General features: G+C 40.6%; 7 protein-coding genes across 14 annotated transcripts; 3 read left to right on the forward strand and 4 right to left on the reverse strand.

Annotated features, from left to right (window-relative positions):
* Window positions 1-6,973: 6,973 nt before the first annotated feature.
* On the forward strand, window positions 6,974-33,806 carry LOC116312662 (transcriptional enhancer factor TEF-3-like). The gene is made up of 11 exons (XM_039615855.1): window positions 6,974-7,091; window positions 18,576-18,640; window positions 21,195-21,266; window positions 22,599-22,733; window positions 23,062-23,105; window positions 23,393-23,454; window positions 23,648-23,778; window positions 24,328-24,501; window positions 28,603-28,743; window positions 30,222-30,374; window positions 32,863-33,806. The coding sequence occupies exons 4-11, from the start codon at window positions 22,632-22,634 to the stop codon at window positions 32,974-32,976; spliced, it is 921 nt and encodes a 306-aa protein (XP_039471789.1). The 5' UTR covers window positions 6,974-7,091; window positions 18,576-18,640; window positions 21,195-21,266; window positions 22,599-22,631; the 3' UTR covers window positions 32,977-33,806.
* Window positions 33,807-35,404: 1,598 nt separating this feature from the next.
* LOC116312755 (MANSC domain-containing protein 4) lies at window positions 35,405-38,972 on the forward strand. 2 transcript variants are annotated; one of them, XM_039615550.1, is made up of 4 exons: window positions 35,406-35,841; window positions 35,915-36,049; window positions 37,602-37,940; window positions 38,029-38,246. In XM_039615550.1, exons 1-4 carry the CDS (start codon window positions 35,622-35,624, stop codon window positions 38,118-38,120), a joined length of 786 nt encoding a protein of 261 aa, XP_039471484.1. In that variant the 5' UTR covers window positions 35,406-35,621; the 3' UTR covers window positions 38,121-38,246. The 2 variants fall into 2 exon arrangements, with proteins under 2 accessions (XP_031586126.1, XP_039471484.1); XM_031730266.2 differs by having other exon boundaries at window positions 35,405-35,841; window positions 37,602-38,972.
* Window positions 38,973-40,881: 1,909 nt separating this feature from the next.
* On the reverse strand, window positions 40,882-54,188 carry mrps35 (mitochondrial ribosomal protein S35). The gene is made up of 8 exons (XM_031754226.2): window positions 53,820-54,188; window positions 52,117-52,169; window positions 51,763-51,930; window positions 46,530-46,590; window positions 46,295-46,434; window positions 44,685-44,794; window positions 44,531-44,600; window positions 40,882-41,380 (listed from the first exon to the last, which is right to left on the reverse strand). The coding sequence occupies exons 1-8, from the start codon at window positions 53,950-53,952 to the stop codon at window positions 41,111-41,113; spliced, it is 1,005 nt and encodes a 334-aa protein (XP_031610086.1). The 5' UTR covers window positions 53,953-54,188; the 3' UTR covers window positions 40,882-41,110.
* Window positions 54,189-55,309: 1,121 nt separating this feature from the next.
* Window positions 55,310-220,528, forward strand: kcnq1.2 (potassium voltage-gated channel, KQT-like subfamily, member 1.2). 4 transcript variants are annotated; one of them, XM_039614326.1, is made up of 19 exons: window positions 55,310-55,538; window positions 58,016-58,689; window positions 72,177-72,267; window positions 76,040-76,166; window positions 76,352-76,430; window positions 76,517-76,613; window positions 79,510-79,650; window positions 81,801-81,911; window positions 82,226-82,321; window positions 83,459-83,581; window positions 85,296-85,461; window positions 88,844-88,870; window positions 90,447-90,500; window positions 91,150-91,267; window positions 157,359-157,434; window positions 158,231-158,325; window positions 159,880-159,920; window positions 160,756-160,817; window positions 218,533-220,528. In XM_039614326.1, the coding sequence occupies exons 2-19, from the start codon at window positions 58,196-58,198 to the stop codon at window positions 218,677-218,679; spliced, it is 2,145 nt and encodes a 714-aa protein (XP_039470260.1). In that variant the 5' UTR covers window positions 55,310-55,538; window positions 58,016-58,195; the 3' UTR covers window positions 218,680-220,528. The 4 variants fall into 4 exon arrangements, with proteins under 4 accessions (XP_039470260.1, XP_039470261.1, XP_039470262.1 ...); XM_039614327.1 differs by lacking the exon at window positions 90,447-90,500; XM_039614328.1 differs by lacking the exons at window positions 157,359-157,434; window positions 158,231-158,325; window positions 159,880-159,920; window positions 160,756-160,817; window positions 218,533-220,528 and adding an exon at window positions 96,228-98,391.
* Window positions 220,529-230,497: 9,969 nt separating this feature from the next.
* On the reverse strand, window positions 230,498-233,301 carry cdkn1bb (cyclin-dependent kinase inhibitor 1Bb). The gene is made up of 3 exons (XM_031755341.2): window positions 232,504-233,301; window positions 232,163-232,281; window positions 230,498-230,901 (listed from the first exon to the last, which is right to left on the reverse strand). The coding sequence occupies exons 1-2, from the start codon at window positions 232,943-232,945 to the stop codon at window positions 232,169-232,171; spliced, it is 555 nt and encodes a 184-aa protein (XP_031611201.1). The 5' UTR covers window positions 232,946-233,301; the 3' UTR covers window positions 230,498-230,901; window positions 232,163-232,168.
* A 1,432-nt stretch (window positions 233,302-234,733) lies between these two features.
* On the reverse strand, window positions 234,734-241,849 carry yars2 (tyrosyl-tRNA synthetase 2, mitochondrial). The gene is made up of 5 exons (XM_031727233.2): window positions 240,366-241,849; window positions 239,238-239,405; window positions 238,923-239,078; window positions 238,441-238,611; window positions 234,734-235,040 (listed from the first exon to the last, which is right to left on the reverse strand). The coding sequence occupies exons 1-5, from the start codon at window positions 241,151-241,153 to the stop codon at window positions 234,881-234,883; spliced, it is 1,443 nt and encodes a 480-aa protein (XP_031583093.1). The 5' UTR covers window positions 241,154-241,849; the 3' UTR covers window positions 234,734-234,880.
* A 130-nt stretch (window positions 241,850-241,979) lies between these two features.
* pparab (peroxisome proliferator-activated receptor alpha b) lies at window positions 241,980-273,792 on the reverse strand. Of its 4 annotated transcripts, none has more exons than XM_031727430.2 (7): window positions 273,507-273,792; window positions 260,243-260,492; window positions 257,894-258,057; window positions 253,266-253,404; window positions 248,930-249,129; window positions 245,872-246,325; window positions 245,531-245,775 (listed from the first exon to the last, which is right to left on the reverse strand). In XM_031727430.2, exons 2-7 carry the CDS (start codon window positions 260,448-260,450, stop codon window positions 245,531-245,533), a joined length of 1,410 nt encoding a protein of 469 aa, XP_031583290.1. In that variant the 5' UTR covers window positions 260,451-260,492; window positions 273,507-273,792. The 4 variants fall into 4 exon arrangements, with proteins under 4 accessions (XP_039471760.1, XP_031583290.1, XP_031583216.1 ...); XM_031727356.2 differs by having other exon boundaries at window positions 273,502-273,791; XM_039615825.1 differs by lacking the exon at window positions 273,507-273,792 and adding an exon at window positions 266,086-266,307.
* Window positions 273,793-282,764: the final 8,972 nt, after the last annotated feature.

Genomic DNA, 282,764 nt, shown 5'->3' on the forward strand with positions numbered 1-282,764 from the left:
AATTCTCGTTACACTGTAATGCATCAGCAGCGGTGTATCAGTGGATAGGAGCCCTTCATGCTTATGCTAGATTATAGATTCTGGATCATGTTTCTTTTTGTAATACCCATAGTGACATGGGAATCTGTGGAACTGCTAGAGATGAAATACAGGAAAAGAAAATCTACGCAAAGCAATTTTATAGTATAGAAGTTTCTATTAATAGGTGAGCTGTGGAAACAATCTGTTTTTTTTTAAAAAAAAAACCTAATGTGCAAAGCTTTATTGATGTTTTCAGTGTGTGTGTGTGTGTGTGCGTGTGTGTGTACAGTCATATTTGAGTGACTGGGACAATTGCATTTTAGCAGTTTTGCTTCTAAACGAAAAGAAAAAAAGTATTTCATATTATTTTTGTCTCAATTTCTGATTTTAGCTTTACTTGCGGTGTCCATTTTGGATCTGGCATCTAGATGAATACCTGTCATGTCCCTTAGGACAGGCTGCTAAACACACGAAAAGTTCCTATCAGGACTTGTTGATTAGTTTGTCTGTTCTGGGCTACTGTAGAAACATGGTGGTATCTACCATGGATCGATTCCCTGGCTACTCTGATCTGCATGTCAAAGTATCCTTGGGCAGGATACTGAACCCTGAGTTGCCCCTGATGAATCCATCATCAGTGTGAGTGTTACACAAAGCAGTTATAGAAAAATGCATGAATGTGTGTGCCATTGAGTGAATGAGGTTTGTAGTGAAAGTCTTGAGTAGAAAAGCGCAGTCCATTCACTCACTCCTTTGCAAAGGAGAACAGAACTAATAGAACCAAAGCAGTTCCTATTTTCAGGTATTAATACACAAAGCAAAATTCCTTTCCTCCTGCATATCCCCCTAAATCCTACACACCGAATCTTTAAAACAATAAACATATTCAGATTTCCACCTTGTGTGTGTACTATAGACTTTTCATTGTTCAATATATTTTAATACATGTACAGTTCAGAGTGTGGATCATGTGTGTGTGTGTGTTATGGTGTTTGTAGGTCAGCTGAGTGAGTATATTTTCCAGAGGAGCAACAGGTGTTAAGGAGCAGGAGTGACTGTGATGGAAGAGTAAAAATCACACCTGCCAGAGCCTCCTCTGAAGAGTCTGGCAGCTCGAGGAGTTGGCCTTTTTGTTTTCAAGGCTTTGGGCTCACTCTTGTCCCAGACACATGAATTATAATGTAATCTGAACTCTAAGGTTGCTTTGTTCACGTTGGAGTAGCATTTGTGTGCGTGTGGGTGGATGTGGCGGGGCCTAGAGGTGGATGTGTTTGTGTGGGTGAATGAGTGGAACGAGAGGGGAGGTAAAAAAAAAAAGGTGTATGATCAAGAAGAGAAATATGTGCACTTTCATCCTTGTTTGGGAGTCATTGTGTGTTTGTGTGTACATAGCTGCCCTGAGACAGGTGCTCTCCACAGTGGAGGAGTTTCTTTTTCTTTTTTTTCCTGTACTCATCCCACATAGCGATCATTCCTCCTCCGCTTGCACGAGAAAAACGAATAATGCCTCAGATATGAGCCTTGTAGAACAAAGACTTTTTGCACAGCCCTCCCCTCCTTTTCTGCTAACGCTGCCGAGCACCCGTAGCACTGTGCAGTGTGTGTCTGTGTTGTCTATTGATTCCAGCCAGTCTGATAAATCTTTACATTTGGATTATCTGGGATTCATATGAAAGACCATAGCTCTTTTCCCCAGTGGCATGTAGAAAGGGCAGAAGTTAAGTCTTGAGGAGCGTGAACTGTGGGATTCTATATTATAATAGCAAATTAACAAAAGAAGCAAAAGTGTTTACCAGCCCTCATCATGTTCAAGCAGTTAGGGAAGCATTTACACCTTGGACTGTTGAGAACAACCACTCCGCTAACTTTTGGCAGCTTAACATACCGCATGTTATTAGTGTTAATAGTTTGTTGTCATTACCTGCTTATCAGCCCAGCATTTGGAGCCCCCTGTTTTACTTAGTTTAAACCCACCATGACTGATTTTATTTGCACAGCTTCCTGTCGCCACAAGTCTATAACACTCATGATTGATGCTGGGATTTTAGAGCAGCCTGCTGCAGGTGAACGCTACATCTGGCTGCAAGCGGTAAGACCAAATGATCATAGAGGGGTTGTGGACTGTGCAACCAGGCAGAGCTGTCAGATTTTCACTTTAAGTGCTAATCAGTCAACTGATCAATAAATCGACAGGATGATTGTGAAAACAACCTTTGGCTGTTCCCTGTATGTGTAAATATACTGTGAGGGGCTTAGATTGCCATATCAAAGTCGTCCTTTTATGTCTAATATGCAAAAGCCACTGTGTTGTGCATGCATGTTTGTTTAGTGTGTGGAGCTCGGAGACTCCCGCTGGGGCAGCCCAGTGGGACTCGGTGCCAGAGAACACGTGCTCTCAGCAAAAACCTAACAAAACAAACCTGTTTGCAGCTGGAGGCTCTCACTGCCACTTTATTTCTATCACGTAGCTTGATCCCATACTACCGCCTTTTTGCCACAATGTTTCCTGCCTGTCTTTGCATTCCCGGTCCGATTAGTGGAGATTGTGACCACTTCAGCACAACGCACACACTCGCACACAGACACACTCTGTGAGTGTAGCAAGTACTGTGACTTCTGGATATCTACACAGTATCTGTCTCAGTCTCTGCGTCCCGGTGTGGTCTCATGCTCACAGTAACACTGCTAATAGGTGAAAATTGTTTCCTTCTGAAGAAGATGAGGTTTTACGCTAAAACCACTAAGTTGAAGCTCGGGGTGCAATTAAAATAATCAGGACATTACCAAAGTCATTAGCAGTGTCTGTCAGTACACTGTTTCCAATAACTGGTGTGAAATTTCCATCTGAGCCAAAGTGTTGAACTGCACAGCTGATTGACGTTGTTTATAAAAAGCCGCCCTGCTTGCCCACCTGGCTGGCTCTGGTCCAGAACAACCTGAGGCTCATCTACCTGCAGCTTCTTGTTGGCGTTTCCTCATGTTTTACAATATGTGTCAGTATGTGTGTCAGAGGGAAGGTTTCATTGTTTCTGTGTATGTGTGCCTCAGCCTTGCATATGACCCTGCTCCGGATAAAGTCTTTGTTAGCGTTTTAACTTGTGTATGTGTGGGCATATTTTTGTTTTTGTGTGTCCCAAGTGTTTTTTTTTCCCCTCCCTCTCACAAGTTTTAACCGTGACCGGGTTTGCTTAGTTGGTCAGTGTGTACAGTTGTGTAAAGGAGTGGGGACAGCCAAGGGGTTACGTGGCCCCTTGACCACAGCACCAGCTGGGGGATTATCCTGTTGAGCAGATCCAGGGTAGAGAGGCCATGCTGGGGCTGGTCTGGAGGCGTGAGGGAGGGGAGAGGGCTGTTTTAAGGCATGGCTTAGGTTAATTAACCTCCTGGACGCTTCGAGAGGGGCACAGAGCTCCACACTAATGGTTTATGGCCCCCACAGTTCTCACTTTGACATGCAGTGACCCTGAACTGGAGTTGTGTTTAGTTTAAAATCACGTCCACAAACAATAGAAATGTCACACTGGGATTATATCTGTCAGTTTCAGAAAGTTTAGTTTTATCGCAACTTTAGCAAAGCCATTAGCTCTCGAGTAGCTGGTCAGCTTGTGATCGAGATTAGAGCTTACATAAGCTTTTTAACTAGTTTGAATTATGTGAGGGATTTAATTCGGAAAACTTAGGTTGGATAAGGCTGGAGGGATCGTTTAACCGAGCCATGTTATGTGACTTGGTTTCCTAGTTTTCTTCTTAATGGCAATAGCTCTGTTAAAATCTGTGGATAAACTAACTCCACTCCATTACACCGCACATGTCACACAGATGCTTGGCTAGGCCCAGTATTTTTTAAGCATACGTTATAAAAGCAGTGCCACTTCGACCTTCACAGCGTCACAAGAGAAGATCTGTTAACTAGTTGATTATGAACAATGTCACACTTTGAGTGCAGTGTCAGGTCAGATTTTTTTCCTTGAGGGTTATCCAGAGTTTAAAGGTTTGACTCCTGTTTACAAATGAATCATCACCTGGACACATGGCGAGTGCGTTATGCATTTTATTAATGATTAAATCTTTTAAATGGGATTTCTCACAATTTATAGAGGTGAAACCATGAAACCTTAACCAATGGATGGTTTCTGTAACTGCTTCAAATGCTTCTTTCAGAAACCCTAATCCTAACTACAACCATTTTCCTGTGTCCTTTTTATATTTTAATCGTCAGAATTAAACACTGAGGAGAATTGCTCATAAGTTTGTGTATGGAGAGTCTGCTCCCTTAGTAAATATGGCATACTGCTTTTAGTGTTTTCTGACTTTTTTCTTTTCATGTGTTGGAGTTTGTGTGGGTTCAAGTTGTTTTTAAAATCTATATCTGTTTTTGTTTGTACTCATGTAAGTTCATGTGCGTGTAAGAAACAGAAATTGATGGGGCCGAATGGCTGACTGGCCGGACGCCTTGCAGGAAGCTTTGTGGAACATCAGGGGGCTCAGAGGAAGTGCAGGGGTGGGGAGAGCAGAGGGTGGGGGATGGCTGGAGAGTCTTACTCACTCCCCAGATCTCTTGCCAATCACAGCCTTTTTCATTTGAGATCCTTGTACTCTCGCAACACACGTTCAGGTTTGGCGTTATAACTGACGTATTGGTCACCGCTGTTCTCGTTGCTGCCCTAAATGGCCATGGAGAGCACCGGCAGGAAAAAAGTCAGTGACACAAACCCCTGTTTGTATTGACTCATGAGTGCGGAGCTCTTTCTTCACCGCGTCCTACCATTGTGGCCGTTCTCCCATTTTTCTCCTCCTTCTCCATTTGTCAAGAGGAAGCGGTGGAGCCGACAACTGTCTCATTCTCCCCTCCCAAATATACATAAGGGCTGTGTGCATATCCTAAAGAAACTGGTGTGTAGGGAAAACAGGATGTGAATCTGCTGCAACTCAAACATCCCTACACTGTCACCCTTCCCTCTGGATTTCAGCACTGTTTAGAAGTTTGTTTGTTTTTTTCCCCCCCTGTCGCAAACAGTCACAGGAATGCATAAGTTAATCGTTTTAATAACTCATCTTGTTGTTACAACACTCTTACACCCCAAACAATGCATAAACACATTGATTAGGACCTCAGCTGAGGATTTTACTAACACAGTCACTTATAGCGCTGATGAAGAAATGGACAATCCTTAAAAAAGCCCCATGGCTTTAATATCCTGCTGTGATTCCACTTGGCATGTGGGTCTAAGTGTGTCTGAGGATGCGACTTGCAACGTGACGCAACCTTAATGTGTCTTCTCATTTGTCACACCCCTCCTCTCCTCCAACACCACATGCCCTCTGTTATTTGTTTTCATGTTGGCATTAAACTTATTATTAATCTTTTTTTTTCCCCAGTGAGGGTTAGCAGATGTTGAGCTGACGTGATCTAATAATGGCCCTAATGTAGCAGCTAGGTTGCTAATAGTGTAGCTGAGAACTGGGTCTCAGTGACATTTCCTCAACATGATTCGCTTTTCTGAAGATATTCTGAAGATATGAAGATATTTGCTCAGTAGAAAATAATAACATCCCACTGCCCCTTACACCTTCAACATATCCTTTTTCCTTTCCATTCGTGTGATCTGTTGATGATGCTGTTGTAAATCAACATTTAGTACTTAAGCATCAGTTAGCTACTGAAAAAAGCAAGTAGAAACAGAATAAAAATGTTAAATTGCAATCAAAAAATTTTTTTAAAGGTGAGAGGTAATTTCAAACTACAACTTTTCAAACAGCTCCAAAAATTTGTCACAAAATGTTTCTGTGAGCTAAATGTACAGTTTCTCCCAGGGAGAGAAAAAAAACCCCCAAAAACATAAGAAGGAGAGGAAAGGACAGGAAAAAAAAGAGTGTTTTTTTTTTTTTCAAAGTCAACAGCTGCTCAGCAAGTATATTTTTCTAATCTTTAAATTTTATTGTCCTGATTTATTAGCTTTAATTGAGATATTGGATCTGCATGTGATGTTGATAAATTGTGTTTTTGTGAAATGTCATGAAAAATAAGTTGTTACTAGTTTTGCGTTATTCACTGTTTACCAGGCACTTTAGTCCAGGCTACCTTTTATACTGACTTTGTAACTTTGTAGTGTCTAGGTGATCGAAATCTGCCATGTAACTCACTTAAGATCTGCTTATATTAGTTGTCAAAATGCACAAAGAGCAGTGATGTCAGAGTAGCAACACAAATCAGCTGGTCACATTCTGTACACAAAGAACAACGTACTGGAATGCACAAAACAAATTATTATGTGACTCATTTCTGGTTAATTCTGCGTTGCTACACCTGATCTTCAGGTTCCCCCACGCACCGAATTCCATTTTAACCCCTGCTTCTAAATGAAAGAACTAAGATTTTGAATAATGGTGTGTATGGGCTGTGTGTGGTAACTGTTGTAGCTGCTGACCATGTCCATAAGCTGAATAAAGGATACAATCATAAAATATTAGTTAATAACAGTCATTGGTTTTGTGAAATGTTCATCATAGGAAACGTTCTATTGTTGCTGTTTTAGTAACAGTATAAATGATATCAAATGTTTAAAAGCATACATATAAGTGGTTTTCCTTGTTAGATAACAAAAAAACACTATTGTTATCTCCACACTATTTTGGAAATAATGTAAAATCATTAAAAAAATTTCTGTAAACTGACAGAGCACCACTTCAATTTTTTCCCCTTCTGCCTTTCTTTTCTGTCCTGCCACATCCAGACGCAGCATCACCATCACACCTGTGGATTTCATACAGACAGATCTGCTCCCTGCGGACACCTCGATCTCCTTCCACGTCCATCTACCACAAAGCTCAGACCCTCCACCACTCGCTCTGTGGTCCTCTCTCTGTCGTCCCACCACGTCTGCGGAGTGGGTGCCAGCTCCCTCCCCCAGGGGTGGGAGTGAGGAGCTGGGGGACGGACTCGACAAACCCCTAGAGAATGATGCCGAGGGTGTGTGGAGCCCTGACATCGAGCAGAGCTTCCAGGAGGCCCTGGCCATCTACCCACCCTGTGGCCGTAGGAAGATCATCCTCTCAGATGAGGGCAAGATGTACGGTACGCCCATCTCTATAGTCTACTCTCTGTGTGAAGGACAGGATGATGTTCTCATGTGCACCAGGGCTGAGGATAATTCTCCATAAATTAAACAAGTCAAGAAGTCTCCGATTTGATTAAACACTGTGTTACACTTTCAGACACACAGGTCCTTAGTGCATAGTGTATCATATTTGATACACAGAGTCTTTGTGAGTTGTTAAGACTTCTACATCATTGTTGCGTGTTTTTATTTCTTTTCTCTGCGAAAAAAATCAAATCTACAACTCTATAATGTTTTCAAGCGCTAAACTGCAAAAAATGCTGGATGTAGCAAATATGACACAAATTAAAACATATATATATAGAAATGTATGATTTTTTAAATTTGTCAGAAAGTTTAATAAGCACTCCAAGGCTTATTTATGGCAATTAATTCACAGTTCAGACTTTAAAGGGTTAAGCCATATTCACTTGCTATAGATATGCACTCTTGACAACCATGCAAATCATTTGGCTTACTTAGACATTCAGAAATTGGCAAGTCACAGCTGACCTTTTTATGTTATAGAGTAGGGGTGTCAAACATAAGGCCCTGGGAACATAATCAGCCTGGCAAAGACACCAGCAACAACAAAAACCTTCTGCTTTATAAATACAGAACAGTCTGGGCAACGGGCTACCAGAACCTTTTCTGTAATTTTACACATTTATTTCTTAAGATTTAGGTCCAAAGATTTCTGCAGCATTTCTTTAGCATGTAGAAAAAACTGAGATGCACTGTTGAAATTACATTTCTTTTTCTCATATTGACATTTCTCAGGGATTAAACTACTTTACACTGACAGAAAGGGCATTTTTTTACTGGTCTTGCCACTTAAGATCAAAGTGAGCTGTATGTGGTTCATGATGCAAGATGAGTTTGACATCCGTGCCAAGAGTGATAAAGTATTAAATTTATAAATTAGGAATGATTTTTTCTTACATTTACAATACAAATGTTAGTCATGGCATATAGAGTAAATACACAGCAAAAACTCCAGTGTTAAATTAACACTGGAGAGTGTTTATATGAGTCCACACCTCTGAGTGTTAAATATAACACTGTTGAGTGTTAAATGAACACTTTTGACAGTGTTATATTTTTAAAAGTAACCTCGTCAGTTTTGAAGATTAACAATGACTAACACTGAGCAGTGCTGATTTTCTAACACTGGAAAATAACTCAAAATGTTAGAAATATTCCAGTGTTAGAAAATCAGCACTGCTCTGTGTTAGTCATTGTTAATCTTCAAAACTGACGAGGTTACTTTTAAAAATATAACACTGTCAAAAGTGTTCATTTAACACTCAACAGTGTTATATTTAACACTCAGAGGTGTGGACTCATATAAACACTCTCCAGTGTTAATTTAACACTGGAGTTTTTGCTGTGTAGTGTGAAGGTATCTCCATGAATTAGCTCTTGCCTCAACAGAAAAGACAAATGAGGTGGGATCCAAATTCTTTGACTGTGCTAAATGTGCTGTTTGAATAATATATTGATTAATATACAGTTAACTTTTCTGATGCATTCAAAGCTGGGAGAAATGAATGTGTTCATTGCTTGTTTGTCAGTAACATAATGATTTCTTGTAACTGGATTATTGTGAAATTCCCCTGTGAGCCTCTTTGAATACTTCCAAACAAAACTATTCACCGCCACACACGTCTCATTATAAACTGTACTGTATATCTGCTTAAATTAGGGCCAGTGACATTTTTAGATATGTGTTTGCATATACATGCATGGGTTTAGGTTAACTGGTGATCCCTTAGGAGTGAATGTGAGCATGAGTGGCTGCCCTGCGACAGACTGGCAACCTGTCTAGGGCGTACCCTGCCTCGTGCCCTGTGACAGCTAGATTAGGCTTAGATCAAGTCAGTGTCTTATTTGTAAAGTGCAACTCATTAGCAACCTGCTGGTAACAAAAGTAATTGCAAGGAGGTTTCACACTAGTGACTGCAAGAAACCTCCAGAAACCACTTGCCAAATTACACTCTTTTCCTTAGTTAACAGTGGTTACCGGGGGATTATTGACCAGTCTCCTAGCCAGTGTGACTAGGTCCTTACACACTATTTAGTTAGTCTAAGCTACATATTAGTGTTTGGCAGTTATCATAGGGCCACCAAGTGGATACAGGAAATATTATGTTTCATGCTTTGATTGAATTCTTCCTCCTGTTATATGACAGATACCCGGAAACCTTCAGACCTTGAGTCCTGGCTATATTTAAAAAATTCTGAGCTTGCATAGACTGGTGCACCCTATCAGTATGGTAAATGTGAAGTTATTGTAGAGGTACTAGGGATGCTTAAAAACAGTATGAAATATCGAACACACCTGAGATGTGGTAACAGCTTTTTAAGTTTTTATGGGTCTTGCATGTGAGAGTGGCAAAATGGCTCTACAGCACCAGCACAAAATTTCAAAAAAGAAGCCCTACATTTCACCTTCAAATATGAAATCTAACATCCCAAATTCAACCCTAAAATAATCATCTTTAGTTTGTAGTTGCTACATAACTACACTGCAGGTCTTTCCATAATGAATGTGTGGAAAATGTCATTCCCAAACAGGTGTTGGGAAGGTGAGGTGACATTCCTTTACAGCGTTTTGCTGAAAGATGTTTGGCGACAGATGGTTTGGCCCCCTGAGTGACTGTTTGATAGTAGATCTGGTAGGTGGAAAACAGAGCAGCCAGAGGTAGTGGCGCTTTCAGACAGACTCTGTCATCGCCTTGTTTTGTCACCGTGCCAGACAGCTCCTTTAACTGTTAGCTTTGCCTGGCCTAGCTTAGTGACCTATTGAGGTCATGGCCGTCCTCTGATCATCACTTAAACCCTTATAAAGCCTGTAATAATAGTTGGAGTAGGGCATGAGAGAGGGGCAGGTGTGTCATTCTGTGTCACGGGGCTGTGGCGAGGGGTGAGGGAGCACTGGATCAGTAAAGGTGTGGGGGTAGGGGGGGTTTTTTTTGACAAGGAAAGCACTGAGGGACCCCTTCCTCCCTGTGGGGGTCAGGGGCAGGTGATGCGCGCCAGGGAGTGCGTCGGCTTGCCAAGAATGGCATGCGTGCTTAAAGCCCGGGGGTTCAAGGCAGCTTGGCTGTAACCCTAAACCAGAATAGACGTTTACCCTTTGAGCGCCTGGAGGGGGGAGGAGGGGTGGACAAATAAACACCAAGGTGGGCAGCGGTGTCTTGTATGGCCTCGATGCATGGCACAACTCTCTCACACCTGTCTCAGCTGTGCGTATATCTGTCAGTTTCATTTTAGGTAGAAGTCATATTCTGTTTTTCTGCTGTCTCTGATTTACCGCCCTCATATCTTTTTGTCTCAGTCTCTTTTCGTTCTTAATGAACAACCGCTTTTCTCTCTCTCTCGTGTCTGCTGGTGTATCCGCCTTTCATTTCGCCTCCAGCTGTTCCCTGAGTTCAACCTGACAGCCTTGTGGCAAATCCGGATTTATGACTTGAGAAATGAGTCAGGACTGAGCCCATGCATGGCCCACTTTGCCCCCATTGCCTCTAAACAGAAAGAGCAGCCTTTGCAGCCCCTGCAGCTCCCCTTTTATCGCCATCCCCGAGGTCACCAGTGGCCAACAACTCAAGTTATTCAAGCAACCACAATCGATGCAAAGCCACTTTGAAGGTCTTTAGTGTCGTTAATGTTGTTAAAGCGCTGATGGGTGGTCTTTAATCAGGTAGCTAAATCAAATATCAACTTAGAATATCTCTAAAGGCATACATGAAATAGTAAATCCATGACTTAGGGCTTTTAGAAATGTCATTTAGTTGTCTAGTGCAGGTTAAATATGGATACATAGACAAAACAAACTGTTAGCAAAATAACTGTGTGTCTGTTGGCTGAGGACGACATGCTCTGAATTTCAGGTTGAATTCCACTTCGAAGAATGAATGCCATTCTTTGCTAAACAATATGATATTGAGTCTCCAGGCAGGCAAAACAGAAGCAGTGTGTTTGGATCACCTTCTGCATTGTAAATTCCTAAATCGAATAAAAGGTTTTTCACTGCATACTCTGCATATACGTGCCACATTTTTTCCCATAATACCATGTATTGCCCCGGCCCCCGTGCCCATTACTCAACAGACCTATTAGCTTGCTTATTAGGGACGGTGTCACGGATATTGTGGCGGTTATGTGCTTCAGCAGTAATTCGACGTGCATCTGCCAAGGAAAACATTTCCTGCCTTGTGTGGCTCTCAGCAAGCGATGTGCCCCGTGGTCAGAACGAAGGCCCCATGCTGCAATAATGGAAAGAAAGTCCCAAAATGTGCTGACAGCTCTCACTAAAAGAATGTAGCTCTGGAAATATGATTATCTCCCCCTTTAATTTGTGGCCATATATCTGCCACGCTAATTTATGTGCTGCTTTTGCAAATGTAATTGTTTTCTTTTAATGATGTCTTTTTAATACCTTTCTTTTTTTAATTTAGCAGCATTATCGCTTTTTTATTATCTCTTGCGTCACACAAAGTTTTATGCAGCTGTTTGGTTTTGTCATTCTGGATTTCGTAACATCTGTGTAGGGAGCACTTTTCTCACATTTTGACGTGTCTTATTTCCTGTTTGGAAAAAAAAAATCTGTGTTAGTGAAGTGGATAAACTCAACAAAGCTCCCCACAGTAGTGACATATTCTTTCTGTCAGTTCAGAACAAAGAATACCCACACAGTGAATCATGCTCCCACCGCGCTTGGCTTGCGCAACGTGTCAGCCCATTGTCGCTTTTTGTCAGGCGATGCAAACGTGTTTTTGTCTCAAGTCGTGCTCCTAATGAACATAACGGTAAAGGTCAGCGGAAAGCTAGCAGCGAGTCCTCACCTAGGTCCAGACTGTGGCAGTAAAGTGAGAGATTCACCAGCAGTGTTGACCCGGTGACCTTTGAGGAAACTGAAGGCCTGTGTTTTCAAGTGGTTTCCTTCAGTGGCTCTGCCTCATTTGCCTGCTTGAAAAAGTGAGCTCATATATGTAAGAAGAGGTGAAATGAAGACACTGATACAGACATAGTGCCATAGTTTGGAAAAATGAATAATGTGTTTTTTATTTATTTAGTTATTTTTTGTAGCAGTCCAGATTTTGAATTTTGACATTATCTGTTTAACCTGAAAATAATTTAGAAATAATAAAAAGTCATTTATTTAATCACCTTGATGAACTTTATGATAACAGTATACTGTCACACAAGTGTTTGTGGATATATTTTTCCTGCAATTGCATTGCATATGAATCATTTATGGGAGACGCCCAAGCCTTAATGATGATAGGATGATGATAGGATGACATGGAAGGTTCTCATGAGAAATCTTTACTCCAGGCTTAAGGCTGTCGTGGGATTTGATGCTGTCCGGAGAAACCCCCCCTTTGCTGACTTCTGGAATCTTACACACTACTCTCTCGCTTTTTTTTTTCACCACTGACTTCTCTCTCTGTCTCAAAGTGTAACCAGTAAGATATAGCGAGCAGCACGATCCATGTAACAGGGTTGCCTCTGCCACTTTATCTAATCTTTTCAGATCTACAAGGTTGAAAGAAACAAGTAGAAAGATCTGCCTGCAAAATTACACACACACTTTCCTGCGTAAGTCATAGCAACTCTTAAGACACAAGTGGATTTGAAATCTGTTAGATCTTCATGCCTCTGCTCTAGTCTAATCATGGAAGTTACTCTGATAGGACAGTTTGGTTTTTGGAAGTATGCACGACACATAGTAGCTCATAGAAACGCACAAATACAAAGGAAGAGCTGCTGGAATCATCTAAAACAACACACAAACTTAAAACTGAATACTTTGATGCTGGTTCTATGTATTTTAAGTGTTGTAATGAAGGGCTTGACTTGTTGCTGAAATTGAGGCTTGAGAGCAGACTTTTCAGAATCACTTCCAGTTTCTGCCAAAGGGGAAATGACATGCAGCCAAGACATTCCTGCAACCTAAATGTGACCTTTGTTTTCCTGAGCAGACACACATACACAGCTGAATATATGTTTAATGGAGACAAACTGTATGGCTGGCAGATGTGTCTTTAGAGAGTATCATAGGAATTTCTATAGAGTTATTATTACTATTATTATTAACACTTAAATATGGCAAAGATGCAATACAGCGTAGTGTATGGATATTTGACACACTGTTTTATGTATATATATACCCATATAAAATGTATACTTGCATAATTTATAAATGGGGTGGTCTTATCAGTTAATGTGATATGGATATCCATAGGACTTTATGCATATCAGGTTATTTCTTTACACACATATATTTATATATATATATACATACTGGATAAAGGAAAATGTCAAAACAGCAGATGCAGGACCCAGCACACCAGTCGGTGTCTATATGGTAATGTCAGGAATGCACTGGGTAGAGAGATACACTGAAAAGCAGAGGGAGCGAGATCAGACCGGGCCAGTTATAACCGCATCTGCATCTGGGAAGGGCAAATTTATGAATTTTATGACCAGCCAGGCCCGGGGGTTGACTTTGGCAGGGTTGCGACAGACCTTTACAAAACCCGTCCACTTTTCCCTGATCTTTATCAACAGGCCTGAGGAGGAAGAGGAGAAGACAAAAGACAAAAGAAGCCAACAGCTTTTCTAATGTCTTGCATGACGTTTTTTTTCTCCATTACTGGGTACAGTTAAGAGATGTTTTGCATTGTCTGCAGGCTGGAACAGGGGCAGCTGTTTTTATACTTCGTTTATACGAATATAGATGTTTCTTTTAAAAAAAAAACTTTATTTCAACACCAGCATTTCATTTGAAACCCACCTCCTAACTATTAGTTTGATAATCCAAACAACTAATTTGATTAGCATTTGGCACACAAAAAGTGTACATGTTCTAAGATGTGCAACATTCATAACTTATAACTTTACTTTGCTGAAATGTAACCACTTGTCACCGTTGTAAGCTGTTATATAAATGACAAATCAGATTGCTGTGAGGGGGCACATGCTTTTCTATGTGATATTACTATGCCTTGCAGGTTCTGTAAGGACTGTCACTGACATTTAGAGGTGGGTAATATATTTCCTATAGCACTGATATCACAATATCACATTACATAAACATTTATACCTGTATAATCACGGGCAATATGACAAAGCACGACACTAGTGACATTATAACTTTAAATTGGAGGAATATACACCTTGTCTGTCATTCACTTGTCTTGTTAACAGTTAACAGGTGTGTCTCTTTGAATGGTGGTCCAAGTGTGAAATAATGTTACAGGTGATTTTTTTTATAGTAATGTTATTACAGCTTTATAGAAGCTGTTCTTACTTACACTTTTCCCTCACTCATATGGTGGTGATATTATTATAAACTTTTTCCTACATTGCAAAGCCCAGCAGTATATCTTGAGCGCCATAAAACCCTGACTTCTTCTGCATCACTTTTCGTACCCTTAAGAAATATTTCCAGAATCAGATTCCCCCTTAGACAAGTCCGTGACTGCAGGCAGTGTGATAAACAACATCAGACCGCTGACCGCTGGGTGATGGTATAATGTTCCTACTGACTTTCCTGCAGCCTTGGCTGGCACTGGTTCTCTGTCTGTGCTGGTCCCATTGGATATCATGATCTCATCGCTGTGTGACTGAGTCGCCTCTCTGATCTCATGGGTGTGTTGGAGGGTATTTTTGAGGGGCCCTTCCCCAAGCGCTCACACTAGGAGTGGCAGGGCATCTGATATGTGAGCATGAGGCGAAGTGTGTTTGACGGCTCCTTAATGAAGTTGTGTAACGCTTGAAATACATACAATATTGTCATATTGTCCATCGCTATGGTGATAGAATAATTTTGAAATCATTAAATTTTGAATTGAATTGTTAAATTGTTTCACTTTACTATAGAACAGAATAACAATAGCTCTTAGGAGCTATTGTTTTTTTTTGTTTTTTTTTTTAACCATCCAGCCTACCAGGAAGCTACAGCTCTAACCTCACTGTCTTTTGCTCGCTCTAAGAATGGCACTTTACAGGTTGATCAAGTTTTACAACAACTTGCATTCAGGGCATGACAAAGGTTCAAAAAATCTGGCGAGAAAAATGACAAAATTGAAGAACTGCATTCATCTGTGGAGACATGCTCACACATCTGTGTCTGCTATTTTGAAAATCCCTATTGGATATGCAACGTACATCTTACTGTACACTGAAGATAAATCGGTGGGAACTGGAGGAACTTGCTGCTGTAATGTGAGGAACTCAATGCAGGCAACTTAATGTTCATTTGAGGTCAAGTACTGTGAGGACTTTGACAAAGCTCTGTGTTCGTCTTTTCAAGAGTTTGATTGCAAGGAAATGTGGAACACTTTCTTAATCCCTGGGGAATTAAAGAAATATGCATTTAGGGGCTCAAACAATCGGCCAGCGAGTGCACCTCCTGATAAACACTAAACGGTTGAGGAGTTACAGCCCTGAAAGGAAAATAAGATTGAGACGGAATGAATGCCGCAGCTGGGGCTGAAGTGTGTGTGTGTGTGTGTGTGCCAGTATATGTCTGTATCGACTTGTGTGGTTGTGTGTATAAACTGGAGTGCAAAGCATTTTGGAGCAGGGTTTAGTCCACAAAAGCCTTATACAAAAGCAGTCCTACAGATGGATAATACTGAATGTGTGTGTGAGTGTGTATGTGTTTCAGGGGCCTGAAGCTTTAGGCAGAATAATATCGACAATTTTTTTCCTCTTTTGCTCTCCAAACCGACTCTCATTTATTCTGATTCATGTCCTTATACCTTGACCATAGCAGTACTTTAAGAAAACACATTTTCTGCATATTTCAACAGTGTTATATAATGTGTAGCACTTTTAGAGTTTTTACACAAAAACTCAGTAAAGTCTTCCACATGTTTTTCTAGTGGGAAAGGAGGAACAATATATTTTATTGTTGATTCCACAGTGGCACCATAGACCTATAGGTTATTTTTTTGTGCAGTAGGAATTTGTGAGTCCCACATTTCCAAAAATGTTTCATCAAGCTGATCTAAGTTTAAGTCATTTATAGCTATTTCAGTTGGTTCAGGCAGGCAACAAAGTCAAGCTTGGCCTCAAGTTGCCTAAGTTGCTTTAGTTGCTCACTGTTTTGTTTTCAAGCAATGTCTGACGTAATCAGTGGCAATGAATGTCCTGGCTGAAATACATGAATACAAGAATATGAATATATATAAATATGAAATAATGGATCTGCCTTTGAGTTTTTGCAGTCGGGCCATGAAACCTTTGCTCGTGCTCGACCGCTCTACCAGTTTTCGTAAAAAGCAATTATCAAATTTTTGCCAATTCACACAAAACACTCACACCAATCTCTCACTGCTTAGTATTTTACTACAGTTGGATTGCTGAGATCGGGAAATATAACACAAGTCTCCTGGGGCAAGAAACAGAGTCAGTTTTTTAAACTGATTTGGAGTAGAAAACTATAAACTTACTACAAAAACAGACCCAGACTAAACTGGTTAGTCTGCCTGTTGGTGTTACTCAATGTTTGACTTCTTGGAATGGTTTTCTGCGCTGGTTCGAGATCTTAGCGATTACTTTGTTGAGTAGAGTGAGAGTGATGGTGCAAATGGTGAAACCAAGACAAGAACTTTTGATGAAATGTAATTCTAGTTTTGATTTAATTGATAGTTAATCAGTGCATTAAAGCTCTCCATCCAGAGCACAATGTGGTTTGTAATAACATGTTATAATTATCTATTTGAGGTTTCAAGAAAGCACTTTACAAGTGCCAGATATCTGGTTGAAAGGTTATCTGTTTGTATATTTAGCAGCAAAACTTTCGTTAACACATGCTTTCGAAAAGCATTAGGTGGAAATTCATGTCTGAGTGAACTGCTTGGGTGGGATCTAAGTTTACCATGATCTCCGGGTAGAAACTGTTTTGAATTCCGCACAAAATCTGATCACTTTTACTGGCTGACAAAATGTTTGATGGGGCTTGAGCCAGGTGTTAGGTTTCCATTTTTTCATCATTCAGAGTCATCTGATTGGCCGGTTTGAGTAGCGTTGTGAGGTCTGACCCAAACATCACTATGTGAGGGGAAAATCTGACGGGTTTATACCAGGTTGTGTGTCGTGACTGATCCGTGTGTTAATTCACATGGAGATGTGGTGCCAAGGGAAAAATGACCGTGTTTAAGAGGTGGTGCAAAGACCAGCAAACTCTTGTGTGACTGGTTGTGTATATTTCTGTGAGTTTGCGTGGGTGCACGAGAGGTCCTTCGAGAGTGATTCACCCACTGTGTGAGTGATCCGGGGAGTTTGTCTAGGTCCTCACTTTTTTGTAGTGCCTAAAATTATGTGAATGTGTTGCTGCAGGGTTTCCGTTAATAAATATGTTTCTAATTGCTCCCTTGAATAATCAAAAATGAAGAAGCCTCTTCTGATTTCCTAGCACCCGTTGACATTAAACTGACTATTTTGTGATCATTTACACTTACAAAAGATTGACATGGTTGTAAAGTTGCAGCCAGGTGATATGTGGAATTTTTGCCCAACAAATGACTATAATCAAAGTGCACATTTGTATGACAGAAGCTCACAAACACAGAAGTTGAACCGTTTCCTGTAAAACCTTCACTTACAGTAGTAACAAAAACGAAGGCTGCGTTTTCCATTTTAGGCCTTACACTGCAGTTTTAATTTGGAAGATGAGTTAAAGAAAACACGTGATTGTTGGCCTCAATAGCAACGGGGGAATTTGGATGGGAGAGAACAAGCTCAAAATTTACTGCAGGCGTAAAAGCATATTCCATAAACATTGACATACACACCAGCTGCCTTACAGCCTCACCAGACCCGCCCCCTTTGGTCAGTGGCCTGTGTCGTGTCTGTCCTGAGTCCGGTCTGAGGATCGCATGGCTGCAGCCTCCACCTGCTCTGCCAATTGGACCTGTCTGTCAGCAGTGGCACAGCACAGGCACACACTGTGGGGATATGAGCTCAGTGTATGCTCGGGGGGGTGGTGTCACCCCGGGACTGATGCAAGCTCTCTCACAGGCAGACATATACACTTAGCGATATACTTACACTTTCTGCCTTCAGCGTTGACACATTTGACAGCCTTGTCGTTACTTCGAGCACGTGCGTTTGCACAGTTCTCTACATGTACAGCCATCTAAATGCTTACGACACTGTGCACACTCAGGCAAATCTGTTTCAAGCTATTCATTTTGCTGATTATACTCATGATATGTGAACGTGTAAACAGAGATAGAACTTTTCTTGCCTTATCTGTTCAATTGTTTCAGTTTTCCTAACTAAGAAGCCGCGACAGTCAATTCATGTCCGTCAGTACGATTGCAATGCACTCGACGATGGGTTAGATCTGTTTCAAACCTCTGTAAAATTTCCAGTAACTGGTCCTTGCAATTAAAAAGTAAAATATGTTTTTTTTTCTCTCTTTTTGGACCCTTGCAGGAAGAAATGAGTTGATTGCACGGTACATCAAACTTCGCACAGGGAAAACGCGGACCAGGAAGCAGGTGAGTTCTCTGCAAATACCATTTGTAGCAGCCTCTATTTTTGAACCCCTTCAGAAAATCCACTCTTGTTGAGTGATGCGCCAACACCCTATACATCCCCCCCACTGAACCCTCAATCCCTGGAGGGCTGGAGATGATGATTGATTTAGGGCCGTGGCCCAATGCACAGATGCTATAAGATCATGTGTCGGTGTTGTTTCTTCACCACCTCGTGGATCTGGTGCTTGTTAGAAGGGAAAAGAAGCTGGGGAAAACAGTGATCTGGATGGGAGACTGAGGCAGGACGTGGAGGGATTTGGAACTCAATCCTTAGTCCGGTATCTGATATGGAAGAACTGATGTATGGGGCTGTGATGGATGTGGAGAGAAAGGGTCTCTGTTAAGTCATCTGTCGGAGACACTGTGGGAATGAAAAGAGATGATTAGAGATGGAAACAGAAGGAGGGGCAGTGGCAGATCAGAGATGAGTAGTAGGACAGGTTGGAGGCAGAGAGGGACACCTGCTGGTTTATCTGTGGCAAACTGACTGCAGTTCTCCAGAATGACTACATACGACTATAGACCTGAAATCACAAATTGGATTTCGTCCAAAATGTGTTCTGTAAATTTTTCATAATAATTATAGAATTCAAGCGAGAAATGGGATGAAAATGACAGTGTTTCAATAAAAATACATAAAAACAAATTAGTTATGATTGAGTTTGTTTAACAGTTCATAACTTAAAAACTGAAACTTGAACTAGTGTGTAGTTTGTACACTTTTTAGTTATCGTTTTAATAAAGTATATACATTTCAGTTAAATTTCTATCACTGTTTTTTCTTGTCTTATAAATTTTGTTTATTAGTGAAAGAAGAGAATAAAAAAACATTTGAATCCATGTAAGCATCTCCATGTGGCAGAGGCCCAAAAGGCAAAGCATTTATACCACATTGTTGTTAAAGCAGCTACACACACCAAAGCTCTGCATTACAAACATACATACAACTCTTGAGCTCTGCATTTAGACACAGTCTCAAGCACCACTACAGACAAATTACAACTTCTTCGACTTTAATAACACACAGCAGCAGGTTAAACAATTCAGTTAAATCCATTTTTTTTTAATGTAGTATCAAAATACAACAACAGTCACCTCAAGACGTTTCATATTATAAGGTAAAGGCCCTAAAATAGTATAGAGAAAACCCCAGTAATCAGATGACCCCCTATGAGCAAGCACTTGGTGACAGTGGGAAGGAAAAAAATCATTTTAACAGGAACAACCAGAGTCAGAGAGGGACAGCCATCTGCTGCCACCGTTTGGTGGTGAAAGGGGGGAAGACAGGACAAAAGACACACTGTGGAGGAGAGCCAGAGATTAATAATAGCTAATGCAAAGTGAGAAAAGGAGCTGTGCACAATTTGAGTAAGTGGCACATTTGTCCTCTGGGGTTTCATTTGGGTCTTACATATCCAAACTAGACAGCTGTACTACGCATGTATTCAGTTCCTACTGTGAGATCATTGGGAAAACATGGATCATGCTCAGGATTGATACATCACAACTGTAACTGTGGCTAAGTTTTAATTATTATTATTTCCTCTAGAGAATCATTATTCTTTAAAAGTCTTCAATTACTGAAAGAATTTCAGTTTTGCACCATGAATGCAGTATCATTTGCAAAAGTGATATTGCTGTGAGTATGGAACCTATCTAATCATTTAAGTATATAAAAAAGAAGGACAGACAGGTGGTTAAGAAATCTATGTTCACCCTATAGGTTTACTTTAGATACCACTTTTGCTAAGATAGGTATATTTTCTTTATATGCACGTCTGGAATGTCAGAATTCCCTGAAAAAGAAAATAAATTTTGATACTGAAGTTTATCTGGAATTTCACCGCACTTTGCAGATTTCACTGTTGCTCATTGAAAAAGCTGTTTCACATCATTTACCAGAAAGCACTGTACATAAACAAATAAAATTTAAAAAAAAAAAACACAGAGAAAGCAGGACTGAAAAATAACACATAAAATTTTAGTTGCCACATATGTTCCCAGGAACAGTCTTTGCAACTCTGAGTATTCCACAAGAAAAAAGTAACTACTTTAATAAACTCCTAGGCACTAAACTCAGTGGGCAATGGCTCACTTTTCTCATAAACCATAAATCTCATAAATCCTAATTTAACCCCTGGCTATACTATACATAACCTATATTTAGGTGTCAAATAACAGTGACGGCGTGAAAGGGATCACTTATAGTGATGCACATGTGGCTTGAAAACAACTTCAGATGGATGATAATGTTTGTCCCTAACTACTGGATATGTAATGGTAATGAATATTAGTTGACCTCAGGTTTAAATTGACCTATTCTCTAACGTTGCTGATCGTGCACAGATGAGAAACAGAGTAGCTCGTAGTTACCACACCTTTGGCCAGAGTCTCCACTTCACCTGCCTTTGTCTTTTAACCTGTGTGAGGAAGCTTGACCAGCGGGAAAACCATTTAAACAGACAGTTGTGGTGCTTTATTACATTCAGTTGTTTTTGTTGTCTGTGCTTTCCAGGTGTCTAGTCATATCCAGGTTCTAGCCCGACGGAAGGCCAGGGAGATCCAGGTGAAGCTGAAGGTACGCTACGTGAGTCAAACTGCTTTTATACATTCTCAAAATGCTTTTGACAATTCAAGATATTATTATTATCATTATTACCACTGGATTTGACTATAATTTAGCTATAATCAGACCAAAGTATCAGAACTGAGGTGCTGTTAATGCTGTGATATTAATGGGCTTGAGCAGTAACAGATGGAAAAGAGGTGAAAATATTATTACCCTATATGATTTTCTCTCATAATGAAGTTCCATGCTTCGTTAAAAGCGCTGCGCTGCCGTTCACATTCCATTAAAACAAATACATAAACGACCGGCTATCTTAATTGCACCCTCTAATTGATGCTGGTTATAAATGCGATGCTGGCACATTTCAGTGAAATGTGAACATGTTTCCCCAAAGCCCGAGGCTTTCTGTGCACGCCTGTGAATATGATGATCCAAACACAGTTTTCAGGAAATAAATGAATCCCTGTATTATTACTGCCAGGTATTACATTTATTAAGTGCCACAGTAAAAGTTTTCCGAGTGGTACGCTGAGCATTTACACATCCCTGTCCCCCCAGTACTTTCTCAGTTTGCATTTCTCATCCTCATGCGCTCGCATACTCGCAGTCACAGCAGGCAACAGGACTCTCCCTCGCCTTGGATGGTAGCCACGAGGGTTCAGCTGGCAGGGCTCTGCGCTGGTCACAGGGTTGGCCCCTGTGACAGGCCTTTTTTAAATGCGTCTTTGGTGTAACTGAGATCCCTGCCACATGTACCCCCCATATTTCAGCTATGCCCTTGTGTTAGCCAGTTCTGGGAAGAAGAATGCACCCAGTGGCCTTGCCCATTTGGGCTTGGCGGCAAGTGCTTGTAGTCCTCTGTGGTCTGCGGACTGCTGAAGGAGTGGATTCAAAAACAAGAGCGATATCACTTTACAGTATTGCTCATAGTTTAAACATTTTGTCCTTTATCTCTTTATTAAAAGTCATTTTTGTGACATTAGAATTTACCAGTTCTGAGATTGTTATGATAAGCATATCAACATATCACCCCGTTGCCTGCAGTGACTTAAAGTATGACCTCTAACAGGAGCTAGTTGTCATCACTGGCTTGCCCCTGCCAAAGCAATAAACTTAACTCTTGACCTAAAGGTCCTTGACTGTAATATCACCTTCTCTGCAGCTCTCTGACTGGCAGGGATTCACCGATGATGCAAGCTGGCCTCTGCCTTTCATTTCCCCTTTTAGGGCTCTGCTTGTGTTAGTTGAGAAGTAGGACGCCGACTTAAATGGAGTCTGTTGAGTGCTGTCCCTTTGCTTTCTACTGTCTGTTTAATCTTACTCTCACTCTCTCGTCTTCTGTCTCTGTAGGATCAGGCTGCCAAAGACAAGGCCCTCCAGAGCATGGCCACCATGTCATCAGCCCAGATCATATCACCCACAGCCTTCCAGAACAAGATGGCTCTCCAGGGCCTGTCTCGGCCAGCTTACCCCACTAGTGGTGGGGTGAGTCTTCACGTCTTCCTATAAACCTGAGCAGTACCTCCATTTGTATAGAAAATATCAGTGTAGCCATCAAGGAGTCTGTGGGTTTAATGCTTTAAAAATCATATACTCATACATGTATATCATATTCTGGTAGGCGAGTTACTTGGTGAATTCAGATTGTCTGCTTACAATTTTTACATTATTGTGAATAATGAAGCTTGATTTCTTTTAAGAAGCACTTGTCAGCTCAGGCTTACATCTTGAATACATAATAAGCACCTCGGTATGAGGATTACTGTTATGATGCAACAATTTAACGTACTTTCCATTCTTTCTGTTTTGTAAGTTTTGGCACGGGGCACTTCCAGCACAGCCAGGAAGCCATGAAGAGTAAGTAGTCGTTGGTTCTTTTCCTGAGTGCTGTCTATCATTAGTTTCTCATGCTATAAGTTTATTAACCATCAGATAAATTTCACCTGTGGAATTAATCTCAGAGCAAATGAAAACACATCAGTGCAATTATAAAGAAAAGTCTTCAGCTGCCTGACATTCAGCATACCACTCTAGCTCCTGCGTCTTGAGAGGTCAGGTGATCCAATTAGTATATGAGAAGGGGTCATGAGGCCAAGACGGTGCATAATGTCTCTCCCCCTCTCTTGTCTGTCTCTTCTCTCCAGCATTAAGCCCTTTTCCCAACAGAGTTATGCCATGCAAGCGTCTGGCCCGGCCCCGATAACAGGTGGGTGCTCTTTCTTTCCTCCGCCGTGTTGACAGAAGGCTGTCGTGTCAGCAAAGTGACTAGACAACCCAGCTCATCATAAAGAGCTTGCATAATGCTCACACAAATCGCAGCAATTTTGCTGCATTATCAACTTTTACTCAAGTCACACTCAAACGACACGTTCACATGGTTGCGGCCTTTTCTTCTGCAGTTTATGATAACACACAGGGGCTGTCCATGTCTCCTGGTGCCCCCCCTTGGCAGGGTCGAAGTATCGCCAGCTCCAAGCTGCGAATGCTGGAGTTCTCCGCCTTCCTAGAGCAACCTCAAGACCCGGAGACCGTAAGTAAAGTGGATCCATCAGTGGTTTAGTTAGAGTTATTATTACCATAGTTGAAACAAAGGCTTACTCTTAAAAAATGAAAATGAATAAATAAAAGAATCCTGCTCCACACCTGCCAGTGGTCCTTATACCTTGATTAGGAAATATTTTTCTCCTATAAACAAAAGTAAAGCTACAAATTTTGAAGTCAATAAGTAACTTTTCTGCTACTTTTGATTTTATTTTATGGCAAAAGCCGATGTTAAAAGCAAATCTGGCAGTTGAAAACTGCATTGAACTATGCAAGTGTGACTGCAACTAAAAAAAGATCATGAGATGAACTCAAAGAATACACACAACACATTAGATGATCAGGAATGTTGCAAGTGGAAAGAAAAAGGGTGGGACCCTTGAGACAGGTGATGGGATATTACAATAAAGGCGATCAAATGTAGCGGCTGGCTTCTTATAACAGATGTCAGATAGCAGCCAAAAGAGGCATTCAGCAAATGAAACATTTGCCATTTCTGGATGCGTTCATTTCCTGATATGCACTTTTGTTTCTCCAGTTCAACAAGCACCTGTTTGTGCATATCGGCCAGTCCAATCCGAGCTACAGCGACCCCTATCTGGAGTCAGTGGACATCAGGCAGATCTATGACAAGTTCCCAGAGAAGAAAGGGGGCCTGAAAGAGCTGTTTGACAAGGGGCCACCCAACGCTTTCTTTCTCGTCAAGTTCTGGGTAAAACATTTCTCCGCATTTGTTTTGGTTTGTTTTTTTAATCTCTTTATAGTTTTATATGATCTTCCCTTGTTTCTTCCTTCTAAGCTCACTTCATTTATCTCAAACTAATTTCAGATGAAACTCTCCACTGTAATTTTTTACTCCATATAAAGCCCAGTATGATAGCTGTGTGTGGCATGTTTCATACATCATCATATAATCCTCCTGAAGTCATGAAGGTGAAGTGAGAGTACAGTGAATGCTCATGTTAATGTTTTGTAGCACCTGTTGGCTGTTAATGGCCTTGCGGTGTTAACTGTGTTGAGATAGCTTAAGCATTGGAGTTAAATGAACTTAAGTGTGATTTAGGGCTAGAATGAATGGAAAGTCATGGCTCCCTGACCCGATTGGTGGTTTATATGCCAGCAAAGAAGGCCTTGCTGTCCAGCATGCATTTGCCTTGTGTGTATTTGTATATTTGCCTGTGGTGTGTGTGTGTGTGTGTGTGTGTGTGTGTGTGTGTGTGTGTGTGTGTGTGTGTGTGTGTGAGAGACAGGAACCTTGGGGAGAGTGGCAGGCCTGATCTTTCACTAGGAGAAATGTGATCCGAAACACCTGTCTCTGCACTATTAGACTGACCAACCCTCATACCCCCTCCTTATATTCTTATTTATAGATAAGCCCCACCAAAAGTGCATACACACACACACAGACAACAACGAATCACTCCCATTACCCTCACCATCACACGCTGAGAGTGATTTAGGGAATAAAGCATAATAACAAAGTCAACATAAGATACAAGCAGACAAATAGCCAGGTTTCACAATGAGCTCACCCGAAACCCTGGCTGATTAGGTCCCACACCCGCTTTCACACCTTGGCGCATGTGATTAGAGGATCACCAGGGGGTCCTTTGTCCCTCCTTGGGGGGATACTCCCACTGGGTTTAAATCTGGGACGTCTTCGAGCAACTTAAAGAAGTCCAGACGCTTTTCTTTGCAAACTCCTTTGACAAATAGATGGTAGTGTGATTCCCGATTATCCACTGGAAATCTGAGGAAACTCCAAGTTGAGGACATAAAAATGAGACAGAGAAGAGAGAAAGAGAGCGAGAGACACAGACATTGACTTTGTCCATTATTTTGGTTTGTTTCTCTGGCCATGTTGCTTTAGTATTTGCATCACTTCTCCACATAATATCAAATAAAAACACCTTTAAAAGGACCAACTCTGAAGTAAATAAATGACAGAAAATCAAGGATGGACAACCTCTTTACCAGTGGCTGTGATAGAGCAGGTCATCTACTAACCTGAAGGTTGGTGGTTCGATCACTGGTTCCCTGGTTACTCCAGTCAAAGTATTTTTGTACAAGACGCTGAACCCCAAGTTGCCCTCCAATGGATTCATCCAAGATAGAAAAATAGAAAAATGTGCTTGTGTGAATGGGTAAATGAGGACAGTGTAGAGTAGAAAAGCTCAATAAAACAACCGGTCTATTTACCAGTAAGACTTAGTAAGTTTATAAGAATCCAACAACAATATATAACTTAGCTATGGGCAGACAGTTTAGGTTTATGCATTATTTTTAGTGTGTGAAGGGTTGTGTGGGGGTAAATCTGTTACAAACACATCCAAAGCAGAGGTTTTGCTGTCTGAGACAGACGCCAGTGGTCAGTGTTTCCCACTGATGTTCAGTAAACAGATCGGCATCCAACTGCTGCGGCAGGTGCCGAATCTGACAGGGTGGGGTGGAATTACCTTTAAGCTTAAAATGAGTTGAAAGTACGGTGTGTCTGAGGAGAAGCGTTGTGAACAGCCATAGGTTTCATACAGCTTTGTATATACTTTCACCACTTTGCTGTGTTGCTTGCATGTTGATGGCTGAGGCAGAATGGAGGCTGAAGTGACAAAGTAACAGAAAACAATCAAATCTTACTGGCTTGACAAATTACTGGATCGTTTCACACAAAAATATGCCCATGTGAAGGTGACACGGTATATTAAAGCTTTAACTGCTGCTGTGTGAGGCCTCCAAAGATGCTGAATGTCAGGTTCAAAGTGCCGCCTTGCATCCGATTGCACCAGATGGCTTTGTATGTATGGCATTACCCTTCTCACATGCTTGACTTACATATTATTTATTGTAGACAGATAAAAGACATTGGTGAGTGGCACCATATTGGAAGTAGTTTACTCCAGGGTTGGGAAGAGCAGCTGGTCGAGCTGTGGCATTTGAATCGGGGGCGAGGGGAAGAAGGGGATGAGTAGCCCTGCCATATATCACTGAAAGAAAAGAGAGCAAGACAGCAATAACGGGCAGGAGGTAGAAATAGAGACACAGAGGGTGTGAACAAGAGATAGGGATAGCAGGAGAAATGCTGGGTGGCATTAACCCAACAAGTCATCAGTGAAATATTACTCTCGATTCATGTCAGGGCCTGGTGGAGTCAACAGTTATGACATATCCAACTTGCTGGAGGAAAACAAGCTCATAACACTGTCCCCCCCCTCCCCCCAAGCCTGTTCATTTTATCATGTCCCAAGGGGGTCCTCCAATTCTCAAGGCATCCATGACAAAACCCAGAAATGCTGCAAAAACAGCTGGGTATTTCAACAGCTACAGTGGAAAAACCCCCAGAAAAGATGCTCTTGGCCATGAGAATAAGCAAAATGAAATCCTTAACACATCTGAAAATATGATAACCTTATTTAAGCCATTGTAAAAGATGGAAAGAGGCTATTTGGTATCACTGCAGTCATATAGCCACATAGCAGGTTGTGACTTCGGGGTGTGCTGAGGCGCAGGTTGGCATGGTGATGGTGACAGGCGGCTGACCCGTCTCCAAAGCTATGGTATTCTAGATTGAATTTCCAGCAAACCTCCCTGTCGGCCACTCTCTGCCCTGCTCCTCTCCCCATCTTCTTCTCCTTCACCCCCTCGGCGCCCGTGGCCCTGTCCTAACGGATTGTCTCACGCCTTTGAAGTGCAGAGGGAATCTGATTTGAGCTGGCTCTGCTAAATTGTTACACAGCCAGCCTGCCCACCATGATCTAATCAGCCAATTGCACGCTGCTGATTGTAATTGGATGAATTCCCTCGCAGGCTGTTAGGGAAGCAGGGAATGGCAGTTTGAGGAGGGTCACTAGGCCCCAGGGATGAAGACAAATAGAGGAATTACATGAGCCAGGGATGAAGATGAACGGGGTGATGAAGAGATGAGAGGAGGCTGAGCGGTGTCTCAATGGCCCATTAGGAGACAAGAGCCCGACAGGGGAAAAGGTAAAGCAGCTCAGCTGTCTGACAGAAGAGGCGTCACCTCAGTCTGATCCAAAATCTGATTATGCTCACCTCAGTTCAAACTTGAGCTAGTGGGGGGATTAGAGGTGGGTGAACCTGCTTCATCTGAGAATAAAGAAAGTTGAATCTAAGCTGCCTTTGAACTCGTGAGGACATATTTTCCTCATAGAAACTATTCAGCATTCCAGCACTTTTGGTTCTTGCTCATGACAGATGTCAAAATTGCTTCTTTTTCACAATCTAAGCAACTTATCGTCTTGCCTCGGGCTGCTACATGTTATATAGATTTTGTGAGTTTTGATTAGAAACACTACAAGTCCAAGATAAATCCAATGGACGCTTCCTGTAAGTAGAGTGAACACAATGCCGCTGGAATGCTCAGCAAAATCATCTCGCACGCTTATACATACAGTGAGGTAGAGGAATTATATGAGCCATGAAGATGAACGGGGTGATGAAGAGATGAGAGGGAGCTGGGCGGTACATCTTGGCAATCTTTAGGCTGGATTTGACTTGGGTAAATGAGGATCTGTCCTGTAAGCACTTCTTGGCTTACCAAGGTTACCTCTCAAGCTTTGTTGAGCCGGAGCACCTTTGACGCAGAGATCCATAGGTGTGGAAATTTGTAGATTACAGATCTGTATGAACTGTTTATCCTCAAGTATGTGAATGTGCAGTGTGGTGCATGGGTAGAGCACACATTTCCATTTAAAGGGGGTGAGGTTTGTAGGTCTTTATACACCACCAAGCTGTTTTAATCACCATGGTTCCCTTTGGCCAAGTATATATTAACACATTATCTCTTTCTTCCTTCCAGGCGGACCTTAGTGTAAACCTGCAGGATGACAGCAGCTTCTTTTATGGTGTGTCCAGCCAGTACGAGAGCTCTGAGAACATGATTATCACCTCATCCACCAAGGTCTGTTCCTTTGGCAAACAGGTGGTGGAGAAAGTCGAGGTAAGAATGCGATACTGGAAGGTGTCAAGTGTCATTTGTTATGTCAACTTTTATTAGAGTATATACACTTATGCTGCCATATTAATGGAATTTTTGCACTGTTTTGCATATTTTGCGGCACAATTTGTTTTTCTTACTTTTTCCAGCCTATTCATCCAAATGTGCCCACTGGGCAAAGAGTCAGGCTTCCTCTTATTTGTTTGGGGTCCCAGTAGAGATGTTATCTAACAGATGTGGCTAACTTCTTGGCTCGGAGCAATGCCGTCTTCAGAGTTTATTAAAGAGGCCCTTTGAAATATTTATGACATGAGCAGAAAGGACATTTTATGATTTTATAGCTGTTCCTTTTATGAGAATTGTTTATGAAAAAAAACTCTTGTCGGACCAATAAACGTCATATAACCTGTAATTCTAGCTGTTGTCACTCTGGAAATGTACCCAGCAACAGACTGGGATATCTCTACATGCTAGTCAGGACTGAGAAAAATTAAATTTGCAGCTTTTTTGTTAAATAAGATAGGTGTGATTGAAAGATTTAAATCACTATTAAAAATGTTCTATTGAGAAGATGTGAATTTCATCCAAAACTAGATTCAGCTGGAGGACTGCATTATATTATAAGAATATTTTGTCATCAGTGATTAAATTTTTTAAATTTTTTTGTTGGTGAGATATTAATATTTAAATTAATTCATTAAAAAAAAGGTGACCACTTATAATGTTTATTTGCTTAATTTGTACGCAACTTTTATTAGTCAGCCATTTTTTCCTGTAAATATCATTTTTTTTAGTTCAGCTGTTTTACAGAACTGACACCTTCCACTTCTCCCGTTTATCGGCAGTAAAGTATATATTTGGCTCCAATTCAGGAAGTTTGCGTCACTGATTGAATGATGGAGGAGTGATGTTACGACATAAAGAGGTCATGACCACATCAAAAACCACAATTATCACACTGAGGAGTGAATAACCGCCACCGCAGATTCCAGTCAGTTACCGCTGATCTGTGGTCTGTAAACTGACGCGATTCACAAGTTTCCCCAACATGAATAACTGTTACGTTTCCCGTTAACCATACACAATAGCCGCCCCGCCCCCACTCGCTGCTGATGGATTGTACAATATAAGCACATACACACATATCCCTAGGTAGAGCCATCTGCCTCAATCGGCCACATGATGATATTTAATGGCTTCATTATTTGATTACGGTTGTCACAAGAAATATGTTTATTGTCAAATCTGGCATGCCATATGCCACATTAGGTATATTATATTACAAACAATACCGCTTATCACATACAGTAGACCTAGATGTTCACATCCAATGCATCCATTTGAGTTTCAGTGGGCTATGTATCCCTGCGTTTTTGCAACAGATTTCACATTTCATCCATAAATGTGTTTTTTAAATTCTCTTTCAGTTTGATGTATGTTCGCAGATATTAACCTTCACTCGTATGTGTCTGTTCCCCTAGACGGAGTACGCGCGTTTCGAAAATGGACGCTATGTGTTTCGGATCCACCGCTCTCCGTTGTGTGAATACATGATCAACTTTATCCACAAGCTTAAACACCTGCCGGAGAAGTACATGATGAACAGCGTACTGGAAAACTTCACTATCTTACAGGTACCAACTTTCACATCTGTGTAGTACGTATAAAACTACAGCTTACCTTTCCCCAGGCTGTTAATGAGGAGAAATAAGCTTCTTCTCTTAAGCTGCACTGATATCATATAGTTTGGACTCAAATTACGAGCAGCAGAGTGGAGTAAAAGTATTTCACATCACAACTCAGAAACTAGACTAAAAATAAACAGTTTAGTCAGCTAGTAAATACTAATGGAGGATACAAAACTATAATCAATTGTTTTAATAAAATCATATATTTCCACACTACTTCAACCTGGATTCACTTGCTAACTATTTACAAATTGCAACAACAGAAAATAAGCAGATTGCAAATTTTATATAGGGTGAGTGCAAGTTTAGTAGCAGTGCTGAGTTTTACAGCAAATTTTGGTTTTGTTTGAGTCGTAATTTAGGCATCTAAATTCTTTTTGTTTTAGTCTAGTTTTAGTTGAATAAATCAAATCAAGCGATTATTCAGCTGACTAAAGTATGAAGTGTAAAAGTTTTGGTCCACACAGTCAGTCTTCTTTTAAGGGTCTTATTTTCCATATCAAATGCAAACTGTGTCTATTCTTATCTTCCTCCCAAGCATTGACATTTTGTCATGTTTTCATGAGAAACAAGGACCTTGGAAGCCAGCTGTTACCCCCCCCCCCCCAACCCCCCAAAAAAGGTGTACTGTTACTGGGGGCAGATAAAATGTGCATGTCTAACCATAGGAGATTAGTTCTGATTGGATAACTTCCAAATTCGTCCCACCTTTCTACACAACTTAATTAGTTCTGATTGGATCTCATCTCTCCAGAATATTTTCATCTTATTATTTGTTGACAAGCATGTTTATACTTGTCATCATAGTTTCTGTCCTCCTGCGTTAGTTTTTATTCAGTCATGGTCTTATTTTCATTGGAATAAAGGCTATTGACAAAAACTATGACGAAAATTATTGGTCAATGAAATTAACAGGGGTTAGCAGTGGATAACATACTAAAATAACAACATTAAAATAAACACTGTATATATATGTATATGTATGTGTGTGTATGTATGTATGTATGTATGTATATATATATATATATATACTGTTAGCATGTTTTTTGCTGTTAGCAAAGATCTACTGAGAATATTCTCTGAGTGGTGTCATAAACACATTATCTAGTCTTTAATTAGATTCGAGCCACTGTTGTCTAACACATCTTTGCTCTGCAATGCATTCGCTGTACTTTATCATTCATGTCATTCCAATGGTAGTGCTCTGTGATGATAAGCACACAGGTCCACGTGCATTAACAATATTTATGGAGGCACTTTCTCTCAAATTTAGAGTTCTTTTTGTAGACTTCACCCCGCTTTGTAACGGGTGTGAAACAGGAAATCTGTGGTCTTCAGCTAAGTACTGCTGTGGTATTTCCATTGGTTAACCATGACAGACCAGAAACAGCTGGAACCATTTTAATTTTATGCCTTCTAGTTGGACTTTTCTGAATGAGCCGGTGTGCTCCTCAGTGGATAGTGGGGTGTATTGTCATAGTAACCAGGGGGGCCTGAAAGACAGGGTTTTAAAAAAATGTGTTCCTTCTATTGGAGGCTCCATTCCTACACTCCTAGCAAAGGCACAATGACCATATTGAGCCCACACTGATGACTACATGGCAGCATGTCATTAGGCTTCTCAATGGGGTGATTTAGCTCATATGAACCACAAACATCTCATACACAGATGTTCACATACATATAGATGACAATACACACAGACAATACTGCAGAGCTGAGCACAATGATGTGACAAAAGTTGCTTTCAGTGCAACGCTGTTAAACATAAGGAGTTTTTCCCTGTCATGTTATCCATGTTGCCTTTCCATAAATGCCAAGCAGTACTTTAGATACATATCAGCCTTATGTATAGAATAGCACCATTTCAGCCAAGGGATTGTGTGTCCAGTTACTCATTATTAGTGTGTATGTGTCAGTAATTAGTCAGTGTATTTAACTAATGAACCGGCCAGGGAGACTAGTTAGGGTTTGGTGTCTAGGCTCTAGGCTCATCACTCCACATGAATATGCTACATTTAAGCAATAAGTAAATACGCCCTATCCACCATCCCCACAGCCTAAAGGTGGATGCTGGGCTGGTGGAGAGGTTGAAACGGCGAGCACTGATGCAGGGATCTGGTGGCAATGTGATGTCCAAGTGAGCATCGGGAAACTTTACTGCTTAAATCAACTGCCAAATTGGGAGGGTGTATTCGGTATCGGCGTGAGAAGAGGGAGGCATGTTACGTGGGTATGATGCAGTGGAGCTCGAGTTGCCTGCCTAAACTAGCTGGCAGGCTCACTTCATTAGTGATGTAGCAGAAAGCCACGGCTCTGCCAGAACCACAAACAAAAAATAAACCTGCAGTTATTAAAATCGGTGTTTGCATTTTAGGTAAAAACACGACGAACCAAGCGTCACAATATGACACCAGTTTGTGTTTGTCTACAGGTGGTGACTAACAGGGACACACTGGAGACCCTGCTGTGCATAGCCTACGTCTTCGAGGTGTCCACTAGTGAGCACGGCGCGCAGCATCATATTTACAGGCTAGTCAAAGACTGACACGGCCTCTCACTCTGAACTTACCAGTTCTAGACCCATTGTAGCACACCGGTGAGCAACAACACTAAACAATAGACTACTTCCTCCACAAGATGAAATCATACGAGGCGGTCGGGAGCCTGGAGAAGCACAGGCTGTGAAGGTTTGTGCAGGAACACAACTACTGCTGAACAAGAGTTAGATTTGGGACTGTGGAAGTTGAAACTGGCTGTGTGTGAAGAGGAGGACCACTGTGTACACTGTGGTTTCTATGCCAAAGGAGCCAAACATAGCCAAGAAGACCTGCATGAGAGAGTTGTAATTGGTGGTGTTTTTTTCCATCTCATTTTTACTAGCGCTTGTTTTTAATTTAGATTCTTTTACACACATGCATGTGCAGGGGATGTTTGTGACAGAGAAGTCTGGCTGCCTCAGGGTGCCATCTAGTGACTTAAATATAAATATATATAAAAATGGGAAAAATAATAAAAGTATACTAAGAATCCCTTATTTGCACATCCAAAAGAAAAAAAATCACTGTTTTTTGTGCCAATGTTTTGTGTTACTGGAGCGATTATGTACAGTGCCACAACCTTCTCCTCTTAACAGAGTTACGTTGACAGGTGGCTAAAACGATTTAAAAGAACTTGTATTCACTTTGTTTGATGTTGAATGTTGAATGTTTCTTGTCTTACTGTTTTTTGATTGAAAACTGTCTGACTGCAACAAAAGGCACATAATAACACTGCTAACTTGAACCAGATTTGGACTTGTAAGCCGATTATTGAAGCTGTCTGCATCTGTAACTTGCCCTGAGGTGTCACATGAAAATACAAGTGTTTCTTACATAAGTCCTCGCTGGTTTTGTAGTATTTCCACTAACTGCTACACGCTGCATAAACGTGTTTAGGAAAATGATAAAATGTGCAGGATTTGACAGAGCTGTCAGAGAGACTTTCCTTTGACAGCTTTTTACAGCTTTCCCAGTATGTTGTGTGCACACTGGAAAGGTGAAAAAATAAATATGTTGAAAGTTTAAAGTGTGCATAGTAAATCAGTTTACTTTTGGAAGGTGTTGTTGATGAGCACCATACTGTTCTATAGTGGATGAACAGCCTCATGCTAAAGAAAGTCAAAACTAATTGCAGATGGCAAAGCTTTAGCTCCAGTGAGGCCCCGGAAACCAAAAAGGTAAGTATTTAAGGGTGCAGATTAAAATGACTGATTAACCTGTTGGTCGTTCATTTTCTCTGATTGTCAATGTAGAGATGATTGTGTAAGCAAATCATCACATTTAAGAGGCTAAAGTCAAAATAATTTTAGCTATTTTTGCTAAATAGCTGACTAAAATCATGAATTAGTTATTAACATATCTGTGTAACAACACTTTACTTTCTCTTAGCGGTTTTTTTTTAGCAGTTTCACTGCATGCTCACAGTTTTAATCACATCCACGTATGCATCCGATATTTTATATTTAAAAAAGAGCTACTACAGCAAGCGCAGAGAATACATTTTTTTAATGTAGTAGAGACGCTGATATTGCTAATAGTAGTGACGATTGCCATCTAGTGGTGCTGTGGCAACATGAAACTTTGTTAGTTCGATTTAACTTGGTAGGTTCAAATCGGTGTAAGTGTAGAACCAAATCACAAATGTAGGATTTCAAGACGCTATATTTTGTATTGTAAGAAACCTTACACATCATACTCCGACGCTCATGTGACTTTATTAATATGTAAACTCAGTTGTGTTTCCTGGAGAGCAGTACTTACAAGTGATTAACTTCTTATCCAGTCCATGGTAACAGGGAGCTGGAGCCTGTCCCAGCAATCACAGTGCGAAAGGCAAAGTACAGTTCAACGGGGTTAAACCAAACCTTCTTTTTATTATTCATTTATTTATTTTAAAAAAGTCCACTAAAGGTCCGTTTGATTGCTTCTATTTTTAAATCACTCTATCAATAGTCTGCTGTGGTTCTTGTTAGAGCTGCATTAATGCTATAGAGAGTGCACAGTTAAAATACTGGAATACTTTGTGGTAAAATATAAAGTACATACATTTTAAAGGGGGTAACAGATAATACAGATATGTCTTTTGGTGCCATTATTCTGGTAATGTCATTTGACTGAACTAACCCGTAAGAGCCCAGACCTGTCAGAAAAACTACGGGAGAGTCAATGTTGAAACGTTAACAGGAACTTTCCTCAATGCGTAAAGGGGCGTGGGTTCTTCTGGGTTAAACCAGATTGCGACAATTATGGAAATACACTCAGATATATGACTAAACAGAAAACACATCACAGAGGAACTTGTGGCCTTTTCTTTGATAACACTGGAAAACGAATACAGATTATGAAACACAGTGTAAATTCACAGAATTTGAACATCTGAACTTCAACATTTGTTGATTTTATTTGTAAAGTAAGTTGATCCCATTCTGTTGGTGAAGCAGCCCAGTGCGCTCACACGTGGCACAGCCCTGGACACCTTACGCTCGGCTGGGTCTCCACCTCCTGTAGGTGCGTAGTTGTGACACAGCTGGCACCAGTAAAACCAAAGCACTGGCCCCATTTCATGCCTGTCAACTCCAAGTAATCAGCTCCCAAATATGTCGAGGCTTTGTCTTGATTGCAATCTAACATGGTGTGATTTACAATATGCGCAATGAACGCCGCATGTGGTTTGCTGGCGGTTTTCAGTCTGGTGTGTCGCGTTGAGTCGAGGTGCTCACCGACCTCCTATTATAAGAACTGCTGGATTAGACGCTTCCCGGGGATTTTCATCGATATTGAGGAGTCTCAGAGGAGAGGAGCGCAGCTTTTGAAGCATTACCAAGAAGAGACCGCACTGAAATGCAGCCGCACCTGTTGCCTTACCAGAAACTGTGAGTTATACGATCATCACTGGTTTTCTCTTCTTTTACTCCTGAGTAATCGTCTTTCTGTCTTTTCTCATAGTTTCCTGTAATCTGGCTATATTCCACTATGATACCACTCAAGAAATCTTGAACTGCTTTCACCTCCACTGTCCGACTCTGGAGAGCTGCATTCTGAGTCACAGAGACAACGTTGTTCTCTACAATATCACAAAGGGTAGGTCGCTTTAGTGCCTGGTAGAGGTGGATTGCTGTTCTTTTAATGATATGAATATTGTGCATGTCAAATCCTTTTAGATCCTGTTAGATTCTTAGGGATTAGATGCAAATTTTGAAATACACTACTACAAAATAACAATTTCAAAATACTGTATCTTACAGTAAATGTCTATAACTATAGATGGTTCAAATTCTACATACAGTACTGTGTAAAAGTCTTGAGTCACCCCTGATTTTGTGTATTTTGCTTCCAAGGAGTCAGACTTCCTTGGATTTTTTTTAAAGTGGTCTTGAGCAATAGTTCTCCAGGCTTTCTGAAGCACTTTCAGTTTTTTTCTTTGGACAGTGGCTGCTTTTCACTCATTTGTTCCTGGCCATTTTCATATGACTTTGTGTGTGTCTGTGTGTTAAGTTGTTTAACATTCAAGTATAAAAAATAAATGAACCAGAAACATCTTTGCAAAAAAAAAAAAAAAAAAACCCAACCCAATTTTAAATTGTATCTTTAGCACCTTGTTAATATCAGCCTCTGGCAGAAACACATAACATGTTCCATGTTCAAGTTTTCATCAGTATTTACAGAGGAGGTCAGGAGAGAGGTACAGCAGTGGGTGTCTACAGCAAAACATGGCTCTGTCATGATTTGGGGTGTGAATAAAAAAGTACAGTCAGATTTTTCATCCATCATGCAATACCATCTGGAAAGCATCTGATTAGCAACGATTTAATTTTTTTGGCATAACAATGATCCCAAACACACTGCCTAATGCAGTCGATGCATACCTGGACAGAAAAGTGTACAGTGGAACACTTTTAGTCATGCATTGGCCTTCCCCAGAGCCCCCAACCTTAATGTCACTCAAGCAGGGTGGGATCATCTTGACAAAGAACAGAACTAAAGGCAGCCAATATCCAAAGAAGAGCTTTAAACGTCCTTCAAGAAGTCTGGAGAACTATTGCTGAAGACTGCTTAAAGAAATTACAAGAAAGCTCACTCAGAGAGTTCAGGCTGTGATGAAGAATAAAAGTGATTATATCAAATACTGACTTTTGTTAGACTTGTACAACCACTGTATTTACCTTATATACTGTATTTCTATGTAGGTTTGCATATTTAGGTAAACTGTTGCACCTATTTCACTTACTTTAAACAAAATGTAAAGACACGAGTTGTGACGTGAAACTTTTGCACAGTACTATTTAAAAAATATGATGGATCGGCTGATAAAATATTTTTCCAAGTGACCAATAGTAGTTAAAATGATCCCCACCAACAGTAAAGTAAATATATACGACTGAGAATCAAATATTTGTAATATTTCTTCTTCTGATTTTAGCATGTTACATATGAGATTCCCAACTTTAGTGAAGTAAATTATCTGAAAAACGTTTTCCTCCAGTTTTGCTTGTCTTGCAAAAGATGCATAGCATTTGCAGTTGTCACTTATTTTGGAATAACAAAAAAAAATCACTTGCTATTAAACGTTTAGATAAAAACACCCGCAAAAACATGAAAAACAAACAAACAAGCAAACTTTTTCATATTCTAGGTGTGGATCCTGATCTGTTGGTGTTTGGAAAATACTTCACCTCTAACGTGCGTGTGTTACCCCACCACTACAGCCGCAATAACGCCTCAGAGCCATTGCTGTCAGACAAGCGCCAATTTATTCATCCACCTCCGCCCATTAAACCCTCCACTACAGCAGGTAGAGTTCATGCCACTACAGAGGCCTCTGTCATTGCCACCACAGCGCTGCAGAGCACCGGTCAGCCTTTAGCAGTTTCCACGACTACGACTGCTGTACCTTCCACTGAAAAAACTCCCCCATCTTCAAAAAAGTATGCACAAACAACAGCCGCAGTTGTCTCCACCACTTCTCTTCCAGGTAGCATTACTACACCTCCTTCATTCACCACAGTTAGCACTCTGGGCCATTACAATTCCAAGATTCTGTCTGCTTTTTCTACCACAAGTCCACAATCTCCAGTATCCACCCCTACCCGTCATCACACCGCCACTTTCTCTCAGTTGGCCAGCAGCCCTCCAACTTCTGCAGCTCTTATAAGCTACACAGAAAGCAGCAAGCTGTATCTAAATGAGACCAAGGGCAACCATGGGAGAAACCACACAGTAAGCAACGAGGGAGCCAGTGGAGATGACACCCTACCAGGGCTGGGACATGGGTGGTATGTGGCTGCTGACACCTTGCTGGTTGCTGTGGCCATTTGTATCACAGTGCTGCTGAGCTGCTGTTGCTCTATCCTGCTGGTGGTGAGCTGGAGGGGTCAAAGAAAGAGGATGGGACGCTACAGTACATCATGGAGAGGGAAACGAGGCTCCATGCGTCTGATAAAGTACGTGCTGGTCAAGGAGAGCTCCTGAAAGTGAGGATACTTTGTAACATCGTTGAGGAAGAAATCCAAAATGAAAGGACAATTTAGTTAGAATGTATATGATTACATACTGGATTATTTTAGGTTAAAGTATTTTGTTTTATTCTAACTAGATGGGGATGGACAGCTAAGGCAGCTCACCTGTGTTTTCCAGTTCTATAAAAGCTGGCCCAGATAAACTGTTAGTCTCTTTCTGCCACTCCAACAGGTCTCAATCTATTTGTGATGTTTATCTGTTGGTTAGATTATGTTAATTAAATTATTTTTTATTTCTGTAAACCTCTTGTGTGGACTCTCTCCTTATCACCTAATTTGTGCCAGTTTGTCATAAATGGGGGCTTGTCCAGGATATTTAAACCTGTTGGTAAGATTAAAGTGTATGCAGTGGCTAACTTTAGCATATGGTTTGATAAATGCTTAGGCTAGTTTGGATATTTAACACTGTGACCAAAGTTTTAGGGACTTCCACACATGAATTACATTAATTAATTACATACATTAATTAATTTTGAGTTATTTTTTAGGCGATGTTGGAAGAGAGCAGCATTAATCCCTATTTTTTTTATTTGCCCTTTCAACCAAATGTCTTTATCTTTTTGAGTGAGTCTAACCACATGTGTAAGAGCCATGCATCCCATCAGGTTAAACTGGCTTATTAGGAGACCAACCAAGTTTTTTTAGTGAGCCTTGAGGCACCTGTTGTTGTGATTTGGCACTATATAAATAAAAAATACATTGAATTGAATAGTGTGGTGGAGAATGTGTTTGAAGAAAATGTCTTTGGAACATTTCTGTTTTCTTTCCAAAAACTAGAAAGTTTCTGGCTCTTTGGTGCCAGTGGAACTGGTGTGCAAGCACTAACAAGTATATGTCTAAAGACTGAGATTAAGATTAGTTTGTACTCAATAAATAGGACTAGATAGCCTGCACTCTGTGGTTAGTTCATCACTATTGAACTTCTTATGGGTAGTCCTCCCTCCTGTCCTGCAAGCCTTACAAATGTGTTTGGAATTCTCAAAGATATTTGTGGTACAATTGTGTGCAGTAAATGTAGACAACTGGAACTGGTAAATGTATGATGGGTAAGAACTGCAATGAGTAGTTTGAGGGAACCTCTTTGTTAACATCTTAGACATGTTGATTGGTTCGATAGCCTTGGTTTGGAGGAACCTTGTTGTATGCTACTTATGTTCATACTCAAACTTTAATTCCAGGTTTGTTTGTAGCTGGAATATTTGCAAAGCAGTGTGATGTTTGTTTGTAGCTGCAGGCAGGCCATGTGGTGCTGGGACCATTGTGAGGAACTCTGGTGTTCATTCAGGGAGCAACGCTTTGATTTGCTGTTGAAATTAACCAGTTTTCTTGCAAGAGTGAAACTGCCAGTTAAGGGAGGAAACTTGTTGCGCTTTTCTCTATGCCAGTTTGATTTTTTTTTTTTTTAAACAAACTGTTTTAAGCACCTTACTCTATAATACCTTCTTTACTGGTAGTTTCCTGTTGCCCTTCATTTGCTCTGACAAGGGAAAACCTGGGCTGGTAAGATGGGTGGAGCTGGCAGCGAGTACAGGTAGCTTGTTGCAGCCCCTTTAATGACTGGGTATATTTTTATATTTTCTGTTACCTTGATTTATAATTTTTCAGGTTAAGTTCTAGTGTTGAGGTGGAACCTTGATTTTAAGATGGCGTGGGGGGGTGACACCATCTCAATGTCTGAAGAACTCCTGGCCTGTTATTAATTAGCTGACATGGGAAGATTGTCAGCTAGTGCAGATCCCCTGTGCCTTTCAGGCTATAGATGAATTGCAGAGTCTCTCTCCACTTGGAATCAACCCATTTGTAATGTTTGACTGTTGGTTAGATTGAATAAATTATCTTCTATTTAAGAAAACCTCTTGTGTGGACTCTCTCCTTTGAGCCAGTTTGTGACATTAAGGTTTAGGTGAAAACCAAAAACTTAGCTGCAATGGTTCTGGTTTCATTCTGATGCATTGAATGAACACAAGAGCTGCCTACAGCCATTTTCTTTAAGAAATTCGATATAGTGTCCTTTTGGCTGGCCGACATTTTGATGTACTTCAGTCACTTTAAATGTAATTGATGCCAAACTTCAAAACATTGGCCACTTGTCTACACTAGTAGTAGGTGGAACTTAATGGGCACTTTTAAGCAATTAATGACTACGATTCAAGGATTGTTTAGGTCATCAATTAGTCGTCTTTAGTGGGATTGATGACAGATTGCTTTTGGATCGGCTTTTAGTGTTTAACCTTCAATTCACCACACCTAAGCACACCAGGCTGCCCCTGACCTAAAAGTGCACAGATCACAGATGAAACTAAAAGTACCTTTCAACAGCTTGCTGGTAAAAGCATGCATTCACGGGATGCTGTTCTCTGAATTCACAGTGTGGGAAAGGGATAGACGTTAGAGCAGTAACTCTTACAGTATGTTTTTATTGCGTTAAAGCATCGCCTCGTCATGAAACACTCCGTATACAGTGTAGCTATATCTTTGTATTGACCTCCTCACATGCCAGTGAATATTTGTGAAAATATATACAACTAACACATTCAGACCCATGATGTTGAAATATCCTGATGCATTATGTACAGGAACAATTCCAAGTGTGTAAAAATGTTCTTGTTGCTCTCGTTCACTGACATTACATATTGAATACTTTCTTGACTGCCTCTTTGTACTGCAGCATGCTGCTCTCGCTCTCCCCTTCGTTCTTCAGCCGTGTGACCGAGTCTTTATAGTCTTGAACGTCTTTCCTTCCCAGCAGCTGCTGTCGCACTTCTTCACCGTCTCCCTCTCCTGCCACTTTCATGCGTAGCAGTACATCCAAGATATTCGTCTGAGACGGGCTGTCCTCCCAGCTGTAGTCCTCCATGTCAGCCGCAGTCTTCTCGGCCTCCCAGGCCTCAGTTTTCTAAAGAAAGAAAGAAAGAGAATAACATTTCTAACTTTAAACAAGCAAAACAAATGACCGCAGGTTAAATTATGAAAATTAAAAAGAAACATTTTTTAAAAGAAAATTTGGATTTGTAATTCAAGCCACATTTTGATTGGGGTTCTGGTTCAGCAATTCCCATTCTCTGAAGCTCCTCTCACAGAGATAGTATTTCCCATATGTAACTCTCCGTTTGCCGCCTGTCTCGTTCTCATCACATTCCCTGAAGAACAATACGACCCATTGTGCAGCAGCTTAAAGCAGGGCAGCAACAGGGCCCTGCTTCCAGGTGTTTGGAGGTTAATGACCATCATTAGCTACATATATGTATATCTGATCCCCATGCTGTCTCCAGCAAGTCCAGATCTAGTGACCAAAGAGCAATCAATACTTCAGAATAGGTAAGCAGCAGCTATTCTACTGTTAATTAAATGAGAGCAGTTCTTCAGCCTTGTGGTCAAGTCTTCATGAATAATAGCTTTAACAGTTTTACATTTTTTGCAGTGTTGAGTGTTGTGATGTTTGCTGTATGCAGTGTTTAGTAGTTTGGTCAAAAGGCAGGATATTTGATAGCTCACCAGTAGGTTAAATGCCACCCGATTTCTTGAAATGACAGGTGCTAGGCATGCGGGCACAACAGCAGGCAGAGTGCCTCTTAGTGGTAAATGCGTGTGCATGTTGGAGGCAGCTTTGAGCAGTCAGCCCAAACGCTGGCCTGAATTAGCACACACTGGAATTAACAGGCAAAGTCCATCTCTCTGACTGAGGAGATATAATCACCTCAGTGGCTGCTAACAATTGGCCTCTTTGTGAGCTATCGTTACAACCTGATCAGTACGCCACTCTCACAGCTTCCACAAGCCTGCTGGACAAGCACTGTGCCTTCCATTGTGTGTTCAAAAGGGCAGTGGACAGTGTTTTGCTTCCTGGCTTTAACAGCCTTTTCTCAACTCAAACTTTTTTTGGCTAAGCCATGTCAGGAAGAGCTCCTAAAGGCAGAGGTTGCACAATCATGCTCTTTTATGTGGCTGGCTGCAGATTCATGCCAACAGTGCCTAAGCTAATGACCTGGTGGCACACCTCTCCGATGTGGCATGGTTGGCTTAATGTGAATGAGTATCAGGGTCAACACCTGAGAGGGGAGTCTGTTTTCTCCTCTTCTGTGGGTAAATGTCAACTGGACAATGCTGCTGTTTGCCATCCTTCTGCCCATTCAACTCTGATACCTCCCTAATGGGCTTTAGTCTCTCAGATCGCTAAGCAAGATGGACAAGACTGCCCACAGTGAAAGGTGTGCCATGTTGCCAGTTGTACGTAAATGCCACCGAAGATGAAACAATAAGAATCTTGAACAAATTTTCAGTTCTTGTGTAACTTAGTGTACCCCAGGCTTTGACCCAGTTTCTCTTCCTTACGGATGGCTTCTTTACAGCTGTCATTCGACTGAGACCATTTCTGAGGAGACTTCAGTGAACAGTAGATGGATGGGTCAAATAAACGTTTTCGGTCCCGTGTCAGATATTTGCTGGATTTTTTCGTTTTTAAGGACATGACTATTAGATACTGTTCATTTGTTGTCGATAGTTTTTCAGGACTGACACTTCTTCTTGTTTTCCACTTGCCCATTTTCCTCACATTTTTTTTTAGGGAAACACTGCACACCATGTAAAGATATGCCAAGTTTTAGTAGCTCTTTGGGAACCACCTTGTTGCTGCAAAAATACTTTACATTTGTAGATGTAACTGTAGATTCAACTAAAGAAATGGGAACAAGTTAAGCGTTTTTGTGACATGCTGCCATTAACAAAGTGCCTAAAAATATAATTAACGTCGGTTGTTTGCTAATTATCTGTTATGTGTAGACACAGCACTGGTTTAGCCCCTTGAGTTACTTGCCCTGTTGTGCTTGAATGATTCATATTCTATCAAAATTGAAAACTAATGTCCTCATATGTGGATCTCATTTTTCTCAGGAACAGAAATAAGGCAAAAAAAAAAAAATCTGCTAATTCTTTGGGACCTGATGAATGTAAAAACAATCAGCCCAAATAGGAAAGAGAAATTAAAAATGCATGCCATGAAAGAGTTGAGGTCTTAGGAGGTTAATAAAAAATAAAATTTCCTTTGGATTTGGTCTGAAAATTAGTGAAAAAGTAGCCAATACCCAAAGATGATTTTTAAAGACCTTCAGAAATGCTGCAGAACTATTGCTCAGGATTACTTTAAAAAAATGTATTAGAAAGTCAAAATATAAAGAAAGGGGGTTACACAAGATCTCAGCACTGCATTTATTCTAATTTGGGGTGATCATGACATAGATAAAGGTTGATTTCATATGAAAAGAAGCTACAAATATAAAAATATTAGAAATCTGAAAAAGAAATGCAGTCAAAATAAGACTTCAGTGGCTTTTCTGCTAAATGGTTTAAGGTGCCAATTTGTTGGTACCTAGTCAGGATCACCCTGCCTGCCCATGCAAGAGATGCTGGTCACTCAAAAAGTGTTTTTTTTTCTAAAATATTGAAGTTTTTCATCTTGTCCTCATAAACCAAATATACAAGACAACACACAAAGTCTCCCCCCACATCAGCGCTGTGTTTATATATCATATATAAACACTAAAAAGCAATTATTTTAAATTACATATCTTTTTATCATGGCAAAAAATAGATCAAGTAAGAACCCTCAGCTGATGAAGGCCCTGTGACACTTGTATATTGCAGAGAGTGGTGCATTAGGTAAGACATCATGATGCATTTGAACTAAAACCTCTCCAAGGCAAATGCGTTAAAAGTGACAGCGGGTTGTAGAGGGTACGAGTAATGCCAGACAGCACCTGGCCTTTAAATGAATGGATGCTTGTTGAAAGAAGACAAAAGGTCAGAAAACAAAAAGAGAAACTCAAGTGGACGTAGAAAAGGCACAAATATCCCATCTAACACCAGGTAGAGTTGCTGAGTTGGGCCGAAGACTTTTACCATGGATATCCTGTTTGAAACTGTGAGTTCAGTAAGTCTGACTCACTCACTTTACTGCTCCTTCAGTATTCAGTCACTGAGGCCAGTTTATCGGCCCTCCCTTCAGTTGACACAAGAACTAGTTAGAGTGGAAGAAAAATGTACAACTTACCCAAGACTCATGGTAGAGAACAGTGAGCAGATACATGGCATAGTCATAGTTCTGCTGTCTCAGCGGGCAGCTAGCAGAGAGGAGAAGAAAAAACTGTATGAGGACATCAGTTTAATCTTCTTTTAACCGTATATTTTCAGGAAGAGGCGTTTACCTGTCAGTTTTGATGGTGAGGACATCTGTGTTTTTGCAGTATCTCTCGCCGACGAGCTTGATCATTTTCTTCCGAGCGTGGTCATCTAAGTTCAAACTGGACAGCTTTACCTTGAAAGTTGAAGATATGAATAGATTACCACATAATTTAAATCTAGTCCTTCCGTGACACTTCACTAAATAAACAGGCGTTCACAACGAGATTAGGGCAAATGTGATGTGATTATGTGCCATAACTCCACCATACATCTGTCTCTAAGGATTTAAGAATAAAACCTAAAGTCTAAACTGCAATATGTAATATTTATTTTTTTAACCTTTGCAAAGCTTAGACTGCGTGGATTAAAAAACTATAGTTTTTACAGATCAAACACATTCCGTGTCCCAGAATCACCTAAGCTGCTTGTAGAGATGATAGATTTTACCTCCACTACATTGTTTATGGCTCTGCCTTCAACAATGCAACATTACTCCATTTATAGGTGATACAAAGCACAAGTGAACATTTATTTTGTGCATTGCACTGAGGTACTGCTGATACAAACATGCACAGAGCTGCTACAGTGGTTGAGACTACGTGTCCAGCATAAATAAACCTCTGCCACAGATTTGATTTCCAGGATTTTCCTCCTATAAAATATGAACCACAAAATAAAAATAGAAAACAATATATGTTCATTCAAATATTGATGCCCCCCAGCCCCTCTTACAAATGAGGGCTTAGTCAACTTGTTCTAGATTTGGAATTTAACTGTGTGAGATTTGCCCTCCAATCTATCTCCCTGCCTAATCCACCTGGATTACTGTTTAATTCCTACCTTGCTGATATAATCTAAGGCAATGTGTCAGGAGCAGATGGCTGGCGATTAATGGTAAAAAAAACAAAAAACAAAAAAACAAACCCAAAACATTCCAGTCTGGGAAAGAAATCGCACATTTGTCAAAGGCAGTTTGTGATACAAAGCAGGATTTCTTGGGCACTTTTTGGAGTTAAAATGACTACAGGCAGTGTCACAGAATAGGACTGAAACTGGACAACAGCTTTGTTTGTCAATGTTCAGCTGAAGGAAGATGTGTTTTTCTCTCCTCTACCCTTAACATCACCCTGTAAAATAGAACACAGGCCCAGTAACTTCACAATTAAGAGGGCGTTATTTATTACATTTATTTGATTGATTCTAGCAGTTAAGTTAAAGAGACGTGCTCATAAGGAAGGACTGCATATTGATGGATTCGTTTTGGGAGGGGATTAAAAGGAATATTAAAATGTCTCAGCAAATATTTTTTTTAAAAGTTACTTTTTTCATTGAAAACTATAAAGTTGCCAAAAAACCCATAAAAATTAACAAGAATATTAACAGAGCCTTGGCACAGGAAATATAAAGTAATGACCAAAGACTAATCTCTCTGTTGACTCGATAGCATCATTTTGCAGATTTTAGGTCACTAGACGATGAAGATCTTTCTAGGAAGTCAGACAGACATGATGTCAGCTGGTGATTATGTATCCCTGTAAATCTTTAATCTCATTTTCCATGTGAGGTTTTTGATCACCTGTACATTAACAAAACACAGTTAAAGTCAGCATCAAGCAAAAATGGCAAAACTCACTCTGAGATGGACGATACGAGCTGAAGGGTTTCTGAGAGAAGGGCCAGCGGACACATACTCTTTGCTCTCTACTTTAATGGGGAAATGCTCATCACACTTGGTATCAGTCTCCAAGGCAGAGGGCCACTCTGTACAGAAAGCTGATAGCAAAGAAAGGCATTTAAATGTGCTGCTGAACAATAATGAAAGAAAGAAACTGCTTTTCTCTCACTAAATAACTAAAATATGAACTTACGTTTCAGAGCTTCACAGTGTTTCTTGATGGCTGCTGGTGTCAAATGTAGAAAGTTTGGTATCTGAAACAGAGAAAAAGAGGAATGTGACAAACTTTCCCTCTCTTGATTTCACTCTCTTGGCCAACTGTTAAATCAGAAAGTCTGCAAACTGTGAAAAAGTATTTGCCCACTGCCTGATTTCTTTGTTCTTTTGCATATTTGCCACACTTACATGCTTCAGATCAAACAATATTAGTCAAAGATAACCAGAGTAAATACAAAATGTAGTTTTTAAATTTGGGTTTGGGTAAGTTGGGTTAACTTGAACAGAACCTTTCTGGCAAAGTGAAGTAGGCTAAAAAGAACAAACAAAAAATAAAACAAACGAAAGTTAAAGTCATTATCCACAAATGGAGAAAAACCCAAGAGTGACTGGCCTACAAACATTTTTCCAGGAGTCCATCAACGACTCATCCAGGAGGTCACAAAATAACCCAGAACAAGACTTAAAGAACTACAGTGCTCACTTGCTTCAGTTAAGGTCAGTGTTCATGATTCAACAATAAGAAAGAGACCAAAAAATGAGTTACAAGGTGAAAACCACAGCTGACCAAAAAGAACACAAACCCTGGTCTCATCTGCTGAAAAACCCCCATCTCGATTAACCCAAAGGACTTTTGGGAAAATATTCTGTAGACTGACAATACAAAAGTGGAACTTTTTAGAAGGTTTGAGTCCTGTTATATCTGGCATAAAATTAAAAGAACATCAGACCAACTGTCAAGCATGGTGGTTGTATTGTGATGATGTGTGGCTGTTTTGCTACATCAGAACTTGGATGTCTTATCGGAATTGATGGAATCATGAATTCTGCTCCCTACCAGAAAATCGTGAAGGAGTGTGTCTGGCCATCAGTTTGTTCCCTGAGGCTATGCAGCAGAATAACAAGCCAAAAACATACCAGTGAGTCCATCTCTGAATTGTAAAAAAATAAAAAAATAAAATGAAGGTTTGAGGTGGCCCAGTCAAAGTCTAGGCTTAAATCTGATTGAGATGCTTTGGCATAACCTTAAACAGGCTGTTCATCCTTAAGAAATCTCCAATGTGGCTGAATTTATGGCAATGTGCAATGACCAGTTATTATAAACGCTTATAGTTCCTGCTGCTAAAGGTGTCGTATCCACTTATTGGGTTTAGGAGGTACTTACCTTTTTGGTAACTTTTTCCCCTTAATGAAATCATCATTTAAAAACATCAATTTTATATTTGTTGTGGTTTCCTAATATTCAAATTTATTGGATGATCTGAAACATGCAAGTGTGACAAATTCGCAAAAAACAAAGAAAACAGGAAGGGGCACATATTTGATCATGTCATATTATATTTGCACACATACTAGAATAGATTTCTTTACTACCAAGGCTGAGCTCCTTAGAACAGCTGAGTATGATCTGGATGATTACAATCTCTATAAACTAGCATTCATCTATAGAACAGTGATGGCACAGGGGATATAGGCCAAACACTAAGCAGTAAAGATTTGTTGCGTTTCTCCTTAATGACAAACAGTTCATGACCTTTACAACAGAGCTTAAATTATATTTAGACATAAACATCATCACCCATTTCACGTGACTGTTCAAAAGCAAACCTCTGATGCTGTATCAGCTGATTTGCAAGCAAGTGGGGCGCTAGACAGTATGTGTTAAGAAGTTAGAACATCAACAAAAAGCTGAAAGATGCAGTTGAAGGCAGTTTACTGATAAAACATGAACATGGTACCAAGAAAAGCCGGATGATTCGATTTTAAACCACTGAGTTGGTACAGATGTTTTAAAAAAAGGTGATTTTTCTTGGTTTATTTTGTTTCTGTTTTATTAGGCATTCCCATATTTGTTTGAAAGATTAAAAAAAATCTTTATTGCGAATGAGTAAGAACCGTTTTCAGGGACTTTAACCTCCATCTATCTGTAAATGAACACAAGCCTTCAAATCTCTCCCAGATGTAAGAGCTACAAAATGAATTCTGCATCACAGATAAGCATTAGCTGCTGACATTAGTGAAGATCACGTGAACCACAGACGGGCCAGTGGCAATAAACAAAAAGAATATCAGCTAACACCAATGTTTGGCCAATAAATCAAGTCATCCACATTTATTATAACTTATTTTTTGAACTGAGGAATCAGGGACCGCCGACTGAACTGACAGAGGCAGTGAGAGTCGATTTCAATCAAATATAACTCGTTAACAAATGCCAGACACAAAAGATAACTTAAATAAAAAAATACAAGTGGAGCCTCACTGTGTGGAGCTTGCATATTCTACTTGCGCCTGTGGAGTTCTCTCCTGGTATTTTATCTTCCTCCCACAGTACAAGGACATGCACAAAACATTATTTGGCAATACTAAATTGCTGTAGGTATGAATGGCTGTCTGTCAGGCCTGCATGGGAATAACCACTAAAGCCTGATGTTATCAGTCCATATTAGCTTTGTGCCAATAAATTGGTATTGGCATTTACAATGGCCAAAAATGAAAATGTAAAAAGTAAAAGCAGAGGTGGTGATAAACGTTGATGTGTCACAGTTTGTCCATTAGGGGGCACTCTGTAACTTCCCTGTATTTAAACTGCATTGTTACATTATCTAGTGATGAACTATGAATATCTATGTAATATAATATATTATATATATCTAGTGATAACTTTTGTTTATCTTTTGTGCGTCTGAAGGAAAGGAAAAAAAAAAGAAAAAAAAAATATCGGCCAATATATTAGAATATTTGATTTTTAAATCATCAAATATCGGTATCAGTCTGAAAAGAAAAAAAATCTATACTGATCAGCTCCGCTGTCTGCCTGTCCAGGGTGTAACCCACCTCTTGCCCTATGACAGCTGGGACAAGTTCCAGCTTGTTTGTGACACTGAATTAAATAAGCTGAAGATGACGTCTGGATGAATGGATGATTTATACTCTTTTCTCCTACTGAAGGCACATCATTATGCTCACTGATCCACCACAACACTCCACTTGCAGAGGGAGGCCACTAAGGCTACGTTCACACTGCAGGTCTTAATGCTCAATTCCGATTTTTTGATCAAATCCGATTTTTTTGTCTGCTTGTTCACACTACAAATAAAATGCGACAGCAAACGCGCTCTAGGGTGAACGCTCAAAGCAGCCCGCATGCGCAAAAGAAGACTTCACACACAACGGGCTCTGTTTAGACCCAGACCAAACAATATTGTTTGACTGATGGCCCTTAATATAAAGACTTCAGACTTTACGTTTCCCAATTTTTGCTTTAAGTTATTTTGTCATTTACATAATAATGTATATAACCTAATAATGATCCTTTTTGCAGTTTTAGAGAGGAGCGGTGCTTCAAAGGATAGTTGCAGATTTCTGTCAGAATCTGCAGATTATGCAGTACAAATAAAATGTTCACATTTCTCCAACGTTGTCTTCCCAACAGTTTCACTGACATCTACACTGGATGGCCAGGAAGCGTTCGCGATGTCTTCTCCGGCGCTGATAATTGGCGTCTGTCTTGTGTCAGTGACGTAAAAGACTGATTTAATGCGACATGGCCGTTCAAACAGCAGTTGCTTTCTAAAACATCGGATATGTATCAGATTCAGTACCACATACGAAAGTGACCCAGATCGGATTTGAAAATATCGGATTTGTGCCGTTCACACTGTCATACCATGATGGGATATGGGTCGCACAGGGTCAAAAAAAATCGGATTTGATGCGCTTTCGCCTGCAGTGTGAACGTAGCCTAAAGTGATAATAAACAAAGGCCCTCTAAATTCCATTCTTTTGAATACGATATATCAAAACCAAGTTCAAACCAGCTTCACCCTTAACCCCTGTTGGAGGTGTTAAGTGTTTATTCTGATTTAATTAATGGAGGACGTTGGAGTAGCAGAACAGAATTTGAACACGTGACAGTGGTAACCACTACATCACTGTGGTGCCCCTAAATACAGATATCTTCCGTTTTTTAAATTTTATTGGTGGAACTTTTTGCTCATCCTTCACATATTCATATTTTTGCTATTATGAACTACTTGCACATTTTCAGATCTGCATAAATAGTAATGGTGGAAATAAAAGCCTGGAAAAAACAACAACAACAAAAAAACTTATTGTACAAATCATATTAAGAGGATCCATAAAGTGTATATTAGAATAAGTTGGTTGAACCCGACCTTTCAAGATAAAAGGTCTGGATCCGAAAGATAAGCAAATCAAATGGTTTAAGGCTTTAAATATGGGCAAATTATATAAAAAGGTTGAGTTTCTTTATGCCCCTAAAAATGGATTGCTCATCTTTTCATTCATAAAGTAAAACACAAACATATAGATGCTATCCAATGTAAATGCTGGAAACTGTAAGATCTATAATATATAAATCAATGGGCCAAAATGTTGGACAGTAGTTACAGAAATATCTACATCCCAGAAAACAGAAGTGACACATTTCAAACACAGAATCATTATAATGCTCTAAAAAAACATTCAGCACTGAATTATGCAGAATCCACTGCTTTTAAAGGGCATGGTAAACAAAGTGAAAAACAAAATCCGCTTGATCCTTTGTCTTATGTAATATCCTTCACTCAAACAATTATACAAATTATCCTATACTGACACCAAAGTAAACTTATGGTTCACAGTCGTGGCAAGTGATTACACAAAAACCCATCTATGACTTATAATTAAAAAAGAAAAAAAGAAAAAAAACAAATCACCAAGCGTAACCAAGGGACGTACAGCAGTTTAGCTCCTCATGATGAGCTGAGAGAATGAAATCAATATTGTTATGCTGCAGATATCCAGCTGTGATGGGTGAAACTAGCGGATCTGCAAGTGGCTTGAGTCCAGATGGAGCAGCTGGTGTCTGGACATAGCAGCTCAGTAATCCGGGCACAGAGATACAGCGACTAAAGCCATGCAGGAGAGCAAAAAGGGCTCAACTGGAACTGCAGGAGCACTCGCCAGCTTCAATTAACTCAAAGCATCAAAGATAAACAAAGAGAATACATCCAGATACAGCCCAGAGTCAAACGTGTGCGGCTAAATGTTGTGTAAATAATCATTCAGTTAATCACAAAACCATTTGTTCTGTCATTCTTTATCAGTTTAATTCATACTTTGTGCACATTTATCACTTTATCTGAGGAGAAAATGTTGTTTTCTTTAGAGCCTCTGTGTGTATGCTGGAAGTAATGAGGTCTGACCTTGATTAGCTCCAAATTGCCTTTCTTCTCTGGAGGAATGCCCCCCTTCACAGGGTACCCCATCCTCACAGGGAGGGGGACGGATCCTGGCCTGAAGGGCGCCGCCGCTGGATAAACTGCAGTCCAGTCCTGATCCACTGGCATCTTTCCTGTCCTGGGCTCCCCTGACTTTAACCCCACACAGAGTGCAAAGGAAACCATGAGGAAAAAAAAATCGTGCCTCTCTGTGTATATGGCTTTATGTATTGGTTTTTTGTGGTGGTTGTTGTATAGCCACAATGGCAACTTTTTATCCTATCATTCAAAGTGCATGCATTGTGTTACACTCAGTTTTGATAAAAGCTGCATACTCACTTCTCTTCTGGGCCTTCGAACAAAGGATCCTCTACCACCTCTGTCTGGAAGGCCTAAAATAAAGTATCATATACATTTTATTGTTATGAAAACACTCAAATAGAGTAAATGTTACAACATTGTTAACCATCAGACTACATCTAGCAACTTTATCTGTGATCACATACCCTTAACAAACAGTAGGTTTGGTATGCAGGACCTTTGTTTCATTTTTGCTTTTTTGCTCTTAATTCAGTTTGTCAATGCACAGATAAACCACTAAACCAAGAACTCGGTTACCTTTGCTTTTAAATAAATTTAGTATATGTATTTCTTATGTGGATAAAGTAAATGTGTAGCATTCATTTAATTCTTAAGTAATAAATATCAAATGAAAAAGGTTTTTTGACTGAGTTTTTCTCCTAAAAATTATTCTTATTATCACTCTACATGTATGTAAATGTACTTGAATATAACTTGTTATTATACTGAACATAACAAAATAAAAACAAAATGAGTAAACTATACTGAAAAAGTATCCCATGCCAACATTCTCTCATCAGTCTGAAAAGCTGTCATTTTAAATAGCTAGATATAGCACTATTATCACACTAACCTTCAAAACAATCTACCTTGAAGAAAAGGTCAGAGGTCAAATGTGACAATTTTTTTAAATCTTTATACAGCACTTGCTATACATTGACAACACATACCACACTTGTAAGATTCAGTTGTTGCATTATAAGGCTTTATCTCAATTTTTGATCAATAAATCATTAGGTTGACCTTGAAGACATTGGTGGATTAACATGTCCCTGCTCTACACCCCTACAAAGTTTTATCAAAATTCATTCAAAACTTTTCGAACTATCGTGTTTACAGACAGACTGCCATGCAAACGCTACCAAAAACATAACCTCCTCGGCAGAGGTAATTAAAGTTTAGGACCATCTTTTGCTGTTACTTTCACTATTATTTTATCTCTTCTTTCCCCTTAGCCCCACAATGTATCATAGCAGGTGGCTTTCCCTTGCAATATAAAGCATCTTGGTGAAACCATTGTTGACAGTTGGAGCTATATAAATAAATATAGAATCTAGTTTTTATTTTTATTTTGGTTAATTTGATTTTAGTTAACTGAAACGTTCTTTCCAAATCTACCTTTACTTTTTTTGGTTTTAGTTAACCTTGGCATTAACTCTCTTTTCTCAGGAGTGGAATGAAAAAGTGGATAAACGAGCCTCCCGATCAGCCGTAGTAGGGGTCAAATATCCAGGATGTTCTGTATAACTAGGGTTCGTTCACAGTCCGTCTATAAATATCTGTCTCTGTACTTCTGCTGCTACTGTGCCTACACATCTTTTTGCGAGAGCAAGGGAGACTTTTTTTTTCTTTTAATGATGATCTGCCATAATTTATAGCAAGTGTCTATCTTTCGGTGGATTCTGATGAGCAGTGTGGTCACTGACAGCCCAGACACATGGTGAAGCAAAAACAGATATAGGAAGCTCAAAAGGACATCAAAGACTTTCAACAACCCAGACATGGTCACCAGACAAATCCGCTTTTCGTGTAACTAGTCACTAAAGTTTGGATGCTGCAGAAGTCTACACAGGAGGTGCTATAGCTACTCTTGTTAATAACAGCACTTCATGCAGTTAGCTTAGCTTGCAGCTATGGTTTTGAATTGGCATAAATTCCCTTATAGCGACAGTAAAACTCACCTTTATTTCCAGAAGAAGAATTTATAGACAGAGCCGTTGCATATGTGACTTTACCGGAAGATTTACTGAATCCAAGGAGAGGGATATTTTTTCGACCTAGACACAGAAATGTCTTGCTTGTGCGTGAAGCCATGTTTCCTCAGTGAACTACGGAAGCCGGCGAGGGACGGTCAAACCCGATTGCGAAGCTTTTTACTCAGCGCGGAACAGCACAGGTGCAGTTAAGCGTTTAGATAAGCACAGGTGTGAAACGGCTCACCGCGTGTCGTAAACACTGGTTTATCTGGTAGGTGATACTTTAACAAAGCAGTCATAATAAGATACTACTACAATGTTAATGGAGGTACTCCTGTTTCTTTGTGAGTCAAGTGAGAGGACTCTGCCAGCTGCTGCTTTTTGAAACATAGGGTGCGTTCAAAGACCGTCTGAAAATATTAATTAGAAAGTTGCAAAGCAAGCAAATAAAACAACAACAACAACAAAGATGAAAATGTTAAACATCTTAATATCTTAACGGATTGGACGTATGGAAGGCTGTATTTTAAAAAAAGATTTTGAAATCTGTTTTATGAATTTGGAATTTGAAAATGGTTTCTGAAATTACTTTTTTATTGAGTTTTTGTGAAATCGTTTTTAAGTATTTATTAACTGATTAATAATTCATTTAAAAGTACTGATTTATAATTTATCTTTGTTTTGTTCTAAATTAAAATATTAAAGAATAAATTACTTTAGTAATAAATAAATAAATAAAATAATTAAAAATCTAATTTGTATTTAATTTAATGAGGTATTAATAAATGTTTATTCTAACTCAAACGACAATTAAAGGGCAACTAATTTCGTCATATTCGTCACTTTGTGGTATTGCTGTCACATTCAAAATATGTAGTAAAGTTTATGACTTCATGAACCTGTTCTGGTGCCTCTGAGTAAAAACTAACTCTCTTGGTTGTTCTCTTCATTACCATAACTAGTTTTTGCTTCTTCTTTTTTTTTAAATGGGAAAAAAACAACATGTGACGGTGGTTAATTGTAACAATATGCTAATAAAATACACAAATAATAAAATAAAATGCCTTTCACAACATTAAAATATGCTTAATATGAATATTACCCCCAGCACACCTGAACAAGCAGTTCATTTATGAAATAACCTGGTATGTTCGTAAAATCAAAATGTGACTGAAAACCGAGCGTTTGTTATTTCAGCATCAGAATATATTTGAGGGCGTGACTTTCGATATAGACTGCACGTGATCGATTGTTTGTCATCGCTATTATTTTACTGAGTGACTGAAGAAATATCGATTGGATTAACACAACAACAACAAGAACAAAGTTATAACTGTTACTTTGTTGTTAGAGAACTTATTACAAAAACAATAAATCCGGTATATGCCCTATATTTTAATTATATTTTAATTTTGGACATATCCCAAGTTTGCATCCCGATTGTACAAGATTTCCTCTCGCCCGTAAAGGCATCGCGTGTCCTGGCAGAAGCGACGATGCTCTTCAAAGGGACAAGTCCTGCAGACTGCAGCCGCTTAAAGAACTGTGGCATCCCCGTGTTTGCGGTGTTCCTTATGTGTTTGAGCGCTGGAGCATCATTTCTACCTGAAGGACGCGAGTACCTGGAACTTGCTGTGACACAAAGCAGAAAAAGAGGAACTTGGTGCTCCGAAAACAACTTGAGTCGTGGTGTGTAAGTTAAAGGTAAGGTCTAACGCAATATTCTCACGTTGTTGTTTAGGACAGCAGTGTTTGTGAAGTATTAAGTGATGGAGACAGCACCTTTATTTAAACAGAATTTACTCGCTTACGCTGCTTTCAGGAGTTATGTTTAACAGATGGACGGGGGGTTGGAGGTTTTTAGGTAGTGTGAGGCGTTTTATGTTTAAAAGCCCACACGCTATCATTTGATTTGTTATATGCCCCCACCCGCCTACCCACATGGCTCGGTTCAGTTTAACGAAAAGTCACATAATACTCTGTAACCGTAGAGTCCCACAGCAGCCTATGCATGTCTGGCAGTTCATTGTGTGTCTCATGACTGTGTGGTTTCCATTTTTTAAAGGTAGAAACTCTATCTAAAGGGAGACATGTGGCTCCTGTCATCACTTCCACCGTAGCCGAGGACAGATATGGACGGGGCTCGTTGCCTCCAATTAGATCTTTCTTTTTTCCGATCCTTTTAGGTAACATCCGGTCATCTATCACGCCGCCTGGTTGAGTATCTTTCCAGAGAAGACACTATATCGCCTACCCGCTGTTTATGCATTCATTAATTGTACATATGATAGCAAGCAGAGGCTTTGATTTGGTCAGATGGAAAGTTGTCGGCTTGCCAGAATTAGGTTGTTTGCCCCCATGCACACACAGGTGGTTGTTGTTTGTGATATGGACAGCACAGCTTACTAACTGTCCTGTAGATCCTTCTTCGTGTAGAGTTAAAAGATCTGTAATCAGTGACTTCCATAATGCTTATATCAACATGTGCTGGCTAAAGTGATGAAGAGTAGTGCTGTAAATACTGCAAATTTTGGTATCGGTGTGATACCAAGTAAATACAGGGACAGTATTACCAGTAAAAGGCAGCTTATTTAGGGAAGAGCATGATTTATGAGATGGATCATCGTCAAATTCCGAACACATTTTAATGACCTTTAAATGAGGAAATTACTCTCCAAAATTATTATTATCACTTTTCAGCTTTTCAGGTATTTTGAAACTGAGTTTTTTGGAGACCTGGAATATAAAAATGCCTGCCTCTAAAGCACTTTGGTATTAATCTTATCACAATAGTATCAATCTGATAACAATACACCATCTGTATCAATACTGTCAATATTTGGAACATCCACCAACCTCTAATGAAGAGTCATTTAGCAGATTCAGTAGCATAAATTAGTTTTTATGTTAGAAGGGCTCTTTTTTTAAAGATAAGATATCCTTTATTAGTCACAGAGTTGAGAAATTCACATTGCTACAGCAGGAGAGCGGACAAGGCAAGAATAAATAGATGCAGCATAACCTAACAATAAAAATACTGTGCAAAAAAAATGCATAAAAGGAAAATGTACAATATATAAAGTAGAGAAATATAATTTCAATAATTATGTATATATGATACAACAATACAGCTGACTACCTTTTTATGAATTTGTGTGCATCTTTAAGTAAAAACACACAACTTTAACCTTGATCTGACTACACAAAAAACAAGTTGGAGAAAGGTGAGAAACAAGCTGCCAAAATAATCATTCACGTGGTTGCAGCCACCCAGCGCTTTAATCGGTCTAATTTTTGGGCGGTTGCACGTTGATTAAGCGTTTGCGGTGTGACACACTTTGTATAAGCAGCGCTGAAGGTCACATTGTGACAGCAGAAGCTTAAATGCCGTCACTGGCTGCTAAACGCACCGCGTTATTTTTCTCTGAATTTAAACTGAACTGTAACAGAGTGTACACTGCGCATCTGCATTGCCTTCCAGATGGAAGAGCAGAGAGGTTGTGACACCCATCAGCGATACTCTTAGCAGGATGCTATTTTTTTTACAGTAGAAAATCTCCACCAGAAAGAGCTGGTGGAAATGGACTAGTGTGTTGACCTGTCACTGCCACATTAACTAGTGTGCGCTCGGGTCTTGGGAATATTATGTGCCTGTTACACTTTCATAATGCTCACAGCTTACAAGTCACAGCACAGCAGTCTAAGCAGCAGGGACAGCTAAAAGGAATATTGCTAGGAATTCTTTATTTTCATTTTCTTTCTGTCTCAAACAAAAGAAAAAAAACTAGTAATAACCATGACACTATACCTTCTGAAGGTGCATCTTAGTGCAAAAACTAGGGCAATTAGAGTTACACAATGGAAAGCTTTAATCAGCATCAGTGCCCTAAGCACAAAACATCCCTGATCCGCATATGGTCACAGTTCAAAAGCAACAGGCTAAAGGGAACCACATTTAGTATTTGTCAGATTCTAATCTGTTGATATTTTTAGAGTCAGCATGTTTTGGTTTTTGCTGTCAATGTCAATCATTTAATCCAGGTGATATAATACAAAAAAGGGCTTTTTATGAGAGTATCTCTTTTTTCCATCATCCAATTATCATTTTCTCTTTCGACACTAAAATAACGAGTGTTATAATAAGGCTTTCTCTCAGACTAATGTAACATCTTCTGCTGCAGGTATGGACACAGATGCAGCCCAGCAAAGAGAACTCTTCTCAGCAGCAGGTAGCTAGCCATGCCTGGCTAGTTTTTTAATTTGGCTGCCCTGTTCCCTTCGCTAGAACAATCAGGATTTCCCAAGGCTTTTCATTCCCCCTTTGGCCCTCTTCTTTGAACTGGACCATCCCGCGGGGCAACATGGGGGAAAGACGGACACGCTCCTTTCACGCGACGTGCCGGGTGCAGCGTGACTGTGGCAGGAGGCTGGGGAGCTCCTTCATAAGTTGCAGCCCAAACGGATGTACCAGCACGAGCATCAGCCTGGACCAGGAGATGGACGTTGGCCTCGCGCCTCCCACCTGCACGGCTACCAGCAGCACTGCCCTGAGGTCCCCTGCACCTGACAGGAGCCACTACTCTCCTGTTTCACTGGAACCGGAGCCCGCAGCGGTGAATAATGGATCAGGCATTCCCTGCTGTCCGCCTGCAGACACAAAGGACCCGGCCCTGCAGATTTTACAGAGCCAGCCCTCTCTCACCGCCATCCCGCCACCTCTCCCTCGTTCAAGCTGGCTGCGTCATCATCAAAAGGAATTCCACAGCCCTTACATCAAGACTAGCATGCAGGGGGATATTTACAACTTCCTAGAGAGGCCTGCTGGATTGAAGTGCTTCCTCTACCACTTCCTTGTGTGAGTACCTGTCAGTTTCTGTGCACACTGATTTAAGTCCACACTTCACATCGCCTTGGCAGCAGCGCGAAATGAGTCGATTGCAAAAGACGATGAGCTCGTGTTAGGTACAGTTGGTAATCTGAGAGAGTTGGGAGTGCTCAAAATCTCAATCCACGTGAACAAGGTTAAAATTAAAGTCTAGTTAAGCAAGAATAGGCTTCCATGAAAATTACCTGGCGTATAAACACCGGGGAGACGATGTACAAACTTTCACAGAAGTGTTAGAAGATGTAAAAAATTCACGAAACAGACTCTGGTGTCATCTCATTAGCTCCAGACACTCTCTTGTTAATTACATCTAGCGCTTCTTCTTCCAGTTATAGGCTCTGGTTCCCGGTAGCAGGAGGAGCGGTGTCTTTAGGCCTGCCGTGTGTCGGTGGTTGTTTTAAGAAAGCCCAGCAGAAGCAGGTCAATGTGATCTGGCTAATCACATATCTGGTTCTGAGTAGCCAGGTCTTTTCTGCTCTTTGTTTTGTCAACAGATGAAATGAAGCCATCCATAAAAGCAGAGTTTTTATGCTGTAATGCATAAGCATGTTTTGTCTGACCCATGTCAGGTATCCTTGAAAACAAAATGAATTCCTTTGAATAGTAATTGAAATATTATAATAAAGCTTCATGCATCCATTTTCTTCCACTTATTCAGCTGTCACAAGAAAATAAAAATCTGCAGTTAGCTTACTTAAAACAGAAATGGTAAGATTAGAAACTGTGGAACTCAAATTTATTCAGGAGCCCACTATCACATGTGATCTTCTATAATAGATTTATAGATTATAGATTTAGATTTAGATCACATTGAAGGAAAAATGAAATAAGTCAGAATTTTAACTTCAAGGCCTCCACTCAACAAAATAGAAGCGATGCTATCTGGGAAAGTAATCTCAATGATAAAGTCTCCGTATTTAAAAGATGTTTTCTCCTTTACCTTAATTCTGATGAGTGGTTTTAAATTGTCTGTGGAGATGACAGCATTTGGGCTTGATGTGCAGCAATAACTGTGCTGCATCTGAGGTGTTCTCAGTCGATTTCAAATAAGATTATAATATAATATATGATATAATATATAGCTTACTACTTTTCATCTGTCTCTGTAAAGCTGTGCTTGAAGACAAGCAAAATTAGTCTGTCTCATTATTAGTTTTGTCCGTCACAGATAAGTGGAACAAACAGTGCAAAGACTCTGTTTGCATTGCTGATCGTCCTTAATTGAGGCTCTAAAGTTCTAACAGTGACAGTAAACCCGAGACTGCTTTTCATTCAATATTAAACCCTTCTAACCGATCCCCGCTGACGCTCCTTTAAGTAACTCTTACATGTCGAAGGCTATAGCCGGCGGCCATTCAATCCCTCGTCCTCTTCTCGGATTTGGCAGGGGAGAGCAGCGATACAAAGGACTTCATCCAGCACTCATGACAGCACTAATAGGTCAGCTTGAAAAGCCCTGCTCTACATCAAGATGACATACACACAAACAGCACACGCACAATGCAGCTAGTTAGTTAATTCATCATTGCCTTTATTGTGCAACGGTCAGGGACATTTCCAGCGAATCGGCACATGTGCAGATGCTGAAATTTGGGCAGACTGCAGAATAAAATGCTGGTAAATGCATATCTAAAAAATAACAAACAAACAAAAAACAATCTCATATATCCTAGATATTTAAATATTTACCACATGTAGGATATATGAGTTATTTTTGTGACCGTCTATAGATGTGATATTGCAGTATACCAGTGATGGTCTTAAAATCAAATGTTCAGAAGGGCCTTTTTTCCATATATATGTAAGAAGAGACAAGTAAAGCAAAGATAGCGTTACCTGAGCTGAGGTGTTGGTAATGCCATTTAAGTTGACGACAGGTATTTGTGTTACTATACGTGTAATAAAAGCACCTAATAAGTGTTGGCACCTCCAAATGCTTTGCTTATGACCAGGTAATTATCCATCTTGTCTCACGTTTAAATCCGTACTGTGGATTTCCTCTTTCTCACTGGAACAACACAGAAGTCTGTGTTCCAGGTCTTTTAATTTACACATTAAGCAGTGTTAGTTTGTCTCCTGAGCCGGTGCTGTATCCCTTTCCGTTTAGCAGAACAACTTGTCCCTGTACTGTACTTTCTGTCTTTCACGTGCACAGCGAACGTATGGTGAAAGGACTACAAAAGCATTACTTTGAGGGACTTATTTTGCTTATTCATATATGAAAAATATTTTGGATCAACAGGTATGTTTTTTTTATTTGAAGGACTTTAACCCATTTTACAAGCAATCCTTAAATAAAAGCTTTAAAAAGAAGTGAAGATGAGCTTTACAGGGATATTTGGTCTATTACAGTAGCACAAAGCATTTTAAAGGTACTGCTGTGTACACACAATTCAAAAAATGAGCTCTGCCTGGATTTTACCTTGTGGGCTTCCCATTACCACAGCTCATCGTCCATTTTGGGCTAAAGAGAAATTTAAAATGGGCCCTGATAGATGAGATTTTTTTTCTTTAATTTATTGCCAAAAATAAATAATAATATATCCAGGTGACCTATGTAAGACTTGGGTGATAAAAACTTTAGAGAAGGATTACAGAAAATTTATGAATCATTCACATTCACATAATCATTAGATAATTAGATGAAATATATAAATAGTTATATTTAATATGGGCCCAGCACACTGACAGGAACACAAGCAGGCACATACCACACTAATGATGCCCGAGTTAGTCAAAGTGGAAATCCTTTGGACCCCGGACAGCATACGTGAACATGTGTCCGAAAAGAATCTTATGCAATACACACTCACCAGTGTACAGAGAACCTGGGGCAATGATCCACTCCATGTTTGGGCCACTCCCTCTGAGTCTTTTACATAACCAGAGGGAATAAACATGTATATCCTCATGATTTCTAAATGCCCTTCTCGGACTGCAAGCTGGATACCTTTTGGTCCTTTTATCTGTCAAGTTTATCCATTCAGTTTCTTTCAAACAAACCTGGACAGAAAAAAAGTTGAACTTGAAACAGTGGAAGTAAATAACATCAATTTATTATCAGAGCCACGTTTTATTTTTAACTACCTGTGTTTGTGTTAAAAATGTTGGCGTATGATTAAAAATAGCTTTACGAAACCCAACCAGTTTGCGGTGGAGGAAGAGTTGCAGCTGTTTATCCTCTTGAAAAAAGCACTGGGCCAGATGTTGTCTTAAATACTAGCTTTTGTTGTGTGTTTTTATATCTGGACAGATTATTGAAATGGCTATAGTGAATCCTCAGCTTCCAGGCATTCCCCTCTATCTATGCAGGCAGAGCGGAGAACTCTTGTATCTGCTTACGAGAGATTACTGTTAGACTGGAGTGAACTGTATGTCTCATGTCCATTTTACTCCAAAACATCAGTGTATTCAGGGAATTCTTTAGGGGCACATTTCACTCAGTAAAAGTGATGCGATTTTTAATAGTTTTGTGATATTTTTTGAACATACAAATAACAAATCCAAAGGCTTGTTTTTAACAGTCAGTATTGTTTAGAAACTACAATATCTCCTCATGACAAATTGATCACCCAGCATTTTAACATCCTGATCCGGCTAATTCAGCAGGAACAACACACAGTTCTGGAAACCTAGATGTTTGTCTTTGTCTGTGGCTTGTTTAGCAGTTACATTAGTGTTTCGTTGTAAATATATTGTTGGGTGTGTACATTTGCAATTTAAATGGGTGTAGAAGCTAAGGATTTGACTTTGGGTGCTACTGATGCTAAATGTACATTATATAAGGTTCAGTTACGTTTTTCCTTCATTTATCTACAGTTAATATCTAAAGTTCCACATGTAAGACATATCAGTGCATGAAGGCATGCAGACATGGTGGAGATGAGATGCTGAAGTTTAAACCTAGTAACAGAATGGGGAAGAAAGGCGATCAAAGTGACGCTGAACATGGTGGCTCTTAGAATAGAATAGAATAGAATAAATTAGCCCTTTCTTTTTATTGTACATGTACAGCCAAATTGTGGGTGGTCCACACCAACTGCACGGAAATAAAATATAAATAGAAAGACAGCAGGAATAAATGACAAATGCAAGAAATATATACAGGCAGAAGAATTGTGTACAAACAGGAGGGATATATACAAAACAAGGAAACGGCACACAATCGAAAAGGCACCCAACAGGGGACTGGTTGCACAGTGCCAGGTTGGATTGGTCTGCTTTGTTGATGTCAGAGGTCAGAGGAGAAGCTCCAGGTCAGTCTCTGTGAGGGATTTGGATGTCAGGATCCAACTCAATAGTAAAAAAGTATACCTAATAAAACATCTGGGGTGTTTATTCAGAGCTTTTATCCAGTGACTTAAAGCACCTTTAGCAGTGAATATAGCTGAGTTTTGTTTGCACGTGGCAACAAGCATCGCGTCCCTGGATTTGGGTATTTTCGGCCATTGGTTTGGCAGTCAGCTCAGTTAAGCTGGATGGCATCTGTCGGCTGTCAGCCAATTTCAGGAGCCATTTTCTAGAGATGTTTGTGAATTGAAGTGTGTCTGTTGGTAGGTGTAACAGTGTAACAAGTTTTCATTGTGTTCTAACATTCTGAGCCCCCCCCCCCCCGCGCACTTACCTGCTTTCCTGGTTTTCCTGTTCACTGCTTGCACTTCCGACTAACCTGAGCTAAATGTCAGTGTGTGTCTGAATATTAAATGTATTTTTCCCTTTTTAATAAACAAGAGAAAGAATACATAAAAATCTGTTTAGCATAAGCAGCATAAATGTGAAAAAGAAGTGAGGAAGTCTCAATGTTGAGCTGTATGCTGGTGCATGTTACTGGTTATGAATGACATGGCCATGTGAACTATTTCTCTAACTATTTCTCTATGATTGATCTTGTGCTCCAGCCTATGAGGAGATTTTTCTTCTCTATTTTCCAAGTAGTTGATGGACAAGATGATAACTAAGCCAGGATAGAATATCCGTGTTTATGGCCGGTGGCTGATGTGGTGTAATCCACCTTAAGCTCTTTCATGGATGGGATGGGGAGGGCACGTGGGTTAATAAAGAGGGTTTTGGAGGGCTCTCTGACCGTGCTCTCTAGCAGAATGGTAAGGGCAATTTATGTTTGTTTAGCTATAAGTTGTTTTGTTTTTTGTTTTTTTACTAAAGTCACTAATGTGATGTTGGTCTGAGACTCTGTGCTTACAGGCAAATGCTGACCTTAGATGCTAAAAAAGCATTAAAAAGCACCTACAGTGAAAATAAAAAGAAAGCATAGTCTCTATCAATTCTAAGAGTTTATTTAATGTGACGTAGTAAAAATAATCTGGACATCAGGACATCTTGAAACAATCTAAATACAACCTTGGATAAAATACGAAACAACCAAGCCAAAATGCTGTGTTGTATTTCTGTCAGTGTCTTTTTCCGTCTTTGCTATCATGTTTAGTTTGACTCTTCTTGTTTCTGAGTTTATTGTTTGTCTTTTGGTTATTTCCTGTTTTACTCTGAAGGCCAGCTTTCTGTTGTGTTTCCTTTTCCTTTTTAGTTTTTCCTCCTGTGGGATTGCCATCCTCGCCCTTACTGATTTCACCTGTATTCTTCTGCCTTGTTAGGTTAAATAGTCCACTGTGTAGTCCTGTGTTCCTCTTTTAGGCTGTCCCCTGCATTTTCACGGTAAAAAAGAGGGTACACCCTCTTTCAATTCTAAGGTTTCTGGTCCTCATCAGTTCTTAAAATGAGGTAAATGCAGCCTTGGATTAACAAGAAGATGACATATTACGCCATGTCATTATTTATTTTACAAAAACTAAGCAAAATGCAGAAGCCGTGTGTGTGGAAAAACTAAATACGACAGGATTAAGTGGGTAAGTTGGTTGCCAGAATAAGAGTTTACCAGGTGCTGCTAATCAAATGCACTCGATTAACTGATCATCAGAAAATATGACCACTTTTAAAAACAACAAGAGCAACATCTCACTCTACATGTCTCAGTTAGCATGTTAAATGTTCAAGTTCATGACAGTGCAAGGAGAAAAAATTGAACTTGGAGCTTGTTTGGAAGGGTTGCCAGGAGAAAGCCTTTTTTCTCTCGGAGAGAACATGGCAGCACGGCTTAGGTTTGCAAAGATGGATGTGAATAAACCACAAGACTTCTGGAACAGACGAGACCAAAGTTGAGATGTCTGGCCTTTAATGCACAGCACCACGTTTGGAGAAAACCAAACACAGCATATCAGCACAAACACCAACTATCAACACGGTGATGAAGGGGCTGATGATTTGAGCTTGTTTTGCAGTAACACCTTACAGTCATGGAGTCAACCATGAACTCCTCTGTATAACAAAGTATTCTAGTGTCAAATATGAGGCCATCTGCTGAAATTAGGTCATACAAAAGGACAGTGATCCCAAGAACAGCAACAAAATACGACAGAATGGCAGAAAAAGAAAAGAGTGTCAAGGTGGCCCAGTCGTTCCAGACCTCTACATGACTGAAATGCTGTGGTAGGATCTTAAGAGATTAGAGAGACTGATGAAGTCACACAGAAAAATGACCACTTAATGAGGTGTAGTTAGTTTTCCACACACTGCTTGCATTTTTTGGCTTTATTTTCATTAAATAAATAATTACACAGCATGATATGTCATGTTGTTGTTCATCTGATGTTATAGAATTTAAAATCTACTATTTTTTTTCATTATGCCCTGATATGTAGATACTGAAAACCTAGGGCTAAGCTTTAAGTTACTACCAAGTCCCCATCGTGCTCCGTCAGGTCTCTGGCTTCCTATTGGTGCATGGAGCTTTAAGCAGCCTAAGGAAAAACATGGCTGACTCTAGTTAGTCCTCTCAGGGTGAGTCGATGTCTAAAGGGCATAGTTATAATCACTTCAGTTATTGTTTGTTGTTTGTTGAAAAGTGCTTTTGCATTGGCATTATCAGCTTTGTATATAAACATATAATCTTTGTCCTGATTATGAAATTGTATTATCTTTGTGCTTTTGGGTTTTTTTTGTGCTACTCGTGGTCCTGTAGAGTTATGAAAGAATATGCTAGTTAGAATAAAAATGTTACTTGAGTCGTTTTGATTAGCATATTAATGTCCGTGTGAAGCCTGGCTGTTTTGAACTTATGTTTGGTGATGTGTTTGATGGCGGAGATAAGCTGCTTTGATGAGTAGCAAAGAGAGCCCTTTTAGGTTTCAAAGAGTTGTTGGTCACACAAAACTCCTGCTTAGTTTTTTGATTGCGAGGGCAGTAGTGAGTGTGTGGCTGCAGATAAAGGGGGTTGGGAGGTAGTTCTGGTTTGGTGTAATTATTCAACGTAACAAAACACCTGTTATTGAAAAGGGTCCCAGCTGATGACCCAAGTGTGGCACAAAACAAATCTAGGCAGGTAGTCCTCATTACTGCATTTATCTCCTGCACTGTAGAGAGCTTTTTTTATGTACTTATGTACTCATTTTTTTTGGGGGGGGGGGGGTTGCGGTTTGTAGGGGTCAAAACTGTAATGGACATACACTTGAACTGGCGATTACTTCCTAGCAGAGAAGAGACACAAACCAAATGCAGCTCAACTTAAGCAAATACAAGGCTAATATTTGGCTTGTTGATTAAGCTGGCTCTTCCTTTTGCATGGACACTCAGAAGAAATGCAAATGTTTAGACGTAGGTTAGATTTTGGTCGGCACGGAACTGGGGATAGTTTTATAATCAGTTGGCTTCACGTCAGCCAGTAATTTTAACCATTTGTGCTTCACGAACACCAGTATTTGCATGATAGTCATCATTATGTAGTACAAGCTTTCTCTTAAATGTGCTGCCACCTGTCAACTTAAACTGGACGTGCTGGTGATGAACCTGATGGTTGAACAAAGGAAAGTGAATAACCCACAGTGATTTACAAGCAAATTTCCCACTCCAAGGGTTTTTAGATATAACTTTGTAGGCCGTACCTTTTGTCTGTTTACAGTGTAAAAAGTGAGTTTCTGTTCTCGCATTACTTCATAGACGTGAAGATGTTCTCTTCTCATTCGCGATCAGTGTTTAGGTGATGCTTCCTGAGCTTATGTTGCCGTAGGTTTGCTGCTGATTGAGCAGAGGGTTTGGCGTGGCTTTATGCTGTACTTATTTTAGAGAAGCTGGATGGATCTGCTGTCAATAATGCTAAATCACTAAAGCCCCAGCTGTTTTGTTTTAATCAGATCCCAGGGTTTTTGGCCCGCCTAAATAAGGTTGGCTGGGTCTGAGTGACCGAGTCCTGTCCCCTGCAAACACCTCTCTGGGGGGGTTGTCGCTGCAGAAAACAATGAGATGTGACATTGGGAAAATCACTATGTCTAGCTGTAGTCATGGTCAAAGCACATTAACTTAAGACACTGGGCACACTGCAGACTACTTAGTATAGCTACAAAATCTGGCATTTGTGCTTACACAATCTGATATTGTCCTAATATTTTTGTTTATTTTTTTTAACTTGCATGTGTAGTAAATATATCATAAGAAGTTAAATTTATTAGGCTCTATGTTTTTTGTGATCAATTAAAAAAAATCTTGATCATTTGAAAACAGTTTAATTTATTTTAAGCAGTGAAATGCTGGAAAATATAAAGATTTTACTTGTATGATTTTTGAGTTTTGCTTTCTGTTTGAATGATCTGCATTGATCAGATCTGACTGCAGCCATATGCTGGATGTTGCCACCACTGATACAGTATATGGAATCCCAGTGATATTACATTGCACTGTTATCCCTACAAAGCAAAACAAATATAATCTAATGCGCTGAAGGAAAACACGGATTACATGGCCTCATCAATGACCTACATGACTATTACATCAACATCCTGACAGTATCATATTTATGCTCGTCCTAATAATATGATTCGATCTCAACAAACAGGAAACGGACATTTGGCTTTACCTGCCCTCTTCTTAACCTGTATGTCTGTCTGATCTTTGCTTTCCCAAAAGTCTGGCATTACCACTGTTTGGATCCCTGGCAACAGCATGACACGAACAGTTGTTTCCTGTGACCACTTACTGCACAGCATAGGTCAAATAGCTACTAAAATATATTTACCTTACTTACCTTGTATCCGTGGTCTTTAAGTATCTTATTTGGTAATAACTTAAATCGATCTACCGGCCTATCTATCTGATGTCACAGTTTGATTTAGTGTAAAATGCACCCACTGAATTTAAATAGTTAACCTAAGGTAAGATAATAAGTTAATCCCATATTTAGGAAATAATTTTATAATAATAATATTAAAATATTAAATAAATAAAACCAGAAAGGAAAAATGCAGTTTTAAATGGCAGTAAAAAGGTAATTAAAGAGAAAAAATTCTTCTATCTGCCCTGATGACTTCACAGGAAGTTGAGCCTGCTTATATTTTGTATACAGTCTCTGAGTTGGTCTTTTGTTGCCTGGGAGATAGATAGATAGATAGATAGATAGATAGATCGATAGATAGATAGATAGATAGATAGATAGATAGATCGATCGATCTTTGGTTTTCAGGTCTTGAGGTGGAGGGAACTCCTACTGCGCCACTTCCCTAAAGCCTCAATGAGACTTCTGTATTTCTGCTGCTGTCCACTCCTGTTACATGCCACTATAGCAGTATCATCAGAATATTTTTGCATGTGGTCAGAATTTATTTAAAAATAAGATTGTATTTCAAATCCGCTGTGTAGAGTGATTGTGTTATATGCTACCAGATTTGGTTGCAAACTGCAGAGAGTCAATAGATGTTTTCACCTGCTGTCTCAGGTGGGCCAAGACTAACCTATCCAGCACCTTGATTTGAATTTGTGTCAGCTTCTTTGGTACATGAGCCAGACAGGATATTTTCTCACAAAACTGGTATCTTCTCACAGACAGCTGGCTTGCACAGGTCCTCAGAACTTTAGGTGTGATGTCATCAGGGCCGGCAGCCTTGTACTTTCATAGTTTCTCCAGGTGTCCCCTGTCCACTGGAGTTGGTGAGGTGTAGCTGGGTCTGAAGATTATTGGAGGTCTGTGGTAACCAGGGGTGTATGGTGGTGGCAGCAGAGGTCTGTGAACTAAAACTGCTGAAGAAATAGTTGACCTCATGTAATCTCTCAAGGCTGCCCAATGGTTGTCTGTCTTTTAAAACCCAGTGATTTTCCTCATACCACTCCAAACATCTCTCATGCTGTTCTACTCCAGTGTAGCCTTTAGCTTCCTCCTGTAAGAGGAGGAAGCTATTTCTTCAGCTTCACGCTCAAGGCTTAGTTCTTTTTATTGAGAAGTGTTTCAGGTCACTTGTGAACCAGGGTTTGTTTTTCAAAACCCAACATACAGTCATGGTCAGTATTGCGGTGTATCCACAGGACTTGGTTATTCTGTGATAACAGGCCATCAGACTGTGTCCTCTCCATGTAGTTCATAAAAAACAATCCAGGCTGTCGAGTCAAAGCAGTCCTGTGGTGCCTCCATAGCTAACTTCAACGAGTCCTAACAGCTGAGTCTGTGGGTATAGGTTGGACGTTGAACAAGAGGAACATATTTTGGTGTCAACAGGACTAGAGTTGGATGAGACGTGCTGAAGGGTGAGTGGTGGATGTGGCAGTTGCACTTTGTACATTAGCAGTGTTAGCATGTACTGCTTTCTCTGGTGGAACCGTTTATATAGTCTTGAAAAGCTAGTAATCTTCTGTCTAGTGTAATGTGGTTCAAATCACCAGTAATAACCATAAAAGCATACATACAGTGCTGGGTTAGCATGCATGCTATAGTCAAGCAAGTGATGTTCAGTATCCGGACCACAGAAATGATCCTTCACAGTAACATCTCCAGGATTAGACTACTTGTCTTTAACCATTCCTCCCTTCATACAGTTCCTCCATCTTTCTTATTGCCACTCAGACTGAAATCTCTGTTCTCCTGAAAAGTTCCAGGAAGGCTTGGCTGAAAGCTTAGTTTTCAGTTAGCGTTACAATAAAGTCAAACCTAACCATGGCACAACATGTGACTTTCTGATGCAGGCATCCAAGCAAATAGCACTGTAGAAAATCCGATGTCATCTCTTGCCCCACGCTGACATGCTTTTATGTCCTGGAGTACCCCCAGAATATTGTGTTCCAATGCTTTTATATTTTCTTCTGAACAGAATTCAAAGAAAAGTAAGAGGGAGGAAGAAATGCTTGTGTGTGTGTGTGTGTGTGTGTGTGTGTGTGTGTGTGTGTGTGTGTGTGCGTGTGTGTGTCTGTGGTGAGTGGTAATCCCCAGAGAGTAAAAATCACTGTCCCATCTGGCTTGTGGTCTAAGTGTAACGGGGAATCCTCGTTTACCAGTCGCCCCTTCATCACCCTTTACATTAATTTAATTCTAAGATCTGTCATACAAGTGATGAGCGTGATCTTTGAAGAAGAGAACAGCTTCAAAACAGTGTCCAGCACAAAGGTATGGCTCACATGAGGGAGTATTTTGCTCAGATGGGGGAAGAAAAAATAGATTTGCAGTATAGGGACCTTAGTAAAGTATATACTGCCTTATACTATGTACTGCTGTATATATGGTGCATTAAGATGATTAAAATAACCCTTCCAGCATATGGCATGTAATCCAGCTTGTGGTGCACAAAATCTTAATGCAACCACATACACCGCTTAGAAGTGTGTGTTTTTAAGTGAATTTTATGATAAACATTAATAGTATGTAATGGAAAAGCTCTTATATGTATCAAGGATTATTTCTGGCTGGTAAAAATTCAAACAACCAGCCGCACTTTCAGTGGTGGAGGTTCAGTAAAGAAAATGCAAAAAAAATTTCTGAATTTAATAAATGAATATGTAAATAAATGGGTGAGGAGGTTAAAGGAGGAAATTTATACTTACCTTTTAGTAGTAGTGTAAAATAAAAAAAACATATTCAAATGGCTTTTAGTGGTGTGTTTGAGGTCATTATTACTTTGTGGTGTTTTAAAGAGTGAAAAAAAACAAGTGGTTAATTGAAAAAAATATTTTTCCATTAATGAGCAAGAATTTTTTTGTTTTTGTTTTGTTTCATTGTATTCCATATTCATTCCGCTTTCCTCTGCTTTTTATACATTACGTTTTTTGTCATCTCTCTCTGCTACCCTCTCTCCTCACTCCTGTGGCCTATGGATTGCCTCTCGCTGAGCCCACTTTAGCCAGAGATCTCCTGCTAAAAAGGGAACACATCCTCTCTGCTTTTACCAAGTGCTTGTTTGAGTTCTCATTCTAATATTGTAAGGTCTTTCCATCATATTGTAAAGCACCTTGAGATGACTTTTGATATGAGCTGTATAAATAATATTGACCTGATTAGAGGAGAAAACCAGACTTTTATGTGGCTCTTTTACTTCTATTATCCATAAAATGTCACTGAAATGTTGCTCAGTCAAATAAACCAAATTGAATGTGCCAACTTGGGCTTTGTGACGATTTGAAGAAGGGAACTGTTTACTTTTTTTCTGACGAAGATAATAATCTGCAGGTGAATTGCTCATTAAAATGCTAATCACGAGTTGCAGCACTACCGTTCCTCGCCCTGTTTCACTCCTTTGCTTTCTCCCTTCACTGTCACTTTAACCCCCATCCACCTTTCTCGTCCTCATTTAGTCGTGTGCCTGGTGGATGTTCCGCTCACAGGGCTGTATTTGTAGACGATGTATGTACACGGACAGATGGACTGTCTCGTCGGAATGTTTCACAGTTGCTAGGCGATGTGGAAACATCCTGTCAGCTGTTCATTTAAACAGAGTGACGAAAAACACATTAAGTGCCTTAAACTTTGTACAGTAGCAGGGTGCTGTACAACTTGTTTTGTAACAAAAAATATTTATTGATTGTTGCTATGAATCCATAGATGTCAAGGCGATATATGTAAGCATATTCATTGGCAATAAGGAGGAACATTTTTCTGACGTGTTACAGTTCCCCTTCAATCATAGTTTTAGATTCTGCTGTCATTTTTATATTTTATTCATAAAAAGTTCAAAATGCATGCTCTGCATTTTACTGCTCTACAACCAAATAGTAAAATGAACTGGTACTTACAGAGTGCTTTTGTAATCTAACTGAGCAATCATGGCACTTTTTACAAACCTTATTCTCTCAGTCTCACACACGCATTCATCCAAGCACTTTTTCTGTACCTTAGCACTTTGTCTAACGTTTGCACACGCGCTCAAACTATTGGTTGGTAGAGTGGTTGGCTGACTGCTAGATTACCCATTCCTTGTGAGCCACAGCCACCAAATGTGACCAAGTTCTTCAGTCATGTATTTTTGAAATGCACTAGAAGAAAATGAAATGCAATGTGGAGAAATATATTCAGGTTAGAGTTGTACAAAGCCTTAATATGTTCACTGTGTTGTGTTGTTTTTACTGCATCGTAATACGATGCTTAGTGATATGTGGTGAGTGGTGGTAATGGACTGGATGTGCTGTGTCCCTCTCTGCAGCTTCGTCATGGTCCTGGTGTGTCTAATCTTCAGTGTGCTGTCCACGATAGAACAATATGCAGACTTTGCCACGGGTACCCTCTTCTGGATGGTGAGTAGTGATACACCTAAACAGAAACCTTCTGCAGTGTTCACCACCGAATGGAAGGCTTATGCTGCAACAGCCCTAAATTAACAGTACTGGTAATTACCCAAATCATTTTTTGTGATTGTGTAATGGTTCATCCTCCAGTATGCACAAGGTCTTTAAGCAAAATGATATTTTTTTAGTGTTTTAATATAATTATTGTTGTTAACTGTGAATTTTCAAATGGACTATTTTAGAAAAAGGCAGAAAAAACTGCAAAGCATGTCGGTAATTGTATAATAAGTGAGCTGCAGGCTGCACAATACCTTAGCAACAGATCTGAACCCAGCCCACAGGCACATGGGTGACTGCAGAGGAGGAAGCCATACCTTACATTAAACCTCTTGTATACACATACATTACAGTGTTGGTCTATAAAACATATTTAAAATATAAACTTGCATTTCTTTTCCTTTAGCTGGTGTTTGTATATATAATATCTGGCGAGTGGTGTAAAGCAGCAGTACCTTGAGTTGTCCACATGATGGCGATATAAGATTGAAGCTGGGAGAGATTTTAACCGCCATCTTATAGCTCAGTCTGATATTACGGCACTTAGAAAGAATAATCTCTTTCATTTATTGAAAATACCACAAAACCCACCCATCATCTTGTACGGCGTTCATCTGAAAGCCCATGCAGTAACATGTGTCTTTTGAACCTACAGTTAAGACACTTGTTATGTGGAATCATGTGGCTCCACAGAGACTGTATTTGTTGATACATGCTGGTGGATTGCCTTTTCTGTGGCTTATTAGGCTATTAAGGCTGCTAAGTGATGCAATAAATCGGGGGATTACAGCAGGTAGCGAAAATTATTGCTTCTGTTTGGAAACTCTACAAAGAGGCCGGATCATCTGTCTCCTTCTAGCACACTGTGAACATCAGCACACACACAGCTACTGCATGCTCACACCCGGTTTGCACATATACAAAGGCTTCACAGACACACAACGCACCACCTCCTGGGTCCTGCTGCAATCAGAGAACAGAGTGGACACTATGTTCTATGAACTTTTGGACAGTGTCCTTTGAAGACTTACTATCACAGTTATTCATTTATTTTTATCAAGAAGAGACAGATTTTCTTTAAATCTGAGTCTCCCTGTCTCTCAGTCCTTCCCTTCATTCACCTTACATTTTTTTTGTTTCAATCAAAAATGAAAAATATATGTCCATATTTTTTTAATCTTTTTTGAACCCTGTTTGTTTGTGCACCTGGTTGTGCGTTTGTGCATTTGTATGAGTGTATAATGGCTCAGCACTAATACTGAGATAAGATAAAGCCTTATCTATTTTCTGTGTGCTTGCATGTGGGTGCACGTGCAAGTGTGTTTGAGGGCGGGTGTGGAGGCAAAGCTCAGACTGGTGTCACGGTGGCACACACTGGTCGTAGTAACTATACTTAGAAAGTTCAAGGTTAGCTAACATCCGTGAATCACAAGCTGCTTATTTTGGATGGCAGAGGGGACATTAGTCCTTGAGGATATTTGGCCTTCAAAGCAGCTGCCAAAGTAAAGCTGACCAGGCTAAGCAGGAGGCACAGGGGGAACGTATGCGCTCGGTGATTTTAATGAGATATTATTGGGCACCGTCACTTCCAAATTCCCCCCACCTGACCAGAAACCTCCATGACGTCCCGAGTTTATGGTCAAAGAAAAAGAGTGACCTCTGGGTCATGGCCTAAATGACATATTCAGGACATTTCTAAAGAATGCATTTGAGATTTAATTAGAGGTTTGGTAAACTAATATATAAACTTTAAATGACACTTGTGGGAGCAGTGACATCAATTATGCAACTGACGGCAACATGTTATTTGTAGACTGAAAGAACAAACTCAGTTGGCAAGAGTAAATTGCTGACATGGTGTCATTTTGTCATGTGGTTATGGTTATTTCAATATTCAGTTGCAAATTAGAAGAAATAAAAAATCCATTTGATATAATAAACTTATGTGTGGCATGTCAAATAACTCAGAGAAAGCATTTTCAGTTTGAACTGATGGGCCCACGAGTTTGTGTTGATATACATAAGCCTCTCATGCAATGTGAGACGCAACGATGAAGCGATCTAATCACATTTTCATGTGATACTGTAATTCCCGAGCGGCTCTTTGAATGAGCTTCATCTTTGTCTGGCTTGACGAGATTATCGCTGCACCAATAGGCAGCTGTTTTCAGTAAACACATAGTTGCCAGTTTAGGATTCACGTACAAAATACCCCAACATCTGGGTGACCTATTTTATGGCATTATTGTGACTAATCCCTTTAAATTTCCCAAATTCATGCGTACCTTTGACTTTCAGATTTTACCTAGCTGTCATAATTACTAAGCTCAATAAACTGGTATTCTGTAGGCTGTTTTGTATTGGGTGTTAGGTATTATTAAATGACAGTTTAAGACTTGGTTTTCAGGATGTCCTGCAACTACTAACTTTGTAGTCCAGCATGCAAAAATACAGCCTGACCTGCTGTCAAAACTACAAAGCACCAGGGGCATGGAATATAATCTGTTTCTGTCCTAACACTAACAAAAAACTCCTACAGCTTGCTGGAGAAAGTTCAGCTGAAATGGATGTAACAGGCAGACTGGTTAGAGACATCTGAATGCCTGCCCATGTCTCCGATTTGTTTGGTTTCACCGAATGAATGCAGTGAAAGCAAAAAGGTTATTCAGTCTGATTATCAGGCTATGTTATAGAGATTTGCTGGACCATTTCTCCCCGTCTCTGTCAATTATGCCTCCTTAGCGGCTTCTTTCTTTGTCTTTAACTCAGTGACAGAAAATGTGCAATTCATGCGGATGAATGAGAAGCGCAGGATTCCCAGGGGCCGGACGACTCAGGCGTAAAAATGAAAGTTGTAAACATATTCGAGTGGCGATAATGAGTAAACAGATAATTTAGAGAAGCGAAAAAAGAAAGACAGAAAAGAGAAAAGGCTTTTGTTTAATATTAGAGCGACACTTCTTCAGCCGAGATAGAGTCTGGAGTGATTGACAGGTCATTGTTTTGAAGTCTTGTGGTGCTGGGTTATTGCAGCAGGGCTCATGGTATTAAGTTTCATACAAGGGGTGGTCAGGGAGCAGCCAGTTTAAGCAACTGAACTCAATGAATTGACCACCCACATCGCCCATAGGTCCTGACAGTAAGGTAGCTGAGTATTATGGATACTCGGTGGCCAGGAAAATGATCTCACGTCAGTTGAAGCCGATTCATCTATGACTCCACACTTGCGTGCATGTGTTACGAAACAAGTACACAATAACACAATGCAGATATGCAGGTGCACATGATTGCAACTAATACTGAAGTTGTTATTTGGTGATTTTTTTTTTTAAAGCTTTCTTGCTTAATGGTTTTTCATCCTGTGGCTTTAATCACTTAGCTATTGACCCTGCCTCATGTATGAGCTGTTATCAGCTGTGTTGTCAACCTCCATCTTTACTCCTGGGTGGCCTCATTTGGTCCTTCTAGACCACCTCTGTGTCTCTCTTCTTCTATCTCATGCACCTGTCATTACCCACTCATATCAATGCTGTGAATCTTGGTGATTGATTAAAATAGCTTTAATGCTTTTAAATTAGTGCCAATGCATAGCAAAGCATCAATGATTTAAAAAAACAAAAAGATAACATATCTACTTCCACATCCTGCATATGTTTCAAAGTTATAGTCTATGTACCAATGGATTAACGTAACCCTGAATCCGTGTTTGCATTGTTCTCCGCAGGAGATTGTGTTGGTGCTGTTCTTTGGCACGGAGTATGTGGTCCGGCTGTGGTCGGCAGGCTGCCGCAGCAAATATGCAGGCATCAAAGGACGCCTCCGCTTTATCAGGAAACCCATATCAATCATAGGTGCACCTGGCTTTTTCCTTTGTTCTCATTTAATACAACACATGCCATAAAGTATATTTGTAGATGAACATCTCAGATAATTCCAGCAAGACTTCACTTTTGTATAAAACTAAAAATAATTGTAGCCCTTATTTGGTTGTGGGGTTTTTTTTTCTCCTTCTTTTTTTAATGTGTCTTTCTCACAGATTTAATTGTGGTCATCGCCTCAATCATTGTGCTTGGTGTGGGGTCAAACGGCCAAGTGTTCGCAACATCTGCCATCAGGTAGAGCAGTGATTTTCTTCTGCATTTTACCATGTGCTCGTAGCTATAGTGGGATGAAACAGCTGAGATGATGTTGTGTGTTGCAGAGGGATCCGCTTTCTCCAAATCTTGCGTATGCTGCACGTGGACCGTCAGGGAGGAACGTGGAGGCTGCTGGGGTCTGTAGTCTTTATTCATCGACAGGTAAGATAAGAAGAATCCAGCTAAATATATTAGCTCCACAAATCTGCCTGTATGTTATTATTTATTCATTTTAAATGTAATTATTTAGAATCACTTTAACACATAACGGCCAATCAACAGAAGGTATAACTGCAGAAACAGTAAATGCACAGGCCTTAATTGTGCTTATACAGGGCAATAGACACGCTAGTTGACGTACTCACAGTAACATTTACTGCTTATGACAACAAGTCCAATGCACACAGGTGAATAAAACAATCAGAGTAAACCTGGCTTTATAAGGAGAAGAAAAGAAGTTGTCAAGGTTGGCTGTACTCTCTTTTTTTTTTCATTCTGCTACACTTGTTTTAGTTCTTTCTCAGGCCGATAGACAGTGAAGTCAGATGATGTAATGTTCTCTTCTTAATCCTTCAAGTACACCAAGTTCCTAGGTTGTGGTCAAACCTGACGTTCATACCTCTTTGATGCATAAGAGGAGAAGGGCTTATCGGTGAGGATTGTGTGCAGAGAATCATAAAAATACATTTAAGATGTAGCCAAACTGAGCCTAATGTGATTTGGTGCCATCTCCTGTTGTCAGATGATCGCCTTATTAAATGATATGCTCTGTTTAGTGGAAACACTTTGTAATGTGAAGAAGCGGATGGGATCTATGCTCAGACTGCTATCTCTGATTTTTGCACTTCATTTAATCATATTTATGAATTTATTTACCATTGTTTTTTAGGGGGATAGGTTTAGGCTCAAAAAGCTATGGCAAAAACCAGGTGCATGTTAAATGATGATTATTGTACATCAAGTACAGATCAAGTTCAGTCACAGGCAACAGTTCCTGGTAAGTTAATTTAAGGTAATTCACTGAGCTAAGCATGTATATAGGCCCAGTATAGGTTGTGCTATGGCATGGTACTTGATGGGCAGACTTTTATAAAAAAAAGAAAAAGAAAAGCCAAGTTGACAGTTGCAAAAGAAATTAGTGCATTTTCCATTAGTCATTATCCAGTCATATTTGAAGGAAAAACATAGCGGTGACGTTTAGACCTGCTGAAAACCAAATACAGTCCCGATCAAAAGTTTAAGACCACTTGAAAGAGGGCAAAAAAATCCCATTTTGCATGGTTGGATCTTAACAAGGTTCCAAGTAGAGCTTCAACATGCAACAAGAAGAAATAAGAGTGAGACAAAACGTTATTTTGAGCATGCATTTTATTAAAAACAATGCTGAAATTGAGACAGGCTGTTTTACAGCTGATCAAAAGTTTAGGACCACACCTCCAAAAAGACCTGTACACCCCCCTGAAACATAAATCAAAATTCCAAACATGAACTCGTATATTGAGATGGAAATTGTAAATATATAACAAGAAGTAAAAAAATAGCATTCTAACTATTGGTGGTACCCCTTATTTTTTGCTTATACAAAATTCAATCAAAACAAAATAAATTACAAATATCGACTCACTAAATTAGCAGTAATTAAACTTTTTTTTTTAAACATTTATTTATTGATTTTAACCGGTTTTACATAGTGCACCATGAACAACAACAAAAAATAAAAAACAAAATAAAATAAAATAAAATAAAAACAAAACCACAACAACAACAGAAACAACATAGTAATAGAAACAAAAACAAAGCAAACCATAACAGAAGAATAAATAGTAATAAAAAGTAATAAAACTTAATAAAATTGAACACCAACATATGCAATTTAAGTTTAATAAAAACTGCTGTAAGATCACAAAACAAACAGAATCACATATTCTAGTATTTCTACTCTGAAAATGTCTATAAATGGGTTAAATTGCTGAGTGGATGATTTATGAATTTGTGGCAAAATTCAACATAATATTTATTAATCTTACTATATATAATAGGGCTTTTCTTTTAGAATTATCACAAATATGGCTTAGTACATGCGTCTGGTGCATGTTTAAAAATCGACTTGCTATCGCTTGCTAGTTTAAGGTGAACAAGGCATATGATCGCATATAATGCCATACATTTCCCTAGTTTCTAGAAATCCAACACAAACAACATGTATCTCAACATTTAGAAAACTTTTGAATAATGTCACCATCTGTCACATAACCTGATCTTTGTTGATTAATGAGTCAGTGTGGTTCTACAACCTCACAATGAGTCACAGGGAGGCCAATTTTGACGTTTATTTAAGTTACCAAATATTGTCCCTTGCCCAGTAAAAGGTTAACTAATACTCCACACATTGTTTGTCATATATGGTGTGTCTAGGTGACTTTAAAGTCGGTAACTTACGGCCGTTACATAATAACTGAAACATTAATCATAAATATGTACAACTTACCACGTATACTTGAGTCACCTATCATGACAGCTTAGTTTCAGGGAGGATTGAATTGAAGATTGTGTTTGATCTCTTCAGAGAATGAGGTGCACTATGTACATGATCCACTCTATTATTTCTTTAGCGAAGCCTGAGAGCAGAAAATGGCAATCCCAGTTTGTGCAGGAATTCTCTCATCTCGTAGTGAGACGTGAAACTGATCTCTTTATGTATGCCGAAAAGACCCAAATAATCATTTGGGGTAAACTAGCCTGACATGTTTAGGCTGACTTGCTTATGTCGGCCAGCAGCAGTTCTGTGACTCACTGGTCATTGTGAAACTGATGTCTTTTGAAAGTGATGGAGCTAGATCGTCAGAATGCATTTAATGTGATGCCATAAAAAAAGCATATCTTAAACCTTTTTGCAGCCCAGAATTTAGCTTTGGCACTCACAAGGATCTCCAGCTGTATGTGGAGTCAAAAACTGCCTTGAGGCACAATCAGAGTCGAGGGAGTTCTGATAACATGGTAAGTCTTCCATATTAGATTTTCATAGTCTGATCTTTGGTCAAATGTTGTTTTATTTCAGGAGCTGATTACCACCTTGTACATTGGCTTTTTGGGCCTGATCTTTTCCTCCTACTTTGTCTACCTGGCGGAGAAAGATGCTGTAGATGAGGAGGGCAAAACGGGCTTCTCCAGCTATGCCGATGCCCTCTGGTGGGGTGTGGTAAGGCAACTAAAAGAGAAGACAAATACTTTGTACAAAAGAAAGTCCCTCACTGATGCTGGGCATATATTAATATATGCATTTTGACATATTGTTCAAAATGCATATATTAGTGGGATCCTTGAATGTTACATGAATTTGCAAATTTCGCTTACAAACTTAAAAGGCTACAAAACGTGCACGTCAAATGAGATTCTTCTCAATAAAGAGCTGAAACCAATTATCTGTACAATGCCCACTCGAGTCCTAGCTGGGAAACGGAGATGGCTGACCACCCTGGGTGGACTTATTATTTCTCCCCCTTGTGTTTTTATTCTCCTCATTGGATAGTATACATGTGTTGCTGTAACACTTGACACAGAGACAGGTGTGTTTATGTTTTTTGTGCGTGGAGCTGGATTTGCCCATTCTCCTCTGTGTGGAGGCTCAGGTTTCCAGAGCAGTTAATTAAACATTTGAATTGAAAGCGCAGAGTAATGAGAAACCTATGGCAGCCTTGTGCAGGGGATCAGTACGCCACAAAGAGACGGGTAATAAACCATTCACCTCTGGGATCTTTGGCTCAAAGAACTTTTAGAGCACCAACATAAAGTGTCAGTTCCCTTAATTAAAACTTTAATTGCGGGATTGCTACCTTTATGTAACGAGGGTTAGAGAGGTCACGCTGCTTCTAACTGCTCCGTAAAAGCGGTTATTTCTGTTACTTTGTTCACAATGCAAAAAAAGGAGAAGAGAAAAGAATCGCGCTCGAGGATTTGCACCTTTTTTGTTTTCCTGAGACTGTAAACTCGAGTGTAATGATATCTTTTCTCACCGGTTTAGTAAGCTTTTGCTCAGCTCTTGTGCATGCGTCCGCTGAAATGCGATTGCTCTGATTGGAGCATGCTAAGCTCTCGCTCTCACAGAGTATTCCTTCGCTTGGCATGATTTCCACTTTCGGATGTGCAGGTGCACGGCGCAGCTGGAGGACAAGCCAATGCCATGATTCACATCCCCTTCTCTACCTCCCTCCCTCACCTTCTCTGTTCTTTGTCTTTTTTTACAGTTGATGGTTAGGTAATGGCGCTTTTATTCAAAGAGCGACTTTGCCAATCTCACTGGCGATAAGAAGGCAAACTGGCCTGTTTGTAGATACAGGATGGTGCACATGTAGAAATAACTGGGCGTGATCACACATACTGTACATATAGAATGCACACTACTCTTCATATAAGCATATATATTCAGTGATAGGTCTGGGACCTTTTTGTAGGCATGATGTGGTTTTTGCCCCTAAACCCTACATACTGAATGAAATGGGTGTTTTTGAGCAGACCAGTCCGCTCTGATGTCAGGAGGACATTGTTTAGTCATCGGATTTGTGGATGAGGGATTAAATCCCCCACCACTCCACTCACTCCCAACATACACCCACCCGCCCTTCCCGCCTCTGCTCCTTCTTCTTTTTCTTTTTTTTTAGCTCTCAAAGCTCTTTAAAGAATCTCACCTTACATCAGCCTCTTTGTATTAGTGCTCAGCGGCAGCTCACGCGCCGATACCCTGCAGGCACTCACAGTAAGCTAAAGTGTGCACTGAATGTGTCACAATTGGCTCTGCTTTCAGAATGGGTGTACATGCAAATGCAAGAGGTATTTGTTTTTCCTCCTCACCCTAGCAAATTCCTACTCTCACTGGGGATTAGTGGTCGGGAATCTTATTTCCTTTGAGAAGCAAGAGCCTCAAATGCCACAGCCATCACTGACAGTGGTGGAGCAAATCCAGGTCGGCTGATGAACTTTTTCTTTATTGTCTAATTCCCCTTATAGACTGCAGGGTAAAGCTGACTGACATTTTCATTACACTGGCAGTTTATTAAAAAAAAAGAGTGTGATCTTTAATGTTGAAATAGGAATTCACTACAAATCTACAAAGAAAAAACCCCCAAACCTATTGAATTAAAAGCTTTGACAGTTATTCTTTAACCCTGAAACCTCTAAACACTGTAATTACACCGCAGAACGTGTGATATCATTTATTACACTCTTTGTTTCTTGCCTCATCGGTGAAGGGCTTTGATCACTGTGGGATTTTTCTTCCATAGATTTATCATATGCAAGTTTATGTACACTTTACATATCATAAGAGGCACCTCATCCAATCTTTGTCTTTAGGTCACTGTCACCACAATCGGCTATGGAGACAAAATTCCTCAAACCTGGATAGGAAAGGCCATCGCCTCCTGCTTCAGTGTCTTCGCTATCTCCTTCTTCGCTCTACCTGCTGTAAATAAAGTTTTCAATTTAATTCATATGAAATCCATGAGTTCAGCTTTGAGGAGATCATTTTTTTTAATGTTTCATTTATACCAAACCTTATTACAACATGTTTGGCTCAAGCTTGCTCTTTTTCAGTTTAGTCACTGTTCTCTTTGATGTGTCATTGAAGACTATATACTGAGCAAACCTAATGATAAAAAATGTTTATTTATTCTGGGAGATTCTGTATATACTTTCCTTAACTCTACAGTAAAAGTTCACTTTTTCATATTCTTGGAGTCTGGACAGTAAAAAAGTCAAATGTATTTCTCTTTGATCAGGGTATCCTGGGTTCAGGTTTTGCCCTGAAAGTCCAACAGAAGCAGAGGCAGAAACACTTCAACAGACAGATCCCTGCTGCAGTTGCCCTTATCCAGGTAAGTCCTAACTCTCAGTGTTAGAAATGCATTTTTCTTTTGTAAAAAGCAAACAAATACTGGAAAGCACAGAATGTATCAATGTTTGTGCAGAATATTTGCAGGGTCTTTATCTTACGCTATAAAGCGTCTTAAGGCGACTGTTGTTATGATGTAATGCTATACAAATAAAATTGAAACTTAATTGAGAATGTTTTGATTACACTTCTAAGAAATTAAGCTTTTCTTTAAGTTGCCTGGGCAACACGTATGTTGACAGGTTATTGCAGGAGCCTGGGTTTGATGCCACATCGGGTTGTTTCCTCCATGTTGTTTCTTTGTTCTCTTTCCCGCCTTTCCTGTTGTAAAAAGAAAAAGGATAAATGACCCCAAAAGTAATTTTGAAATGATCATATGTTTTATGCTATAAGACAAAAATTAATTTATATGATTAAAAAAATGACAAAATAATCAGTACATGTACTCAAGTTTTGCATAATCAAATCATTACAAACTGGGTCAGATACAGTGATTTAGTGGAAGACAAATGTCCTCTGTACCTGGCAAACACAGATGAAATTAAATATACACTCCTTTAAATTTAAGCCCTGATACCATTAATAAAAACAGCATAAAGGAAAATAACATTGTTCAGTTAAAGCTTATTCACAATAGATGGCAGTTAGCTTCAGTCAAGGCCTTTGCTAGCACTGCAAAGGCCCGTTGGCCTGTCCAGGGTGGAACCTGCCCAACAGCTGTGGCATTAATCTCCACGAGCCTCTACAGCCAGAGTCCTCAAACTGCACAGGACAGCAGGCCAGTGGTGGCCCTGGATAAAACCTAGTGAGGCCAACATTACAAACACTAAAAAGTAAAGACTAAAAATGTTACAAATAGTGACTGAAGTGACCTTTAAAAAAGAAGTGTACATTTTTGCTGAATAGGATAAGGCAAGTATAGCTAATGAAGTATTTATAGCTGAGGTGTTTGCATAACCTCTCTATTTATGCTTTTTAAAATTAATTTCAGACCATATGATCATAAATATAATGGAGAGTTTTCCATCCATAGGCTGGGGTATTTTAAATGTAATTCAGTTTTACAGAAATATTTCACCGACCAACACGTCTGTGGTTTGTCCTGTATTGCCTTTCTTAGACACTGTGGAGGTGCTATGCAGCGGAGAAACCAAACGGCTCTGCAGCTACGTGGAAAATGTACGTCCTGACTCCAGAGGGCGTTGCTGCTGCAGAATCTGACAGAAGGAAACGGAACTTTTCGGTAATCGCTTACTTTTACTGAAGCCAAAGCTGTTGAATAGTTATGTAGATTTTTCCGTTGTGATTGATTTGCTTTTCTCAAAAGGCATTTAAGGCAGGCCTTTAAACGCTAAGTATGTCTTTGTGGGGGGAAAAAGGTACCAGTCTTGTGATGTCCTGCTTTGAATCCAGCCTGACCTTTTCCCCCTCACATCTGAATCCTTTTCTTTCTTATCAATTGCGTATTGTGTCTCTTGACTTTGATCTATACAAAACAGGCTGCGAACCCCACCCTGAAAATATCGTGACGGTGTGTTTGATCATTCCCGTGTGGCGTTGTCTCACTTTGGAATTCTGATAAGAATTTTTAGTGTTTCTCAAAAATTAGTTTTTTTTTTGACATAACAATTTAACCCTTTGAACTCAAAATGCCAGCATATGGACTGTACTTGCTGACAGTGCAGTTGGAAAAAGCCGTTAGACTGCGATGCCCTGATTTGCATACGTGTGGCCCACACTCCATTGTCTCCTTGTGTAGTTCACCTTCTGCAACAATATTAGCTATATTGCTCCAAAAGCCGTACAGAATAAAAGGGGAGGCCGAGTTCCCACAAACATACACACACATGTAAGGACACAATGCGCACAAAACACAAATACACACAGACACACACACAACAGCCCCTTTTCCCCTTAAAGGCCTGACTCCACCAGGATGACTCGAGGCCTTTGTCTCTCCTGGACAAAGACTCAGTCAGTTGAGATGATGTCACCACCGCCTTTCTCATGGGAGTAAACCTTTGTCTAGTAGAACAACAACAAAAAAATCTTTGTGTAGCATTGAACCCACATGCATTCGGGAGAATGAAGGCTTCTTCCGCTCTTTTCTGTTTCAGCATGTGACTTTCTTCTCTCTCTTTCCTCCCTCTCCCCTTTCTCTCTTTCAAGATCCCTGCTTTTTTTTCTCCATCTCCCTGTTGAGCACACTTTATTTTGCTCTTTTCCTTTTTCATCCCTGCTCTTCCTGTCTCCTCTCTCTGAGAATTTTCACCTTTCTGTTTTTTGTTGTTGTTGTTTTTTTTTTCATTTTCTTGCTAACAGTTTTTTCCCCTCTCACTCTCCTTTTCGTGTCCATTACTTTAGATTTCTATATCTTAACCCTGCTGTTAGCTGCACATTCTCTTTACGGTTTGTCTTCTCTTTTTTTTCTCTTTAGTCTTTCAACACCCAACAAAGCTTCCCGCTCTCCTAATGACTGCTTCAAACATTTGGATTCAACTGTTGGCTACTTGGGAAATGCCAAATTCTGATGCACTGAGTCCAAATAATTTAGTTTGTATAAAAGGCCATGTCAATAATGTTGATGTGGGTCAGTTGGTCTGTGGAATGGACTTGGGCACCAATTAGGTTCTCACAAACTCACTGACTCACATAAAATATAGCTATTACTTCACTCAACTGAGATTAAACAGGTATCACTTATCTCATTTGTACCCAAGAATCAGCTGCCAAGAAAGAATTAATTAGGGCAATGATGCATAACAACAATGGCTTAAATATAAGGCTGTGTTGATGACATTATTTCCGTGGCATTATTTTGGTCCATTGTCGAAAAAGCATTTCAGCATACAGCGTGAACCACATGTCAAAACTGTTGCAATTCTTTTAATACTTTTTAGAAATGCAGTTATCATGGTTTCTTTCTCATCTCCTGCTTGTTCTCTTCTGTCTGTCAGAAAAAGTTGAACAAGAGGAGGACGAAGTGCCGAGGAAATGGTTCTATGGGTGTCGGTTCAGAGAGAGCTGTGTCGATTCCCCAGATCACCTATGATCATATTGATGACTCTGAGGAGAAGAAGGATGTCTCGTTTTTCCGTGAAGAGCCAAGGGGAACTGTGGAAGGTAATATACTTAGAGGACCACGTCTCTTGTGTTACTGTGATGTGCACTGACAAATTTACAAGTCATTTCAAATAGACGTCACGGGTTATTGTCACTCCCTAATTTTTGATGTGCTGAATTTGATCTTCACTCTGTGCAGCAAGGTTTTTCTAAGAAAAATGGCCAACCTCTGTAAAATGTTTTTCTTCCAAGAAATTGGTCTAAAATCTGTGAGCTAGCTAAGATAACACGTGAAGACTCAGCGCCTTGTTTTGATTACTCTTTGATCAGACTGACTCAGTTTTTGATCTCTTTACAAGGGAATTTTTGTTTTAAGCCTAACACCTTAGACTGCTGTTCTGAGAAGGTGTTTAGAAGAATTACATTTAATATCTTGTGAAGCTATATTTGCGCCGCAGCCAACTTGGAATAAAGTTGAGTCATGTAGAGAACATTTGATTATGTGGATAAATGCAATAATAAAGCTCTCCTTAATGCAATTTTGTTTGATGAAATGATGTGTGCTGAGAATTGCAAAGTGATTTCAGGACTTTCAAGTGGCCAAAATAACTCCATGAAGACTGTTATTATTTATGAGACTTAAGGTAATTTAGAGTTATTAACTGTTGGCTTGGTCCAGCTTAGTTTGAATAGCTGTGATAATAAATATTGTAAATAAAATGTTGCATGCAAATGAATGCAATCTGATACTGTCATGTTGCTGTTGCTCCTATGTCATCATAATGATGATAATTCAGGGTCAGCATTACAACTAGCCAGTGATGTTGTCTGAGCGTTTAGAATATATTTAATTAACATGTAGCCAATAAGTTAGCTAATGCTTTTAAAAACAATCAAACTAATATGAGTAACCTAAATTTCACCAACAGCAAACCTAACTTGATAATATATTTATTATATTGTATAAATTAATAAATAAAACACTTAAAATGTTTACTATTTGTTCCAGAAAAGAGGTTTATAAAAACAAAAGTTGTTTTTTTCTCCCTTTTCCAACCACATTGCAAATTAGACAAAACTATATCACAACAATGTGATTGGTCAGCTTCAATTTTGTCCCTGGACCAACATTTTCATGAAGATGCATGATGCAGGAAGCAGCCTGTAGCCTAAAGGTTTATGCTTATCTTAAGTAGAGTTGCCATAAAAGCAATGCACATCATGAGGAATGAGAGCTGAGCGGCAGTCAATCCAACATTTGTGGCCAGCTAGTAAGTCATTACACTCTGCATGAGAAGAGAACATGTTAAATCAGAATAACAGTCATCTCATTGTTCATTTTTGTGAAGCTTTGTATTGGTAGCGCTAAAAAGTAGTGGTCATCATCATCATCATCATATTGTGTCTTCTAGAGCCTCTTGCTTCCAAAAGATAACAATTTGGTGCTCTCAGTTCATAAACCAAATTTCAAAATTTCATTAGGGATTATTAAATTATTGTGATTCTGATAAACTGTGACCGTTAGCTAGCGACCTAACATGTGGGTGGTTTATGCCAGGCCTGTTGTGCTTTTAAAAAAAAAAAAATCTTTATGTTGTGGTGACTTGAACAAAATTCCATCGCCGATACAAATTTTGAATTTATGCACTGTACGTTTAACGTGACGTGAAACAAACATTGGAGAACGTAACATTACATTCGCAGGGAAGAAGCTCGAAACAGTTTGGATTTATTGTAAATCTTTAAAAAACAAAACAAAACATCTAGATGCTAATAATCACGGAATATGTAACGGTGTTTGTGTAAAGTTTCGTTTAGATTTGCCTACCCGTCAAGGAGGAGATAGAGTAGATACGTGAATATATACATATATGCGCTACAATCATTATAGGAAGAGGTTTATCAGCAGCACTAGTTCCTTCTTTTCACATAGTAAACAGGGGCTCTGTCCTGATCCCTTTAGAGCCAAAATGGCTGCCAGGTGTAAGCCATATGGAAACCATTACAGCTTCAGTGGTGATTAGAGGTCATGGTTACAAGCTCTTTACTGCTTCACTTGTCCCCCGCGCTGGCCACAGAAAATCACAGTGGGCTTAAATGGAAAAATCTTTAAAACGCCAGCTTGTCAGCAAGTTACAAGTGGGAATTTGTTGTAATGCCAGCTGCATTTTAGTAATTCCTTGGTCATACCAAAGCCATTATTATTCATTATTCACATAGTGAAAAATCTGGCCTGGCGGCACCCAGTTCATTGCAGCCCAGTTCATATCAATAGGGACGTCTACTTTAAGTGCAGGTCCACAGACACAGTTTATGATTGATAATTAGTTAAAGAGAGAAGTGGTTTAGCTTCCTGTGTTAAAAGCCAACCCCACTAAATGAACTGACCCAGACGCCAGGTTAATAAATGCACTTTATGAGTTTTTCCTGTCAAAGCATGGAATCTTAAAAGGAGCTGGAGTGACATAAACTTGACATAAAGGCGAGACCATTGCTAGAAGAACAAACACTGCACAGAGGAAAAGATACGTAGTTGTCTGCTTAATTAGGTGGATCTCAGATAATGAAGGAAAACATATGGCTGCACGTATGTGGGGGAAAAAAAGCAACCAAGTCAAGTTGATATTAAACCAGTTATTTAAGAAATTTTGTTTAGCATCCATCCACATATTTACACATAGCCAAGCAATTTTACAGGCCAATAATCATTTAAATGTTTTGCATACTCTATGTAAACAATAAATAATACTAAATAGATACACATGAAAGACTGCAAGACTATGGAGTGGAAAACGGAATTGGAACAAGTTATGGATGACATAAAACCATTGAAAGAAGCCGAAGTCTGCAGCCTGCTGTCACTAATTATAACGTCTGAGTTTAAACAGCACGGCACTGTATGATCTCTGCTTCAGATCCACCCATAAAACAGACATCTGCAATGTCAACTGTCTAAACCAGGGCTGTTTTATTGTTTTAACCGACACTCTTTCAACTTGGCACCGGGCTGGATTTCTTAAAAATAATTTACCCACAGTCATTCAGTAGTTGTTGCTAAGAAATGTCACCAATCACTGAGGCGTCTTGATGATCCTAAGTGAAAACAGTGCTGAAAGAACTGTGTATACACGCATTAACATTTATAGCACTAAAGAACTTATTTATAAATTTATACTCATGCCTTCTGGGAAGTTGGTCAATTTCACTGTGATGGTTTATTGCCGTTGCAGCTATGGGGTATCTCTTCCCTTACCCACAAGTGAAATGCTTAGCAGCAGGAACTAGATTTACAGGGTAATATTGGCTTCTAGTAATAATGCACATTTGCAGCTGTATCTGGCTTACTTTTACCAACTCATTTTTCATGAAAGGAAAAGATGAAGGTGTGAAAAATAGTTGAAAACATAGTCAGATTTTGCCTTGTTTTGTTGTTTTTTTATAGGAATCACCAGGATGCTCAGGCAATCAGGTGAGTATACCACCAGATCACTTCATCTCATATGCTTTTGTCAGAGTGATAATGTCAACAAAGCGCTTTAAGCAAGCTGGTTCAGTGGTTGATCCCGGCATATCTCAAGTTTCCGTGGTGTAATCTTTTACATTAAAGTACTGAATTTAAAAAAATGTCACACTATGTTCATTGTTTCCATAGAAACCAACCAAAAAAACTGAGCACATGCAATAAATATCACTGCACTGTAACCAGTAGCACCTTTCACTGGCTAAATAGTTCTTTTTCTTCCACTTTCCTGTGTTAATCATTAGCTAGCCTGTCTATGTAATGTGGCCCAGACAGTATTTTAATTAGACTTACTGGCTGGCTGAGCCTTTGTGCTCAGCTAGACCAAACCAGAGCCAAGCAGAGAGACTGGGCCCGTGTTGACCCGCCTGTTTTCTTTACTGGGTGCCCTGCCAACATCATGGGCGAGGAACGGGGCAGGACAGGGGCCTTGGGGACCGTGGGGACCCAGACTGGGACGCTGAAAAGAGGCGGGGAGGGAGCGGGGTTGTGGAGTTGATAAGCTGCCATTGTGGAGCTCTAGTGGTTAGAAATAAACTGGTCATTGTTTGATTTAGTCAGTGTCCAGCTTATCGCTCCACTTATCTGTCTGGCCCCACCCGAGTCCCCGTCTGTGAGAATCTCTCAATGGATCGGCTGCACTTTGACTCTGTTTCTATCTTGTTTCTGCACTCCGCTCTCCCTTTCTCCTTTTCCTGTGGACCACGGCCTTCACCGAAAACATTAAAAATGACGGTGCAGATTAACCAGATTGTGAATAAACCCCTGTCTTGTTTTCTTAGCCAATAAGCCCGTTAATGTCTTCTTCAGTGACAGGAAGTTGCTGTTAAAAGTGGCTCTGGGTAGAATCTATTCCTCTCACTTCTCTCCACTCCCTCTCTCTCTCTGGCTATCTCTGCTTCCACATTGGACAATGTCAAACAAACTCGATGATGGAATACAAGAGAGGTTGAATGCCTTTTGCTTGAATTGGAATGGTCATTCTGTTCTTGGACGAAGATTTGCCTCTCCATTCTTTATCACAATAGAGGTTCGGTGGTTTGGAGGAGAGGCACGTCAAACTCTGCTGACAGCCTGACTGCAGGTCAAGACCCTGCTACACATGATGTTCTGTGCTGTTGTTTTTACCCGCACCAGCAGCCAGCTGGCTAGACTGTTGAAACGGAGTACTGCAATTTCAGCTTCTCGTTATGTTGTCTCTCTTATAAATTTAATAGAAATGGGCACTTTTCCTCCTAGCTGGTCTGTGACAATTATTTCAAACAAATTGCTACACGTTTGATTTATTTATTGAACCTGTATTAATACTGTACACTAAGTACACTGTCACAAAAATCGTTTTTGCATCCTTTTCTAAAGTTCAAAACTGCAGCACCTTTGCTGTACTGTAGCGAGTATGCTCTTGAAATGCCATTAAATGCATGATGAGTGTGTTTATTTCTGATATTCTTAAGTCTCATTTTTACCCCCTTTCTTCTTTTTTTCTCCTCTCCCCTTCTGGTTTAATTAATTTTCATGGCTTCAGGCCCTCCTCAACATTCTTGGTCATCTTTCACTCTGAGCTGTCCTGGCTCTCCAGGTACCTTTCAGTTTTTTTCTGTTTTCTCCCCCCTTCGTATCTCTGCCTTAAATCATATCACAATGCTGAGTGTCTTATATTGCAATGAAATCTTACATCATACATTTTCAGATCAACACACAGGGTACTTTTATTACTGTGTGACGTATACTAGAACTCACAGAAGCCAAACTGTGTTGCGGTAAAGTGTCCGTGCGTTGTTGCGAGTAATTATGCATTTGGTACCACAGTGTGTGACACCTTCACACTCTACAGCCACTCACAACTTTAAACTTAAAAAAAAAACACCCTTTCATTCGACCCATTTAAAAACATCCCCTTTGTATTAGTTAACTGTGTATAAACTTGTATAAAATTGTATCTGGAAATGTAGTTGTTGTCCTATCGCACTCCCCTCACACCCAACCGGTCATGGCAGATGGCCGCCCCTCCCTGAGCCTGGTTCTGCCGGAGGTTTCTTCCTGTTAAAAGTGAGTTTTTCCTTCCCACTGACACCAAGGGCTTGCTCATAGGTGGTTTTCTGATTCTTTTCTCTCTATTTTTCCAGATATAAAGCACATTGAGTCGTCTTTTGTTGGGATTTTGTGCTATAGAAATAAAACTGAAATGAATTAAATTGAATTGAAATGTTATATTTCTGTCGTTGCAGTGAAGAGGAGTCCTAATAACAGCACGTCCATCGATATCTCCCGAGCCAACAGCTTAACTGATGAGCTAGACGACATGAGCGAGGATATTGCACTGCCTGCGGTGACTGACAAAACTCAGTAAGTCCCAGAGAGCTTCTCCTCCTCTTTTTCTTAAGGCCCCATTTTCTTCCCATCCATCACCCAGCTCTGACCTTTATTCACTGATCTATAATATACTGATTTTCCTACTGGTCATGCAATTGAAAGGCCTTTTGTCAAAACAGAGAGCCCCTCTAGCTGCTCTCTATATGTATTTGTTTTTTTCCCAACTCCCTTGAGGGTTAAAGAGATTCAACGGCCATATCAGGTACGTAGTGGTGTAAAGGGGATTATCCCTTTAGTCTTGTGAGAAATGTCAAAGAGATCCTTCTCAGCTGATTACATAACACATTATAGAGCAGCCGGCTTGTCGTCACATGCCCTCAGCAGAAGAGAATTCACTGATGTTGTTTGCTGGTCCAATGTGTGTCCAAGTGTTCATATAGAAACAAGGCGGGAAGGTTTTGCACAGATATATCAGTAGGGTGTGTTCTAAATAAGTCTTAAATAAGTGAGGCATCATTACCTCCAGATTGGTGTTTACCTGCTGCACTGAGAAGTAATACAGAGTTCATAAAGACTAAACTCTGAAGGCTGGAGGCTTAAAAGATTATGGGCTCTAAAAAGGTTGATTCCTACTTTAAATATGTAGACAGGCCAAAGTGTGCATCTCTCAAAGTGAGCGTCAGCATTTTTTAATGCAGAATTATGAGCTTGTGTACTGTAAACATGTGTTAATTTTAATTGTACTGCACTGAGGCACGTGTATGGCTTTATCCTTTGAGTGAAAACACCCAGCTTCAAGTGTCTTAGGGCGTTTTCACACCTACATTTTGTTTACTGTGGTCCAAATCAGTTAATGATTTGAGTTGTCGAGTTGTAGCGTCCTCGTGCGGTTTGGTTTCTTTTCACAGAGAAAACACCATGTGAACCAAAATGTGTCACAATGCAATTCATTGGGCGTTTTGGACAACTAAAATAAATACAGGAAGAAGGTGCTGTGTTCTGCACCATGTGGAAAATGTAGAGAATTTACTCTTGATTACAGGAAGGCGATTAGCTCAGATTTTCACTGTACACCTGGTAGTTGGGTTGAAACTAAATCCCAATCTCAACATAAAGGAACTCTGGAGTTCATTTGGAACTGGACCGCCTCAAAAGGGTGTTGGTGAGGTTGTTTTGCTCCTTGCACAAGTGCTGTTGCCCTTTTTACATCTGCACAAACAAACCACATCATGGTTGGAAAATGAAGTTCCATCTAAATTAACTAAATACTTCAGATGTGAAAATGCTCTAAGTAAGGTGTTGGACAACCGTGTGTCACAAGAACAGCTTCACTGACTCTTGGCAGTGATTTTCCAAGTCTCTGATTTGTAGTTTGAAGGTGTTGGTGGAGAGTGTTGTCATCCATAATCTGCTGTCAAGTGTTCAATTTAGTTGAGATGGTGATAGGAAATGGATAAGATTTGTATGTTATTGGTGTTATTGTTATTCTGGAAGAGACCGGAATAAGTTCTGAACAGGCGTTCTCTCAGTCTGCTATGGCTCTGCGAAACACATCCATCACTCACTGCCATATCTGGTTTGCCTGCTTTTTTTGTTCTCCTTTCTCTGCTCTCTCGAAACCTAAAAGCTTTGTGCACTTCTGTGAGGAATACAGAATCACTCCCATGGCAGATGGAAACCATACAACAATATCCATCAATTTCTAGTTCGAGCAGCATATCTGAGACATAATAAAATCCTCTTCACCCACAGTTGAAGCCAATTCTGGTTTTTAATTGAACTTTAACAAGACCAATTTCAATAGCAAGTTGCACAAGAATGCTGCCACTCTTTCTCTTGCAGGCTTTTCACCTGCTTCTGCTTGTTTGTGGCATTGGTCCAGGATTGTTCCTCCCTAAAGCACTTGAATTCCACTGACTTTCCTGCCGTTTTTCTTCATCTCTTTCCTTTCTTTTCTTTGTTTTTCTTTTCTTAACCTCGTCATCCCTTCATGCCCCCCTGATCTTATCTGCTGGTCAGAGGGACGCTGTGGAAAATGTAAGATTTTGCAAGTATAGTCTCTGAAACTGACTAACTAAACCCCTATTTATCATTTGATGTGTTTGCCACTCCTGTAAAAATGTGATTACGTAAAACATATATTTTTATGATAAAAGTACTGATTTACCATCATCTGGAACTCTTGGAACAGAAAAGAGCTCGTTTTGTTAGTACATGCTGTGTTGATTGTTCATTGCTGTTGTCTAGTGTGGAATAGATTGACACCATTATTATATGATCAGTGGAAACAAGACAGATGTGCACATGGATATTGACAGGCTGAGTGCTAACTGCAGATACCATACTAATTAACTGTTAAAATGACGCACTCTGAATCCAAAGTGCTTTTACAAAAGTGTTCAGATGTATGTTTAAAAAACGAATATGCAAAGAAACTTTATTTATAACTTACATTAACTTAATCTTTCCTGTATTTTTGCAATTATCTATTGTAACACATAGGGAACATTATGGTATACTACACAGATAAGTACAACATTATTAGCCTCACTATAAAATTTCAAGTTTGTGTCAAAACATTTTAAAGGTACTTAATGATGTGTTTTAACTTTGTAATGCTCAAAACTTGTAAAATCAAGTTAAAACTGAGGGTTTTCTTCCAATTTACACACAGTACAAAAACTTGAATGAGGGTTTAAGCTGTCACTTGAGAAAGCATCATGCTGAAAACAAAATAAATCTCTTTAGACTCGAGAAAAAGAATTGCTGATGCTCACAAAGCAGGAGGTGGATATATAAAGTTATCACGTTGTTTCCAAGTGAAATTCAAAGAGAGCCACACAGCCTGGCAGAGGCAGGAAGCAAAATATTTCAAAGATTGTAAAGAAAACTAGTGAGAAATGTGTCTATAGACCCTGGAACAACTGCTAGTGACTTATCGAAGTCAGAAATTGTAGTCTCAAAGAAGTTCATCACTAGAATCCTGCACAGGAATGGACTGAGAGGTTGCAGACCAAGAAAAACTCAAGAAGCACAGACACCTTCAAGACACACAGAAGTATGCTGAGGACAACCTGGACTGGAAGTGCATCCTTTGATCAGATGAGACAAAACTAGAGCTCTTTGGCCACAGAGACGCTGCTTATGTTTGGAGAAATAAGGGAAAGGCCTACAACCACAAGAACTCCATCCCCACAGTGAAACAGTGCTGGGAATATTAAGCCGTGGAGACACTTCAGTATGTCTGGAACTAGGAATCTCAACAAGGTAGAAGGAATAATGAGGACAGAAGGATATGTGAAGACTTTAAAAGAAAACCTCAAGCAGCAAAACTCAGTCTGAGTCATCGCTTTGTTTTCCAACACCACCACGACAACTCAAAACATACGTCGCTCCTGGTGATGAACCACTTCCAGTAGACCAATGTGAAAGTTATTCTGGATGTTTTTGAGAAATAGTTTAATTTACTTTGCACACAGAAACTAAATTAAGCATTCCAATAGCCAAACTAGTATGTTTGTAAAAGCTTTGTTAAAAACTTCTTGCTCTATTTAACTGTACTTGGGAAATACTTAAATGAATCTGATAAAAATCTGGACTTCCTTAGTGACAGCTATGTTTATCTGCGTCTGTTTATCTTCCACATGCTCTTTTTTTTTGCCTTACGTGTGCTTGTGCGTGACAGTTTGCATGTGGGTGTGAGACCCTTTGGCATTTTATGCCCTGAGTGTGTGAGAGTCAGCTCCAGAGACGGACAGTAATTTGTTTTCATTTGTATCCATCTCAGGGCTGCTGTGCCCATAACTTTCAGCTGTAACAGCCAAGCTCATATTTGGGCCTCGCTGGGCACTCCCATAACAGCGGTTTTGTTTTGCCCCTGGTGTCACGCCACCAAGGACAGCACTGTCATTTGCCATCCTTATCTGGATTTCTGCAGCTACTAGATCCACCCTTTCTGCCCGGGGCGACTTGCGTGCGCCCACGCTATATCAGTTTTCTGTTACTTTATATTCTGAAATATTTTGGACTTCCTTCCACAGCTTCCAGCTGTAATGTGAGTTTGACTCTTTCTGTAGCGACGGTTGCCACTTGTTCATTCATTCTACATTTCTGGTTTCTCTATCGCTTTAATTTTTCGGCGACAGCAGCGGCTGGAACATTCCACTGTTTGTTTGGCTTCGCTAAAGCAGACTACCCCCAAAATGTGCATGCATGTATGTTTATTCACATGTGAGAGAGAGAGAGAGACATCAATACAGCTGGCTGTGATGTCTCTGGGCTTCTGAAGAGGAAGTGGTGCGGGGCAGCGTCCGCACGCAATCATGTCTTTGTTGCTCTGAACCCCAGACGTGCACAAGCTCACTATTTTTTGTTTTTTTCCCCCGCTGAGAGCATACGTCACTGTTGTTTGCCCCGTGTGTTTCAAAGCGTCTCACTGTGATTCTTTTAGAGGTTCTATGAAATAAGTTTTTTTTAAAAAGGAACACAAAGTGAAGAAATGCAGACATTAAATGCACTTGTTTCACAGTCATCAGTGTAATTCTTCCTTTAAAAAACATGTCCTTTGCTCTTTGTTTACCTATCCTCCTGCAAATGAGACTTGGTTTTGGTACGATTCAAGCAAACACTTGTTTCCGTGGATTGTGTACACGCATGTGAGAACCTAGTGGCTTAGTGGTTTTGATGTGATACTGTGTGCTGTGTGTGTACTCACGTACTGTCGCGCACTCTGATTTTGTAAATTTGTGAGATTTAGTGGTTGGCTGTTTAATGAAATCATAACAAACCCCAGCAGGGCTGCTGATCCTAAACCCAACCCCGCAGCAGATTGACATTTACCCTCTTGGAGAATGAGTAAATGTTTCCAAGTACACTTCTTAGCCCCTAAACAGAGGAAGGCCTTGTTTAGCTGATTGCAGTGATTGTGTCCTCTCTCCCCCTGGTTTCTGCTCTAATTTACTTGTTTCTTTCTGTTCTCCTTGACTCTTTCCAGCCTCTCCGTGTACCCAATAACTCCCCTAGTTGCAGCGCCAGATCAAGAATCTGTGTCGTCTTGTGACCTGAGGCTGTCATCCCTTTTCCCTTCCGGGTGTGGCCTCCTACTCCTCTCAGACCTGTAAAAGTCAGCATGGGCCACCTGCAGGCAGATCTTAATTAGTTCCCCTCTCACAAACTAACAGGAGAGAAACAATGAAAAAAAAGCCACTGCAGCACCACAGGAGGGTTTGAAGGCACAGACGCACATGCATCACGGCCTGCTCTCTTCAAGTAGGGGCCTCTCGCTCCTTAGGAACCAGCGTCTTTTGTGCAGCTCTCCGAACAAATTGACTTTTTGTCCGTGTGGCCTCAGTATCCCAGTCTTGTCTGCTATACTCTGATATTGACGGCATGATTTCACACATATGGTACTCAGTCAAGAGGGGAAAAATCTCAAATGCATTGCCGTCTGATGTCGTGGGAGCCTTTTTAAACACTGAGTAATGTCACTTGCCCCCCCTTTCACCATTCTCCTCAACTGTTTGCTTCAAAACATGTGTAGGCCAGGTAGTTTTATGGGACCTTATGTAAGATTTAACAGTGAATCTAATGTTAAAATACCCAGTAAATCCTCTTAAAATTCTGTGGCCTTTCTGCCAAGTATTATAATGACAAATTAGACTAGGCGAGGGCCCTGCTTTGGGCACATGCGCGAAACACACACACGCACACAGACAAATGGATGAGGTAAGATCAGCCTCCTGCCCTGCTACAAGAAAAGCTGCCTGAGTACTGCTGCTTTATGACTAGATAGAAAAAAAAAGCGAGAAAGAAAAGAACTAATTGTACCCAGCTTCTTGACTCTTTGCCAGTTTCTAGAGCCTACAAAAGACAGAAAATAGTCTTGGAGCAGTAAAGCAGCTACACACTGATTCATATCCTCTGGATAGCAGAGCTGTATGGAAGCATATTCAGTATTTAATCTTATTACAGACTCTGGCTTATTATATAGATGCTGACCTCCACATGGCATTTACTCACTTGGACGATTAGAAATGCCTTAATTCTTCTCAGTGAGCTAAAAAATGTTGCACCATAAATGCTGCAGCTATGCTGGCATTAGAGAACAATAGAAGTTTAAATTGGCTTCCTTTTTACAGGCATGGTTTTAGCTGGGTGTCTTGTGGTGTAATTGCTGCAGTGTTCATAACTCTTTTGTCAAATTTTTTTTCACAGATTCTAATTATCCGCGTGTATGCCGTGTCTGCTTTTGGTAAACGGAGTCATGCAACTTGTGGGTAAACTTCCAGCTTTCTGGATGCACCAGAGAAACGCTACACTGACTCCAATCCAGTCCACTCTCTACTGACTCTACACTGACCTTCAGCATCTTTCCTGTAGTGCAACAGGAAAAATAGCATTTCAGCAGAAAACACATTCAAAATGCAACGCCTAGATGAAGACTATCCACTTTCTGGATGATTTAGCATGCATCAAAACAAGTTAGATGATCCTTCTCCTCTTTAGCTCAGAGTATGCAGTGTCCATGTTTTCCAAAAAGAATTTCAATTTTAAATTTGATCCATTTTTTCACTTTGCCTCAGTCCATTTTTAATGTGCTTTAGATGACAGCGTTCCTGAATCATGCTACCATATGGCTTCTTTGGATGATAGAGTTTCAGACTGTATTTGCAGATGGCATAGTCAATTGTGTTCACATACAGTAATTTCTAGAAGTGTTCCCGAGTCCACGCAGTGATTTCCATGACAGAATCACGCCTGTTTTTAATGCAGTGCTGCCCGAGGGCCCAAAGCTCACGGGTGTCCAATGCTGATTTTCGGCCTTTTCCTTTGCACACAGAGATTTCTGCAGACTGACTGAATCTTTTGATAATATTGTAGATAACAAGGTATTCAGAGCCTTTCCAATATTATGCTGAAGAATGTTGTGTCAGAATTTGTAGACATAGTCTTTTGGAGATTGGGCAACCTCTGTCCAATTTCACTCCTCAAAAAATCTGCCTCTCTAAGATGAAGATTTTACTGACCTGCTGCCAGTTAATGTTCCTCGAGTTGTTGTTTTTCTTCTAATTTAATACCACTCACTTTTCCAGGCTTTTGTCACCCTCAAGATACTCAAGGTGCTGTGTTTACTGTGTTCTGTCATGAATAAAATATGGTTTGAGGAGATTTGCAAATCATTTCATTCTAATTTTATTTACAATTTAAACAGTGTCCCAAGTTTTTTGGAATTGTGGTTAAGGCAGCAAAAAAAAGGTCCTTGTTCTTTCTTCTGCACGGCATTACACTAAGATGTAACGAGTCATTTATGAAGTAAACACAGAGCAATTGTTCACATATTTCTTAGCTACAAATGCCTCTATATACCCTTACTTACCATTCAATACTTTTCAATATTGCATGGTGAAAATCTGATAGCTGAGAAAACTCATAAGCAGAATGCAAAAACAAAGCTCCATTTTGAATAGATGTAACTTCTTTTTTTTATTAGAAGTAGCTTTGAGGCTTCCTCTTTTTTTTAGCATGACATTAATTTTGGTAGCAGGAGAGCACTATGCAGAACCTGAAAGCTCTTGTTACATGCCAAAAGCATGTAAAACAATTACAAAAGTTGGCAAACCTGCAGAAAGCGAAGCATGATCTTTTTGCCTACATAGTTTTTTGCTTTTATTAGACAGTTGATAATAAAGAGTCAAACAAGAAGAAAGAACCATATTGAGATCATGGACTGTTTTAATGCTTTCACATAGTGAATGAAATGATAAGTCTGTTTTTGCTCTACTGCCAAATAATGAGCAAATTCTCCCTCCAAGGCCAAAAGGAGAATCTGAAGGCCTTGTTTTATGATGTGCAGGTCACACACAGAGCAATAAAGAGAACTTTTAGGAACTTTTTTTTTTTTTTAAATTAGAGAGTGTATTTAGTTTGGCTTTACACTAGCCATCCTGCATTAATGAAGGCACCTCATGCTGCTCCTATTAGGGATGAATGTTTACTCCCCCTCAGTGGTGTTGGTGATTCTAGGACGGTTTTATGGTGAGGGGACCATCAACAACTAAGCGAATGGCCCTCTTTATGGCCTCTTACCGCAGGTTGGGAAAATCCAGCAAGTCAGCAGGCAAGTACTGCATAAATAACCCATCCAGACAAAATTTAAAACAAAAAAACACAAGATACGCTCATCAGCATGATGTCTAGCTGTGACATCCAGATTATTTCCAGGTCCGTATGAAGTGGCTTTAAAAGATATGCGTGCCACTTTCGACCCCATTAACGTTAATGAAATCTGCAATCTGGAGCGCAGACAGAGGTGGACTGAACCAAGCAAATCACGCAATGCTGTTTTTGGAGGTATCCCGGTGTGGTGCAGGGTTCAGGCTACAGTTAGTAGCATTCGAAGCTGCAGCCAGACTTCACTGAAATGATCAGATTTTTTGTAAAAATAAATTCATGTGCAAAAACAAAACAAAAGAGAAAGTGTGTGGATGTTTCCTCTCTCTTATATGAGGATTATTTTATTGATTACTGCCCAAAATGTTTTAAAAAATGCAACATTCTCACTTATTTCTGGTGACCATAAAACTGTGTGGGGAAAAAGAAAAGTCAGTGGAGATGCTCATGTTTGCAGGTCTCATGTATGCGTCCGAGGCCTCAGGGCCACGTTTAAAATCCTAGGAATCAGCTGTAAACGCTCTGCCCTGCACTGCTTAATTATACCATCAGTTTCTCTTCATTTCCACTGCAAAGACACAATTCCCAAAGAAGAAGAGGGAAAAAAAGCAGATCATGGAAAAGGAAAATGACCTCAGGAAATTTCTGTTTTCACAGCCTGATTCACCGAGCAGCTCTGTGACGTCACGGCTGCCGTTCCTTTTGTTTAGGGACAAGAAAATATTGAGAAAAAAGAAAGAAAGAAAAATGTTTGTTTTCATTAGACCAGAGCGCTGTGAACAATTACACACCCGTGAGGACAAAGGTAATGACAATTTGTGTTTTTGTTAGCTGCCCTCATAATTTAATTGTTTCCATCCAGAATGTCGTTTGACCATTTGGTTCTAGTTAATGATGTTTGTACTAATGGGCTGTAATGCATGCTAACGTTCAGGCTGAATATACATTATAAACTAATGAAACCAACATAATTACCTAAAATTGAATTATTAGGATGCCTAATAATGGAAGTCAAGATAAGGTAGCTTGGGGATATTTTTTTCCCACTTGAGCACAGCCATAAACAAACTGAAGATAAACTCCAGATGGTTTGGAACAGCGCATTTATTTCATTTGTATTTTTTTTAATTATTCCCAAACAAGGTTACTTTATGAAGAAGAAGAAAAAATCACATTATGGACCAAAAAAGAAAAAAACCCCGAAGCCAATAATAATTTTAATAAAGATGTCAAAACAGTGTAATTAAATCATGTGATTAATGGCACCGCACAGCTGGTATGGTAAAAATAGCAAAAGAGTCAGTAAAATTACTTGGAAAAACCTCCCAAGACTGAAAGTATAAAACTGAAGAAAGAAAATGTGTGGCAGAAATAGGGGGTTATTTGTTTTACCTCCACTTTTCTTTTCAATTTCACGCTGTAGATCAGACATAGAGGGGGGTGGGGGGCGTTACTTTATAGTAACCAGGAGTAACTAACCTACTGCATTAGTGGTGTTAATACGCCACGAAAAGGATGAAACGTGACTACGCTTCATTTATGCTTTTTTCTCTCTGTTTTGTTCCATATTTCTTAGTTGCAAAGCAGGTCTTCCATACTTAGTGTGGGACTGTGTGTTTAGTTTGCCCGGCAGACTTCACAGCAGTCTTTGCACTAATCCTGACAGCTTCCACTTTAACTGTAGTGAAATCAAAGTAAGGCCCAACCCAATCCCTACTTGGAGGACTCTGTGCAGATGCTTGGCTGTGTGCTCGAGGTGCGCCTCCCTCTCCGCTCGCATTAGAAGCACCTGTATAAATACGATCTCTCGTCTTCTGCGTGTGTGTTTCGCTTCGTGTTCTTGTCCCCTACACCTCCCACCGCCACTACCACCACCACCCCTTCCTCAGTACAGGGCTCAGTTTCTTCTTTGCTCTTGTTAATAAAAACAGTAATCTGCAGCAGCACCTGAGTGACCTGTTTGTACAGCCAGTCCCGTTGCCTTGCGAAGCTCTTTGGCTACTGTTTTTTTTCTTTCTTTTTTTTGCTCAGCTCTCCTACTCTCAGGTTTTCAAATAGACCAGTCCTGCTATTTGATGTGGGCTCGAGGAAGGGGGTGGGGGTTTATTCAGGTGTGGTGAGTCTGACGACCGATGCTGCCACCACCCTGCCTCTGATGTTGTGTCCATCGGCAGCCAGGTGCTGGAGCTCCATCAGAGAGGCCACTGTTCCGAACCTGCGGCTGAATAGAGGGCCCATTGATGGCGCTCGTCTGTGGGGCGCTGCGGTTTCTCCCCTCTTACACGCACGAGCAGGGGTAGATGGTGGACCGGGGCGTTTACCTCCTGGAGAGGAGAGGGGCTGACCCAAGGGGAGCTGCAACATTCTGGCCTAGCTTTTGGCCGCCGGGGAACTTGTAATATGGTTCATGTGTCCACATGGCCCGATGTGTTTGAGAGGATATTCACTCCCACTCTGGGTGAGTGCCTGTCCCACCTGTCTGAATAAGACTCACTCTGTTTGAACTAAGGCTGGATTCAGGTCGCCAGAGGTTGAATGTGGATGTGTCCTGACATCATGTCAAGGATACATCCACTGAATATAAGGTTGGAGGGTTTGGGTGTCGTTCGATTAATAATACTTTCCTTTAGGGTGAAATATTGCTGGCCACATTATTATGTACACATTGCTATTTCCAGGTTGGACCCCCTTCTGCCTTAATTCTTCATGCCACATTCCTTAGAGCTTTTGGTCCTTGTTGACATGACAGCATCACACAGTTGCTGCACATCCACGATGGGATTCTCCTATTCCATCTCATCCCAGAGGTACTCTATTGGGCACCTTTGGAATGGGTCTATTGTCTTTGTGACAAAGCATGTTATCCCACTGGAAGTAGCCATCAGAAGATGGAAACACTGTGTGCATAAAGGGGTGGACATGGCCAGCAACAATACTCAATACTAACAATAGTGTTAAAGTGATGGTTAGTTGGTGCTATAGTAGTACTGTTACACATTGTCTATTCTACTGCTTTAGTCCAAGTTAGTTCGAGGTTTAACATGTTGTGCATTCAGAAATGCTCCTTACCTCCTTCCATGGTTGTAATGAGTTACTGTTGCCTTCATATCAGCTTAAAGCAGTCTTGCCGTCCTTCTCAGACTTCTGACACCAACAACACATTTGTGCCTACAGAACTGCTGCTCGTTGGGCATTTTCCCTTTTATGGATCATACTCTTTAAACACCAGTGATGGCTATGTGTGGAAAATCCCAGTAGTTTATGAAATACTCTCACAGGTTTGTCCGGTACCAACTGCCATTCCACATACAAAGTCACTTAAAAATCTTTCTTCCTCTATAGGGGTGGCTGTAGCTCAGGTGGCAGAGCAGGTCAGCCACTAATCAGAAGGTCGGTGGTTCGATCCCAGGCTGCCTCCTGGCTGCATGCAAAATATTAGGTCGCCAGAGGTTATAAGGTTATAAGATACTAACCCCATGTTTGCCTACTGGTCAGAGGGCCCGGTGGCACCAGTGTTATAAGGTTATAAGATACTAACCCCATGTTTGCCTACTGGTCAGAGGGCCCGGTGGCACCAATGTCCGGCAGCCTCGCCTCTGCAGCTGTGGCTACAATGTAGCTTGCCATTGCCAATGTGTGTGTGAATGACTGAATGTAGTGTAAAGTGCTTTGGGGTCCTTAGGGACTGAGTAAAGCGCTATACAAATGCAGGCCATTATTTGTTTGAAAATCAGCAGGTTGCTTTAAACAGGTTACAACCATAAAGCATTGAGTTGCTGCCATGAGACTCACAAATATCAAATCATAGCTAAGTAGATATTTGTGTTAACAAACAGTTGGAAGTTGTACTTTGTAAATCTTTAGGGTATTTGAAAGTCTACAAACAATAAACTATGACAAATGAAAGGCCATGTGGAGATTTTTTTTAAGGATACAGAGAAATATGGAAGTTTTCGTATGAATTTCACTGCAATAAAAATTCAGCAGATAACTGAAGGTGTAATTGTCCATATTGACTGTTGTGTTCTGTGAATTGGGTTTTAAATGACATTTTTTTTTGTGGTATAAAAACGTCTTAAGAAACTCTCTTCTTATACTTGCTGAATAGTATGAGATAAAGCAACGATTCACAGTTACCTGACCACAAATATGTTTTTCCTTTTTTTTTTGAGAACGGGTAGCTTATACTTCCTGGTAGTTCAACTTAGCAGAATTTATGTGAATTCTCTGAAAGAAAAAATCTGTCTTCAGTTGAAATCCACTCCTAAGAACGTTTCTTTATCACACTGACCACTGTGACATCAAGCGCTGAAATTAGTTGCCTGAGTATCGCTTCTATCATGACACCATCGAGGGAACTTTGCGCTTTGCAAGATTTATAGGAGGCACGGTTTCACAACCTCACACACTCGCAGCTTTGCCACTGAGAAGTTTTGCCTTTTCTTCTTAGAGAAACCCAACCACAGTGCTTTTCTGGTTGCGTTTCTCACTAAGTGTGGTGTTAGAAGCTTATTTTACATGGCAGTACGAGGAAAAAGGTAAGCCATTTTGAGGATTAAAGTGAAAAAAGAGAGAAAAAAACTGACTTTCTTGTTGCTGTATATTATATAGTCCTTGTATCAGCAATAAAGAAGCAGTCAGCAGGTTATCGGTCAAAGACTTAAAATATCTCTGGGAACAGATGTTTTAAATTAGTGGAAAGAAAGAAAAGTTGTAAATCATGAAAAAGTGGGACCAGGTAAGCCTTGGTGATGTGTCACCCAAACCCCTCCATGCACCTTTATTTTTTTCCACTCTTGTTAATAGGAGCCATATAGAGCCCAGTTCTTAATTAAAGGCCCCCCAAGGGGCTGTAGCAGTAAATGAGACTAATAACCTTCCAAATAAGTCCCTGCTAGTGCTGAAAGGCTGGTCTCTTTATACTACAAGTGTATATGTGCTATAAAGCTTTTTTCCAGCGCACTAAAGCAGTTTTATAGCTCTGTTTTATTCTTTTCTTTTAAAGCCCGTCAGAAGAACTGGGGAGAAAGTCAGCGAGGGTATCTGTGGATCAAAAATAGTGCAGTGCAGTGCAGTGCCACTGGTTCAGGTTTGACCCCTGAAAAGTGGTAAATTCACAAAATTTACATGCATTACCCTACACTAATGTGTTATTCACTGCCTTATTTAGGGTTATGAAGATGTGTTAACAAAGTTGTACAGCATAATTAGATACAATTTGAGATGTAATTAAATTTTTTCATACTGTCTACTGAATGAGTGTTTGTATGACACTAGATGGATAATGTTTTCTGCTTGTGTGTGTGTGTGTGAATGCACTTGAATATTTTAAATAAACCATAAACCCTCCAAAACACTAAGCGTAAAAGGAATTCACATTAAATTGGCAGGGTTTTAAAGTTATGTGGTGTACACAGCTCGAACACTGATATGAAAATGAAACAAGAAGACATTTCTAAGCATAGATTAGAAATGAGAGTGGCATAAATGTGGGCAGTGTGATCTGATTAGAGATCATTTGATGGACAGATGATAAAGTTCATCAGTGCGCTGAAAAACATCAACACGCGCTGGTGTTTGTCAGAGTAGGTTATTATGGTAAAGCTTTGTGGACCGTTATGGGTGCGTCTCAAAACATACTTGTGGTAATCAAACACTAAACAGATCTGTAAGATAGACGGGGTGTTGTTTTGGGAACAATTTGGATGTAATTACTGATAAAGTCAGGATTTAGTTTAGCCAGGACTTTACAAATACATTAGAGAAATACTACTAGTAATACAATATTAAATGCAATAATTCCTCAAAACATCTAAAAACATTTTACATTTTTTTACATTTTTTTTTTTTAATTTCTGATTATTTTTTTTTAACTTTGTGTTTTTTTTTTGTAAAATAATCAGGACCTTCTCCTAAATTGTAGAACTAAAAATACCCAAAATGTGTAACTTTTAAATTGAGACTGTAAAAGAAGCGCACACTGCTGCACTTTATGTTTATTTAAGAATAGTCCTACAGAAAATACAGCATCTTACTGTAATATAATGACACATAAAATAAAGTATGTACCTGTACCTGGCAAATAACATCTTATTTAAATTAAATTACATCTTAACAGGAGATTCACATCTTGTATGTGCAGCCAACAAATCTGGTAATCAAAGCTTGTGACCTGATTAACAGTGTTTTAAGAAAAGGTTTGTATTTTTTAACGGCATGTGTATCATTTTATTATTTTTTTTACCCATGTGTTATAAAAATCCCAAGGGAAAGAAAACTGAATATCTTAGCAGAGCAAACAAGAAAAAAAGCCAAATGTCAGCAGTACAGAGGCGAGTGGAGGATGGGAGCTATGATTCGGGGAGGTAAATAAATTCCCCTCATTGACCAGCAGGCTGTACTGTAGCGACATCACTCCCCCTTGGACGGTCAGGCCTACGGTCTCGGAGCTCTTTCTGTGTTTTGGATGTTTTCGTGTAGATTTAACAATTTCATCCTCCGAGAGTGAAGAAGAACGGAGGGGACAGGTTTGAGCTCAAGTGGAAACCTCCATGTTTTTTAGGGGTTTGGTGTCTGCAGTCGGGTGTGGCCCCCAAACCACCACATTAACACCACCAGCCACCATCATTGCTATTACCTTGGTCATGTGCCACCACCACCCCTCCCTCCATTTTTCTTGTTTTCGAGCAGGAGTAACAGATAAAAGCGCAGATTGAGAAAACCACAGTTTCCTTACTTTATCAGAGCTGTGCCATTCTTTCTGCAGTCCAGTACTGCTCAGTTTGTTTGTTTGTTTTCCCCTCCTCAGACATTGTGCTTCAGTTTCCCTGTGAACAAAAGGTATAGTCTGCCAGTTCCAAAAGAGTTGATAACGGGCACTTTTATCTCCGTTGTAGCAAAGGACGGATCAAAAATAATGTGCTATCTGTTTGGATGTGCAAAGTGTGTGTTGTGCATTTCTCTGAATCTGCAAGCTCTGCTTGGTGTGTCACTCTAGTATTTACATAACATTGTTTTCTTTTTCCAGACTGTAGTTCAAGTCACACATATGCTCGCCTCCCCTCTCCCCACTGTCTCTCTTACTCTCTTTCCTTCTGCCTGTTTCTTTCACGTTTTCTCTCTTGGCCTCAGTACAAGTACTAGCAGTTGTCAGTTTCAGGAAATGCACTGCTCTCTTTTGGGAAGTGAGGTATCTGCCTTTGGGCCGGTTGTTTTTTTCTTTTTCTCTTTTCTTTTTTTCCCTCTTTTTCATAATTTGTAACTTTTATCGTCTGCTTTACGGGAAGCGGCGTTCCTCCGTGCACAGAACTGTTCGCTCGGTTCTCCCTTGGTGTTGTTTTATGACTGTACGCAGGCTGATACACACTGCCCGTCTTTGCAGATATGTATTTAAATGAATGGATAGCTAGGCGGATTGGATGCAAAGCTGCCCTTTTATTGCTTTATTACTCTGTGTGCGAACAGTGAGAGGTTGTAAGTGTGTCCGTGTGTGTGTAAACTCTTGCTGCACACGTGCTCACGCACACATGTACACACAGCTTAGCTCACTCAAAGCGAGCATCGTGATTCTCTCCTAGCGACCCAAACGCATTTACACCGAAGTGTGAAAGCAAAGGGCCCGTATTGTTGTCACTCATTAACGACATTAAGCCGCTGTCTGTCCACCCACTCGCCCACCTGTGCACCTAAACAACACACATACACAGAGATACAAACACCTCATTGTATTAGATTAACAACCCACGGAACCAGGCGCACGTGATGTGCTGATCAGAGCCGTTAAAAGTGTGTGTGGAGAAAAACTGTGAAAACAAAGCTCTATGTTTTGGGGTAGGGGAGGCGTTGAGAATGTGTGAGTGTGTGTGTGTGTGTGTTTCTGCACAGGAGTGAGAAGAGCCGCTTCAGTCCAAACAGGATATTGTATACAGGAGCACAGATTCTTCTGCAGGCCCTTTGGGTTCATGACGTCGACAACAAGTGAGCAGGCAGCACACCCACTGCCCCGGCACAGTCACACAAACACACACAGACACACACACGCACACCTCATAACTGACTCAACAGGCAGCATTGCCTTCTGTGACGGGACCAATATCATTGGACTCAGTGACGGTTTCGAACTGAGAGAAGAAAAAAAGTCATAAAAATAGTTTATTTAATAATGTTGGAACACAAAGGCAAATATAATCACGTGAATCCAAATAACTTAGACTAAACAAATTATCTCAAGCTATGTGTTTTAACTCTTTAAATCCCTGAATAACTTGGTAAAAGTAATTCAACATTTTGCACATGTTGTGAAACTATTGTTCCCTCTCAGGCCTCAACAAGGTCAACAAGTTAGCTTTGAAACTTTCATTGATGAGGCTTTTCTCTTTATGAATGACATCACAGTGGGCATCGGTTCCACCTAAACCATTTATGATATATTTTTTTTAACTTCAGTTTAAATGAACAACTGCAGAGATGTATTTTAAAGAATAATTGTAGTCCGGTGTGACCTACAGGTATTTGATGCAACCGATTCAGCGTCATTTTTCGAGAGGCAGAGGTGAAGGAAAACGTCTGTGCGAGGCAGAGGGGCGAGTGAATTTGATTCACGTCGTGTTTGGGACTCGCGAGGAAAAGACAAGTGTGTGCCGGTGGGAGGCAGGGGCTCGTCTCACGGGGACGTCGAGAGCATTAAAACAAGCTGTTTGTCAAGTGGCAGTGCCGGCAGCGTCCGCCCACTTCTCCACACTTGATCTGTAAGACTGCGGAAGCAGACCGACTCGAATGTGTGTGTGCCACTGCAAGCGATTCCTGTGTGTCACATTCGAGATAAATAGAGAGAGGCATTTTTGTACATTGTAGAAGGAAAAAGCACATTTTAAATATAAACACTGAAGCAGTTATGGGCACAATGTGTGCCCAAGGGCTGACTAAATAATTAGTTTTGGTTTAGCACCAGCAGTTCCCATTTTCTTCCATCCTCTCCTGTGTTTTTGCCCCCCTTTCTAGTAGCTCTATAAAATATTGTTTCAACAAGAGCAGAGAACATTGTTTTTCCTGAAATTTTATTAGTAAATATGACTTTATGAGCATAATTTTCACAAATGGCGTTTGTGTTGGTCATTTGTGTTCTGCGAAATCTAAATCAAGTCCTCATTTGTTGTGAAAGAAAACAGGCGTAATGCTGTTATTAATTCTTTATCCAACAAAACTGTTTATGGAACAATCATCAGTGATCATCAGTCTCTTCCACTGTTATCTGGAAAGAGTTTTCATCCACTGTTCAGTGTCTAAGTTGGCCCAGCAAAGTCGGATTATTTAGTCAGTGCAGTTTAGTCGTGCATGGTTCATGAGTTAATTCATTCTTTCCAGTATATAAATCGAAGCGTTGAAACAAAAGTCAGGTTTGGTTTTGAACATTTTCAGTGCACTTTTTATACACACACACACACATATAAACATGTTTTTATATATATAGGGGTTTAAAACAATCACATTAATGTTCAGGGTCTGTGTGACATTCCTCAACCCTGAAACGAATGCAGAGCCTTTTATCCCCACTCATATGGTGACTTCTGAGTCACTGTCAACACAGATATGTTTTCTTTTCTTTTCTATTCATCGCAGAGAGGAATGGAGATACAAAACAAGCCCTTCCTCCAGCCCACTTAAAACACCCCGTGACCCCTTCCCCTTAAATCTCAGGTCATTCCTCATGTGTGTACTTTCTTAATTGCCAAGGTTATGACTGATGAAAGATAAACCCATCCCCACTGCCTTTACTGGGAGCAGATTCATACGCACCCCCAAGCAGGGAAAAGCAATAGGAAGCCAAAGTAATAAAAGGCTTTGACATTGATGGGCCTGTTTCCCAAACACTAAGGACCTCGAGTCTGGCTGGAGAGGCCGAGGCTCCATCTTTTTATTGCTGTGTCTGCCGAGAGTCGCCATGCCACTGAGAGGGTCGACGCTCCGGTCTCGGCCCCTTAGTTCCTGTCTGTCTGATTGTCTGTCTGGCTGTCTCTGTTGCCCATTGAATGTACTGCAGATGTTGGGGTGGAGGTGAAGGTGGTGGTGATGGTGGGCCAAGTGGGTGAGGAATTTCGGTGTAAGTTGAAGGCCTTCAGCAAACAGCCCCTCTTAGTGTCAAAGCAAATACAGAGGTCTGTTGTGTTGTTAGGAAAGCGCTGTGTCTGCACTTTGGCTAGACATTAATATATTAGTCTAGTGGTATTAACCAGAAAGTGATATATATATAAGTGTAGTTGTCACCTAAGAGTACAACAGTAGAGCATAATTGCTGTAAGCGCAGGAAAAACGACTGCACTTCATTTGCGTATCACTTTGAGAAGATTAAATAAACGTAACCCATTTTTTTTCTCTTCAGGTTGCTGCAGAACAACTTCCTAACCCCCCAAATCCTCCCACCCATTCAGCCCCACACCCATCCGTCTGCTTGGTTTGCTTTGGCTTTTGACTGGATTAGGTACATGCACAAGGCCGCTACTCATGCCACGGGATTGCTTATGACAGGCCCTTACGCAGACACCTTGACTGCCATGAGCAATTACTTTAAATACACAGGAGAGGGCCAGAGCTGGACCGACCTGTGGGAGGGTGAGAGGCAGAGAGGGGAAGGAGAGAGAGAGGCGAACGTGAATTGGAGAGGAAAGCGTAACAGCACAGATCTAATTCTAGATTATGTAAAAATGCTTTGTTGTTTTGCTGTTGTTGTTGTTGTTTTTTTCTTAAAGCCTCTCTGTGAACCTCTAAAGTAATCACGAGTGAAGCGGAGACTAAAAAAAACAATGTTTTTTTTTAAACTTGTGAATTGACCTGCAGTTCTGTTAAACATCTCTCTTATTTTAAGCTGTCGTTTGCAATTAGATAACCGAAACCGTGGCGTCCGTGTTGCTGAAATCCATCCACGTCTCTGTTCATTGCTACAGTTTAGATAGACTTACCCGTCCGTGCATGCTGACAGTGACAGAACTGACAGCAGTCCAGATCGCTCCTCTGCTCGGGCCCGGCCTGCCCGTCGATCAGATTTCATGCAGATCTGGACCTGGCTCCGTTTACACACAGCAGGTCTTGTCCCCGCTGCTGCTGTGTTTCTGCTGGCTTTGTTTCACTTCAGAACGAGATGGTGGGCTGTGCTAAAGTGTTTTGATACCACACCCATTCCTCTGTTAGTCCCAGCTGTAGCTATATAAAAGATAGCTAATGGCAGTTGGATAATCATATAGTTTTAAACAAATATCATAATAAGTCATATGATCACCTGTCTGTTATTACCCCAGCCCAACTCCAATGTTAGTGAAGCACTTGCAAAAGTTTCCTCTAAGCCAGATTGACCCTTTTACCTAAGCGTGAGCATGACTTATTATTATTTTTCCCTCCTGCCTGTGTGAGTCTTTGTGTTGCCGTTTCCTTCTGCGTACGGCGACTGCAGGAGAGCGTCTGACGAGAGCACCGGATCTGTGAGAGAATGAAGAAGTGGTGAGGGCCAGAGTTTATGTGAGGTGAACCAAAGCTTTTGCACTCTGCTTTGCTTCGCTTCTTTCTCCGCAAACATCTTTCTCTCTAACTCTACCTCTCTGTCTCCATCTCTTCTCTTTCTGACACACACACACACACACGGAGTCACACAGTGTAATAAGTGGGAGTGTGTGGAGCTGCTGAGCTGTTCCACATGTGTAGGGTGCGTCAGATCAAATTAGGCCTCGTTGACAAAGGGCCTTTTACACACAGGTGCATGGTGGGTGAGCTGGAGCTGCAGTCAGCCAGAGAATCAGCCCAAAAAGCCAGTCAGTCAACAAACCAGCCGGCCAGTAAGTTAATCAGTCAACCTGCCATTCAGGAAAGTGAAGACTTCGGCTTCACTGCGCTGAATCAGTGTGACTTTGACAGCTTTCTGGCAATAAGGCCATTTTCTTACTTCATCGTTGTCCTTTTCAGAACACCTTTGGAACATCTTGGACGCTAACATGCTTCCCCCTTTTCTGAATCTAACATCAACACATTTGCAGCTCACTCCAATCACGTCCAATCACAATACACAACCCAAATCACGGCAGCGTGCCGACCAACCGTCTCCACAGAATGAAAATGGCAGTTTCCAAATGTTTGGGATTGTGTTTACTTCTCTTTCCCAAAGTTTATTACATTCTCTCTCCAAGTTGTCACTTTTCATACATGAGCATAAATCCTTCAGTGGCACACATACGCCCGCGCTGAGCAACCTCCCCGGGTGCTGGTGTAACCATAATGCAGCTGCGGCAGTACAGGCTGAGTTATTACGTTTAATCCGTCTAATTGTTGAATTTCACAGAATGGGACCCAGTGTGCCTTGGAACTAATTCTGTCTGGGCATTCTGTTTAATTCGCCACACTGGGCCCTAAGCTCTTCTGAAGGGAGGCTGCCCCCTCTCTGCTCCTTCCACCCCAACCTTTAAGAATATAAACCCCTTATCTTCTGCGCGCCCTCACCCTCATGCATGACAGAACACTGGGTGACTTGTGCGAGAGAGTGATTTCTCAACAGCCCATAAAACATTCTTCTGACATTTTGGACATCTACTCTAATGAGGCGGGGAGGCTGGGAGCTGAGCGTGAGCAGCGACGGGAGCCCGGCAGCGCCAGCCTCGCCAGCCGACACTTTTTAAACAACAATGGGCGAGGCATGAAACGAATGGAAATTGAGATGCATGTCTTGGGTGGTTAAAGAGCGGCATATCGACAGTGTCACGTGTGCAAACAGAATTGCAAAAATACTCGTGTTATTACAAAAAAACCACTTCAAAAGTGCGGTGTTTATTTTCGGCTACTTTATCAACATGAAACGTCCAAATTTCAGCACGGACATTGTTGCGGTCTCGCTCGAAAACAATGCTGCTTTAAACGGCTCAGATTGGCAGGGGGTTGATTGGCTCATTGGTTGGTTGCGTGGCAGAACGGTGATAATCCGCGCTCACAAATCCCACGCGTTTAGTCAAATTATTCCAGGCCTTAAGGCTCCCATTGTGATCACTGGCTGTGGTGTGCTGCTGTCTGAGCCCCCCCACGGGGACAACAATGCCACCATTCAGGGCCACTCGCTGCTACAGGCCGGGCAATTTCAGGTGTGAATTGGTTGTGTAGCCAGTGGCTTATATTAAATGACCTAAGGCGTGACCTTGAGGGCTAAGAGAGGACAGAGAGGGAAGAGGCTAAAAATGGGTAGCTTTCCAGTTTTGTCAAGATCCGTCTCTGATGGCCTTAAAGACGGACAACAGCTGTTTTATTTTGGGGGAGAAAAAAAAAAAGAATTATAGGGAAATTGATAATGTTTGTGAAAACTAAAGAATGATCTCTTCATCCTGATATCCTGTCTTTTTTATTTTTCCCCTCTCCACTCTGTTCCTGCTGAACCTCTTCTCCGTCCTCCTGCCTTTCCCAAATAATATGCTTTTAATCATATCTCCTTGGCTGGTTTGCTTGCGTGGGTGAGTGCTACATCCAGGCCCTTTGATGGGAATCTGCGATGCACCCAGAAGCCTTTTGAAGTGGCCGGCTGGGGAGCTATGGGGGGGGGGGGGCTAGCTACGGGGGCCGGGAGCTTTGATGTGCCAGGGTCTGGAGGGGCCGGCTGCACGCTGCCCTGCACTGATCTGTCAGTAGCACAGCTGCACTCCTCGCTGGGGAGCCCCTGCCTGACCAGTTGGCTCGCTGTCTGACTTACTCACCTAGCTGACTCTATCTACCTACAAAAATAAGAGCTGCACACTTAGATTAGTGCAGTAGTTAATATATTGTTTGGGGGTAAACATATCTCCAGAGTTTGTACAAGTCCAAATGCTGCTGCAGAGCATTGAGTTGTTGTTTTTTTTTCCTGCTTTTCCCCTTTTATTTTCTGTCAAACAGCTCACAGAGAAAGAAAGAAAGAAAAACACTTAGCGGACGGCTGTTTTCTGCTCGAAGCCGATGTAAATGCGCCACTGGGAATTTTTGAGTTTGAATTTTGCCAAGTGGAATCTGTTTTCTCTGCAGCTGCACGAAACCATTAAAAAGAGACCATGTGTTCTAACCTGTTAAGTTTCAGTCAAGCTCAACCTTGGCTCAACTCTCCACCTGGAGAGGAGAGCGGTTTTCAAGGCCGAAGCTATTGACACTTAGCTCACCGCGCGGGCTTTCTTTTGCTCCACGAGGACGACGCATTAATTGCATGACAGCGACCAAGAACATTTTTCAATAGCTTTTATATGCAACACAATCCCACGTGTCTTTTTAAGCACATTTTATTTTTGTATCTCATATTGCTGTACATAATAAAGGGTGTGACATTATGATGGATAGAGTATGAGGGTGCAATACTATAGCAACACCCTTTTTTTTTCAGTCTCTAGTTAGATAAGTGTCTCTCTAGATCAGGGATGTCAAACTCATTTTACATCATGGGCCACGTCCACAGCCCACTTTGATCTTAAGTGGGCTGGATCAGTGAAACTGCTCTTTCTGTCAGTTAAAGGAGTTTAGCTACATTGTGGTATTTTAATAAAGAAAAAAAGGGGGAAAAAAATCAATTTCTTGTTGAAAAACATTCAATAAGAAAAAAAAATTAAAAAGTTAAATTTGGGCTAAAATTGTTAGAAATAATTGTGTAATTGTAAACTGTCCTATAATTATTAAATGGAAAAGTTTGGTTATTTGACAAAATGCCTTTTGTTGTTGTTGTTGTTGTTGTTGTTGTTGTTGTTGTTACTGTGGACCCACTGTAAAACATTTCTATAGCAGATAATAGTGAAAAAAATTCTGTTATTATTATTTTTCTGTCTATCTTTTACTTATTTACTTTGGTGTTGTATAAATTGTCGTGGGGGATGTCTTTAGCAAGAGGAAAAGCTGTAAAAATAATGAAAGTACAGCTACACATCTAAAAATTTTGTTGCCCTTTGTTGGACCAATTCTGGCCCCCGGGCCTTATGTTTGACACTCCTGCTCTAGAACTTTTTTTTTATGATTTCAATTCTTACTGACCACAGAATTGCATTGAGCACTCACTGACACTAGAAAAGCTGACTAGCCAGCACAGAAGCTAAGTGTGTGATCTAGTGCACACTAATGTTAGAGGCCTGTTGTGATTGTGCATGAAGTAGAACGTTCCATATGAGAAAGCTGCAGATTTCCTCCCTATGTCAGAATTTATAATAAACGTTTTCAGTGTCAGTGCAGTATCACTCAGCACAGTCTCTCTCTTATCCATCATGTCTCTCCTGTTCTCAAGCACTTTTAAAGAGCTTGTGTGTTTATTTAGCTGTGAAAAGTTGATGACGCATACATTAGGTATGCTTTTTTTGACGGCTATACTGGACAACACTTGGGAGTTGTCCAGTATAGCTGTACAGTAATTATCCAGTAGTAACTGTGAGAGCATGTTTTACATCCTGTTTTCTTTTTCATGTTTTTTCTAAACCACTCAAGGGTTCGACCTGCACATAAGCAGCCACATGCCAGTGTTTGATTTAAGCCATTTTTGAACACTAACTCTAGACATTGTCAGCAGAATCAAATTTGCCTTTTTCTTCCTTAAATGCATGCAGCAGGTCCGTAGTACTGCCTCACAAATGGAAATACTCTGTTTGCTTTAGGTGTGGGTGCTTCCTTGGTAGAGCGTGCCTTGAATCAGGGCACACGGCGCCCAGTGGCTCGCTGTGAATTGACCGTTACTGCCTCCGTCCTCACATGGACACAGTCAGACATTATACAGACTCTGTGCGAGGGAGCTGGCATGTCAAAGACCTGCATGCGACTTTGCCAGTTAATGTGGAGGAGAGTTCAGGGCTGCAGTGCATGCGTGTGAAAACAGCTTTAGCTAACAGTCACAAGTATTTTCCTCTGTAAATCCTGTGACAGGAGAGGAGTGCGGACTGAAGGGTACATAAATGATGAGAGAATAATGCGAACGCTGCCTCTGCAGGAGTAATTTATTCCTGAAGGATTAGCTTGACTGCAGTGAAAAATGATAATGGTGAACGACTCTCCAGTGGCAGTTTGTTTGTTGACATTGCCTCAGGATCCTTTCCTCCTCTGGAGGATGGATCATCCTCAGTTAACCTCAGCTCCTTCTAAACATCAGCTAAATTTATGACTCTCCTCCTTTCACCTATGGTGGAAATTCACAATAACATGGCAAAAGACAGATGCAACAAGTCAGCCTTGACTGATGACAGCCACTGTTTTTAGCCTTACTTTGACAGTTTGTTGGACTCATTTAAAAAATGTTATGTTACATTTTTGATCAGTTTAATCACTGAAGGCTTTTACAGTATGCAGACAAATCTCATCCTGCATGCCATTTCATTTATTTTAAAGCTTTACTTATTGTTTCACAGTTTATGTACCTGTGAAACTCCCTTGTATCAGGAAGAAGCCACTGACAGAACCAGGCTCAGGGAGGGGTGACCATGATAAGGTGATATAAACATTAATCCATTTATAATGATGATTCAGTTTTCATCCAGCACTCTGATCGTTCACACCTCATTCAGAATTACTTTACTTTTTACTTCAGCTACTTCCTTATTTGCTGAAAAAACTGTTGTAGTATTTTTTTTAATTGGATAATGACTTTTATTTAAGTAAAGGGTCAAAATACTTTTTGCCACTTTGTAAAAGAGTTATGTAACCACAAAGCAGTTTTCCTGTGCAGTGCCATTTCTAACATAATGTATCTGTATAAGGGCGCAAGGCTGCACACTGTGTTCTTGGCCAATTTTGTACGCTGTATTTGTTTCTGATAAAATATTCTGATTCCCTGCAGCGCCCCCACCCCCCCGCTTTCTTCTTTGTCTCCCTCCTGTGCCATAATTGAAAAACCCCCCGAAAACCCCTTAATCAGCTTGTTCCACTCCTTTGTTGAAGTTATATGAGGTTTGTGCCGGACTCATCAGATGCCCTTAGCATGACCTGTGAGCGCAAACCCACTATCTCCAACACATCTGTGCCTAGTTAAATGAAGGTTATATTTTAGGCCTATTATAGTCCGGGAGACAACGCAGGCTGACTGCTAGCTTGACCACTCACCCCTATCTGACTTGCACATGTGGTCAGTAACTATAGCAACAGGCTGAAAAGACTGCTTCCTGAGACTTTGTTGTGTTTGGAGCTTGGCACAGCATTGTAACCTAGATATTATTTTTAGTCTGTCAGCAAAGGCTCAGTGTGTGTTGATTTAGGATGTGAGCTGACAGTCTCTCTCGCGCGCGCAAACACACACACGAACACACGGCCCCTCGAGTACACAAATTCTCAGGCTTTACAAGGCTGGACAATATCAGAGATTTGAAGTTTGCAGATCTATGACTGCAAAAATCATCTGTTGACATTTTGCATCTCTGAAGGCGCAGACATCTGTCAGCCAATCTCAGGTCACTGAAGTCATCAGCAGCAATGACGGTATGTGAAAAGCTCTCTGTTTCTCTGTTCGTCAGCTGGGTTGTCCCACACCCATCTGTGGCCTTTTATTGCTTTTCTCTCTGACTTTCTTTCTTTCTGTCTCCCTCTTTCCCTGTGGCAGCCAGTAATAAAGGTTTGACAGGCAGAGCGTGAAGGTCATGGTTATTAGATGGTAAAGGCGAGAGCCACAGCTGGGCTGGGCAGGCCTCCTCTCTGGCAAAAGTGATGAATTCTGTGTAAGTGTGTGTTAGTATGTGTTTGTGTGTGAGGTGGGGAGGGGGCAGAGTTTCTTCTTCTTCTTTTTTTCTTCTTTCCTTGCAGCAGCCACCTGGTTTGGCCGCAGGGTCTTTTGATAAAGAGTGAGGTGCAACTGAGAGGAAGGGGTGGTGATTATAAGCACGCCAACAAGTTGAAATACTGTCCAAGTGGTGTGCGTGTGTGTGTGTGTCTGCGCACGTGTGTGTAAACTTGTCTGACAAGCCCAGAGGCGTTCACACCTGCTGCTTCTCTAGCTCTGCACTTCTGTGGGCGAGCTTTGCGAAAGCTCAGCTGTGACACATGTGGACGTGCAGACTGTTCAGTCTTTTTTTGATGAGGTAGAAGCTTTTTTTTGAAACCCTTAATGACTCAACAACAAAACCAAGCTGAAATATCTGTAGTATAAAATGGAGTAAAGGGCATCTGTGTATAAGAATGAAATTAAATCAAGTGTTGGTGGTAGCACAGTTGAATACAGCGGCCTTAAAAGACTACAGTAACTCATCACATTCAAGCTACATATTGTTGCTGTATTGCAATTTGTATTACTCCTGAGTAGTTGTACTGTATTCATATACAGTATTTGTATATATTTTTATTCACCATTTAAGAAACTGTAAAGAACCAGACACTGCAGTTTATTGCATTGACACTGTGCAAATATAAGCTGATGTCATGATGTACATTAGACACTTAGTGGCTTATTGCTTGAATGTTGATATTGTAGTGTTCACTGAAATCAAACATGGCGAGTTGTGCTCTTACAGGACTTTAGGTTGTCAGCATTTGATCGGCATTGTCACGCTAACTGTTTTTCCTGTGTAAAAGTTGTCAGGCCTCTTCCTGCACATACTGAAATTCCTTAAATGAAATGAAAATGAGCACAACATCTGGATGCCTGTCATTAAAGTTCAACCATTATAGCATTTTTAAGACAGATGCTAACACAACTATATTTGTTGATTTAAAAATCAGGTATATTGAGTCCACCATCTGGGCGGAGCTTTTCTAGTCAAGTTTGCATGTTTTGCATGTGTCTGCGTGGGTTCTGTTTGGGTACTCTGGCCCTCTCACAGTCCAAAGACATCAGTTAGTGGGGTTAGGTTAATTGATGATTCTAAATTACCCGGGTGTGAATTACATAGATGTGAATGTGAGTGTGAATGTTTGTTTGTTAGCCCTGCGTCAGATTAGTGACCTGTACAGGGTGTACCCTGCCTCTCGCCTAATGGTAGCTGGGATAGTGTATTTGTATACCCTGAGAGGGATAAGCAGAAGAGCATGGATGTATATATTGACTGATTGATTCTATCTATCCTATATAAAACTTTGCATAGGAAAGAGAAGTTGCAAAGTGCCCACTGGTCAACATATAAAACATCAACACTTATAACAAATGGTTGACGGGTGTTTATCTCGTTTCTTTACTTTGTACATTTTCATTTATCAGCTGTTATAAATGCCAACACCAATATATCAGAAAATATCAGCTAATACCGTCTGATATAGATCAATCTGGCTGTAGTTGTCATGACCTACAGGATTTGTACTTGCATATTGCATATTTTTTTAAAAGGCTTATTGCAGAATGCTTTAAAAATATATTTTATCTGATGAGTAGCATTTTATTAACCCAAAGTAACATCAATACTGGAAAAGGTCTTAGTATCATATAAAGGATGCCAAGCTCTTATGCTTCTTGAACTTCAGTGATCTTGAACTTGGCTCTCTTTTCTGCTGCAGTTTTTGATTGTCAAATCTCTGAAATAAATAATTGGCCAAAACCTAAATATTTGCTGTTGTGCAAACTCTATGTAAGCTAGCTCCAAGGATTTTGTTTAAATCCCAATATTTTAAACATCGTGTGCAATTTGTGGTCTCCGAGGCAAAGTGGTGTAAGCTATATATGTTATAAGGGCATACTTGTTATTATCACATTTGCTGACTGACCTTATTGAGATTAAGCACGAAATGTAAAACCACTGTGTTTTATAATTCGTTGAAATAGTATAGTGCTCCGGTTGAGAAGAGAAAAAGCGTTTGCACATTTTTTGGATAAGACTTTCTTGTTGATTTAGCGCACAATAAAACAATAGCTATAACTTGATACCCATATAAGTGGTGCTCACTCGGGAGCTGAATGACAGAAAATCAAATAGAAATGTAATAAGTATAGATGGTTTGTACTATGTTCTTTTATCAAAAATATTGTCTTTGGCTGACGCCCAACTTTTTTTCCTAGCCACTGCCAAAATTTGAGGCTTCCAAGCCTCAAGTATCCTCAAGTGGGCTTAGTGCTGTTTTGGAAAAATAGTAGAGAGAGAGAGGGAAGTGGAGTAGCTCCACACTGCAGTGATGCATTCAGCAGAGGCTGAATCAGTCTGTTTTTCTCTACACAAATTCCATCTTTAAAAGTTCCATCATCTCCCAAAGTGTTCTAGGAAACTCTTCTCAAACATCATTTGCACTGATATGAAATTTGGACAAAATTCAGTGAAGTGGTGACACGCCTGCGTGATTATGGGATCACTAGACAACCATAAAGGAGAATCCCTTCAAGCTGCCACCGTGGCCAAAAAAGAAAAACACCTCATTGGGCAAAAACAGGAGTCAGACTAAGACTCATTGTGTCTGCTATCTGTTGCTGCACAATGACCTGTGTCACTCTTTAGGATGGGTGTCAGGAGTTCAGCCCTTTAGAGCCACGACCTGCGTTTGACCTCACCGGAGGGTAGAGATGCAGCTGAGGAGCCTCATCATAGCTGCAGAGACATAAAAGCTGCAGGTCACAGATGAGTGACATGTGACATTATAAAGAAATATATAAAACATGTTAGTCTGTCCCCACTGCTTATATATTGGATAGAAAGGGTAAGTAAACACCAAGAGTTACATGAAGACAAACAGCGTTACACACTCACTTCCTCAGAGCTGAATTTCTTTATTTAGAGCTTTTCACAGACTGGAGTCACAAAATGATTCATAGCATGAAGCAGTGAAATTAAAAGAAACAAACAAAAAAAAATGTAAAGAAAAGCATAAAAAACAAAAGAGACAACATTAGAGTTAAAAGCACTTAAGAAATGGGTCAAATGAAATAAGTACCAACTGTGGAAAAATTAGAGATGGGATTGGAAAGAACTGTAAGAACTCTACATTGAAATCTACATAACAAAAAGAGCAGACCTCATAGGACATTTAAAAAAAATGTTTTATTCAGTAAACTATAAAGTGACAACAAAAGAAATCAAACTTTAAAAAAATGTGAATCTGAAACAACAACAATGAAATACTGGAAAACTGACACATTTAGATTTAAACCCCAGCAGTGAGTGTTTGGATAGAAACAGGCTCTAATTACTATCTGCGACATGAAAGACAACATGAAACACACACACACACACACACACACACACACACACACACACACACACACACACACACACACACACACACACACACACACACAGCAGTTGCCAGTGAAGAAAATACTCTTGTTTTATTTCCACTGGTTTTGGAAAAGATAAAACACTCGTGCTTGGGTGTCGGGTCACCACCAGCGTTCATACTGTGTAAACATTCCACATCCATGTGGCGGCAGGGTGGACCTGCTGTCAGTCACAGAGAGTGGAAAACATTTTCAGTCTCACGCAGACACACTCCGTCTTCCGCACACACACAAAAGCGCACACTTACATATGCATGGCCTCAGGATTTGCAGAAGGCTTTTGGTGTCTGCAGCGGTGTGTCTGGTATCAGTAGTTACGTTCTCATCACTTAACATATAAACCAATTACGCTTCCTTTGTCATCAGGTGGATTCATTGTCTGTGCATTGTTTGATGTTCGGCGAACTGCTTCGCGTCTTTGATCTGCTCCTGAACCAGCGAGAGATAAAAAAAAAAAATGTACCCAGCTGCCACCGGCATCAACAGGTGGCCCTTCGCAGCTGTTTTACTTTAAACGCTTGACATCTTTCCACTCTCTCTCTTTTTATATGTTCACAACACTCACCTTATCTGTTTTCATTCAGTGTTTCCTTCACTGGTAGCTTTTTTTTGCTGCTCGTTTCTCTCTTCTGTGTCTTGGATGTGGTTCTGTCTGCGTTCACGTCGTGCTGCATGTAATCATAATCTGCGGTCTGTTTCGTGTTGTGTTTATATACGTTTCTACCTGTCTGTGTCTGTGTGCATTATATGTATATATACGTATATATATGTGTGTGTGTGTGTCTCCAGCTGTGAAGATAAGTGAGTTGCACCATCTTTGCAGATCTCTCAAAGACAGGAAGAGTTTGCCACATGAAACAGCTCTTCTGTGAGTTGTAATTAAGACAGTCGGCTTTGGGGCTTTTAAAAAAATCATTTTTGATACAAGTAAACAATTCACAGATTTTCAAAGACTTCCAGTATATTTAGAGTTATTGTTAAATTTATTGTCCCTTTAGTGTGCACCCTTATGTTGGCCTGATATGACTTGGCTTAACGGTAATATCGTCTTTGCTGCATTTCCTGTTGACACAACAGCCATACACCCTCCATCACACTCCAGCTCATGTCTGTTAGTGTAATGCAGGGAGAGGAAAACCAACACACAGTCCCAACTCTGCCAGTTCACTCCCCTCGTCTCTTTTCAGTGCCACTAGGCAGCTCTCTTTATTCAGTACCCTCTTTCTCTTCTTCCTTTCCTGCATCTGAAAGGGGTCAGTGCCTCTGCATGATGGAACCACAGGGCTGAAAGTCTTTGGGCCAGACACTGGAGGAGTCCACTACTAATTGCTCTCAGCGAATCCCCAACCATTGTCCCCCACTAGGTTTCAATTTGAATTTGAATGGTGGTAGCTAGCTGGTGCTGAGAGTGTAAGGTACACAAATGACTGTCACTGAGAATGGATCGCAGCGCTACGGAGATTGTGAACTTGTCCCCTAAATAAGCACTGTTGGCTTTTTGGCTCTGCATAAGTAACGGTCTGTTTACACTAGCATATTCATGTACGCTTGGCTGAAGTAGTGTTGGGATAGAACGACAGATGCTTTAGGGTGAACTATTGTTTTTTCCAGGTTAATTTTAGATTAGCTTTGAAGAGTTATTCTTTGTTCATTTGCAGCATTGCAACAATTCATTAAACACGAGCATGAAGAAGTGGTTAGTAAAAAAGACTGAACAATGTGTTAACGAGTTCCACTTGATCTTCAGGCTTCTTTAAAATATAACCCGTTTACCTTTTTCTATATCTGTGATTGTGAGGACACAGTAAGACAAATTCAAGTTGCCCCTCAAGTGCAAAAGCTAAGTCAACACATCCAAATGAAAGATGGAAAGACAGTGAGACAGACAGACAGACAGCTGAACAAATTGCCAGACCTTCCCCCTCCCTGCAGTTTACTTGTTCCCTCTCTATAGAGGCGAAGTTCTTGGTCCATGTCCCCCTCTTCTCCAGCCCCACTAGTGGTTAATTGAGCCCCTGCCAGGCCTCGCCCCTTTATTGCCTCCATTTGTCAAAGCCTGAAATCTTGAATGGTGCCAGAGACCTTATACAAATCGAGAGCCTCGTCGCCTCTCCATGTCTCTCCATCTCCCTCCACTCCTTTATCACTCTCTCCATCCCCAAAGAGCAAACAGTTCTGGGCCGGGGCAGCTCAGGGCAAACAGTGGTTGAACAAAGGCGGTGGCTAAGTTGTGAGGGGTGGGTGGGAGTACGAGGGCGGGTGGCTGACGTTGTCCGCTACATCTCCAAAGTCAGCGATGCTAAATCTCACTGTGGCAGATGCGATGGTGTTCTTATAGGGTGTCGACATCTCCTGCCTAAAGACTGGACTGTAAAATAACTCATGCATGCTCCGAGAGCGTCCTGGTTCTTATTTTGGATTAGTCTAGACATTGTAGACGCCTAAGTAGGCGACAGGTGTACAGTGGAAGGTATTGTATTGCGCCAGAAACTGTCCAGTGTGAGGCTGTCATCAGCACATGTGCTGCTGCCATCCCGTGGCCTGCATACTGCAGATAAGACCAGCCATTCAACCAAGCAGGCAGCTTTTCACTATAGTCATCATTGTTTGTCCAGACCACAGACAGACCTGTAATGTACGGGGGGAAAGACATGGGAGGAGCCGGGGGCTTTTATAGGCAGCACTAAATACAATAAATAAAAGAAGAATGACAAACAGAGCTGCTTTGGTGCCATATGGAAGAAAATAAAGAAAGAAAGAAAAACCCAAAGGAGACTTGTTGTCTGTAATGTGTATGTCGGCTGCCAAATGGACCGTATCAGATTTCTGCAAAATTAGAATGAAAACTGATGTCAGTCCAGAGGTTCATGAGGCCATGGTATGGTTGGCTGACTGTTACTGGTATGGATAGTGCAATACTATGCCCATTTTATAAGAGATACTTAATCTGTGATATAGATTTAAACCCTACAGCATCGCTAATACTTGCCTGTTTGACTAAAAGCACATATAATGCCTCCTTCAGGCCAAGTCAGAAAACTGGGGAATTTGTCAATTTTGCGTTGTAGCGCTTGAAAACAAAACAAAATAACTGCAGTACATGCTGTACTCGTAGAATGAGAAAGTAAAAACATAACTGTGCAAAATTATATCACTAAAAACGGAAAAAAGAAGAACAAACTCAACAGCTCGCACAGTGCATGACTCCATTTATGCCTGTTTATTAACACATTAATGTGTCATACAAGTTTGGTACATCAGACTATGAATAACCTTGCACAACCTTAAAAAAAATGTAAAGCACACCCAAAAAACTCCCATAAAATAACAAATAACAAATAAAAAACATTTAAAATGTAACTAAAACTAATAATAAAAGTAAAGGGAAAATTATGGATAATCATTTGTATTATATTAAAAAAAGTTTTAATGGATTGCTTGTGCTTTCGACTACTGCTGACTGTGGTTGAATTAACAGCTAGACTTTCTTTACAAAAAAGTGAAAAATCACCATGTGGTTTGGTATCCTTTGCTTTGCTAAGAACTCATAGGCAGAAACTTGCACTCCTGGGCAACAGTTGTGTCATTGTGATTGCATTTGCATGCTAATCTTTTGGCCATATCAGTACAGAGGTGTTGTCAATGTTTACCATAATGGCACTTCTTCTCTGTAAAGCAGGAGAAATATATTTCGATGCTGTGACCTCACCGACCTCACATCCAAAACAATGATAAAAATGATGGTGCCCTTTATTTTTATTTTAAGACCCAATAACAACTCTTTTTTTTTGGCTAGCTTTTAAGTATTTTTATTTTGGAACTGAACACAGTTCAAAGAATTCAGAGGAAATGATTAAACACTGTGGCCGCTACAATGGTGCTGAAGTGGGAACGAAATGCTTAGATATTAAAATGAGTGTCATCTGGCTTTCAGCTTCCCACGCACTGGATTTGGGATCAGCTTCTAATGCATCATCCATTGATGTTCATTTTACTAGATGGCTTGAGACGTTACATCATATGGGCCTGTCCTTTCAATGGGTTCAATCCGCAAAGCTTTTGAAGTTCTAAGTTCATCACCAGAATCCCGCAAGTTCATGTCCGAGTGCATAAAACATTGCATTGTTCTTGGCATCATAAAAACTTTGGAGCATTTAAATGAGCCAAGAGTGAGATGGATTTGCATGCGTGTGGATGGGTTGACAGGCTCACAACAGAACACAGTTTTGAACATGAATAATCAAAAATCAAGACGTTATAGGGATGGTGTCTTTGCGCCTCATGTTTGCTGTTAGAACAATGTTAGAATTAGTGCATAATATCTGCTTTCTCCTGTTTTCTCAGCCCAGGTCTCTGTAGTATTGTGAAGTTATAAATTAATTTACAAAGCTGCAAAAATATTGTACTTACCATAACTCTTCAGGCACGGTACGCTGTGAAAGCGTGTTAGATAATGTGCACATAGATGTGTTGCATTTGTTTTCATGTGTGTTTGTGCATCCGTCTGCTTCACACGCTAGGGTGCCGTGCCCTGCTGCAGAGGTCTTTGTTGGAAGTGTAGAACCATGAGTCAGGCCTGTGGGAACAAGCCCTGCTCCTCTCCTCTCTCTCCCACGCTTTCACACTCATCCCATCCTGTGTACGTCCGTTTCACCCCTGGTGATGGGGAGGTGGGGTATAGTGAGCATACGCTGTGGAAATAGTCACACGCAGATGTGTAAAGGTCATCAGACCCTGAGAAAATGGGGCTGTATGTGATTTTTTTTAGTTAGGCCATGTATGGCGGGATTAGGAGAAAATCATAAACAGCCTGCATTCTCTTATATGTCTATGAATGACCAGGAGTGTCACATATATTATGTGGAAAAACATAAAGAGGGACACAAAGGCCTCATATTTTCTTCTTTTGTGTGTGTGTGCGTTTTGTGAGCGATAGACCAGCACCTTGCCAGTGTTGTCTCCCAGTCTCAGTCTGTCAGTACCCAGTGATCACCATGCAATCAATGGGTGCCATCTGGCTGACTGTACACCAATCAAAGAGCCCATTCTGGGTGTTACCTTAGGAGCAGCAGAGCAGTGGAGGAGGGCATGGAGAACAGAACCAGGCACCTAGACTGAGCCCAGTCGAGGGGGCTTTGAAGCCCCTTACTCTAACTCAAAGACGGGAGGTCTGGGCCAACCAGAGAGAGAGAGAGAGAGAGAGAGCGAGTGGAGGCCTTTATCAGAAAACCCGAGCACAATTGTGGTGTGCGGTGTGGGAGTTGGGGGAGTTAATTCTTTGTATAGATGAATGGATGAATAGAGGAGAAGGGCTGAAACACTAGCATCTCCCCCCTCCACCGCCATGCTGGATCTCTGTATGTTTTAAGTTGGCCATCTCGGGGCCCCAGGGCCCCTCTCCGCGGACAGACCGACAGATACCATCAATTACCAAGGCCAGCCACTGGCCATATGGTGGCCAGGGGCTGCATAGGAAAGAAGCTTGTTCCCTTCACAGCACCAGCCCTACATATGCTGCAGGCTAACTAGCCGTATGAACAGTGTGCGTTTTGGTAATAGGTGTGTGTGTGTGTGTGTGTGTGTGTGTGTGTGTGTGCGTGTGCATTCGTATGTGTCATGTGTTGCACTGGCATAGGTTTGGGTAGTGTTACAGGACTGACTTATGCATCAGGGGGTCAGGATTGGATTACAGGATTGAGTTACACCTGTTTGTGTGCGTTTGTGTGCTGTTGCGTGCCCATCTGTGTTTTTTACTGAACTGTCTTTTAGTGAAGACAGCTTAAAAAATGAGGACATTTTTATATGTCCTCAGTTCTGTAAAGTGCTCTTGAGGTTTATTGCTAGTTGAAGAATAAATGTGTATTATATAAGTGTAGGTAAGGCCAAACCTACATTGGAAGGAAAAGTCACCATATGTGCAAAATGAAAAATGCACCTTCATATAACTTACATGACATCACTGGTGACATAATGTTGCTGAAAACCCCCCAAAAAGCAGTTATCGAGTTGTTTGAGTTTTTTCTATTGGTTCACAGGAAAAAAAAAAAAAAAAACAGATCTCAATGAACCTTTTCTTCAGAGGTGAAGTCTGATTGACTAAAAGTGATTATCTTTTGGAGTCGACCTGGATCCAGGAAATTTCTCTTTACGTCTTTACAAATAGGTTCCAAATTTAAATAAATCATCTTATGTTCTCAAGGAATATCACAAACTAATCCAGATCCAGATGCTTCTGGATCCAGAAACTCAACCCATGCATGGTGTGGAGTGAATTTTCAGCCTTGGCAGAGGCATGCAGTCTGTTTTTATGAGCCAGTCAACAACAAACCGATGCAGTGCCTGTGAATGCCTGTGTTTCAACTTTAAAAGTCTGTCACAATCCAAAAAAACCCAAACAAAATTAATGGATCCAAAAATAATTCTTTAGTAGAAATTAATTGTCCCTGCAATTGTCCTACATAATGCTTTGTAATTGCGGCTGCTGTAACCTTATATTAACTTCAACCAAGTTACAGAGTACAGAAGTACTGTGCATTTAATCTGGCGTTTTGCATTTAAAAAAAAATTATAGAAGTAGTTCTCGTCCCACTCTCCAACTATGTATCAATCAATAACAATAAAAAAAAGATCCAAGTTGAAATAAAGGGCAGCAGGTTTGGATCAGAAAACTCTCGTTTGATTATTTTTCACTACTTAAATCATATTCATTCAACTTTCTCTCACTCTCTCACTCGCTGGTTGTCGATGCCCCACCTGCAGTGGCTCTGTTACGCACCAGTGGAAATCGTCCCGCGGTGCAGGAAACACTGATTTCATCTGTTATATTTAACAATGTGCTGTAGGAGGGAGGGCCCAGTGCTCTCCTTCACCATTTGAATGCATACAAATGGGCATTTAAAGGATTGTATTAAATGAACTGAAAAAGTGGACCCATTGTTAACATGCTTAAAGTTAGGGGGTGAGGAATGCATGTACAGAATTACAGTAAAGCATACCCACCGTGTATGTGTGTGTGTGTATGTGCGCACAACTGTGAGTGATACTTCAGTTGCCAGAGCCACCATATTCACCTGACCTCCAATTAATACACGTAACCAGACACCTGTGAAGCAGATGGTAAAATGAGGGTTTTGTTTTTGCAGAATAAAGGCGTACGCTGCAGAGAAGTGACAGCCAAGCCGTCTCTCTGCTCTGCTCTCCAACTCCTTGAAAAGGACAAGTCTTCCCAAATGCACCGTAATTTAATTAGACACGTCTGTTTGAAATCAAACTGTAAGTGGAAAAGAAATCCTACACTTGCTGGTACGCCTCCACTCGCTACACGACCATTAACGAAAAACACATTGCCTCACGGCTGGGGAGGGAACGAGGGAGGTGAAGCAAGAGAGAGAGAGAGTGAGAGAGATGTTTCTGTTTGATATATAATGTGAGAAAGAGCCAACAGCAAAACAAGGAAACATCTGGGTGATTAATCTTTTGGAAGGGAGGAAAACAGGGAGGCAAATAGTACCAGCCAGAATAGGCACACACGAGCACACACACTCACACACAAGTGCACGCACAAACAGCTGGGAGCCAGAGACAGTGAACCATGTGAGTCATGATCCTCATTAATATTATATCAAAGCCTCTTTGATTGAGGCTTTTGTTGTATTACTTGGTCAAAAAAAAAAAAAAAAAGAAAGGAAAGGAAAACTTAAGTGTAACCATTTGAGAGGTTTTGTCCACCATTTACTCAAGTTTCATTTAATTGTAGGTTTTCAGACTTTAATTACTTTTTTTTTTTTTTTTCATTTTTCTAACCTCTACCCAGGGCTGTTTTTGCTGAAAACATGTGCTATTCTCATTCAGTCAGTGACACACATTAACACTTAAGGAGCTGCCCAGTACGACCACAGCCGTTATTCTGTTTGCTGTTGAAGGCAGCTGCGGGCAGAGCACCTTGCCTAAAGGGGGGAAAGTGTTACTCATTCGTTTAAACTGCCCAAATTGGGCCTTTCTTGGGAATAAAACCGCATACTTACTTATCACTCACCAGCCACTGTAACCTCGAGCTGTTATAAAAGGCATTCAAGGTCATACTAGATGGATTTCATGAGTATATAATCAGCTTTGTGGCACTGTTTTTACTCAGCATATATTTAAATATATATGCTTATATACACGTTTATTTATTAGCATACAATAAAATCACCAATGCCTCTTTGTGGCATTGATGTGCACAGGTTATTGCAGCACATTGTAAGCTGTGGTGTGCGGTTGTGCAATATATGCTTCCTCATTCCGTCAGGCCCTCCGGGCTTTGAATCTCTGAGGCAGGACAGGGCACTGCTGTTTACTTTACCTGAAGGTGACTTACAGTAACAGTAAGAGGCTGAAGCATAACAACCCAAGTGGGGATGGGCTGAAACCAGCACATATTTGCTGTCTTACCTGATGAGATGGACAGATAGACGGGGAACATCTGTTAAGCCGAGCATACATGCACTCACAAGGAGACACGTATACCCAGAAGGGCCCCAAAAAGGATCTGATCCTATCGTAGTAACTGCAGGTGTCCTGTGATAGGCACACACTGACAACACACGGGTAGACCCCCCCCCCCACACACACACACACACATAAACACCAGTGACGTTAAAGCTCAGAAATCATGAAGCCCATCTCACGCACAGTTGGTGCTGTGATACTGTGACCAGCCCATATTGGCACCATCTGTTCAGACGGCAGTGATTTGACATGTAAATCACTGCTATTTTGGTTTTATGTATATATCTGCAGCACTGAGTTGCGCCTAAATTAAAGAAAAGACCAAGGAACTCTCATTTTGTACATTCTTATTCATGTACATTTATATAGCTGTTGAGCAGTACCCACAATGCCACAAAACAATTTCAGTCTTGTTTGATAATTGTCATTTCGATGCACACTGTAGCGCTTAATTCATTTTCAGCTCAGTTCATTCAATTTATTTATATAGCACTAAATCCCAACAATAATAACCTTAAGGAACCTTAAGACGCTACAATAACACAGAGAGAAAGTCGCAAAAATCAGACGACCCCCCCTATGAGCAAGCACTTGACGACAGTGGCAAGGAAAAACTCCCTTTTAACAGGACGAAAGCTCCGGCAGAATACACTTCCATGCCTTGTTTTTAGTCCACTGTATAGCAGGTAAGGTGGAACATACACTTGCATGCAAAGACAAAGTGAAGCATAATACTTGTCCTTTGATAGTCTAATAAATTACATAGATAAAAGCACATTTTCCCCCTTAACCAGTGATTGATTGCAAAATAATTACTCTTTCCTCATACACGTTGACATAAACACACTCATGTCTGTTTAAGTGTTGACAGATAGCCAATTTGAAGTCTAGGTCCAGGTCCTGTTGCCCATTGTGTTGGGATTTTCCCACTCAGACACACTGGCACTTACACAGGGCCTCAGCAGCTTTATGTGAACTCTTCTACAAAACCAGAGCGCACGCACACACACATTATTCTGTGCTCACGCAGAGAAACGGTTGCACACATGCACTACACAATGCAGTGCAGAGGATTACACAAAGTATAATTAGAAAAAGCACCTAACAAAACATATGCGCAGTGGCAGGAAGTGCAGCCAGTGGCCCTTGGCTGCTAGTTCAAAACTCTCCTGTTTGTCATGAGACTGGATCTTTTATGCATGTGCTCACTCCAGTGCAGTGGATGTAGAGTGACAGACAGGCTGCCCAACTCCTTGGGGAAAGAGCATCTATAGTCCTGTGTGTGTGTATTTTATGTGTGAGCACAATGTGTGTACTTAACCCAGTGTGTGTTTCCTCTCCAAGGCTGGAGAAGGCTTCCCCTCCTCTCATATTGTGTATTATTTTCCTTTTTTTAGTCTTATAAGAGCATTACTTTTATGCTTTATAATAACACTAGTGTTTTGAATAATTCAAAAGGTGAATTTAGAAGGAGACCTAAGGGCCTGATGTCCTCTAGTGGGCCCTGTGCTCGCTGCCCAGCATCGTGGAGCATGATTGGCATTTGCCATTGAATATCAGAATTAGCTTGACATATGTGAAAAGGTATGGAGAAGCCGTGGAGAACATTATGCTGCCTGTAACATCGTTCATCATGACTGGTGCGGTGGTGGGTCAGTGATGGACTGGGGACGCATATCCATGGAGGGACGCACGGACCTCTATAGCCTAGTGGGCCCTGGGTTCCTTCTGGTGCTTCCTGAAGCAAGAGTATGCAGGCAGTTCCTGGAGGATAAAGGAACTGATACCATCAAATGGCCCCAAAGCTCGACTGACCTAAAACCAAAAGAACACCTCTGGGACATGATGTTTCAGCCCATCCATCGCCACAGGTGAAACCTCAAACTTTCCAGGAGCTCAGTGATGCCCTGCTCCAGATCTGGAAGGAGATCCCACAGGACACCATTAGTCGTCTCATCAGGAGCATGCCCCAACGTTGTCAGGCATGCATGCAAGCACACAAACTTCTGAGTACCTTTTTAAGTTGCTGCAATGGAATGAACCAGCAAAACAGACTAGCCTGCCACAACATTTTTTCACCTTGATTTTCGGGATGCTGTAGGTTGATCAGATTCATTTGCATCAAATTATGTGCTATCTTTTCGTTCCTAACACATATCAGTAAAGATATCTGGGCTTATCTTATTCCTCACTGAGATCTGATCTGTTTTCTAAGTGTTCCTTTAATTTTTTTGAGCACTGTACATCAGGATGGGACCTTTGCTTTCAGCTGAATAATGTCAAAGTCATTGTTCTTGGCGTTTACTCGGTATTGTCAGTGCTGCCCCTCAGTTACTGCCGTCATTATCCCAGACTTGCCTCGCCAGCATCGGTCACTCCTGACAGCCGCTGCAGTTTGTAGCAACAATAACTCTCCCACAATCAGTGAAGTGGAACAGTAAATGTGGACCTGGAATCCCTACTTCCCCTTCTCATTCCCATACTGCTTTCTGTCCCATTCCTGTTGTGGGGACAGAAAGGAATCCATCCGGTCACACGCTGTGCAAAATCACTCAGTTGGGTCAAGGGGATTGCTGCTGGCTGCGACCGTGCCAGATTGTTATCACTGGATAATCCCTACGCAGGAGTGGCAATAACACACAGACTGGGTTGTTTTGTGTCACTGCAGATGATCTTTTTACTGGATGCTCACAATATAAGAACTGTTACATTGCTCCAGAGGCAAGGGATGCAAATGCGCGAATACCGGACACTCAAGTAGAGCGAACAAAAAAATTTGCAGTTCGATACTGGCGGATGTAACAAAAGCCCACAGTAAGCAAAGTGTAACAAAAGGCAGCTCCAGAGCAAGTCAAAGCCCATAAATTTTATGAAAACCAAATCCAAAGTCATCAGAATGCAAAGAAACGGGGGATAAACACAGGAAGATACAAAAAGGCTAGGGAAGAAATGCAGATGTACTAAAAACTGGCAAGGAGAAGGGTTAGATTACTGTGTAAACACCCAGAGATCTGATAGGCAAGCACAAAAATGTAGGAAAGCACCAATGGATTTACTAGATATAAAGTGACACAGATGGGGAAGCTATAAGTGAGTCACAGTGGCAGCTATCAGACCAAATGTCCTGTGACTTCGTCAGAATGGTGACTCTGGGAATCATCAGAGGTGAAAGCAAAAAGTATAGGCTAGCCAACTTGGTAGGAGGCTGGTGGGCAGCTGTCTCAGAAGCATCCAGCGTGGCTTCTGAGCTCATCTTGTGTAGTAGTATCAGTCCAGGCCGATAGGTAACATTCTTCTCTGTTACAGCCAAATCCAACTGCCTGGCTTCAGTGGATATCCACGAAATCCTGTGGCCACTGCGTGTCCAGTTTTGGATGGACCCAGAAAAACATGATTACAGGCCGTCACCCAGGATAAATAAACAAATGGAAAGTTACTGCTGGATGTAACAAAAGCAGACAGGGAAGTAAACTTGGCTGCAGAGGCCAAGCAGAGGTTAAAGTCTCCAAATTCAAAATAATTTGAGTTATCCAAGGTAGAAAATGTCATATAACACTTTAATAGTTTATCTATGACTGTGGTTGTATGTGCACTAATAATACTACTGTTTTAAATTGAGCACTTCACTTTCTCTCTTCTTTTTCCTTCTAGTTTCAGTTTTCTACTAATAACACACTTTGATGAGAGTACCAGCTGTACAACATTTCTTGTGAGAACATGACATATCTTGTCATTATTGTCTCAGAAGCATCGATGTAATGTGTATGTAAGAGTAACAGATTTTTCTTTGTAAGGGTGACTGAATTTAAGATAATACAGAAAAAGGCAGAGGCATGACATCATGCTGCTCACATACACTAAGACAAAGAGGTTTGCTGCTTAATGTGTTCACATTAAGTCATGAAGAAGTAAAATAATGTCCACAGAAGATGATATCATGGGTAGCCCTGTTACAGATTAGCGACCCGTCTACGGCGTAGCCTGCCTTTCACCCACAGTCAACCGGGATAGGCAGGCCTGCGTTTAGAAAACGGATGGATTAATGGTACCACAGACAGGTTAGCGCATCACGACGAGAGGAGGATCAATGTCATTGTCTCTAGGAGCTCTGGCTCTGCTGGGCTTGTTGCTTTAAACAAATCCCCGGTGTCCCTATCTCAGTCACAACACTCCCACTGCTGCAGAGTTTGTATGAGATCAGTGTATATGTGTGTGTGCGCGCACGTGTGTGTGTGGTCCAGGTTTTACTCATGTAGGGTCCTTAGTCTGTTTGCACAGAACTCGTGGGGATGTGTAGTCCCTATGGGGAGAAAAAGCACGCTTCTAGAATGTAACATGTTACATTTTGAGGTGAAAACATGCTTTAAGGTTAGGATAAGGTTAGTGTTGGCCAAGTAGAAGTTTGTGAAGAAATGAATGGAGGTCGGTGTAGTGTCTTCAAAAGTCACAGGTACATGATGAAGAGTTGTGTGTGGGAGGGGATAAAGAAAAGCACTTATCACTGAGTTTTCTGGCTGTTCTGTGTTTGCTTTAGAGTAACTCAGAGTTCAGCTGGACAGAGCCAAAAGCAACAGTGTTTTGCTTGTCTTGATGTATCACCGTACTGATGTAAAATCTCCCTAAATAGTTAAATTTCATGTTTTTAATAACCTTATCTAAATTTTTTTTAAGCATTTGTGAAGCGCATGTTTCTCTCAGTGCTCATCTTCTATAGCAGCACCTCTAAATCCACTTACCAAGGGGTGTCTCGGCTAATTAGCATCAAACTAAACTAGTATGAACTCTTCAGTTCCAATGCAAATTCCCTTTCCTGGGTCTTGGTCCTGGGAGATTTTACTACGTGGCCCAAGTAAGCAAACTAAGTCAACGCCACATATGTCTTGCATTTGGACATTAAAGCAGACTATTATGAGATTAAATCAGAGACTTGTGATATTCGGTTCAAATCTCAGCTCCCACCAGCTCCAGTCACGCAGAGGGAGCATTCAAAACTGATATTGTGTTCAGGTTCTGCCAAAACTTTAAAAATCAACCGCGATGGAAAAGGAAGTGATTAAGGTGTTTTTTGTATTGAATTTTAGCTCAGATACATGTTGGATCACAGAGAAGATTCAGTTATAATGTAAGATTTTTGTAGGTTAGAAGGGTCACGTGTCTAAATTAAAAGGAAAAAAAAGCAACAGCCATACTGTACTATCAACTTCTGATATTTTCCTTTGTGGTGTAATTATAGCTGACAGTACAGCAAGAACCTAATTGCCAGCAAATTAAATAAAAAATGCATTTATAGCAGTAATGTGCCATCATGTATATTGAATTATCACAAAAATGAAGCCCTGAGCAGCACTGTGATCCTTAAAGGGCTGTTTTTCTATTACTGGGTAAATTTATACGTACACAAAAAAAACTTCAAGGATGGGAGTGAAAATTGAAAAGATTATCTCACAGCATCAAACACTTCTGGTTTCAGTTTTTGAATACAGGTGTCTGTTATTGTATTTATAAGTGTGTGACACTTTGTGTGTTTGTGTATCTGGAAAGCTGAGAGCTACTCTTTTGCTGTTAGGTGATAAATGACCTTCAGGCCTACTAGTGACAACTCGGCTCCTAATGACTAACTGGCTGCCTGACTGTGCTAATGGTAGAAATGCAGAGCCCTGGGAAAGCATGGAATACACTCACACGTGCACATGGGAGGTTCCACGTGGGGGCTCATTGTGACATGTGATCTTCCATTAAACTGTTATACATTACTCATTTCATAATGTTAGGAATATCCTTTGCTTTTTTTCTCTTCCCGGTGAAAGAATTACACAAGAGATTTTTTCCCTGTTTATCAATGACACAGAGTCTGATAGTGTAAGATTACGTTGGCCATGGCCCTGACCTTTGAGAGGCTTTGAATTTGATCCTAGATCAGATCAGCAAGTGAGCAGCAACAAGTCAAGAAACAATGTTTTTTTTTCTTTTTCTTTTTTTCCCCAAGTCCGTATTTTCCTTTCCAGCTCTGAGTCCCACTAGGTCTTTCCAAGGAAGTTGAAGCAGAAGGTGGAGATGCAGTGAGATGGGTATTCAGGAAAGGAAAAGGGGGAGGCAGAGAGGAAGAAAGCAGAAGAATAAACTTCTAGTGAGAGAAACAGTCTGGTTCCTGCCATCAGTAAGCCAACTGGGCTCAGTCCAGTTGGTAGGGGTTCTGGAAAAAGTAGCCATCATCTGCAAACCATCATCCAGGTCCAACATACTTGGACCAGCTTTCAGCACCTGTCACCCATCTCGTCACTGTGACCAACTCAAATAAACATGCAAAATTAATCACAGCATTACCACCGAACCCAGCACCCTATCTTCCTCCTGATTTTCCATTATTTTTTTTCCATTTCTTCATTTATGTTTAAGTGTTACGAGGCACATATGTTTAAATACAGAGCTGTCAAAATGTTGGGTGTGGTTTACAAGCTCTTTAGTGAGTGAGTGGCTTGCGGTTGTTAGTTCAAAGCAAGGATTAAACTAAAGTCTTTTAATACTGTGTTGCACTATATGAGCCCATTAATTCTCTTTGAAAAACTGTAAGTGATTGTCCAGACTTTTAATTAACAAAAGTGGTCAGCTGGCTGTTAGGTCAAGTAAAGGAGGCTACTGTAATGTGCAAAGAATAAGTGCTATGTGATATGTTCCCTGTGTGAATTTGAGCTAACCATAAGTATCCCATGTCATGGAAGTCAACCACAATGAAAGCTCTAAAACAACCCAAACTTATTCAAACCAGTATAAAATACTGTACTTAAGTATAGCCTGTGATATATTGTTCAGTTCTTTAGTTTGTGAGAAACTATGTGCAAAAATAATTACATTAGGAAGGAAGGAAGGAACACAAGAAAAATATAAACTGTTATATAATGGTTGGGTAAAGCAGTAAAGGGATTCGGACGTGGGTGGTTTTTTCTTTTTTGTGATGGTAAATTTTCATTATTTAATGGTATTTTTCCAGCACCCCACACCCCACAGATTTTTCTTTTTACAGTGTAGCTGGAGTCCTGACTAAAATAGTAGTACTCTCAGGTCTTTGATGTAAGTCATGCGTGTTGGGCTCCATTAAGCCATCTCTATAGAGATGAGGGAGATACTGAAATGGTGAAGTTAATGTCTTCTCCATTTTTTTGTCTGCAAAGTTCTTATAACTTATACTGTCTGAGTTAATTCTCAACAATGTCTGATAGGTCTGACCAGTTTTCATCAGTCTTATGATATACAAGACATGCTTATATAAGAAGGAAATTTAAAAAAAGAGAAATGACAGGCTCAAATGAGTCCAAAATAAAGAAAGCTCTAAGGTTAAGATTTATGCTGGTAATAGGAACTTCTGTGTTTAGCAAAACGCTTTTCTCTGTATTACATTGTTCTATAGACGGCTAAAGACCCCCTTTGGGCTGTGTTTTGTTTTGCTGCCCTGTTTTTATTGCATTGCAGGTGTATGTGCAGCAGGTGTGGCTGGCTGCTGTGCAGTGCAGCAAAGGAGGAGGGATGGTCATGGTCAATATACAAGGAAAGAACCTTTTACACATGGCTCCAGTGCGGTACGCCTCTGGAAAATCTATTCAGGCACTCACGTACCCTGACACATGCTGACAGCAGGCACTAGACGTGCACATAAGTCACATAAATACAAAGATCCACACATTGAATGGAAGACATGTGGACACAAGAAGACCTAATAACATAAGCATGTACAGGGACCATTTCTTATTGAAAAAAAGGGACTTGTTGAGTACATGAAAGTCCAAAAGAAGGTTACTTTTCCTTACAAAGCATATGACGATCATAAGGATGAAAACAAAAAAGCTGCCATTATGGTTGCCTCATATTATTATCAGTAATATATAGACTACCTTTCTTTACCAAAGTCTTTATGTAGAAATATTTAGCTGCATCAAGCAGGATAAGTCAGAAGTCCATCTGATGACCTTATACTGTATTTAAAGAAAAAAGAGAGGAGCACATTTTTTTTACACACAGTGTGGCACAGTGTCATCAAACCTTACAATCCACCAGACAGTGAGTTTCAAGTTCATCATTACACTTATCTCATCATTCTTTAAGTTCCTGAATTTGCTCTGTAGGCTCACGTTTTCGCTAGTTTTAAAAAAGCAATAACAGGTAAACATTATTAAAATGCTGATTCTCAGTTTACTCCTACACTGCAAGAGTAAAGGTAAATGTAGCATTATTAAGCTAGTTTGCTAATGTCTCTGGTATATATGTAGCTTAAGCTTAAGTAGCGAGATAAAGTTTGCTAGACCGCTAGCAAACACAAACACAGAAACTTAGCAACTTGCTGCCAGTACCCTGTGAACCAACATCAGCAAACCTAGCGGCTAATTCCAAGTGAACTTCTGTGGCTAGAGAAGTTAATTAACTTACTTGCATATGCTCGGCAGCTGGGATGTGGAGTTTTTGTAGGCAGATAGCTCCATGGTTCTGCCCAACAGAAGCTAACGTAATGAACTGTCGCTTTTATTGGCCTTGAAGTTTAGTTTGTGGATTCTAGGATTTAGATTCATTTAGATCTCCAATAGAGTCTCACATGTCATTTCTTCCTTCTTTTTTACTTTTTTTTTTACACATCTGTGAATTTTTCCTATTGACAGTCTGGCAGTGAATGGGCAGCTGACTTTCTGTCTTGCCTTGACAGATTTATAATTATTCAGCTGTTGTTGATATACCAATATCTGCTTTTTGTAGCACCGGGCACGGGATGAGGAGCTCTTTCTGCCTTTTTCTTTCCATTTTTCCCCTTCTGTCTCTTTCACTCATTGTCAAGGTCACTCCAGTTAGACTTTTCGCTTCCCTCTGCAGAGGGCACTCTCCCTCTTTTTCCTTCCTTCCCCTGCTTTGTCTTATTTCTGTCAATCCATAACCCTTTCTCTCTTATTCTGTATTGATTTTTCTCATTTCATTATAAACATGTGCCTCTTTCTTTTAAACTTTCCTCTTCCTGTCAGTGTTTCTCATCCACGCAGACCCCACATGTCAGTGTACAGGGCATCAGAGCGCACAATATAAACAGAGGAGGTGTTTGTGTCTGCATGGCTACATGCTTTTTTTCTCCCTTCCTCAGTAATTAGCAATAAGCTGAATTACTACAGGCAGAGATGTATAAACTGTATGGCTCTGAGACACGGGGTTGTCTGAAATTGGAAACAGCGAACAATTGCTATCACTCTCCTTTAATTGACTCTCTCTCACACACATACACACATTTTCTTCGTGAGTGTGAACTTAAGTCCTTTCCCTAAGCAGCATTGTTATCCTGGCTCTCGACTGTTGTGTCTCCCACTCAAATAAATCTCCTCCTCTTTATCACAGAGCAACAAATATTTACGTCTACCCTAAATCACAGAGAAACATTCTCATGGCCTCCCTGATTAGCTGTGTCAGCCTCAGTGCTGTCTTGCCAGCGCAAGTTCATTTTTTGCCATGAATCATTGTCCAGTAACAGCCAATAAGACTCCTTTACTGACTCCCCCTTGTGCCCATGAGGCTTGTGAGTAATTACTATATTTACATCCCAGTGGATGGAGCCAGGCTGGCGGTCACCTGGGTAGCTACACAGGTATTCCTGTAGTACTGTGTAATTTTCATTTTATACCAGGGGGCAAGCTAAATATTTGCATTCCACCACAGGATGAGCCTCCCCCCTCGAAATACAAATTCCCTCACCGTTTAAACCTTCCAGTGGCTCTTTTGGTACCTTTGAGAAATTGCTAGGTGTTGGTGGCCTCTACCCTGTCGGTGTACTACTGGGTGATGTCATAGGTTAAATTGTATTTGAGAAGGCATAAACAGAATTTTCAGACGGTGTACTTGCACCCGTAGGTTGGTGTTCCCATCATGTGTCAGGTGTAGTGGACAGCTTCACACAGAGTAGGGGAAGGAGAGTCACTTCCTTCTCAGGCTTTGATGTCAAGACTCATTTCCTGTCATCGGAATACTAGAAAGACTCGGGAAGGGGAGAAAAAAATGTTCTTTTGAATTCCCTGCTTTTGTTTTGGCTAGGAGCCTTGCTTATTACATGGCAAATAGTAATCACAGCAGCTGGGATTGTGTGAACTTCAAGCTCATCAAAGCTTGAGAGGCTTCCACGATTCAGTGTAATGTTTTTCCGAGCATAATTTTATGAATAACTACTATGACATGGGAAAATATTACGATTCAGGACAAACGAGCGCTCGTTCCTCTCAATCAGGCTGTCGTTTGCTAGACGCACGTGTCTCGAGGACTCAAAACGGGACCAACGTCCACATCTATAATCCATTTGTAAGAAATGTCAAGGCCGAGAGCTGTTAACAGGTCCCCTGGGAACAAAGCGGAACATTCTGTTATTGTTTTCAGAGAGGAAATAATCCGTTAACAGTAGGATGCACTCTGCTGGTTACCCTGTTTATTTCTTTTCAGAAGCAATTAGGGCCTGTTAATTAAGGCCATAAAAAGCGGGCTGAAATCACGCTCCGGGCATAGTCACAGCACTTAACCTGGCACATTCTGAGGAAATGAAGTGGCGAGGTTAAATCACACGCTGGAAATGGAAAAGAAAAGTCAGCTAAAGAAAACCTGGTTTTCATCTGTGTGTGTTGGGGCCGGTTATACCTACTTTTTGCTTTGTCAAAGAGGAAGTTTGCTCGGGTAACATTATTCAAGCGGCAGATCACTCTAAATTGAAATGTGAAATGAAAACATTGGAGCGTTTAGGGCAGGTTTGGTTACCCGAGAACCTTCATCAAGTTAAAAATGCAGTAATGAAAAATGACACTACCCTGCTAATAGAGTAAAAAACTTCGGGTGTCTCATTAGTAAATAGAAAATGTGAGGCAGAACAGATGTGCGATTATTGTTTGAAGGATCTTGACTTGTAGCAGGGCCGGGTGACGAGTACTCATGGGTGAGGTTCTGATGGCACACTTTTTATTAGAGCTGCCGGAGCTGCCACATCAGGCTCAACCATCTCTGTCTATACGCAAATGCAAATGTGCCCTTGCGCTATTGTCTATGTTACATCTGCGTCAGCCTTCCTCTAATGTATTGTTAACAGATGTGTGCACGCACTTCTGATGTGCATATGAAACCATGTTTGAGTGTACCCTTTTGTGTAAAGGGAGGTACTTGTGTGCGAGCGCACGCATGTGTGTGGAGTTGTCTAGGGATCAGCACACCTGTGGGTGGGTGTTCATTACAGCAGGCCTGAGTGATGGCTTGGACCGCGGGAGGCCCTTGTTCATTGTCATCTCCATTCACTTAATTAGCCCTCGCTTTACAGGTCAGAGGAGACCACCGAAGACCCCCCGCTCATGTTGGCGAGAGCGCACACATGCATGTGGTTAAGATCGAGGTTTGTACTTGATACGGTGCCAGGAGGCAAACAAATGTGCATGTGACCTTATCATCAAACCACCTGTGCATAATTGTAGGGCCGATTAGACTGGCACTGGCCGGCCCTTGTTTTTCGCTGATACATTGAAATTACAGTTTGGTGCTTGTTCAGGAACAGCGGTGCGGAACCAAATGTCTCTTTGTTTCTGGCTTTCACTTCAGGAGATTAGAAACTGACCCGTTACTGGAAATGCGGTAAGCAGACCTCATTTGGTGTGGTGAAATGACACTGAGCTCAGATGCAAAAAAATATTTAGGGAAACTTTTTTTTTTCTCCCCACCCCCTCCCGTTTTAAGACAATTAATACTTTGAGGTCGGGCATTTTTGTGTGTATGTGCACATGTCTTTCTCTGCGCTCCCCTGTGCGTGTTGGATTTAAGCTGCTTATTAAATGACACAGCTATACCTCACCTTGGGCCCGGATCCACTTGGCCTCCAGCGACGAGAGAAGAAACAGCATGAAAGTGATATAGTAGCAGTGGTGGTGGTGAAGAGGGAGGCGGGAAGGTGTGCAGTATGTTTTTCAAGGGGGGAGGATGTTAAGAATAAAAAAACAGTCTATGAAACTGAGAGCGTGCGGTTGAGGGTGTGTGCCGTGTGTTTTCACTATGAGTGTTTGCTTCAGTTTGCGAAATTGTGTCTCTGACTAAAAACATCACACCCGTCAATGTCATACTCAAATATGTCTTAGAATTTCTTTGCTTAAAACCCCCCAATATGACCACAATTTAAAACTGAACACACACAACATAAGAACCTATTCGACTGATGTCCCGATGTGTCTTAAAGTGTGGTAGAATATACATTTTTAGATGAGTTTTCAGAATGACTTGGTTTCATTGATTTCATTACAATCTTTCTTTTTTTTTGTTCACTTGGAAAAAAAAACAGATCTTTTCCGGGTGTGTAACTGACTTGTCAGCTAATAACATTTCATTTATTGGAGTCAGTAGTATTTCTGCTCTTTGCTCACTGACTTACACCACCCCGCTCCCTCCACCGTGCTCACATGTGTTCTGGCAGCGTTTCAGGGCCTGGGGATGGTGAAACCAGGGGAGGAGGAGGAGGAGAAGAAAGAAGAGGGTGGGTGGTTGTATGGGCAGGCAGCCTCCCTCAGCTCCTCTTCCCTTCCCTCTTTCGGACCTGTCAGGCAGGCAGCCAGGGAGTAATGTGGAAATGTGGCTGGCTGGCGTCGACTTGATTAAGTCTGCGCACGTGTCTCTGCAGAGAGGAGACTCCAGGCTTAATCACCCTTAGCCCTGACACTCTCCACCTCCTCCTCCACTCTTTCTTTTTCTCTCCATATCTCTTTTTTCCTTTTCTCCTCTGTTGCTTCTCCTTTTTACTCCTCCCACTCCAATGCTGAGGACAAAAAGTTTTTTTCTCCCCCTTCTCTCTCTTCCTCTTTCTGCTGATTCTTGTTTTTCAGAGCTTTTCCCCTGACCTCCTCTCTCTGTATGTAACTGACTTTTCTTTTGTTTGCTAAGCCCCTCTTTCACTCTTTTTTTCCCTATCACACCCCCTCCCCCATTGTTTCACATATATGCCACATATCAGTTGCTATATGTATCCTGTTTTTCCCCTAGCACAGCAATGTGCGCCACGCACAGTTGGACAAGCACAACTCCTGACAGCTCCAAGTTACCTCACCTCCTGCATGGAGAGGATTTCATGTATGAAATATCCTCCCTCCCTGGACTGGTCTCTGGCCAGTTATAGTATACAAAAGCCCAGTCTCATGGCAATTTGTGAAATGGTCATGAAATGTAATCTATTTTTTATGCACAGGATACAAATTTTCCATTTCTGAGCGGCATCCAGCACAAGGTTAAACTTTTTTTTGTCAGTTACTTGAGCACCAAGTGGTCTATCAACAAAAAGAGTTCTGCTTCCTCCTTTAGGAATGCATCTAGATCCAGAGCAACAGTTGTAAGTCAGGGCTGCTTTAAGTCTGGGGTCAGGGATTCAGCTGTGCTCTACCATTTGAGGCATACATATTGGCAAAAGGGCATAAAATGCACTGTTGTAACATGTCATTCAAAGCAGCACCCTGTGATTTGAAAAGCTATGTTTCATCTTGGTGGGTAATGCAAAAGTATTACTTTGTTTTATTAGTAGTATTTGTGTTTTTTTTTATATCCATGCAGTATCCATGTATATGAATGATTAGATGGGGATTGCAAACTGTGACACTGGGCTGAGATACACAGGTCTTTCCTCTAGTATACTTTACAGCCAGTCATATTCTGGCTATTGTACTAAGCTCTTAGGAGGTACGGAGGGTATGGTTTAATATTAAAGCAGAAATTTGCTGAACAATAGTAAAAATGGCATCTGTGATCAAAAGTGACTCTTGTGTATTAAATTTGCACTGAAGACTACGATTGCTAATGCAACAAAAGCGGCATTGCTTTTGTCATCATCTTAATACAGTCAATTTTTTAGTCCGAGATGACAGCCAGCTTAATAACATTTTAATTTACACTAACACTTACACTCTTAACTTTAGGATATCCCTTCAACAGTTTTTGAATATGTGCTAGAAGCTAGTGATAGTAACTTTGCCACTTTGCTAACAGAATCATCAATATAAAGGCACAATATGTAAAATTCTATATTTAACTGTATACACTTAAGAGTTTTTGTGGCAATATAAAACAAAATCTGAGTCTGTAAGCACTGTTGTGAAAAGATGCCAGTAAAAGTCATATATCAATAAAAGCAATGGACTAGCTAGCTTACTTAAACTAGCTTTTAGCTTAAGTAGTAGCTCAGTCCTTTTCTGAGCTGTAGGCTAAAGTGTATTTGTTTCAGTCTTTTCTATAATTTAGGGGTTTTTTTTGTTTGTTTGTTTGGGGTAAATTAATAATCTTTAAAATAAAGTCATTTTTGTTTTGACAATTCAACAAGTGGGTTTTAAGTTAATGCCTTGAGAGTCTTTTAGCAAAACCCAGGACATTTTATTTCAGAATCCTAGTTTCCTGATACGCCTCCTTTCATTTCACCACTCTCTAGGTGAGTATATATAGTACTTGTGCAACATAAACTTCATATGCTTACTTTGCTCCAGTAATGACAATGGGAGCACGAGGGAAACTTTTTAATTATGCCAATTTTCTACACAGCCTTTAACTTTGAAGTGGTGAGCTGGTGCAGCATTCTATGTTAGCAAATAGAAAGCCTGAAATTATTACATTTCTAAATTTATTGTTATCCAAAGTATATTTCTTTTGCCTGTTTGAGTTTTTAAACTTGGAGGTCAGTGGCAAGTCGTGAGTGACAGTTTGTTTTGTGTAGTATGGGAGGGCAAACAAGGCAGTCCTAAGCTTTCCAAAAGCAACATGCTTAGTCATCATTTTACTCACTAACTTCGAGATACACAAGGCTCTGTACATTTTGCCAATAGGAGCTTTGCCATGGTTATATACACATCTTGGTTTAAACACACACTCACATGAAAAGACTGCACACGGAGATCCAGCACCTCTGTCAGTGCTGCCTGCATTGAGTCAGCAGGGTAAATGTGGAAGCAACAGCATATGCAGGGTCTTTTCTTGGTCCATCACATTATCCCAGCGTGATAAATGATTCTGTTAACACATCAAGTTGGCTCTTCAAAGCTCCCAATGTTCCCACCTCCACAATATGGTTCCAGCAATCCAACCCATGCGTTGATAATTTGCCCTGAAAAAATTGGCCGGGAAAAAGCATCCAATTATGGCTTTGCACCCTGTTCCCAGCGCCTCATAACCGAGCTCTTTGAAAACAGGATGAATCCCACATTTCTTTTGCTTCTCTTTCTTATTTCAGTATTTCTTTCTCTGTTTTTTTTTCTTTCCTTTTTTAATCCCTGTCCAGTGTGATTGTGACTTTTTCTTTCGGTTTGATGTAGACGTGACAGGCTCTGTCATTCACCTCACACGCATGTTAGGTAAAGAATGTTAACAGATATCAGCTGATCTCAAGTTAGTTTAGTATTATGACAAATAATTCCTTTGAAAACTGGAGTCTGTCATTTAATGCTCTGGGCTCTGAGCCAGCATTTCGGTTTTTCCTGTCTGTCAGCACGGAGCTGTATTGGAAAGTCATGTTTCATCATTTCCTTGCAGACTGCATCATGTTATTAGGTCAGTGTTTGTTATATCATCATAATACTATATTATTTACACAAAAAATACATGATTCTCTACATCGGTTTCATATTTGTGCGCTAAAATTTACACCCGAAGCTTCTCAGTTCTCAGGTTTAAAGTAACTTTGCAAATACGAAGGATTGTTTGACACGTTGTTACTCTAAGGTATGATTTCAATGGATCACATTAGTTGCTCTGCATTATGTTTCAATTTTGGAGTTTAGTTATTCTTCTTGGCTAATGAACTGAACTCTCAGTTTACTGTGCTTTGTTTTTGGGGTTGGCAGCTGCTCCTGTTTTCAGCTTTGTCCTGAATGTTCTGGCTGTTGTTTGTTCTCACACTCAAATTAGATTTCATGTCTTTTGGAGCTCAATCTGAGGATCAGCAGATCTGGCCGCTCACTGTTGTATAACGTGGGAAAACACACAAATATCACTCAAAATGATTTCAAAACGCACTCGAACTATATTCCCAAAAACATTTGAACACATTTGAGCACTTTTTGTGTCTTTGTTGAAAAGTTGTTGAAATGCAAGTTAATAGTGATGCCGTTTACTGTATATTACTGCGTAAAGTCTAAATCCTAAAAGGATATGATGACGTTTTACTGCAATCTTTTTATAGGATGTTAAAACAGCTGTCCAGCAGCTTGTGAATAACACTCAAAACATGTAAGGCATTGAAACCAAAGGCATATAGTTTTTAAAGGAGCTTAACAGATCTGATACAGGCTCATAATTCTCCCTGACACACTCCCCTCTCACATCTCATTTCACCAGAGAACATTAGGAAGGTCAATTTGACCAATCATAGACCCTGTTGCACCCACTGAGCCATCTGATCATCTTTCACCTCCTCCCGGGCCCGTGAACTCTTAGTGTACAGTCATCTGATCCCACTATAGCAGCGAGCAGCAGAGTTTCTGACTTGGACCTCTTTTTAATGCAACACTGTTGCTTCATTTTGCTGCATTGGTCTCTGATCACATGAAAAAAAACCTGATATGGATTATCATGTTTTCAGACTTTCCCTGAAGGTTTACATTAAATTACAGGGCCTCTGAATCTTTTCACAGCTGCATTATGGAGTGATTTTTGCATACCTGAGACCAGTTCCTCTTATATATATACAATGCTGTGAAAACGTAATTGCCCCCTTCCTGATTTCTTACTTCTTTGCATATTTGTCACACCGAAATGTTTCAGATCATTAAACACATTTTAATATTAGACGAAGATAACCCGAGTAAATCCAAAATGCTGTTTTAAAGTGATGTCCCTGTGTGAAAAAGTTAAATCACAAATTAACTGTGATTAACTGTATATTTTTTAAAAGATTATTTTAATATCAGCTAACAGCATGATTACTGATTACTGCCAGACCTGCTGAAATCAATACAGCCTGTCTGAAAAAGTGAAGTAAGCTAAAAAATCTCAATTAGGAACAAATCATTACACAATCCAAAGATCCAAAGATGAGAAATAAAGTCATTGAAATTTATCATTCTGGAAAATGTTACAGAGCCATTTCTAAAGTTCTGGGACTCCAGAAAATCAGTGAGAGGCATTATACACAAATAGAGAAAACTTGGGGTGAACCAACCCCAAGTGGCCAAAATTACTCCAAGAATGTATCAACAGCTGATCTGCAGGCTTCACTTGCCTCAGTTAAGGTCAGAATTCATGATTCAACAATAAGAAAGAGACTGGGCAAAAACCGCTTCCATGGGAGAGCTCTGCTGAAAAAGAACAAAAAGCACACAAAGGCTCGTCTCACAGTTTCCAAAATATGATGATCCCTTAAGACTTTTGGGTAAAATATTCTGTCAACTGACAGGACAAAAGTAGATTTTTTTTGGAAGGTTTCCATCTATTTCTTTCATTTCATAGAAAGAACGTTATCCCAACAGTCAAACATGTTGATGGTGTGATGATGATCTGGGGTTGTTTTGCTGCTGCAGGACTTTGACGACTTGTTTTATTTGATGGAACCATGAATCCTGCTCTCTATCAGAAAATCCCAAAGGAGAAAAGTTGTCCTGAAACTTCAGCTCACTCGGGTTGTGTACCAGGACAATGATTCAAAACATGCCAGCAAATCCACCTCTGAATGACTCAAAGACACGAAATGATTATTTTGGAGTAGTCTAGTCAATGTCCAGACTTAGAACAGATTAAACAGACCATTAATGCTCGAAAATCTCCAATGTGACTGAATTAAAACAGTCCTAAAAAGAAAAGTGGGCCAAAATTCCTTCACAATGGTGTGAAAGACTTATTGCCAGTTCTCACAAATGTTTAAAAAACTGGTGGCACAACCAGTTTTTCACTCAGTTTCGCCCAGTATGTTTTGATGACTATTGTACCTTCATAAAAGCAATAATCATTTAAAAACTGCATTTTATTTACCCTGGCTATTTTTGTCCAATTTGAAAGTTTGTTTTGATGATCTGAAAGATTTCAGTTTCAAATATGCAAAAACTAAGAAATTAGGAAGGGGGCTAACACTAACAGACATATACGCACATGTGCAAAATACCTCACCTAGGAGGTGTCCAGGAAGCATCGTAGTCAGATGCCCAAACCAGCTCGACAGGCTCTTTTCGATATGGGGGAACAGCAGCACAACTGAAAGTCTCTCTTGAATAACTGAGCTCCATACCTTGTTTCTAAGTGTGAGCCCATGTAAAATGAATAATTTATGCATAGAGAGGGATTCACTTTTTTTTTGTTTGTTTTTTAATTTGACAAAACCATAATTAATACCACTCAGTCGACACCATTTCTATGTAAGCCTTTAAAGCTGAATCCCTCTCGGCCCACCATCAAATCTTGAAAACATGTAATAAATGGATGGAAGGATGGATTATTTAATATTTATACTGTATGAACAACAACAGCAGATCACTAATGAAAACAGTACTTCTAGATTTAGTGCAGACCAAATGTGTCAGTGATACAACCTCATTGAGGCTTTCTGAGCTTTCCTGTCTGTCTGCCTGACTGACTCTCTGTCTGCTTTTGTGTGTTTGGACTGCTGCTATAATTACTGTCCAGGCAGGGGTGGACCTGGAGACAGAGGCAGTGTGCTAATTGAATGTTGGAGCAAGAACGGAAGCTATTAAAACAAGCCTGCCAAGACATTCTCAGCCTCATCTGCTACCATAAATCCATACCGACCATTACGACTGCTGCTACCACTTCCTCCAGCGCTCCATCTCTTTTTGTCTCTGTCATTCCCTCCAATAATGTTCCTTCTTCTCTTTCAGTCCTCCCAGTCTTTGAATAAGGTATTTTATTAACCAAGTAGGGTCGTGTGTCTCGTGTGTTTTTATTAGCTTGTCTCTTGTTTTGTATCACTGCATAGCTAAATGAAGACCAGAGCTAGACTAAGGATATCGATGGATCTGCTAATAAGCCAAGCTTTTCCCACTATTTTCTTCTCATGTTTTGAAAGAAGCCTTGCCTCACAACTGTATTTCTCTTCTGAAATCCTCCCTTCCCCTCTCCCATCCCAACAAAAGTGCTGTTGCAGTGATTTAAAGATAATAAAGTTCTAGTTTTTCTTTATTTTCAGCATTTAAGCTATGGGGAATATGAGAAGACAAATGGCCTCTGCAGGGTTTGACGAGCGGGCCCCTTAAGCTTCGGGATTGCAGTCTCTCTGCAGACTCTCTTTGCATGTCTTTTTGCAAAATAATCAAAATGAATCTCTGTGTGTCCCTCCATGTTTGTAGTTTGTGCACGAGAAACACAAACAGGATGAACCATCAGGAAAGTAAAATCTGTTCAGACTGAAGCTGCCTTCTGTTGGACTAGCATTTGGGTTTGGCAGCATTTTAATTTAGAAAATAAATAAAAAATATTGTACGCTGTGTCTGAATAAACTGGGCTTACAAATGCAATTTGGTTTTTACTTCTTAATGGTTGTTTTTTTTTTTCTGTTTTTCGACTGGTCGCTTAGTCTTACGTGATTAGTCACTAGTTCTTTGACTTTATGTCTTTCTCTCACGGTAAACAGATCTAAAATAATTGACAGTGACATCCACTGACTGGATGGCTTCCCATAGTTGAAATCAGGAACAAAAAGCCTAACCACTGTAGAAAGGCCTAATTAAACAGCGGTCTTTAATGTCACCCCTTCCACCCCTCCACTGTAGCCCCAGCCACACATGAATGAAAGAATAATTCCCTTTTGAAAGCAAGCTCTGTTTTATAATCTATAACCAATGGAAGGCCCTTGGCTAAGAAGGTCCTCAGGTCACACTCCATCTCTTCCTTTCTCTTTTCTCTCTTTTCTCCCATCTCTGTTTTTTTTCCTGTCTTCATCTTCTCTGTCTCCCTGCTGCTTCCATGGTCTGGGTAAGCAAGGCAGGGCTGTGACAGTCACCTCTTCAAGACCTTGCTCCCTCAAGAGCGAGGTAGGGCTAACTGTCCTTGAATACATTCACACACAACCGCCCATGAATGACCATGTGTTGGCATGACCAACCACTGGGCTCATGTGCTTGGATTACTGGACTGCTATGAATGAGAAACAGCCAATTTAATCCAAAGATGGTGGCTGAAGTTGGGAGGTGGGAGTGGGTTTAAGTGCTTAGGGGCCTTACTACCTGGGGTTATTCCAGAAAAAAAAAATTAAAGGGTCCATGCACCCCTCACCTCACTACTGCCCACCATCCAAAAACCTCCCCACCCAGGCAAGAGGACCCCCCTGACTGGCAGCAGTAAATAGATTCTTTCTCTGACATCCTTAATCCCCCTAAATAGCAACAAATCCTATTAGGCCATGAATTATAAATCCTCTTCCTCCACTAAACCCAATCACCCAGCCATCTTCATGTATTTATGCACATGCATACTCATACATACACATTTTCTCAGGAATGTTGGTCTAAACAAGGCAGGCTGTGAATGTGATGGACGTCCACATGACATGTTAGTGTGCCTATATATTTGCTGTTTGTTAAATACTGGTACATGTAGCTGTGTGTGGGGCTTACTTCTCCCCCCACCTGTCATTTTGGGCTGAGTCAGTCACCCAAGCTTATACACAGATATAAACAGCAGGCGTAGATTAGTCTCATATACACCAGAGTCAGGAACTTACTAATGCTTGTGAGAGTGTATGCTTTTATACATGATCCTAAATTACCTGATTGTGTCAGTACACTCAGTGCTTACTTTTATTTTTATTGCTTGAAAGGACAAAAGCGTAATGCAAGCCGCGTCAAGCACAGAAACAACTACATTACACTGTAATGTAGCTATTTTTTAAGCATCTGCACTGACGGCAACCTGCATTTCAACCTCTACATGCTTCTATAGTAGAATCACTTTGGCTATAGCTGTTGTTTCTTTGGGCTGTTTTTTTTTCCTTTTAAAGCACATACCTTTTTTTCAACTTTGCTCTAAAACGAACAGCTTGTGTGTTTCCTCATTAGGATAGTATGGGGAACTGTAACCTAAGATTTATATTGTTAACTGATATTTATGAGACGGTGCAGTCAAGGTCATCTTACAGAGTAACGAGATAGTACTGTATTGAGTAGTGTAAAGAATTATTTTCTTTGAGTAATTAAATAATGTACTGCATTACTTTTAAGACAAATAAAGTAATGTGTAACATGTTTTTTTTTTTTTAAATAACCACATCACTGCATATAAACTACACATAAGGAAATTTACTCTGTAAAGGAAACCTGTAGCCTGTACATGCACCACTACAGAATATCCATTTTCATATGTGTTCCTATTACACTGCTGGGACCTTGTTCAGGGACGTTTTTGCAGATCCACAGTTACCAGCATCATACTTACCACTAATGTTTGGTCAAAGTTTTGTCAGGTAATGAGTCCAGTGGATCCTTCACCATCAATGAAGCATAAAGGCCAGCAGGTTGGCAGAAATCTGTTCCTGTAAACGCTTGCGTAATCTCATGGCCAGCACCAAGTTCCTGAAGATAATGCAAAAGCAGCTATTTAAACCAGAACAAGGTCTGACAGAAAATAGGGGACCATTAACTACAAAACGATGCAGTTCTCTAATTAGACTCTCTTTGAAGAATAGTTACCACCACATCCCTCTCTTTAGGCTACACCTCAGGCTGGAACATTAACCCCGAGACCGTGAATAATGCTGGTCTCATCTTTGAGGTTGCTATTCCCAGAGTCGTTCTTACTTCTGAGTTTGTTGATGACAGGAACTGGGAAAACGAGTCAACCAAGTTTTAAATGTCATGTTTAACCAACTTAAATTAGCATTCTTAAAATGTCTGCGTACATGATTTTGTCTATATTCTTTCAGAGTAAATCTTAATTTTTTGCGGCTTATGTACTCAAGTAAAAATCAAGTCTCCCACGGGTTTAGTTAAAATTGGTTTGGCTTTTCCAACGGAAACCTCGTCACTCAAATTGTTTTGATAATTTGGCATTTAGAACTACACGGAGAAGAGTTCAGTAGTCATTACACGACTTGTTAAAAGTGTGCTCTTCTCCAATCTTCTCTCTGTGTGGTGGGAAAAGCTGCGACCGTCTCTGTTCTCTGCAAATAATGACAGGTTGTGCGATTCTGCATCATTAACGTTAAACGTGGGTGGAGCTTTTCCGAGTGTGCTGGGACGTCTGCTGCCTCTTGAGAGGAGTAATTTTCCTTGGTGGGATTCTTTCACACGCTTCGGGAGAGGAGACTTTAAGGCTCTGTTTAAAAAAAATAAGTGATATTCAGAAAAAGAAATCTCTGGAAGTGAATGTGAAAGAGCAAATTACTGAATTTATTTTTATTGATTTATTTATTTTTTGCTTTATACATTACTCAAAATTTATATACGGAAACATGAAAACAGTAATTTGATGGTGTGTTTGCGAGGTGACGGTGAAGACAGATTGTAAAGTATCTCTGGCGTCTCCCCCTTTTTTTTTCTGTCTCCGAGGCCACACACATCAAACAGCGCTCGCTCGTTCTGTTCTCTCTTTGTCATCAGCTCTTAATGGGTGCTGGTCTTTGATGTGGTTGGGTTGCTGCTATTGTCTCTGGCATGTCTTGATCAGTGTCTATTGATCTGGGAAGAGTGGACATGAAAACAACTGGAGCAGGCCCATAGGGAGAAGGGAACCTATTGTAGCAGAAAGCAGATTTAAGTGGTTGCATCTGACACTATGGCACGTATGGCAGATTTTCAGGTTCACATTCTGAGTGAGTCGAGTTTAAATTAAAGATTAAATTAACTGCAGCCAGCCTGAAGAATAAGCAAAAACATGAAGCAAGTCAGAATAATGGAGGAAGTCAGAAAGTGAGTCAAACGGAGACTCAGAGTGTGGAAAATGAGTTTGCAGCTATAAAGAAAGTAACCAAGGTTAACTCAGCCTTCATACTTATTTGGTTGCCTGGTAACAGAAAGAGAAAGGAAAGAACTTGGTTGTGATGAATCAAAGGTTGGGTGACAGTGGAGAACAGGCAGAGGCAGAACTGGTTTAATAGTGGGTGCCAGTAAACTTGGAAGTTAGAGTTTTGGAATTTTGAAAGTCGGATTTCATGCTCGGACAGAACGGCCTGACCCCAAAATCTGTTCCTCACCATTAACTGTGAGCTCTAGATTTCAGTCATACACAAAGCTGTCCAGTGTGCATCTGCGGTAATGTAAGTATGTGCAAAACAATTTGCAGTGAGTTTCAGTGAACAGATACTGCTAACAATGGCTACCCTGGTTTGTTTGTACTGCTCAACTCCGTGTAACATCATTCCCAGCTCCAACTTCCAAGATAAATGGAAAACAGCATATGTCCTATTTCCCCTTTTCCTCTTGTATGCCATGGAAATACTCGGGAAAAATTACCCGAAACCTTAGATTGTGGTTACACACATTAGGCATTTTTAGAAGTCATTGAAGAATTCTGTATTTTAGATAAAACGTGGTAGCATTGCTTAAATTAGAGTTGCAATCCTCCTCGTTTTAAACCCTCGGTGAATGGCATGCCATCACTTAGATCAAACATTTTTGAAAGAATGTAATCATCTTATCCTTCCAAGATATGATAAAAGAATGCCTGCTTTTGAGGAGAACCGAAGAAGAGCGCATCTCTTTGATGAACCAAAGCACCAGTTATATAAAGCTTATCTCACAGAGACAGATGCAGACACACAGAGACACACGCACACACACACAGGCCAGCAGACTTGCTGGGCCCTGCCTGTAGTGTAGCACATGCGTGTCTAAGGTTGCTTTCTCCTGACTGGCTCCAAGGTTATTGCTGCACACCATGGAAGCACAGGATATTTGATGGTCCCCTGCCAAAGACAGAGCCGGGGTCATGGGGCATAGGAGGGTAGGTTGCCATTGACAACTCTGAGGTCTCCAAAGTGACCATTTGAAACTGGGAAAGAGAGAAAACTTATTAAGAGAGAAGGGTCAATGGGAAGCCATGGGGCTAAATCTTTCACCAGTTTTGAAGCGAGGGTCCGGGCTAGTTCATAACTGCAGCAACGATGGCTTGCCTATGACTTCTACAGTGGATCTGAAGAATAGTGAGTCTGTTGAGAAGAACTAGAAACCGGGATTTAATCCTCACAATTAAAATACACACAACCAAGCACGAGTGAATCATACAGCGCAGGACAATGGAAAGAATATTGAAGTCGTCGGGGGTAAAATCTGAGCTCTGCTGGCTCAAGAGAAGTTCCCAGGATAAACTGTGTGTCAAATCTTCTGCACAGATACACACAAAGATGGGAAACAAGAAGAGAGAAGATGTTGTAGTAACACTTTATTATATAGCCTGCAACTGAGGGCATAGTTACCCTGAAATATGTTTTACTTAAAATTAAAATATAACTATATTTACATAGAGATATTGAAAAGTTGATATGCCAGGGGGGTCTGGAGGGAACAAAAAAATTATTCTATTGTAAGTAAATGTAAGTAGTGTGTAAATAATTTTAAGTACTACATAATTTTGCTGACAAACAATATTTCCCCATCTTATATCATAAATACTTTTTTGGTCATGGGCTATATTATGGAGTTACTTTTTACATCTTTATTTCTTTTATGGTGTTTGTTAATATTCATTATACTGGGGTGCATGATTATTTTTTCTAATATTCAGTTGTACTGTACTTAAATTACTTATAGTATTATGTGTGTCTCATTTTCCTTAAAATACCAAGAAGTTACGCAAGTACAGAGTAATTATGACATAAGATGGAGAAATGTTGTTTGTTTTTACCAGGTAATTATGTAGTACTTAAACTTACTTACACTATAATTATTTCTTTGTTTTCTATACATTCTTGACTTTTTACCCTCTTATTCTGGTGTGCCTGCCTTTGAGTATTGATATGTAAATATAATTGACTTTTGTCAATTATATTTATATGTTTTATTGCTGCTCTGGGTCCTGTTTTTCCACCCAGTCCTCAAAGTGCAAGAGAGAAGTAAAGGCAGGCTGTCTTCTGGGGAGCTTGTAAGACTGATGAAATCTGAGTATTCTAACACTTTGGGCTCCACTGTAGTCCTGCAGGTCAGGGTTGGTGGAGCCTGCATTTTATAAAAAGGAAATCTGGCTTCTTTATCTGCATTACAACATCTTTATTACAATTTCTTCTTTCATATGCTACGCTAACTAATGTTACCAGCAGGTCATCATAACTAGAATACAATGGTAGACAACTGAAGATGGCTTTTAGGTGCTGCCATCCTTAAAAACAAGATACCAGTATTGCGTGGTGAGCGGTTAGGCAGACCACACTTTTCTAGAGAATCAATCTGCATGTTTTAGTGAGTAACCGAAACAGAAAGAGCGGGAAAGAAAAGAGTGCATGACAATATTACGAGGTCCTGCCCGTAGGAGGTCTACATCTCCCACTTACCTCTCAAAAGCACAGGAGGAGCAAGCAGAGAAATGTGGGATTTGCATTCTTACATTTTCTGTGTGCTAAATGTTTAATGGAGTGCAGAGTTGGTTGGTGTTGGACAAAAAAAACCCAACCACCCATCCGTGTTATTCTTTTATCACACTTACCCCCTGAACATGTGTGTGCATTTGTGTCAAATGCAGGAAACGGGAGGAGGGCAAGGAGGGAGCAGGGTACAGTTGTTCAACGATCAAAACCACACATGTTTTTTGTTTCCTACATGTGTTTTCTTTCCCAATTATGCTTGAACCCTCTAGTTCACACAGAAACGAGGGGAGAAAAAAAAACACATCCTTCTCCTCTTTGACGAAGGAGAGCAGCAAAGGGGTGGGTGCTAGACTTTTTTTTTCCTAAAATAGGGACTCATGCTCTTTATGTTTGGTATTGTTTGCATGCATTTCCTCCTATAGCTTGGGCAGGCCCTGCATGGAGGGCAGGAAGAAAGACGGCAGTTCGACAGCCTTTGATGTTCCTGTTTTATGGTCCCATGTCAACGCATTGTCTGTTAAGTCCTTTTGTTGTCCCTTTGCCTAATTAAGACCTCAGAGCGACTTGTTGACTCCACAAAGACCCCCATGTTTAGGGAGCCGAGGGTGGAGGCTGTGTGATTCTGTGTGTCAAGGGTGTGTGCGCGCTTATATGTGTGCGGGTCTGTCTGCCTTGACTGGGAAGTAGCTTGAGAGAACTCTTCAAAACAATACACAAAACCCATATATTGGCTTTGACTTAATCCACACTCTTTGCAGACGCTGGGCGTATGCACATGGCCCAAAGGCTTATCAGCACATACCAACAGATGGCTGAAAGGTCACCTTTGTCTGAGACATGTCCTACATGAAACAGAAAACCGATATTAAAATCGACACAAAAAACAGGGATCAAATAATGCCCTCCTCACCCAGACTTTGCACTCCATTACTGTTTGTTTTTGCTAAACAAATGATGCATTGAAAAGAATAATAGCTCATGTATTCTTTTATTTAATTCTGTGTGGGATTTAAGTCTGTAATTGGACATCAAAGCCATATAATAGTTCTTTTCTGTTCTGTTTTCTGTTTTGGTGGTGTGGGAAAACATCAGTACAGAATACAATATCACAGTAATATGCATGGTGACGTTGTATAGATCCAGAGACACCAATAAGAGATATTTTTTAAAATAGACTGAACAAGGGTCTCATCTCATACACCACGATGCTCAAATAACGAACAAACTTACAATAAATTGGCTCATTCGAAAGATCATCCAGCACTGGATACACTTAACTTGACCAAGCTGCCTCCTAATTCAGGGCAAGCTAATGGCTCAGTTTTATGAGGAAAAACAGGACAATAACCTGCTTGCACCTCCCAAAAAAGCCCCCAAAATTTGTGGCTGCCTGGTGATTGTATTGAATTTCTTCCCTTTCTGCAACCGATTTCAACATGTGGTTACTAAGTGTTTGCCCAGAGTCTGAGCTATTGAGCTTAAGGTGATTGCATAGACAGGCAACCTGTCTGCAAACAGTTGTAGTCTGACTTGGACTGACTGCAATCACTCCCAGAGAGATTATTGAAGGTTTGCAAATAATTGCTGTCTAATATATAAATGCAGACAAATTGCCAACATGTTGCCATCAGTCTGAAATACTCTGTGCCAATGAGCACAGCTTAGGGCCAGCCAGCTGGCTGTCAGCTGGTTGGTTCTGGTTGAATTTCGGTTGCTGGAGACAGCAACCGATAAGTGATTTTTGACAATTTATTACAGTTAATTGCTGTATTGTCAGAAATAATTAGCATAAAATTGCCAGCTTGACCCCATTTAACTGCAGACTGATATCAGACTGATTGCAGGCTGCCTGTCTCTGTCTATTGGCAACATTTATGGCAGGTGTTAGTATTTAGGTATGCTTGACAATCTCATTTTCCATCAAACAATAGCTGAAGCAAAGAATGTAAATTATATATTGATACTAACATTTCTCTTGGAAGCCCCCTAAATGCCCTTGAAAATATTAATACCCTTTATTATTATTTTTATACCCCTTTCTCTAATTCGCATGACAGTTTGACATGACTATTAAACTGCTGGGCTCTTAAGATTATGGAGATCGCAGCCTTGACAAAGGTTGAGACACCTTGTCCTGGGTTATTACACTTGATTTTACTTTGCAGCATGTTAATGTGCTTCCAGTATGTGTTTGCAAGATTTTCTGATTAATGAAATGCAGTAACATCCAAACCATGTGGGCACCAATGCACAGCAGAGCACAGCACAGAGCGCCTGCTTGAGAAAACAAAAGTACATGGCATATAGTCACTATGATATGCAAGTAAAAGCTGTTGTGTGTTGTGTGCATCAAGTGGTTTTGGTTTCAGTGCTTCATAACAGCATTTTTGTGTGTGTGCATGTGTGTGTGCCTGTGTGTTGACACAGATGTGCTTCTTTGAACTCAGCAACGTGTGTTTTGGGACTCCTCTTAAGGCAAATTGAATTGGTTTTCTTCTCTCATTTTCGCAGTGGGTTGTGGATTCACAGTTTTGAGTGAAAAGGCAAGCACCGATACAGAGTTTGGGTTAATCTGTGTTGTTACTCTTGTCTGTATCAATGCATATCTGTCAATGTACGTTTGTTTTTCCTGTTTAGACCCACATGTGTTTTGCAGTTGGGTGGCATACGCATTGTTCATCGAACCTGAAAAGCAGCAAGGGTCAATTAGCGCTGAGCACGTAGACTTTTTTGTCTCTCTCTTTTCTTTTCTTTTTTTTGTCCCTTCTTTTCAGGGCAGTTAGTCAAGAACAAACCACTTGACCTTTTACAACAAGCTCAAATGTGAAGTGTTTTTCTTTTGTGGCCTAAATTAGTCTCCTTTTTTTCTGTCACAGGTTGTCCCATGCCCAGAGATCTGCGGTAAAAGTCCTCCGCAGAATGCAGTACTTTGTGGCCAGGAGGAAATTTCAGGTACGTTAAGGGAAATCCAGAGAGAAACACTGCAGAGTTAAAGAGAGCGAGGGAGGGGTGACAGATGAAGAGAAAGACAGATTGAGAGTGAGAGAGGGAGTAAGAGAAGTGTGTAGTAGTATGTGTGGCTATACAGGAAAGGAGGTGGGGGGGGCTTAAGGGTATATATCAGCTGTGGTGCTGGTGTGCGTGCTTGTGTGTGTACACATGAATGTTTGTGTGCATGCCTGAAACTTGCACCTGCATGCCTTCTTTGTGCTCACAGTCCAGGCACAGTATCATGGGAAATCTGCTAACCTGTCTCTGGGGCTACAGTAGGAATTCACTTACTGTGCTGCGCGCGCAAAAGTCGCTCGCAGCGCTCACAAAAGCGCCCACTTGTATCCACGCTGCATGTTTTTCAGAACGTTTCTTCGATTCTACCCGTTTCCAAGTGTTCTATAAGTTTTCGGTTAGGGCCTATGTGGTGTCAGCTGCAGAGGGCTATACACTGTGCAGTAAAGAGTTCACTGAGTTCTTTCTGATGCTCCTTGTGTCAACGTCACACTACACAAAGCTATGAAAGGGCTTTAACACGATTGCTTTCTACTTGACCATGCACTTGTCAGGACACACACACACACACACACAAACACATGCACGCACACACTGGGTTAACAATGAACCCTTTGCACCCAAGGGGGTTGGGGATGTTTTGGGGACCAAGCAACAGAGACTGTTGTTTACAATGGCCTTTGTGTCCCACCGTGTGTGTGTGTGTGTTTGTTTTTGTGTGTGTGCATGCTGGAATCAACAGCAAGCTCGGAAGCCCTATGATGTGCGAGACGTGATCGAACAGTATTCCCAAGGTCACCTCAACATGATGGTCCGCATCAAGGAGCTGCAGAGAAGGTGGTGCCTTTGACTTTGTTTTATGCTCTTTGTTGTTCTTTCCATAAGCTTTTGTTTGTTTTTTTTATATTGTGAGCTCAATTTTAAAGCCATTAGGACGTCTCTATGTATCCAATGCCTCAATCACTGATATGCCTTCACGTGTAAAACCATATTGTTCCTTGTTTTTTGTCATGTTAACAAGGAAACACAATCCCAGATCTGTCGATTTCTGCAGAATTGGACAAAAAACATGTAGATTTTCTGCACCAAAAGCTTCAAACTTCAGATTCACACCCTTGTTACACTGAAGGAGTTTAAATTACTGGTGGAATCATTATAGTTTACTTTGTCTCTCATTTTCTGTGAGTAAAATGCAAAGTTCTTAATCTGATGGGTGTTTCTATGTAGCTATGTTGCTGCCCTATTGGCCAGGTCTCACTTGTAAAAGAAATCATTAATCTTTATGGGACTAACCTGGTTAAAAAAATAAATAATAAAAATAGATACTTAAGTACCGAGTCCTCATTGGGCCGTTTTTCATTTGGTAAATTCTGGCTGTATTTACGCTAATAACGTTTTCATGCTCTGCATCAATTCTTAAAGACTCAGTTTTAGGGGGTCATAAAACACTGGGGTTGTGCAGCCAAAACAGTGTGCTCATTGCAACTGCTAGCGCTTTCTATAACATTTATAGACATTTAGCCTATTCTCTGCAGTCTTCATCGGACAGACAGGAGCCTCACTGGTCCCATATTTGTTCTGCCTTGTTATACTTTATAACAAGAGCAGAGTCATTATGTTGAGTTGCAATGAAATACAGTTCTCGTGAAAGTTAAACCTTTTGTCCTCTCTGTGCGATTTTCTCTGCTTCACTTAAGAAGATGTTTTTTGTTTGACACACACACACACACGGCTCTCAGCCGTTATAGGTCAGTGAGAGGTGATGTATTGTGTCTGATTCATGCAAGTGCATCGCCTGGACCTCATAACACCTCCTGCAGTAATTCACGGACCCGTGGCAATGCACTGTTACATTTTTAAGTCATTATAAAGCAACAGTAAATCATGAAAGTGCTGTTAGGCTGACAGTTTTTTTATTACCCCATAAAATCTAAAAGAAAAAAAAGACACTATTAGACACTATCCCAAACACACCAAAATACTGCAAAGACCACTAGTCTGCCAACATAAACGAATAATAAACACATAAAGACGTGTGATTAAGGTGAGGAAAAGATGCAAATGGCTTACACTGAACACTGTATTCAAATGCTTTCCTTCTGCCTCAGTGAATTCGTAAATGCCAGTCGACATAAGAAGTGAAACTGCGAGTTTCAGTGTTTATTTTCAAAGCTTCACATCTCAATAAGAGCACAGCATCCATTTGTCCAACCCCTTTAAGGCTTGCATGTGTGCACTCTCTGAAAGCAGTGATGTATAAATACAGTTGAAGCAGATGACATTTGTTTAATTTTATTGGCACTATAAAGTGTTTACCCAGCCGAACTTCTTCTGTGTCTGCTTTGTGTTTTTGCCTTTCGCTGTCTAATTCCTTCTGTCTTTCCTTGTCAGGCTGGATGGCACTCTGGGAAAGCCGGGCATGTTTCTTCCAGGTAAATACGCAACAAACGCCAGTGGTCTCCATCTGATAGACAGCCGTCACTCCTCGCTCCGTCCCTGTGTTTATAGCCAGCTCATATGCAAGCTGTGCCAGGCGAAATATATGAGAAAGAGAGCTCCCTGATGTTTGTGTGTGCATATTTCTCAGTTTGGGTGTGGGCAAGACTGCATGTATGTCCGAATGTTTGCCAGTATGGGAATTTAAGCACCCTGCTTGTGGCGGTATTCTGGTGAGCGCATATTAGCGCGCTTATGTGAGTTGTTGTCAGAGGAATTACACAAACACATTTCTTTAATTAATTGTGCAATGTTAAATTAAGTGCCCCAAGCAGCAGCTCCCACAGCTTCCATGCCAGCTAAAAATAACAGCGGCGCGATGGAAACTTCACTGCGCCACTAATTGGATGGGGCGAAACAAAACAAGAATAGCTCTCTTTTCCGACAGGAAGTCGGTTAGCGTGGATGTGATGTAAGGCAGGCTGAAAAAATATGAGGCAAATTAAGACTGAATGGGGTCCTTAATAAGTTCTAATTACTAGAACGTCGTTAGTTTTTCTTGTAAGGATCGTACATTTAATGGTTTGATTTAGTCTAAACACTCCTGAAGCTGTTGGGTATTTGCTCACATACGTCTTTATTACAAGCTTTTACTGTGCGCATGACTGAATGAAACTTTAAGCTATCACTGCCAAGTGTGAAGGACTGAACAGTGGCCTATCAGGCCTTTTACTGGAAGTTATATCACCTTTGCAATATGTAGTGGATCATCTGATCGTATTATATATTATATTATATATATATTCTCTTCTTTTATTTTTTTATTTTTAGGAAAAGGAGAAGATAAAGAATACCCAACTATTGGGGCTCGTCTCATCAGGCTGGAAGATAAGGTAGGCACACTCGAGCGTGTGTGTTTTGTCTGACAGTAAGAGGGGTAAACTGATTAGATTATCTATCTCGTTCATAAACTGAACGATGTGTGAGTCTGCCAGCATGTGTCTCTGTATCAGATGAATGAGTGCATTGCAGTCGTCTTCCTTCCTTTTTTTAAATAGCTCTATTGTGGCTGGCTTCAGTCACTCTGTGCCAAACATGCACCTCCTCTCTTGAACCTACCTTATCAATATCAGTGCTGTGTTTACACTGCACTTGTGTGTCTGTTCATGCTGTATTTTTAGTTGACCTTACTGGGTAGCTTTTAGGATTTTCCACACCATCCCTTCTTTCTTTTTTTTCCTGTAGTGCTGTGTAGATTGGCTTGTGACAGCTCTTGGATGTTTATGTTTCCATGAGGAATATTAAAAAAATGGAAACATAAAGGAGCTGCAGAGAGACATAAGCCAAAAGGCAACAGCTGTGTTATGAAGCTCATGTGCGACTAGGCGTGCTCTCCTTTAAACATAGTGGAATGAGCACAACATCGTGAAGCCAGCGCGATGCCAGCCGTGATAGACATTTCCCCTTTGTGAGTTGTATCAGCTGGATTGCGACGGTGTGGTTCTGATTAGTGATGTCTTTTGAGTCGTGTTGTATGAAATGTGTGGCTGTGTGGTCACATGTTGTTTAAGCGGTTGAATACTTGGATTTGAACGTATGTTTGTGGGGTTTTTGGGAGGTTTTTTTCCATGGGACCGGTGTACAATTGAAGACTAACCTTATACTCAAGTCGTTCTCACATGAAAACAACTCCTACACAATAGAACAATGCATTCTGCTGCCACTTATTTTCTATTCAGCTCAGCCAGCTAAGGATTTCCCGCACTTGCCTTTGGTATTTACCTTACCATCTCTGTGCACTCATCAGCTCCGCCGCTCTCTAATGTTTGCAGCGTTAGCTGTTCTCAGAGCCCCTTTTTTACAGAGAGAGGTGTAATGATCGTGAACGAATTTGCCCTCCAAGCCTGCAGACCTCCCTTGGAGATTGAGTTACACCCCATTTGCTTCAGGCTACATGTTGTGATCGCAATCTCCTGATTAGAAACACCAACCCGTGTTGAGAAGTGCCTCACCTACCTATGACATACTTTTTCTCTCTTACCCTTCTTTTGTCTGTGGGGCTCAGCATTGACAAAAAAGGTAAAAAAGGGGGAACTGAGAGGGACATAATTGGGAAACAAATCAGTGGAAGCCTACGGATGCAGACTGCTTTTCCTCCAAAACAATGTGGAACCAATCAATGTTCCTGTAATCAGAACTGCATTCGCACAAACTGCTATACAAAAGTAGAAAGAGAAATTTATTATTTCCCAAACTGCCAGTCCTTCATAATTACTGTTTTCTTTGAATATGCACCCGCTCCGTATCCTTTCTCATTTCTGCTTGTGTGTTTAGCCACCTGTTATAAATGAAAAAGGTGGCTTCTTCTTGTCTTTCTTTGAAACAGCAGGTGAATGAACCTGGTGACCTTTGATACATTCACTGTGAGACCTGCATCACTGGTATGGTACTTTATAGATATCTTTGTTCACAGAAAAACTTGCTAGAGTAAATACAGTATTTTGCAAAAGTCTCGGGTGTTACCACTCATTTCTTTATTTTTATTTCTACTTAAGTAACCAGACTTTCTTTTATTTATTTTGTTTGGTTTTTTCAAGGACTTGAGCAATAATTCTCCAGGACTTCTGAAAGGCTTTTAAAGTAATTCTTTAAACACTGGCTGCTTGTTCAATAATTTTCACTCTAGCCCCTGAACCATTTTTAGAGAAATGTCTTTATTTAGTTTGTTGAACCATGCAACACTGACCTATGAATCATTTAAACATAAAAAGGCACCTCTCAAGGCACGAACCAATGTGGTGTCTAAACATAAAAGACAGTTATGCAAAGAAACAAGTTAACTTCTGTGCTAGACACTTTGTTATTAGCACCCTGTCAGAAAAAAAAACATAATTTATTTCCACTCCTGTAGTTTAATCTATAGAGATTGAAACTACAGCAACACATTTAGTATAAAAAACAACTTTATTGGTTTCAGCCTGTGACCCATCATCAAGAACTCTGTAGAAAAAAAAATTCTAGTAGGAAAACTTGAAAACAACCAACCATGTGCATCAAGTATATCAGCCCACTCAGTTAGTTGAATCTATAAAAAGCGCCAAAAGCCAGTCTGATTGGCAAAAACTTTATTTTTCAGCATGACAATGATGTCAAACACACTGCCATATCACTTGAAGCATACCTGGGTAGGAAAACACACATTAAAATGACTGAATGGTGTAATCCTGGTTGTCACTAAGAACAAAATGTCTTTTGTGCTCTGTCTAAAAGTAAATATATTTTTCCCCCTTTTCTCCCATTACAATGTTTAATCTTGAGTATTATAGCGATGCTGTAATGCCCACTATACGCTGACCATGCCATTACTGGTGTAGGCTGGACATGAAGGTGGCAAGAGATTTTCTACCTTTGTATTTGTCACGTCTAATAGCCGTTGTTCACTTGTAAGTTGCACATTGTTTGCCATACAGTCTCCCCCGCTATCACTTGTGTTTATGTTGCATGACTTCCTACATTTCATAATACTGTGTAATGTCCAACTTGCATCATCTCCTGTATGTTGCTCATAATGGTAAACCACAAGCAAAGTAAAACCTTTCTGAAACCTTGAACGGGATCTCTTCAAACAGCTCGAAGGAATTATTCACCAACCCTAATGTTACCGTGTTCCCATGCCTTTTCTGAATACTTGCTCTCGATGACCCTCGGGCTAATACATTCATTTTCAAATTCCCACTTTCTCCTCTCCCCTGTAAAACACCGCACATATACCTCTCTGACAGCTCTTTATGCTGCAGCTGAGTAAGTAAGATGGAACAATTTTCCTGTCTAAGTATTGTCAGCATATCACTTGTAGATGAATTTATCTTCAGCAGGGTGAAGAGGGCTCTGGCATTGTGTGTCCTGTACAGGGTTAGACAGTGATTTATCACACACAGACAAAGACACGTATACGTCTCTGCGCATACACTCGCACACACGAGCAAAGAGTTGATTAATCACCAAAGTGTCTAACCCCGCACTCTCAAGATTGAATTCTCCAGAAGTGACTTGGGAACGAAGATGGATGAGTCCCCGTGACAGCGTGTTATCTCTCTGTCAGGCACACTCGATGAAAAATACCCAAATGACAAGCTCAAACAGTGGCCAGTGTCTTTAAGCTTCAGCGTGCCCTTTCAGAGGGGAGCTCGCTGAATGTTTTTTGGATGATGCCACAGTTTTATAGGAGCAGGACTGTTTTTCCCCCTTACAGACAAAAAGGACAGGGAAATTACAACAGTATACTTTTATAGACTGTGTAAAAGCCAGCCTGTGTAACAAGCTCCTGCTTTTTAGTTCAGATCCAGTTTAACAATATGGTGAAGTGTGTTGTTCCCCGGCAGCATCTCGGCAACTAAAACCAACGTGTAATCCTTACATTATTAAATTATTACATTATAAGCCTAGAGCAGCCTTTAGTAAAGTAAAATGAAATTTGTTTTTGTGAAATTCATGAAAATCTTTTGCAAGATTTAAAAAAACAAAAAATACTAGCGCCCGCTGTACCTCCACACAAAACCTTTTAAATGTCGAATCCCTGACATAATCATTTGTAATTCAAACTCAATTAAAGATTTTGTGAAATACAAAGAAAATACCATCACTGGATCACTATCAACTAATATTTAATATAATTTTTTTGAAGTACTAATTTTCAGTTTTTAACGCAATTTTTTTTCTAATTACGTCACATTCTGCATGTGTTGAAAATCTGTGCTGCATTAAGAGCTTACATATTTAGACATGAGCTTACACAGAAATTAAGGGAAAAGAGTGAAATAATTTCCCTTTTTTCATTGAACATTTAGTGCTGCCTAATTTAGCAATGAAAGTGTCAGTTGTGTTTGAAAATGTGGATGTAAAACCGTCATCGGCGTCTAGGAAAGAACCCCCTAATGTGCCCTCCAGACCTGAACAGCCATGTGTCTGCTCAACACATCATTCATTATTCGCGTTGCTCTAAGTAAACTACATAGACCATAGATCACACTTGCGGTTAACCTTCCTCGGCTATATTAGGGCAAATATGCTGTGCCGTGTATGTCACGCTTATATCATGTGCATTAGCATGAGGCGTACACAGAAGAATTCATGCTCTGACCTTAATAGCGTCTCAATTAGGTAAGTATGTTGTAAATTACAGCAAAGCCAAATACTGGGAATACTTGAGGGCCGAGACTGAGTGTTGTGTTTGTTAGGAGTCCATCTGTAAGGCATTTAGGGCCCCACGTCTCTAAAAGCATAGCTCTGAGGGGGGCAGGAGTTTGTGTGTGTGTGTGTGTTTAGACTGGTCAGACCCAGAGCATTTGCAGGGCTTTATAGACAAGGGCCTGGTACTGTAAACATGCAGGCACATATATACGTATTTGAACATTAAGGCAAATACAAGTGAATGTCCAGGCGCACACACACAGAGAAAGATGCACAAAGCTGCTGATCCCCGCTCAGATCTCAACAGCTTCATTATATGTTGAGCCGGTGCAGAATGTGGCTTAGATGAAATGGCTAGAGGGGGGAGAAAAACAGAATTTCATGCCTTAAATCGAATAATGATTTACAGCGCGCGCATCAATAAATCCATTGTATCCAATCAAGTTTCTCTCTGTTTTGTGTGTGGGCTGTAACAATTTGAGCCTACATCAATAGGAACTCTTTACTGTAATTCTCTCTGGACTGTCTTTGTGTCGTGGTTTTTTCTCTGCAAAAACTTGCAGGGGGTGAATCGGCAAACCTCAATCATTGTGCGACACTTCTGGTTTGTGATTACTGCAATAAAATGACTTAATGATGCCGAAATATCATTTGTGAGTTTCACCACTGGTATGAAAAAAAGGCCGTTTAATCTGTCGTGGATTTTGAGTTATGTCTCTTAAATTCATACCGCGTCTTGTCTTTGGGGAAAACAATTAAATACTTATCTTAACTAAGAGTGATAAAAGTGCCCCATGCATCCTCCTTTTCCTCTCTCTGGGTCATTTGTGTCACTCCGTCTGCTTGTCTGTCTGCCTTTACCGTACGAGTCCCCCCCACTCTCGTTCTGTTTTGCTTGGTGTTTCGTCCCCTTTGCTCTTGTTTCTATTACCTGTTTTTCTCCAAGAGCACCCTGTCTGTTGTTGTCCCGTGTTTTGATATATGTGTGTGTTTGGTTGCTCTGCACTCAGTGGGGGTCGGACTGACCGGACCAGTCCAAACAAAGAGAGGAAACTTGGCAAAGGAAGCACGTGCAACACACACATGCACACACACGCACACAGTTATGTGTCCATTGACTCACATTCATTTCCTGTAGACTCACTCCAGACTTTATCATAACAACTACTTGCCTAACCTTTTACTGTAACCTTAACCCAGACCTAACCTTTAAATATGTATTTGCGTTAACGTTGAATGATTTATGTTATGGAGGCTCGCTTTTTTTCCGCACAACATGATGTCCCCATAATGTCACCATGTAAACATGTTTAGGTCCCCACGAGCGCATGAGCTGTACCCAGACCACACACTCAAACATTACAAATCCTGGAGCTCGCAGCTTCGGTGTAGTTGCTGCAGTGTTGCTGCCCGGTGCCACGGATAAGCACATGCAGAATCCCCATGCCTGTCTGGACTTGTCTTGGCGATAGTTGCAGAACACAACATCCTGGCAGCTCCTGCTGTATTCCTTTAAATCTAGATGCTTGAAGTGTGTTTTGTACAGATGTCATCGAAGTGACTGCTCACACCTGTGCAAAACAGATTTATCCTAGCACGTGTGCTTGTGCAGCACCGTGGCACAGGGGAAGCATTTTTTAATTGTCCTAGCCGAACCCAGTAATTCTCTTCTACACCAACATTGTCTTTAAAAAAAAAAAAAATTATCTCTAATAATTTTAGCTGAGAATCCAGCAGCACCTATCTTGGATTGACATGCTGTGTCATAGCAGCGGGTTTAAAGCTCCTGCAAATCATCAATACATCACAAAGAAGCAAAATGACAGCAATTTTTAAACATTTTCTATAGATGTAAAATGATTTCTATTAGGATCATAAATTCCTGCACCGTGTTTTGAGGTCTGATAAACACACAGTGTTACATTTAATCTCCTCAACGGTACCTGTAGCAACACAGATACAACACCGCAGCCCTTCGTGGCTATTTTTGCGGCCTTTTTTTCAGCCTTGTCTCTGATCTTGGCGCCCTTTCTTTGACTCACTTTGCCTCCCTGTAGCTGAAGTGGTCTTTCTCACATCTACACTTCCCACTGTTGATGTGGTATCTTTATAGCTCTGCGAACTTGATAGCATGCAGTGGGTGGTGTGCTGCTGAGTGAGCTAGATAGTGCACCAAGAGCAGCAGCGTGTTGTTTGTAGTGCGGCCCGGCAGTAAATCATGTTTCGGCAGTGCGCTGGGGATGCAGCCCCTGGCAGCTCCCAGACGGCCCTTGGCTCTGGCTCCTTTCTCTTAGCGCCACTCTCTAATTTCAGAGCCGGGACCCTGCCTACTACTGTGTCTTTACCACATTCCCACAAACCAGAGACGGACAGTCTGCCTGCATGTCTGGCTACTCGCTCTCCATCTCGCAGTCTCTCTCTGCCTTTGTGTCTCTTTCTCTCTCTATCTCTGTTTTGCTCACACTCCCTATTTTTTTGCCTCCTGTCACAGTCTTTTTTTTTTTTCCTGTGGCTCTCGTTCCCAGAGCTTGCCCCTTCATCTTTCCCTGTGTTTGCATCGTTCTGTGCCTTTAGGATTATAGGTCTGCAGTCTCAATCACGGTCTGTAAATCATGTTCTACCCTGCCACTGTGTCTTGTCAGCTGCCCCCCCACCCTCTCCTGTGAATTGCTTTCTGCTTTTCTCTAGAACCCACTTTGGGCTAGTTCATTGGCTGCGAATACCCATGCTGCATTTCCATTTTAATTGCCCAACTTTTGCAGGGCCCTGGGATATATTTTTTTGCACATATATTTTATGGCCTTGGCAAAATGCCCCCTGCTACTTTTGGTTGGACCTGACCACTAATGCACTACATGGACCAGTTCATTATCAGCATGGAGGTGTGAGCTTATTTAAGTAGGTTATGAAAGGGTCAATATACAGTTCATGAAACAGGGGTCTGTGTTTTATTGGGACCTGCAGTCTTGCTAATACACACTGCTAAGTAGCCCTGGTGCCACCCTACTTTGGAGTGCTATTAAATCAGTCTACTGCATGGAACAGTAAACCAGCTGTGAATAATACCAAGCTGTGTAAATTACTCCAGAGGCCATCAGTGTAAATGTCACTGCCGTTAAGTCAAACTGGTACCCGGGGGACGTATAATGGGCAGTATGTGCATTCTGTATGTGTTGCTATATCTGTGTATTTTCTGCCTATGACTGCCTATACCCCTTATCAGCTGGGTATTGATGAATCAGCATTTCCTATTAGCAGTAGTGCTTAGTTAAATCCTAATTTTGTTTAATGCTTTTTGGTTTAATTCCAGTTTTTGTTAAAAACCTGTGACCTGATTTTTTTTGTATTAACAGTAATTCAGTCCTGGCACTGCTAATATATGAACTTTTATTTCGTTCTTCATTTGTAGGGCACTTAAAATAAATGTTGGGGGAAAAAAATAAGAGATTATTTAATCATCTCTCCATTAGCTATCCCAACTTTATCCTGTAGAGGGTGATGGGGGGCTGGAACCTATTCCAGCTGACCGAATGCAAGAGGTGGGAGGTGCTCGGGACAGCTTAGCAGTCAATCATCAAGCTAATACAAAGAGACAGGCAACTGTGCATGCTCCCACTTACACCTACAGCCAATTTTCCTATTACCCTAACATGCATGTCTTTGAACTGTGGGGGGAAAGCTGAGCACCCATAGAAAACACAGTTAGAACATGCAGACTCCAAACCCTCTAAAGGATGAACATCTATAGCAAATGGATGAATGGGTGACATTGTTGAGTCCACAAACTCTTGAGTCACTTTAGCTAAATGCGAACATGTTGACTCTAAACAGACCGTATGGGTTACCATGTTACTTTTGTGTGTTAGCGCATTTGGTAATGAACATTAATTCAGACAAATTTTCAAGTCCATGGTCGCACAAGAGGAAAAGGGATAAGGTCATCTGTTGGCCTTATTGTCCGTGCAGCATTTCATTCCACTCCATATGCTAAGTGCTCGGATATTTCACTCTGAAACCAAGTGGAGAACCGTCTGACAGGCAGACAGACGAGCATTTCCACCTCATTATGCAGGAGAAGATTAAAAATAGGATAAGGTAAATTTGTTGCTGAGTGTTGTGCCATGCAGGCTCGAACCTTAGTTCATGGAATAATTTTAAGTGGCTGTTACTAATGCAGGCGTGTTTATGGCTGTGTAAAGATTTGACTAGGCCACTTGTGGTTCAGACATTGGCCCTATAGTTCTCTGTGCCCAGACATATCCTTCAGGCAACAGTAGGTTTGCTACTGCCCATAGTAACATGTGTATTTGTGTGTGTGTGTGTGTGTGTGTGTGTGTGTGTGTGTGTGTGTGTGTGTGTGTGTGTGTGTGTGTGTGTGTGTGTGTGTGTGTGTGTGTGCATGCACACCTATGTGTTTAGGCCAAGTCAAGTTCCCCATTTGCTGTAATGGAGTCAGGTTTTTCAAAACACCTAATAAGCCTGTCTGTATCCCACGTTGAGTTTTCTTTTTGGTAAGTGACTAATCACTTTATGGAAACAGATTTTTTCTATACCTCTGGGGCATGCGGCACACCTTTCAGTCTTGTGCAATTAACATTGTAGTCCACACAGGATACAGGCCTTTCTTATAGTCTAGCATAACACAATGGATAAAATCAGGAAACTGCTTTTTGAGGCCAAATCAGTAAATGGAGCCATCGGTGGGAGAAGCATATTTACAACCCTTCTAAAAAGGTCCCCCATCCTGTGTTATAAAGTCATCATCAGCAACTGTACAGAAGTAAGAGCTGGATCCTGTCTTAAATGTTCTTCATTAATAACCATATCATTACCACCAAGTCCATTTTATCTGAACTTCATGCTTTAAGTCCTGTGCTACCATTTTTTAGTCACAACAGCAGTTGCTGCAAGGGACTTTATCTTGTAAGGTACGACCCTACAGTAATACAAATATAACCCCAACAATCAGACACCTCTCTATTAGCAAGCACTTGGCAACAATGGGAAGGAAAAACTTCCTTTTAATAGGAAGAAACATCCAGTAGAACCAGCCCCTCACCCCAAACCACTGCAAATGGCTGTGGGTGAGGGGAGGGAGACAAGACAACAGACACACTGTGGAAGACAGCCAGAGATTAAGAATAACTAATGATTAAATGCAGAGTTCTCTGTAAGCACACAATGAGGGAAAAAGGTGAGTGAAGAAGAAATAGTCCCCAGCAGCCTAGACGTACTGCAGGGAGCATTTATGGTCACCTGATCCAGCCCTAACGAAATGCTTTATCAGAAAGTAAAGTTTTAAGCCTAATCTTAAAAGAAGAGATGGTGTCTCTGGGAGCTGGTTCCACAGAAGAGGGGCCTCAAAGCTAAAGGTTCAGTCACCCACCCTTACTCTCACCGTTCTTACCGTCACCTAGCTGGCCTGTTTTCCCAACTGCTTTGGACAATCTGCTGGGGTGACCTACCCTCCCTCTCCACCTGCACCGACTACAGGGGTCTGGCTGGCTACAGGATGTTTTTCCGGAGCTGCGTCTCTAATTCACAAAGCCTAGCCTTCACAACTGTGTTTATTACTTAAAATTTCACACGCTGAACAGAAAAGTGACGGAGGGAGAGGTGAAGAAGCCATGCTGCTAACGACTCAGCTACGAGCTATGCTATTTAGCAAAACAAAATGAATGAATACTGTGAATATAATTAGCTGGTAATTTCAACAGAGAGCATGTGGTGGATAAAGCACGTGAAGATTACACTATTAAATAAGCGAAACAAATGTAGCAGCATTGTCACAAGAAGCTTTAGTAATACAAATTCTTTTCAATTGTCTGCTGTGAGTTGCGAATGTTATTCCTGGCCTTTGGTTTTCAGCGATACAGATAAGCTCCTTTGTTGTGCTAGAGTCAATTTTCCGTAAATGACACTGTGCCCACTTGCCTTCCTGAGGGCCCTCCTTCCAGGAAACTTTCGACATAGTCCAAGCGTGGATAGAAACACTATTAACGGCTAAAAAAACACAAAAACAATGTTGTAATATTGATGCCTTTGAATACAGATGGCATGACAGTCACAAGAGAAGTCTTGCGCAAACTTTACATAATATTAGCAGTCTCCTCATGTCATGTGGGTACCAACAGCATTAAGAAAACAACCACCGCTGTCCTGTTCCTTATTCTGCTTTTATTCTGAGTGGACCACACAGTGTTTCCACTGCAGAAAATGCACATCAAGACTATTGTGAATACTACTGTGATGAAATTAACCTTACTTTCTAGAACTCTTAGCATTTGTCCCTGTGTAAATGCCCTGTCAGTAAGTCTTATATCAGTAGTAAAATAATAAACACAGCAGGCACACACACACACACACACGCACACACACACACACACGGAAACATGAAGTGTATTGATAGCAGCTTGTGGTGAGAAGTGAACATCAAAAAGGTCAGCATAGTGCCAGAGGTCATTCTCACCAGTCTCTAGTCTCTACCTCTAGCCAAGCAGGCTGTGTCTGGGGGGTTGGTCAAGGGTCATCGCAGCAGGCTTGGTCATTAGAACACAATAGAACCCATTTTGTCCGTCTGTGTAACTGTGTGTCTTGTCTTGTCAGTTTGTCTCAGCTGACAGGAGGTTGTGCACAGCTTGAGAGGGAGGTGAAGAGGGAAGCGACAAGAGTTTCCTCTGAAGGAGCGAGGGTGACACAGGCACTCAATCTCTGTGCTCTTGAGTGCCTGTGTGCACTAGATTGTGTATATTTGCACGCATCAGACAGTGTGTGTGTGCACGGCTGTGCGTTTGAGCGTGTGGCTATGTTTGACTTCAGGGTAAGCTTCTGTGTGTGTGTGTGTGTGTGTGTGTGTGTGTGTGTGTGTGTGTGAGAGAGAGAGAGCGAGAGAGAGAGTCTGTCCATATGTGAGCCTGTCCTCGGCACCTTGGCACCGGGCCTCTGCTGCCTCAGCTGGATCGCCGTCTCCTCCCTACATCCTCTCACTCTTCTCTGCCTCCATCACTCCCCTCCCACACTACTGCTCTACTCCCACCGCTTCACCAGGCCCTTCCAGCTGCCCTCACCCATGGGAGAATGGTTTAAATCACTGCCTTCTCTCAAAGGGTTTCTTACCCCCCCCTCCTTACACAAACTTGCTCCATCCCTCCCTTTCTGATAGTGTCAAGAGGGGGATGGTCTGTGAGTGCTGACTTGGACTACTGTGGGAATGCAGGTGCTCTGCGTCTGTGTACACACTTGAGAAGCTGGTCGTTGACCTGCTGGCCAACAACGTGTCCATCAACTGTCACAGCAGCCGTTGAGACTGGATTCTTTCTGCAACAGCGTACTCAGATTGCAGATGGCTGCCAAATTATGACAGCACTCTTTTCTTTTTTGCTCTCATGCAGCGCAGCAAGGATTTATTGATAGGTAGTTAGGGATGCCTATTTTCATTTTTAGAGAGCCATCAACAGTTTAGTTATAACTTTGACAAGAAATTAATGTTGATTAATTTGCTTGATTAACTGCTTATACACCTTATATACCATAGATAAGCAATTCTTTGATGCCCTGCAGAATTTATAAGTTTGCTCACTTATGAAATGAACAGGCTCTCATTTTTATATTTGATCTAGCTGAATTACTTGATGTGCTACAACCCAGCCAGAATGCTGCCTCCCACAGATTGACTGCGTGTCTGTGTGGGACACCTGCTTGCAGAATCAGTTTCTTCCATTTCAACCTCTCCACCACTAGACATGTCAAAGATCTCAGGGTGTTTGTTGACTGAAATACAGAGTATAGCCAAAAGAATGCCATCTCCACAGTAAAGCTCAGAGGTGGAAACACTACGCTGAGGGGCCAATGAACCAATGAGCCGCATACCATCAAACTTTGGAGAAGAACCTCCTTTCCTCAGCTAGAAAACTGAAGACGGGTTGTAGATGGGTCTTCCAGCATGACAGTGACCCAAAACATACCACCAAGGCAACAAATAAGTGGCTAAAGAAGAAGCGCATTAAAATCATGGAGTTTGCTAGCCAAACCTCAGTCCTATAAGGAATTCTGTGGAGAGAGCTGAAACGTTTCTGTAAAGAAGAGTAAACTAAAAATGTGCACAAACCTCTTGAGAAACTACAAGAAAAATCTTGTGTTTGCCAACAAGGATTTCTCTATCAAGTGCAATGTCCTGTTTCGCTTGGGGATAAAATGCGTATTTCACTCAGTGACATGCAAATCAATTTATGACTTTTGTTTGTGTTTTTTGTTTTTGTTATTATTGGTTGATTTTCTGTCTTTCTCCATTAAAATGAAGCTGTCATAAAAAATTAGAGACTGTTCATTTCTTTGTAAGTGAAAAAATTCAGCAGGGAATCAAATAATTATTTCCCTCAAACACTATATTTTCAAAGCCAGAGGGGCTTTATTCTAAAGAATATGAATGCATAAGCTTACCCTGATCACAAATGAAGAGAAAGCACTAAATAAAACTAAAGAAATCTGATGTGTTAATGCCTCTACTGTTTCTTTCAGCTATTATAAGATGCTATTGACAGGAAGGGCATTTCAGAGCCTTTGTAGCCTCATTGCCCATGGCGCAACAATGATAGATTGTATCTGTTGCAAGTCACAAGCCGTCACATTGCCATGTGCAGTAAGTCCTCCTTCCGAATACCACGTTCCTCCTTTGTCTGTAAACAACATGTACAGAAAGCACCAGCACTGCTGCTCCCTTAAGCGTGTTGCTAAATCTGTCTCCTCTTATGTTTCTTTATTACTTCAGTTCTGTTTCTTTCATTTGATCCCAATGCTTCTTTTGTTTTGGCTTTCTTTTCTTTCCTTTTCCCCTCTCACTGCATCTCTTCTCTTGGCCGTTGAGGTTAACCACCACTTGTATTACACTGCATTACAACTCATCAACAATATGCTGGGCAGAAAGAAAAACAACCCACACTTGTTGTTCTCTTTCTCTCTCTTGCTCTTTCTGCATCTCTCCCTCCCTGCCTTACTCTCTCTCTCTGCTTCTCTCTCTCACTCGCTTTTTTCTCTCTGTAGCTAAATCACAAAACAAGCAGGCCAAAAACAGTGAATTGCCTAGAAACCCAATATGGACTCCACCCTGGAGATTACACAGTCAGTTCGGCCAGCCTGTACTAGAATAACAGCCTGGCCTGCTCTCACTGTCATCTGAACAGAGTGAGTGTGTGTGTGTGTGTGTGTGTGTGTGTGTGTGTGTGTGTGTGTGTGTGTGTGTGTGTGTGTGTGTGTGTGTGTGTGTGTGTGTATGTTTTTGTCCCTTACCTTTTTACGACTTTTGTGAGGCAGTCCTCATACAAGTATTGTGAGTTAGGGCATACCTGTATGCTAGATAAAAGATCATCTTTGAGTGGTTATTAGTCACATGGGCCTAAGCTTGTGTCAGAGCTTTAGTGGTGAGTCTCTCCTCATCAGCTGTTGGGCTGTTGAAAGGTAGTTCAGCTGATGAACGTACACAGTGTTGTCTAACAAAGCTGCACTTCCACCTGCCAAGAACGCTTGGTGGCTTAGCTGCTGCATCCTTCGTCAATTAGTTTCCTGTCTTCTGTAAAATTAAACTCTAATATCGCATTTCTTTGTTTTTTTTAACAGCAGAGGAATAGCAGCACTTATGAATATTTTAAAATTACAGCGAGTTTTCTATAATGTCTTACATAATGCCTTGGTTATGTAACAGTGACCTACATACCACTTTGAAAAGACAAGCATGCATACAGCAACAGAAGTAGGTCAAGTCTAATTAGTCAGGATTTCTCCAACACAGAGTTTGGAAAACAGAGCGTGTTACTTAGTAATATAATTTTTTAATTATGATATATCTATATTTTAGAATATATTTTACGTAAAGTTTAAAAATCTGGTTGAGGAAATTATGAGAAAGTGATGTGATGATGAGATCATGATATCGTGCATCCTGAAAGTATTCCCAGCATTTCACTAGTTCCACATTTTGTCATGCTACAGCCTTATTCCCAAATAGATTACATTCATACATACATTCATTCTACACACAGTGCCCCATCATGACAAAGTGAAAAAAGTTTGCTTGAAATTCTTGCAAATGTATTAAAAATAAATACAAAAATATAACATGTACATAGGTATTCAAAGCTTTTGCTGTGGCACTCAATCTCATCCGCTGATCATCTGTCAGATGTCTCTACAACTTGACTGGAGTCCGCCTGTGGATGTGATTTGAAAAGGTACACACAAATGCACAAGCCAAGCCACAAAGTCCAAGGAATTGTCTGTAGACCTCCAACAAGATTGTATCGAGGAACAGTTCTGGGGAAGGTTGCAGAAAATTTTCCTGCAGCACTGAAGGTCCCACTGAGCACAGTGCCCTTCATCATCTATAAATGGTAGAAGTTTAGAACCAGGAGTCTTCCTAAAACTGGCCACCCAGCTAATTTGAGTGATCTGGGTAGAAGTGCCTTAGTCTTTGAGGTTACCAAGATCAAGATGGTGTTGCTCTGAGTAAAAGATTGAGAAAATGTTTCCTAGTTTGAGTCTCGATTTCTGCTGTGACATTCCGATTGTAGGGTGAGAATGTGGCCTAAACAATGGGGATCCATCCTACAGTGCCTTCAGGTTGATGGTGGTACTGCATGGGGAGGATATTTTCTCTGCATAAAAGTGAATGTTGCTTAAACAACACAGCCTGTCTGAGTACGTGACCGCAGTGCACCTATTTTCTGGTGGCTGCTTCCAAGAGGATAACACACAATGCTGCAAATCCTCTCAAACTGTTTTTTTGAACGTGACAATGCGATCACTGTATTCAAATGGCCAGATCTCAATCAATGCAACAATAGAGCAGGAGATTCAAATCATGGATCTGCCGTTGCGTGATGCTGTCATATGTATGTGGACCAAAATCTCTGAGGACATTTTCCAGCACCTTGTTGAATCTGTGGCATGAAGAATAAAGGCAGTTCTGAAGGGAAAAGTGGGAGCAGCCTGGTAGCAGAAATGTGTACCTAATAAAATTTCTATAGAAAAGTCCAAATAACAAGTGCTTTTATTTTAAGAATAGAAGGAAAAGAAGAAAGAAAAAGTTAGCAGTCCTTGCTGGAGACAAATTTAGAGAGGCAAGAAAGATAGTTGTGGAAAAAACAGGCTTCCCAGGACAAAAGGAAGACATCTACTGTGCTCCAATGCGTTTCATGCACTGAGGTCGAAATACTCTTGAAGTTTTAGGAAGACCACAGAGAAGATTCATGGATTGAGTGAAGGAGGACATGCAGAGGGTTGGTGTGACAGAGGAGGGTCCTAGGGATAGGCTGAGATGGTGGCAGATGATTCACTGTGGCAACCCCTAAAGGGAGCAGCTGAAAGAAAAAGTCCTGTGCTCTTACACATTGCATGATGATATAAGCGCATACAGAATATGTGGCACTATCTAAGCGTTCTTGTATACCCATTAGGTCCATGCTTTAATAGCTTTCACAAATCATATTAATAATACATTAATAGTGGCTGAACTCACTTTTTCCAAAGCTGAGCGTAAAAGTTGCATGCTGACTGTAAATGGCAATCAATATATTTAATGTCAAGGCATCCAGCATGTATGGTTGAAATGGGGGGGAAAGGGCTATTTTGATTTGGGTGTCTGAGATTATACTGCTAGTTTAGAAAGCTGGATCCAATCTGAGGCCAGTCAGGCTGTGGTGATCGAGGCTTCTCTAATGCTAGGTCTGTAGGTCTGCAATGCCTGAGCCTGGCCTACAGCTCGGGCAGAGTGGCTGATTGTTTCCAGCCATGATGGAGGTAATGAGGGGGTGGTGGTCATTATGATACATGCTTATACACAGTAATACGCACACGCAGACACAGACTGACCCATAAATGAACATTCGTACATGCATATGCGTGCGTGTGTGTGCGAATTTTTTTTCAGCCGCAGCACATTGGCTCTTTCAGGAGACCGCAGGGTCACTCTGCTAGTCACTTATTAGTGGTCACCTCTTTTGGATTACACACACACTCATCACGGCTATTGCGCACGGACATTTACCTAAGGATAAATCCACTCATCCATTTCGCATCACTGTGTCTGATGTACGCTGCGTTAGCAGCCTTAAAGCGAAAACGCATGCAGCCTGGAGCATATCTGCTGAACCTCCGTGAAAGAGGTGCCTGAGTCACTGCCTGTACTGGGCATGCAATCAGGCATGTGTGGTTGCTGTATCACGGGATTTTCTGCGGCAGGAGAAAAGCTGACATACACATGCAAGCATCCCTTTTGCCCCCCCCCCCACCAACCCATCCCCTAAAGACACACACACCTACACACATGCGCACACACACACACACACAACACATAAGCACATAACACATAAACTTGTCCAAACATGTTTGAGTTTATTTAGCTTGGTGTGATTCATCCAGAATCCTCTCTGCAAAACCCTGCTCCTTTTTTTAATTGCTATTACTTAAGTTTACCATTCAAAAAAAAAAAAAATCGAAGCACCTGAAATTTTGTGTAATGAGACTGGAAGTGTGTTGGGACTGTCGTGACCTCGGTACTAATTCAGTTCAGCGGCAGCATTGGATATTTCGCAATACACGGGACCACTGTGCAACAAGATTAATCATTTATTAGTCCTCAAATGGTTAATGGCCTGCAGTGTGTGTTTTTTAAAGTGCAACCTTATCTTATGGCTCTTATGGTTGTAGCATGCTCAGTTGATTGCTTAGCATGACTATGACAAAATACCCACAGGCTCAGTCTCTTTCTATTTTTGTCTCTTTGCAGGCCCAATGACTAACAGCCAAGAGGATATTTTTATGGGTCTAAACAAGCGTTCTAATGCAGGGCAATTAATAATGCAACCCCAACTCTGTCTACATGTCAAACAGATTTATAGTTATGAACCCGTCATTCTTTTTGGTGGCTTTTTAAAATTTGTTTTAAATACAATTGTGCATAGTTCAGCTTTAAAGACGCAAGAAAAACAAACAGTGGTTTGGATTGATTGCTGCCTGTTTGTTGCTGAGCAGCCTGATCACTTAAGGAGTGCATTGCATGGTGTGTTTTCTTGGCTTTGTCTGCTGGAAAGAGTAATTGTACCAGCCTTAAGTGTTTTTTACGAGGTGTATTAGTGTTTTCCATCAAGCCGCAATTAAGGGCTTCTTATACACAGGGCAGGCCCTCCTGAGAGTGCAGTGAATAGAAGCAACTAGTCACCACTGTGCAGTACTGGGAACGTCTAGCAGACACAAGCTGTCCATTGATATGTAAAACAAATACGTGTTGGTATGCAAACATAGTTTTAGTATAGATCAGGGGTGTCAAACATAAGGCCCGGGGGCTAGAATCGGCCTGCCAAAGACCCCAGTTTGGCTCCACTGGAAAGCTTTGGAAAATGTGAAAGAATAAAGTGCATTAATTTTGGCCTTTACATAGTATTTTCAGAAGTTTTAAAGCTTTTGGTACTCATAAAGACCAACATCTCCCCCCACAACAAAGGCCATTTATTCTACACTAAAGTGAATAAGAAATAGATAATTAATTAAGTGACAGAAAGCTCCTGTTTTTTCACTTTCATCTAGTTATTGATTTTTACAGTGGCTTTAGATAAAATAAAGAAGAAGATAAAAAAAAAATGTTTTTTTGTTGTTGTTTTTTTTTACCACAGTGTGCACAATGAGTACTTTTTCTACAGTTTTACACTTATTTGTTTCTTACAGTTTAAGCCCAAAGAGTCATGTTGACAAATGAATGCGTTATTTATTATGTAGGTTTTAAGTACTGTTTGTTTTTTTTAATAATTATCCCAGCCTTGGTTTTATTTCACTTTATCTAAGTACTTTATGGACTGAGAAAAGCCCAGTTGCAATGCCTAGTGCCAGTCAATGAATAATAGTTGTTACAACACAATAAAAACCCTACTCAGTCATTCAAACAAAGAGCCATATACCCATAAACAATAATAGCATTGCAGACATCTGTGTCTGTTATTTAAGTGCCAAATTTTATATGCCTTTTTTTTAAAAGGCGCACAAGCTCTTTTGAAGCCCTGTCGTTCTTAATATGTCACCTGAAGCAATTATATTGAACATGTAAAACTTTCCTACCCTGTAATCCCACCCTGGAGTGGATTATTTTGTCATAAAAGATGCTGTAAATGACAGCAGAGAAGCAGGAGCTGGAGTAGTGTGGTAGACCAAGTTCGCGTGGCTTGTAATGGTATAACTCATCTGACTGGGTGTGCGACAGGTGACAACCTGCTTTGTTGGTGGCTCCTAGATCCTCTTTGACATCCCCAGTGACGCAAGCGGATCTCAACCAACTAGCACAAACAAAAGCTCAGTGATCAAAGGGTTTGTGCCAGTGCTCAGCCTGTACAAAGATGTAGCACTTGAACACACAGTGAACTGCTGACCAGCTGACCACTAGCGTGAATCTACATTCTGTGCAGAGAAAAGGAAATGACCCATCACTTTGCTGCCCGCTGCCATTATGAGCCAGTGGTCTCTGCTGATAATAGAAGAAGATCCTGAAAAACAGGGAAAAAACAAATTAAATCCAAGACCGGCAACCTCCACCACACAGCTCAGTGTCTGGGCAGTTTTTAAACTTAGTTAAAGGAATAGTACTGCATTTTCTATATATTCAATTTACTTTCTTTGTTCTTTTTGCTTTAAAAAGTTTGTTGTCCAGTAAAAACTAGAGATGGACCGATCCGATATTACGTATCGGTATCGGTCCGATACTGACCTAAATTACTGGATCGGATATCGGTGAGAAATTAAAAATGTAATCCGATCCATTAAATACATAAAAAAAACACCTCACAAAACTTGCGACATGGCGTAACTCGCCTCATAACCGTAGCACGTAGGAGCAGTGCGCTCACCTGATAGAGCGGCTGTGTGTATTTGTAGCCTCGCTACCAAACCAGCATTTCATCTCCGAAGAAGTTATCCCAGAGAGAAGTAAAGCAAGTGTGTAAGTTCATCTCTGAATGTTTGTAAAGCGTTCCCATGTTAAGCTTAACAACCGATATATGGAGCGACTGCCTCTCATTCTCTCTCCCTTTCCTGCCGCTACTTCGTGAAACTGCTTAATGATCAGCTGATCGGCTTTTCTGTCGCGAGTCCGTCTCTCTTCTTTGTTTTTGTTCCACTTTGCACCAGAAAGAGGAAACCAGCGGCTGAACAACAGCAGCACGTTTAAGCTTGATAGACTGTTGTTAGAATTTATTTAATATTACTTTCTACACCAGGATCCTTTTCTACGTAGCTGACGGCTGGTAACTGTGCAGGGGCGGATCTAGCAAAGTTTAGCCAGGGGGCCGATAGGGCATGAACAGGAAAAAGGGGCACAAAGACATACTTTTCTTTCTTATTCTCATTTAAAATATGTAGCTTTTAATAAATAATTATCTGAATCTTACACCCAAAGTTTTAATCTGATGTAAAATGTATAGAAGTCCATTACTGTATATAGTAACTGTTAAGTCTAATATACCCTAGTAAGCTATAGTACTTTTTCCTTTGGGAAGATACCATCTGTGCAGTTTGCAATTCTGTTGAAGAAAGATGTTGAATCTATTTAATTATTCTTGAAAAATAATTTAATTCTGTGCATTTTTTTTCACCCTGCATCAAATTAAAGTTGATTACATCGATTAAGCATCTTGAGGCGGAGGGTGGGGGTGGTTCCTATTTTTTTGCTGGGAGTTGGCAACCCTATTAGTTAGGTTGCTTAATATTTCTGCTAAGTACTCTTTAAAATACCAGAATAGGAAGGATGGAGCAGGTTTAAGTTTATTAGATTGATCAGTGTTGCTGAACTATAAAATATTTTGGGTGCAGTGTATTTTTTTACATACAGGTATAACAGAATAGCTTTAGTGTTGTTGTTTATTTAAACTTGAGGATGAACTTATACAAAATGCAGCAAGATATTAAAAAAACAGTTTTATTGATTAAAAAACACACAATATCGGATTCATATCGGTATCGGCAGATATCCAAATTTATGATATCGGTATCGGTATCGGACATAAAAAAGTGGTATCGTGCCATCTCTAGTAAAAACATGTGCAAAGTGCAGGCCATTTTAAAATACTTGACAGACAATTATATTTTATTATTTTTTGTTTATGTGGCTATAAATCATGTGGAGCATTTATTTGTTTAAATGGCTAGTAATAAATATTAAGTCAAAATAAAGTTTCTAATCACAAGTTTATTTTGTTTTCCAAAAAAAATCTACTTTTTCTGAAACATTGTAAATGCTTTTTTCAAATTATTTTTTTTAAATACTGTAACTGCCATGTACATAAAATAACTTAATATTAACTTATTTTAATATTTAGAATCTCCAAATATCGTTCCCTGTATGCTTATATGTTGTCAGTACAGACAATGACAGTAAGAAACAGGTTTAAAGAGCTCTATATAGCATTATTATCACTTTGACCTACACATCAATCCATTAACCATGTAGGAGAGGTCAGAGGTCAAATGTGACATGATATTTTAAGTTTTATATGGTACTTTCTATATGTTGACAATACACTCCACACTAAGAATCATAGGTCCAGTTGATCTTGAAGATGAAAGCCAAATTTTAATGCTATACGATGCAAAGTTTTATCAGAATTCACTCAAATCTTTTCGAGTTATCGTGCTTGCAGTTAGAATGATGACATGCACGTATGCAGGTGAGGTTTCCTAGATGTACTGCACGTGTAAATGCAGTGTCTCCAGTTTGAATTCAACTGGGGACCTTTACTGCATGTTATTCCCTCGCTTTCCCTTCTTCCAAATTAGTAAAACCAAGGGATTATATTAATTTGAATGCATTCATTCAGCCACAGATGAATGAACGAAATATGATTCTTTAAGTGAAATCTGAATTATAGTTCTATTAAAAGGGAATGAGCACTTCACACAACAACGTTATTGCGAAAGATTTTACTGCTTTGGAAAGCTGTTTTTCGCTAAGGCAGGTTTATTCGTGGATAATGAGCTGCATTTAGGTCCACATTTGCACCCTATGTGATGGGCTCAGTAAATAAACAGTAAAATGACATACTGACAAACATATTGGCAACGGCGCAGAGCTCAGCAACCAACATTAAGCTTTTCCTGGCACACCAAATTTGTGACATTTGGCTGGAAGGGATGAGTTTCACTATGGGAAAATCTTAACAAGTGCTTTAACAATTGTTAAAGCGTGGGAAAATGCTATCCTGTGTTACCACGCCATTCACCCTCAATTTCATGGCACTTCTTAAAAGTATCACAAAGTGTGACTAAGCTTTACTAGTAGCTTAAGGTTTGACGTTAAAAACCTAACATTGAACAAAGAAGACCTTAAAGAAAGTAAAAGTAGTTTTTACTTAAAAATGATTACTTATTGTTGCCTGTGGCTCTCTCAGAAGAGACGTCTGGTGGTGAGTAATGTAGAAAATGTGTATCGGGACTCATACCTTGGCAATGTAATTCCTTGAACACTTTCAGTTTTTACATATAAAGATTCATTTAATCCTGTAGAGATTTGACTTGAAGTTCAACCAATTTGTCTAATGTACTTTTTTGGTATTAGTTAAATAGCAGTGTCTGGATGTTTACTTCTCCAAATGCTTCTGTCACCGGCCAATTTAACATGAAGATTGTGTGTGTGAGTGTGTATCTGTGTTTGTGTGTATGTGCTTGGCGAGTCATTAAAACCTGTTTGTGCTACACTCTCCACACAGACTGATGACTTTCCCTGACTCAGAATTCCCATGGACTTTCTTCTGCTAACTCCCGCCTCTTTTACTTTCTTTCTTCCTTTGACCGGTTTTGTCCTTCCCCACTCTTTGTTTTGACTGATGGCAACATTATTTTTACCCTCTTTTACTAATTATCCCCTGTGATGATGGTAATGAGTGTGCGTCACTTCGAGCAAAGCCTTGTAGGTTTTCCCACTCCTTCTGCTGTGTGTCCATGTGTGTGTGTGCTTTGTCCTCAATTGAATTTATGGGTGCAAAAACAAAGAGGAGCTTGTTAGGCAGTCACATTCAATAGATTAGAGTTCCGTTGTTTGAGTGAGAATGAAAGAGAGTGAGAGGGAAGAGTTTTTGGCAAGTAAAATTATGTGTGTGGTTTACCATGCTTGTATTTTTGAGCGTGAACTGGTTTTTGTGTTATTTTTGTGCAAAGCTTTTTGCATGATTTTGCGCTGCCTTTTAATATTGTGTAAAGCAGCAATGGGATTTTGTTAGGATACCTTAAATTAAATTAAATCCTGTTTTCCTAGAATTCAAGTTATATACTTGAATTTCAATTGAAAACTCAGATTTCTCTATAGCTTTTTTACCCCTAAAGTAAAAGGCTTTTTGTCAGACCACCAGGGGGGACGGGTTGGTGATTAGGTGGAGTGGAAACTCGAAAATGAGGCAATGTAGAGATTCAAAATTGATACCATAGGTGTATCTACTAAAAAGGTCAGATGTATTTGGATCTCAGTAAACTCGAGGCCAGGTTTTCTGAAAATCTTGTGAATGCGATAACTCGACAAGAAAGTCACCTAGGATGACCTCAACTTCAAGGAAAAGGAGGTCAGAGGTCAAGTGTTCTGAAAATCTTGTGAATGCAATAATTCAAGAATGAGGCATTTGAAAATGTAGGATTTTCAAATTCATACTGTAGGTGTGTCTACTAAAAATCCTGGAAGAGTTCAACTCTCAGTGACCTCGACCTCAAGGTATGTACGTTTTCTGAGAATCTTGTGAATGTGATAACTTAAAAAGGAGGCAACGTAGGGTAGCACTGGTGGCTGCCATTATTTTAAATTTTCTAAATGTAACACACTGACAAAAACAATTCCAAGGGGTTAAAACAAATTACAAATTCCATAGAAAATGAACCTTCTTGGGTTTGAACCCAAGAAGCTCTCCATCTCCCTTAATCATTAGGTACTGTCTGTGTTTACCTTCTACCCTTGGAAATGATAGTTGTTCTTGTAGTTCCGGAAAACCATTGTGGTCTGCACTGGGCAGTGTTGAGGTTGGAAGAGACTAGCAATTTTCTCGGAAGTCTTTCTTGTTAATTTACATCTGTAATGGCTTATAACTTGTGAAATGATGTTGTGGACTTTCCCTTTGCATCTTACATTATCAATAACCTAAGGCATGTAGGCTTCAAATGCACTCTGCCTTCATTTCTGTCCTCTGCAGTCTTACTGCACAACTCGGCCCTATATCACATTCCCAGTGGCCTGTCCATCACTGGCACAAGGCCCCCACTTAGCAGCAGAGAAAGTCCTTGGGGTCAGCTCATAATGGACCTAAATGCAGCTCATTATCCTGATAAGGCAGGGGCGGTGGCCAGGCAATGGTTGCATGACTGGCTGGATGACAGCCACACAGCTCTGACAGGTAGACAGAGCTAGACACAGGCATGGCAGCTATCTGATGGACCCGGCTGACAGATCCAGTTGCACACGCCTGCTGCTCTGAGGCTATGGAAGGGGGTGGAAACTGAATACCACAAAGCTACACAATGAAATCCCCAGTTCTGTCTCCATGTTTTGTAATGGTGTGTTATGAATGTGACTCTCCTTCCCTCTGGTTCAATGCACTGCAAAACCTGTAGCTTAGCAAGTCAGTTTACCGCAATTTACTGTAAATAATTAGTTTACATTTATTGGTATACTTTTTTGTTCTGCTGCCATGGGGTTTGATGTGGGATCTATCAAGTCCAGGGAGATACTGGATCTGTGTTTGTTTCAATACATGTTACATGATATATATGGGGGGTTTCTTTTTTTTGGTTTGGTTTTTACATTTCGTTTGGACTAGCATGATGGTGATTTTAGTATTAAACTAGAATGTTAGGCCTTTGTGAAATATTTCCAGACTTTCATAGTGGTTTGGGGAAAATTTCCCCCTTTGACCACAATGTAGTATACATGTAGTATACTATGACCACAATAACAGAAAAGACATGAATTTATGAGTGTATATATAGATCATATTTTATATGGATAGGACTTGTTTATGTAAAAAAAAAAAAAGCTTCCCCATACTTCCAGGTTGAAAAATTTAGCTCAGGCTGTGGCTTTAAAAAAGAATTCTGGTCTTAAAGAATTCTGAGAAAGCAGCTCTCTGATTTGTTTCGTTTATTTCCTGGTAATTTCCTACCAATCATTTACATACCATACAAAAAGTAAAGGACCAAGTACTGAACCTTGTAGAATGCCACATGTGATTGTTTATAGTTAAGACTGTGTTATTTACAGAAACATATTAAATACAGAATAAAGTGTCAAACTGGGGGACTATGTGCAGTATGAATCTACATGATTATTGGTTAAAGACTTGTCAGTAACAATTCAATAACCAATGAGGGCCTTATTTCCCAGTCAGACCCACCCCTCCTTGTCACCTCCATTTTTTGGTAACCATGATGGCGACAGTTGAAATGCTGAGCCTGAGGCTTCAAAGCTAGACTTCAGAAACAAGTGGCTGACATTACGGTAGCTACATCCATCTTTTATGCTATCTATGGTTTTTACCATTAGTCTAACATTTTACATAATGGTATCATCCTATAGACAATACAATGGTTAGTAAAAAGGTTAAAAATAAATATGGTCTTTAGGTAGGTGTGATTCTCCTAAATGTAATGCAGTGCTGTGTGTTTTCCTGAATTAAAACAGATTCCCGGGTTATGAAGAAAAATAAATTGGCAGATAAATCAATGTTTCCTTATGTCTGTATGAGCTGAAGATGATTTGACAAATCATTTGATCAGGAATGTTTTTTTTAGTTTGTGTATGTCTATGATTTTGATTTTGATCATGATTAAGTCACAGCTGGTAAAATGCCACATTTCCCCTTCTCTGTCAGACAGAATGAGGTGAACCGTTAAGTGTCAACAAGCTCGAGCCTCTGGGCATCTAATCAGCCACAGATTCTCTTACAACCAGATGTCAGGCAAAACAGCACCACATACTCCACTCACATATCAACCTCTCTGTGTCTCCCTCACTCACAGCACTATGACGGTATCCTTTCTTTCTCAGTGCTCTTAGGTGTGTCCGTTTGCCTATATGTGTCTCTGTGGTCGCGTATGAAATCGTGTACGGGACATGTTTATATGCCCATTGGGGGCATGCTGGGTCAGTGCTGACTTCCTAGTAACTGGGGCAATATGGACAATGAGGGCATGAGTGTCATGCAGTGTATAAATTTGACTCCCCTTTTTTTGCCTTTAGCATACAGTGCTTGAGTATAGGGTGACAAGGTAAAAGATAGGTCTAGCTGGTACACTTTGGGACTTGCACGCAAAAGTGCACTCTTCTATTCAGACATTTACTGCACACAAAAGCGTAAGGAAAAACACATGCACAAGCTAAATAACTGTACTCACGTACACGCACAATACCTGCTCCTTTTACATGCTTTTATTCCCCCCTTTGCAGTAGACTGTACACGCTTTCAAAGGTGGTGATACTTTGCGGGAAAGTGTGTATGTCACTGGTGTTAAGAGTGGTTGTTCAGTGGGTGCATTTCATGCATTCATCCATTTGTTTTTTCTGTCTGTCTATTTGTTAGCAGTCTAACGTCCACAGTTTTCAAGATATCATTTTCAAAATTTTGCCTGATGGTAGAAACCAATAACAATCATAGTCAAGGTCACACCAAATGTTAAAATCAGTAAAAACTTTATAATATCCACAGTTATTTATGGATTGTCTTTAAACTTCACAGCAATATAGTAGTCCTTGGGGAACATGACTACCTTGTTAGGCTAAGGATTTGATCTTAGCCTTCATTGTTAGCTCCCAAGGTCAAAGTTGATCTTGAAAAAATATTTCAAGAACCCATATCAAGTAATATGTCATATGAAAGGGCATTGAGAGAGCGGTACAACACACGATTTATTTTTTCAACACAACATCCTGCAACATCACAATGATGCAAAACCAGGCTGAAGTCAGCATTGTGTAATAAAGACATCATGAAACTTCAAAGTTTTAATATAGCCCTTGCCCTTCAGGGGGAGTTGTGCTCTCTGAGTGCTCTTGTTACTTATTTTTTAAATTACACGATAGATGTTCAGTTCATTCATTCATTTTGGGTGACATACTGCACATTTTCCTTTTCAGAAAGAATTCTTGTGTGTTTTCAGCAGTGTATGTTGGGATGTTATAATACTTAAAATATATTTGTCGTCTTCCAGACTTCTGGACACAGGGACTCATCTTATCACCATATATTTTGGTAAATCACTTATACAGATGCTATCTCACCAACAATTATTGCACTCATTCAGCCACGCTATGCAAGCAGGCCAAGCGTTAACTGATAGTCCTGGGATGGTTTATGTCAAGCTTGCTGGACCCCACCTGAGCTAAACACAAAAGTTATCATTTTCAAATTTCCAACTTCTCTTTTCCAGTCATTGTACATGTGAATCCATGGTGCAGACATGCAGATCCAGAATTTAAAAAGTAAATTTTCTAACTATTTTCATGCAGTTTGTCAAATAGAAAATCAAAGTGGACACAGGTTTATTTTAGTGATCACAAGTTTTACAATATGTCACTGAGCAGTGATTTATGCACTTTTTTTCCTTTGTCTTTTTTTTGAGTTTTTTTAAAATATTTGATTTTAAAATTTTAAGAAGGATTATCAACTTAAAAACCCTGGAACTGTTAATTTTACATTATGCAAAATTTAAGTAAATCTGCACAATGGTCTATGCATTCCTGTTGTACACTCTATATGCTGCTTGCAGGATTGCAGGGTGCTTAAGTAGATTATGGTGTGGTTTTCTTCTTAAGTGGTGATTCTGCAGGTTTTTTGATGGTATACTGCAGACTCACTCCCCTCCACACCTTAGTAAGATGTTAAATACTTAATTACAGCGTTCTCTCAGACGTACAATTACGGCTGACTGCTTTTGTTCTATTTTTGCAGCCACCAACAAAGGCATAAAAATCACACAAAAGACTAAATTGCTATTTAAGACCAAAAACCAGAATTATCATGAATATCAGTGATATACCTTGAAAGGAACCATGGTTGTCTTATAGAGATTTTGTCTGGTATATCCTTACTACCGCTCAAACGTTTTGGACCAGAATCAGAAAACATCACAATGTCCTCCTTACAAAGGGTCTTACTGTGGTTATTTCAGTCTCCACCCATGTGCAATTACTGTGTACACAAATGACCAAGAGGCATGAATGAGTGTGCTTTAAACTGACTAAACATCACAGGTGTGAAAACACCCTTATAACTTGATACAGTGGATAGTTTGCGTGGCAGAACCAGTTCTAAGATAAGATAAGATAAGATAAGTTGTTCTGAAGACAGCTTTGGAAACAGTTTGAAAAAGGGCAGGCAGTATAGTATATGACCAGTTATTAACCATCCATAATAAACCATTTATTGCGAGCTAAGTTCAACCAATAAAACTTGCCAGGTGATTGGAAGAATCACCTATGTATGGTCTCACCAAAAACATCCTGTGTGTTCGTCAAGACCTACTGATTGACACAAACCAGCTGTTGTTTGGCTACAAACTTGAAGGCTGGCAAGATGGATTCTCCCATGGTCACGACTGTGACTTTGAATCCTGATGCCTAGCAAGATAAGAAACAACGCTCTATTAACTTTTGGCTCTGAATTAGATGCTTCACTCTGATACTTTGTAATGAAGTAGCCATGTGAGGACCTGGGTTGTCAGTTTCTCACACTAGATACTGTCATGTACTTGTTTTTCTTTACTGGGGTCTTCTTCTTTTCTTGATTCTAGTCAAGGTTTTTCCAGTTAGACGCTTCCACATAGATTCCCCTTCCTTTTTGTCATTTTGTGACCATCGTCTAACCCTTAAAGGCTGATGCTAAAGCTTGTTTAATTATGGGTGATCATGGTTAGACTAAACATGTGAATATATATATATATATTTTTTAATTTAATTATTTTTTAAATCAAAAACATTTCTAAGTCACCCTAAACTTTGGAGCAATAATGTACATTGAAATGTACATAGCAGTCACCACTGTTTCTCATATATATGTGAAAAAGCTCCTTGTTCATCTCTGACGAGCGTTGTGGGGGAGGTAACGTGAAATGGCAAGAAGGGAGAGAAATGCGAGAAAGGGTGAGAGTTGACCTTTGGGTCTTGCTGAAGCAATGTCTGTAAGTAAGGGGGCGGGTGGTTGAACTAAGTGCCTGATTCATTTCCCCAGAGACCGCCTTCCCCCAAGCCTACACACACACACACACACACACACACACACACACACACACTGGACACCCTTTCTTTTGCAGTTTGGTCCAGCGATCCAGGTGCTGGCATCTGTAGAGATGGCAGCATGACCTCTACTGACCCCAAGGGAGCCCAGTTGAGAGGTCATGGTAGAATCCTCCCACTGCCTGTCCGTGTATGTTTTTGGCCTTGAAGGCCACAGGCGGAGCCTCAAGAAATATGGCCGCCACTTTGCCCTGCTTGAACCCTTGTCATTTATTCATGTTTTGACAGCAGAATAAAAAACTTGTGAATGAAGGAACTGAGGCTTGCAACAAAGTTCTGAAGTGTATGTGTAAATGTATAAGTACCTAAATATATCATAAAACAGCTGAAATGAAGGTAGTATTTTACTGTCATTTAAACAAGGGGTTATTGAGGGTCTCATAAGATTGATTGTTGAGAGATGTTTGCTCATTTTCTTTCATTGTAATATGAGTAAGTGCTACTGTCATGTTTGTTTCATTCAGGTTCTGAATGTAGCCCATGTTACTGACATTTTAATTGATTTCTTATAAATTAAATCAAAATATACCTTCCTAATAATACTGTATTTATTCAAGCCTACAACATTAATCATCCCTCAGATGAACTTAGCATGCAAATGAACTCAGTCTCCTCCACATCAACTTTCTCTTCTGCATCTCTTTCTTTATTTCTCCTCATCACTGCCTACTTGGTGTTACCTTTCAGCTTCATGGTGAGTCAACCAGCTGCCTGTCTTGGGTTACAGCGAGTGACGCTCAAGTAACAAAAGCTCAATGTTGCCCCATCAGCATTCTCCTTTCTGTTAACAGTGCTGAGGTAGATGCTAGCTAAGGCTACAATGCCAACACGACGTCTGGAATGTACAGAATCAACTGCGGGCTTTATAAAATAGATATAATATTGTGAATAATAAAATAATCCTGACTTAAAAATTCTCAGGTATCAGAGAATTTGATATTTGATGTTTAGCAAGAGTCTGTCAAGTTAGAAATAAATGTTTTGTTCTATCGCAATACGCACTAGAAACAGAAGTTAATAATTTGTAGAATGACCGAAATCAATCCATGCTGAGTATAGAGTTTGCTATACAACACTTTATTTGAACAGACTGATAAAGAAGATGAAACAAGTAAGGCTGGTAATGTCCCATCAATTATTTGCTCAAGGTGCAGTGTTTTAAATCTTGCCACTTGATGTCAGGAGAATGCAGCCAAGTATTGTTACCCCTCCCAATTCAAATGCATAAACCTTTTTGGTAGTTACGGTGGCTGCTTTAGGACCAACACTTTATAGTCAGCCAAGAGTGTGAAAGGAGTCCTGTATTAATCAATGAGTGAGTTATTGAGGAAATCCTAAACCTTTCTGTTACTGAGTCCTGCTGTTTTGCTAATGTTAGCTTTTTTTAGCTTCTGATAGCAACTGTTAGCCCCTGTTATCTGCTGCTAGCTTGCATTACTGAAAATTTCTTTGAAGTGGATCTAACATTGTTAGACTCTGATACTTAGTGAATAAACTCTCATACAATGTGAGAATGTGATTTTTAAGATACTTGAGCCTGACATTAACAGGCATAATGTTAGCTTACAACCAAATGGTTTTGCTTACCTGTTTGTGAGAGACTGACTTTAGTTTAGGAGAGTTTGAAAGAGCTATTTGTGATCTTTACATTAAAAGTAACTTATAAGGCATACTATGTAAGTAGAGCGATCTCGGTCACTGAATTCAAGATGGCAGGGCAACATAGTGACTTCTACAAACCAGTGCCTGCTCATACACTATGTTGCCAAAGGTATTCACTCACTCATCCAAATCATTGAATTCAGGTATTCCAATCACTTCACTGGCTTTCTGAAGAGTCAGGCTCTATAGCTCTCCAAACTTCATGCGGCCTTTTTAGTTCCAGTGAAAGGAACTCTAAATGCTTAAGCATACAGAGACATTTTGGACAATTTAATGCTACAAACTTTGTGAGAACAGTTTGGGGATGGCCTCATTCTGTTCCATTATGTCTACCAACATGTCTGCACACCAGTTCACAAAGCTAGCTCCATAGACATATGGATAAGTTTGATATGGGAGAACTGCACAGAGTCCTGACCTCAACCTGATAGAACGCCTTTGGGATGAATTAGAGCAGAGACTGGGAACCAGGCCTTCTCATCCAACATCAGCGTCTGACCTCACATATGCGCTTCTGGAAGAATGGTCAAAAATTCCCATAAACACACTTTGAAACCTTGGGGACAGCTTTCCCAAAAGAGTTGGGAAGAGCTGTTATAGCTGCAAAGGTTGGGCCAACATTATATTAAACCCTATGCATTAAGAATGGGATGTAACTCAAGATCATATACGTGTGAAAGCAATATAGCGTATGTATTTTTTGGAAAACATTACATACTATGTAGTGAGTACAATATTTCCGTTTTATAAAATTAAATCACCTCAAAAAATGATTGACTATAAGTCTGAGTGTTAAAATGATGAGAACTACAAAAGAAGATGACAGTGACGAAGCAGCAATATGTTTGCTTTACCTTTAGGAATTTTCAATAATTGGAGATAAAGTATCTAAATTTCAGGAGCAGGACTACGCCTCCAAACACGGTCCTTCCGGTTTTTATCTATATATGATCCCCCAGTTCTACAAACTGTTCGTTCTCGTTTATGTGCCTAACTCTCCCTCCCCTTTTCAGTTCTTTCACTTCTTCCACTTCTATTTAGTACATGTGGATCTGCCAGGCTGGGGGCAGCCGCTAGTCCCCTTCGAGACTTTCCCCAATTCATGTTTAAGCCATTCACCTTTACCTACTAAAACGCTGTCAAACCTAAAATGAGGACGTTGGCCCAGCAAGTGAACTGATAAATAGTTGCAGAAAAAAAATGTATGTCACACTGTTATGTGTGCCATAAAGTGTAACATCCTCGTGGTGGTCCTAAAACCAAATTGAAGTTGCTTGGAAAATGGATGCGCTGAATTCCCCGTGTCTCAAATGTAATGAGCTCGCTGAGTGAAGACAGGATGCATAGATGCACAAGCATGACACTGACAAGGGTGGAAGCAGGAAACAGACGACAACAAACACACAGGGAGCATATGCAGACTGAATAATTACAGACTGAACAGAGACAATGATGATAAAGAGGTGTGTGCATGCAGAAACACACACACAGACAGACACACACACTTAGTGTCGTGATGATGGCGGCAGGGTTTTAAGGATAAAGAAGGATAGACTTTACACAGTCGAGCTCAACTCCCTCCACTCTGTGGTGGTTCCAGACGGGGGCACCCAAAAGATCCTCTTCACAAAGATTCTGAGTGACAGGTAAAAAAAGGGAAAAAAGAAGCTCAAAGAGAACGACGGAGTGGCACCTAGTAAAGGAAGAGACAGCGTGTCTTTACTACTTCCTGCTGCCTGGCAGCTGAAGCTAAGAGGAAGATCCTCGTCTCCTTCTGCCTCCTTTTAATTATAGCCAATTACAAGGTTAGCACGCCAGGACTTATTACACGGCAACCAAAGAGCCCCCCTTGAGTATATTTGTGGGGCCGAGGCGCATATTATGGAGGGTTAGCGTAGCGAAATTTCCAAGGCCTCGGCTCTGAGGGGCCTTTGCAGTTTTCTTTTTGTGGTTTTAATGAGAACTGAAAGCATGAAAATGCAGCAGTACAAAAAGACCCCCCTGCTAAAAGTGAGTAGCACCCTCGTTCACTGCGGGCTAGCATCTGAGGTAGTAGGGGAGTAAAGTACTCCTACACATGTGTCCTTCCTCAAAACTGTGCTGCAGTAGATGGTAGTGTGTTCAGCATAACTGCGTGGGATAGACAGGTATAGGGGCAAAGAGAACCTGAGATGTTTCTGAAAGCAACCAAAATAAAACTCATGTTCTCACATTTTAACGTGGAAACGTGGTAGATTGTTTTTGTCACTGTGTATCTTCATATGTGTCTGTCCTTTTTTGTGGGTAATGCTGATTTAACATTAACGCTGCTGGAAGGAATTTAACTTCAGCGTGTCTTTTATATGAAATGAGATCCATTATGGGACATAATTATTAAAACAGTTTTTCGATTGTTACTTTAAGTGTTTTTCGTAAGCAAGCGATGATAATGATCAACCACACATCACAAAAAGTTTAACTATTGGATAAAAGTAATCTCCCGAGACTAAAAAAAAAGTTATTCTATTTATTTTCTTTTTGGTGTCAAACTCCGTGCAATTGTTGTTTTGCACAGTGAAACTGGAGCATTTGTTATGTGGTGTGTCACTGCTTCAGCTGGCAGGTGTAAATAGGGCCGATTAAGCTCCCTCTTGGCTCTTTTGTGCTTTTGAGTGTTTGGACACCTCCTTGGCATGAGGTAACGAGGGCATGGCCGCTGAGTAGTGCCAAGTTTGCGCGCTGTTGACACAGATTCAACAGAAGAGGGGCTTGTCATGTGCCAGCATGTGACAATACAGCGTGACGTCAGGTGGGTGGTCGCTCTTAGGCCGCGTCATTCCTTCCATTCTGTGAGTTTCTCGCGTCCAAAGCTGTGGTGACTTCACCTTGTCTGTAAACACTGACCTAACCTACGAGCAGAGTTTTCCTTCAGTGACATGTCCTTAATGTCATGCACCAATGGCATTTTATAATTTGTACAACAACAGGGTACAAGATACTGTTATTCTGTTGTTATACAACAGTAATAAATGGTGCAAAATCAATAACCAGTTTTTTTTCTTCCTTTTCTCCCTCTTCCAGCTGCAGGCTGGTCTTAGCATTAGCTTTTAGTGGGGCTGGGCACCTCAGTGGCACTTTTATCAAATCACTTCCTCCCCAGCTCCCTGGGCCAGTTTGTGGTGGAGGAGGTGGTCCCCGGGGTTTTGCGAACATTTCAGGCCCCTGATTTATGTCCCGGTTCCTCATAAAACAGATGAATGGCTCATGATAAGAGGACGCTGTTGAATGTGGACTGGAGGACTGCCCAAGAAGGGGGAAGAGAAGATATCCAAATGGGGCGGTGTCAGAGCATATAAACTATTACTACTACTACTTTCCATAAGATAAGATAAGATAAGACTTTGATCCCACGACGGGGAAATTTTTGCGTTACCTCAGCTCAGGTACAGATATCAGAAGGAAAATACAAAAAATACAAATAAAATGCAAACAAGTAAAAAATAAGTAAGATAATACACTATATACAACGGTAGCATGCACAGTATGTGATTATGGATATGGTTGTGGAAATATGCAAGACATAAACTATATAGCTTAAGCTTGTTTATGTGATAAAAAGTAGATTCAAAAAACTGCATTTGAACCACAAAGATGAAAAAGGAAACATTAAGAAAATCCACACAGACACATCTCCCCTGGCTCTCAAAAGATTCCTATATTTGCTTTCAGTAATCCACAAGTTTTTGGTTGAAGTAACTGTTGTCTCTGAAATTATCTTTGATGTCTTTGTGTGAGAGCAGGGACTTGCGCTAGAGAGTGAGTTCAACATACCCTGGGTATCTTTTTCATACCTGGGTTCGCTTTTACCCTAACTGTGGCGATCAGGATAAGCGGTCACAAAAAGCTATCGACTCGCTAAGTTTTCCAATCTGGGTAAGAATGTGTTCACGTGAAGGTAGCTGAGTGGCTGATTTTACAAAGCAAGACTAAAGTATGATATAAGAAAGATATGCAGAATGTAAGTAAAGAGAAACACAGTGAGTAAAACATCCAATTTAGAATCACTATTAACCTAACCCCAGTAACCTCATGTCTTTGGACTGTGGGTGGAAACTGGAGTACCCAGAGAGAACCCAGTCAGATCAGGACTTTCTTGCTGTGAGGCAACAGTGCTAACCACACCACCACTGATGCTCACTTGGTAAACACAAAGACAATATTAAGACACAGACACTATTAAAAAGCTTTAGACCCTCCCTCCCACTATCCACACAGAGAGGTCTGATAGTTCTCGAGGAATAGTGACTTGATTTGTCAATATCTGGTGATTTCCTACTTGCCAATCTCTAATCTGTAATCTAACCTTCTCTGGAGCAGGTTAGGAGAGCAGCATAAGTTACTACAGTAAATTCGTAGTACAGAAAACCCAGGGTTAACCCTGAAGTTATGTGGATAAGATGAAATCCTGCTTGGTAGTGCGTGCCTCAGAAGTCCACCCTTGTCTATTTTTAAAACACGAGTTGCAAATTTGGCTCCGCCGGCACTCATCATGGTGTGGAAGCCACTCCAAAAGGAAGCTCACACCGGACATTACCAGAGCTCTGACGTGAATTACACATTACACATCCTGACATGAAGTTCAGTAAGATCCACTTGTTTTCTCTTTCATTTCATCCAGCATCTCTCATTCTCTGCAGCTCTTTGCCTTTCTTTTCTTTGCCTATTTGTCCTCTGCTTCCCTTCTTCCATCTCTGTCACACACACACACGCACACACATTCCCCAGACTGAGCTCATCTAATTGGCATCTTATCAGCTATCTTGTGAGCGTGTCGTTATTATGACTAGAGTTGTTTCTATTCCCAGGACACGGCTGACACTGAAATAGAACATTCACATGTAGCCACTCCATAAAGTCGCTCAGACATTCTTCCAATACCAGTTTCAATAAATCATCATCATCATCATCCTTTTATAATCTCATCCCCCTGAGCTCATCCCTTGGAGGATGCTTTGTTTTCAAATACATGAGATTCATTTCAAACAGTTAGCTGTGCCAGGGTGAGATTCCTGTTAGGCTAACAAAATCAGCATTCTTCAGAGTTGTGGGATGTGGGAATTGTAAATGTTTAGCTTAGTAATAAATACGATATGCAAATGTTTTTGAGAGATCTGAAGGTCGTGCTTGTTCTTGCATTCAGTTGACACCTATTTATTCTGAAAATCGGGGGTTTATGCAACTTCCGTGTATCTTTCTTCCGAATTACAAATATGATGTCATAATGTAACTCTTATCTGGTTCCAACCAGAAACAAAAGAAACACTTTCAGGCAGACTAGAGTAGAATGCTTTTTTTTTTACCCTATTTTTCTTCTTCTTTTCATATCATTGTGGTAATGATTGTTAATCACTGCCGATTAGCGTCTGTACTCCCCAGACGTTTTGATTGTTTACCCACACGCGTTTCTCCTACAGTTTAAGTGGTGTTCCTTGACTTTTCCCGTCTCTCCTCTTTCTCTCCTTGCCTTTCTTACACAACATGAACAGTGGCCTTGCGCACATGCACTCACTCACACACAGAGTAATGCTTCCAGCTATTAGCAAGAGTGGAAAAACAATGAGCCCAAGGCCTGACTGTGTTGTCTCCACCCGGTGGAGCCTTTGATGGGGCCAGGGGCAGCCAGGGAGTGTGGAGCCCGGAGGGCCAAGGGGTGCTCAGGGGGCAGCAGGCAGCCGTTCCTCCCCTAAACCCCTGTAACTCCATCTTGGGTCGTGAGCTGGGGGAGCAGCAGGCACGTGCCACGAGAGCGCGAGAGGCCCCTCGGTCCTGCTGTTGCTTTTGGGTGATGCGGCGGCGCTAGCCTGATTCTGAGCTGTTTAGAGGGCCTCTAAGATGAAACAATGAGATTTTGTACAGGTGCTGGCGCCCAATGAACACCGAAAGAAACGCACACACACGGATACACACAGACATAATTCTCAGAAAGATTTGCACAGCTGCGTGAAGGGGACCCCTCCCTTCCCAAATGCAGCGGCAGCCCTCTGTGAAGCGCTCTCCAACACACACAGATGACTGCTCCTCGCTGAAACACGACTCCCCAGGTTACACAGGAAAAATAAAGTCGAAGGGGACGTTGCTCTGCTGTTACTTTAATGACTTTTATTTATTTATAAGCTCGCACTAAAAAGGAGTCCTCAGAGTTTTGGCCTGGCTTTCTTATCCTTCCTTTTCAAGTTTTTAGGATAATTTTGGTGTGCTTGTGTTGTTTTGCAGCAAAGTGTGCACATCTGCGACAGTATTCCTAAATCATATGTGCATACATGAGGTATGCCGGGGAATCAGTCTTGCAGTGTTTCTTCTGCGCAGCCGCGCAATCGGCTCACGACGCCTGAAGTAAGTGGAAATTTCCTGCCCGTCTTTAAAAGGATCTCAATCTGGGAAATGATTTGTCATCAAGAGCTGCAGTTTCACACCTCGCTGCCACTCACTGAGCAAAGCGACACCTCTGGCACATCTGTTTCTTTTCTCCCTGCGAAGAACTGCAAGCCATCCTTTTTTCTGCTTCTTCCCCCAATGTTTAATTTTTCTCAGTCACCATAATTCACTCTTCTGGTTCTTTACTCCCTTTTTTTTGTTGAAAATATAAACATTATCAAAAAAAGTGGATGCAAAATGTGCAGTGGTAGAACGCAACAGGTGAAAATAACATCTGTAAAGTTGTCTCCCTAATACATAAATACACCATCTTAATTTTGCATGTAGATGACTTTCTTACCAGAGCTTACCTAGATATGCTCATTAAAATTACTTAAGTAACTTACAGTGACTTCACAGGGGGTGTGGCTATGTGCTGGTGGTGTTAAGCGTAATTTATGCTCCCGCAAATCTATTTGCCCGTCTTTGTACGGATTGCCATTCAGACAGCACATGGCGAGGTTTTTTACCCACTGCTCCCGTGCAGTCCTCCAAAATCCAACCTGCACATCGCTGAACACGGATGGCCCATCTGTCAGCTGAATGTTTATTGGTTAACAAGTAGGCCAGGATAGGGGAGAGCACGACAGCAGAGTTTTACCAGAAATGGGAGAAGCACGGAAAAATCATCAAAGATCAAATACGGCGTGGAAAAACACAGACCGCGGTCACAGTGAACACTTTTCATTGTTTTTAACAGCACAAGCGACATAAAAGAAACACTGTCTGTAGGTAGACTGGCTGTCTGTGACTGCCCTTGGATTGACTTTGCGCTAACTTTGTTCAAGCATAAAACAAGAACTGCCGAACACACTTTAAACAGAAAGACCTATATCACCTCTAAGTTGGCCACAAACTAGTGTAAGGTTTGTGACATTGATTAAAACAAAACAAAAAATACATGAAAAAACGAACGCCTGACTTAAAAGCTAAGATAACACTGGAAGCGATTTGCTCATCACCCGTTACTTTGAAGGTGACTTGCTTGTGGATATTTCAGACTCTGGTTGCCTTGGTAACCCTCTGTCATCTTTGCCACCAAGTCATTTGTAGTCCACCTTGCCAAACCAGCATTGTTTTCACCTATAGTTCCTTGAAGTTTCCGAATGTCGTTCACTTTCTGTGGTCACCAAATCGCTGTAAATTGAGTCCATTGTGAAAGAATCTCAGACAGGACATGTCCCCGATTATTGGTGGACACCCAATAATAAAATAATAAAACCCTTAAATAACTTCATGTACACTTTTTTAAACTATAAATTGCAATATTTTTCAAAAAAAATTGATAAATGAATGAACGGCCTACAGAAGCCTCTCTGTCTTCGCCCTTCACAATTGCACAATTGCCCTCACATCCACAGAAACGAAGAGATCACAACACGCATATCATGACACACAGACACGCACACTGGGTCTTTGCATTTTTGCCTTTCGCCACTCCCCACAAGTCTGCCTTCCCCTCCCACCATTCAGCACACTCCAGATGTGCGAGGACACAGGGAGCCCAGTCATATTTAGTCAGCCAGTCACTTTCTCCTCAGAGCGAAAGTGAAACACCACCTGTGTGTCTGTCTGCATGTATTTCAATAGCCAAAGCCATAACCCTCTGCCTCACCACAGGCCAGCCAGAAAGTCTCAGTGATGGTTTCCCAAGCTGGAGCTGAGATGATGTAGAGAGACATCTGTACACTACAAAAATCCCCCCTCTCAGCATTGTTTTTGCTTACTGTTAGAAAACCTTTGCCAGTGACGTAACATCATTTATTTTCCAATCAGCTTGGTTTAAGAATCAGATGTCATCTTTGGGTTTTTTTTTTGCCATTTCCCATATCTAGCTATCATCTATCTCTCTCTATTCTATTAGAACAGAAATAAGTACAAAACAAAGGAAAAGAAGCCCCTGCATATGCACACAGTAGATTATAATCCGTGTATAGCTTCGTGTGCACAAAAAGTGAATGCATCCATCAGCTATTATGAACCAGAAAAGTAGTCCATAATGGTAAACACATCTTTGTGCCAATTATATGAATCCTGAGCTCAGCATACACAATATGGAAAAAAGTGAGCCGCACCTCTTAATTTTTGATTTCGGGTATTTTCAATCCCATTGACACAGGTGTAGCAAATCAATAGAATAGAATAGAATAGCTTTTTATTGTTGTCATTGTACATGTCCAATGAAATTATGGGTGCTCCACGCCAACTGTGCAGGAATAAAATATAAATGGTAAGACAGCAGGAATAAATAGCCAACATGAGAAATTCATACAAAACAATAATAATGCACACACTGGAAGTAGCGCCAAAGACTTGGCCTGAGTGATGGGGGTAGCTCAGGTATGGCCCAGGGGAAGAAGTTGTTTATAAGAAACACATGCAACACCCGGGAATCAAACCCAGGTCACAAGAATGGGAAGTTGCACCAGCAGTGCTCAGGCAATTGTCAAGCAAAGCAATAAGATAATATAATGTATTGATGGATGTTGCTGCCCTGGAGTAGAAAAAGTGACCTTTGTGGGGTTTTTTTTAATTTTCTGTTTTTTTTTTAATGGATTACTCAACTATATAAAACACAAATAATATAAACTGAAAAAATAAATGTGATTTAAAAACCTTGCAAGACGTGAAGCAAAAATTATTAAAGAAATAAGAATAAAAAGAGGTAAATAAGAAAAATAATATCAATGATAAGTAGACCAATAAAAAACAAGTATTAACACTTCTAGACTGTTTTAAGGTGTATAATGAAAAAGCAAATTTTTTATTTTAAAGTTTTATTTTAAAAGAGTCATTTAATGCTTAATATTCCTAGGTCAGATTTCTCAGTAGGAGTCTCTAATCTGTCTTGTAATTGAACTTTCAGGTTCATTATTGACCGTGTAATATACATCCTCTGCTTAGATTTCACTGATTGCTCTTACGCAGGCACAGAACGCTGTAGGTAATTTACCACATGATTCTCTTCAAGTCACATAACTTGTTAAAGTTCTATGAATAAATACTGAAATCGGAAGTGGTTGATAAGGAAACTCAGCTCAGCCACTAAAATATTTGTTCCCGGCCTGTTTTAGGTTCTTCTCTACAACAATGACTTTGACCTTGAAAGCTAACTTACAGCAGTGATAGCACTAGGAGAAACGTGCCCTTTCAGAGTTGTCTCCAAGCTTTGGATAAGTGACACGCCGTGTGGTAAACAGCTTTGTTCTTATCACACGTTTTCTGTCTCTCCTTTAGAGTAGTAAGTAAGAAGGACTAACTGAATAAACATGCATTAAATATGATGCATAACCACAACAAGAGGCCATCTTAAAATGTGCAGCTCGCTATCGCTCCATCAATCCTGTCTGCTAAATGCAGAATAAACTTGCTAACTCCACAACAAATCTCCGAGTTTGTGCAGGTCGAGAGGCCAGCGAGACAAACAACCCCTGTCTGTCTGTCTGTTTGGACAAGGATTTGTTGCGGAAAAAGCCTTCACTCCATCTGTCTCTGTCCTGAGGTGTTTATTTGTACTTAGGACTCCCATCGCACCTCAACTGTTTACAGTGTTTATTTGAATTGTTCCATTTTATTTTCCAAAAGGAAAAAAAAGCTGTTTTTAGCTTCCTCTTGTTTGGACAATGCTAGTTTGTTTCTTAGCCTATAAATATTTCGACGCTGGCAGCCGGATAGACATCCTTCCCATCACTGGAAGTCGACCAGTTAGCTAAAGGAACAAACTGGTTCTGTTATTATTTATTTATTTTTGTTACAGCCATTTTTCTGAAAATATCACATTCAGATATTTGAAGATAACTTGAAGATAATAATTTTACATCCATTGATTTCTTTTTCCACAAATACAGTTGAAGATACAAAGGATTGCATCAATACCCAGTTTTAACTGTTCTTCAAATATTTTAATTGTTATATCAAATAAATGTTTGCACATATAAACAAATACCATGCCATCCCACTTTGAACAAACCTGAATGAAAATCATAAAAATTTTATGAATATTCTTTTACAACGTGACTGAAGAACCTGAGAAAATAATATTTCATAAAAGTCTTTAAAATTTAGTAAATGTACAAAAAAAAAAATGTCAAAAATCATTAAGCTCTCAATGTTGTGAATGCATAAAGTAAACTAGTTGTGTAATAACATGGTTTAAGTAAGTTTAAATGTTAGGAAAAGTAATACATTTTAAGATATCCCAAGATGAGATGTCCCAAAATGCCACTTCTACTTCCAAAGGAGCAAATCCCCTCATTTATGAAGCTAATAAATGGCTCAGGCCATGTTAGCGCTTCAGTGCTGCACTGTAATATCCAGAGATGTGGTAGTTTTGCTACTATGCACGGACTGCTTGCATGTGGTTGGCTATTTTGCTATCCAGGCTTTGCTAATTTTTTTAAACTAGAGTGTTTATTGAACCTTCTGACAAATTTGTTTGTAATTAATTAATAAATTCATATATATATTTAATTTGTATAATTTTTACTTTTGTTTAAAACAAATGTGTTGTTTACTTTATTTACATTTTTTTGGGGGGGGGATCACTCTGACGATGTAGAGGTCTAAATAATGTACTAAAACTTGTGTTTTAAACGTGTTACACTTGGTGTTACAGCATTAAGGTATGTTACTGTCCTCATTGCAGACTTCCATGGATCAGAGGTCTCGTAGTTGAATTCCCTTAAATGTACATTACTATCTGCTAATCAGATTGACTCACAGTACATCTCTTGCAAGTGTATTTTGTAACTCGTATTTTCATTAACTCAGAGTGTGTCTCAAAGCACTATTGTGTTCTTAGTTCATATCCACGTCCTCTTTCCAATCTTGTAGCATCCTTCCAGGTATTTAGTTGATGGTTCACTAGTGTTCCTGCAAGAGTAGTCCGGATGTTAAGGGTTGACAACAGAAAGGTTAATCAGCATCAAAGTTCAGACCCTCCGGCCTTATTCAGAACCAGCAAAGCATGCTGCTCTCTGTTTTCACAATACGTCCTCACTGCCATTAGTGCTGTGTCAGCAGGCAAGGCCTTGTATATGTGTACGCAAGAGAGAGAAGAGTTTTGATTTTCAGGAATAGAGAACACACACCGACACGCTTGCGTATTCAGTCGTATGAATTCACCCAAACAGCACTTTCGTACAGTCTGATTAACTATGTCCTGACTCAGGTTGTGTTTTGAGGAAGTCAGGCCTGGTGGACTCCATTGCTTACTCATGCTGGAAGTGACAAAACAGAAGTGTCCTGTTCAGACATACACTGAAAGGCTAATATGCCTGTTGTCCTCCCATATAAGGCTGTGTGTTCACTTGCTTCCTCTTGTTGTGGCTTTTGATCCACTGGTCTCCTAGTAAATATTAAACATAGTCAGAGGAAGAAGGAGTGGTCTGAATGTGTGTGTGTTGTGGGATAGTGGTCAGATTTTTTTTTTGCTATGATGTTCATCTTCTAGTATTTTTATTGTTTATATGTTTGATCTTGGCTTTGAAAATGCTGGTGAGCTATAGTGTAGCAGCAAGCAGTTGCATGGTGGGCCAGACAGCAAAGATGCATCAGTAGTGAGTCATCTTACTTGGTGGCAGCTTATGTGGTGTGATGTGTGACCTGTGCATAAACCATAGTCTGTGAAAGGGACTGACACTCAGCCACCGTTGCCCAGCTTGGGTGGTTTCTCCATCTTTCTCATTGCATGTGCATACCCAGGAGAAAATTTGCACAACATCACATTCACCAAGTCTTCATATTTTCCATACTAAGTTATGAACACTCAGCCGTGCATGTGGAAGTTTGATTTTCCTCGTACTCTTTTCCCACAAATGGCCCTTTTTTTTTCTATTTACTGGTCCCAGAATAGATTTAGTTTGGGGGTGTGGGTGGGGGTTGTTTAAGTCAGAAATGAATGTTTCTCTTATATTTCTCTCACCCTCTCTGACAGTGGACACTTTGTGTCGAGCTTGACTGTTTGTTAAAAATAGAGTTTACTCAGCACAGTACTTGAAAAGATTGAGCTACCTGCAGACATTTCCTGACTAGAGCTGTATTTCCTACCCTCTGCTAGATCAACAGGCCATCTAAATAAGGACAGTGACCTGTCCGGTCCTGATTGTTTCCTTTTAGGAGGCTGGATCCTTGCTCGATGATGGCATAGGAGGAGTCGTGTTTGATGTTTACTACAAGCTAAAAATACAACCCAGCCGCATTTGTCTGAGGGGGTGGGGGTTCATGTGTGTGTCTGTTGCCCCAAGTCCAACAGCTGGAGACTTGAGAGAGCCTCCATGATTTCTGAGGGGGGACAACAGGTGGGAAAGTAGGCGTGGGTGTCTGTTGTACTGTGCATACTGTGTTTCTGAATGTGTGGAATGATTTAAAGGTGTGTCTGCACGCGTGTGTGTATTATGGCAACTATGTGATTATGTGTGCAGAAATATGTGCTTACATGTGTTATTCACACAAACACACTATTAGTTGGATTACACATATAAACGTCCATGTAATTTTGCTACATATGTACAGTGTAAAAGATCTAAAGGAATCTGATCAAATGGAATTGATTGATTCAGTTTCGGCCAAACACATTTTCCTTATTGATTAATTATTTCAATAAATAATCCTTGGTTTCATATATTTCAGTTGCATTCTTCTCAGAATTATTCATTCATGTTTAAGGAGTGTGTCATGCAAAACCTGGATGTATAGGAAGGCTTGAATTGTCGTGTTCATCGTCATATTCTCTTAAATATTAAAACTATGGCAGTACTATGAATTAAAATGAACAATCTTATTGTTGATGCCAGTGTAAAACTGTGTATCTTTCTATACCTCTTGCTTTCACCCTGATGAAAACAGGCAGTTGGCCTTCCCAAAGGACAGGGCTGTTGTACCTTGGCAGCTATTCTTCTCTGTCCCTCTGTAAAATTCAAGTGGTTACAGATTCCTTTGATTAAATACCTTCTTGCTTGTGTAGCAGCAATCAGATAAGGGTTACCATGTAGGGAATGTAAATGATGATAACAAGGTAAATCCAGCATCTAGCAAGTGTACCTAGATTATTGTGTTCATACCTGATGGTTACAATAAAGCAGGCAACTACATGCATATGGCAACCACTGCCAGATAATTCATGTTTTTAAAATTTCCTTTAAAAATAAAGCCCAACATCTTAATCTTAAGTAAGTAGTTATTATTTAAGCTAACATTGCTCACCCTCTTCATAATCCAATTTGTTTTACTGTACACCAAATACAGTAACATCGTTAAGGCAGAGCTAGGAGGCAGGGGATCTTTGGCAAGCTGCAATGACCAGGCCAAATGCGTGGAATAGTTTCATCTGGTCTTATCAGTTTCATGTTTTGTTTTGTCTGCTAAGCCTGGCAGACCCAGTGTTGGTCCCCAGTAAAGAATGTAAGGGTCGTGAAGCAGACCCGATGGAGTTATTATGAAATTTGGCTCTGAAATAACATCAGTTATCCCTGTTCACTATAAATGGGAAATAGTCCAGCGATCATTCCAGCAGCATTCGATCTTGCTGTAAGGGCGCGGTTTCATTCACATTTTCCAATATTTCGCTTTTTGGTTACGTTATTGTTAAATTTGCACAATCCTGAGAACTCTCTGAACCCCGTGACCTCACCGCTGTTTCCCCTCACGCCATCGCCGATCACATGTCTCTAAACACAGTCACTGTCTAACCAGTCATCTGTGGTCTGCATACTGATTCTCCTCAGCTTCCCCACGACATTTGCAGACATCATCAAAACATCACTTCCCAAACGCTCAAGCAAAAAAATAAAAAAAATAAAAAAAATAAACCTCTACAGAGTGAGACTTGCCAAACAACGCCACTTCTAGTGTCTGCATCACTAGAAGTGGGCAAAATGCCACTGTAACAAAAACAACAGGCCGAGTGCAATGGAGAAAAAGCTATATTTGGAAACAGATATGCAGGCGGCAAGCCGTCTCTTTCTTGTTCTGTCTCTAGCTGACTGTTTCCTTTTGAATTTGTGTGTGTGTGTGCGCATGTGTGTGATGGCGACTGTTGTAATATAGTATAAGAGTTTCAATTGCAAGTAATGGATTTAATGCTGGTTAAAAGGGAAGAGGTTTTCCAGGGTCAGCCTGGCTCCAGACCCTGTGGATCAGCTGGCACATTGTTGGGGCTCTGGCTCCAGCCATACGGCCACTGTCTAGGCGGGACAGACAGCTCGTTGAACATCAGGCATGGGGGATTCTCTATTTTGGATACACAAAGCCACTTGTTCTGCACAGTTTTTAGTTTTTATTTGTTTTTTGTAGTAGAGTGCAGTTTACTGCTATTAAATGTTAGTATATATATGGTTTGGCACACATACTTAAGCAGGGTTTTATGTTTTTATCGTCTGTGTTACGCACATTGAGTTTAGATGTAGTGAAATGTGTTGTATAAATAAAATGACCATTGTCGTACAATTTACAACAAATTGATTATTATTGATTGGTTATATATTGGTTTAATTTCAAACATTGAAATATAAATAATATATTGACAACAGAATACATTTAAATCTGAAAATAAGTTGCCATGAATAAATTAATATACGTATATTAGGAGATAGTTTTGCACTTATTTAGTCCTACTCCCCTTAATACTATTTTATAATTTACAAATCAGTGTTCCTCCATATAGCACATAATCTACACACACAATACACACATAAAACAATATATACCTCATCAACCAGGATAACAAACTCAATTTTTTACATTGAGCTAGATGCTCTTTAGGGGGATTAACACCCCCTAAAAGAGCCAATCAAGGGTGCTGAAATGTAAGGAGAGGGAAGAAAGAAGATTGTTACACTGTCCCCAAATGTTTCTGATCAAGTGGATATGGCTCAGAATGGCACGGCTACTAACATGGATATGTTTTACTTTCATATATAAGTAGCTGTGTAGGAGTCGACTTTTGGACTTCTGTATTGCTTGCCGAACACCATACACATAGGTTTGTCTATGAGCACTGCTTCTCAACCATGATCTCAAAAATATCTTTATTTGTTGCTATAGAAAGTTTAAACATTACTGAATCTTACATTCTTTAAATGCATTCTTTAGCCTCGGCCTGTCAGCCATCTGTCAGTCCCAACTATAGTGCAAATCTCCTTAATATCACTACTATTACTAGGAATTCTAGCTTCCAGGTATTTATTTAGAATAAAATTGAAATAAATAAATAAAACTGAGTGCCTCCACTAGCTCTATAATAGTAAAGAGTAAAGAAATCGTTAAGTTAATGCTGGTTATCAGAGGTTTCAGTGCTACCGTATTTACAGATGCTGTATGTTAGTATTTTCGCTCCTCAACAAACCTGTAGTGTGCACAAGACAAAATGCCATCTATTTTAATAGTTCCCCTCAACCTAGACCAAAGTGCTGGCACGCCCCCTGTCATTTATAATATCAGGCTGACTGGCCTATTGATGATGAAAACAAAGCCACAGTGTGACGACCTACAGCAGTGGCTGTAGTAACATGGCACCTCCCTGGTGACTGACGATGCCACGCTGGCTACCACCACAGCCTGGCACAGGAGGGGGAGCATGCATGTGTGTGTGTGTCTGTTTGAGGGGCTTGAGGGTCTTTTGGTGGTTGTGGCAGCTGGTAGTGAGAAAGGCGCAGGGGGTGGGGTGGGTGGGTTTCCCTCATTTATAAAGACACTCCTGTGTGAACACTGTGTGAGTCCACACCCTGGATGTATGCAGTCGCATCCAGAAGCCGACCGACAGATTACCTTTAAACACGCAAAAGCGAAATCCTTGCTAGAACTCTCTGAGGTTTATATCAGTACGTGTGCATGAGTGTTCCTCCTCTTCAGTAGATCAGTGTGGGTGAGTCAAAAATGCAACGGCGTGCAGACTTGTCACCTTGAGTCGTTGCCTGACTGCTGGTGAAATTTAGAGCAGTGTCGTGTTATTTAGCTGATTTTTTTTTTTTCTTTTAGCTCCCAGGACACTATGAAATGCCATCAAACTTTCCTGATTGAATCATGTGATGGCTATTCATCATCCCACATTAGAGAACACTAAGATGAAGAAATCTTAGTGTTTGCGTCATGGAACGTGGCGAAATAATTCCTCAAAAGGAAGAGGCCTCAGAAAACTGGAAATTTTGTTCAGGCACACAAGCGCCGAGTTATTTGTGTTATGATCAAACGTGAAAAAAATGATACTTATATGTGATTTTTTTTGTTTGCTTAATGTAAACAAAACGTATTCAAACATGCTTGCAGCCGTATTCTGTCTTTGTGGGGGTCACCACACTGGGGACCAGTTAGGAGCAGATCATGTCCAGCTGTCTCTGAAGACAAATGGTCCATCAGGCAACTGCTCACTCCCCAAACCTGTCCTCTAAACTCCCCCTAGCCTTCCCCCTCCCCTTCTTCAAGGGTATTTACTTGACTTTATGTAATAAAAATCACCGTGAGCGCCTTTATCAGTTTGGTCACAGGATTAGCGTAGGTGTGCGTGGTGATGGCTCCTGGAGCAGCTTTAAGTGTTTCTAGATGGACAACATTTTGTTTTATGGGTTTCACATGTAATGGACATTTGAGGGGTGTTTGTTTGTTTGTTTGTTTTTCATTTGTCCCAACTCCAGCCTTTGATAGGTATCATTTAACATTCCACAGATTTTCATAGAAGATTGAACTTTCATAAAAATGAGACACAAACATTAATCAAAGTAAAACCGTTACTGTTTGATGTGCAATCTTTGTTTTCTTTCCATGTTTAAAGCAAAATATTTCAAAGAACATAAGCGCTTTTTTTTCTTCTGGCCCGTTCTACTCTTTTTAAGTGCTCATTACTCATTAGGATCATTTTTTCAGTGTTTTAAATATCAACATATTCTCAGTCACACATTATGTGACCTATGAATCACATTTTTTTTTAGCCAGTGGAGGAAAACCCAGACCTGTACTCCTTTGAGCTTCCAGGAGCAGTTTAATCTCTTCACAACTCATAATTCATCTCAATGAGTTTGTTTATGCTTCGCATATATTTTTTTCTGTGTGTAACATTTCCCTGACCCACACAACTCTCAATGGGGAAAACTCTAATGTGCCTCAAACGTGATATCAAAGCCTCTCCCACACTAGAGCGAGCGGTTTGATTTATGAATTTTTTTAGCCTTCGTACAGCATGAAAAGCCCGTCAGTGTTCCCCACCAGACGTTCTTATATGGACACGCCGGGGGATGTACACTAACATGTGCATGTGCTCATGTGTGCATTGCAAACATATCCAAACAGAATCCTCAGTAAATCAAGTAAAACACCCGCTACGTTTCAGCGCACAAGCGTGAGTGCTGAACAACGAGGAGATCAAAAGGGAGAAAAAAAGAAGAGGAGGGGAGGAGTGGATGCAGGGGATTGTACGTCCTTGTGAAAGTAGCCCTCAGAAACAAAAGCAGCTTTGAGTGCGCACCCACTCAGAAGAGAGATTAGCCAGTACGCACACCCCTCAACACACCACCACCATCACCAGCAGCACCACCCCTGCTGAAAAAAAAAAAAGAGCTTTGGCTGCAGTTTAGCGGCACGTGGCGCAACCCTTGATACTTACCATGTGCGTCAGGTGCTCTTGCTCGGTTTCCTGTTCTTTAAAAACATACCCACCATTTCCCTCTTTCGCTCCCTCCTTCCCTCAGCCAAAAGCAGTCCATTCACACTGCACCCATCCCGTCTTGCCCGTCATTTCTTCTTACTCTGTTTCTCTTTCTCTTTTTCTGTCCATCTCCTTTCTCCTGCTTTTACAAATACAAAGAACATATTGTATCTGCCAGCGTTAAAGTGAATCCATTCTCTTTGGCAGTGGCCCAGCCGGTGGTGAATCTGAGCTGGGCAAGCTCTGTTTTCCAGTTGGCACCAAGGCCACTGGTGGAGCAATTTGGTTGCTCATTGGGTTGGTGAATTTGAATCTAGCTGACACATTGGTTTGGGATTCATTCATGCAGTCTGTCATTTTTGCTCTCTCTCTCTTTCTCTCTCTGTCTCTCTTTTTTTCATTCATCTTGCAAATCGTGACCTCAGTTCACCTCTTATAAGGATTTTGAAATGTACGCTTTCTTGGACACCGTCTTTATTTTCACAATGTGTTACAACATATAGGGATTTCTGGAGGATCACGAGCTCCTCGGGGTTGTACGCAGTTATTTACAATATTATTCAGTTCTCCAGGGAACGTCTATAAATGGGTCACATGAATTTAAACCCAACACTTTCACAGATTCATTGCATTAGTTGGTGGTTTTCTGTTGCCTTTTTCCATCTGATTGGAAACCAGCCTGTTGAGCCTTCAAACAAACACAGAGGAAGAACATTATAAGGTCATAGTACTATTCAGATTTAGTTGTGGAAAGTCTTGGAGAAGGTTATTGAATTTTACATCGGGGCCACATCAGCAAAATGCAAAACCCAGAAACACACGCTTTTGAATGCACTAAACAGAGCTTGTAATTACTGAAATGTACTTACTATTGCCACTCCTCTTAACACTCCACATAATCCCGAAAACACTGCCAAAGCTGCACAGTTTTGCACAAAAGTCCATATAAACACGCACAGACACAAACATGCCAATAATGAGACGCTATCATATTTCGTAATCATAGTTCAGGCCCAGAACTACCCTCTCCTAAGAAATGACAGAGCCCAGAAGATGAGTCAACACACTCATACAATAGCAAAAACAAACTGGTGAATATTTGAAGTTCGTCTGACCGTCTCTCCTTTCTTTACTCAGTAAATTTGATTCCTTTAATAGCTGGCTAATACTTGTCTTTTTCTGTCAGTAGTTCTCTTTTACTGCATGTCTGCGTATTGTTTAGGGTAGAATGTGATGATAATTATGTAGATGCATTGCTAATTCTGTTGCTTAGTTTTCTAAGATAGCTGCTGTCGATTTAGGTGAAATCTGGCTTTTTTTTAGATGAGCATTTTTTTTCAAGATGCTCTCAATAATCTTATAGTTAGTATCCTGATAAGATGTAATGTATTGTGTCTCGTACATGACATGTTTGTGTGTGTTCTCTCCTGGAGACAAAAAGCAGCTTATGTCCTTTTTCATGCTGAATGAATTTATAATCTCCTTTTTTTCTGGCCTTTTCAGTTTCGCTCTTCCTTTACTTTCTCTTTCTCACCTCTGATTTTTATTCTCCATTCATTCATGCCCTGTCACATTGATGATAAAGATGACCTATGTGTAATGCTAGCTTATTCTTGGCCCAACAGAAAAGCCAGTGTATGCCCCCTCTGCTGCTTTTCTGCATTGTCCTTTGTGTAAAGACAGAAATGCTGGAGCCTGTGTGTGTTCATATGTGTGTGTTTGTGGTGTAGGTGAAAGACAATGCACAGGCAGTCTGGGTGAGCTGCTCAGGGTATCAATAGAGACTCTGAGAAATTCACCTGAACTGACCCAGTGCTAATGTTTGCAAATATACAGTACACATTACAGTACACTACAGTATACATTAAGTTTTATGAAAAGAGGGTTATAAAAATATTGACAAATGCTGTCCTCAGTGTTAAACTTGTATGAAAAATATTTAAAAGTTGACATTTTAATATGGTTTAAGTGGCATTTTTTTAAGTTGCAACAGCAAACAGTAAAGGTTGACTTTAACTCATAGGCAGTGTAAAAGATGGATATAGCCACTGTAGTATGTCACACGGTGGTTTTGCTCTCTGTATTTTTAAGCTCAAATGCTAGTATTTTGGCTTCTGCCCTGTTGTTGTTTGGTTTTTTTTGGAGACTGAAATTAATTTATATGGATTAAATGGTCTAGCTAACTTTAGCAAGCTACATAGAAACTGTACAGGTGTTATTGTGCAGACAAACATATCAGCTAATTATTGCTCCTTTTCAACTCACCTGTTTTGTTAAACTGGATTTGATGGTTTAATTTTTCACAATGCACGATCTACTCTAAATCGCGTTGCCCAAGGTAGTCAGTACAAGAACAAAATATCTGTTACGACGATAAATCACAGAGGTTTGTCTGTTTGCTGATGCTAGCTCTGTTTCTACACCAAGTGGGAATTATAACTGATCTCAGAGCAGTGAAAGCAGAGCTAGTTGCAACCATTGTTAATGGGAGATAAGCCCATGAAATGGAGACACGCTACAGTTTCTAATGGGATCCAAGACAAGCATACTTCCCGTGCTTAATTGTGACCACAAGACAGCAGTAATTTAAAGAATAGATTAAAAAAAACAGGCTGGAAGCTTTATGACAGAACACTGTTTGACATGAAAGGAGAGAGATCACTTTCACTTTCAGGTATGTTTTAATTGACATCAATTTTTAGATTTTTCTAGGCAACCTCTGCTTGCCTTACTTATCCTCGCTTAAATACAACTGCTAAAATTTTACAACATTTTTTTGTGACTTTGCTTTTTGTCATATGATTTGTCAATCATATAGTTAGGGCTGGATCAGGTGACTGTAAACCATCTATTTGCTATGCTTCAATAGGCCTAGGCTCCTGGGGGACTTCCAATGATACCCTGAGCGTTTCTTCTTCACCCACCTGTTTCCATTCTGTGTGTTTATACGTCATTGCTGTATTTAATTATTTGTAATCATCAAATTATAGCCTTTTGTCCTGTCTCTTGTTGCCTTGTTTCCCCTTACCCCATGCAGTTGTGGCTGACAAGCCTAGTTCTGCTGAAGGTTTCTTCCTGTTAAAAGGGAGCTTTTCCTTCCCACTGCTCCCAAGTGCTTCCTTATAGGAGATCATCTGATTATTGGGGTTTCTTTCCAATTTTGTAGACTCTTTAAAGTATATTATAAAGCACCCTGAGGTGCCTTTTTTAATGAATTGGTGCTATATAAATACAGTTAGATTGGGCGTTAACGCTCTTTGTTCCACAAGACTGTCCATACAGTCTCTTGCAATATGAAAGTGTTTTTGTTGTAACACTAGTCTTCACAATATTGTTATTATACAAGAGGGTACCTTTTAATTAGGAAAAAATCAAACATATCCCCTTTTCCTGCCTACTTGAGCTATCATCAGCTGACTTCAGTTTCTGTAGTGGGAAGAGGATATAATTGTGCAGTCATCAAGTTTTTGAGGAATGGAGTTATGAGCAGCATTTTTATTTTTAGTCAAGCTCAAACTGCATCCAGTCTAGAAAAGACTGTCTACTACTGCTGTATGCCAACCCCCAACGAAGCAGCCAAAGCCTGATTTTCAGCGCTTCATGTAGCCTGAGGTTTATATTGTAAACTAATAATAATGTGACGATGAATCTCAGGCTGTGAGAGCAAAGCAAAAGTAGTGTAGAGAGCAGTGTAAAGACCTACTTTATTCAGGGAGTAAATAAGTGACTTAATGTAACTTTTTGAAAAAGTAACAAGTGATTTGTAATACAATACCTTTCTGTAATGACGCCTCGCGGTGATTGTGAGTGTGCAATCTTAGAAAAAAATTAAACAGCTACTTAAAATCTAGCTTTGTAATTTACACGGATTTTATGGGAATTAGGTAAAAATATCCTTTCCAATTGAAATGAACATCATATGAGTCATTGTCTGGCTGTAGACACTGTCATAACAAAAGCGAGAAAACGTGAGACTGTAAAACTGGTGCTCTGCAGGTTAAGTCAGGGGGCTTTTTGAGGTCAGTGTGGTGGGAAAACACTACATATTCATTACAGCATGCGAGGATGGTGACCGGCACAATTGTTTCCCTCTTGTCTTATCTGTTTTTCTGTCTCAGCTCTGGTGCTATTGTCTCATGCAACCAACAGCGTTTCAATGACAGGAATCTTGTTTTGTTGAATAGCGCTGCCTGGGCTGACACAGATGCCAAGACATTCCTGGAGCTGGTAGTCTTTCCTTCTTGGCTACTCTACTTTACTCTCCTTCTGTTTTCTCTATTTTCACTCCTATTCCCTCCTCATCTTTCCCTAGTCCTCCTCAAGGTGACTGTCAACGTGAGAGACACAGAACGAGAGAACGCAAGTGGAATGGACAGATTTATATTAAAGTTTTGTTCCCTTCTTTCTTTCTTGCTTGCTTGCTTGTGTGTTAGGGTGTTGAATGCTCAAAGAAAAGCTGTGTACTCGGCAGTCCAGTCAGGATTGCGCAATACAATGTATATCCCAGTGATGTTTTCCCTGCTGAATAAGCCACGCCACTTCACAACACCTAATTACCATTCATTACATGTCAAGGTTAGCATACACTCCCTCGTTCGTACGTATCTCATGTCCTTCTTACATTTCCTACCTCCGTTTGTCAGTAATCCTGCGATAGTAGAATTTGGCACGACTCAAAGAATGCAGCGATAGCAAGCCTGAGCTTTTCTCCAGGCTTTATAAAGTCCCCAACAGATGGCAGTGTGAATCATCCTATCTGCAAAGTACAGCTTGTGATGAGTGAATCATGTATCACTAGTCTATGAAATTGTAAAGCAGGCACAAATCTTGTGAAATTATTCATTATACCTTGTAGCATTTTTAAACAAGGTTACAAAATTCTGCTTGAGACAAGTTGCATCTCCAGAAATAAATGAAAATGTAAAAAAAAATAATGCACATTCAATCAGCGTTAGGCCACATAATATTTGTGGTGAGAAGGCTTTATGAAGCTGACACATGTTAAACCAGCGTGTGATGTTATCTGTTCTCATTTCCATCCTGGGTGGTTTTTACTGCTCTTTGTGCTGTGGCTCCACTTTGCAAGGAAATGTGCCCTGGAGCAATTACAAAGTTGATTGTCTTGTGTGTTATTTTATCTGATCATGAACTTGGTTTGGGTCCAGATTTTGAATGTAGCCACAGGGAGGGAATCATCCTCTATTCTGAGCGGCAGAGTTTCTCTACTCCAGCTGCTGTTAAGTCCATAAGTATTTAGACAAACACACATTTTTTTCTGTATTTTTGCCCTCTCTACACTTCTACAGTGGATTTAGCTCAAAGGATCAAGATGCGACTGAAGTGTCGAAATAGAAGTCGCAGGATCAATTGTCAAGTGCGCAGTGCAGTAAAGGCCTGGCAGAGCATCTCAAAGGAGGAAACGCAGCATTTGATGATGTCCATGTGTTCTAGACTTCAGGCAGTCAGTGACTGCAAAGAATTTTCATCCAAGTATTAAAAAAATGTATACATTTAAATTATGTTTTTTCTATTACTACATACTACATACATTTTCCTGGACAGTCTGTTAGACTGGTGACATGACAGCTTTGGCGACAGTGTTAGCATCTCAACAAGGGCGTGGCTTCTTTTTGGCTCCATTTTTTTTGTTTGTTGTTTACTAGGTGACAAGAGTGGAATTTATGCATTGTATGTGGCTGTACTTGTTATTGTGTACAAGACAACAGACAGTCCCAGGGGAGGGCAGGAAGGTGGTTCAGGAAGGGTGTTCCTGTGTGAACGGGAGCTCTATGCTCTTCTCGCCACTATGGTTCATGTCTCGACCGATTGTTCTTAGGATTGGAAGTAGATGAAGTACTCGTGAAAGATAGAACAAAATGTACCTGCTTTGTTTGCTAACTTTATATAACATCCCTTTGTGTTCCCACAGTCATGGATTTTGACATTTTCTGTAAGTTAGATGATATTCGACAACATTTACCAATTGCAGCCTTTACACTTTTTTCCTCTCTCGCTCACTCTCTGAACTGGCTCAGTCAGTCAAAGGGACCTCAGTGGAATTCAGGGAAAGCCCTGCTGCTGTAGTGTCAGGTTTGTGACTTGTCCCATGTGTTGTCTGTGGTCAGAGGGCGAGGCAGGGACAGCTGGAGCATCACCTGTCACTGGGTCGCATTTGTTTTTATGACACAGCAGTGGCTCGATCATAGCCCTAGTACAAATCACTGTGGACACCTATATAAATAATGGCACATTACAAAGTGTGCCACATTTAATTGGTATTTCTTCTGTATGTGCACTGTGACATAAACGAGCAGTGAAGCAGAAGAAACTTTCTCAAACTTTATAACCACATGGATTATTGTAAAGGCTAATATCTGGATAAAGTAATCTAGTGCTGTAACAGCACTGTCCATATGATAATATGTAGATTCATATGTAAAGAGGAAATTTGTGTATTGAATTACTTTGTAAAAAGGCTTGTTATCATCTCTGATGGGGTCACTTAAATGGTTTTAACTATTATGTTTTTTTATTACACCTCAGCATAGATTCAAGAAGAGAAAAAACACCTCTGACATACGCTAGTGATGTATTCAAACACATGCGCTCTGTCCCCCTCTCACCGGCACTCACTTCACCCCCTTCCAACCCCATAAAGCGCACACATACATAAAGTCGGTTGCAATAAATAGGTCCGCCGTGTTTTGGAACACGCCTGTCTAATTATGTTTTTCTTGTCTCTCTGTGGGTCTCCTGGGCATTTCCTTTCAGACTCACAACAGGAGGAATTCCTGATCCATTTTAAGCTCCAACGAGAATGTTGATAAGTCTGTAGATTACCAGCAAACATGTTTATGATACCCTATTATTCTCTAAGCTTCATCCAGGCCCAGCGCGTGCTTCATCTACTTAGCACAGCTATTTAGGTCATGGGACAATCTCAGAAAAGTCCAGTGGGTGGTGAAATATAAGCAAACCTCAGCAGAAAAGGTCAAAATGAAGTTATTGTTGCACAGTCATACAGCAGAATATTGGGAACATAATGCAGAGCAATTCAAACTTTATGAGTAAGTGAAGGTAGCGCATTGAGGCACGACTGGGACGCTACTATCTGTGTAATCTTTAACTTGAAATGTCTATCATAAATTTCAGGGTAAAGCCATCCTGTCTTGATGTCTAGACTCTTCTGATTTGACAGTGTACAGTTATCTGTGAATTATGGCCATTGCTGTGCTGTGATGTGATTTCACTCTTCCCTGTGACCTACTCTGATATCTGAGATTTACGCTTCCTATTATGGCTCATATTTCAACAACAATAATAGCCGCTAAATGTCTTGCTCTGCCATAAAAATGTCTCGGCCATCAGACACACACAGTAAAAGATGGGGAGGAAAAAAAAAGGCACATACCCTTTATCCTAGAAAATGCCCCTGATGTTATGATGTTAACTGCACAACTGTGCCTTGCCAGTAACACAACAGCGCTGTGTAGAGACCACAGTCTGAATCTGTGTGCTCTGCCTGATGCTTGAGATGCTCTTTGATGTGAGTTGCTGTTTAGGCTTTGATTTATGAAGCACAGTCATTTTCTACAGTTTCTTGAAGACATCTGAGCCATCAGAGGATTTTGGTTTGTGTGTGTATGTCTGTAAATGCTTTTGTAGGGATCGCTAGATAAGTTTAAAGGTAAAACCAAGGTTAAGGCTACGAATATGTGAAGATAGAATCTATCACATTTACTCACACAGTGACCCGGGCCTTTGTATGCTTTTAGCTGCAGAAGATATCAGGCCTTTATTTGAAGCAGTATGCTTATATTTATAGGCAGGCCTTTTTTTTTTTCTAATTCGGGCGATTAATAATAATAGGTTATGTTAAAGCATATCATTTTAAGTCTTGATCTCCTTTTTAAAGTTACTATTCATGCTGTGGAGAATGGTGACTCTTTATCAGTAAGGATCTGGACAAGGTGTTATTTTAGCAACAAGCAGATTGGGACAGAATGCTGTTACATGTGCCAACACAACTGCCATCAACACAGAAGCCCGCTGCACTCATAGTGTCACAGTTGGCCTAATCTAACACAAAGTTAAAAAAACCACAATGTGAGCATGTTAGGCTTTACACTTTATGCAACTGACTTAAATTCAAAGCCCAGGCTTTATTTCTTAACAGGGCTTTTTATAATTGCAGCATTTGCAGGCTTTGGGGGGCGGGCCTTGTTTCTTTTTCGGCCAACCACTCCAACCGTCATTATCAGACACCCAGCTTTTAATAGACTGTTAGTTTTTATTTAACTTCTGTACTTTTTCCCCCTAAGTGTGGCATGCTAATGTCGTTAGCAAGCTCCATATGCTTATTATTTCAGTTTAACTTAGTGACTGGGTGTTTCTCATATTTAGTAGAGTATTTAGACACATTGGGAAGCTGACATAGAGTCTGGAAGCAAAAATTACATTTTAATTCATGCTCATTGGTACTGCACTGCTTAGTGTTATTTTTGAAATGCAGAATGAACAGAAAAACATGATCTGTCAGAAACCAAGGTTAGTATTACTATTATTAGTAGCAGTAGAAGTAAGTGGTGGAAAACAACAGTGAAACTATCTTTGAACCTCTAGCTCCTCCAAATAATTATAAAGTATAAATACAAGTTTTTTGTTTTTTGTACATCCATGGATGAGTTTAAATACATATTGTTACAGAAAGAAAGTTCACAATGTTTCACATTTTGAAAAAATGCTTATTAATTTACAACTAGATGTAAGCCAGACAAGCCTATTTTTCATTCGTAATACCCAATAATTCACAGCCGCTCAGATTCATTTATGTTCTTTTTGTGTATATGAAGGTATGTTTACGAGGCGTTCTAAGTAGGTGCTGTACATACGTACGTCTGGATGTGCAGTGCTTACTGCATTTGCATGTCACCAGGCAGTCTGCGGTCTGTTTACTTGTGCAACTCAGGTGGAGACATTTATGTATTCACACCATTGCTAGACTAGCTACGCCCTGTTAGGTCTGGTAGTATCTGTTGGGTGACACACCTGTGTTTACAGTTGGGAAAGCATGTAAATAACAATGGCCTTAATGTGTGTGTGTGTGTCTGTCTGCCCACTTAAGGATCATATAGCTCAACAGCTTTTGTAATGAGTGGCTTTAGCAGGTAGATGGCGACTAGCAGACTAACATGTCATTATGCAGTCTGTCATTGGGATGACGACTATATTAAAGAGGCAGATGGATATGAAACAAAAGAGCAAACCAAAGCTGGAATTGTTACATAGTGCAGGTCTACACTATACTTATGTTGTCAGTGTTCATCTCAGAGGTATTCAGCTAACCTAACCTGTTTGGTTTTTTTGCTGCTGTCAGATCCATCAGATGGATGAGAAAATGGACTCGGTTCTACGGATCCTGTTGGAGCAGTTCCCACCCAAAGTAGAGCTGACGTCCAAGCCCTCTATCCGCAGGGTGACCATCCAGAAACGGATGGGTGGCAGCACCGACGAGGGCCCCTGATGTTGCAGAGCGGCTCGCGTTGGCTACGATGACGTCATCACCAAAGGACAATTAAAGGAGCAGGAGTTCACATAAACAGCCTAACCCCTTATGTGGGGACTTAATAAGGGGGTTCAGTCTTCCGAAATCACCCGTCCCCCGACCCTACCTCTATTCCTTTCACAGTTCCAAATTTTCAAATTAACTTTTGACCCTTGAGAAGAGAACAACTTCTAATTGTCCACTTCACTGTGATTTTGGACACAAGGGCAAAACAACCACTCGAGTGGGATTGATGTGTGGAAAGCAGACTGACTGGCTGACTTCTTCCTTTGGGTGTTTGCTGGCTGTGTATGAGTGATTTTTTTTTAAAGTTTTCTCAATGTAGCTTTGTCTTCTATACTAGTCAGTCTACCCCTGCAGCACAGTCATTCAAGCAGCGACATGCTGCATGAATTTATTTCACTACATTAGCCCTCATAATCGCACTACTCTGTGATGTTAATTTATGTGTGGCCTGTCAGTGAGCTGCATTCCTCTACTGCAAATATTATTCCAAAGCTAACTAACCCCGTAATGAAGTCGTAATGCAATCAAAGCCCTGAAGTTCCCAAAGACATAGGAAAAAGAAACCCAACTCAAAGTCCAGCCATGGCAGAGGAATTCCACAAATCCTTCTGATTATCTTGGCACCACCAATGCCGAGCACACAGCGGAGTTATATCCATAGATACATATCCATCTCGCCTAGCTGTACTCAAACTGTGGCAGGTGTTTGTTGGTAGTGATCGAATAACACGAGGAGGGTAGACGGTTTATCTGTTGACTTTTTCCTACGTTGGGACCGGAGGGCTGGAGTGGAAGAAATTAAGCTAACCAAATGTGTATGGTCCAGGCTGGGTAGCTAACACGGTGCTGATTTGCAGCTGCGTTAACGATAATAAAACAGACAAACCACTGAGACAAGATCGGACGCTGTACAGTCAGGAGTTGCAGCATGGACTGTGTGCTTGCTCGAGGTTTTCCTGTAGGTGTCAAGCTCACATGTTTTAACCTTACACCACTGCTAGGATTCTGCGGGACAGCTTCTGTTACCCTCGTCATGGCGTTCCCACTGCTGTGTTGAATATGAGATAAATTTGCCCCATTAGAGCTCTGATTATTTTTTCTCTCCTGAGCTAATTAAGTGTCGAATTCCCGGTAAGGACAGATTTCTGTCTATAAGCAGGTAGTGAAAAAAAAGACACAGTGCAGAATTTAAACAGAACGCTTTGAGGAAGTGGAGTGCTAATTCTGTGTGAAAGCTTTTTGGGAAAAGTCAGCTACCACCGAGGGCGATCGTCTGAAAGATAAAGACAATGCTCTCATTTTGTTTCTACACTCACATTATCTATCTGACAGAGGCCACTGAGGCATGGAAGAAGTAGAAAATAGAAAATAACTCAACTATGGAGCTGTAGTATGAAAGGCCTCCCATAATTATAGCATGCACATTCCTAAAAAGACGAATGCACACACAAAAAGAAGGGCGAACAAGGGAAGCAGAAAGCTCTTTCTCTGCACAAATGTGTGTTTTCTTCTTCTTCTTTTTTTGCAGTGGTTAAAAATGTACTATTATTTATTGTCTATTACCTAAAGTGGGTGTAATTCTTCTCCTGTACAGTTTTATAGAAATTGTAAATAGAAACATTGCCTTATTGTTCTGTATTTATTATAATGTGTAAAAAGAAAAAAGATCAGCCTGGAATATGTCTGCTTGTCTGATTGGTTTAAAACATGGTGAGGTTCCTGTTGTCCAGATGGATGGAAATGATTGTAAATGATACTCTCACACACCCTGTGCACTGTAGCTCTGCTGTAAATAATAAAACTCCATTTCATTAAAGCTCTGCCCTCCTGTCTTAGTTTGGGAAAATTTTATTATCTCATTTATGCCATAATTTTCTTTCACTGGAGGGTCAAGCCATTCTTATAGTTTTTGTTGTTGTTGTTGTTTTTTAAAGCCATTTCTTTAAACATCAAGCTGAGAATGGGTGGAGGTAAGTCACGAGCTGACGTTTCCATCCAAATAAAATGTCTCCAAAGCCTCATTTCACTAAATTCCTTTTTAAGCTGCAATCACCCCTAAGGAGGAAGAGAAGGGGGAGAAAAAAAACATGACACATTCACCGTACCTACTTTGAACTTCAATATTCCATAACCCATTGAGCCAGGCATGCAGAGGAAGAGGGAATGCATCTCGTATTACCACTCAATTATATTTTCCTTCAAAGGCCAAAAAATACTGGGGATGTCCCAAGATCAGCACACTTGTGCATTTAGAGAGCGAGAGAGAGGCTAGAAGAAGGAGGCAGGGTCATCCTGGGGGAAGGGTGGGGAATGGGCAGAGTAAGAAGGAGGAGATTCAGGAGAACAGCGGGGGCATAAGTGACCTTATGTGAGACGGAGAGCAGGGGCATTTTCAATTTACCAGAGGGACTACGGGGCGTAGTGCTCCGCTGCTTTTTGTCCTCCTTTGGTTTCTATCACTGCTAGGGGATTTTGGCAGAGAGAGAGAGAGTGGGGGGGGGGATGAGGAAAAAAAAGGAAAGAAAGCGAGACCCCATGGCTAGCTCCGTCTGCAGAGGCTGCTCTGTGCCTCCCCGTGCTGCTCTTTCATCTCGAGACTAGACAGAGAGAAGAGAGCGAGAGACTCCCACTTCAAAAGGCAGTTTGATCTCAGAAGTACACAGGAACGCAACTAAAAGAGGATCTGAGGAAGCAGTTTAAAAGGAGAATATAAGGGGCACACTGTCACAGACGCTGGACAGTGAAATCTGGCAGTCCTGGAAAAAAAAAACTGTGCAGAGGAGGAATTCAAGGAAGATCATGACCGGACTCTGAGCTTAATCGATGATCCGTGTCGGCTTTGATCCCGCCTCCCTACAGAACCTCATCATGCAGCTGAATATGGCCCCGTACAACACAATATCTCAAATCATACAAAAGACTTGCAGTATATTATGCGCTTTGTGTCTCAGACATATACAAATATGAAGTAATACGATCTAATGGAAGTAAAAATAAAATTCCTGCTTACCCAAATCAATGTCACCGGGGCAGAGGGGAGCCTATCCCAGCTGTCACCCTGGACAGGTCACCAGTTTGTCACTGGTCTAACACACAGAGACAGGCAAGCATTCCCACTCACACTCACAGGCAATTTAGAATCACCAGAATCATCCTAACCTCACATGTCTTTGAGCTGTAGGAGGTGTCAGAAATTGTTCAAGCAACTGAAAACTTTTAAGACGGGGAAAACAATCACATTGAAATCCAAGGTTAGATTCATTACATCCCTCATATACTTGCCCACGAGGGGCACTTGCAGTGCATTGGTGGTGGCCGGTGACTGGGTGGTGGTTTTCATGCTGGGGCGGCTGGTGGTGCATGTAGGCCACCTGTCTGTAGAGGCCCAGCAGCGCTATATGAAAGCAGATATGTTTCAACAGGTGTGCGTGCATGTGTGTTTGTAGTGTATCTTTCAGGATTGTGACAAACAATGTCCGCAGCAGCTGATGCCAGCCACTCTGTCAGGAGTTGTCGCTAAATAAATGAGGCCAACAGTTGCCTAGAGGGCAGTTGCTGTAGTTCCTTGCCCTCCCCCACCTCTTAGTCACCAGAGAATATTTGCCATTTTTGACCTTTAGCATAAAATTTTCTTGGTGACCTAGTCAAGCTGTCATGAAACGCCTGATGTACACACCCCTGTGATCCCATTAGAGTACAGCCTTTTTAGGAAATGAAAGGGGTTGCTTCGAGGAATAATTTTCATATTCACATTCATATTGTGTTGTAGAATGATTACTTGCCAATAAAGTAAATAAAAACAATGCACATAGCATAGCACATAGCAGATAGCACCTCTCTTATTAGTTAAAAATGTTATAAGTATGATGAAGCGTGCGTAAATAAATAAAGAAATAAATCTATAAACAGAGGTTTAAGCACATTACCAGGTAACTTGGTGCTGGGGACTTACGCAGATTCCCAAATATCTAGCTAGCTTAGGCTAGCTTAGCTTAGCAGTTTAGCAAGAAAACAACTACAGCAAAAAATATATTAATGCCATTTGGAAAGTTTTTTTGGTGGGTTGATGTGTCAGCTTTTACACTAAAGATCACTCTTGTATCGTCCAAACAAGCTCAATGCCCGGCTTATGTGCTATAAAAGCTATGTTCCGCATTGTATTCTTCAACAGCTACACTTCCTTCACATGCTTGACTCCATTCTTTAAATGTTTTAAATGGTAAATGTTCTAAAATGTTCCTTAGGCAGATTCTGCAGTGCAAACATCTCACTGAGCAAATATATTAAGACTGCCAGTAACACTAAATGAGATACTTTCATTGCTATATATAGCTCACTTACTCCAAATACATGCATATTATGTTAACTGGTGATTCTAAATTGGCCAAAGGTGGAAGTGCATGGCTGTACCCTCAGACGCAAGATGGATAGCAAAATGGGTTGCTCTTACATACTGACCCTTTAAGTACTTACTTGTTTCTATCGTTGCGTTGCAGCTGTGCGTTTACATAAGTGATCCCATAATTATTCAGTTGGTCTGTAGGCTTTTCTGCATCCTTTTATTCCTAACTGACAAAACCGTGTTGCTAAGCCGGCTTTCAGAAAAGGAACAGATACAGTATGCCCTTTGACCCCTGTTCTGTTTGGTCCAAGCAGGGCAACATTGCCCCACGGGATAATAAATCAACCAGAGGCTAAGAGGTTAGCTCGACCCACTCTGACCTTTGGTCTTATGAGATTTTCCTCAGCCATATGTCTGTGGCTCAGCAGCAGCCCGCCCCTTGCTGTGACCAGAGGAAGGCCGAGCAGCCAACAACAACAAAAGCTCGGATCAGCCCTGTTCAGATCCAAAGATGTGTCTGAGCCGCTCAATTTCACGTCCTGGGTCCAGCCAGTCACAGAAACTCCGCCCAGGGCTGGCTTTGGTAATTGTGACTGGAGGTAATGCATTGTTAACGGCTGCTGCAGATTTGAGGCGATGTCCAGGCACACTTCCAGGCCGAAGGTGGTGTGTGGGTGGGATGGAGTGGGGGCGGGGGGGTTACATAGGTCATATTATTGGGGACTTTTCTCCAGACAGGGAGAGAATTCCTGGCTGCAAAGCAGAAGGATTTCAGTGGTGCGATGGGGTTTGGCCAGCCAAGGCAGAATGTCCGGCATGGTGGACAGCTGCGCCACCGAGCTACTGTAACGAGAGGGGTGGGGGTGGGTAGTTGTTGTTGGTGGTGTATTACTGTAAGACAACACATATTCTAAAAGCTTTGACCGTCACTTCATTGGTATGTTTAGATATTCTGAAGTAATTTTGATTAGCAAGAGGAAGTGAAAACACAACATGAACACCAGAATTATTAGAAAAAAACTTGCCTTGCAGTTCTTTGTATCGTGGTTTCACAATTACACACGATTTCTTATAATGCTTATAATGTACATTCTCAGAAATGATGTTTGAAGAACGAAGTTTCAGGGAATGATAAGGAGGTGTGGTAGACAAGCTTCTGTTTAGGTACCATTAAATGTCAGTCACCCTCAGTTTAGTATCATTTGTATTGTACAACTCTAGCAAGCTGCAGAAATCCCAACACTGTCATTTGCCATGAGTTAAAATTGAAAACAGAGTGAAGAATTGAATTTTGTGAAGTCAGTGTACCACATCTACAGCTGTGGAAAAGCATAAGGTGGGTTTTCATATGGTGAAAAATCTGCTTTTCTCATCAAGGTCCGTGTTGAGGAACATGCTCACGCATTCTTATGACAGCAGTCTTTTCAACACCATAACAGAACCGTGCAGTGTGGAGGCCCTGTGAGCCTCCTGATGATGAGGGCAGCAGAGAAAGAAAGAAGAAACACAGAAAGGAGGTTACAAAGAAGTCTGGGTATACTGTCGTAAAAGGTTCGGATCCAAAGCAACACTGAAGACAGTTTTCCACTTGGTGTCACACTTTAACCAACAGTGTTCCCTGTGTCAAAGGTTTAGACACGCTGGCAGACCAGCTTGGTGGATGGGATTTAATTTGATGTATACTGTGGTCAGTGCTGTAAGACATATTTTGAGTGACTGGAATTATTGCCACATACAGTTCTTCAAGAGTTACGCAATGTTGCATCATATGGAAATATTTTTGCATCATGTCAAATACACGTCGTGACATAACACACCCATGCTACGATCGACTGTGTTCAAAGCTCTTCTTGTTCGTTTACACACAGTTACTGTACATATGTATAGTTTTCCATAACAACTATACATTCTTTTGGGGAGGGGGGTGGGGCTTAAATCTCTCGCACAATCACATGCTCTTTCACCTCAGGGAACTTCCACATAGCTATTTATGGACTGACTTACTCCTTTTACTAAAGGTTAGCAGATCAACCCAAGTGACAGTATTATCGATACAAACGCCGATATCGGTATCGGATCAATACTAGTGTGATAGGATTGATACTTTGTTTATTAAACATTAAAAAAAAAAGATAGACATCATGAAAAATGTCTGAAACCTTTTGTGGGATTTATAGTCTATACCAAATTTAAACAATAGAAGTTGACCCGAAGTGTTTTAGAGACAGGCTCATTATACACTCCAGGTCTCCAAAGAACCCAGTTTCAAAATACATGAAAAGTTGAATGGTGTGTTTTTTGGGGTTAACTAATTATTGTAAAAAGTAAAAATCACAGCGATTTAGTGGTCATTAAAATGTGTTATGTCATAAATCATGACACGGTGCTCTCCCCCTACACAAGCTGCTTTAAAAGGTTAAAAGTATCGGTATATGTATTGATATTGGCAATACTGGTCCTGTATTTACTTGGCAGTTTTCTCGAGGCTGTGTTTCGACGTGCTGCAGACATGAAGTTAAATGGGTTTCTTTGTAATCAAAGGTAGTTTGGAAACTTTTGATCTTAAGAGCTTTACAGTTTGATAACACCATTGTGTGAGATTCCTTGAGGTCAATGAAAAAGGATCTGACATGAAACTGATGAGAGGAAAGACTGTGCTCTGCACAGATGTTTCAGTGGGAAGAGCCGTCTCTATTTCTCAGCCAAATGCATCCAAATACACCCCTCAGCATTCCTGACAGGATTACTGCGCCAGGTACTATCCACTGGTCAGAAGAGACTGGGAGAGGGAAAGAGATAAAGAGACTACGAGTGAGCATGCAGCACAGTCTGCTTGTTTTGTGCGTCTAATGCTGCGTGCTTTAGCAGATTTCAATTGATAAGAGATAAAGGCTCTTTGATGGGCTGCAGGTGTGCTGCTTTAATGAGCATTACCCCCCACCCCAACCCCACCCCCCCGCCCCAAACTCCCTCGGCTTTCTGTTCCCCCAAACTGCGCCGCAGATGCACATCTGCACATCTGTCATTCAGAGCTCTGCAGCATCTCTGACCTCTTAACCTCTCCTCCCTGCCTCTCATTCACGCTAGACTCTGCAGCACGCAGCCTTTGCATACGACACCAGAGTATGTGACATACTGAAGTTCTGTCAGTGCATCTGCTATTCAATGAAATAGTTTCCCTGTATTGAAACAGCCCTTCCTTGCTCAATTAATCAAATTCAGCAGTCCAAAAAAACTGTTGAAATTCCATCCCGGGCTGCAGCAAACGCTCAGCAAGTAAAGCATTTTGTATGCTTGCAGACTGTTAGAAACTACACTGGAGAAACCAAGAAACAGACAGAACGAGACAGAGAGATAAATGTAAGGTGTTTGTTTGTGGCCACTTGCTTTCTCCTTATTCACAGCCTAAGGTGCCAGGGGAACAGCTCAATGACGTACGTTGTGGCCTAGGCAGGAAACACAGGGAGGAACTTGTGGCTTTATATTAAGTGCTGGGGCGCTTAACAGGAAAAGATAACCTGTTTCTGTTGATATAGCAAGGAAGTGTGAATTCTTGGCACATGCAAGATGTTGCAGAGAGGAACAGGCCAACGATGCCTTCCACATCTTTGATTGACTGGCTTACAGGAATTTCCTCGAACTCTGTGTGGTTTTTGTTTGGGTGGCTGTGCTGGAGTGTTACAGGAATGTTTTCTGGGACATTCCCGTTGTTGCAGAAAAGGTGTTTCCGACGTAGAGCTGGATGCTGCTGCGTCACACCAGTCGAGGTACACCCTTTTCACTGACCTTTTGAATAAGGAACCCTGTTATTCCCTGTCATTTAGAATATATATATTGATCCAATAGTGTAAACATTACATTACATGAAATAGTAACAGCATAATAGAAGTATGCTACAGATAAGGATTCTCAAGCTGTTATAAAATTTAAAGATATCTATATGAGAGTTTTACAATGTAGCATTTGGGAAATGTGTGCAACTGTTACACCAGCATTGTACAAATATACTTGAAGAAATGTGAAAAATACACCCTGGCTGGTGTGAATATGTGGAACGATGTCAGTGTCATGCATGCAAAAACACCTGCGACTGTTGCATTTTCTTGGAAAAAACAAAACAACAAAAAACCTTTTTTGCTCTACTGCCATATTTTTATTTACATCTCAGAACATGTCCCTTGAGTGCCTCGTCAGTGCCTCATCAGCCTGCGTCATTTCACAACTTGCAGCACTTTGTTTTTAAATGATCACCCTAACTGTCAAAATCCCATTAAAGTTGCTATGCTACATGTACATTTAACTGCAAAATTTTATACATATTATGATAATAAAAAACTTATTTGCCATCATTCATCATACGCTTATCAGTGTCACGTATATAAGTGACACTGATGTACACTAAGTATTACAGATTGCCTGAAACACAGTACTTCCCCTCTTCTGCTCCAGCCAATCAATCACTCAACCAATCAGGCACCCAGTCAGCCATTCAGTCAGTTAGTCAGCCACCTAGTCTGTCAGTCTGCTACCAAGTCAGTCAGTCAGTCTGCTGTTTGGGCAGGGTGGAGGCTCATAGACGGGGCCTTTGTTTGAGCAGAGAAGCCCCAGACACAACAGTGGCCAGCCCTGGGCCCTTACAATGCCTGTCCACACAAAAGCCCACACACTGGGACAATGGGACAGGCTCAGAGTGGGGGTGCACGGCTGAGCTGAGGTTACCCACCTGCACACTTCAGGAGTGGACCCACCCCCCACACACTTTACCGCAGCACACCACTCACACCCCCGCCACCTCTTAGGCACACTCAAATGCACAGCCTCCACCCATCCAGCTTTAAAATGCTCTAAGTGCAGGTGTCTTCCTGTGCTGCTGACACAAGGAGGAAGCTGGGAAATTCTGTGCAGTGAAAACATTTAGTGAAGTTACTAAAGGTCAAAGAGCATCTCAGCACAGGTTAGGGCTCCACTTTTAGCATAGATCACTTTTAGCATAGAGTGATGAGAAAGCTGAAAAGTACAACATTAAGACACTTCTGTTTAAAAGAAAACACCAATTTATTTGGAGTAGGATCACTGAGTCAGTTTTCTAGTGAGTTTCAGACTCACGACAGCCAGATTCAACAACACTTACTCTGAGGACTTCTCTTTATATTATTATTACCATTATTATCAGTTACTGGATGAAAGTTGGTGTACAATGGCACATATTTCAGGTGGTTTGTGTTGCCTGATAGCACCTGTAAGAACACCTTTCATTTACTAATTCATCCTTTATTTTTTGTTTTTCATGTTTTAAGTGGATTACTGTAGGTGATTTAATTAAAAAAATAGAAAATTATAATTTTAACTGATTAAAAGTCAAACCAAATCACCTATGTGAATTAATTTATTTTAAACATATAAAAGACATAATTATGATTTTTCAGTTCCAAAATTAAAATGTATATAAGTACAATACTGAGCTTGTGTGCACATTGCATTTTACACATTAAAAAAAATTACTTGAAATAAATCAAAAATCTATAAAATTAAAATTTTGATGAATTTGATATATTATAGAAGACACATGTATGAAAGAAAAGTTTTTAAAAATTCACTCTGGGTCTTCCAGTTACACACTCCCTTATTTTCTTACACACACACACACACACACACACTTTTTCTAGACACACACAGATGCAACTAAGTCCATGTAAATAGTGAAAAATAAAAAACAATAAAAGGTAAAAAAAGCAAACAAAAGAAAAAGCCTAACAAAAACAAAAAACCTGACTTGCCTTGTTTTACTTTGCATTCAAACGACTCTTGTTCTGAGGTTAAAAGCAAACGAAAGCCTTATCTGTAAATTATTAAATGTTACTGGCTGCAACAAGTGGTCTGCTTTCCCCACCGTCTTTTTGATTGGATGACTAAAGTGTCAACCTGCTGCTCATAGTGCTGATGGAATTATATTGGGAGTGTCACTGTATTATTCCAGGAAGTCCACCCACACAGCTGTTGCAAATACTTTGTACGTCCCAGTGATTTGGGGAATGAACAAAGCAAAAACTATTTTCATCCCATTTTTCTACAAACTAAGTGTGTAATTTACACCGAGTGTAAGAAGCAACCACAACTCATTTTTTCCTTTTTTAATTGATTGCAATACATTTTATAACCACACATTACAAAATGCACATCAAATATTTTACCAGGCTCAGTTTGCAACCTTTATAAAAAAAAAAAAAAAAAAAAAAAAAAAAAACAACAACTACCAAAAATATGGTTTTACAAAATAAAACAATTATAATAAAGTAAATGCCACTTTGGATAACCGTAATCAAAAACCCATCTTTTTTATTCTACATAAAAAAAAAAGGCTTGACATAAATAAGTTAGTATATTTCTCAGTGTTTTTACAAAATTATGTACAAAGGTACATTGCAATGATTTACATAATACACAGGCATGGTGACTGCATTTCAGAGACTAGCTGTTTTCTGTCTCCATTTAGGTGTACCCTGGTCTTTTTCAAAAAATAAAACAAAAAATAAAATAAACCACACTTCAGGCAAATAAAGGGAAGCTTTTAGATGCTCATGTGCATCCTCAGCAGGCTAACAACATCGATGAGAAAAGTACAAACATCTCTAGGTTATCACAAAGTAACACAATGTGAAGTCAATTGAAGAGCACAAGCAGTGCTGGCAAACATATTGATGCAACCATGTATTTGGTATTGTAGGACATTCAACCCTTAAAAACAAAAAAACATAAAACAAGCCTTAATGTTCATCAAACAATAGGAACAGTCAAGGAGAACACAACCTGTGCAGTTTGTATAGTCTTTGTCCTTCAATATCTGAGTACCTCGCAACTCCAGAGCGTGGGAGGGGAAAAAAAATAAAAATAATAATAATCTTATTCCAGGATTCAGCTGATGCTAAAAGCACCTCAATTACAAAATAAATATCAATTGACTTAAAGACTGTCCTTACACAAATACTACACTTCTTCCTGTTGAACTAGATTGTATAGGAGAACTTACACTTTGTGACACTGGACTGACCAGAAGAAGGGGGAAAAAATTATTTAAAAAAACAAACAAACAAAAAAAACGCTACATTTGTACCATTCTTCAATGCTGAGTTAGGAAGATGACGAGGGAAGAAACACTATTAAGAAACTGTAAGAAGCCAAGATTTTTGTTTTAAATGTAGCAATAAGGGACTGTATCAACAACCCCCCAAAAAAAAATAAAATAAAACTAACAGAACAGCATTTTGGAAACATTTATCAAACATTGCAATTCAAGTCAAATCAAAATTCACACCGTTTTACATAAAGGATTTCTTTTTAAATCATAATGTCTTATGTGCTACATATGGAGAGAAATAATATATGTTTATATATTTATATATATATAATTTTATTTACACACAGGTAGTAAAAAAAAAAAAAAAAGAAAAAAAAAAAAAAAGGAGCAAAGTAAATTAAACCTAATTGCACACTGCTACATCGACTGCTTTTAGAGGCAGTAACTTTTAATTAAGTGCCAAAAAAAATTTAGTGTTTCTATTCAGTGCTTCAACAGCGTCCTCCCCAATCTTCAGGAAGGTTGATATGTTTCTGATGCTGTGTAGATCCTCTTCCAAAAAAAAAAAAAAAAAAAAAAAAAAAAAAAAACCCACCCCAAAAACCCCCAAAACAAAAAAACCCCCACAAAACAAAACACTAAACTAAAAACAACAACAACAAAAAAAATTACAAAAAAAACCCTAAAACAAACAAACCAGCCAACACTGAGGTTTCTCCATGTTAAACAAGGAGGGGGGGGGCATTCATCTTCAGTTCTGTGGGACAAAACAGATGAAAGGAGAAAGAAAAAAAAGAAGCATAAGAGGTTGCAATGATGACACTAATGTGGGCATTGTGCAACAATTTCTGCAAACAAATAAATGAATAAATAAAATAAATAACTTAGTGTGGTCTAAGGGGTAAACCTCAGAGCAGCAGGAGACCTGAATGAACTAATCAGTTTTGTACATGTATTAATACATAAATACATAAAGACCCACCTGAGGAAAAAAAAACCAAAAAAAAACCCACTGGTATAGTTTTACATTAGCACCCCTCATTAATCATGAAAAGATCTGAAAGTGCCTATGAGACAGCCTCGTTTGGGGGTATTTTTTGATTTCTACAATTTAAAAAAATAGAAATAAATAAAATGCATTAAAAAGTAGTGACCACCCCCCAGCTTTGACAGTTAACATCGTGCCATAACAATGCTGATTTCATGCCTATTGGACGTCGCCCTGGCCAATACACACACACTTGCTTTCAGACCTGCACGACTCTTCTGCACACTCTCCACCGGCAGGGACAGATGTGTGTTGTAACGTTAGTGTGCAACGCGTGTGCAGCACTGCACACAGAGACCAGCCCCTTCCCGTCCCTGCTCTGAGTTGCTGACGTGTTACACTACTACACTGTTGTTCAGCACTTGTTGTTTACAAGTTTCGACGGAAACTCAACGGACTCACCGTGTCAGACAGCGGTTAAATGTTAAAGATCTTTAAAATGTACAGGCATTTTTTTTGTTTGTTTGTTTTGCCTTCCACTGTTTCACCTCGATCGCAGTGTATCGACAGAGCTCTCTCTGCCCGAGTGGAAAATTAAAAACCAAAAAAAAAACCGAAGAACCCCTTTTACTCCCTTATGCTTCTGTCCCCGCTGATTAATGAATGAGACAGACTGACAGCACATTTGAAAGGCGTGCACAAAAGGTATGCAGACTGTCAAAGCTGTGCATCATCCAAATCTTATTTAAGTGAACTGAAGGGGTGTTTAAGCTGAATTAGAATGCCTCCTAATGGTTTATAAGCGGTATCAAATTTTTATTAAATGAATAAACGGATGTTTTTGCAGATTTACTCGTTTTCCAAAGGTACCCCCCAGCTGGGAGATGGAGCGGCCAGTAAACAGCCTACTGTAGTTACACTATGCACAGGCCTTTTTTTTTTTTCTTTTAAAGAAATCTTTGCTTTTCCTTAATGGAAAAAAAAAAGATGAAAAAAAAAAAGGGGAAACTATTGCATGAACAGTCTTTACCTTTTCTCACGTTTTCCTCTTGGGACTGGTCTTTCTGGGCGTGTGCTCTGCAGAGTGACTCCGACTTGGACAACTAACATCTGAGCTGCTGTGTGACCTCTTGCTCGGAACAGGGGAGTCTGCAAAAAGCAAAAAAAAAAAAAAAAAAAAATTTCGTCATTTCTTAAAAAAAAAAATAAAAAAATATTGGTATAGTGTTGCAGGCAAACCCCACTCTTTAACAGTGCTTTTTTGGGGCCATGATTTTCAAAAATCTATTTTCGGTGCAGATCAATACGCGATCAGCTGCGTTGCTCAGAAACAACTGATGTAAACGGGTTAAACTGGAGCGTATGTAGTACCGTGACACGCGTGTCTTTTCCTCAGCGCTGTACACTGTTCCGTGCACTCCATTTGCCCGTCAGCCCTGTCGGGATCTTCGCTCGGAGGCACCACAACACAACTGTGATTCCCGTTAAGATCCACATTGTTATTCCCAGTGGAGCAGACGCCTTTCTTCGTAAGCGGCTGCCGAGTGTAGAAGCCCGGCAGGTCTCTGCAATCCACTAGTTTCCACTCGAACCTGGAGTTGGCCCTCGGCGTGTCAGTGGCGAAGTCGAAGCCCCACTGGTCGGAGGCGCGCTCTTCCAACTCCCGCAAATGTCCCTTTAAATCCCTCTTTAACTCTTCGTGATCCACCGAGCCGAAGAGGCTCCTGCAGGCTGAGGGTTTCGGGTGTTCAGACTGCCTTGAGTCCGTCCGCTCCAGCGTCGGGCTCCCGTTTGAAAGTCGAACATCTGACATTTTGCTCCAGCGAAACACGCAATTTTTTAAAACAGCCCGGAGCGTCCAGTTTTTCACGAGGAGGAAAAAAAACAAACAAACAAAAAAGCAGCACACACACACAACACTCAAAAACAACGGTTATCTCCTCTTCGCTGAGAAAGCTCCAAAACAAGCGTAAAACGCGTTATGCCATGCATACGTCGGAACGAAGACGCGAACAGCCGCCGTGTTGTGAAGCCCTGCGTAGTCTCATCAAAACAAAGTGCTCAGGAACTGAAGGCGCTCTGTCAATTTTGTCCCGTAGCGAGAGAAACTGCAGACAACCCTTCTCTTTCGCCCAATATGGCGAAAGGTTGATGTGGGGGTAGGGGCATGATTGACATACTGAGCTATTTAAATTCCCAAAGAGGTCGCTCATTGGTCAGAGTTTTTAAGCCCGCCTACTTTTCTTAAGGTGGACCGGCTAAATTAAGCCGCTCTGATTTCTCTTTTTCCCTTAAAACAAAAAATATCAGCGTGTGAGTGTCATGTATATATGTAACTCTGTAATTAACGTATAATAAATAACTGTGAGTGGGGGAAAAAGGATGTACAAAAAAAAGGTAATTGATAATAAATGTTGTCATGGCTGTGTCAAATAAGATAAATTGTAATCTTTGAAATAAAAAATAGCATAACAAATCATTCCTAACAGGTGCAGAACAATTAAATTAAAACAAAACAAAACAAACAAAGCAAAAAAAAAAACAAAAAAAAACAAAACTGTGCCAATCTGGCTAATGTGTATCTTTATGACATGCCATTTCCACCAATTATCTGCACCTCAGTGGGGAAGGTCAAGGTCAGCACACATCAGACTCTGTCCACACTGCCACCAGAACCCAGAGCAAAAAAAACAACACAAAAAACACACTGCTAAAAAACCACACAGTATCAGAACTCAGCAAATTTAGAATTAAAAAAAAGAAGAAGCCAAAAGTACTCAATGCTAAAGTTTTTTTCCCCGACACCTCAGGAAAAACTTAGCAGGTTTACACAAATCCCTAGCACCATCCAAATCCCATTAGAAATTACCAATAAAAAAAGAAAAATATGGAAAATTTTAATTTTATGTTTTTAACCCTAATCTGGAAAAAAGTAGGCAGGGTGTGCAAAAGTGCAAAGCAGTGATTTCTAAATTTACACCGACTCTCATATTGAGGACACTAGATTAAATGTTTTGGTCATTACCTGCAAGGAGAAGGGATCTGTTAGAAAAAAAACAGTAATCTGCTAAAAATGAGCAGATGTGTTGCTTTCAACACAAGTCAGGTCAACAATAATGTACAAATCCCTGCTTTGAATTTAATTTGAAAATAATGTCCAAACTTTTTTTCTTATTTAAGGCTCTATTTAAAAAGGTGATCTTCAAGCAAAAGTACTGTTTGTTTTTAAATTTATCAAGCTTCTTTTTCCAGCTTCTTTTTCTTTATCGTCCAAGTTTTACACTTTTCCACTGAAGGGGGAAAAAAAGAGAAAAAACCCTAAAAAAACCCCAAACAAAAGAGTGATGTCAAAAAAGATGCTCGCCTCAGGTTCTGATCAAGATGAAACAAATTGGATTTGCTTAAAATAGAAGCAAGCAACCTGCAAGAAATGATGCAATTTAATTTTACTGTGAGCAATTATTTACTTAAGAGGTCACAGCAGGCTATGTGCTGCAGCTGTGGCTGCTGGCTGGCCACCATTAATTCTGGGGCAATGGTGCCCCCTAGTGGTCATCACACCGACTCTCAATATCCATACAAAGTAAGCAGGAAGCAATCGTGATATCAAACGCTTTTAATCTGTACATACACATATTTATATCCAAAAAAGGGAAAAATGATCCTTCCTGACTCTGCTGAGGTGTAGTCGCCTACCTTCCCAGTTAGTCCATTACAATATAGTGGTCCCCTGCTTGATAAGGCACCGTCAGAGGCTAAGCCACTTGATAATGTAGAAGTTCTTCTTGCCCACTCTGAGCAGCGTGAGTCCATTAGCCAGGATGTGGAGTTTGGGGATCAGTACCTGCTCCGGGTTGTCTGTACGCGTGTGGTTGATCCACACTGCTCCATCTGAAACCATTTGATACCTGCACACAAACATTTACACCGTCAGTTAGGACAGGGTTTCATCTTTAAAAAGATGATCTAAAAGTCACGTGAAATGGTAAATGGCCTGTATTTGTATTAGAGATGGCACGATACCACTTTTTTATGTCCGATACCGATACCGATATCATAAATTTGGATATCTGCCGATACCGATATGAATCCGATATAGTGTTTTTTTTTAATCAATAAAACTGTTTTTTTAATATTTTGCTGCATTTTGTATAAGTTCATACTCAAGTTTAAATAAACAACAACACTAAAGCTATTCTGTTATACCTGTATGTAAAAAATACACTGCACCCAAAATATTTCATAGTTCAGCAACACTGATCAATCTAATAAACTTAAACCTACTCCATCCTCCCTATTCTGGTATTTTAAAGAGTACTTAGCAGAAATAGTAAGCAACCTAACTAATAGGGTTGCAAATTCCCAGCAAAAAAAAAAAAAAAATAGGGAACCACCCCCCACCCTCCACCTCATGATGCTTAATCGATGTAATCAACTTTAATTTGATGCAGGGCGAAAAAAAATGCACAGAAATAAATTATTTTTCAAGAATAATTAAATAGATTCAACATCTTTCTTCAACAGAATTGCAGACTGCACAGATGGTACCTTCCCAAAGGAAAAAGTACCATAGCTTACTAGGGTATATTAGACTTAACAGTTACTATATACAGTAATGGACTTCTATACATTTTACATCAGATTAAAACTTTGGGTGTAAGATTCAGATAATTATTTATTAAAAGCTAGATATTTTAAATGAGAATAAGAAAGAAAAGTATGTCTTTGTGCCCCCTTTTCCCTGTTCATGCCCTATCGGCCCCCCTGGCTAAACTTTGCTAGATCCGCCCCTGCACAGTTACCAGCCGTCAGCTACGTAGAAAAGGATCCTGGTGTAGAAAGTAATATTAAATAAATTCTAACAACAGTCTATCAAGGTTAAACGTGCTGCTGTTGTTCAGCCGCTGGTTTCCTCTTTCTGGTGCAAAGTGGGCCAAAAACAAAGAAGAGAGACGGACTCGCGACAAAAAAGCCGATCAGCTGATCGTTAAGCAGTTTCACGATTGAAGTAGGGGCAGGAGAGGGAGAGAGAGAGAGAGAGAGAGAGGCAGTTGCTCCATATATTGGTTGTTAAGCTTAATGCGGGAATGCTTTACAAACATTCAGAGATGAACTTGCACACTTGCTTTACTTCTCTCTGGGATAACTTCCTCGGAGATTAAATGCTGGTTTGGTAGCGAGGCTACAAATACACACAGCCGCTCTATCACGTGAGGCATACTGCTGCAACGTGCTACGGTTATGAGCCGAGTTACGCCGTCGCAAGTTTTGTGAGCTGCTTTTTTGATATTTAATGGATCGGATTACATTTTTTATTTCTCGCCGATATCCGATCCAGTAATTTACGTCAGTATCGGACCGATACCGATACGTAATATCGGATCGGTCCATCTCTAATTTGTATAGCGCTTTACTTAGTCCCTAAGGACCCCAAAGCGCTTTACACTACATTCAGTCATCCACCCATTCACACACACATTCACACACTGGTGATGGCAAGCTACATTGTAGCTACAGCTGCCCTGGGGCGCACTGACAGAGGCGAGGCTGCCGGACACTGGCGCCACCGGGCCCTCTGACCACCACCAGTAGGCAACAGGTGAAGTGTCTTGCCCAAGGACACAACGACCGAGACTGTCGGAGCCGGGGCTCGAACCGGCAACCTTCTGATCACAAGACGAACTGCCAAATCTTGAGCCACTATTGCCCAAGTACAAAAAGAAAGTACACCCTGTATTCTTCCATAGGAATTTAGAGAGTGAGGAGGATCCAGATGTTGCTAATCACATGGACTTAACTGATCATTTACAAGTGTGAGCACCTACATAAAAGTTTTGGCAGTTTACTGGTCTGAGGCATTCAGGCACATGTTAACATAGTGCCAAGAAGGAAAGACAGCAGTGGCCTTAACAAATCAACACTGGAAAAGGTCATAAGGTCATTTCCAAATAATTTCAACTCCATCTCTGTACAATGAGAATGATTATTCACAACTCGGAAACATTCAAGGGAGCTATCCATCCTCAGACAAGTGTACATCCCAGCAAATTCAGCCCAAGGTCAGACTATGCAATGTTCAGAGAAACTCCAAAAAACCCAAGAGATACATCACAGACAGTAGAGGCCTTTGTTAGCATTTTTAAATGCGGAAGTTCATGATGGTACAATTAGAAAAGGGTTAACAAGTCTTATTTGGAAGGGTTACCAGAAAAAAGCCTCCTCTCTCCAGAAAAAAACAAGCAAACTGTCCTTTGAATAAACAAGACCAATGTGGATATACTTGACCTTCACATTTGGAGTCAACCAAATACAGCATATCACAAACACCTCATACTAACTGTCAAGCACGGCGGTGGAGGGCTGATGATTTGGGTTCGTTTTGCAGCTTTGCACGGCTTGGGTAGTAGCCAGAAGAAGGAAACAAACTTTTCAACAACATTTTTGAAAATACGTTAATCTGATCATGACATTTTTATGCTGGTAAGCTATAATTAAGACACATTTAACTGTTTACATGTTGCAGGGCTGTTGCTACATTATGCACCTTAGATGTGGCATTTATCTTGGCTGTAACTACATGACAGCAGAGCTAGAATCAAAGAAAACGCTTTTGTTTTCTACAAAACAGCTTTTTGAAATGTGGCAGCATGAATGTGACTGGTTGCTATCGTTGCACTAAAGGCACACATCAAACTGTTACATGGTCACGGGCTGTAGGGGCAGCTGCAACCCGGCTAACACAAAGAAAACCTTTATGCTTATTTTTTTCAGGAAACCAGCTTATGAAATTTGACTGCGTGATCGTGACTGGGTGTTATTGTTACACCTCGGACACAAAGAAGTTGTTGTGGCGACCTGTGAGCGGTATCAGTGGAGAACAGAGACCACAAACTCCTGCACCTGCTGCAAAAAACACTACTCTTCAGCACTTGTGTTCTACAGGATAGAAATAAAATAGATGTGACAGTCAACTCAAAAAGGTTCAGATGTTTTTCATTGAAGATTATAGTTTCATTTACTAAAAAATAATTTGGTTAACAAAATTCAGCGGGCTGCATGCTGAATTTAGAGGATAGAAACAAAGAATCGATCTTATCTTGCTACTCTCGTTCTGATACAAATACCAACTTTGGTATCGGTGGTATCGACAGTTGGATCAATCCCCCCACCTCTACTACCCAGAATGTGTAACTGCATTACACACCATACACAGCAGATTACACTGTGGATCTCTGGCTGCATGTATGCTCACACTAACATCAAATCACTACATACCACATTTAAATAAAGGAGAACTGGGGTGCTTACCCTCTGGGTCCCTCAGGGATGGCGCCGACCTTGCGGCAGGCATCTATAACAGTTGTCCCCGGCTCCAACAGCAGCTCATGGAAAGGTGCCTCCCTGAAGAGTTCCTGAAGCTCCTCATCACTCATTTCCTCCAAGGCTTGCATGCTGCTGTGATAAAGTGCATTGGTGCATCTGCAACGACAACATTAGATATGACCATTCTTTCCACATAGAAGACAGAGAACATGGGCAGCCACAGCGAGCAAAGACTACAGCAATGAGCACTGAATAGTTAAGGATTTGGAATCTTCCTCAACAGCTCTTACTGTACTGCAGGTATACAACTTTCAACTTTTTGGCAGAGCATAATCCTGCTATTCTAAACACTTTGACTCTAATAGGTTACAGCTGAAAGAGCTCCAGATGAATAAAATATGTATACGGATTCAAGAAAATAAAATATATAATTTAGAGTAATAAACACACAGACGATCAATTCTTACCTCTTTGCACTCTCCAGGCCCTCCTTTCCATGTACCAGTTTTGTCACTTCAGCAGCCAGTCTTTTGTGGGCGAGGCGTTTACTTGGATCTTCTCTCTGCTGCTCCATCAGTTTCTCTACCTCTGCCAAAGGCAGAAAGGTGAACAACTTCAGATACCTACAAAAAAACAAAAAAAAAAAACGGCCCACATAGTACACCTCAGACTGTGCACAGAATAGTTACTTTTGGACAAAAACAGGGTTGCAATGAGATGTTTCTGGATATTGCACTTTCATTAAAACTCAACAAACGTGATCAGCCTTCACTTCCACATACCCTTCCACACTGGCATCAGGCTGCCTGAGAAAGAACTGGTAGAGTTCAAAGGGTGACGTCTTGTCTCTGTTGAGCCACACTGCATTGCCTGCAGTTTTCCCCAGCTTGTCCCCGACAGTGCTGGTAACTAACGGGATGGTCAGGCCGTACACCTCCTCGCCGCTTACTCTGGAGAAAAATAAAGTTTCCAGTGTTTCAAGGCAGCCTTCAAGGTAAATCTGGCAAGCACGTGTGTGTTTTGGTTGGTAGAGAGAACAGCAAAAAAAAAACAAAAAAACAACCCCAAAACATCTTGGTGGTATAATTGGGTGTCGAACTTAATGTCTCAAAACAATTTGATGTATGTGCATCTAATGATCAAGAATATATAGTGAATTTGCAGATTTTCTAATGGAGTCTGAAATTATTCTACATGCAGGGTTTATCCACACAAAAATAGCCTAGTCCTGTTTCCAGAGGCGGTCGTGCTATGTTCAGATGAGCTATGTTATGTACATGTGACAGATCACAAGTTATACTGTAGAAGAGAATCACAGATTAATAATAACTAATAAATAAATCTGAAGTGTGAAGAAGGAACACTCAGTGTATCATGGGAAGCCACCAGTAGCCAAGGCCTAATGCACTGTAACTGGGTTCAGGATCACCTGTTCCAGCCCTAAATGTAATCTTTATCAAAAACGAAAGTTTTAAGGCTAATCTTAAAGGTAGAAAGGTTGTCTGTCTCCCAAATCTAAACTTCGAGCTGGTTCCACAGAAAAGGGGATTGAAAGCTGAAGGCTCTGCATCCCATTCTACTTTTAAATAACCTAGGAACTACAAGAAAGCCAGCAGTCTGAGAGCAAAGTGCTCTACTGGGGTGATACGGTACTGTCATCTTTATTATAAGATGGGGCCTGATTAACGAAGACCTTGTATGAGAAGAGAATGACTTCTAAATTAGATTGTATATGTAACAGAGAGCCAATGAAGACAGGCCAATATGGGAGAAATATACCTCTGTCTTTCTAGTCCCTGTCAGTACTCTCACTACAGCATTTTGGATCGACTGCAGGCTTTTCAGGGACTGGTAATTATGAATTAATTAGCCCAGTACTGTAACAGTAGTGGGCATGGAAAAACATTTACTTGTGAATGTACTCATGGCCAGACATCAAGTTGCCCAGCTGGTCGGTGCCGCCAAGCTGAATCTTGCAGCCGTATATTTGGTTCAGGTGGTGGAAGTCATAAGCTTGGAACACCTGGTAGGTGAACTCTGTCAGGCTCATGCCCTCGGCGCTCTTTAGCCTGGACTGCACGCTGTGGCGGCTGAGCATGGTGCCCATCCTGAAGTGCCTTCCAGCCTCCGACAGAAACCCCACCACGCCCCAGTTCTTATACCAACTCAGGTTGTTTAGAACAGTCACGGTTCCCAGCGGCCTGGAGCCGTCGTGAAAGTGCAGCTCGTGGTTGGTGAAGATCCTCTGAATGCTCTCCCGGATGCTGTGGGTGTTCGCCTCCACCACGTCCGCGCACAGCTGCTCCCGCTCGCTCGTCTTCCCGCTCGGATCTCCGATTTGCGCCGTGGCTCCTCCGAGCACCGCGATCACATGGTGTCCGGCGCTTCGGAAGTGCAGCAGGCCGATGAGAGCGAGCAAGTTCCCCACATGGAGACTGTCGGCTGTGGGGTCAAATCCGCAGTATACCGTCTGAGCACCGGACTGAAGCAGCCGGGGGAGCTGGTCTTGGGCTGCGTTTTCTGGGAATGAGTCTTTCAGAACGCCGCGTTTGTGCAGAGAGAGAAGCAGCCCGTTGTGCGCGGAAGAAGAAGAGTGAAATTTAGACCTGAGCGTGAGGCAAAGAGTGGCTGGCCCGAAAAGATTACACGATCCACGCCGCGACACATAACAGCAGATACCCACCATGGACGCAGCCATGTTGGACAATGTGACAAGAACACGGAGGTGGAACTGAGTAGAAGCTTGGGTCGTTTGGTAGGAGCAGAGCGCCCTCTGGTGCGGTGGTTCTCAAGGAAAGGCTTGGTTGTACTACCTGCAGTTTACATATACTCATCGTGGGCATGAATGTCATGGTCAGTTTGGGCTTTTAATGATTTCTTTGAGCCATTTTCCCCCCTCTGATACGCAGGGAAGCAAAACAACAAAATTACTTTGCTCGGACCAAGAGTGTTCATCTTTAATACGCACACAGAGGAATTTAAAGTTATAGGCTCTTTCAACAGCCTCATTGTTGATGTACACAGGAATCTCCTTGGTTTTGCTACCAAGGAGACAGTGTGTGTGAGGTGAGGCTGTTAGTGGTGCACCGGGCCATTAGGTTCTGCACTTTATCTCTGTATGCAGTCTCATCATAACTGGAGATCAGGCCAATGACCGTTGTGTGAACTTGATAATGGTGTGTGTCACATGGGAAGGCTGACAGTCATGGATGAATTGGACATAAAGAAAAGGCTCAGCAGGAAAACCAGGGTTCTGCAGTTTGGACACCAGTTTGCTGGAGACAGTTTTAAAATGACCCACAGGGTCAAAAGTATACATACAGCTCATCTAATATGTGGTTAAATGTCCCTCAGCAGTCTTGTTGATGGCACCTTGGTTTTGTATGTGCACATCTTGGTGTCGTAAAGATGCATCTGAACTAGAAACCTAGCTTTGGTATAAAAAGTAAATAAGGCAATGTCATAATAAAAATAACTTGCACTGACTGGCGTTACTCACTAAAATTTGAACACAGAATACGTAGCAGATTTTAAAATCATTTTATTTTTAAATCCATTCAATCTCAATTTGTTTCATCGTTTAAATGACTAAATATACATTCATCAAACATTTACAGTATTGTTATCAAGCCACAGTACACATTAACGACACATCGAAAGGGAGACTCCGTTGTCTTTTTGCATGACACTACAGCCACAGAAACAAGTTTAACTCAGGAGAGAAAAAAAATCACATTTCTAAATCCTATAACTGCTTCCCCAAGTAAGCCCAAGTTTTTCTTTTCTTTCTTTCAGTTCTGAAAAACAAAAATAAAGGTAATCTTAACCTGTATTGTTGTTGGTGTATGCGTATTGTAAGGCAGAGCACTCTATACTCACTCCAGAGTGAATGAGGAAGGGAAAACAGTACTGTCCTATATCCTGAGCTAGTTCAACAAAGGAAGACTACGATTCCCTGATAAAAGTTTAAAAGTCCCTTGACAGATCAACACACAAAAAAGACATTCTTAAGGGAAAGCTGACTTTGTAAATTTACATGACATCTTGTTGAAATTTTGAGTTGCCTTGTTGATAAAGTTTCTAGCGTTTTTTTTTTTTTTTTTTTTAATGTTTAACCTTTAAAAAGCAAATCCTTCACTGTTACTGCCCGAAAGGGTGCACATTGTATAGAATGTACAGTGACATTATTTTTCTGCCTGCGGGACCCTTTTGTGTCACAAACAGCTAAATCTAGCTGAAGATGCCAACAGTTTACAAGTGTGTGCACAAGAAACTTTTTTAAAAATCTGGTGTTTTATGGCATACACTAAGGCACACACAGGTTTGTGGTTATTCCCCGAGCACATCCGGGATGAGTGAGTCCCGGGAAATCTGCAAGGTTAAAAACTGAGCTGCGCTGAAGTGGGTCTGACATTCTGTGACCAGATATATGCAAGTAGAGGCAGTTTAAAGATCAGTAATCTACTTATGGCATAAGAAATACTTGGTGAGTTAGTACAATATAGCAGCGAGTGAGAAAAGTCAGACAAAAACAAAGAGAAAAAGCATGATGAGATCAGAATTGTAAAACAATATACGTGTTCTTCTCATTACTGCAACACATTTACTGCTATAGCATGTGATTTAATGGCAAATTACGAGTGCATTCAGTTTCTCTATAAACCAACAGAGATATTATGTGACCCCCCCTCATCTGTGCTTATATTACCCCCTTTGTTTTCTTATGTACAACCTGAGATAAGAGCATTAGAAGAAGGGATTAGTATTGGATGATCAGTGCTAAGCTGTGCCTTCACATTTCCTATGAAAATTATTATTTTTTTTACTTTTCATGGCAATCAAAAGGTCACGGAGGTCAAGTTTATAACCAACCACTCAAACGTGTAAGCTAGTATAGCCCTGCGCAGACCACGCATGCTTGCAGTTTAAAACTAGTGCTTAATTCGACAGAGAAACAAAGTGCAAGTTGAAGGAACTGAATGCACATTATGGTCTAGATGACTCTCCATTTCAAAAATGGCAATTAACCTTAAAGAATACCCCCCACCCCTCCCACCACTGGGAATTCAGATCTATGGATATGCAGATTACCAGTTGCCCTGTTACACCTTAAGTCTATTTAGAATGTACTCTTCAGCTGTGCCATTTCAAATAAACACATGTGAGATTTTGTTATATATATATTTAGACTTTAGTATAAAAATATGATTCGATTCAAAGACAAGCATGACGCATTTAGGCCAAGAAAAAAAAAAACCATACAGTACATAACTACATTTACTGTAAATGTTCAAACATCTGAAAGTATTCACCTCACAACTTAGGAATACAAAAGTCAATCGTCATTAGTACCTTGTTTACCACGAGAGTTAAAAAGCTGGGGTGAGCAGTCAGTTTGAAAGCGTCAGATATGTAAAGCCCGCTCTGCTGTCAATGTTGCGATGTGATACAAACATAAGGAACATTTCTCTGAATTAAATGATCATTTCAGGACAGTGTGGGTGATGAGGCAGAAAAGACGTAGCGCTCTCTCACAGAGAGACAGATGTGTATGATCAGAAAACTATGCATGTTTTCAGCATTCCCTTAACGTAGGTCCTCTGATGTCCACCGTATGTATTTTATATTAAAGGCAGTACGACAACAAAATGCAGGAGCGGCACTTTCTCATGCAAATGTGTCGATTTTGTCATTTTGTTAGATAGCAAAAACACCAAAGCCAGAGAATCACTGGGTGGGAAAAGGGCTACAGACTCATTTTTCTTCTACCTGCATACGTCCAGATTGACTGTCTTCTATAACTGGCCAAGTGATTCCACAGAGAAAACTAAACAAATGAAAGTGTTACAACCTTTCAACTAACAAAGTATATGTGTCATACCACTGTGGTTTTCTCTTAGCTGGGAAAAATAAAAACAATTACATTTTCATCAGGGAAAAATGTGCACATAAAATTTTTAAATCTTAACTAACACGTGTGTTATGAGGACCAAACAGACAGTTAGACACAATAACAGAGAGAGAGAGATTCGCTGAGTGAATTCATGTGTTGCCTGTGTCAGAGTTGTATTGTGATTAATAACAGTGTTAGCCCTTTAATACCAGAACACACATCAGGAGGGAGTGCCAACATCTGTGCATGTGTTTTTTGTCCTTTGAAACCTCCATTAGAAAAGTGTCACATTAACATATCACAGGCATGTTTGTGCTTCAGTGCATTGTGGTGCATGTACACAGTGAGTCTGAACTTTGGGGTCTGCTACCCAATTTTTAACAAAAATGAGCATTCCCAGTACAGTTTGTGGACAACTTAAGCACTAAGTCGTATTTCTTGTCAAGAATATTAAAATAAAATAATAATAATGGCAATTTTGACTGTGTCATTAAAAAGTATGGCTTCGGGGACATACAGTACAGATGAAACGGTTATGTTCAGGAGGTGACTCCATAGAAAAGTCTGGTTATGAAAAGCTTGAGAATCACGTTGGCGGGCTGGTGTGCTGATAACCACTGGCTCCTCAACCGGCTCCATTTTGGTAGCCAATTGAGGAGAAGCTGCCTTGATTTAAACTGCATAATTGCTGCTGTTATTAAGTTATTTGGGCATATGGCTCGTTGCTGTAAAACAAACTGCTGGAGTGGCAATTATAAAGTTCACTTTTGTTCTTCAAATTAGGGTTCACTCAGGGTTTCACCAAGGAGGTCATCTTACAGACGTTTAAGAAAAAAAATATGGAAAAAAGAACATTGAGAGTTTGGTCAGAGATTGCATTCAGTGGTGTCTGGACAGGGGCTCAATCAGCTGTACAAAGTATCTTAGCATACATGATTCTTCTGCCTGATAAGGTTCACACACAATGAAGTGGAGAGCACTTTGTCAAACCAAATGAATCATCAGCCTCCTTTTTCTTCACCTTTAGGTTCCCTTACACTGGACAGACACCAAAGCTAACCCTTTAGGGTCAGAGGTTAAGTGGTTCAAACCCAGTATGTGGATGTCTCCTCTTCTTTTCAAGTCCCCGCTCAGAAGGAGATGGTTTCTTGTTTTCCTACTGTGGTTATACCTCCAATGTCTTCAGTACATGTCTCTGTAGATCTCCTGCAGGAGTGGATGCAGTGAGGTGTCCTCTGTCTTTTTGATCTCCTGCACAAGCTGTGCATGCTCAGTGACTAACTGCCTCAGGTCAGCTAGTTTCTGCAGCAGCCTGGGGAAGAGGAAAGTGTCGTCAGGGTGATTGGCCAGCAGATGGAGCTGCAGGACCTGCACGATGCTCTCCTGCATCGCCTCGATGTGTGCCACATTCACCAGGCCTGGTCGGTCTAGCCGAAATGGAAATGAGAGAAACATCATCATCTCTTGTAAGGTAAAAAGGATTTTATAGGATACTGAAGAATGCATGCAACAAATTTCCTCACCGCCACAGCAGATGATGGCAGCCACAAAGAGAGCCAGATCACTGTCGTCCAACTCCAGTGCATTAAACTTCATGGCAAACTGGAACTTTGGCTCCATCATGTCGCTGAACGGTCGACGCAGGCTCTTGAGGAATTCCCGGGTGATGAAGCCCGAGCCGTACGCTACAAGAAGCCCGTCCTTGTTCATACTGGAGGCGAGCATGGCGAAAATGGCTTCGTACACTCCGTATTTCAAAAGAGTCACCTGATCGTTCAGGTCCAGGTTTGAGAACCCGGGGACGGACTTTGCAAACTCTGTGAGCTCCGTGACGGTTTCCACTGACGTGCACTGGCAGCAGTGGAAAATCCGAACCTCCACCTCCTTGTCCTTCATCGCTCCCACAGAGCCGACCATCTTGGCCACCAGTGTCTGCTCTGCCAGCTGGAGGGTCTCCATGTCGTGAATGACAAAAGGCTGTGGATGGTAGGGAAATACACGTCACTATAAAACTAAAAGTACAATGCTTTGTTAAAAATGTGTCTCAGCTGAAATGCAACACAGGCTATAGAGCGAGAACTGTGATTGTGGCCTCTTAACAAAAGACGATTCGTGTCAGACGAGACCTGACATGGAACATGCCGACTCAGCAAACTTGCCGACATGAATAACTGACTGACTGGAGTGTTTACAGATAATAATCTTCACCGAGAGGAAAGGCTAAGCCTAGAGCCCTTATTGACATCTGAATGTTTTGTTTCCGCGATGACACGCGTACTCTCCTTGATTTTACTGCTACACACACACACACCGATCAGCCACATCATTAAACCCACTAACAGGCACAAAGTGCAACAGTGATCATCTCATCACAACGCAATGCTGGAATTCATGTGGAAGTTACTTGAACAGCTAAAACCCACTTAAACTTAGATGCTGATGCACACATTCCACTAATTCCAAATCCGAGTGAACCAAATGGGGACATGCGGCCCGGAGGATCCTGTTCTAGTGCCAAAAACCGCTGGACACCCACAGAGGTCCCGTGCCCATGCCCTGAGTCAGAGCGGTTTCGGTGGCTTGAAAAAAAACCAGCTCACTATTACATGCTTGAACTTCTGCTGAATTCAGTTATATTTATATAGAAAAATAAGAAATATATGATTGTAGGTAAGTATAATTATAAACTTAGCACAAAAAGTACGGAAATTTGTGTTTGATCAATTATTTCTTTGTTGTAACAACTGTTCTTGGCAGTAAATCTGGAAAGTAAAGATTTGGCTTTTGGGGGTTTTTTTGTTTTTCATATGCGCAACCCACAAATGCATTTTCTGTCATTTTCTGGCGCCACTGTAGGGGAAACAAACAGGCTTTCCAACAGTAGAAAATGTATTTCCAAGAAGCATTGTCACAACAAAGAAATCACCAACCTACCACAATTTAAAAAAAAAAAAAATAGATGTTACTCACAATATCCACAACTAAAAGCACAGTTAAAGCTCAAAGAAATGCAGCGTAAACACAGAGTTTAATTCAAAATGTCTAAAATTAAAATGTTAACATTGTGCACAGTGCCCCGTGTACAGTTCTGTTTACAGTGAGCGTACCTGTACAGAAAGCAAACAACAGCACTGTGGGCAGTTAATGGGTGTTTCGGTTATGTCACTGTTCCCACAGAGGACAAGTTACAGCATTTCGATGAACAGCTTTACACCTGCTGCCGCACATCGGAGCTCTGACTCATGAATGCTGCTCTAACTCTGGGCTAGAGTAACAAGGGAAGGTATGCGCAACACGACGCTGAGGTGTTTAATTTTATACTTCTACGTCACGCTAACATTCCTTGATTTGATAACGGAGGTTCAGATGAGGAGAAGATCAGAAAAGGTCCAGAAGTCAAAGCGTGTATACTCTGCTTTTTGAGCACAACATATTTTTGAGTAAACCTCGTTGGAATTCTTATTATGATGCATTAAAAGAAAGACTAAATAGGCAGAATTCTTTTAAAAAAGTGCCTCTCTATTTCTCTTAAGCGGTATAGCAAAACTACTGTTTTCCAAAACTTGTTGCTGATTCCAATTTGTCACATGATACACTTTTCAGGAACTGTCCTTATATTATATCACTGCTTGCCAAACTCCCAGGTCCACATGAACTACACAAATGTGTACTGGCATTACAATCATTTGAACTGTTTTCTAAACAGAAGACACTGTAGTGGAGTAACACGTCAAAGCAGGGGGGAGATACTAATCTTCACTTATAAAGTTTTCAGGATGCATATACACATATATATTTTTAAAAGCATTTAATAGTATCTGTATGAATAAAGTTAAATTTGACAAGACTTATTGAGATGTACATTTAACATGCCGGACTGTTGGAATTTGTACACAGACCCCTGGCAAGAATTACAACATGACTTTTATGGGCAGTTACGAGTTGTGTAAAAGTGCTGCGATAGCAAAGGTAGGTTAAACAATATTCAATCACTGAATACTTTCTACCCACCCTGCTTGTTCATCAGGAGCTTTGAAGCAGTGGATAAGATCTGTGCCTGAATTTGGATGCGCGCTTCTGTCCCTCTTGACCCATTTTACACCTACACACACCACGCCCACCCGCCCCCCCCCCTTCTTATCCCCCTCGGTAGGAAAGAAGCACATCAGAGGGGGGAATGCTTTTAGGGTGAATGGGAACGGGTGATAAAAAGAACATACACATTAAGGGAAACGCACAGTGAAAGGCTAAGTAACAGGCTTAAGTAAGTCCTTGCCCATCCTCTGTGCTGAATTGCTCCGCTGGTTGAGCAACTTATTTTTGTCATTGGCTGGCTGCGTCTAATCTCTAAGGGAGTGATTGCCAGGTCATATTGAGACATGAGTTGGCAAAATGTATTTTATGTGCTCAGAAAGAGACTGCAATCACTCCAGCCGGGAAAAAATAAATTAAAAGTTACAAAACCGCATGACCTCGCACTATGAGGAAAAGCTGGAAATGGAAGAACGTGCGAATATGAGGTTATACATGTCCAACACCTTTCACTCACCAACCCATTACTTTACTCACTAATCAACGTACAGCAGTGTTGGTCTTGCCCATGAGAATGGATCGAGCCTTGGCCTTGTTCATGTTGAAGTTCTTCAGGTAAGCCTCATAAATGTGCTTGGCCAGGGTCTTCTGGTCAGCTAGCTGGGGGTTTTCCACCTCCTTGTCCACCGTCACCATCTCCGCCTTTAGTTTTAGCTTCTCTGACTGGGGCATCCGACCAAACCGGATGGCTGCGGACAGCAGACAGAGAGATGGAGATGACTTTGTGGTGACATAAAACTGTCGAGTCATAGATTTATTTCAGTTACACCAAGCGCAGTTCCAGTAAAAGCACCTTGCTAAATACAACTGTTTCAAGCCAACTTAAAAATGAAGGCAAAATATTAAATGTATCCAGAAAATCTAAAGGTTTTCTGCAAATTCAAAAAGCTAATACTTTAATACAGTAGTACTGCAGAAAGCAAATCTGGTGCCAAACACCACAGAGGATGTGCAGACAGCCTTATATTGTATTCTAAAGAAGGGACTGTGAATAACATACAAGCACAGGATGAATTTAGAGGAAGAGAATAGACAGATGGAATGGACAAGTTAAAACGGCATTTATAGCTGAACACAACAGAATGCGTTTCACGATAACACCATAAACTTCCAATGCTGAACTCAATCAAAGATGTAATTTAACTTGTATCTGCCTGTCTCGGTGCCAGCTAAAATTCAGTGGCTTACAGCCGGATAAAAGTACAAACATCGAAGAAACAAGAGACTGGTTTCATGAAGACAATTTAGTTCCCCAGGCTTTTGCCAAAACATCTCGCTATGCCTGAACACGTACAATAAATCTACAGCAACAAAAACAGTTTAAAAGGTCAGGAAAAACACTTTACCATGGAAGGTTCAGTCAAATATGTAACAATTTTCAGTGCATCAGAAATATCCTGTGCTATATGTGACATTATGCTAGGATAAAAAGAAAAAAAAAGATGTAAACATGTCTGCTTGCCATTGAAAGGCAAATGGACTTTTTGTGCATTACAGTAATGACATAAGTTAGCACAAATTACAAAGTGGGAAACATTTGCTTGAAACGTTCTTCAACAACATGTGTTAATAAGCGCTATTTCTCTATGAGAGGATGCTGGCATCGCTCAGACTGTCTGATCCCATTTGACTAATGAGATTAGAGGTGAACTATTTCCAACCCCTCTTCGCTAGTTTAAATGTGCACAAGCTGTTTTACCCACACAAATCTGCACGTCTATGTGAGGAGACCAGCTGTACTAACTGCCTGTTTTTTATGAGCCCATAAAAGCATAAAAAAAAAATCAGATATTCTGTTATTGATGGTTGCTTACAAAATGAATCTGAGCATACTGAAGAGGACTGCGCGAGGATGAGACCTTGAGCTGGCAGGCAGCACGAGGGCCCATTAGATTACTGCTCAGAATGTGGATGGATCATCTGAAGCTAGTAAAGCTCCATGGTGGGCGCCTGGCCAGGAGCCAAGTCCAATTAAGATGTGAGGAAGTGATTGATGCTAAGCTTCGTGTAAGTCTAATTCCTAAGAGACAGTATGAGGGGATAAGCGTGGAAGGGAGCTGAAGGTGGGCAGGGGTCAGTCCGTCAGTCTGTTGAGCCGTCTGCGTCTTGTCAGCAAATGAAATACGAGAGGAATTAATTTGCTGGATTTGAGAAAACTTTCAGTCCCTTTTGATAATAAAGAGTTTTTGTGCTGTTGCAATACTTAGAAAGAATGTTTGTCTAGCAGCATACTGCAGGGAATAAATTAAGGATCGTGAAGCAGAGACTCCACTCTACTGTCCACACTCGAAAAAGTAGAAACAACCTCAAAATGTCATTAAGCCTGAATCAGATATGCATTCACGCACTGACGGCCCCTCACCGAGGCCGCTGCAGCTCCAGTCGAGCTATCCTTGGGCAAGAAAGAGCAGATACTGAACTCCATGTTGCTCTGATGCACTCCGTTGGAGTGCGAGTGTGCACGTTAATGTTACACAAAGCGTTTAGGTAAAGCAAAGTGTGATGTGTATTTTTGGGTGAATGAAGCTTGTAGTGAAAAAGTACTTTGAATGTTCATTTAGATTAGAAAAGCACTATATACCATGATGACGGATAACGTTGTCTTGGTCCTCTTTGGCTGCTAAAAACAGCCCCGGCTCCTCAGGGAAAGACCCCTGAAGGTGTGCTGTGATATCTGGAACCAAGATGTTAGCAACATATCCTTTAAGTCCTCAAAGCTGAGAGGTGAAGCCTTCATAGATCAAACACCTCAAACTTGTGCTCAAACCATTCCTGAACCATTTTTGCTTTGTGGCAGGGTGCATTATCCTGCTGAAAGAGGCCATCGGGGAATACCGCTGACCATGAAAGGGTCACATGGTTACATGGTCTGCAGTATTGCTTAAGTAGGTGGTATGTGTCAAGTAACATCCACATGGTTGGCAGAACCCAAGGTTTCCCAGCCAAAAAAAAATTGACTGCCCATCCCTGACTGATTTGTGTATTCTGACACCTTTCTATCAGAATCAGCATTAAATACTTTTCACCAATTCGAGCTACAATAGCTTGTCTGTTAGATCGGACCACACTAGCGATCCTTCGCTCCTCATGTGCATCAATCATCCTGTCACTGGTTCACCGCAGTTCTTTCCATAGACCACCTTTGATAGATACTGACCACTGCAGACTGGGAACACCCCAAAAGAGATGCAGTTTTGGAGATGCTCTGACCCAGCTGTCCAGCCATCACAATTTAGCTCTTGTCAAACTCACTCAAATTCTCTCGCTTGCCCGTTTTTCCTGACTTTAACAAGTCAACTCTGAGGTCAAAATGTTCATTTGCTCCCTGACATATCCCACCCACTAACAGGTGAGTCAGTCTGATCACTGCCTGATCGGTGTACCAGTCCATTTTTCGATTACGTTTTGGAAACAGAGACTTTTACATAAACTACATGCCGAGACTGAAATGTAAATGTAACCATTTTTATTCTAAACCTCTTCACCTTCCTGTTGATGCTTAAACTTTGAATGTCTGAATGGTTTACAGTTTAAATTTTTAAAAAAAACTTAAAATGCAAGCCTTGGTGAGGATCTTCTATTGTGGCTACTGTAAATGACTCTAAATCGATACAAAGAGACATACAAAAATAGCCGTGCTGTGGTCCTGTGGTATCACCACACCGCCAAAGATCAGGTTGTAAGGTTGCGACGGTCTCAAATACCCTCACGTTCCTGTCCTCACTTACATTTTGCTCAGTGAAGTCAATAACATAAACCATAAGAAGAAGGGTAACCTAGACTATACCTCAAAACAGAATGCTATATTCGGTCAATCTCTCCAGAGGGAAATGAAAGCCGTTACACGTCCACAGGTTCGCTACCACCAGCGTGGAATATCGGCAAAGTGTGCACACACTCTGCATTGACCTTTTTGATACCTTTAGCAGAAGTCCACTCATACAAACACATACACTCATGTTTTTGATCAGCACAATGACCTTAGCCCAGAGTCAACATGACGTGCTATATTTTGAGTGTAAATATCATTTCACACATAATATTTTTGTATTTAAAAGAAAGACAGCCCACACCAAGGAGGGAATCTTTTAAGCTTTTCCAATTGTGAAATCCTTGTTTTCCAACATGCATATCTCCCCTTACACTGAGAGAGAAATAAAGGTTATTGCTGCAAAACACAATATTTCTTTTCAGTGTCAAAGTGAATAGAACTATGCGGAAGATCAACGAACAAATAACGGTGATAAATCAGCAATACTTATTACTTAAACTCTTAATAATTTGCTCTCCTGATGTTCTCCATGTGCTAAATGTGCACAAAATCTGACTATTAGTGAGCTCGAGGTATTTGCAAGCTGGAAATAAAAAAAGATTGGGTGGAGGGACGCACAAGGTCATGTGATTTTCCCCTCCTGTTCGCACATCTGCACCAAATGGGTCAAGCAGTTTCAGCCAATGTAATTATAATGCAATATGATACTAGCGCTGCCAAGACAGAGAACGGGTGTGCCTTCTATCTGCAGGTTTGTTTCTGGTCTATTTCTGAATAAAAAGAGTGGAAATTGTCCAAAGGTTAAATGAAGATGACACATAAATCTATATTCACCTGAATTAGGTGTCAGTTAGGGACCTGCCTTAACATGCATCTGAACTCCCAACTGTCTGATGGCTTATTTGTGCTTATTATGTGGGTATGTGCCTGTTCAATCTTTCCTGGCAGCAGCACAACTGTGCTACTCTGTTAAGCAGTCTGTGTTTACAAGTAACAAGCACGATGGACGTGTGGATGTATGCTTCTGAGCTTGAAGCACTGCCCAGGACTCACCATTGTGGGACATTCCCACTGACAGGCACTTCTGGAAGCGGCAGTATTGGCACTTGTTGCGGTTCTTTTTTTGGATTTTGCAGCGACGTTCACACTTGTCATACTCCAGCTTCAGACGGATGGTCCGTCGAAAAAAACCCTGGAGGGATGAGGGGAGGGGTCAACAAAAGAACATAAGAAATGTAATTAGTGCTCACAAGAAACAAATACGTGTTTTCATTTGACCAGACTGCTCAGGCACAAAGGGAAGTATTCTTTCAGAAAGTTAATAAAAAATAAAATAAAACAGAGTTTACATTTTACTTTTAATGAAGTTAGCCGTTCAGCAACCAGTTTCAGAAATAAAATTATCGGCTCCCCACTGTATTAAGATGACAGTCATGGTAAAAGCAGCTCCTTGTACACAAAGCAACACCACCAGTTTCCTTCTGTTTACACAACCTTAACACAAAGCAATATTTAACTTTGGTAAGGAACAGATGGACCAAACAGCACTTATAGTTCATCGAAGGGTAAGAAAATGTCCTGGGGAGGTGCTTAATAACACATTTATCCTTTACTTACTAACAGCAGGTTTCAAAGATTTCATCCAAAACTCAGCCAATCAGTTTGCTAAAGTACACACTCAGTCTGAACGACGCACGTACGGAGTAAGAATACACAGACCTGTGACAGTCATGTGAGCTCGCAATGCCGGCTGACTTTCACCTACTAACCCTGAGCCTGATACTGGCACACTAACAGGTATACAATAACACGGTGATGGAAAAGAAATTCAGATTCGTTCAAGTGGGCTGCATGCCGGCTTTGCTTATATCCAGTGTCATCCTGAATGAATGTCCTGACATGGTGAGGGTCATGTTTCTATTACTGATCGCTGACCAAACATCAGAGAAGAACTAAACAAAAACAGGTGTGTGTGTGTGTGTGCGTTACAAGAACATAAAATTATTGACAACTATTGGTTTCCATGGTTGTTGTTTCCTTATTTTTATTTTTTTTTATTTTTTTTTTACACAAATAAAAAAATTATATTTTTTAAAATAAGTATATGGATGAGGCAGGGTGCTTAATGGTCATGCTTCACATTAAATATGGATATTTGAGTATATAAAAGCAAAACTGTTGGATATGTGTATTTAAATAATTATAGATCAATGTATAAAGATATATATATTAGTGCTGTCAGCGTTAATCTCGTTAAAATTACGTTAACGCCATAACTGCAATAATGCGGCAAATCTCTGTTAGCGAGTTACCGCGGATCACCCCGTGCGTGGGGCTGAACGGCTAATGCCATGCAGCCCCACGCACTAATATATATTAATCTGAAAAAGCCTGTGTATTCGATAAGTATATTTATTTAGCACATATATGTATAGATTTGATTGTATAATGAAAACTTATACACATATAACAGGGGTGGGGAACTCCAGGCCTCGAGTGCCAGTGTCCTGCAGGTTTTAGCTGATTCAAACGGCTACATTACCTTGTCAACATGTCTTGAAGTTCTTCAGAGGCCTGGTAATGAACTAATCACTTCATTCAGGTGTGTTGACCCAGGGTGATATCTAAAACCTGCAGGGCACTGGCCCTCGAGGCCTGGAGTTCCCCACCCCTGGCATATAATGACCTAAAGCACGGGTGTCAAACTCCAGTCCTCGAGCGCCGGCGTCCTGAAACTTTTCTCTGTGTCCCTACTGCAGCACACCTTAATAAAATTAGGAGGTCATTAGCAAAACTTGACTACATGCTGAAGTGGCAATTCAGCCATTTGATTCATGTTGCAGCAGCTCATTAGTGTATGAACACGGTACAATAATAGTACTTTTAGAAATACAATTTTCCAAACACTTACATTTATTTAGCATGCAGTCAAGTTCTATAGTGTGTTGTTAATGACCCATTTTCACTCAGCTGTGTTGCAGCAGATAGACATTTAAAAGTTTCAGGACACCAGACCTCGAGGACTGGAGTTCGACACCCCTGACCTAGAGCTTCCTCCTACTCCTTTTCGAATGGGAAATCATCAGCTTTTGTTTCATGTGAATATGATAGCTTTCTTTTATTTCATGTTCATTTATTTCTTTTGTTAATTAACATTTCTTTCTTATATCTTTGAAATAAAGACTTCGATTCCATGGTTTGCCTGTGCAATCATCAGTAGCTTGTAACAGAAAAACCTTTATCAACTTTAAACAAAGTAAATATTTTTTCATTCATTCACATTTTTTTTTAATTTTGGCTAAACTACTGCTGTTTTTCCTCAACTCTAACTTTGATTGTGGCTTAGTCAGTTATACATATTTCAGAATTTCATTAAGTCCGAATACTTCCTACAGTTTCTTCCACCAGCCCAGTAACCCTTTTACTGCCATCATTGTCACTCACTCAGCTCATTATACAAGGTGACAGAAGGACTCACTTTCTTCTCACATAGCTGGTAAATGTGACACAGTCACCATATATTCCAGCTCAGTGAGCTGTCATCAGAAATGTGAGAACTCCTGCTCTACATAATCGTTTCTCAAGTGTGAGTGCTTTAAGAGAACGTCATTAAAATTCAAGACAGAATTAAAGGCACAATTTCTAGATTTTCTGGTTATGATCAAGAAATGTTGACTTCACCCATTCAACTCATGTTCAAAGTTTGGGTTTTAACATTAACCTTCAGTACTTGCAGGTCACCTCTTATAGATATGCACTGACATGACTTTTTCCTAAAGGTATAGGCTGAACAAATTTACCTTGACTTCGTAGAAAAGTCTTTGATTTATTGTTTTACAGCCTTAAGACTTGCTGTAAAACAACCCCGGCTGACCTGTGGACTGACCTCAGGTAGCATCTACTACAGATATATCTGTATCAAAGAACTGATCTACAGTCACACAACACATATCCCACACATGATTATTCCATTTTATCTGAGTTTTTCTATCACTTCCCCAAAAACCATCCTCCCCATTATGGCTGATACATCTAAGTTAAGTGTATTTACAGAGCGGCAAAGTACAGACGTCCCCCGATTTAGTCGCTATTTCTTCCAGATTGTTCACCTGAAGTAAGCGACAGCCAGCAGTAGCTGAAAAATATCTCAAGTCACACCGTCTTTGACCCTTAGTTTATCTTAAGACGGCCTTGGTTTCCTCTTCAACAACTGGTAAACAATTAACTGAAAGACTAATAAGCAACCATGTGTAAGGGCCAAATGTGACATTTATGATGTTGTTATAAGCCATCATTAGTCACAAGACACACACTGCACCTGGATTCATTCTGGCTTTTCCTTCTTTTTTAGTGTTATACCTAAAAATAAGGAATAATTTACTGTTTTGAAACTGGTTAATGTGGGTTAAGCGGGTTTTCTGTGCCTCACTGAGAGTGACGTATGGAGAAGGAGATTGGATGGATATTGGTGATAATGATTAGGCAGGGCATAGGGTGAAAAGATAAGTGCGCTCATCTGGCAAGAATGACCTCTGAAGTCTATCGAGCATAATGACAGAACCACTTTTCCGACAACAGTTAAATTCGCTGAGGAGGTTTGATTTTTTTTAGCAATTGTCTGCCATAGTGTTTGTAAACATGCTAACTTTAAATGTTTTGAATCAATGCTGATAAAAATTTGTGAGTGTAGAGTTTGGTCATGTTAATGATACATTAAAATTCTGCTTACATTCTCCAAGGTCTTTAGTTCAAGTTAATGATTGATTGAAAACTGACAAAAAGTCTCATAACTCTCAAACTAGAACTCTTACAGGTGTGGTGTGTACTGTCAACGTATAAAAAAACATACCAAAAAAGTCATAAAATAGGTCATGTTTGAGCTGAAGGTTAAAGTGATAATATTGCTAGATATAGCTAATTTAAATCACCAAAGGTTTTCAGACTGAGAAGAACATGTTGCCATGAGATTCTTTTCATGATTCATTTTATTAAGATTTTGTTCTGTACATTACAGTAACAGGTTAAAACCGTTTAAATACATCATTTGAGTAAATGTACATGTTCCTGCCAAGTGGTTTTTTTTTCCTGCTTGGCATTAATTATTAAACATTTAAAGGAATTTTACAACATTTACATGAATGCTACACATGTAATATAGCCACATATGAAAAAAATAAATGACAGTACTCCCGCGATTATCGGAGGGGTTACGTTCTGGGATGCAGAAACCATGTTTATTTTATTATTTTTATATATTTAAAACCATAAAAACCCTCCCCACACTCTTATAAACCCTTTCTACCCTCCTAAACACACTTTTGAGACACATCCTTACGTATTTTAAAAACATTTGTATGTGCTTACAGCACAGTATACCCATAGGCTGCAGAAACCCGCGATATAACAAAATTCCCGTGATATAAATTATAGATAAATCCGGGAATACTGTACACTCAGAATCTGAGTATGTCAAGTATATTAACTTCAAAGAGGCAAATAAACAAAAGCCTGCAGACTACAAACGTCTTAAAGTGCGTTTAAAAACACAGAAGAAAACAAAATGAGTGTATAAAAAATACAACACAATTCTCTTAAAAGTAAATACTGCCCAGAGAGTGAGCTGCCTTGCCGTGTGTGCTCTCAGAGCACTGCTTCTTTATTTTACGTAATCTTTATCTCACCTTGCAGCCCTCGCAGGCATGGACTCCGTAGTGGTAGCCCGAGGCGCGGTCAGAACACACTCGACACTCCAGGTTCAGTGATGTGGATGAAGATGACAATTCCTCCTGGCTAGCCACCACGCCGTAAACAACCGATGATGGGCTGGATGCTGGCGTGAGCGCATCTAATAAAACAAGCATGGACATGATTACATTTTTCTCTGATATATAATAATATATTGCTCTAAATGACACTACTATTTAATGGTAACTAAACAGATCTGGGTTTTTTAACTATTTGTCGACGAACGCTATTATAATTTTAACTGAAGTAAGAAATGGCACAAAAAAACTAAAATGAAATGAATATTCACAAGCTTGTACAGAGGACGGAGTCACTGAGAACCAAAGACAGAAGTGGCCGAGTGTCTGAAGGTCACAAAATGAAAAGAAAAAGCTTTTCCAAAAATCCTAGTTTTTGGATCCTTGCATTATTTTACTTTACACACAAACAAAACCCTAATTTCGTCTCATCTGACCAAAGGTGGCGCTTCCAGTTTGCCCGCATACTTCAGTCTGGCTTGAAGGTGTCTCTTCTGCAGAAGTGGAGTTTTCTTGGTCTGCAAGCTCTCAGTCCATTCCCGTGCAGGACTCTGGTGACCGTCTTCTTTGAGACTACAGATCCTGACTTAGCTTAGCCTCTCATTAGTGTCTTGGCAGTTGTTCTGGGATCTTCAAACACATCTCTTACTAGTTTTCTTTCAGAGTCTTTGAAATCTTTCACTTCCTACCTCTGCCAGGCTTGTTCTGTATTTTGTGGCTCTCTTTGAATTTCTTGATGATACTTCTCACTCCAGTTCTTGTTCATCTGGAAATGCTGTGATAACTTTCTATATCCATCTTCTGCTTTGTGAGACAATTCTTTTTCTGCTCTGTTATTGTGTGCAGATAGAAATAATTATTTTGAAGAAAACTAGTATATTTAGAAATGCTATGTTGAAAATCCCTCACTCTGTTATAAAAGCACTGCACAAAATTTTGACAAAAAAAAAAGACAATTTCACAGAGCCGCCTCATCTTATGTATAAATAAAGTTGCACGCTTGAGAAATTTGAACTACATACAATCATTGACATCTGCACGTTCACCTCTCTCTGGCAAAGAGCCGGTGAATCTGAAGCGCAATTGCACCTGTATGACCCAACAAGGACAGCCCGTTCCATCACAGCATTTACTTACAGATATTAACACGCTGTGATGTACTGCCTGTAACAAACATAGCATCATTATGTAGTACTATTACAGATCCTCGTCATGGATGACAGGTCATGGGGTTTGCTGCGTGATGCCAACAGCTTTCCATTTCCACACTGCAAAGGGAACGTGGTTGGTAGAACTTGCTTGGTACACAAATAGCGCAGATGAAATGGTACAAAACAGTGGCACTAAGTCAAGCCACATGAGTTTTGGCGAGAGATGCCAGCACAGGGATAAGCAGCATTTGGCAGTGAGCTGTGTTCCAGCTTGGGGCAAGTGCACATGTTTTGACTGAGAGCAGAGAGCGAAAGCATATGAGCTTCTGCTCCTGTCTCTCACTGTGTTTGCGCTCCTAAACACCCATAAATCGCATGCACCCTCACACTGCCTTTTCCGTGATGTCATCAAATGTTTCTCTGATGCTCAGTGCTCTTCCACCCCCCCTTCTTCCCTGTTCTACATGTACTCTTCACAGCTTCTTTACTTCTTGCATTTCTTTTTTTTGTAACATGTAAATTTCCCAGACCCCGTCTATTCAGGAGGAAACACAGAAGCAAATTGGATGTTTCCTGAGAGGTTTTGCATGGTGGTTTAGGAATGGGTAAATTCCTTGTTGGATATGGGGCAAAGAGAAAAGCTGGAAGGGGGAAAAAAAGAGGTAAAACTAGAGAGTCACAAAGATGAAAGGCGAATAAGGCCAGAGGAGAAAAATGGAAAAACGGTGGAAACACTGAATCGAAGGAGCAGGAAATTTATCAGGAGACTCAGATATCACACCGATCGCTAAAAGGGGAATTTCTCAAAGCATTAGAAAGTGTATTAGTCTGGAGAGAGGAGACTGAGAAAAAGTTTATTAAGATAACAGATAATGCAGTGCAGCCTTGTAAGAGAAAAAGGTTAAAAAGGCCAAAGTGAGTTTCTTATCTAAACCTCAATTTGGAGCAAAATAGGGATTACGAGGCTAAACTGAAGGACTCCTGGTTTGACAACAACAAGAATGGCAAGGAGATTACACTGAGGTGCTGGGACATTATGAAACCAGAGCGAGAAAGCAAACCACTCATAGTCTGACTGTAACTCTTAAAAACAAAAAGAAATCACACTTAATTTTACCGAGGACGGTGGACCCATCAGAGCCGTTGCTTGAGGACTGGTATTTTGGGACACCAAAGGAGCTGAGAGCGTCGTCGCTGATGGACTGGGAGATGTCCTGGAGCTGCTCCATGCCACCCATGAAATCGTCATCAGCACATAGGGGACTGCCCAGCACCGAGTCCTCCAGGGGAGAGGGGGGATGGTACTGGGTCTCCATGTCGACCATTGTGGTGATGGGAGAAGGCTGGCGGCACTCTCACTCATCAAACTGGAGACCAGGGACAAGGATGCAGAGAGGGGAAACAAACAGAGGTCAAAGAGGTCAAATGGAAACACGGCCTGGCCGACAGAGATTAAAAAGTCACCCCGACTTCTACATTTGTATTTGTACTAAAAGCTTACATGAGCTTGCCAATATGGCCACGACATCATGCTTATGTTCTGCAGGTATAATGTTTATCATGTTTATCGTTTTTGTATAGCAGTTAATAGATATTCTTAACAAATTTGTTTTTTACCTGATAATACCAACTTTTTCTGGTCAACTTGGTTTTTAGGGTCTGCACAAAATGTGAAATGGCAATCTAAAGAAAAGTAAAGGCTTCTGAGTAGATACCTCAGCTGATGAATATACGCTGAAATGTCCGAGGCCTGCTCAGATATCTCAGTATGCCGACAGACTAAGAGACCAAACACTAACAGTATCTTTATCATCATCCATACAGTTGAGTAAAACTCCATTATCTTTCAGTGCAAATGATTCAAAACAGCTCTGAATAACATGTTCAGGCCTCATGAGAAGGGCTGACGCAACATGTGGCCATCAATACGCTGACCCATGTGCAACAGCTGCTGCACATAGGTCAGCAGGCCATGAAGAAATGAAGCACATGGAGTATCTTATGACACAACACGGGCCTCGCTACTCCCCTTAGCTATTCACCGCACGTAGAGTAACCATATCCACACAAAACCTTAGTGCTGAAGTAAGAGAAAGACTGAGGGTAGAAATATAGACTGAAGACATGTGGAGGCACAAATGTAGGACAGTTATTCCAGCTATAGGCTGTGCTGTAATCGGAAGGCTGGGTCTGAGGTTGGCTAGAAGACACATGAGAGACTGGCATCCAGTATAGATGGATGAAATTTTGCTGAATTGCACAGGAGCTACACGGTTGCTTCTTAGGCTTAGCGTAAGAATGGTATTGGGAATGGCCCCCGCATCGCATAATTCAACTTTGTACGCCTGCATGTAAAGTGGGTCAATCTTTAGTAAGCTCATTCCATCAGGCCATGCTAAGGACATGAAACAAGGGGAAGAAGAGGGTGACAGTGAGATAAGGGTGAGGATATGACCACAAGACAGCAGCTGCTGGATGTTCTCAGCCAATCCTCGCCTTAACACTTGACTGCCTAGAGTTCAACTTTAACTTGTCCTTTAGTTTGTTAAGTACTGGTGGTTATATTGAGAAGAGAGAGGGACTACATACCCACACTGACTACAGAGATCATTTGCATACCGTTTTGTCTTCAGTGCAGCAGATATAAAAAAAAATAAAAAAAATGTGGTTATACATATGATTTTCTTCCTCTTTTCTTCTTTCTGGTGCTACCGTTAGGGGTCGCTACAGTGAATCATCTGTCTGCATCTTACTCTATGCCTAACATCCTCTTCTGTCATACCAACCCTCTGCATGTTCTCCTTCATTACATCCATGAAACTTCTCTCTTTTACTCTTGCCTGGCAGCTCCATCGTTATCTTTGTTTTATATATCCAGCATCCTTCCTCCGTGCAAGTCCAAACCATTTCAGCCTTGCCTCTAACTTCCAAGTTCCAAGCTTCTGCAAACCACTCCCGATGAGTTGCCCGTCTTAAGGACTTGTTTATAATCCTGCCCATCCTGGTCACTCCCAATAAAATTCTGAGCACCTTAACTCTGCCACCTCCTTTTTGTCAGTGCCTCTGTCTCCAAACCGTAAATCATAACAGGCCTCACTACCAAACTTCCCTTTAAGCCTTGCTGCCATCTCCTCATCACCAATTACCCCTGACACTCATCTCCACCTACTCCACCCAGTTTTCACCCTGTTTAAACACATCTACCTCCTTGCATTTTTACTTTTCCACCCATCTCCCTCTTACTCACACACACATATTCTGGCTTGCTCCTACTGACTTTCATTCCTCCTCTCTCCACTGCATACCTCCACCTCTTCAAACGTTCTTCCATGTGCTCCTTACTCTCATCACACATCACAATGTTTCCTGCAAACGTTGCAGTCCACGGAGACTCCTGACCTCATCTGTCAGCTTGTACATCACCATGCAATCAAGAATGGGCTCAGAGCCAATCCTTGATGTAATCACACCCCATCTTGAACCCTTTTGTCATTCCAACCACACACCTCGTCACGGTCTTGTTGTCCTGATACATCTCCCACACCACCCTCACATACTCCTCTGCCACTCCTGACTTCCTCATGCAGTACCACAGTTCCTATCTTACTAACTTATTATATGCTTTCTCTGGATCCACAAAGACACACTGAAGCTGCTTCTGACTTTCTCTATACTTCCCACTCTTAACACGTCAACACTCCAGGCAAACATCACATCTGTAGCGCTCTCTCTCAGTATGGAGCCATATATCTTAACCTAGCTTCAACAGCTCTTCCCCACAGCTTCATAGTGTGGCTCATCAGCTTTAGGCCTCTGTAGTTACTACAGCTCTGCACATCACCCTTGTTCATGAAAATTGGTACTAGTGCACTTCTTTTCATCATCTCCTCACCAGGCATATCTTCACCATCCAAGATGGTGATTAAACAGAGTCAGTCTTTCTGAAACCTGTGCAACATTCTTTCTTTTTCAACTTCCACCACTTAACGCTTGCCTGTGCCTTCATTTGCTTCCTCTTCTTGATATCCAAGTCATCCCACAGACTATCTGATGCTCCCTAGATGCATTCTCCGATGTTATCACCTTGCAGTCTCCCACCCCTTTCAGATTATACTGTCTGTATAAAATGTAGTCCACCAGTGTGTGCACCATCCTTCACTCTTATGTTACCAAATGTTCCCTCTTCTTAAAGTATTATTCATATATCTATATATATATATATATATATATATATATATATATATATATATATATATATATATATATATATATATATATATATATATATATATATATATATATATATATATATATATATATACACACACACACACACATGTAGTGCTACTGTTGGTAATAACAGAAGTCATCCCCTTTCACTGACATTTTAAGCCTTGAAGTAGTATGAACTGAATGGAAAAACCCAAGGAGAGTCCCTGCTAGCTCCAGGGTTGGTGAGCAACAGGCAGAAGTAAAACAGACCAAAAGCAGATCACTAACATAAACAAAACCCAAAAAAGACAAAATGTAAAAACAAGAACATCAAGATAACCACACCGAGCTCAGACTCCTGTCATGTTCAACAGGAATAACCACATAGCAACATTTGGTATCAGAATCACAATTGTTATGTTAGGGGATTAGTTTTACATTACTGTTGTTGGTTGATTAATTTAGATATAAATGCAAATGGAACATTTTCTGAATATATCAACTTAAAAAAGTGAACCTAAAAATGTATACGTACTAACACTTTGAGGTTTAGGGTGTTGGAAATAATTTTTTTTTTTTTTTTTTTTGCATGTGTGAGATATCCTCACACATTTTGATGATATTGGTAATGTTAAAGGTGGGTTATTCACTGACAAATGTGCAAATCTGAATGCAGACTTTTTCTGTTCGGGATGATTGGGAACAGCCAAACAACAAATTAATTAAGTTAACAAACTGCAACATTATTTCTTAGGCTTTTACAGTAATAATGCATAAGCAGGGAAAATATTCACAATACAGTGAATGAAATGTTGAGATTCAATATTCAAAGTCTAGAGGAACTAAACCCAATTGGATAGTAAAGACCCCGTAAATTCCCACTCTTTCAAAGCACTTCCAAACATGAAAAGAGGCCTGGCATCTCAGCAGGAAACTTTACTAAGCTACTCGGTCTTCAATATACTTTTATCTGAATGGAGGCAGTGTTAGCTCTATTAGCACAAAGTAAACCTATTTAGCATTCAGCTTCTCACTCCTGACCCTCAAGTCTTCCTTCCGAGGATATCCTGTTTCATAAACTATTTTTTTCCACTCAGCACCATCTTATTGTAATTCCTTTTTAAGGGGAAACAATAAAGAATCCTCTTGACCACAGCTCGACTAAGATCTAGACAGGATTTTGTGTAATCGAGTAATCGAGTGACGAGACAAAAATCCCACTCGTAAAAAGGTCACTACTTGCAGCTTCTTGCACAGTGCAGATATTGATCAGTCTGAAGTGGACTAAATGGCAGGGTTTTGTGTCAACATGCCCAGAGCATGCGTGGCTTTCTATTTAAATAACATACAAAAAAGGAGCCCTTTACTGAACTCGTGACCTCTCAGCCACTAGCTTAGATGTAATGGACCACACTAAACCTCATGTTGCCACCAACATGCATAAGAATGTAAACACAGAGAGCGCTGATTAGCATCAGACTGCACAGCTCTGGTGGACTCGGAGAAAAACAGAGAGACACACACGGAGGGTGGAGAGGAATGTCTGTTAAACTACACTCGTGGGTCTGTATCAGCAGTGTGTGAGACAGAGTGAGCATATGAGGCATGGAAAAAAGGAACGCAACGGTCCCTATGGTAACAGAATACCTTTGTCTCGTAGGTCAGGACCTCTCTCTTGTGCTCACTCAGCCAAGCCTGCTGAGGGCACTCTGCACACAAGGTCATAAGTATTTTTGTGTGTGTGTGCGCGCGTCTGTGCGTGTGCATGCACTGGGGCTGGAATTAGGGCCTAAAGCAGACAAGAGGGGGTTACGCTGAAAAAGAAAAAGACAGACTGCCAACCTCCCAGGTTGCTATAGCAATGCCATGGCAATTATGACACACAACACATGCTTTGAAATCAGAAGTGTCAAGCTGATATAAAAATCAATCAAAGCCATTATGGTTTGCTACAAAAGAAAGAAAAACAAAGGTTATGTGTAAGTGTATTAGCAAACTGGACCAGTGATCACACAGCTGGATGTGCGGGTGGAGCATAAATAATCCATACTGTCTGATGGCTTTCTGCTCAGCAGTATCACCCAACCCCCACAAGGCAGCAAAGACCCACGTTAGACAGACAGGCCATGAAAACTGCTAATAAGCTTTGGCTAAAGTAGTTGAGGCTCTGAACGTCACGTGCAGACCACTTTCTTACTGAAGCAGGTTTGCACAGCCCTCTGAAATCTGCAGGAAAACTGAAACTACCAATGACCTTGGAGCCTCATTAGTGGCACCCATCACTCAGGGGGATCATGTCCATGTCATCTAACCCACACACATTATATACACGAACAAGCACGAGTAACGTGGCTACAGTAAATGTTATCATCCAGCCTCCATGGCTAACTACCTGGCTGAGAGACACTCAGTGAAGCTTGAACCTTTACAAATCCCACATTAGAGCGAGATGCCAAGAAAAGAGTTAAACTGGCAATAATCCAAAACATCAGAGGTGTGTATGGACTTGTCTCACTAAGGGGTGAAGAAAAAATTTTTTATCCAACAACATTGTAATTCTTTGAAAGACCAGAACAACAAAAACCTGCGATTGGAAATGGAAGAAACCGCCAAACTGCTCACATACAGTGGTAGAACAAAAATTTAAAAAAAACATCAGACTTGATGTTATTTGTAAAATATGGATATGAAAGAAGTAGTATATGAAAACTGAAAAATAACTCAAATAAAACATGACAGAGCCCCTACCTTCCTGATCAGCAAAAGTCTTCCATGCAGATTTCCAGACAGCAGTTTAACATCCAGCTCTAACAGTTTGTATGATCATTCAGAGTGTGTGCATTTCAGTGTACATGCATGTATGTATGTGTGTATGTGTATTAAAGAGTAGTCCACAGGTTTAATGCTTAACCCATCTATCTCACGGCCTGAATGCTGTCATGCCTGTAAGGAGGAGTCTACGAGCTAATGGTGGTCATAGAGAAAGAAAATGGGCTGATGGGGCTGCCCCGTACGCCTGCCCCTTTGTTTAAAGAGTTCATCACGATCTTAGTCTCAACCATGCCTGCAGTGTAAACACTCGAGTGAACCCTTATCGCTTGGAGCTGATATGCAGGCCGGCACCCTCTTATCGTTATGGTGATTGACCAAAGTACAGGCCGTGGAAGTGATTGACATTGGACTTTAGCTGTTCCCTGTGACAGATGAGCCACATGACAGCTAACAAAACGGTCCTATTATTAGGTAACTGACAGTTAAATACACAGCTAAAGCAAATTTTGTCTGCTATTTTAAGTCCTGAAGATCAATACCAGTGTGTGATCTGATTATATAAAGTTTAATAATTTTGATAGTGACCATTGCACAAATTTTACCTGCTCTGGGGCACATTTCTCCAACTTGTCCACTGATTTTTATATAACAGAAAAACCAGTCAGCAGAATCACGGGACACATTAGCTTCTTATTCAAAGCACTTATTTGAATGTTTGAATGAAAGCTGAAGTTCACATTCATTCCCGAGATGAATGTACTGCATTGGGTGGGTAAAATAGTGCATTACTTTACCTGTTTGTCAGATATGTTTACGGGCAGATAACAAGTCCACTGAGATGTTTCTCACTCTTTTCTAAATAGACAGGACGGGAGGGTTACTCAAGATGTTGCCTCGGCTGTCAGCTTGTGCGCTCACGGCTGCACAGAGTTGAGAAATAAAACATCAAGTTACACAAACTCTTCTGGACTCTGACCTCTGCGGTGACAACACGTTTAGTGTCAGAATAATAATTAAATGCCGCTGCACGCTAACATCAGACGAGCCCTTACGATCTGAACAAACTCTAAGAGCATACTGCCGCTTCTCTCTGGGCAGAAGCTGCGGCGTGGCATTGTATCAGGTTACCTCAAAGGTCTATGTTGACCTGACCCTTCACACCGGCTGTTAATAGCGCACCATTACGTGGTGGTAAACGTGCCTGCATGCATGTGTTTGGTGGCGTTCAAACAAGAACGTGGAAGAGAATGAAATATTAAATTTGCAAGGCAATCAACTACTAATCGTGTTTTTTTCTTCTAGAGAGACAAGTACATATACAATGGATCTGCCCTCTAAACTTTATGATACGTGAATAATGGGAGTTTTGGCCAAAGGTAGCTTTTACTACCAGTACCTTTGTGTGTTCTGTTTCTGATAAGGCTTAAGTGTTTGTTATGTTTACATTTTGATACATTTTTTATTATGTAACCTGTTAAAACTACAAATGCCAAACTAATAAGATCAAATCTTGAAGCATTCTGAATTTATCAGGGAGTCAACTTTGCAAACATGTGATTTGCAATAAACTGATCTCATATGACATCTTTGGCTCAGAGGAATACATCTAAATACTATTATCACATCTGAAGAATTTCCCGAAATATGACATAAGTATTTATCATAATGCTTTATTATTCTTAAATGACAGCAAGAGTGAGATCATATTCAGCAATGACACAGCTGTGCTACAGCCCTGACCTGCAGTATAGCCACAGCTATGACTCCAGTATTCCAGTGAGTTAAATGCATTAACAGCTGGATCATTGGTTAAAAGACAGCTACTGCTGTTTCCAGCTGTTAAGATGATCAATAGCAAACAACGCCGTGGTTGTCCTTGAGCAACATTTCCTTTCTTTGCCAAAGTCTGACTCCTGGCTGCCACTTTGTACCTATTTCCAAATCAGTCACAAGGATCAGACAGGCCAGTATTACAAATCTTCCCCACAGTACAATGCAATCTTTTCCAGCGGCATTTATCACTTGACAAACGCAAAGCTGGGGGGTAATGAGACATCAGGGAAGACTTGTATTTATTAAACTAGACTGAGAATATCACACAGCTCCTTACTGAGTCATGTGTAAGATTTCCTCTTTTGAGTTTGTGATCTACACCGTTGTTGCTGATTTGCTGCCTTCCAGGATCCTTTCCAGGTGTCAGTAAGTAATTGTGGATCGGTGACTATGCTGGATGGCCGAGATGTACAATGCTATCACAGCTGATCAATCTATTAATGCCCATGAAAAGCAAAAGTGTCAAAATTTCCACAGTGGCTCATTATATTTTAAGGTAAAAATGTCAATTCTGCACAACTTTTTGGCTGCAATTTTTTTTTTCAATTTAGTAACTACTCTGCAGATTAAACAGCAATAAAAATGACCAAAAGTGGGATCTCCACTAATAACAGACCATCAGCAAGCACGGCCCTCCCCCATCACTGAGAGTTCTGTGATTTTAGGGTTCCCATTAGCGCACGTGTCTATGTGTGTGCGCTTCAGCAACACTGTCACACAAAATATTTCTACAGACAAAAAACCTGCATTTAAACCGTTTTAAACGTTAAACCTGTGCTTAAGATCATTTAACAGACTGCACATAAAATATAACAGTGACTGAGCTCTGCTTTGAATGTAGCAGTCTGAAAAACCTCCAGGTAATAACAGTAAAACATTTGTGTGTGACAGTGACTGCATAGTCCACTGTCATAGCTTCATAGCTTTCCCCTGATCGCCCCAACAGCGTAATCGGGGGAAATCAGGAGAAAAACATGAAGCTTAACTAAACTGAATAAATATGGTTTTTGTAAGGGGGATTTTTTGATGCTAATTTTAAACTGTATGTAACTAAAGTTCAACCCGAAGGCTTGTTTTTCATTGTAGAGATGGATGACAACTACAATGACAGAATCCAGTTGATGATATATGATTTGGTGGCCTGCTTTGGATCAGCTTTCACCTTTAAAGTAATTTGTCACTGCTAATAGATATAAAAATTATTCACCTTTGTACGATCACCAAACGTTTCTTTGGTGGTGTGACTGGTTTCTTCTAGGCTGACAATGGCATGTTTCATGAATCAGTAGGAATCCCCGAATGAAAAATCAGTTGCCTGACTTATAAAAGAGGAGCTGATCTGTAGGGTGGCAGATCAATAGGTTAAATCCATTAGCAGTACAGTAGAACATTTGATATTCAAAGCCTTTTAGAGTTAGTTTCCTCTACATTTGCGGTTTGTCTAGAGATTGAATGGTACCATTTGTCAAAATACTTATATATTTTTGGAGACGAGTAAGCATCCTGAAATATAACAGCTTTAGTTGACTTTAATCAAAGAGTTTTCTGGTAAACAAAGAAAAGTTGATTATTACAGTTTTCCCACCAAGGTTTAACGAACCCAGTGAATGCAGGTCCTTCAAGGTTCTTGCAAAGTTTAATTCCTGCATTATTTACGTCAATTTTACGAGCAGGCAGCCATCTTTCTTTGCTGGTGCATTTCTGCACCTATACCACCTGTAGCTAAGTGGAAGTGGTATCCTTGTGCATGGAAACTCTTAAGCCTGTGGATGACATAAACCTGAGACCCACATTCTGCTACCACAGTTGTAAAATTCCACAGGAAAAAAAAATGTCTGTTGGAGTACATAAAGGTAGTAAAGTGATTGCTTAAAAAACCAAAAAAACCAATATAGTGATGAGTACTTGAGTACACGTCAAATCTGGGAGTATTTCTCAGGCAGCTGTGTATCTCATTTCATTTTCCAGCTTGACACTGGAGTCCTGAGTTCCCCTTTCTGGCTGCCAAACCAGCCTACGTGTTTTGTGGAGAGGCATGCAGAACACAGTCCTAGTGACAGATCAACACTGATTTGCTACTGTAGTGTTACAAAAGACATAATGCTCTTTCAGCTTTTCTTATGGGCAACTCTTAAGCAGGAGCTGTTATTAGCAAATCCTAAAGAAGATGTGCACAGTGCGAGGATAAACAGTTAATTTTGATCTGCCACACAGCTGACATATTTGTGGTTAAGTTGTTTCTTTGGTAACAGTAGTAGCAAGCAGCAACTTTCATCCAAAACAACTGTGCACTGCATTTATCTTTGGTCATCTGTCATGTTAAAAAGCTCTGTGAGGTCCCATAATCATGTCAAACACCTCTGTCATACCAAAACAAGCGAAATTAGTTAAGCCACAAAAGTAAAAACCATTTTGTTGTTAGCAACACAATTCCAATGGGAGGGCAGATATGGCCAGTGACAGATGATTGATGAGGATTTCTGCATATCTTGTGCCTCCTACTGAGGCAGTTGCAGTGGGAGTGGAACTTGTCAAAATGAGACAAGATAGTTGGCAAGAAAGAGAACACCTTCCAGCAATCTGCCTGTCTATAAGAATACAGACGTATGCAAATGTGACACTAACATAGCAAGACTGGAAACAAACACAAATCCTCTTGTCCAGTCAACTTACAAATTCAGCTTACATACGGCATCTTTCCTTGACTATTAGCAAAGACAATCTACTGTCCAGAGCTCCTTACTGTAAATCTGGCAGGAGGGCCCCAATCCTATTCAACCCAGAAAGGCTTTACCATAAGGAAGGCTCAAGGGGAACAGACCCGGCTCAGAGGAAGGTCAACCCTGACTACGAGAGGACAAAAGATGCCAAACAAACAGACCACATAAGTGATTAGAACCAGCCAAAGTGCAGTGTTTCCCTGCACTTCATAAATGCACACGATATTTACTTTTGTTTAATTAATGTATTTATTTTTGATGGTGCAGGAACTTGAAAAACAGGCCAATGGAGCTATGCAGCGTTTCGACATGTCTCTTTTAGACCCACAAAGAGATACAAATGATAAACTTCTGAACCTGTAAGTCCTGTTTGAGGAGAAAATGCTGCATCTCCCTCTGTTTTTTTCTCTGTCTCTACAAGCTGTGAATGCAGCCAGGCAGAAGCAGATTGCAGGTCTCAGGTTGCCTGAGACAAACAGGGTGCAACAGCTCAGCCAGACAAAGAGTAACAATGGAAAAAACAACTGACGGACAAGTTCTCCAAGACTGACATAAAGAAGTCTGAACAGGAGAGTTCATAAACTTTTATGCTGTTTAATCGCTTTTTTATCACCATAAAACCTAAGGTTATGACTTCTATATTTGGTCCGTTTTTGTTACAGTAGTTAAAATAAATCACTACCACCATACCAGATCAAAGCCACAAAAAATTTACATGTTAGTGTTTGTCAAGTGAGCACAAAATTAAAGGGCAAAAACACATAATACATCCCTGATACACAATACTCACTCACTTATATTTTGTATTTTTAGCAAAGGGGTTTGCTTTTATTGTTTGATCAAGGTTTGGCTTGCAGTATTTGATATAATCTTTTGAAACACTTTTAGTCAATCAACTGAGCCCCCGCCCAGGCAGTGCCCGAGATACAAATGGAATTTTAACGATACACACCAGAATGATAAGACCTTTGCCCCTGAGGTAAATGGCACATCAATGCATAGACGTAGCAAACAGCTACAAGTCTGGTGTGCAAAGAACTTCAAGTCTCACAGTGCAGTTACAAGTGGACTTCAGAACAGAGGATCTGTCTTCGGTTCATCTTCAGCAAAGATCCAGAATTTCAGATGTGATTTTTTTTTTCCAGCCCTTATAAAAGATTCTGAGGTTGGATTATCTCTTTAAACCACATGTATTTCTATCATAAACAAATCTTAAAGCATTGCGCATCAGTCACGATTCAGTGCGGTGTCTCGGGCCGCCCCAAAATGCATTGAAGAGTAGACTGTTGCCACGGTTACAAAAGAGAAAACTGTAATTAGTCACTACACAACAACATACATTATTATTAATCTCAGACAAGGACATTTATCCTTCGTGCACCACAGGAATGGGGGTCCTTTAAAAGTGTCCTAAACCCAGTATGCCACAGCGGGAGTAAAAGTGGGATGGCAGTAATATATGCTGATTCTACAGTGAGCATCCCCTCCTCCTAAACTGTGTATCTGTTGGTATTTCTATTGGACGATGATGGCTTGACTAACCGTAGCCATGTTAACAACAGTGATATGAAATTTATGAGTTTTTTTAACACTACAGAATTTAAGCCACTGACAATAAATCACATGCTAACAGGCCGATTTTATCATGGGCGGGCAGCGGTGGCATCCGCCGGTCAAAAGTGGCTCATGTGTAGAACTGGCACATGCTAGTCAACCACGAGTGGATGGATCCCTGTCAGTTTTTCAATCTAACAACTGCTGGGATTTTAATCAACATAAAATAGTGTTTTTCAGAAATGAAAAGTGCCAGTTGGTCCATTTCCTTCACTACAAAACAGATCATCTAACAAATAATTTGCAGAACAGCGACCAACTTCTGATTTTTAATAAATTGTCCATGTTCAGACACATAAATGAGAAGGAGAAAGACGGAAAAACTCGAACTCAGTGTTACTTTAGGAGTTACAGAGCACCTGCAGCCACACACTAACCACTGCTTCACTCATTTAATCCCTCCACCGCTGTGCTATAAAAGTACTAAACGCCGCTAGTGGGCAATAAAAAAAACCCTAATATTTCTTGGCTGCACATCAAGTCTGCAAGTGAGGCCTCCTTAAGATCACTGTTACTCATCCAACCATGATCCTTGTCACACCCTCTGACCCTCTCGCCGTCACAGTTATTTTGTGTATGTAATAAAAAGGCACACGATCTCGACTGCACAAGCAGTGATCCCACCTCTGAAACAAAACCTCTTGACTGACTCTATGAAAACAATATTTACATTATATGCAGGTGTTTACCTTTCACTGTGCTGAATATAGAGCACAACATTAACCCTTTGGCATTACTGTTCCCATCACTGCATCACAGATACTGACCAGAGGCCTTTATAAAGGACAGCTCTAACAGCCGGAGCAATCTCTGCTTCTTCAACCGCTATCTTAGAAATGGGCCGTGCAAACAGGACAATAAACAGGCTGTTGTGTTGAACTAAATGAATAGCTTACATCACAGGGAGATGATGCCTATTGATGAGCAAGAGCTGTTCTCGCTGCGCAGGCGTGCAGGCTAAAAAAAAAAAAAAAAAACCCAGCTTACCTCCCCCTCCTCCCCTCCATACAATAACAATAATCCTGGAGGAAATTAGTAACCCCCCCCCCTCCCTGTGACTGCAAACTACAAATGTGCATATAACAGTTGGGCAGAGTGTCAAAGTGGGAGACGTGCACTAGTCTGCAGCTTGCGCTACACAGCATTCCCTCACAGTCAGTGTCAGCTGCTGCAAAGAGGACTTATAAATAAAAGGCCACATGAAGACACATATATATGTATATACCTTACAGCAGACAGCGCAAAACGACGGCGCCATATCTTCGGAAATATCTCGGTGGGCTGGGAAGCGTTCAGTGCAACAGCGAGAAAAGGAGCGACGAAGGAGCGAAAACGTTCCCCGGACACCGACCGCGTCCTCGCTGTCTCCCCTCGCAGTCCTGCCGCTGTCAAAAATCCCCCAGCACGTCCATACAAAGCAGAGCCATGGTGCTCACGCCCGCAGGAAGTGACCTCATGACTGACAGCTGGAGAGAGAAAGCGCACACCCCGACACACCTATGGTTTCAGCGAATAGAAACAGCGCAACAGTTTCCCCTGAGAAGGACGCCCCCTGAGCCTGGAGAGAGAGGGAGAGCGAGACCGACCGGAAAAGCCTCTCCTTCTAAAAGTGACCCTGCGCACTGCAGCTCACAGAGAAACTTCTTCCCCTTCGCTGGAGTTCCTTTATTGTATTCAAGTGCACAAAAATGCGTTGTTGGCGAATGCTATCAAATAACCTAAGCAGCAAAGGATAATAAAAAAGTACACACACAAATAAATAAATTAATAAAAATAAATAAATAAATAACTAAATGTAAAAATATATATATATTTTTAAAGTTAAACTGGCTATTTTTTAATGGAGATTATTGAATATATACTGTTAGTCTTTTTAGGTTTTTTTTTTTTTAGGTTTTTTTAGTTTTTTTTTTTAATTAAATAATATTAAATAATAATTAAATTTCTGGAAAGTTCTGTCAAGAAAATTTGTAGCAACTGCAAACAGCGACACGTTGCAAAGGGAGGAAGTTACAGATAAACAGTGGTAAAAACAAATAAATTAAATTAAATCAAATAACATAATAATAATGATAACAGTTATAATACAGTTGTGTTGAACTGAAGGAACATGGAATGACAAAATTTGGTACTGTCCTCACCCCCCTGCCCCACCGCCCACGTGGTCATCCAAGATTCCTTCCCTCTTGGCCTTTAGTTCAGTGTTTAATTCAGTTCGACGAAGCTGCGATACCCGGTTGAATCGTACATCTCGCTGCTAAAGCACACAGTAAAAAGCGAGTGATAAACATGGTCAATATGAAAATTGTAGTGATGCATAAAAAACACAGATGCAAGAGAAAAGAGAAAAGCCAAATCACAACAATGAAACAAAAATGCAACATGAATTCTAAATTTATCCTAAAAAATATCAGTTTCATGTTGGTTGAAATTCAGTAAATGGTAAAATAAGAACATTCAGCCAAGGCTGCTCAGAGCTATGTGACATAGATTTGCTCAATGTAAGCACTTAATCACCATAAACTTCATCTGAATCGATTTTAATCTGATTCTCAAACTGACAATCAAATACCTACAGTAGCGGGGGTGTCATGTCTTTTACTTACAAATAATAAAACGAACAGTACCTTACTCTCCTTTATCTTAAAATCTAATACGTTGCCAGAACTAAACAAATGTATGCAAACTCATTGCCATAGAAGGACAAAGTACAATGTACCTAAGATGGTCAAGTTAGGACAGCTTGTTTACTGTGAGTGCACAGTACTTAGAATATAGGGATATTGTGTCAAGATGTGGGACAGTGGGGAAATGATTACAAATGCTGTGCAGTCCCACATAAAGAAGGACATGTGGTCACCCTACATGACAGTGAGGAGCCCCAATTTTGTAAAAAGGTGTGGATGAACTTTAGCCTCATGTGGTACAAAATTAGTATTACAGACCAGAAAAAACCTGAAAAAAAATCCTGACAACAAGAAAAAGAGAGAGAGAGAAAAAAGATAAAAAGTTTATTTATTTGACAGTTCTCAAAAAAATATTTTTTTTTAAAGAAGTTAGTTGAACCGGTGGGATGTTGATCTGGTCAGTTGAAGGGGTTGTTAATCATTTTCAGCTCCTTTGGTGTTCATGAAGTTAACAATAGGTGCCCTACAGGGTGAACAATGAGACAACACACAAAACAGGAATGGTTTTACAGGTGGAGGCCACTGACATTTTGTGTGCGTGAATGTCTCTGACCAAAAAAGCAAAAACTGACTTGATGAGAGTGGCCCGAGGGCCCAGCGTCCTCCAGTGGGCCCTGTCCTCACTGGCCTGCACTGTGGAGCCTGATTGGCATTTGCCATAGAATACCAGAATTGGCAGGTCCACCACTAGATGAGAGCAGGTTCATGCTCAGCCCAGGTGACAGACGTGAAAGGGTCTGGAGAAGCAATGGAGAACGTTATGCTGCCTGTAACATCAGCCTTTCAGACACTGATGTTTCGTCTGGATAAAATAGGATTATTTAAAATGTGGTAAAACCATTTTGTGACTCTACCTTGTTTTGCCACACACACCTTCATCAGTAATATTTTCACTGAGAGGTCGCCCCCACAGTAAAAGAAAGGAAACATCGTCTCAGTGAAGGTGTGTGTGAAGGTGTGTATGTGTGTGTCAGCAGTGAGATCAGAGAATGACAGCTTCCCTCCATCCCAGTCCAGAGTCACTCTGACTCTATTCACAGTCATCCGTATTGGGAGAGTAGAGGTTGGAGCTGGTGGTCCCCATTCCAAGCATTCACCTCTCACATATGTCATTTGGAAAAATCCAGATGTCCTGTGTTCTTTGATCTGACAGGACTCTGCCTGCACACCCATTATCCAGTGTGCATGATCTTTAAACTCAACATCCCAGCTGTGAGTTCCCGAGTTAAAGCCCCGAGAGCCCAGGACACAGAGGGCAGAGTCAAACCTCTCTGGATTATCAGGAAGCTGCTGCTCCCTCTCTACATAAGTGAAGCTGGTCGGGATGAGATTTGGATGTGCAGCGTTTGGGTCCAGGATCACAGGGGTGTAGGACACCATGTGCTTCATGTTGTTCCAAATGTAGAAGGCCAGGTTGCCCAGGTGTTTGGCCTGGTCCATCAGAGCTCCTGAGGGAAGCTGTGGATCCATCAGGCGGCAGCGTTTGACTCTTTCCATTGCACCAGTGTAGTTGTGCAGGAATGAGACGTCTTCAGCTTTCAGCTCCTCCTCTGTGGCTTGACTATGTTTGAAAGAGTGACTATCTCTCTGCTCAGAGCCTGCATCTTCTCCTTCATCAGCCCACTCTTCAGCTTCTCTTCCTCCCTCAATGCAGCCAACCTGGCCTCCTCGTCCCCTTCTAGAAACTCATGGAGCTTCTTAAATTGCTCCTTAATCTGCTTCTCTGTGTGTTGAGACTGGACTTTAATGTGTTCTGCTGTTTGATCAAATTTCACTTTAACTTCTTTGCAAACCTTAACTTAGTCTTTAAGGTCTCCAGAGTTTCCTGAAGTTCCTTATTTTGTCGTCATGCAGCTTCATCCATGGGTCTGAATCTGTGATTGGTGTGTTTTTCTGAGTCTCTACAGATGAGACACACTGGCAGCTGATGGTCCAGACAGAAGAGTTTGAGTTTTTCAGAGTGCAGACTGCAGAGACCCCCTGAAACTCTCTGATCTCTCTCCTGTAAGAACGACTCACACAGGTTCTTTAAAGTCAGATTACGAGTTGGATCTTCCCTCGAAGATCTTCTCATACAAATTGGACACTTGTTTGTTGGGTCTGCTCTCCACCAGCTCTTCAGACAGCCTCTACAAAAGCTGTGGCTACATGACAGAAGAAGAGGATCTGTGAAGATGCTCTGACACACCAGACAGTGAAGATCCTCATCGGATCTTGAAGCCATCAAGTTTCTGAGTGAAGCTAAAAACCAAAAGTACAGTCAGTCCTGGTTATTCTCGCTCCTGCTGACTTAAACTTCTTCTGAATCATGTTTTTCAGTCAAACTTATTTTTAGTGTATGCAGCGTGTTGTTGTCTTCCACTTTTCTCTCCTCCATCTGGGCTCACTCAGTGGAAGCTGGTAATTTAATCGAATGGTCTTTGTGTGTGTCTTTAGTGAGGAAGAATAACAAGGTGTTCCCTGGTTTCTGCCAGGTGAGTTAGGTGAGGGGCGGGGCTTTGTCAGGTGTTTTTCATTCCAGAGGTCAGAATTCAACCTGCCAGCAGCTCAGAAGCTGTAAAATAATTTTACCAACACCAAGCATCACCCCGGTCATGATAGTTTTTCTTTTCTATTAGTTTTATTTAGTTTAACAATCTTCTCAGTTCAGTTTTTGCTAGCTACTGTCTTAGTTTTTTCCTTTCATGCGTGATACTTGTCAGATTTAGGCTCTAAGAAATACGGACCAGAATTGTAAAAAATTGTACTTTACCTCAAATCTGAAATTAATAGATGAATAACTCATTGCCTGAAAAAACAGGAAACAACCACCCTATGTAGGCTGTATAACAGTACATTAGTTCATAATAATAGTTAATATGATAATAATTAAATTATTTCCAATTACAGCTAGAAATAAATAGCAAAGAATTTCCAGGTTTGTTAAAAATGAAACTGATAGTTGTTATACTCAATGAAAAAAAGTGTTTTATAATGTTTTTAGGCTATAAAATTATTTTAAACTAAAGGAAAATAAGATTAAGATGTTTAAACCATACATTTTAAAATTTAAAACTGTTCTTTGTTTTCAGAAATAAACAGACAAAATGATATCATTTTGTGAGAGCAGCTGGGGCTCTCTTCCACAATGAATCTGCCAACCGGTGGTGGCAGATGGCCGCCCCTCCCTGAGCCTGGCTCTACTGGAGGTTACTTCCTGTTAAAGGGAGTTTTTCCTTCCTACTGTCACCAAGTGCTCATTCATGGTGGATCGTCTGGGGTGACTGTTGGTGCAAACTGGGGCTATATAAATCTAATTGAGTTGAAATTCAATTTGTAATTTGTGTTTCTGTAAAGATTTGAAACATTGTTACTACTTGTTCATTCTAACCCTAACCCATCCAGTCAGCCTATGATGACTGGATGTGGTTAATGTGCTCCAATTTTGTTCCAGTTGTGTTTATGTACTTTAGTAAAGCTAAATCTGTTTGGGTTTGTGTTAGCCTAGCTGAAGAAGATGGTTTGAATTTACAACGTGAGTTTAAATGTAAACTCAGAGATAAACTCAGAAAATGTGTCCATTCCCCTGCCCTCTGACTCCAATTGTTGTCCATTGTACTGATCAAAGCTTGAATGATGGTACTGACATTATTTATCATTACTGCCACCAAAGAAGTTTTCCTTTTTTTAGCATTTGTGTGTGTGTCAGTGACTGGAGGATGAAGGAATTGATACTATTGACTGGTCTCCACGCTTGCTTTACCTAAATCCAACAGAACACATCTGGGACCTTTTGTTTGGATCCATCTGACACCACCAGGTTGCACCAGATTGTCCAAGAGCTCAATGAGTCCAGATCTGGTTTCCTTAAGCTTTTTTGAGCAGTGTATATGTGCTTGGACTTCAACTTTCCTCATCACACCTATTAAAATTGCATTCTGGATCATGATAAAAATAGTCAAGTAAGAAACTCACACTTGTATGCTCTTACCTTAAACTCATAGTTGAGCACAGGGAAACTTTCAGCTTGGAGAAACTAAATGTTTCACAGTGCCGCATGAAAATGACAGGAGTGGAAAAATCTTACATGATTTCCCTATTTGTGAGCAAAAGGACAATATCTTTGTATTTCCAGATGGCTTGGCAGCATTGTATCTTTTTTGTGGGATATTTAGCTTTTCAAGGCTGTGCTAATTGTGCACATTTTAGGACGAGAAAAACAGCTGGAGAAATCCTAGTCTTTCACACTGACTTCAGGCCAAGTTATGAGGATTTCCAGCTAAACTGTTGCAATAAACTGCCCATTACTGTAGCTGCTCTGTTTTCCCAGCTCATGCCAGATGCTGAGTGTGCGACCCTGGCTGTCAGTTGCACCTCTCTGCTCTACTGTTTCTTCACCCCCATTCCCTGTCCCAGCTCGCCATTACACGTCTTTGCAACGTGGGCGTCACTCCCTGGACTCGAGGTCTGGAACCAGGCGCTGGCTGCTTTGCATGTGTCTTGGGACCACAGTGGACTTTCACAACCTTCATGCACACTCAGCATGTACAGCATAAGCTCAGTGATGGCTGGTATTCATATTATTCAACAAAATAATCTAATCCCTTTCTATTAAAGGTCATTTTTAAGACTGTGAGTTGCTAGCTGACGGTAAACAGGCATTTATTCTACAGTCCTAATCTATAACAGGGATGTTAATGTATTTTACATCGAGGCCCACATAGAGCCCACTTTGATCTTAAGTGGGCCCCTTTCTGTCAGCTTAAAGGAGTTTAACTACACATTCAATCCCTGAGATATGTTAATATTAGAAAAAAAATTGAACAGGCTTCTGTTGAGAAACTTTATTGAATTATTATTTATTTTAAAACTACCTGTTTATTTTATTGTGTCTGACTGTATATCATTTTATTAGCTATCATGTCACTTAATGGTATGTTTTTTGTGTGCAGCACTTTATTACTGTTTGTGAAAAGTGCTTAAGAAAAAAACTTTACTTACTTAAATACTAAGTCCAACATGTATACCCTCATTTTCTAAAGCCATCCAGTGAGTCAGATTGGAGTCTTCACCAGGCTGATTCTGACCCCTGAGCCCTATGTTTGAAACATCAGATCTCTAACAAGGCCACATGTGCATGTTTGTGTATATGTGTGAATAAGCTCGTGTAAAAGCTTCATTTGCATGCTAAATATTAACAATAGCTTTAAAACAATGGAGTACAGTGAAATGACCTGATGCTGAACTGTTTTCATCCAGGTTTTCAGTAAACGTGTAAAATTCTTTATAACCAGTGAAGCTGCATGAAGATACCAAAGAATACTGCAATTATCAAACGCAAAACTACTCAGTGTTCAGAAAACAAAACAAAACAAACAAATATATCTATTAAAAAAAAACAGCTCATGGCTCCTGTTGTGTAATATGGTATTATACTGGTTCTTAATTTGTAGCAACAGCTACTCGATATGTTCATGCTTGGTCTCAATAATAAATGCCTAAAAAACAACATAACCTTGTTCAACATTTTTATGGGTCATTTGTTGATAACTCACCAAAATCTTGTTGGATCTTTTGTTTAACACAGCGATTTAATTTATGACATAGTTTCAGTGGGTGTGTCAGCCTTGACCTAACCTATCCCATGAACTACTACACCTGTAAACACTATAAAGTTTGTTTTACCTGTGTGTGCGTCTGAGTCTTACTCTTGACATCCCATTGCCGTCTTCCACGACCCTTGATATGATATCTTTTGTATTTTTTTAGCACCCACAGCTAAATCATACCCTCCACTCCCAGTCTCCTGTGGATCAGTATAACTGTGATGCCTTTTTAGTGACTCAGGCTTGGCTTACCTTACCTAACAGCCCAAATTATTCAGAGCACTGTCCATTGTTAGTCCAGTTATTCTCAGATTACTCACTTCTGGGAGCAGTTAAGGCTTCAGAAAACCCAAATATGGTAAGTATATTTGAATCTTTTATCACGAGAAGCTTTTAAGAAACTTTTAAAAAAAGTCAAGTTATTACATGGGAATGACTTTTTGCTCCTATGGACATCCACATTGATACCAGCTCCAGTTCACAAGGCTTCTCCACAGCTGCTGGCGACTTCACCGTGTGAGGAGGACACGGAGAAACATTAGACCGAGAAGATACGGCTCGTTGCAACACAGCTCAGTAGAGCAGACAGAGTCCACAGTAATGGGCTACGGTCAAGACTCTCTGTCTGGATCACAGCTGGTTTCCCAATTAAGGGGAGACTTTCCACATCTAGATAATTTAATGACAGCTGCCCCCATTTGCTTACAACATGTCTGTCCATGAAGTGAACCTAGTTCTAATAAAACAAACTCTGAACAAGCAACTGTGTGATGAAGTACTTTGTGGTTACGAAAGAGAACCCATCCTTAGAATTACAGCTCTGTCGAAGACTCAGCGCTCCACAGTGAACATCATGGATTTGTCTGCTTAATACTGTGTTTTCTTCCCCAACTTGAAATCAGGAAGAACTTGAACAAAAATGAGTCCATAATTACATTACATTGTGTTTGTGTGTTAACAGTATGACAGCAGGATTCTATGACATGTGACCCAATGTTGGAGTGAAACAAAACGTGCTAGTTGATGCTAGATGCTAGCATTGTCGACCTCGATATTGCCAGTTACACAAATCAAGTTTTAGGCCCTGGATTGGACTTTTGAAAGCAGGCTGGGTTTTTTTTTTTGAGTCTTTATGGGAGTTTTACACGACCTCTACTGCCACCTGTTGGTGAGAAACAGCAGCTGGAGAACTTGCAAGGACATGACATGTTTTTTAAGCATTTTCTAGACAAACTGTGGATTTTCACAAATACCTTGTAGAAAACAGATTTTGTTTTAATCAACCAGTTTTGTACTATGGTGCCAAAGATCATTTCAGGCTAAACTGCCCAAAATGTAATCTCCACTATTAGCAACAACAATGTCTGCAACAATGTCTGTATTTGTTTCCCTTGGGAAAACATTCACACCGACAGGACGCTGATGCCCGCAGCATTCATTTCTTCTGTTTGTGATGTAGGTGCATCACTGTTGTCTGCCTACTCACGAGCACTCAACAGCCGCTTTCCCAGGTTGCCTGCATCCAGTCATCCAGTCACAATCACCCCTTTGTGGTCAACTTATTGGAGGCCTAACTGGTATTACTGCAATGATTACTTGATTCACTCATCAATGTATTGAAAGAATATGAATTTGCAAATGGTCAAATAATTCAGTGTGGCCAAAATGGTTCATGGTTAATAAATAAATAAATTGACATACAATTAAGTGTCTTTTTATTCATTCATTTATTTATTTGCTATTAGCATGGGCGGACTGTGGATAAACAGGTCCACAATAACAAGAATCACACATCGTGACTGGCAGAAATAAAATATTTAGCAAATATGGCACAAAGATAATTGTAGAGCGTCCACTAGGTGGCGCCTTTGCCATGTCTTTAAAGACTGAGAGAGGTCTGGTGACTGGAGGGATCAGTGTTAAATGTGATTAATTAAAAATGACTCTGTGTGCAGAAAATATAAATACGCAAACAAAATAATTTCATTTCCTTGGTTCTATACTTCAAACTCATTTTATCATCGCATATTTAATGTGGTGGCGGAAGCTATTTTGAAACCACGCTTAGCTTTGCTTCATTTCAGCAAATGTAAACTGCTCAGTGGTTTATTTGCAGGACCTGCCCACACAGAGCTTTCAATCCTATCCACTTACACTCAATCAATAACACCATTCCATTTATACAGGCATGACATCATGCAAGCTCTTATAAAAGC

This window comes from Oreochromis aureus, linkage group 7 (genome assembly GCF_013358895.1).
Source record: "Oreochromis aureus strain Israel breed Guangdong linkage group 7, ZZ_aureus, whole genome shotgun sequence".
Taxonomy (NCBI): Eukaryota; Metazoa; Chordata; class Actinopteri; order Cichliformes; family Cichlidae; genus Oreochromis; species Oreochromis aureus.

Bases quoted from the DNA above. Each gene is read 5' to 3' on its own strand.
- LOC116312662 (XM_039615855.1), top strand. From the start codon at position 22,632: ATGGCCACCATGTCATCAGCCCAGATCATATCACCCACAGCCTTCCAG. The intron at 23,106-23,392 runs GTAAGTAGTCGT...TCTTCTCTCCAG, and splicing joins CAGCCAGGAAGCCATGAAGA to CATTAAGCCCTTTTCCCAAC. The intron at 30,375-32,862 runs GTACCAACTTTC...GTTTGTCTACAG, and splicing joins AAAACTTCACTATCTTACAG to GTGGTGACTAACAGGGACAC.
- LOC116312755 (XM_031730266.2), top strand. From the start codon at position 35,622: ATGAACGCCGCATGTGGTTTGCTGGCGGTTTTCAGTCTGGTGTGTCGC. The intron at 35,842-35,914 runs GTGAGTTATACG...CTTTTCTCATAG, and splicing joins CTGTTGCCTTACCAGAAACT to TTTCCTGTAATCTGGCTATA. The intron at 36,050-37,601 runs GTAGGTCGCTTT...TTCATATTCTAG, and splicing joins TCTCTACAATATCACAAAGG to GTGTGGATCCTGATCTGTTG.
- mrps35 (XM_031754226.2), bottom strand. From the start codon at position 53,952: ATGGCTTCACGCACAAGCAAGACATTTCTGTGTCTAGGTCGAAAAAAT. The intron at 46,591-51,762 runs GTCAGACCTCAT...TCTCTGTTTCAG, and splicing joins GCAATTTGGAGCTAATCAAG to ATACCAAACTTTCTACATTT. The intron at 44,601-44,684 runs GTAAACGCCTCT...CCTCTCTGCTAG, and splicing joins CTCACCATCAAAACTGACAG to CTGCCCGCTGAGACAGCAGA.
- kcnq1.2 (XM_039614326.1), top strand. From the start codon at position 58,196: ATGGGGGAAAGACGGACACGCTCCTTTCACGCGACGTGCCGGGTGCAG. The intron at 79,651-81,800 runs GTAAGGCAACTA...CTTTGTCTTTAG, and splicing joins ATGCCCTCTGGTGGGGTGTG to GTCACTGTCACCACAATCGG. The intron at 91,268-157,358 runs GTAAGTCCCAGA...TTTCTGTCACAG, and splicing joins GCGGTGACTGACAAAACTCA to GTTGTCCCATGCCCAGAGAT.
- cdkn1bb (XM_031755341.2), bottom strand. From the start codon at position 232,945: ATGTCAGATGTTCGACTTTCAAACGGGAGCCCGACGCTGGAGCGGACG. The intron at 232,282-232,503 runs GTACTACATACG...TGCTTTTTGCAG, and splicing joins GAAAAGACACGCGTGTCACG to ACTCCCCTGTTCCGAGCAAG.
- yars2 (XM_031727233.2), bottom strand. From the start codon at position 241,153: ATGGCTGCGTCCATGGTGGGTATCTGCTGTTATGTGTCGCGGCGTGGA. The intron at 239,406-240,365 runs GTAAATGTTTTT...ATTTTTCTCCAG, and splicing joins GGCCATGAGTACATTCACAA to AGTAAGCGGCGAGGAGGTGT. The intron at 239,079-239,237 runs GTATGTGGAAGT...GTTTTTTTGTAG, and splicing joins CCTGATGCCAGTGTGGAAGG to GTATCTGAAGTTGTTCACCT.
- pparab (XM_039615826.1), bottom strand. From the start codon at position 260,450: ATGGTCGACATGGAGACCCAGTACCATCCCCCCTCTCCCCTGGAGGAC. The intron at 253,405-257,893 runs GTGAGATAAAGA...TCATCCCTCCAG, and splicing joins ATGCCTGCGAGGGCTGCAAG to GGTTTTTTTCGACGGACCAT. The intron at 246,326-248,929 runs GTACGTTGATTA...TACCATCCACAG, and splicing joins TGGGCAAGACCAACACTGCT to CCTTTTGTCATTCACGACAT.